General features: G+C 41.2%; 8 protein-coding genes, 3 long non-coding RNA genes and 1 other non-coding gene across 22 annotated transcripts in view; 5 read left to right on the top strand and 7 right to left on the bottom strand.

Annotated features, from left to right (window-relative positions):
- Positions 1-14684: 14684 nt before the first annotated feature.
- klf5l (Kruppel like factor 5 like) lies at positions 14685-41494 on the top strand. The gene is made up of 4 exons (XM_085471014.1): positions 14685-14936; positions 26314-27247; positions 28177-28236; positions 37996-41494. The coding sequence occupies exons 1-4, from the start codon at positions 14796-14798 to the stop codon at positions 38172-38174; spliced, it is 1314 nt and encodes a 437-aa protein (XP_085327140.1). The 5' UTR covers positions 14685-14795; the 3' UTR covers positions 38175-41494.
- Positions 41495-46744: 5250 nt separating this feature from the next.
- Positions 46745-46817, bottom strand: trnav-uac (transfer RNA valine (anticodon UAC)). The gene has a single exon. It is a non-coding gene; the product is annotated as a tRNA-Val (tRNA).
- Positions 46818-54108: 7291 nt separating this feature from the next.
- Positions 54109-55680, bottom strand: LOC146700774 (uncharacterized). Its single transcript, XM_085471013.1, has 3 exons — positions 55508-55680; positions 55081-55363; positions 54109-54953 (listed from the first exon to the last, which is right to left on the bottom strand). The coding sequence occupies exons 1-3, from the start codon at positions 55597-55599 to the stop codon at positions 54282-54284; spliced, it is 1047 nt and encodes a 348-aa protein (XP_085327139.1). The 5' UTR covers positions 55600-55680; the 3' UTR covers positions 54109-54281.
- A 4875-nt stretch (positions 55681-60555) lies between these two features.
- On the bottom strand, positions 60556-147751 carry klf8 (Kruppel like factor 8). Of its 3 annotated transcripts, none has more exons than XM_085471011.1 (8): positions 147612-147751; positions 145429-145551; positions 101086-101406; positions 78564-78815; positions 78238-78472; positions 68816-68927; positions 66582-66721; positions 60556-66017 (listed from the first exon to the last, which is right to left on the bottom strand). In XM_085471011.1, exons 2-8 carry the CDS (start codon positions 145453-145455, stop codon positions 65836-65838), a joined length of 1269 nt encoding a protein of 422 aa, XP_085327137.1. In that variant the 5' UTR covers positions 145456-145551; positions 147612-147751; the 3' UTR covers positions 60556-65835. The 3 variants fall into 3 exon arrangements, with proteins under 3 accessions (XP_085327137.1, XP_085327136.1, XP_085327135.1); XM_085471010.1 differs by lacking the exon at positions 147612-147751 and adding an exon at positions 147126-147394; XM_085471009.1 differs by lacking the exons at positions 145429-145551; positions 147612-147751 and adding an exon at positions 138784-138868.
- LOC146700773 (uncharacterized) lies at positions 83876-89918 on the top strand. Its single transcript, XR_014922608.1, has 3 exons — positions 83876-84192; positions 86811-86880; positions 87026-89918. It is a non-coding gene; the product is annotated as an uncharacterized LOC146700773 (long non-coding RNA).
- On the top strand, positions 146915-157708 carry rbm41 (RNA binding motif protein 41). 2 transcript variants are annotated; one of them, XM_085471007.1, is made up of 8 exons: positions 146915-146985; positions 151320-151436; positions 152986-153187; positions 153624-153828; positions 155215-155732; positions 156132-156182; positions 156284-156431; positions 157447-157708. In XM_085471007.1, the coding sequence occupies exons 1-8, from the start codon at positions 146978-146980 to the stop codon at positions 157584-157586; spliced, it is 1389 nt and encodes a 462-aa protein (XP_085327133.1). In that variant the 5' UTR covers positions 146915-146977; the 3' UTR covers positions 157587-157708. The 2 variants fall into 2 exon arrangements, with proteins under 2 accessions (XP_085327133.1, XP_085327134.1); XM_085471008.1 differs by lacking the exon at positions 156132-156182.
- Positions 157709-161743: 4035 nt separating this feature from the next.
- Positions 161744-166454, bottom strand: cldn2 (claudin 2). 2 transcript variants are annotated; one of them, XM_085471005.1, is made up of 2 exons: positions 165715-166454; positions 161744-163731 (listed from the first exon to the last, which is right to left on the bottom strand). In XM_085471005.1, exon 2 carries the CDS (start codon positions 163684-163686, stop codon positions 162865-162867), a length of 822 nt encoding a protein of 273 aa, XP_085327131.1. In that variant the 5' UTR covers positions 163687-163731; positions 165715-166454; the 3' UTR covers positions 161744-162864. The 2 variants fall into 2 exon arrangements, with proteins under 2 accessions (XP_085327131.1, XP_085327132.1); XM_085471006.1 differs by lacking the exon at positions 165715-166454 and adding an exon at positions 164440-164555.
- An 8114-nt stretch (positions 166455-174568) lies between these two features.
- clip2 (CAP-GLY domain containing linker protein 2) lies at positions 174569-226601 on the top strand. Of its 3 annotated transcripts, none has more exons than XM_085470999.1 (18): positions 174569-175503; positions 178241-178460; positions 189377-189879; positions 197801-197925; positions 201899-202112; positions 204496-204693; positions 205702-205805; positions 206938-206998; positions 210786-210836; positions 214080-214463; positions 216270-216845; positions 216922-216979; positions 218090-218173; positions 219901-220057; positions 222563-222722; positions 225158-225346; positions 225706-225765; positions 225860-226601. In XM_085470999.1, exons 2-18 carry the CDS (start codon positions 178346-178348, stop codon positions 225869-225871), a joined length of 3051 nt encoding a protein of 1016 aa, XP_085327125.1. In that variant the 5' UTR covers positions 174569-175503; positions 178241-178345; the 3' UTR covers positions 225872-226601. The 3 variants fall into 3 exon arrangements, with proteins under 3 accessions (XP_085327125.1, XP_085327124.1, XP_085327126.1); XM_085470998.1 differs by lacking the exon at positions 210786-210836 and adding an exon at positions 208628-208732; XM_085471000.1 differs by lacking the exon at positions 210786-210836.
- On the bottom strand, positions 204985-231152 carry LOC146700768 (uncharacterized). Of its 2 annotated transcripts, none has more exons than XR_014922607.1 (3): positions 230921-231152; positions 225133-225307; positions 204985-205108 (listed from the first exon to the last, which is right to left on the bottom strand). It is a non-coding gene; the product is annotated as an uncharacterized LOC146700768 (long non-coding RNA). The 2 variants fall into 2 exon arrangements; XR_014922606.1 differs by lacking the exon at positions 204985-205108 and adding an exon at positions 213716-213958.
- gtf2ird1 (GTF2I repeat domain containing 1) lies at positions 230163-275381 on the top strand. 3 transcript variants are annotated; one of them, XM_085471003.1, is made up of 27 exons: positions 230163-230519; positions 242774-242903; positions 244335-244476; positions 246198-246374; positions 246512-246695; positions 250446-250762; positions 252202-252297; positions 253238-253321; positions 254847-255030; positions 257957-257982; positions 259470-259596; positions 261179-261222; positions 261474-261554; positions 262764-262919; positions 266165-266218; positions 266652-266732; positions 268683-268866; positions 268988-269049; positions 269355-269426; positions 269552-269819; positions 270078-270106; positions 270221-270268; positions 270359-270436; positions 271621-271813; positions 272244-272281; positions 272376-272485; positions 272584-274269. In XM_085471003.1, exons 2-27 carry the CDS (start codon positions 242778-242780, stop codon positions 272599-272601), a joined length of 2979 nt encoding a protein of 992 aa, XP_085327129.1. In that variant the 5' UTR covers positions 230163-230519; positions 242774-242777; the 3' UTR covers positions 272602-274269. The 3 variants fall into 3 exon arrangements, with proteins under 3 accessions (XP_085327129.1, XP_085327128.1, XP_085327127.1); XM_085471002.1 differs by lacking the exon at positions 272584-274269 and adding an exon at positions 274420-275381 and having other exon boundaries at positions 230165-230519; positions 266655-266732; XM_085471001.1 differs by lacking the exon at positions 272584-274269 and adding an exon at positions 274420-275381 and having other exon boundaries at positions 230165-230519.
- LOC146700767 (uncharacterized) lies at positions 246638-273559 on the bottom strand. The gene is made up of 3 exons (XR_014922605.1): positions 273498-273559; positions 246998-247222; positions 246638-246701 (listed from the first exon to the last, which is right to left on the bottom strand). It is a non-coding gene; the product is annotated as an uncharacterized LOC146700767 (long non-coding RNA).
- Positions 275382-281178: 5797 nt separating the features above from the next.
- The window catches only part of dtx2 (deltex 2, E3 ubiquitin ligase), a 14868-nt gene continuing 7688 nt past the window's right edge, over positions 281179-288358 (bottom strand). Inside the window, exons 4-9 of one of the 2 annotated variants that reach the window (XM_085470996.1) lie at positions 288105-288338; positions 286702-286769; positions 285649-285816; positions 284599-284760; positions 283284-283373; positions 281179-281638 (exon numbers count right to left, since the gene is read on the bottom strand). In XM_085470996.1, the coding sequence (XP_085327122.1) occupies positions 281390-281638; positions 283284-283373; positions 284599-284760; positions 285649-285816; positions 286702-286769; positions 288105-288338 (971 nt within the window). In that variant the 3' untranslated portion in view covers positions 281179-281389. The remainder of the gene's footprint in view (positions 281639-283283; positions 283374-284598; positions 284761-285648; positions 285817-286701; positions 286770-288104; positions 288339-288358) is intronic. The other variant, XM_085470997.1, reaches the window with a different exon arrangement.

The raw sequence follows: 288358 nt of genomic DNA, 5'->3' as shown, positions 1-288358 counted from the left end.
AATCAGAACAGTAGATAAAATCAGTAGTTAAATGTAAGTTTTGGAATTTAAGCTTAAAGTGTGGATTTGGTGCTTTATTCAAATGCAGCTGAGAACAGGTGAGTCTTCAACCTGGATTTAAATAAACTGAGTGTTTCAGCTGATCTGAGGCTTTCTGGGAGTTTGTTCCAGATATAAGGAGCATAAAAGCTGAATGCAGCTTCTCCGTGTCTGGTTCTGACTCTGGGAACTGATAAAAGACCGGATCCAGATGACCTGAGGGATCTGGATGGTTCATACTGGGTCAGGAGGTCATTGATGTATTTTGGTCCTAAACCATTCAGAGCTTTATAGGCCAGCATCAGAACTTTAAAGTCTATCCTCTGACGGACAGGCAGCCAGTGTAAGGACCTCAGAGCTGGACTGATGTGGTCCACTTTTTTGGTCTTAGTGAGGACTCGAGCAGCAGAGTTCTGAATGAGCTGTAGTTGTCTGACTGATTTTTTAGGTAGACCTGTAAAGATGCTGTTACAGTAATCAAGCCTACTAAAGATGAATGCATGGACTAGTTTTTCCAGGTCCTGTTGAGACATCAGATCTTTTATCCTTGATATATTCTTGAGGTGATAGTAAGCTGACTTTGTTATTGTCTTAATGTGTTTTTCTAAGTTTAGGTCTGCATCCATCACTACACCCAAATTTCTCGCCTGGTTTGTGGTTTTTAGATGTATAGATTGAAGTTCTCTGGTGACCTGTAATCGTTTTTCTTTGGCGCCAAAGACTATTACCTCAGTTTTGTTTTTGTTTAGCTGGAGAAAATTGTGGCACAACCAGTCATTGATTTCCTCAATGCATTTACCAAGAGCCTGTACAGGGCCTCGGTCTCCTGGTGACATTGTGATATATATTTGTGTGTCATCTGCATAGCTGTGATAGTTTATTTTGTTGTTGTTTATAATCTGTGCCAGTGGGAGCATGTAGATGTTAAACAGAAGGGGTCCCAAGATGGAACCTTGGGGAACTCCACATGTGATACTTGTCTGCTCAGATGTGAAGTTACCTATTGATACAAAGTATTTCCTGTTTTCTACGTATGTTTTGAACCAGTTTAGTACAGTTCCTGAAAGACCTGTCCAGTTCTCCAGTCGTTTGAGTAATATGTTGTGGTCAACTGTATCAAATGCTGCACTGAGATCCAGTAAAACTAGGACTGACATTTTTCCACTGTCTGTATTCAGACATATGTCATTAAACACTTTGGTCAGAGCGGTTTCAATGCTGTGGTTCTGTCTAAAACCTGACTGGAAGGCATCGTAGCAATTATTCTGTTTTAAGAAGTAACTGAGCTGTTGAGAAACTGCTTTTTCAGTGATCTTACTTAAAAACGGGAGATTTGAGATCGGCCTGTAGTTGTTCATTTGTGTCTTGTCAAGATTGTCCTTTTTCAGTATAGGTTTGATTACAGCAGTTTTTAGTGATTCTGGAAACACACCTGATAATAAAGAAAAGTTGACGATCTGTAACAGGTCTGACTCTAAAGTCTTTGAGACCTTTTTGAAAAAACTTGTTGGCAGGACATCTAAACAGCAGGAGGAGGAGTTCAGTTGACCTAAGATGTCCTCCAGGTCTTTGCTGTTAATAGGTTGAAACTGTTTCATGGTGTTTAAACAGTTTTTTGGTGGACACAGTACATATCCTGGATCTGCTGTTGATGTACCAATTGCTTGTCTAATTTTTTGGATTTTTTCAGTGAAGAATTTGGCAAAGTCATTGCAGGCCAACCTGTGTGAAGATCTCTGGTCATGATACTTCTTCATATTCATTTAGTCTTTATTTTGTCTTCTGGGTTACATAATAAAGGTGTTATGAAAGCATGATTATAATGATCATCCTTTTTAAGGCATCCAGCCTTGACTTGCATGCGTATTTCCCTGTGCGTCTAAAGAATTTCAGTGACAGGTGATCTCTGCAGTAAACCAATTTAATTCAGCTCTTGTTAGGGTTACAGTGACAACGTTTTATGCATTAGTGACTGTTTTGACTATGTTTGATTTGCATATTAGAAATGCATCATAAACATGATGCAAGAGAACAGTGGGAAGGTACCTGAAACTGACAGAAGATGACACGCCTGGAGGTCTTTGCACACAGGTTTTGTCGTGACAAGTTTGCAGGTAATCAATCTTCAACATAAAACATTAAAAAGTTTAAAAGGTTCTGTGCATGTACAATCATAATAAATAGCATTTTCCTCTGAAATACCTTGTTTTAAATCCTTGCTGCACTTTCTGGCAGTTATTTTCTACAATATTTAGCTTTAACCCACAAGTTTGTATGGCTGTATCAATGAAAATAAAGATTTGCCGGCACTTGTACCTGTTGATCTTCACATCAGCAATGTCTAAAAAGGAATAGATACTAACAGAGGTTTTCATGAAATAACACACTTACTGTAGTGCCTTCATTAAAGATTGCTACCTTTGAATACAGTAAATTAAAGGTACACTTTATTTATGTCTTACTTTTCAAGATAAATATCATATGGTGCTTCACAACAAAATACCAAAAGCGCAAAAACAAAATGTTACCCAAAAGAAGTTTAAAATCATGAGTTTTTAGCTGCTTTTTGTAAGAGATCACAGATCTTAGGATCAGAGGGAGACTTCCAGGGTCCTTCAGTTCTTAGCCTTGCATTCTGTATAGCCAGCAGGCTCTGATTACATGAGCTCAGCTATCTGCTGGAGATAGAAAAGTTCACAGATGTACACCTGTACATGTCTATGAAGATCTCTAAAAATCTAAACCAGACTCTTAAAGAAGACTTACGTCAACTGGGAGCCAGTCTAACTGAATTACCACGTAACACGTGAGTGGTCAGAAGACCTAGTGAGAAGAGCAGCAGCAGCATTTTTAACAAGATGCAGATGTTCCAAGGAAGCTTTGTTATGGCAAATGAACAATGGATTACAATAATCCAGTGATGTAATAAAATCTTTAATAACACTTTCCAATTCAAAGCATGACACGCAATATTTTAATGAGTAATGTATAAAACAATAAAATACAGTAAAAGAAAGAGTCAACCAGTGATCCAACACTAGCATCTAAAAAGTGGTTGGAGCCCAAAGTTACCCCTAGATTATTGATAGAAGATTCATAAAAACTGGCAAGAGAATTGAGAGTTTATATTATAAAAACAGACTCCCGCATTCTCTTCATTACATTGGAAAAAATTGTCTGCCATTCACCTTTTGATTGAGTCGAAGTAACTGTGCAAAATCTGCAACTCAGAGTCATCTGAGGGTTTAAAGAGATATACAACTGACTGTCATCTGCATAGCAGTGATAAAAAAATGTCCTTAACAGTGTTCTTAACAGTGTTAAGATGGCGCCGGTGAGGTCGGCTGCCGTCACGACTGCTCCGACCACTTTTTCTTTGTCTTTGTTTTTTAAGTTAGTTTTCAGCGTTTCTAAATCGGCAAAATCATCACCATTGGGTACATTAGGTATGACAGTGACACTCTTGTTTCTATTGGTTTACAATGTACTCACAATTCGAAGTTTTTAACTCCGGATCCGAGCTGGCCGAGTGAGATCTCGAGGGAGAACAAAGGGAAGCGGCGGCGGCCTAGAGGGAAGCGAGCCGGCGTCAGGAACAGGCTGAGAGCTCGTGCACACCGCACACCTCTGCCTAGCATCCTGCTCGCCAACGTCCAGTCACTGGAGAACAAGCTTGACGACCTCAGGGCCAGGATAAAGTTCCAGAGAGACATTCGGGACTGCAATCTCCTCTGCTTCACCGAGACATGGCTGAACCCAGCGGTGCCGGACCACCCATCCAGCCGGCCGAGTTCTTCTCGGTTCACCGCATGGACAGGACACGGGACTCGGGGAAGTCAAGGGGAGGCGGCGTGTGTTTAATGGTGAACAACAACTGGTGCAACAGTGCGAACGTTGTTCCTCTCACACGCTCCTGCACACCAAATCTGGAACTACTGTCCATCATGTGTCGTCCTTTTTATCTACCTCGGGAATTTACATCGGTCATTGTAAGTGCCGTTTATATTCCACCACAAGCGGACACGGTCACCGCCTTATGCGAGCTGCATGAGGCACTCACACAGCACCAGACACAACACCGGGACGCTGCGCTTATTGTGACGGGGGACTTTAATAGCGCCAACCTCAAACGCGCAGCGCCGAACTTTTATCAACACATCACCTGCCCCACCAGAGGTGAAAGGACACTGGACCACTGCTACACTACGGTCAAGGACGGCTACAAGGCACAATCCCGCCCCCCGTTTGGCAAATCTGATCACGCCGCCATCTTCCTCATGCCAAAATACAAACAAAGGCTGAAACAGGAAGTTCCGGTTCAGAGGAAGGTCGCGCGCTGGACGGATCAATCGGTGGCCGCGTTACAGGACGCACTCGATGACGCAGACTGGGGCATGTTCAGAAACAGCTCCGACGATGACGTCAACGTGTTTACGGAAGCGGTTGTGGGATTCATCGGGAAACTAGCGGATGATACCGTGGAGACAAAGACTATCACAACGTTTCCCAACCAGAAGCCGTGGGTGGATAAAACCATCCGCGACGCTCTGAGATCCCGCACCACTGCCTACAACACGGGACTCATGACGGGGGACATGGACCCGTACAAAGCCGCGTCATATAACGTGCGGAGGGCGGTGAAAGAGGCGAAGCAGCGCTACGGGAGGAAACTAGAGTCACAACTCCAACAGAGTGACTCTAGGAGCCTGTGGCGGGGACTAAGGACAATAACGGACTATAAAGCACCAACAACCGGTATGACGAACGCGGCCGTGACTCTGGCAGACGAGCTGAACACTTTCTATGCTCGCTTCGAGGCTGCAGCTAAGGTCTCCAACAATGCTAGTGTTAGCGGCGCTAACGGCTGCAGACAGGAAGATACTGCCAGCACCGGAAACGTGCTCGTCATCTCCGAGCATGAAGTAAGGAGAGCCTTCAAGAGAGTGAACACCAGGAAAGCAGCAGGACCAGACGGCATCCCAGGTCGTATCCTAAGAGACTGCGCATACCAGCTAGCTCCTGTGTTCACTGAGATATTCAACATCTCTTTATCTCAGTCGGTGATCCCCACATGCTTCAAAGAGTCCATCATTGTTCCTGTCCCGAAGAAACCCCACCCTGCTTCTCTCAATGACTATCGCCCTGTAGCCCTCACCTCAGTAGTGATGAAGTGCTTTGAACGCCTGGTCAGAGACTTCATCATTTCTTCACTACCAGACACACTGGACCCACTACAGTTCGCTTACCGTCCAAATCGTTCCACAGACGATGCCATCTCTCATCTCCTCCACACATCACTCACTCACTTGGACACTAGAAGGGGGAATTATGTTAAAATGCTCTTCATAGACTACAGCTCTGCATTTAATACCATAATTCCCTCCACACTCACCACCAAGCTGGAGCATCTGGGACTCAGCTCATCTATGTGTCAGTGGATCTCCAACTTCCTAACTGGCAGACCACAGGCAGTAAGGATGGGCGGACATGTCTCAGCCTCCACCACTCTCAGCACTGGAGCCCCCCAGGGGTGTGTTCTGAGCCCCCTGCTGTACTCTTTGTACACATATGACTGTGTGGCCACTACCAGCTCCACCACCATCATCAAGTTTGCTGACGACACCGTCGTGGTGGGCCTGATCTCTGATAACAACGAGACGGCCTACCTGAAGGAGATTAGGAATCTGGAGAACTGGTGCCAGAGGAACAACCTCCTTCTAAACGTCAGTAAGACAAAGGAGCTGATAGTGGACTTCAGCACTAAGCAGGAGAGGAACTACCAGACCCCCGTCATCAACGAGTGCCCAGTGGAGAGAGTGGACAGCTTCAAATACCTCGGAGTTCACATCACGCAGGACCTGTCATGGTCCTGTCACATCAACACCGTGGTGAAAAAGTCCCGACAGCGTCTCTACCACCTCAGACGCTTGAGAGACTTCCAACTGCCCTCCAAGGTGCTCAGGAACTTTTACTCGTGCACCATAGAGAGCATCCTGGCGGGAAACATCTTAACCTGGTTCGGGAACAGCACCATGCAGGACAGACGAGCTCTACAGAGGGTTGTGCGGTCAGCTGAGCGCACCATCCGCTCCGAGCTCCCTGACCTGCACTCAATCTACAGCAGGCGGTGCTGGACCAAGGCCAGGAAGATCGTGAAGGACCTCAGCCATCCCAACAACAGACTGTTCTCTCTGTTGAGGTCAGGAAAGCGATTCCGCTCCCTGAAGACCAACACAGAGAGACTGAGGAGGAGCTTCTTCCCGCAGGCGATACGGTCTCTCAATCACACCACCACACAGTACTGACCCACACATATGGTTCTTACACACACACTGGACTTTCTGGACATTGTTTTTGCACAACACTGGTCACTATATTCTTCATTTCCAGTTAATACTTGTACAGCTGCTGTTATTGTGTATTTATTTATATTTAGATTTCTTCATACATTCTTATATAGTTCTATATTGTGTATTGTGTATTTTGTTGTACAGTTATTTTATTTTCAACTTTAATTTATATATTTTATCTTATTCTTCCCAGTTAAATTTACCCTTCATTCTAATTTGTGTTGTACAGTTATTTCATTTTTAACCTTAATTTATATTTTATTCCTTCCTAGTTAAATTTACCCTTTTTAATTTTGCATATTTATTTCCTATCTTATTCATAGCCTTTTCCTTTCTTTGTTTTCTTTAGGTCACGAGCAGTTGTCCAAGCATTTCACATCGTACTGTGTATGACTGTGTACGTGACAAATAAAATTTGAATTAGAATTCAAAATGTGCAGAAGACAGCGCAGATCTAACAGATAGAATAAAGGCCCCAGAACAGAGCTGTGTGCTCACTGTGGACTAGAGAAGTGGACGAATAAAACCCAGGTGGACCCACCCGGTATTTCATGGTTAACAGCATCCAACCGAGAAAACGAGTCCATCATCAGCAAAACAGAACATACAGTAACATGTCATTACGCATTAACGTGGCATTAGAGACTCTAAGAAAAGCTGCTTTGATTAAATGAGGCCTGTGAATGACAGATTGATTTTATGCAAAATGCTTAATTTGTCTAAAACAGCTGTTAGCTGCTCAGCCTCTAATCTTAATGACAAAAGATCATTTTTAGATTGCTCTAAAACTGCAGAGATGACAGGATTCTGGGCTACATGGTGGCGAGGTGGTTAACAGCCTCAAAGCAAGAGAGTCCTGAGTCTGACCTGTGGAGTCTGCATGTTCTCCCCATGTTTGTGTGTGCTCTTTCCAGGTACTCCAGCTTCCTCCCACAGTCCAAAGACATGCAGTTAGTGGGGTTGGGTTAATTGGTTATTCTAAGTTGTCTGAATGTGAGTGTGAATGGTTATCCATCTCTCTGTGTTATCCCTGTGACATACTGTCCAGAGTGTACCCTGCCACTCGCCCTATGGTAGCTGGGAAAGCCTCCAGCCCAAGACATTTTTGAATAGAGATGCAGGTAAAACATCAAGAGGGAAGCAGGACGTATTTATTGAGTCAACTAATTTGATTAGCTTGGGTCTTTACCCAAACAGATAAAAAGCTTTTAAAAATAACAGCATGAGCTCTGAGTAGGACAATCTTAATTTGAAAAACTTGGGAAAGCAGGTGAAAAACAATATGACTAAGAGTGTCAAATAAGATCTGAGGATTACCTCTGGTCTTAGAAACCAGGAATGGAAAATAGGCAGCTGTCACGTCTCCTACTGAAGTGTTTAAATAAACTGAAAAGAAGGAGATGAACTTTTAAATGAGTTGATCGCCACCTTTGGATATTTTGTAAATGGATTTATTCAAAGGGAAATGTTTCAAAGAGGAGATAATCTAATTTTAACAGGTCAGAATGACATGAAATGAAAAGACAATGATCATTAAAATTAAAAAGATTAATTACGAGATCAAGTTTCATCCTGGGGGATAAAAATACATTGAAATTAGCAGAAACTTTATTAGCAAAAAAGAATACGGATGGGATACAGATGGTCAGAAATCAAAAGTGTCCTCAGAATGAATAAAGTCAATATTTAAACCCAAAGTAAAAACGAGGTCCAGTGTGTGCCCTTTGGTATGCGTGAATCCCAGCACGCTCAATAAAATGAATCAGAAGAGTAAACAGTAATAAAAACCTCATGACAAAGTGGATAAAACCTTAATCAGAGTTCAAGCATGTGTGCTTTACTGAAATTCTGGCGAAACCGTGGTTAGCATTTTGCCTTAGAGGTGTGTTTTAACACTTAAGGCCTTTCCGTGTACATTTTCCTTTATGAATGCTCCAGTTTCCCCCTACAGTCCAAAAACATGGTGAGTAGGCTCACCATAAGTGTGAATGTGAGTGCTTCTGGCTGTGTAATAGCATGTTGTGCCACCCTCTTCCTGCAGTATACAGTGTTCACTCTGCCTGTATGAGATTGAATTTAAGTTAATTTTGGTCATGCTTCACTGCTGAATTGATTTATGCCAAGTCTGAGACTGTCAGGAAGCAAGTTTTACTACAGTGTCTTGAAACGCAGGCAGTTATTTTGAAGCATTATCAGTGCCGTGCAATAGAATTACCATCATTGTTGTCCCAATAAGGGTATTAAAACGTTTATTTGTAAGTGGAACTTAAACTTCTACCACTATCTATGTTAAATATTTCTCCCAAAAATTTAGACTCAGGGTTAATGTTACTATTTCTGTCTATGGCATCTCTTTCCATCTTTGCAATTAAAGGATTTATACGGTAAACGTAGAGTGCACAACAAGAACAAAACGGAGGCGGGTACATGGGGACAGACACTTAAGTTTTTTTTCATTCAACAATATCTTTATTCATATTTTAAAAACATTAATAACAACAACCAGGCAGAGCAGACTGTAGTTCGGGTATGTACTGAGCATGTAGGATTACAGCAGAGAAATTAGTCATCCTTCTCATGCAGTTTGAGCATTTTAATAACTGACCAAGCCCAAACGTCTTCCAAACGCCTTTTAGGCAACGAAGAAAAAAATGCATGTTACTAAACAATGGTTGGGGTGTCATTTTTTAAATTCTCCATGGTATGACTGTGTTTGCACAATAATAGTTTAACAAAAGTGACATAGGCCACCTTTGAGGGGTGTAATTAACAGTTAATCATCTATATTTTAGCTCACAAATCTGGTTTTGTGGCTCCAGTTTGTCTTTCCTCTTAGAAACAACATGAAATACAAACACATAAATCATGTGTTTGATGGATTGCTGATCAGTGCAATCGGCAGGTTTCACAGTACTTTGACTATAGAACTGCTTTGGTGATCTTTAATTCTTGCTCTGATGCCACCACTACGTTGTTTTTGGAGATTTTTAATTTAAATTTTGGAGGGCAACGTCACTCTTAGGACTAAATAATAAAAATGGTGATCCTCCATCAAGTTCCACAATCAGGTCAATGTTCAAGTGACCAAGTGGGCTCATTTATTCTGTGTAATGAGTTTTTCTGTCAGCTTTTTGCGGTAATTGATCCGTTTATGTGGCAACAAAAGTTGAATGTTGTGTGGATATAATTCTGAGAATTTTTGGCTTTATATAGCACGTTCATACAGAAGTCACAGGGCAAACATTTAATGTCCAAAGTGACAATGAAACAACTCAGATTACACAATCAAAGGGACTTAAGAGTGTATGTCAAATATAAAGACATAGACACATTAAATTAGTCATTAATGACCCAAATTGGTCAGTTTAGTCACTAGAATAACTTGATTACTTTAATTTTTTAATTGTCATTTTGGTTCATCATGGGCACTCACAGCATTCCCATCAGCCTCAAATGTAATTTTCTGTGCCAGATTTTAGCTTTCTGCCAACAACATAAAATCATAAGGTCATCAAGACTGTATCATATATAATATATATATAATTTATGCATCAGCATGTGCACACGTTAGCAGTCAAAAGCAGGTTGCTAGTTAAAAGTTCCCCTGAACAGAGCTGCAAACTGTGGGGTGGGTCCCACTAGTGGGCAGTGGACAACTTGAGAAAAATATGTAATGAAAATAAGTTGTATAAATGGGTTTCTGTGGGGAAAATAAACAGATCCAAGTCTGCTGATGCTATCAGACTGGTGAAATGCACCTTTAGATAAGTAATATTCAACATGGTTCTTTTCTTAATGTTAATGATTGATTTAAAGAAAGAAGCTTATGCGTAAGTTCAATAAGGAAGATCTGTAATCACTCATCTGCCTGCTTTCCTGGGTGTTCAGCCAGTAGTCTGTTCTTTACACCACTCCACTTTCCCACACTGTCAGTGTCAGTGGTGTCATCATTGCTCTAGTCCAATCATCTTCTCGCCCACCTACATTGAGCCACTCAGCCTCCACTCTGCGTCATCATCATCATCATCATCATCAACTTTATTTATAAAGCACTTTAAAACAACCACAGCTGACACAAAGTGCTGTACATTGGAACTGTAAAATAAAATTACATGAGATATAAATAAAAAACAAATAAAAGAAGAGTGAAATCATTAATTAAATAACTACTGCATTAAAAAAGAAACTAAGTCTCACTGAGGTTAAAAGCCAAGGAATAAAAGTGGGTTTTAAGACGTGATTTAAAAGTGGACAGTGAAGGGGCCTCTCTAACATGCATGGGCAAATTATTCCATAATTTTGGAGCCACAATAGAGAAGGCCCTGTCCCCTCTGAGCTTCCTCCTGGATCTCGGTACCTCCAGGAGCAGCTGGTCAGCTGACCTGAGAGACCGACAGGGTATGTGGGGATGAAGAAGCTCAGAGAGGTAAGGCGGGGCAAGACTGTGTAGACATTTAAAAACAAACATAAGAATTTTAAAATTAACTCTAAAAGACACAGGCAGCCAGTGCAGAGAGGCCAGCACGGGGGTTATATGCTCTCTTTTTCGAGTTCCTGTTAGGAGTCGTGCAGCCGCATTTTGAACCAGCTGCAGACGTGAGAGCAATGACTGACTGACCCCCACATAAAGTGAGTTACAGTAGTCCAGGCGGGAAGAAATAAAAGCATGGATCACTGTTTCAAGGTGCTGCCTCGAAAGAAAAGATTTTAGTCTTGCCAGTCGCCTTAAATGATAAAAACTGGATTTCACCACTGCTCTGATTTGGTTGTCCAATTTAAAATCACTGTCCAACTTAAAACCAAGGTCAGTAACAACAGATTTAAAATAGACTTCCAGGGATCCTAAAACAACAGAGGAGGACTCACAGGGACCACTGGGTCCAAACACCAACACTTCTGTTTTCTTTTTATTAAAATTTAAAAAGTTTCGAGCCAACCAAGCTTTAATGTCATCTAGACATGTCAAGAGAGGTTTTATGGAGATGGCATCCTTGCGTTTTAGTGTCAAATAAATTTGGCAGTCATCGGCATAACAGTGAAATGAGATCCCATGCCTTCTAAGGATAGAACCCAGAGGCAGTAGATACAGAGAAAAGAGCAGTGGCCCTAAAATTGAGCCCTGTGGGACACCACATGACAGAGGAGCAGAAGCCCTTTGCCATTCTACCTTTCAGACTCTCATTCGTGCAACCCACCTCCTCCCTCCAACTCACCCAGGTCACTCAGAGCTCCATCCAAGTGTCAGTCTACATCTTCAACACCACCAGCAACTAGACTCTTGGTGGGTCTGTCCTAAATCCTCTAACTGCTGGGTTTCTGTTCTGCAGGGTTGAAATGATGAAATTTAGAGCGATGGATATCAGAGCCAGCAGCAGCCAGCTAATCATATCTCGCACAAGAAGAAAACAAATCTTGTGAAGCTAACATGTGACTAATTACTAACTGATTCATTTCCTCATACTGCACCGCTACACCACATTTTTGGGTTATCCCAACTACCAGATCCCACTTTAGCCACTGCATGTTACCCCCAGAAACTCTAGAAACTGTAGGAATGATCTTGTCCCTGGAGGCAATAGGGGATGGGTTGTAAATTAGTCAGCTATGGCCTCCTTCATTTTCTGTTATCTAAAAGTATTCAGAATGTTATGTTCCCATTTGCTATAATTATAGACTCTAAATATGCAGGCCAACCAGTGTGGCGGGAGTTCCTATTGTCATATTAAGTATACAGAGAAAAGCATACCATTTGTGAATTTTCCCACAGATTCTCAGCACATTCAGACCTTAAGTCTGACATCAGCAAACTGACGCAATTGGACAATAAAAGCCTAATGATACGTTGTTACTCTTTTCTGACATCTTTTGACACGTGCATCACGAACAGCTCAACCATGTTCTCGCTAGTTATGTGCATAAATAAACTCAGTCACACTTCATGAAAAAAGACAATTGCCAAATGATACGTGAAGCACAGTCTCTAAGTTAACAGTCGTGTGATTTACATCAACCCAACCTTCGTTGTTATGCAGACGTCATATGGTCAAAGCTGTATTGGACACCCTAGTAGTTTTCGTGTCTGACTGCAAATGCACTGGAAAAACTGCTGCTACAAGAGGGGAAAGGTTTAGTTCTGCGGTGTGAAATATTGTCAGATACAGCACTGATAAGACACGCACATGTTCTTTGGTGTTAATTGTGACAACTCTGGTTAGGTATTTCCTTTTTTTTATTTTATAGTAGTGTTGAGTGTTTGCCATTTGGTTTTACTTCCACTTTTTGTTTAGTTTGCTTTCAGCAACAACTGTGTTCAATCAGCTAATAAATTATATATATATACACTAAACAGATTTTTGTCTCTTTAGATTTGAATGAAACATTTGAGATTTTATATATGACACAAGATAGTTGATAAGTGGTAAAATGGTAAATGGCCTGTATTTATATAGCGCTTTACTAGTCCCTAAGGACCCCAAAGCGCTTTACATAGCCAGTCATCCACCCATTCACACACTGGTGATGGCAGCTACATTGTAGCCACAGCCACCCTGGGGCGCACTGACAGAGGCGAGGCTGCCGGACACTGGCGCCACCGGGCCCTCTGACCACCACCAGTAGGCAACGGGTGAAGTGTCTTGCTCACAACGACCGAGACTGTCCAAGCCGGGGCTCGAACCGGCAACCTTCCGATTACAAGGCGAACTCCCAACTCTTGAGCCACGAGTGCGGGGTATTAATAACTATTAATACCCCGCACTGTGTTCATTAGTGCTTGTTTCATGATACTGCTCTAAGTCACAACGGTTTGTGCCTGCTGGTTATATTTAAGAAAACCACCCTCAACAAAATATTGTTGAGCCTGCTTAAACATGCCAACAGAGTTGCCTGTTTAACAATCCATAACTACTTGCTATAAACACAGTGGAGTCAAATTTCATCACAATTAACAATGATACGTGTGCTGGTGTTTTAAGCTGCCAGGATTGAAAGTGCCTTGTCTACATGCACGTTTTGTGGCTGAAAACAATATGAATTTTAAGTTACACAGCATTTTTAATTATCAATTAATATGATATACAAACAATTTAAATCTTGTGGCAAAGACAGTGAAAATTAAGATTAATGTTTGGGTGAAGCTAAATAAACAGAGCGCATTCAAAGGGTGAGCAAATCTTATTGCTCTACTCTAAGAAAACACAAGGTTTAAGCAATGAGCTTCACTGACTCATTACCCACATTTTAACTACTCAGTGTGGAAAAAGTCACTCGCACCAGACTTATTCTACACTAGCTTCGCCCTGGTCACACATCCAGTCAGCTTCTTAAGCTCAAATTAGGAAACTGAGCTATTGCATTTCATACTTTTTGTGGAAAACGTGTTCAAATATGAAAATCTGTTCTCTTGGTGTGGCTTTGGAGAAATTTCCAGGGCTAGTTTTAGGCTACATATATTCAGGTAGGCTTGTTAGGGCAATCACTCTCTGAGAGACTGATGAAGGTTTGCAAATAATTGCTGTATAATTTATAAATGCAGACATGTTGCCATCAGTCTGAATGTGTCTTTGCCAATGATCTCAACTTGAGGGGATTCGACTCAACTGGCTGCCAGCTGCTTGTACTCTGGTTATAATCCTGTAGAAGGCGGCTGCTGAGCACAAACGTTAATGTGTGAATGTAAATTTCTGCTACATATCAAGTGATTTTCGATGATTTATCACAGTTAATTAATGTATTGTCAGAAACAGATTGCATGTAATTTCCAAACTTGACCCCATTCAATCTCAGAGCGACAGCATGCTGACTGTCTTATGGTAACATTTGTGTGTTGGTATGCTTGACAGTCTCATTTTGCAGCAAAAAATAAATAAATAAAATAACAGAAGTAACATAATTTGATCTTATTGGATAAAACTGATACTGATAAAATTTAACTTTTTGCACACATTGTGATGAGTGGATGATACATGTGGATGACTTCACCCTGCGTATATGACACATTCTTATCCCTGGGTGTTTGACGCTGCGGTTCAGTCACGTGTGACAAAATATCATTTAAACAGCTTTTTTTTTTTTATTCAAAGCAAAGAGAAAAATAGAAAGAAACCTTGGTTAAAATGTGTGTATTTCATATGCTTGGCCTATTATGCAGGGGCAACATTTCACCTGATGCTCTGTTGTTTTCCTGCAGGTGAGTCCCGCCTTCTTGAGTGGGCTGGAAGTCTGCTCTGATTGGCTGTGTCTAGTTGAGCTCAGGTAAAGTCTACCTGCGAGCTACAAGAAAAGGGAGGGCTGTGGATTACACCATAGCATTCAGCTCCAGTAGGGCGTTATTAACGTTAGTAACTGTATATGCACTTAAAAAACAAATTCTGAAAAAAAGATAAACTTGTTTAAGCAGAAACTTTAATGGCAACGAGTGTAGGATTGGCCATGAATCCGCCCCACGCGACTGAAGAAAGGGCAGTTTTCACGCAGCTGAAGCCGGTGAGGATGTCGGGAGCGGAGGGCGCCGAGGACACGTCCGTGTTCGAGGACGTCAAGCCCGCGGTAAGAATCTCCCCCAACCCGCTGAGCGCGGCCGGGCTTCAGGAGAGCCGGAGATCCGGCCTACCTGAGAGTTTGAAGGTGTTCGCTGCTTTTCGCAGAGGATGGGAACCACGTGCCGCTTTAGGCAACACGTAGTTGTTTCTGGCATAAGCAAACAGTAATAGTCATGTAACTGGCTGAGGGGCTAATGTGTGTCGTGTTTATCAGGCTGCTTTTTCATGTGACATGTAGCAGCTCACCTGTAAAGGCGGGCAGGCAACAGGTAGAAGTCCTGCATAGAGGCGCAGCTGATGGGTTAAAAACAATTGCAGCTTGGAGAAACTTGTGGCAACTTGATGCGCTATGCGGTTTTTTCATCATATACTATAAGGTTTTATGTGGATACAGCGGGGAAAGCCATGCACATTCCTGCTAATATACTTTTGGGGACGCAATACCAGGTGTTCTAGCCTGCCCTTGTTGGCAGTTGTTTTTGCTCTCTATATGCTGTTAAATGAAAAGCTACATACATGTTTGCTATGTTTATTTTTATAATCTTTCACATTAACAAGTGAAGCTGAGTACATGTGCACATTACACCTTGTTTCCTCAAATTTTATTCACCATCCCTACCTGTATATTTTTTTATCTTGGGGTTTTGGTCACGTGATATAGCATCAGGTTGAAATTTAGAGAACTCTGCAAAACAGCTTCTTCTATATTAATCACTGCAGTGCTTTGGAGAGCTCACTGTGCAAGGCTTTCTGGGGATACTTCCTGAAATTCCCAGCAAGCATCTCATGGTTTATGTAGATATATACACGAGATACATGGGGTGCCTAATTGTTTTCAGAAAATCATAAATGCAAAAACAGTACACTATTCACAGCAGAGACATGACGACGGCATTAAAGTTAAATGGCTGTGAAGCACGTGTTGTTCCTGCGTGATCGCAGCAGAGCACAAACAGAAACCGAACGCCTTTGTATGGTGCTGAGTTTGGTCTCCTGCCACATATTTGGTAAACAAGTAGCTGATCCACAGACCTAAGGCTAAAGCCACTCTGCCAGCTGCACGTGACCAACAAAGCATAGCCAAAGTGGATTTGACAGGTTAAAGATGTTTGCGGTCTGTTCCTGGCTTTTATTCCATAGGTTCATATATGCGGATATGATACACGTTTCTCACAGGCTGTGTCTGCACGCAATAGGTTCAGCCTGAAACATCATTAGCAGAGTGGGCTGGATTCAGGCTGTGCCTTTCGGCAAACATGGGAGTAAAGCATACATTAAAAGCTTTTTTGAAAAGGCTCAGTGGGCTTTGCTACTAGACGGGTGCAAACATCTGTCCACAGCCATCAACCATTTAGATATCTGCATGTTTGTACAACTTGAATGAAGTTCATTGTGCTGCTGTGGTATGGAGGAAAATATTTGTATTATATTTTCTAATGGCAGATCATTTGTTTCAGGTTATGCTGCTTCAGTTTTTGCCTGACCAGCACCATCACTGAACTTTCAGTGGTGATGCTTTATATTTTGTGGCTCTTCTATACGGAACTATTTTATATATTCTGATCAAAAACTATACATAAAAAAACCTTTATTCTATATAACAATGACCATCGCCTATTACGCCTGCTTAGTAGTTAGTTATTCCAGAAACAAGGCAGTGCTAAAGCAGATATTCTTAGACAGGATTACCCTAAAACTGAAAAGCTAGATTTTCATGAACTTAATTGAGAGGGAGAATACTGGGCAAGGAAGCACAGGACACCAGCGTTTCCTCTATTACAGCTGTCTCAATGAAAATCACTGTGTGAAGTAATCAACCTCTAAGACATGTGAGAGCACTGTGTGTAGCCGCAAAAAGCTTAAAATGATGAACCCTGTCGTGCTCCGCGATGGCTCATTTCAATTGTGTGTCCATGAAAGGGAGCGGAGGAACGAGCAGAGAAGTTTTGAGATGCTGGGACGAACATTGGTACTCTGAGTTAAGCCATCATGCTCAGGTACTGGATAAGGCAACTGTGGGTAGTGTGGGTGATTGATTTTTAGTAATCTTTTTAGATTTTCATCCAGTTTTCTGTACGACTTGGAAAACACGGTCTACCTTGTCTGCCTATCTTCCTGCAGATGTATTTAGAGCACAATGGCTGCCATAAACTAAAGTATTTTACAACCTAAACTGGTTTGTGTTCTTGTAGAATTCCATGAACTGAAATGTAAAATGTCTGAAAGCGTGAACCCAGAAAAAGAAGCGTAGATTTTAAACTGTCAGTCACTGAGATGATCACAAGACAAAAAAGCGAGACTTGTTTGTTAGGTTCCAGATATGATCAACTATGAAGGTTAGCATAGAAGTTGTTAATATCAACTTTGCCACTGTTTTCTCCAACAGTGTGACTTGTGTCAGTTTCGGCAGTTGCGTCAATGTTTGGCTCGTGCAGCCAGAATTCAGCTGCTGTTTTGTTTGGTGCTCATTGCTGTAACATGCAGTGGTCTTTGTGGAATTATACTAGAGCTTAACTCCAGTGATGTCGTGACAAACGTACGTTGCCCGACCTGTCTGAGCAGGGCTCGCATGTCCACAGGCCGCCCAGAGGCAAAAGAGAGGATGATAAAGGTCGACCTCGTGAGAAAGTCACGGTGGCAATGAAAACTCAGTGGGAATGGTCGAACTCCAGGACTTCGAATGGCTGGAATATTCAAATCAAATCAAATCAAATCAAAATTTATTTATATAGCACATTTTTAAGACCGAAGTACACCAAAGTGCTTTCCATTAAAATCGCAGTACAAATAAAATCACAATAAAATATAAATTACAAATATATAAAATATAAGATAATTACATAATCTAAATACAGAGCCAGATGTAAATTACCCTAATTTGCCTTAAATGCAAATAGTGTTGCTTTTCTGTAGCCATAAAACAAAATTAGCGAATGAACTCACTGATCTTGAGACGTGCTGTTTGGAAAATGTTTCAAAGCAGATCCAGCAGCTTGGTCTTCTTTAATAAGTCACAGAAAATTCATTAAAGCTAGTCTGGGTCCAGCTGATCTTTTTAGCTCGGTTTTGGTAAACTAAAGCAAAAACTTGACTTGTTTTCAGAAGTTAGTGGCTAACTTGAGGTTTGGATTCGAGATCATTGGTTAACCACATGCTTTCTGCTTAAACTGTAGTTGCTTGACAAGGCTGGTGAAAGAATTCTATATTTAAAAACTACCAGTTTAATAACTTTAAGGACCACCACTGTAAATGCCACGTTGTAACCTTAAAGTCCAGCTCTCTGGATAATTCATGGATACTCGTACTCCTTTGCAGATCCGTGCTCTTTTTCTCTGGCCTGACTCATAACTGATAACTGGACTTTATTCTCTGGACTCTCGACTCTGCAGCGAAATGCCGTCATAACATTAACGTGGGCCTATGTAGACACTTTATGGCTGATTTCCGGAACTTAACTCCCTGTCATTGTGCACTTTCATGCACAGTTGCGTACTACCTCGAAAATGGCCCACAACTTTACTAGTCTCGGCTATTAACACCCACCTCTTTTGTGCCCGTATATTTTGGACACCTTTTCATGTATTGCACACTTTTTTTTTATATACAGAAACTTATCATGTGAGCACAGGACTCTTGAGTTTGGTGTTACAAATAAACACTAATAGTTTAACATTATCCCTTTGTTACTGTTGTCATCGTGCTGTATCCTCTCCTTCTATTTACTTTAAGCATATTGAGACTAGTTCTTTAAAAGCCATACATTCCTTGTGATTACACGGGCATTTATTCAGCCTGCACATAAATCTGCTTGATGAGTTTGAAAGGAATTCTTCATTTATGTTGCAAAACCACAAATCTGAAAAGCTTGAAGGGTGAAAAGCTGTGCATTTTTCTCTTGTAAATGATGTGTCACTATTAGAAAAGAACCAGTCCTTACAGGCATCAACATTTCAGCTAAGGTTTGACTGTTCATTATGGTATTGTTGAGGCATCATTTGTGTCTTTGTCAGTCTTCTGACACACTGCATTTTTTTTAAAAACTTGAACAAATCTGTTCATGTTCTTAAGTATTAATACCGGAATAAGTAACCGATATGAAACTTGTTTCCAGATTCTTTTGTCATTATATCACCTGTGGGTTTCCTGTATGACTGCGCGCAGACGACAGGGTAGGTTACAGAATAACTTAATGGAGCATAGATCAAGAGCATGTCGCCAGTCACGCTGAATGCTTCCTGAAGATCAATATTCAGATACGGCTTTATAAATATTTTAGTTGTACCTCCTGGGATACGCGTGGTGTGTTTGGGTGTATCCTTCCTGTGCCATGGTTTTGACCAGACTTGCCTTCTTTTGTGAACCCCGGTCTCCCCCATTAGTTTATAGTCGCACAACCCTTCCTTTATATGGCCCTCGCGGCTGACATGCAGCTGAGGTCTGAGATGGTTTTGGTTTGACTAATGATTTGACTTCCAGGACAACACATGCAGCTGAATTTGCATCTGGGCAAGTGTCTGCTGACTACAAGTTTCGACTTGCAGGGATCCCTACAGTGATCGGTGAAAGGAAGTTTGCTGTGGGGAAACACTTTTATTTGCGTTATTGAGAAATCTAGGACGATTTTCTTTTGTCTCTATCTAAAGTGAACTTAAAATTTATCTAGCTCCAGGAACTCTTCTTCTACTCGTATATTTATTGATTTTTTTTTTTTCATCTATAACATGCGTGTTATTGTGCTCACCTAACTGCCAGTTTTGTCTTGTTTTTTTTTTTGTTTACTCAACCGTCACTGCTGTTGATTGCCATTGTGTGTTTTGTAGCCACATATCAATAAACAGGTTGTCTAAAGACAAACGCCTTTGATTCATATGGGAAAATACATTGTAGGTTCAAAAGTCTCTTTTTAATAAACCTTATTGTATTCACACCCATAAATCAGTCTGATCACACTGCATCTGAGAGCAACAAGAAACCTAGGAACAATTCCTAGCATGACTCATGCTTTGCTCTGTTCACTTTGTTTGGTCTGCTGATGTCAGCTCTCCCCATCATGCCCGGCTGTGTTACCATACCAGACAACACATGCTGCCCGCAGACAGTCATATTCTGCCATTTCCTAATGCTTATTGTCTGCAAACTCATCTACCGAAGCTGCAAAATCTCTTTAATGACCACCACTGTTTACCCTCTCGCTCGTCTGGAAAAACAGTCAAAACTGCTTTTGTGAGGGAAAAACAAAAGCTGAAATCATTTTGTGGTGAGACAAAAAAAAATCTCTGTTATCTCTAAACACGCAGTGAGATACTGGACTTCCTCAGTTTCTTCAACCCAACTGCCGGCTAATCTTGAGAGACCATTTTCTGGAAGAACAGGGAACAAAGACCGATAAGAAATAAGAGACAGAAATAGGATAACGTGTGAAAAAGGTCACCGTTTGGGCAAAGTGGTAACAGGAATATAAGGAAAGTGTTATTTCCTTTCCAAAGACTTTGCCTCAGAACGGCGTAGGTTTACACAATGATTAACAGCAAAGACAGAGACTTATAAGTGCTAGTTCATGCTGCAGGTCATTGCTAGAAGCAGAGCCAAAATTAAGATATGTAAATAAAATAACAATGACCACAGAAGGGTTCCTGAGGATTCTGCCTAAACATCGGTTTTGCCCTCTTTTACCTCAGAACTGTAAACCAAGAAAAACAGTCCTTATTCAAAATTACTGTTTGCAATTTTATGTGTCAGTGCAGTAGCATATACAGTATAGTAGTGTGTCTGTATATACAGTTTATTAGCTATGCCACATCATCAGTGGCATATAAAATACCCCCAAATTTTCCAGATTATGTAGTTGTAACAAAACTATGCAATAGTTAACGCATGCTTAAACATCCAGGTAAGGAAATCAGACACTAAAGAAGGCACTTGGGTGAATATCGAAAGATTTCTCACCCTCTTCACTCATCTTCAGATGTTACTAAAGCAGTGAGGCAGTACATTTTTAAAACAAAGCAAATTCTGCTGGCTTGTTTCACTTTGCCACTTTTACCCTGGAAAGCTCGTCACTTTCTTGGGAAGTCAAACACGCTTCTATTTCTCTGTGATCATCCGTGCCAATAAAACATCACCGTGGTATGAAAGGTCTTGTTGTTGCCCTGATGACCTTGTCATGATTTCTGCTCTGTTGATTCCCAGCCAGGTAGCCCTGACGCAGAGCTCTGTTTTTTATGGAGATCCAAAGGCGAACGACCATTGCATTCCTGAAAGCCATAAAAGAAAACTGGCGTGCAGACGAAGCCATTTGTTTTGCAATTAGCAGGAGGAGGGGGATTGACCCTGCAGCTTGAAGGTTTTCAGGGTTTGAATCAGGATTCACACGGCTACTCTGTGCAGGCGGAAAACGACACTATTCTCGATGATGCTGGCATGCGTGTGGTGGATCTCACAGATATTTTAGAGATGAATAACAATATTTATATTGAGGTATGCCTTACAGCTAAGAAGCAAAGAATGTGGATGTTTTGAAATCATACTGAAGGCTAATTTTCATAATGAATGGAAACTTGAGGTTGCAGTGACTGTGAAGGGAAAAATACCAACAAGTCCAAAGACAAGTATATGCTGCTATGTGTGAACATTATTACTGATGAGTAGTGTAAAGTTTTTGCTCATTGTATTAGTCGGCCTTAAAGGATACAGTGGGCCTTTAAGAATGGACGTGAAATTGGCCAGAAGTGTGGAAACTCCCACTCTGCCCCATAAACCTGAACACAGCTGATAAGAGATTGTTGTTATCAGGCAGAAGGATTCATAGCAGAACAGTTATACATGTTCTCCAATTATTAACCAACTCAGTCTTTGCCGAGAGATATTCTCCTCATTTACCACATAAAACAAAAGACTTTCTGAACTGTAAACCACTGGACTCCTTTGAGATCACCGTGCTTCTCTTGTTAATGAATTAAAGGCAAAAGAGAAACCCAGAATAGTTGTAGGGCAAATGAAGGAAATACGTCCTCTTATGCAAAGGAGAGGGTTTTAACCTTAGCCCTGTTTATGGGGCTGAAGTGATAACGTTAAACCTTTCCTGAAGTCTGGTGAGAGTCGAGACAGGAGAGTTCTTGCTTTTGGCAGGGACTCGTTTTAAGTCGATTGCATTTTTAAAGCTCTTTCAAAGTTGGTCAACTTAAAAATATGTACATTCTGTGCATTTCCAAGTAGCTGGTATTCTCTGTAAATGTTCTTTGATGAGAGCCCTAACCTTTCTCTTCATGCCTTCATGAAAAGAGCATATGGAGAGTTTGCTTGTGTTTATATCAGCGTACAGATGCTGACAGGAAGACAGATCAACATCAGTCCAGTAAGGGGACATGACCAAGGGCACCCAAAGGTGACAGCTGCCAGCACCCCGGCACTACAGAACCTGTTTGTGTCCCATCGTGAAAGGAGCTCTCAGTCAGAAGGAAACAGAGAGTCTGTTTTTGTTTTCACTTTTTTTTCTCCCCCTCAGTAAATACCCAAGACTTTCGTTTCACCAGGTGCTCAGATTCCACTGATGACAGGGCAGTTTACCGGCGATGAATGGCGGCCATCTATCCTAGCCCTGCAGGAAACACGCTCTAACAGTAATACGCACATACAAATGTACACACAGAGACATGTGCATATAGCAATATGCAAAAAAGGCACGGAACGCCGCTCACGCCAGTCTTTAGTACTTTGTTTCGTCCTCTCAAACACAAGGAGTATGCTTATTCGTTATACAATGACTTTTTTGAGTTTGTTTGGCGAGGATTAGAAAAGAATCACAATGAATAATAAGTTAAGAATAAGCCAACAGAAAATCAGAACCCACGTACACGACACAAATAATACTCCCATTTATTCCCCGCCCTCAGGTTTATGTTCTTGTCATGTTTATAGTACTAATCACTGCATCGAGGCTGTTTGGAATGCATGATAGGCATTTCTATTGTAAACCACTTCAGCGACTGGTGCATTTGGCCAAAACTCGTTTTCACTGTAAAATCAGTTTTGCTCATTTTGAATTCATCATAGATTTAGTTTTCCCTTCTTAATTGTGCCTCTTTAATTCATGCATTTGCCTATTGTTTCTGTTGTTAATTGTTACCCACCATCAGTAAAAACAGGGATGCGCCTTTTAAGTAAATTGAATTGCACGTAGTAGAAATTTTCATGCAGCATACACACATTCCTCAAGTTCAAGTGCACACAGACCAATAACCACCCAAGGTTTGTGTGTGCAAATACATCAACAGCTTATTAGCAGAGTGTGTGTGTGTTGGTGTGATGATGGGGCTGGCACTGGAAGCAGCGCTGCAGAATAAGCGCATTGAAACAAGCCCGCTCTGCTCTTTTGTTCGGTTGCAGGACACGACCTCCAACGCATCAGCACCTCATTAGGTCATTTGTCCCAAATGGCTCGTTTCAGAGCGGGATTTTACTGCGAGCTGTGGATTTGTGATCTCCCACGGAAGGGGCGTAGTTCATGGAATTCACTCTCCCACCGATCGGGTCGAGATCAGTTAAAATAATTCTTGTCTTCCAATCTCGAATCACCCCAAAAAGCACTATAACTGGTGCTGAAATAACACGTTTTTGGTCAGTGAACATTATGTTTCAGTGACTGGCAGAGCGCAGTATTTGGTTTGAGTTTGTGAGTTTATTCTGGAGTTTGGAAATCTTTACAAACAATCTCTTTGAATCTAATCAGATGTCCCCGTTAGATTAGCTGCACTCATTCAGACATAACTATCACTTTCAGAATTAATCATCACTTTTACCGCTCACGTGGCTTTCTCTCCGTCTCTTCTCCGGACCTTTGTTCTTCCTGATTCCCCCCACCCCCACCTCTCTTTTTAACCTGGTCGCTCCTCCCTCCCATCATCCTGGGTGTATATCTGTCGTCACTGTGCGGATCAGATTTGTCTGGCAGGTCTATTTTTACCTGACAGTGTTTAGGTTTCACTGCACCTTTCTCATGCCTTCAGCCTTTGTTTTGGTTTAGCTGTGAGTGCTTTCTCCCCTTTTTTTTTTCTCCCTCCTCCTCTTCTTCGTGCATCAGACTGTCGGCCACACCCATGGAGCCAACTCTCTACCTGTTTGTGTGTGTTAGCATGCTCGTGTGAACTTTAATTTGTCAGTAAGTTGGTGTGCATGAACAGTATGAAATTCTGCATGCATATGTACAGCATATAAATAGCCTGCATTAAACGGCTTTGTGCATTTATGATCGTAGACACAGTGTGTGGCTTCTGCAGTCTAGATCCTTTTTTTGTTTGACAGCTTGTGCACCTCTGAAGGAGCAATAGTCCACATGTAGACTTTAAATGAGAAACGGTGCCAAGGTGCACTTTGGATGAAAATCAAATGTTTTCCACTTAATCAGAAGAAAATATCTGCAGTTTTATTTTCTTCTTCACTCTGTCTGTTTCATCCTGTCACCTGAAAATGGTTCTTTTGTGCTCCAGCAGACATTCTGGTAGTTGTAATGATAAATGCTACCTGTTGCATTGAAAACCTGTGTAGCAGACACCCATACAGTGTCTCACTTTTACAATTTTCTTGGCCTCCTCCAACTTTCAAGCCTTTTTTTTTAATGTAGACCTCACCATCTTTAAATTAGCGAGAGGAGTACAAATAAAAAATACAGTCATAGAGATGTAAGTACTGTGGATCAAAATTAATGAGGTATAAGGTGAAAAATGGGTTTTATAACCTTCCTTGTGCAACTTTTAGTGAGTGAATTGCTAAAGTGGGATGCCTTCTATATGCATCACTGTGAGATATCTGAGAAATCACAAGTTCCTTGAAAAAGAAACTTGTTAGGAACAAGAACGCTGCGCAGCTGGGGATCCCGTCACTACACGGAACCAGATAATCACATCTTATTTACACAGAGCTAATTAGCTACTAGTTATATAATAGGGAGTTATTAACAAACTAATTATCAAATATAAAACCTTCCTTACATGCAAAGCCATTAATGATCTGCCTTCTCATCTTACCATTTTTGATCCAGTAGAGTTCTTTACTCCTATAGTTAGAACTAGATTATATGGCCTGGAACCTTCTCTTTATTTATGCTGCTATACGTCCATCGGGACCTCCCATGATGCAGTGCATCTCTTCTGTTTCCTTTTAATTTCCAGGTATTTGCCTGGCACTGTTGCACGTCATTAGTTTTGTCTTCTCTTTCAGTAGCCTGGGCTTTTTCATCTCTGTCTTCTTTCATTCTGTACATCAGGTCTACGATTACAGGCCCCGCCAGCCTGTCCATTGTTGGTATTGTTTGTTGTTTCTCAATAATTTTTTTTTTTTTTGCTTTTCCCTCTCTCCCACCCGGTTGCAGCAGATGGTCGCCCTCTCTAAATGTGATTCTATTGGACGTTTCTCTGTCTAGTGCTCGGTCACGGGGAAGTTGTCAGATTTGCTTCTTTAAGATGACTAGACTTGAACAGACTATGTAAAGTGACCCTAGATTACTTATGTGCTTGGTCTGCCACTGTGTAAATGAAACTTAACTGAAGGTTTGAATCTATTTGCATTTTTTTTTTCCTTACAATTTTTTTATGGAATTCTACCTGCGTTGCTCTCGCTGTTGGCTGTTTGCATCTTCTTCTCTTTATCCCAATGGAATGAAAATGTAAAACACGTCCCTTCCTTTGTCCCAATGGATTTTTACTGGCAAAAGCCTGCTGCGCAGTGAAAGCAAAGGGGCAAGGCTTTCAGCTTTCAGCAGGGAAGCATTTGTTTTTAAATGTGTATCACCTGTAAGAGTGTATGCATGTTTATATGACAGTGTCCAGGATTATTGCTGCAGCTGCATAATTGTCAGTGAATGATCATTCAAGCACATAGCAGGTGTGATGCACTCTAAAGGCCTGGAGGCTACAGTATTATAAGGTTTACTTGTAGGTGAATTCCCTTTTTAGCTATCTGCCCCAACTGTCAATTGTGGCTGCTTGTCAGGACATTGAGCTTCAGTAGGAAACAGGAATGTGAGCTATGACGCAAGGAGGATGCTGGGAGAAACAGCATCCTCCAACCATGCTGTGTTTCCTTTTTCATGGAATGGGTGTAACTTTCTGCATCCACGTTCACCAAATAATCTCTTAAAGCGCTGATCAGATTAGGACTCAAAAGCACATGAAAAGAGTCCAAAACTGTGAACATGGAAGTCTGTCGTAGATGGATGGGATCTGTGAGTTTTAACAGCAACAGTCATGTGCAAATCTCAGCTTATGATGTATTGTTATTTAAAGGGTGTGGTAGGATGTTTGTGAAATAACTGTGTGAATGTTTTTTCCCCTAGTTTCAGTACACATTTGAAGTATTTCTGTTAACTTTGCGTCTCTTTTCTTTTTCAGATTCAACTCGAATTAGACAAATACCTTCCCCAGCACAGCAGTCCTCTACTGAGTACCCCGAATGACACTACCGACAAGAAGTACAGACGAGAGAGCGCCTCCGTGGTGGACGAGTACTTCGCAGAGGACAAACCTGCCACCCCATACAGCCTCAACATCAACGTCATCCTTCCCAGCACCACTCACCTCCGCACAGGCCTCTACAGGCCCAACACCAAGACCCTCACACCACAGCAGATCAAGACGGAACCCGGGATGGAGGTGCCCTGCTCCATCCCAACCAGCCAGGCCCTTCCAGACTTCACCTCGGTGTTCAGCGTGCCGCCTGTAGTCAACAACGTTTTCATAAAACCGGACATGAGCGCTGGAGGAATGGTGAACGTGACCACAGGATCTCAGCAGCAGCAGCAGCCAAACTTGGTCACAGAGCTTCACATCGGACCTCCACCTCCACAGCCGCAGGTCTACCACATGCCCATCGCGAGCAGTGGCGACCTCACCATGACCCTATCGCACAACAGTCCCTCACCGCACGGCTCCAGCAGTGGCAGGACCATGCTGAACCTCAGCAACGCCACATTGCCGACGACCAACGGCAACTACATGATGGCAGAGCACCAACTGCCACATCATCATCCCGGCTACTACCAGCACTCTCCAAACAACTCATCCCAGCACACAGCGCCACACAGCCTACCGCCTTCGCCACCAAATTCCCAGCCCGGAAGCCCAGACGGCCAGGCAGAGCTGCTGAGCCTAGCACCCCAGGGTCCACCCCCTTACCAGCAGCGTATGGGAGGAATAAAGCTAGCGGGGATGTCTCATCATGCCATGCTGATGACACACGGCCAGGGTGTCTTAACAGGTCCAAAATACAATAGGCGAAACAACCCAGAGCTGGAGAAGAGGAGGATTCACTTCTGCGACTACCCAGGTGGGTGGTCTGTTTCCATATCACTATAAACTATGGTTTACAACTGAAGTTTCTCCATTAGAAATTAAACCCACGTAGCTGGTTTTAACAACGATTCTCTGAAATGAAAATAAAAATATGAGCCGATGTGAAATGAAACTACGTTATCTGACTTCACTTTCATTTGCATGTCCTATTGTCTGGACCGGTATGTACCATTGTGATGCTCAAGGCAAAACTGTTTCCAAAATCAACATGAACAAGTCAAACCTTGCAGCTTACCAGGATGTACGCAACACATTGATTTTTGTACCTCACCGCATGCCCCCAAAGCCCAGTCAGGGGCAGCTTTTGTCTCGCTGTACTGGGATCTTACTGGTGACATCACCTGAAAGCGCGAAAAGTGGTACACTTTGCCGGCTCAGGGCAGTCGGTGCTTCACTTATAATCTTTTCTAAATTACCAATGGGACACACAAAGCATGGTTCAGTCAATCCCATATCTGCACACATGAACTAGTCCAATTCCCAGTGTCACTGAATGTAAATAAACTCTATACCCAAAGCAACACACATGCAAATCTTTCGGCAATGCACGGCTCTGACCTGCAAACGAAATCCTCACAGTCATTAATACTGTGAGAGAAAATGTGCAAAAACCAGGCTGAAAGCAAACTTTGCATCAGTTACTTTACTCTTCGTTTTATAAATAATACATATTATCGTTGTTCCTTTAACTGTTCATTGCAGTAAAGACTACAACCTGTTGCTATTCAACTAAATTTGCAGTTAAATTAGAAGCAAGATGTTGCATTATGTTATCCAAACAGTGTACTTTTAATATGTTATGAGTAAGTAAACACCTAATGATTCATGTTGAAGACAGATTTTGTGCTGTGTCCTCCTGTCAGCTGTCCTCCTGGCTTATGATCCTCTGTTATTTCCTCACAGGCTGCACCAAAGTTTACACAAAGAGCTCCCATCTGAAGGCACACCAAAGAACACACACAGGTAAGAAAATAATCTCCCCGAGGGCTGAAATACAGTCTTTGCTGTTATTTACAAATTTATACCAATTTTAATTTAGGATTGATTCACCAAACATTCAAAGGTTGGAAGTTAGTTTTTTAACTTTACACTGTAGGTGGTGAAGCAGCAGCATGCTGCAGTCATGCATCTTTGTCATCCTCTAAGTTCAGTTGCTTTAAGCTTATTTATTTGTGCTTTATGTCGGCGCCAGTTTCGATACACCCAGCAACAATAATAGAGATGATGTTGATGAAGAAGGTAAACGCAATGAAAAGAAAAGGCACAGAAGCAACATATTTGAGTTTATGTTTTTTCTGCGCCGTGTTTATACATGTTCATACCTGTCTACGTAGCGTCCCCAGTGAAAGAGAACAAAGGGCCGAGGGAGGAGGGTAGGACGAAGAAAAGAAGGGTTAAAAAAAAAAAAAAAAGAGGAAAGACACGCAGTTAAATAAAGGCCAAACCAGTTACTCCTGCTTTTCAGTTCCTGAAAGGAAGGATGGAGGAGGAGGAAGGTAGGGGGTTCGGAGAACGGAGCAGGGGGGCGGAGGGGCTGGTTTCAATGTATTTCCCTTCTGTAAGATGAAACCTGTGAATTCCCAGAGGCCCCAGACCTGGATTTTGAAGATTTACTCATGCAATTAAAGCTGCAGAGCTCCTCCAGTGTGAAAATATTGACAGAGCGAAGCGTGAACACGTGAATGAACAGACAAATAGAAACAGATCTCTCTGCGGTCATAAATAGATAAGATGAAATTTTATGGATCCCAGTGGGGAAGTTGGGCTGTTGAAGCAGCAGGATGCAGCAGCACAAAAGACAAACGGGCTTCGAAACATGCAGTGAGAATGGTAAACAAAACAAGAGCAATTAAAGAGTACGCTGACAAGTGTGGACCTCAGTGGCTTAAGCCGCATGTTTCAGCGCCTGTTGTTTGTGAAAAGAAAACAAAGTAACCTTTACAGTATTTACTGTATCACTGGCTAAGCAGTATTTTTGGTTGTGGCTCCAAACCTGCAGTTTGTTACGATATCATGACCAAATGTAGACAAAATTCGGACACTTTTATTATGACCTACAATGTCGAATTTCATATTCTGCCCACGTGCGTTAGATCTGTGTCATGAGGTGTGACTTGCAGTGAATTTATGAGTTGGCACGTGCAGATACCTTTACAAAGCAGAACAAAGACGTTCACATGCCCACACACACCTCGCAGTGCACGTCCCATCCTTATAATCATCTGGCAAGTCGATGCGGCTACTAAATGCGTCTTACTAGCAAACCGCAACTGGACGTAGGCTGAGTGCGTGATGGAGTCATGGGCATTCATTTCAAAGAGTGCGTCACGGTTAGCAGATCCCACAGCAGCAGACATGTCACTGACCAAGGATTCCTGGTTTACTTGTTTTGGTCAGTCCACGGTTCCCACCGCAAGGCTTCGCTTGCTGTCTGGCCAAACCAGGCTTGTTTGGTCTTGTTTTGCATTCAGTTGATGACTCATAAGTTGAGCATGTAAAAGAAACATTGCACCGACTGTTCTGAACTCCAGGAAATGTTTAAGGCAAATCAAAAGAAATTTACAAAGCTAATGCAAGTATTTGAGGCATATCATGACACAATACAGTATATGTGACACAAGGTTTAGTTATTTTATGTGTATTTCCGTAACAAATGTGATTTGCTGGATGGATAGTCGTTTTACATCGGCCTTAAAAATAGCTTGGCTTATCTATTGATTAGGCATCTGCATACTGTGCTTGTGGAGTGCCTCACAGCTGCGTTCTAGGCCCCCCTTTTATTCTCAGATTTATTTGGGTTGCTGAACTTAGTCACACACATGAATCGGTGCATAATATTGGACCTTAAATATAAACCAAACACTATAAAGTTGCCACTGACTTCACACTGACCTTTTTAAAGTTACATTACAGCATTAACCTTTCTATAATTGGTTCTGTTTGCCTGAGTTGAAGCAGTCCACACCTTTAACTCATAAAGAATGCTGTATGTAGTTTTCTTATCAAAGAAATTGAAAATAATCTATTTTCTAGAGAGATTATTGTTATTTTATTATTAATCTACACTAGGGCTGAACGATTATGGAAAATAATCTAATTGCGATTTTTTTGCCCCAATATTGCGATTGCGATGCGATATGCGATTATTTTTTAAGGTATTTGTCTTCTGTATTATTAAACAAAGACAAGCAATACATCATATAGTATGGCCAATACTATATTACATTAATTTTAAACTGTTCTTTCCTGGAAGACAGACCTCTGTTATGATGACATGAGGTGATGCATGAATTGATGACTGACATTTTTATTTAACTTCTTCAATCACAACAGTATATTTGAACATACACAATAGTTTATTTTTAGCTTACAAACATCTGAGCATAAAGTGCTGACAAGGAACCCTGGTGTAAACATTAAAATGAAAGTCAGTACAATGTGCAGATTGCAGAAATATACATTAAAAAAAAATCAGTGGCTTTACCACACTCAGTTTTTCGACATCTGTGAACTACTAGACAGTCATTCAATTAAAAAATAATATTAAATAAATAAAACTAATAAATAAAAAATACACACATCTTACTGATCTCTGCAGTCAGTAACATTACACATAAAGTGCAAACATAATAGCAATTGTATAAACACACACACAAACACGCCTTTAAAATTTAAAGGCGTGAAATTGGACGGTCTAGTTCTGATTAGCGTCACCGCTGTCTCGGTGGAGTTTAATAAACTCGGCCGTCTGCTTCTTGCTATCTAAAATATAACCAGACACTGGTGTAAATTCTCGACTGTCTCATACTTCTGTTTAATAAGTTTTCTGTTTGACGTTTAGTCAGCTGTGTGAAAACCAAGGAGGAACCCACCCGGGGGATTAATAAAGTTTTATTTTATCTAATCTAATAACTTTAATCTCAGCCAAACCGATTTACTCACGAACAAACAAAACACTGAAAAAAGCCCAACAATAACATTTTTAGGTTGTCTAAGTGACTTATATATTACGTTTAACCCGAGCAGCGAAACTCCGCGGTGATCTGAAAATGATGTGCCGGGAGTTGTGCCGTTCTCGGCCGCATCAGTAATCCTCGAGCTCCCGGCTAGCTGTCGAGCTGGTGGGTAGCAGACGCCTCTGAAAACGTCGAAGCACTTTTGCAAATATGGGATATCTTGATAAACCGAGCAGATATTTGATGTTTACACAACTACTTTCTCGCCTGAAAATATGTTAAAAGTTTATTTTGTGACCCAGAAAGATTAGTATGAGTAATTTTAAAACTTAGTAGCGGCCACCATTGCTGGAAACTGGAGTTTGGCTGGGCCGCGCTATGAATTCTGGGATATGGTAGTAATTTGGACAGCCTTCGGCGCGTCGCTGTGACGTAATCGGTCTACAAATGCGGCCTCAGGAGGATGCAGCCCATGAATTGTATAATATAATCGCAGTATAATCGCAGCCTTTGCGGTTAGAAAATTGCACTTGATCATGTCGCGATATTATCGCAAATGCGATATATCGTTCAGCCCTAATCTACACATAGTATCTTAACAGGACCTGCCAAGTTTAAACCCATGTTTACATTCTGTAGATCGATAGATAGATAGGACTGATAGGATTGCAGTGTTTGTTTACTCGGTGTGTAACTATGAACCAGTCACAAAATCAAAAGTGAGACATTTACCGAGAGTCGTGTCTCCCACCGTTTTATACCACCGAACCAGCAGCTACTCACGGTGTTCAATGGTGATAAACTGGCTGTTATTGATCCCGATTAACCCAAAAGTGTTTAATTGGGATGGCTCATTAACAACTACATAGTAATGTACGCCTGCATGACTGGTGTCAGTCTGTGCGTACAGGGTTTCCTGTGAGGTATTAACACATACGTTGCATCAACAGTCTGCCGGCACAGAACCTTTAATGTGGTGAAACATCATCCCTCATTTATGTCTGTTTCAGTTCACTGCCAGAGAGACAGGAGTTGTTTTTCTTAAGGCAATAGTATCAGGAAGTCCTTTGGGTGTGTGTGTGTGTGTGTGTGTGTGTGTGTGTGTGTGTGTGTGTGTGTGTGTGTGTGTGTGTGTGTGTACGTACAATACAATATTCTATAAGTCTTTCACAAAGCATTAGTCATGTTTTCCCAGGCTAACAGACTTGTGCTTTTGCAACTTACTGCTAACAAATCATTTGCTGTAGACTGCAGGTCCCCGGTCTGGGCTTGGGTTTAAATCTATATACACATAGGGTCCAACAATCTGGTGGCTCATTGAGCTTGAAATCCTCTTTAAGTAAAGATCTTTATGTTCAGATTCCCACCCACAGATTAAAGATTTGCATGTTAAGTGAAATGGAAACTTGAAATTGCTGTATTAGTCTGTCTAGTATGGTCTAATGTTCGTACACAGACCTTTTGGCTCCAGTTTACTTTTACATGTGACCAAATCTTTGGTTACTTTTCAGTCCCTCTGCAACAAAACTTTAAGGTACTTTAATAAGCTATAGTTACTTAGAGTTACTTTGTTACCCACTACAAAAAAGATAATAAGACAACTAAACTGAAGACTAATAATAACACATTTGCATAATAGGAAATAATAAAGGCCATTAACATCATCGAATGAGGTTATAATTCAATCATAGATATACATTTTTGGTTCGTTATATGTTATTTCTTTTGTTCCTTCCTTCCTTATTCCTAATAGCCATTACGTCTCAATCCTGGTGAGCTTACAGGCATTAACCTCTACATCATAAAGTTGCTTAAGGTTATATAATAATGTGTAATTAATAGTTAACTTTTTTCTTTTGCAGCTACACGACTGCTAAACAATATATACCATAATATTGTGCTATAAGTGTGTATAAGCTTCTTATTCCCTATAATCTCATACATATATAAAGATCTTAAAAGAAAGTGTTACCAAAAGGACAAAGAAACCCAAATTCATAACCACTGATTAGTCAGATATGTAGTAGCTGCTTTGGTGATATAATTATTCAAATAATGGAAGTTAGTAAATCTTGAGGTATAAAGTGCTGATGTACTAAACCAGGACATGAAGTAATAATATTTAGGAGTAAAGTGTAATGACTAATGTAACGTTAGGCTTACTTATGTTGAAGATTAGACTTGGAAATTGTATAATAGCTTAAGATATGACACTGCCATGATATATTGATGCTGTCACAATATATTAGAGTCAATCCCACAGGACACGTGACTGTTACATATCCCAAGAGGAAGCCCTAAAATATATTGTTATTACAATCTTTTCATAGATTACACCTTATGGAAAATAAGCAAAATATTTCCTCTAAAGTGCATTTAGTGTGTCATTTTTAATTTTATACAGAGGAAGGGTCGGGCTATGTAATCCACTACTGTGATCAACATTTAACAAGATGGAGCACATACAGGTCGCCCATTTGAATGAGGAAGAGGAAGAGCAGCTAAGCGGCCGTAGCCCAGGTGCCCTCTGTGGAGGCAATCGGCATGAACCCCCTGAGGGAGCATCTGATGTGAATATTGTTTAAGTGCATCGCCATCTGTGCTCATCGGCACGTCTGTGATAACAGTCTGCACCTCCCACTGGTTCGTGGGCGTAACCTTGACCGTGGCCTCAGCAGCCACTCCAGCTCTTCACATTGGCTTTTGCAGTTGTGTGTGTGTGTGTGTGTGTGTGTGTGTGTGTGTGTGTGTGTGTGTGTGTGTGTGTGTGTGTGTTTACATGTGTGTGTCTAAAGAGTAAAATACTATCAGTTTGATTAGGGAACCCTCCAGCCCTCTTTACAAACACAGAGTGAGCTGATAAAGCCAAGAGGTCCACAAAGAGTTTATTGGCGTCCTGAAGAGCCTGAAAATGTTTGCTCTTTGACTCAGTAAAGCCAGGTAGAGGTGGTTATAAAATGTTATTATTACACTTCTGGTATATTCTACTTGAGTGTGCATTGCCATGACATTAAGCAGAAGGTATAGAAATGCATTAGGTTAGAAAATCTGTTGTTGTTTTTTTATGGACAAAAACAACTTGGAAAAATCAGTTTTGTGCACAAGTTAAGACCCAGATCGTCATGATTCTGAATGTGTGTGTTTCATGCATTCATTAATATATGGTAAATGGCCTGCATTTGTATAGCGCTTTACTCAGTCACTAAGGACTTTACACTACATTCGGTCATTCACACATTCACACACTGGCAATGGCAAGCTACATTGTAGCCACAGCTGCCCTGGGGCACACTGACAGAGGCGAGGCTGCCGGGCCCTCTGACCACCACCAGTAGGCAACATGCCCAAGGATATTTGGCATGCAGCCTGGGATCGAACCACCGACCTTCTGATTAGTGGCTGACCTGCTCTGCCACCTGAGCTACAGCCACCCATGTGTGCATTCTAGAGAAAGAGAGAGATAATGGCGTTGCCGTTTGTAATCGGCCACCTGATCAAACAGCTACACAAATGCCTGTGAAGTCTTTTGAGTACTGGTACCTTTTAAGAAGCGTCCCTGTTAAGCGATTTAAAAATAGACAGCGAAGTCATGCAAATTTCCCGTTTCCACTTGAACAGCGCTGACAGCCAGAAAAAAGTTAAATTCTTTGTGAAATGTCTCAGTATTGTCAAAGCTCAGTTTTTCTAGTGCATGAGGTTCCAATACATGATGGATGTGTCAGTTTTTACCTTCTCATGCATGTGTAGTAAATCTCCCACAAACCCATTTTCCCCCCTTTGACTAAAGGAAGGGATCCTATGCAAGTTTTTTTTTCTTCTTTTTATCCACCGTCTATATATGTACCAGTCAAGTCTGTTTGTTCTGCGTGTGTGTGTGTGTCGTATTTCACCGTCATGTTTGCTGTAGCTTTCAGGGATAATAGTCTGAGAGAGGCGTCTGTGCTTTTCACCTCATCAGCGCAGCTATAGAGGAAAACCAAACACACCTGTGGGTTGAGAACCTAAACCTTTTATATGGAGACATTTGCACTCCACCTCTTCACACACATCAAGTGCGGTTACCTCTAGAAACAGGATATTGCCCTCAAAGGAGGCTGGAGTGCCTGTAATGTGGGGTTTCGGGGCTGGTTGGATTGTTTAAAATTCATTAACGTGTTCATGATCATTTAATTTTTATTTATTTAGAGCCGGTTAAGAACATGAGTAATCTCAAGGCACTTTAAGGTAAAGATGCTTGAAAATAGTAGAGAAACCCAATGATCCACTGAGCTAGCACACTTGCGGTCCTGTTATTTTTAGCTTGTACCTGCCCAGAAGAGTGGCTGGACTAACTGAGGACAAAATATTTGGAAATGTGAATTGCAAATACACTTTTTTTTAGGATAAGACGCACAAAATGTTGCATTACTAATAATACATACTAATACTTCCTTCCTGTCACCTAAATTCTCCGCCCGCCCTTTGCTCTTTGGACCCACTCACTCCATTAATGGCTGTCACTGGTGATTGATGGTCAATAACAGAAGCTATCTAATCAGCACAAACAGGGCCCATGCTAATAATGAGCACTTGATGGCCCACACAGCCGAGGAGAGGCACACTCCCTCGACACTGCCTGATAGGTTACCTCAGCCTATCAGACAGAACTTAGAGTCTTATAAATTATACTTTATGGCATTGAATATCTACCGGATTGCTTATTTGGAATGTCAACAACACTACAGTCTATTGACAGTGAGCAAACAGTACAAGGTATAAAGCTATCGCTTTTATTCTGCATTGGAACCAATAATAAATCTAGTCTGGATACTTTCCTGGAACTGGGGCATTTGATTTAGGAAAACGCCATATTTAAACTTTTAATCAGGGCATGAACTTTTTTTTTTTCTTCTTTTGGAAAGCACCGACTCAAAGTTGAAGGAATCTGGCCTGAGCAGACCTTTATTGTTTGCTTATCTCCTTTTCACTTATGTTTGTGCTCAGGCCTCGCATTGATTCCTGAACATTAATTTCCACCTTGGCTATGAAAGATGACTTTTTTCCCCCTCTTTCTCTCTTGTCATGTGCATACCAACCCTTTCAACTGCGCCTTTTTTTCTCTTTGTTGATGATTAGCTCACTGTTTGGCAAGAGCACGTTGCGGCACAGCAGAGAAATGTCCATGTTTGGGTGGGGTAAGATAACTGTCGTGCTAGATTTACTTAACGCGTTATTCCACAGTGTTTTGAATTCCCATTCTACAGGTTCTCTGTCATTATACCTCCTTACCCATTACTACCCACTACTGTTACCTTATAATTACAGGAGCATAATATGATTTATGTCCCAGACAATCAACAATTCAGGGACATTGTGCTTTTGCAAGAGTTCAAGTTGTACTTTCTCCAATAATCCTTTTAATTTTCTCTAAAACATGGATTTAAAAAAAAAAAAAAGCAACTGATGACATGAAAACAAAGCAGGCTGTGAGCCTATAGGGTTACACAACACTAATCTCGTTTTTACATCCACACCTCTGAACAATTTTGTTTTCAGTCTCCAGCAAATGGCACAAAGCCATAACCTCCCCTCCGAAAACAAAAAAATGGAAAAGTACAATCTCACAATTACATTTCTTAATGTGCAGTGTGACAATCAAACACTGCCACACCTGTAACAACGACTCGTGCTGTGCTCCGAGACTCCTGACACAAAGGCTGCTTTCAGTGGTTACAGATAAACTGTCTTATTGATGTTCACTCGCTTGTGATGGGATATTAAAACAAGTCTAATTCTTGAGAAGGCAAAATACTTTGATGATAATCACATTAGAAAGTTGACAGAATGACATAAAGTTGAGCTGATAGAATAAAACGAGCTCCATCCATCCATTTTCTTCTGGTTATCCAATTCAGGCGCTCATCAGTTAAATATTATCAGAGAGGAGACAGACTGCAGTGCTGACAATGGTTTCGGTGCGATGTTTGTGTGGAGTTTCTTTAGGATTCAGAAGTAAAGGAATGATGCAAGCACACAGAAAATTGGTCGTTAATCTTTAATGCTTTGAAGTCATCAAGTTTTACTGCAGAAAAACTTGATTTGCTGCTGTTATATTTACAAAAAAAAAGGAAAAGCAACCTTCTTAACTTTCTCCCTCGTATGCACCAAGTCTGATAATTGAAACTGTAGCTGAAAATGTCCATAAAGTGAGCTGGGATGACACGCACGCACACACTGCTGCAAGGTCCTTGCAAAATTTCTTTAATTCTTTGTGTCTTTTTTCATTTTTCTTCTGTTAATTCATGTGAAAACAAGTTTTTTTTACTTTTCCAACTCAAATCTTTCCTTTCACAATTTGACACTTGTTTTTATGCACACCACCGTCACAATGGTTGAACCCATTGTCTGAAACACTGTTTCATGAGATTTTTATCTCGGTTTAGTTTCGCTGAAGTCAGACAGGAGTTTTTACAGAAGGAAGCAGTAAACACCAAAAGTGCATGCTAACTGCCATTCAAACAATCCCCCCCACATTTAGAAATACAACTACACACAGACGTCATACAGGCACACAAGTCTTATTGTGAAGGGATGTTAAAGGAATTTTCTTTAGCACTTATGTTGAATGACTGAGTGTGGGAAAGTGGAATCGCTTTCTGTGGTGTGTTCAAGTAAAGTTGGTCCTTTGACTGATGTGTACTCGAACTTGTCTTTGCTTTAAGAAATTTAAGAAAAAACCTAAAGTATGTAGCTGACGCCTCTGCGCTCTCCTCTTCTCTTTTTGCAGGCGAGAAGCCATACCGATGCACATGGGAAAACTGCGACTGGCGCTTCGCTCGATCCGACGAGCTCACCAGACACTACCGGAAACACACCGGGGCCAAACCCTTCAAGTGCATCGCCTGCAGCCGCTGCTTCTCACGCTCGGACCATTTGGCTCTGCACATGAAGCGTCACCAGAACTAAACCAAATATACCTGCATATACAGACACACTCCATGTTGCATAAAGAGACAGCCGCCTGAACCAATCAGCTTTATAAGAGTCAGAAAGAAAACCAAAATCACCCCACCCCCAAGTGCTCTGGTGTTTAATTTCATGAGTTGTCCAAAAATCAAATTAAAAGTTGCACCGCACGTGAAGTTTACCCGTGGATAAACTCCAGCGTAGGTGCTACACCAACAAGTTTTTAAATAAATAACAGACCTGCATATCTGTTGTCAACATGTCGGGTGAACAGGCCTTACAGTTACTAGCTGCTCTCTCACCCGGTTAGTTTCATTTGTTGTTCAAACAGCAAAGGGGATCCAGGCAGATGATAACAGAACAAGACTTTTGGAGCTGCTCCATGTTAGATAGAAATCTGTCTGCAGTCAGTCGCTGCAGAGTTTGCTGAACTCTCACACCAGAGCCGACGGTTTAGCAAAAAAATTCGACCACTGTGGTGATTTTGGAGTTTGTCCTAAATCACATGCTCTCTCACGAGCAGCTCGTGAATCTCGATTCGAATCCCTCCCTGCAGACTTTGCAATCAGGACTTGGGACTCTGATCAAATCCTGGAAAACTTTCTTCTGCTGCATTTTTAAAAAGAGTAAAGAAAAAAAAGAAAACCACCAGCAACAACAACATGAACGTTTCAAACAAATCTGCTGCCAACATCATCATCATCTTCACCTCTGTCACCGCCTTTTATCGATTGAGGTATGAACTGTAAGTAAGAGGTGGAAACACTTGCCTGTCCTCTGTACATACTTGTTTGTAAGTGTGCGTATGTGTGTTTAATAATATGACGAATGTATTGAAATTTATACTTGACAACTTTTTTTTTTTTCTTATCGAATGTCTTATCCCACTTCAAAACTTCCTTGTGGTAGAAGGGTCAAGGGTCTTTTAAAAAACAAAAAGAAAGAAAAGAGAAAAAAAGATCAGTCGGAATCAGAAAACTGCACGGAAAAGTTAATCATCTCCTAGTTCTGCATGTTTTTCTATACAGGTAATACCTGTTGAGCTCACGGAGCAGCGCAATTTTCCAATGTTTGTATCCATGACATTACCTGTTGCCGTGGCAACGGAGCTCCTATGACAACAGTTTGGTGTTTGCTTGCCTTTTCCATTCAGCGCTGTTTTTCACCCTCTTTTTTTTTTTTTCTCTTTTTTTGCTTAATTGTCCTGTATTTATTCAACACTTCAACCCAAGAAAGATAGAGATGGGTGGATAGCTCTATTATGTAATCAGGTTTGTTAATACGCCGTGCGCCTGGTACATTACGCTCTCACAGGCGGCCCTATTAACTGAAAGAACAGGAAGTGCACATTCACATGAATGCTTAGCATTTAATCGATGGGGCTGTTGCATCTTTTTGACTTTTATTTGGAAAGCATAGAAGGCTTTTCGCCCCCACACTGTTTTTGAGCAGTGCTCTTCCAACATGCTTGAGCACTAAAGAAGGGAAACCTTCACTATTCGTGGAAAAATGTTATCAAGTAGTGGATGCTGTAAAGTGAACAGCACTAAAAGTCATCTTCCTGAAAACACGATCCTCGTGGAGATCTAAACCTTCTCAGGGTAAAAGGATTAGCAGCTGTGTCGTGTCCTCGTGCGGCTTCTCTTCAGAACAGACTTAAACGTCTTCCAGTAAATCTTGCACGCTGATCAATAACAGGAGTGCTGCTGGAGTTCATACTGTTTTTTGTTTGTTTTGTTTTTCACCATTCAGAGGCAGTGAAATGTTTGATCTGCAGTGGCAGTGAACTTTTTCATGCCTCAGTTATAAACCAGCAGGCATACACCCACTACGTTTACCTACCTTATTTTGCAGAGTTCACTACAGGCTGTTTTTATCACTTTTTTTCAAGCATGCTGCTTCTCCACAGACCAGATCCACCACCCACAGAGTTTCAGCACAACCTCATCACAGAGACACACCCTTAAAGATATTGACTTGGGGTCTGTTGGGTCTTTTTATATGACATAGGTGAGATGGAGATTTCTAAAATCTACTGTATAGTATGTTTACATTACCTGTCAGATTTCTTTCAACTGGGGTAAACTGTAAAGAAATTCGTGGGCTTTTGTGATTCTCCTTGAGCCTTTTATCTAAACGTATTTAAAGCGAGGCCACTACATTCTCAGATTATTATTTTAGGGTCTTTGCCTTACAATATAAAGCGCCTTGAGGGACTGTTATTAATGATATTAATGAATTGATTGATACTTGGTGAGCATAGTTTTGGTATAATGTGCACATTAAAGACAAATTGTACTCTAATATAAAAACAGTACAAAATCTACACTGATTATTACAACAGAAGACGACAATCTTGCAACCAAAGAGGTTTTTCTAAGTGAACGGTGCGTGCACACCCACTCTCTTTAAACAAATAATCCAAGAACGTAACAGTGGCAGCATTTCAGAGGTCCAGAATTTGGATCCTGTAATAAGAACAACTGCCGTCTGCAGACATGTCAAAGCTGAAAATGATTAAGAGCTGTCTATGTTTGTTTTTTTTGTTTGGTCTTGTCGTGAGCCCTTAAAAAAACAAAAAAACAGGAGGGTTAAAATATAAAACAAATACAACTGCTGTCAAAGTGGAGCCAGAGAGTGCAAGACTCTGTCTGCAGTGGAAACGTGCAGCATTCAAAGTGAAGCAGCTGAAAAGGAAAACATCTGTTGTAATCCCTACTGCTGCTGTTGCTTTCCCAGGTGTCTCGTACCATTAGCACTGTGCCTCTTTGTTCTTTTAAAACAACAAACTTTGTGAGCAAATACTCAGCCGTACTGGTGTTTTCTTATCTGTAACGGGTGCGTGATGCCAGAACATTTAAACAGTCGCATCGTCCTTATTGTCATTTTAGCTTGGCCCTGTTTGTATCGAGAGGCTGAAGGTTCGGCCCAGATCCCTGCAGGGGAAACGCATCCTGTTATTTCAAATCTGATTGTTTTATTTTATTTTTCATCCCAAGGAACAAGTTCTCCTGTCTCTCTAAAGAAGGGAGCTCTGACCACCCACTGTGTACATACTGTAGTTTTAGCTTCATCGAAAGATTTTGTAAATATTTGTTTTACTTCCTATTATAATATTGATATTTTTTCCTTTTTTTAAAATAATGGGATTTTAGATCAGCCGTATGTGAGTTTGTTTAATTTTGTTTTGATACTTAATGTGTGTAAGAAAATTATCAAATTGTTTATGTTCCAATTAATAAGAACAATGGTTTATTTTGCTTTTTGTTTGTGCAGTAATGATGCTGCAACAAAATAATAAAAATGTTCATAAAATAATAGATTATCTGGTGTTTCTTTTTTTTTTTTTTTTTTTTTTTTTTTTTCCTAAATGACATCAGAAACAGCAGTATGCGACATTACGTGATGGCAGAGCTTCAGTTCATCCTTTGTCATTTTTTTTTTTTTTTTTTTTTTAATAAATAGGACAGGGGGAATGAATGAGAGAGAGAGGGGGAGAGAAAGAAAGAAAACCAAAGGGGAGAAGAGACGGTGAGAAGGGGGGGGAAGAGAGACAAAAAAAAAAAAAAAAAAAACTCCTGGGTCACCTGTATGGAGAAAAAAAAAAACAAACAAACAAACAAAAACAAACAGAGGAGACAGCAAACAACAAAGAGCAACATAATAATAGAGAAAACAAAGCACCATCACAATAAACTAGCTAGTCATAGATATCAGTATTTACTAAGTAATAAACGATATTGTGCAGCACGCAAGATAGACAGCGCACAGTGTGCTTTGAGGCAGCAGCCAAGAAAGCTTTAGTCCGCGTCTGTGAATACCCATGTGTGCATACCTGTGTGGATCAGCATGCTTGCATTCCAAAGGTTTCTCCATGTAATGATCTGCTAGGGAGTGTGGGGGGGCCACAGCCCCGTCCTCCAGGGTGTGAAGCGGGTATGGAGGAGATCAAAACTCCAGACATCCAGAGGCCCCCAGAACACAAGAGACCATGGAAGACCAACAGAGGGGCAGCCGCGCCACTGTCCCAGTAAGAGCTGAGGAGAGTCCCAGATGAGGGCTCGCCCAGCAGCCGCGGAGCAGAAGTCAGGGGGAGTTGCAGTGACGCGCCCGTGAGCTCCGCCGGCCCCCAGCTGCGCCTGAGTGACCGAGCCCTAGGCCGAGAGGCCGGGGGCACCCCACCTCCAAAGGGGCCCGAGCGAGCCCCAGGCCCCAGGCCCCGACAAGCGGCCGCCAAGGAGTGAGCCGGTGTGTACCCGGACGCCCACCCCCAGACACAAAGAACCACCAACACACCGACACCTGAGGGAGTCCGCCACCGGCAGGGGAAGTGGTGGTGGGTGGAGATAGGCCTCCAAACCTTGGAGGGCCTGAGGTGTCCCCAGAGAGGTGGCGTCTGATACCCAACCTGACATATAGACACAGACATACAGGCACACACAGACACAAACATCCATTCCCACCCTCATGCTCTCATATGCACTCACTCCACACTCAACCAACGTGGAGACAGACATAAAGAGACGCTGTACACACAATCACACTCCCCAAGCGTACTCTACAAACCGGGTCTAGGTACCCTTGCCCCTGGAGGGGGGAATTGCACCCAGACCCAGGTGGTGTTACCCTTTTCCCTGCGGTGGGGAGAGGCAGACCACCCCGACTCCGCAGCAGCAGGGAGGCCCCACACCCCAGACCGCAGTCGGACGGCCAACTCCTCCTACTAGCCCTCCCGCTCCAGCAGGCCGCAGAGAATGGGGGTGGGAGAAGACTCCAAACCTCCCTCCACCCGCTCATTGTAGTGTTGATGCATATGTGTTCTAAGGTGCAATTAAAACCCAGGAGGGCATGGAGCTACCTGCCATGGAGCAGCAGGTAAGCGCATAGTCCCTCCTGATAACCCTCAATGACTAAGTGTATTTAAAATTGAGAGGTGGGCAACGACGTCAGGGGTGAGGTATACACCCTGATGGTGATTTGGACTCCGTGATTGTGCCCACCCCCAAGATCCTATATGTATGTGTAATGAGAGTGTGAATAATGTGAATGTCTAAGTTGTGGGATAAAATTGAGGCAGAGGCAGCCAGAAGGGGACAGGGGGGGGGGTAGCCTCCTCTGCACCCTGGTGACATACCCCCACTCCAAGGCCCTGCATGTGTGGGTGGTTGTGGAGGAGCGGGAAGAGGGAGGCAGCTGGAGATGGGGAGGGAAGGAAGGGAGGGGCAGGTAACCCCTCCCTGGGGCCAGCTCCCCCGCTGACCCCAGTAGGCACTCCCACCCTCCGCGACCCGCCAGGGAAGGGGGGCCCAGGCCCATCAGACCGGGGCCCAGTGCAGTAGCGCCCCCCGGCTCCACAGAGCCCTGGACAGTCCACCCAACCCCACCACAGAGAAAACTGCACTATCTGGTGTTTCTTACATTTTTTCCAGCTTTCCAAACTCTTATATAGGAAATAATTGGTGGACACGTTTTAGATTATTTGTGTCGCTGCTGTAAAAACAGTTGTTATAATGAAGAATCACTCTGACAAACACTTCAGTGCCACACAGCAACCAGTAAATACCACATTCATCAAGTGGTCAGAAATAGGGCTGGGTCGTCACTGATTTCTAGAATCGATTCGATTCATGATTCAATTCCATTCGATTCAAATCAGGGAAATTTTGTCTCAGACAGTCAGAAATATTATAATTCAGATCATTCATCAGTACATTTCCATATTTTTATATCAATAAAAAAAGAAAACTGACCCTTGCCAGACTTTATCAAAGGTGTAAGCATCACAGCAGATGCCTTTGTGTCAAAGTAGCTGAAGATAAAACACAGAAAAACATGAAGGTGATTTTCCTGGCCTGGGATTTTATAAAAATATTCTGCAGTACATCAAAAACGAAAGAAAACCATTAATCAACATATGAACATTACCTGATGCTGCTGACATGAAGCAAAGCAAAGCTACAGAGGTTTGATTAGAGACACAGCTAAGCGTTTTGCAATTTTGCATAATTTAAAGTTTACATTTGTTCAGTATTGAACATCAGAAATTACGCTTTCTTTTCGGAAGTAAGTAAAAGGAAAAAAACGTCCGACAGCGCTGTAAACAACGGTAGACTTGTGCGTAACTAGCAAGCGAATAATGCAGAAAACAGATTTTTAGATGAGAGAGAGAGAGCTGTGCATGAAGTGTGATTTTTATCGTGGTGGAAGCAAAACAGGAAAAGTAAGAGGGAATTCATGACGATGTTTATGTGAAGCGTAGTTTGCTGCTTCTTTTGCTGCTGGTTCGGTCAATATTGTTTGGTGAGAGATAAAAACCTGCAGCTTCCAAATCTGCGCAAAAAGGGCGTGAACACAAAGCGCGGACCCGCCGAAACATCAGAATCGGCGAGCTGTCAGCTTTCAGCCCCGACCGTGTCCGTGCCGTCGGGTGATAAAGTCACATCTCGCTGATTCTGATGCGTCGGTGGGTCCGCGCTTTGTGTTTACATCTTTGTGCAGAATCCGTGTTCCTGCTCTCATTTACTGTTTTAGCTGTTTGGTGGTTGTTGAAATTTTGTGAGGTTTAACCTGAGATTCTGGCGTTTCGTGCAAAATAAATTTATATTTAAAAATCGATTCAGGATTTTAATGAATCGATATCACGTTATCCAAGCCAGAATCGATTTTAATCGATAAATCGATTATCAAAACCCACGCCTAATTACTATTTCCATCCATTTTCTTCTGCTTGTCCAATTCAGTGTTGGATGCAACTGCTGTTGGGCTGTCATAGCTGACCCTGCACAGGTCATTGCTAAAGTTGATTTAACTGTTCTAGCTGTTCACTGTGTAGCTTTTCTAACCGAACTGATCTGATAGCTACAATAAGAATATTATAACTATTAATTTGCCCATAAGCAAAACTCTTACTAAGACGCACAGCATAGATCTTTGACCAGTAACCAATCAAAATCGGCTGTAGCGACCACGTATGTGTACACATACAAGGAACTGGCCTATGGCTCTGTCTTTGCTCTCAGTGTACATAACGTATTTCTCATACAATAGTGGAGTCTGCAAAGATGCTGGAATAAATTATGGAATATATATAATATGGAATAAATAAGTGATAAGTAGCTTCTATATGTGCAATTTATGCATGAGGATAGATAGATGGGCATGGTTATGAAATTAATTGGCGATAACCTTAAATATCTGAATTGCAAAGATACAAGGTTGTTGACGTCATGGAAAAATCTCACTTCCACAAAAGAATCCTACCTATGAGGAGATAATAGATTTGCCAGCTCTTCACAAAAACAGTGAGGAATCACAGTCACTCATTGCCCTGTATCAACTCATCCACTTTATTGTGGCTTTGCAGGTCGGCGATACCTGTTTGTCATTGCGTGATGTGACAGGTGGAGGATAACGCTGCTGTCGAGCAGCTCTGCTGAGGCTGCGTGACACAAAAGAACCTGATATTTTGACAGAAGAAAGTCAACAATTAAGCAAGAAGAATAAGGGTATAATGACAGAAAGGGTGGAGTCACCGCTGAGTTCGCTGGCAGGAGAAGTAATCATTATGTTTGCGCCAAGACGCTTTCATTCAGGAGCCTCAGAGATTTGCTTCATCATCTGGGGACAACGCCCTTAATGCACGGTGTGTATGCAAGGGTGTTAGCCTCCTTATGCACAGTACGAATGAGTAAGAATTGTGTGCTGGTAGGGATTGCATGTGAATGTGCACTGACTCAGTTAAAATTTAGTTCTTAGTGGCACTGACTGCACCTCAGCCTATGATTTTAGCTCTTTCTGTCTTCCCCCAAATTACTAAAGCTCTTTAACCCCACAAGCAATTTATCTCCACTGCCAAGTTTTTTCTCAGTCCTGACTGTGACTCCACTCAGGATTTCCATTTCAAACGGATTCTCAATATTCCAAATACTGGAAGTTATGTTATGTAACTTTTTTGGGCAGAGCGTGATGTCATCATGGGTGATAATCTTAACATTACACACTGTAGCGACAAGCAAAACAAACTTTTTTGGGGGGGGGAATGTAAATAGTTTTTTATGTGTGACAGAAAAATGTATTATCATTATTAGTAGTAGTAGTAGTTCTCCCATTGACCACTTTCTTTCCATAAGCCTTATTCACACAAGCACTTTTTTCCATGCCTAAGCACTCGGCCTTGTCTACTAATCAGAAGGTTGACCCGCAGACAACCTGCTCCACCTCCTCCTGAGCCACAGCCTCGCTGGTTAAGTCATGCAAAATGACATATTCTGATTTCCTGAGAACATAGTTAAGGTTAGAGTTAAGTTTGGGACCATAACTGCTGAAAACCTTGTGTTTTGGGGTGTTTTACTTTAAATGTGAGTGACAGATAATGACCAATCACTGCAGGTTTACTTTTGTAGTTCTGACTGAGATGTCAGATTCAGGGGTGCAACATTATCACATATACTGGTTTAAGCACATTGTCTTAGTAGACTGTGCTGTTTAGCTTTTGTGTTAAATACAGAAAAATGGAGGTAGTAGGTTTCTATTATTCAAACACTTCTCACTATGATTTGATAAGTATTTTCTGGTTCCACTGGGGATCGAACTCAGGACTTTCTGCGTGTAATGCAGACATGCTAACCACTACACTATGGAACCACAATGCAGAGGAAGATGAGCTGACTGACAGCACATGTGTTGGTTAGTTTCATGTTTCCATGTTCTGCCCACTGCACATGTTCAAAGACATGCACTGGTTGGGTTAACTGTCATAGGCGTGAATGGTTGTCTGTCTCAGTGCAGTAACTATCTGATGAACGCCTATAACAGCTGTTCACCCAAACCTATAATCCTCACAGTAGTTGTAAAGACAATTAACTAACCACAGGACTTTTACAAAGTTTTTATTACTTTTTGCTTGTTTAGGTCAATTGATTTTTAAGTGACAGTTCACAACAGCAGTTATCCCAAGGTTCGCTATATTGCAGGGTAAGATTCATGCCATATTAAAGAGTGAACCTCAACAATCTCACTTGGGAGAAAGAACTCCCGTTAAATCCTGCAGTATCAGGATGTCTAAAAGTCAAGGATACGTGACAAAGCACAGACTAACGGCTGGAGAATGCACAAAGTCTATGACATGCAATAGTGGCATGTAAACATGACAGGAGTGCACGGTGTGCCGCTTAAAAGAAAAGCGTCAAAAGAATTCTTTTAAATATCTCCCTCACTGACAGTTGCCAGATGTTAACAAGGACAAAGTCAGCTACAGGTTGTTCCCTGCAGGTACCCAGATGACTCACCTGTTTATCTACAATCAGTTCCTTTTCCATTTGATGCTCAGGTACATTTTCTTTGGCTTCGACCTGCCGAGCATTCACCCGGGGGCCTGGTGAAGCTGGCTGTTTGACTCGCAGCTCATTCCACAGTTGCTGCAGTAAAACTCCTGTCAAAACTTGTCGATCTGATTCTGCAATGCTGCCTGCAGTCCTCTCTCTGAGGAGTTAAAATAGCTCTAGACGAACAGCTGTAGAGATAGATAGAAGACCTCTGAGGATTGTGAATACATTTGAAAATATTTCTTCCTGCATCCTGAGCTATTTCTTCTAATGATTATACTGAACACTCGATGTAGTATTTGTCTCAGCAAGCTGCTTTTTGTAAGCTCATCCTAATTCAGTTCTTCGCTGCAGGAAAATCAATACTTTTACATATGCGTTGACAGTACTGGTAGATATTAATACGCTGTTTATGTGAGAGGTATTAGATTCGTAAATAAGCTATATAGACGTGTTTGAGCTAACGATACCCGTTATCTCTGTCTGCGGGTTTAGGTTTTGTTGAGCCGGCTAACTCCAAGAAATCCTAGCGAGGTTGAGCTTCCTTCATACCCCTCTGGCCAGCATGCCGATTATTTTTCAGCATTAAGCTGCATCATTAGCTCATTTTGAGATAATGATATTAGCTATATGAGCGATATCATTGGCTCGTTTTGCGCTAATGATATTAGCTATATCAGTGTTTCCCAACCTTTTGGAGCCACAGCACATATTTCACATTAGAAAAATCACACGGCACACCACCAAACAAAAATGTCACAAATAGCAGATTGATCATTTTTCCCTGCACACCAAGTATAGCGGAATTAGCTCGGTTTGTCCCTAGTATACCTTTTTTACTTTTTTTACTACTTTTTCTTTTCAAATATTTATCTATTAGTGATGGGTCGTTCGCGAACGAAATGGCTCTTAGAGCCGGTTCTTTGACGTGAACGACGCGAGCCGGCTCCTTATCGCGAGCCGTCACGTGGTTTTTTTTGTGTTTTTTTTTTTCTTTCTCTCAGCCTCTCTCTCGCACTTTTTTTCCGCTTCACTCTGCAAGCGAGCCTTGTGCTTTACGCTGGGCAGAGGGGGGGAGGGGCGGTAGTTACACTCAGTAGCACAGGAACAGAGCCAGAGAGAGAGAAAGAGAGGCAGGGACAACAACATTAGAAAGGTATAGTAATCATCCACAACTATTTTCGGTTGCAGATGATAAAGGATTCAGAAAGTTTATTCATGCAGGTCCATATGACAGAGAATATGCATGTTCTTTTTGTTTTCATATTATAATTTATATTTAATTGTGTTGTGGTTTGCAGTGTTTTGTGTTGTTTTCACTTTAAATTTGTAAAAGAAAAAAGCTGAAAATTTAAATAGTTAAAACTTGAAATGTGAATAGTTGATTTTTGTATTATGTGATTTATTTATTACATTTTATGTGGAGTGAATAAATAAAAGTATATTTACGGTGGCCCCTAGAGACAAAGCACATACAAACTTCAAATCACGTACGAACTCTGAAGCATGTACAAACTCCAAAACACGTAAAAACTCCAAAACACGTAAAAACTCCAAAACACGTAAAAACACGTACAAACTCCGAAGCACGTAAAAACTCAGAAGCATATAAAAACTCAGAAGCACATAAAAACTCAAAACACGTACAAAAGACAACAGAAGTGCTCCAGGATGCTGGGCGCAGTGTTGAGCCTTTGTTATCTTGTGGCTACACAAGCCAGCAAGTACCAACGACCGGATTTGGTGTGTGGTAGTAACAGGTAAATGAACTTTTTTTTAAATTATTTGAATATATATGAGTGCCTGTGTATAAATACACAAACAATACACACATGCTTTCAATTGTGTAATTTAAGTGATCTAGTAGCTCTGCTTTGGAAGTTCAGTTCATGCTAGAAATGTGTTTTGGAGTTTGTACGTGTTTTGTCTCTAGGGGCCACCGCATATATTTATATATAAACATATATAAATAAAACCACTTTTTTTACGTTAGTAATTCCTTTTGTGCATAATTTTATATTATTGTTAATAATAAATTAATTAAAGCAACAAAACAACCTGAAGAGCCGGTTCGGAGCCGAAAGAGCCGGCTCTTTTTAGTGAGCCGAACCGAAAGAGCCGGATCTGTAAAAAGAGCCGGAAATCCCATCACTATTATCTATCGTAATGCGCTGCGTTGTCTCACTCACAGCATGCCTATGTAATTTCTTCTTCGTCTTTTTCTGTTTTACTCGCTGTTGGCAACCCATTTAATTAGAGTAAGCAGTTGCACTGCCCTCTAGTGGAAGAGGGTGTAATTGTTCTGCCGTTACTCACGCCAGTCGCTTTGGAGCACCAATCAAGTGAAAACAGATAATCTGGAATACCTGAGCATTTCTCACGACACACCTATGTGCCGCGGCACAGTGGTTCGGAAACACTGAGCTATGATATATGAGCTACATCATTAGCTTATTTTGAAGTTGAAGGCAGTGGCACTTCTCCAAAAAGTTGGGACAACAAAATGCTGGAAATATCCGTAGTACTGAAAAAAACAGCTGGAGGAACAGTCTGCAACTAATTAGGTTGGCTGGCAACGTGTCAGTAATTTGACTGGGTATAAAAAGAGCATCTTAGAGAGCTAATGAACTAATATTCTCACCAAACAGTAAAATATTTCAGTATCATTTGATGTGTTTCCTGTGTTTTGTTCTGAATAAAATTTGGGTTTACAAGATTTCCAACCTACTGCATTCAGTTTCTGATTGTCTTTTATGCCAGTGGTCAAGTTGGTGGTAGCTCAGCACAGGCCAAAGTGGTGGACCTGTTTGAATATTTGCAGTCCAATTTATTCTTGTCAGTCTACTTTTTGTTCTTTACTATTTTAGTTGATGCCTCAAACTACTTGCAACACAGTGCTGTATGTTGCACATCTGCCTGTGCCGCTGTACTTGCTCGTGTATGATAAACATCTTTCCCACTGTGTAACGCAGACGTTGCACCTGTTCAAGAACTTCCCTTGTCTTCATTAATGCAGTGAGAGAGGTGACCTTAAGTAACTTAGCAGATTTTAATCACCATTAACTGAAAGCTTCTGTGTGGGTGTGCACATTTTTTGACTTGTGAATCAAGCAGCTGGATGAGTAACCTCTGGTGATAGATAAGGACAGGCTGGCTAGACAGAGATAACTTCCCGCCTCGCGTGTTTCACCAAAACGTGCCCAGGTCAACCCTCTGTGGGGAAGCTTCCTTGCCATCCAGACCCTGAGCCTGAGCCGGCTGGTCTGACTGGAGCATTATATATGGTCTTGTCTTGGTCAGTCATCTCCTTTTGCCTTTTATTTTATTGTGTTTGTTCATGTTTTAACATGTGGGAATATTTTCAGCTCTGTTAAAGTGTTCTTCCAAGAAAAGATATTGTCTAACCAGGAAGATAGTCTGGATGCCATCAGCCTCCAGCACCACTGTGAGGAATCTCGAAGTCATTTTTGACCACGATATGTCCTTCAGCGCACACATTAAACAGTTATCTAAGACTGCCTCTTAGGAAGATCGCTGTCCCTGGTCCACTCCTTTGCTGCGTCTTTCTATACAAATCAATAAAATAACTCTTATTTAAATATTGGTTCCTCTCAATTAATTCATATTGTTTCATCAGTAACTAATTTTGTAGGGATGCTTGTAGTGGATTTACTGTATGAAAATTACATAATCATAAACCTCTAAAAAAAACTTTGTTGTGAAGCTGAAGTTCTGAGATTTCTCCAGCTGTGTGTTTTGTGAAAAATATATTTGTGGTCTGGAATGTTTTGGTTGTGGTTGCAAAAACAGCATAACTTCATGTCCGATCTTAAAACAAACAAGATGTATCTTTAAGTGATAAGTCGTCTGGTATCTTTTCATCAGCAGTCATTAAAGATCTCTGCGCTGCAAAATGTGCACCTCTTGGAACTATTAAAGTAAGGTGAGGCTGTTGTACGGCAATGACTGACTTGTTTCAACAAAAGCCAGGAAAAAAGTCACTTGACATTTCTTGGAACGTCAGCCATATGCAAGGCCGTCTTTACTTGGAACATGCACAGAATCCTCTTCATAATCTTTTGAAGAGCCTTTTGAAAGGCCACATGACCCGCTTCAGCATCATCTGTCAGGCAGCTGTCGCGTATAGGCGTTACTATAACTGCATGCATTTATGGCAGTGCTGCAGACAAAAGCAGCACACTGTGCCATGCCCAGATAACATGTGAGAGGATGGAAAAGGAAAACGAGCCAGCGGATCTGTCAAAACAACCCACAATGCCCGCAGACTGTGAGTTGTCACTTAGATATGCAGGGATCAGCTGTATTGTTCACCTGGCTTCCATGGTTTGGTGAGGACCTGCTTTGACAAGCTCACAAGTATATTTTGAATTATGGTGTAAAAACAACTTGTCCCTGTGGCCGCACAGTGAGATATTTATGGCAGTCCTTACCGACCCTGGCTGCAGTTTAACTGCACAGTCACGACGGGCGAGTCAGACAAAGGCTCACGTGATTACTTGTTGCACTAGTTGTTATTTTGAGTTTTACCTTTAGACAAAATAACCCTTTTCTGGTCACTCTCCTTTATTTTTTCTTATGCACCCATGACTGAGATGTAGGAAAGCACAATACAAAATTTGGAAACATGTGATCACAGAGGTGTACTTATCAGATTGTATGAAAACGATAATCACAGCAACAAAACAACATGAGCGATCTACAGTAAGCTGAGCTGAATCGGGAAATTGTGCCGTCTATCAAATATGTGTTTCGGCCCGAGCTTACATTAACAGGCCAGTGAGTGGAAACCTAAATCATAAATGCAACTTTAAAGACGTCATTCACTTTGAAATTTCTCACTACCAAACATGGCTGGTGTTGTGCTATGAATCTGATTTGTCCTGTAATGAATTTCTTCTAAATTACTTTATATTTATAGGGATGTAGCACATTAACTTTGTGCTCACTCTTCATTTTGCACACATGTGTGTTACGATCCAATGTTGTCAGTGTTTTGTGTTAGGCGTGACTGTTATGTGTTTCCTGTTTTACTTTGAAGGTCTGTCTTATCTCAGTGTGTTCAGGTTACGCTTCCTTGTCTCGTCAGTTCTGATTTGCCCCAGCCGTGTTTCCCTCCTGTTGTCCATTCCCTGATTGCTCCCTCTATGTATTTAAGCCCTGTGTTTCGGTTTGTCATGGGTTGTGATCACTGTGGTGTTGGTATCTTAGTTTTGTAAATAGCTGTAAATAGATTTGTAAAGTAGCAATTGAGTATTTTTTCAACCTTGTATATATTGTTCACTGCAGCAGCCAGTGTGGTGGGCCAATGTTTTTGTTGCGTTCAGGACACGCCTAGACCTAGAACGTAACATGTGCATCATATTTTATTTTATTTTATTAAAATTGTCCCAGATAATGAGAAACATCCGTGCCCTCACTTGTGTCCAAGCTTTTGGCTTTCTCAGCTATTCTGCTGTAGATTTGCTGCTGTGACCCAATTTGGGCCATTTGACATCTGACTCTGTATATGGTATATCGTATGTATACAGAGAAACACGTGGTTGGCTTAATGACTTCAAGGTGTCCGGTTTCTGTTGCTCCAAACAACCCGAATCATCACCCCTCCACCGCTGTGGAGGTTTTCACCAAATGTGTTGCTGTGTTTTATGGCCAAACATCTCCACTTTAGTCTCACATATCCCAAGGACATTGTTCCAGAAGTGGTTTGTTAAGATGTAGCTTTGCAAACCTAAGCCATGCTGAGCCAGGAAGAGGCTTTCTCCCAGAAACCCTTCCAAACAACAACATGAAATTTTAACAGCTAACATGTTACCTGAGGCTTTTTTTTTTCTTGTCTTTTCTTTTTATAACTTTTTTGACTTTGGGGTTAATTTTCTGGGACAAGACACACCCGAATCCACAATCTGGGACAGTGAAACACAACCTAATTATAATTTAAATGGGTGGTCACCCTGTTAGACTATGTCTGTGTTGCAAGAGCGATTGTGCAGAAACGGTGCAGCAAAACAAATTTGTGACTGAAAAATTACAGGATGTAGTTCCTGTTCTTCGGGTAGAACTGTGAACCCTCCTAAGAGGATTCCCCATTAACTGCATCAGCCAGAGGGAAAACTGTTAAGCCAACCTCTGCATCGTGTTGTTCATCTGCAAATGCATTTTTCTTAAGTTTATCTACCTCTGGAAATCTGTCTGGAGATATACCATATTGTTGCATGGCGTAGCGGCCAGCATACCTGCCTTAAACACAAAGGGTTCTGGGTTCAATCCAAAGTGGAACCACAATAACCTGGACACTGAAGCATTGATAGACAAACTGCTCAAAGTTGTCTGCAGATACAAAAAGGAGCCTGTGTTTCACATATATAATGATTACAGTTTTTCTCGATTGCTAAAACACATTTCTTGAAACTACGCCTCATATCCTCACAACAGTAAACACAAATCCATAACATCTCACTCAATTTCCCAAACATCCTATTTCCAGGTCAAAATGAAGCTCTACACCCAAAACTATTCACTCCTGCTGAAAAACCAAACTTTGCCCACAGACATCAAACACAAGCCCTCAAAAACACACACAATACAACAGAGTTTTGCACACTGGTACAATTAATTCAAAACAATAGTTCCAAAACAAATAGGTTGCTTATGGTTCTCCCCTTCAAAACCCTTGTCACATGATAAACACAAAAGACGCAACCAATGTATGTACAGTGGCACATTGTCATTCATGTACTATACAGTACAACACACACCAGAAACATTATCCCACCTCAGCATCTTGTCTTTGGTCTGGGTCAGGCCAGAGAATCTCATCCACATCACAGGCTATATTGGCCCCAGCCAGGCAGCGGGGGTAAAATCCTCTTGCATGCCTGATCCACCCCTGGCATGCATCTACTGATATGTCTAGGCAGGCCTCTTCCATGGCCTGAAGGAGGTGAACACGGACATAAGGTTCTCGGTCATACACTTTCCACCGCCATGCCGAAAATAACTCCTCTATCGGGTTTAGAAAGGGAGAGTATGCAGGCAGAAAGATATTAGAAAACCTTGGGTTATTGGTAAACCAGTCACGAACCAGAGCAGCGCGATGGAAGCTGACGTTATCCCACACAACAACGTAGTGAGGCTGTTCTGGCTGTGCTGGTTCCCTGTAGTCCAGCTGGAACATATGTTGTCTTAAACCATCAAGAAAAGCAAGGAGAAGCATAGTGTTATAGGGTCCTAGTACGGCATGGCGGTGGAGTACCCCTCGTTGGCTGATGGCTGCGCACATAGTGACATTCCCCCCACGCTGACCAGGGACATTTACAATAGCCCGATGGCCAATTATGTTCCTCCCCCTTTTCCTTCTTTTGGTCAGGTTAAAACCTGCCTCATCCACAAAGATTATTTCATGGGGAACAGGCCGTCCTTCAATCTCAAAGATTCTCTGCAAAACACATAACACAGTAGAGTCAATCGGTACCCTGAACCACAGTTCAAGAGTGCTGAAATGGCAGCATAAACTGCCATGCTGTGATGGTACACAATACTTTATACAGTATCAAAACTCATACCTGAACATATTCCACACGTTGGTTTTTCACTCTGTCAGAGTTTCGTTCGAAAGGGACTCGGTATGCCTGTTTCATCCGGAATTGATTCTTTCGGAGGATGCGGTCAATTGTGGAGAGGCTGATGGCATTTATGCCTCGAAAAAGATGATCATCCTCAATCACTCTCCTTTGAATCTCTTGCAGGCGGATTACATTATTTGCAATTACCATGTTTACAAGTTCCCTCTCTTGCTCCTCCGACAAAAGCCTTAACCTGCCTCCACCAGGTGGTCGTCTCTGTGTCCTACAAAAATAGAAGCACTCATTACTGTAACTGTCACACATTCATTTTACAGGCAAATAATGGAAACATACTGAAACTCAAGACACATAAGTTCAGTAACTTAAACATTACTGTACAAAGCAGTCTTACTGCAAGTACACCTACCTGTTTTCCTCCCTGAAGGTTCTGATGATGGAGGCAACAGTGAAGCGACTCAAATTTGGTTGTACTCGTTGCCCAGCCTCCCTCATAGTCATCCCATGGACAAGGACATGGTCAACTAAAGTGGCTCGAATTTCATCCGAGACTGACTGTCTTCTTGCCCTTGCTTATCCCCTTCCTTGTCGCCGTCGTTCTCCACCTCCACCTCCTTCACCACGTCCTCCTCCTCCTCCACCTCTCCCTCCTCCTCCACCACCTTCCTGTTGTCCTAGACCACCTCCTCCTCTTCCTCCACCACGTCCTCCTCCTTCACCACGTCCTCTTTCTCCACCACGTCCTCTTCCTTTGCATCTCTTTGGATCCATTGTTTCAAACCTGAATGAGCTGACTTTGGCCCTTTTATCTATCCATCGCAGGTTCTGATTGGTGTGTGCTAAATTTTGACTCCTAGTGTTTCCACCTGGTTAATTGTGTGCTAATTGAGCTCAAGCTATGCTGACTTAAGTTAACATTATTGCATGCTAGTACTTTCTAAATGACTACATGGTGTAAGCACTGTAAAATGTAGGGATTTGTGTGTAGAGTTTTGCAGTAACAGTTCACCAAATTTGAGTCATGTGTCAAAGCAGGGAATAGTGTTTATAGTTCAGGGAAATGGGTGAGCTTTTTGAACAATAGCGTTACGGTTTTGAAATTTTAGTTTAGAGGCCTGGTTATAGTGTTTAAGCAATCGAGAAAAACTGTAATATAATATTATGACCACAACGAGGCACGACCTCCACTGGTTCATTGGACTGCTTTCGATAGATACTGAATACTGCATGAACACTCTGACCCATTTATCTACCATCATTTTGGCCCAAACTCCCTCAAATCCTTGTGCATGTCCATTTTTCCTGCTGTGCGAGGGAGTCAGGCAAGAGACTTTAGTCTGTGGTGGCCGCTTGGCCCTCAACATTCACACATATTTCTGTTCTGAGAAGTGTAAGGAAAACATGTCACCTGAAAACAGATCTCCGACAGGGCAGATGCATATCACTTCAGACTGTTGAAATGTTCGTTTCTACAAAAACACAACAACCTTTCATCAAACATTTTTTTGCTGCTCCTGGTCTGTAGTTATCTGCCTTGCAGGAAAATAAAAACAAGGTAGAGGAAGGTGGCACCTGTGTGGCTTCATTATGTAGGGTTTACTGCATTTATTTTGCATACAGAAGGTCTTGGGTTCAGTCCCCAAAACTAGACCTTTATAGTTCATACAAAGAAACCATAAACCTTTAACTTAACAAGCTCACCAGGCACAACAGCCTGCAGCTGAGGACGCTACTGTCCACGTGGTATGTCAGAGTGTCTTTGGACAAGATTCAGGACCTGGGGAAGAGTGTTAACAGTGCTGTCAGTGGTCAGTAAGACCAGAAGAGCATAGTAACAAAGTACCTTTAAACCGAGTATTTATTTAGTATAAGTAAGAGTTTTAATACAGTAACAACAGAAACTGAACAAACAATATAACACCTCACTGCCACACCTGAGTTATAAACTCCACTCAGCCGCAGACCGGTGCTGATTTACTTACGTTTGAACACAGCGCTAAACACTGAGCTTCCAAGAGGGTTAGTAACTTTGCATGTAACTTTGTGCCTGTTTTAATACTGTAACTATTAAAAGTAACACTAAGCCAGCAATACACTGAAAAAAAGATATGTAGCAAAACTGGACAGTTCTCTTAAGCTCAATTAAACAAACACACAGTGTCCCAGGGCATGCTGGGAGATGCCATTTAGCCAACCCAAACATGTGACAATATTTTACTCGTTTTAAACCCTGAAAAACAACACATCATTTGCGTCTGCATTTCAGCCACACCGTTACTGCTTATGTGCAGATTTGTACCTAAAGCAGTGTGTGCATAACACTAATGCTGGATCCATCGCACTACTGGTGATATTTTGTGCATGGTTGTTCAACAACCCTATCAGAAATAAGAAAATGTCTAATAGGTTTTATATGCATTTTTTAGGTATAGCTTATACACTATACCTAAAAGTATTCGCTCGTTTACCTTCACACACATGTGAACTTGAGTGGCATCCCACTCTTCCATCCCAGATATCCCATTCAAGTTCTTCCACACCAATCTCGCTCATCTCAGTCATGTTGGAACAGGAAGGGGCCATCCCCAAACATCTCCACTGCTGTGTAGCCCAGTGGCAGCGTGCTTTACATCACTGCGTCTGATGGAAATATCCTGATCCTTTTGGAAATATAATGTAGCTGACTTGGTAACGATTTTTCATTGGTTAAATATACCAAAAGGTAAATAAATGTGGACTGAATAGCTCAACATCTGACAGCAGGCTTATTTCTCTAAACGTGATCGCTCAGTTTTGGGCGAAACGGTTTCATAACTTAATCCAGAGGTGATTTAAATGTAGTCTGAGGCACTATAGGGCACTAATTTCTGAAAGTAGACTGAGTCACATACACACATGCAGGGCTTGTGGCTTGTTCTGAGTTGTCGTTCGGGATTGCATAAGTGCAATTATAGCAGAAACAGCAGCGTCTTCTGTTCGGTGACTGTGTACCCACAAGCAATGAACTGGGTCTTGGAATCATGTCAAATGTGCTATTAAACTGTACACAAAGACCAAATTGAAAACCAGTAATCTTCTGTATGGGAGGCGAAAACCTTTCACCTCTAAACTATCCCGACTGGTTTGGTGACCGAAGAGATGCAGGCAGTTATGATGAAAGCGTGGAAGTGGAATGATTCATAATGCGGATCTGACAACGGTATGCATGCGGATAAACCTCTAAGCAGCAAGGTTTTTGTTCTTTTATTGCTCTTATATGGTGTGTGTCAGTCTCACTCTCCACCTGTATGAATCCAACGACTGACATGGTGTGTGTTAATGATTGGCCTGATCATGACTGCATGAGGCCCATAAACCCATTTAGACCATACGGCAAAGACGCAAAAGTTTTATTCACAACGCACACACACACACACACAAGGAGGTTTTTATGACTTAGTACATGCACTTCATGCTGGGAAGTTTTTACTTATTAACCTAGTTCTAGCTCAGTGTCGTTCTCTGGTCTGTTATTCCAAGTTGATAACTTGGTTTGAGATGAGGTCGGCTAACATTTACAAGTGCAGATGTAACTGAGACACTAGGTGCGCCTGAGTTTATTCGCTGTTTCACTACGCCCCCTTGTGGTGCACACATCAATTTGCAAGTGTATCAGCTGAGATTAATCTTCCTTCTCAGTGAGTGTATCATGTCTTTGTAAGCGGTAGCATTAACCTCACCGTATTTTCACTGTCACTGTCCAGTTTATGTAAAGCAAAGCATTACCTGTGTTTCTATAATGTAGCCGTTATCACATTTTCTTTACACACAGAATTCCCAGTGGAACCAGTTTTGGAACAACCGTGAGCTCTAGGTCCCACTGGTGCATCCTCACATCTCATGTTTAACTCTCTATTCAAATGCTGGTTGAAATGTCCTTAATTAGTGTGTGAGTGGGTGTGGATCTATGCACTGCATACAAATTAATCAGTTAAAACTGGAAGAAAACGTGCAGGCTGTGGAGACGTGTTCGAGCTGGTGCTCTGTTCCACCTGTCAGGTGGACGTATCGTCATGAGCTGCCAGCATTTAGTGTCGTTATCTAATTTGCATTCAATAAAAAGTTTGCATGCTATTTTTTTCTCTCTCAAACACTCTTAACCACATATCCAGCTGAGGGTGATGATGATTGGTGGTTCTAAATTGGCTCTAGGTGTGATGAGACGGTCAATGATCATCTGTGTGATAGCCTGCAACATCACCGGGGTTCACACTGTTTTCACTCATGGACAGAAAAGATGCTTCATTACCTAAAATGTAATATCTCAAGAGAGACTGACTGTAAAATAAAAATCACAAAATATAATATGGCAGACTTTATATGGGTTTATGAAGAATTCTGTGCCATTGTTATCACTGTTATTAGGAGCACAGCTCGGATGAAGACTGAGAATCAGATCTACATTGCCGATTTGGAATCGTATGCAAGCTTATCATTTCCTTCTATTATGTCTGGCGTGTTTCAGATAGTCACATATTGCAAAACAAAAATCGAGTTACACTTTTGCACATGTAACACCCATGCAAGCTTTTTCTCCCCTCAATCTAAAGACCCCTTGGATAGAGCTCGCTATACGAGATTTGTAGCTGATATGAATCTGCAGATAATGGCTGAGCTTGACTTTGTGACTTGCCTGAAATTGTTCAAAATTTTCATCCCACTAGTGTTAGAGGCTAAAATTCACACAACTTCACCAAAACTGGACAACAGAAAATTGCCTGGTCTGAACATTCTGGATTTCTCCTTAGACTTTTACATGGTGGTTTTATAATTTGGCATAAACATGTAAGTATAGATCCATCCAGCCTTGTACCAATGGTTTGAGCTACAGCTGGTGATGTAAATATGTGGGGGATATATTACTGGCACACTGTAGGCCCTTTAGTACCAATTGAGCATCATTTAATAACCGGAATCTACCTGAGTGTTGCTGCTCACCATGTCCATCCCTTTATGACCAAAGTGTGTTATCCTCTTGGACATAATAAGTTCACTCTACTCAAAGGCCTCCACAGTCTCAAGATCTTAATCAAATAGAGCACATCCATGATGTAGTGGAATGGAAGATTCACATTATGGATGTGCAATATGGACCAAAATCCCAGAGGACAGTTTCCAGGGCATCGTTGAATCTGTGCCACAGAGAACTTCTCGAGGCAAAAGACAGAGCAACCCTAGCAAGGTGTACTTAAGAAAGTGTCTGACGTACATATACTATAGATATTGGTAAAAGCAGCAGGTCTGGAATATAAATGTGGGAAATCTTTTTTCTGAAAATGCCAGTTACAAATACGACCTTTTCTGCCATTTTTCTGATTTCATTGCCACAGCAATTTACAAACACACTGCTTACATTTCGATTTAATAGCAAATGACACTTAAGAACCAAAGTATAAGAAACAACACAGACACAGGGTATTAAATTGCACCAAAAACATGTTTTATTCTATAAAAGAAGAAGAAAGGGAGGGGAAAATAATCACAACTGTACAGGGAGAAACTGACTTTTAAACACCATGAGTCACAGTATCAAAAAGCTCACGTTTTCCTCACTGATCTTTACACGTTTGTTCTGTACAAATACAAAAAAGAAAAATATTATTAATAATTGTATTATTATAATGATAACTGCATTGCACTGAGTAAATATAGTACTGGCCCATAAGTTACTGCATTCAATAGAAAATACCTAAAAGTTCCAGATTTGCAGAAGATGTGATTCGTGGTGAGTCGAGGCACTCGCGCACAGACGTGACGTCACCCTCAGACACGAACTCGATCCCGTTACGGTTTCAGCAGGGATAAAACTCTGTCTTTATGGTTCTTTTTTTCACAATCCTGCTTTTATACAAGAACAAAAAGGGGAGGAAACGTGAAAAAAGAGGAATACTGAGGAAAAACAAGCTTGCACAAACCAACAAGAAGCAGGAGATAAATGTACACATGCATCAGTCTCCCTGCCAAAGCTCCGACACCAGCGAAAATATCCTGCCCAGGGTGTCGTCAACAGGCTCGGATGTTTAACCGACCATCGTCGGTGTGTCTCCAGAGGTTTCAGTGCGTGTGTGAGTTTGTCTCGGTGTGCAAATATACCAACTGAGCTGATCAGTGTGCTTGTAAAGCAAAAGGGCCAATAGCAGATACTAAATGACACAGAGCACATGTGCTCTGTGGGGTTAACATTCCCAGAAATAAAGGGGCTTAGCATTCAGGGGTACTTTTTAATGCATTAATCTTTGGGACTTCTGCCTCTGTTACGATATATTTGAGATATGTGAGAGGGAAGGTTTCATTCGTGGTGCTAAAAGGAGATAAGAAGCTGTATTTGGAGGTCTTGAGATTTCGCTGGATTTCTGCTAAACGTTCATTCATTCCTGACCTCGTCCACTAATTAGTCATAAAGATGACATTTAAACGATAAACGAGGTCAGTGCCGAGCAGTTAGTGTGTGTGGTCGAGGAAAGATCAACGATTCCATTCACATACAACAAAAAAATCGAAAGCAATCTCCGAAACAGACACGAGGCCGATGGAGAGATAAAACTGAATGTGCTGGAAAAACCAGAACCCCATTTCCTGTTAGCACCACAAAGAAACGTCCACGCACCTCAACTGTAACGACGTGGAGCCAGGAAGCCCCAGAAACAGATAAGGTATACGACATCTGGTCCGATAACAAGTGAATCAGTGGCTCTGTGTTTTGTTTTTGTACTTCAATTAGGTATCTTTAAAAGAACCTTTTAGTTAGTGCAGCACTTGACTGATCTAACATGAATAATGTTTTTGCTGCTTGGATTTCAACATCGATTTTAAAAAGGAGAAACATATCAACACATTTAAACTGGCTACTGTAAATCTGGGGACTTCCTCTTACTTCCTGTTAACTTATCTGAGCAGAACACACCTGAAGCTGAAGGAGGAAAAAATGGGTCTGACCCAAACCAACTGAATCTCACATTTAACTTGACATTTAAAACCAGGTCCAGTACTGGGACATTAAGCTCGGTTGTTATAATGAATCCCTAGTTAGTTGAGTAGGGGGTCGTTTCCCACCCCCACCCCTGCTGGGGCATCTCAACGGTCTCACACGCACTTGACATGCTCACCAACGTCACTATAAGAAAACAAGAAGGCTACTCTCCATGCAACACAAATGTGCACAACACAAGTGGGACCATATAATTGTTCTTTTTTTTAAGAAACTACGAAACAAATGTATTAGATTGGGAAAAAAAATACACGTGATGAAAAACACATTTCATCAAACCAACAGAGGAAGAAGAGAGAAAAAAAAAGATTTTTCACATTATCTAGTCAGTGTTAAAAATAGAAATTCACCCGTTACATTTACTCTGCACTTTGATTATATACATTTATGTACACGGATTTCTCTTAATTATTTGTCATTGTCCTTAATGTCTTTATCAACAGTTTACAAAAGAAAGAAAATTGCAATCAAATGCATATACTCTCCTAGAAAGATGTGCTTAGTAACTTCTTTTTTTGTTTTTTTACTTGAAGCAGGGGATGTTAAGAGAAATGGGAACATTGCATTGCTCTGCGCTGCAAAAACATAACAAATAAACCACTAAAATCCTTCCAAGCGAGTGACTGAATTCTAAGTAATGCTTCCCCTGATGGGAAATGGAAAGACAGGAACAGATTCCCTCATTTTTAAACCATATTCAGTGACTCGGCTAAGACGGATTCTCTTCGGTTTCGCAGCGCGGAGACCACGCAACAAATCTGCCCTCTTCACGGCATGCGCTCAGCTCACAGCAAGCCTGCATGTCCATCTCATTTATCGCAATGTGAAAAGTCAAGATGTAAAACATTTTGCTCTCACTTACTAGCTTCTGAAATGATGACAAAGACGACTGTAAATGGCGAGAACGAATTCAAAGCAAAATGTGTGTAGCCGTTTTTTATTGGGGGGGGGTTGTTGCTTGAAAAGAGACGAGCCAGGATGAGAAAAGCCTGCTCCGTCCATCACAACCCCAGCTCCCCACTCGCTCATTACCAAGTCTGTTTGAAATTATGGATGTGTTTCCACACCTTAAGTCTTATATACCAACACAGAGTAGTGATCAACAGCGCAGGCCTCTACACAAACCTGACCTTCCTCTTAAGGTTCCTGCAACAACCCTACGTGAGCTGCTTATCAGGAACCCAACTACCAGCTAGTGCTCTAGGACTGAGATCAGAACAGCGCTTGGAGCTGCGTCTGCGTTATGTTGCATAATCAAGTTCAGCCCGGATCGGGAGCTGAAAACCAGCCCACTTAAGACATGGACACTGTGGGTAAGGAACCAGGGTGAGGCGGGGGTCGATTCTGCTCCAAAAGAACCCAATTCGAGACACGATTCATCTGTTAGTATCTACTCGAGGCTTTTAACTGAGATTCTATTGCCATTAAAAACAAACCGGAGTGAATTGACCCCCACCCTGGTAGAAATGCTAGTGAGGAGAGCGCTTAAGTTTCCCCGTGGTTTAAACCCCAGGCGCCTGGACCCCGACAGCCCTACGAGACGCCCGATTTCTCCCAGAACCACCGACAGACGACCTTCACCACTCCGTTATCAGTCTTCTTGCTCTCATAACGATGCAAGGTTACAAAACCATTTAATTATATTAAAAAAGAACAGTCTCGAAAGAGTCTGATGAGCAAAAGCTGGAAATTCTCAAACCATCTGATTTGTTAAGACTTTGAAATGCTTTAGGTTCAACTCACTTTGGTGACACTGTTAAAATAAATGTTAAAATTTCTATTTTAAAAGGCTTGAAAATCAGCAAGCATGTTTTTTTCAGCCAAAAAAACTTTTCTCACCAAATACGGAAACAAATTCCACACATAACACCTTTAATTTCCTGTTTTTAAACTTCAAAAACTAAACAACTGAACTAAAGCGAACGCTGTGGCCAGTCGTCGTCTGTCGGCGGTTCTAGTTTTGCCCTTACAGATTGACTTCGGTTATTAAGGCTCGACGGGCAAGAGGTAAAAGAACAACAAGTGCCCGGAACAACGCACTCATAAAAATCTTAAATTCTTGATTATGTGTTTGTCTCAAAACATGCACACTAACTCACGGACACGCACACACGCACACTCAGAAAAGCTCCCCTATTCCCTGCATGAGAGTTTTACTTGTATTCTCAATCTATTTGTGTCCTTTCCTCTGTCTTTTTCACAGCCTCAGAAAACAACGACAAAAAAAAAAAGATCTGAAAGTTTTTTTTCTTTTTAAATAAAAAACAAAAGAACAACATTTTGTTTAGAACACCAAAAAAGAAAAGAAAAAATGTAGACAGGACTAAAGGCCTTTTTTTGTGTTTTTCTGATAAAACAACAGCGACTACGGCGCAAACAAAGCAAATACTGTTATTCAAGAGGAATTGGAAAGGTGTGTGCGGCGGGGGAGGGGGCGGGGCGATAACAACCACGTGATCGATAGATCGATACAATGAAAACAAATGAAGTTTTATTAAATTCACAGTCTTGTAGCTCCCTGTACCGGGGGAGGTGGCGGGGGTTTAGGGCAGAAGGAGGCGAATGGCGATGGGAGGGTGGGGCGCAGTGTTTTAGCCTCAGACATGCTGATGCATCTGACGTCACTTCAGCTGCTGTCAATGAAATAAGCGCGCACACACACACACACACACACACACACACACACACACACACACACACACACACACACACACACACACAGTTAAGTAAATACCTCATCTGAATTTATGATAAATGAGTTTTGGTTCTTTTACTTTTACAAACAGAACCAGGAACTAAAGAACTCCAGGAACTGCACTTCTCTACGCTCCACTTTGAAATCCGAAGACAGTCCAAATATTCAGCAATTGTAAGCAGTTTACTGTCATCCAAGTCGCAGCTACTTAATATTTAAGGAGCTATAATGATACCTGGAGCATTTTTGCGTAATGCTGTATTTTATATTTATGTACCTGTTATTTGATCAAAAGGTCATTCAGTAAGATCACATTTGCCTCAGGCAAATATAACTGGGGTGGAACGAAACTCAAAGTTCTCAAAAACAACTTTTCCTGGAAAAGCAGTGGCGGGAAGCGGCGTCCTCGGAAGTCTCTTTAGCTTCCAAGAAAATAAATTTTGGAGTCACGTAGATTCCAAACTCAGGATATGAACAAAATAAAAACTGTAAATCAAGAAAAGAGCAGCTGAAGTGACATCTGTGTGAGCCCTCCTCTTCCTCTTTGCCTTTTGGATGGACTGATGCATGTAATGGATGGATGGAAGCATGAAAGTCCCTGCTGCTGGATGTCCTTCAGTCCATCCTTTCTCTTTCTGAGGAGGCAACATCTTGTGTGACTGAGTCGGAGGATGGTAGAGAGGACTGCTTTGGGCTGGACGGTAATGATGACAGACACACACACACGCAGCAAAAAACATCCTGCTGCCACCACCGAACAAACACACAGACACAATTGTCCTATGACTGTGAGATGAAGATGAGGAGGAAGAGGAGGAGAAGGTAAAGTCCTTTTTTTTTCTATTTGCAAGGTGGGTTTAAAATCCCGCAGGAGAGCAGAGAGGAAACAGGAAGTATAGTGTGAGGTGTGGGGGCACTGGTACAAGATGTGCTGTTTTTGAGAAATCAAAGGGTCAGAGGTCAGTTTGATAGGGAGCTGGGGGCATCAGGGGAGAGGAAGGAAGGAAGTCAGAGTTCACATCATCACGTGGCGGCGGCGGTGCAGGGAGAGGTGGTCAGACCGGGAGAAGGAGCGGTCGCATTCGGTGCAGCGGAAGGGTTTGATTCCGGTGTGCTTGCGAAAGTGTCGGGTCAGCTCGTCGGAGCGGGCGAAGCGCCAGGTGCAGCCTTCCCAGGTACAGTGGTAGGGCTTCTCTCCTGGAAGAGACGAGGAGAGGAGTTAGCAGGAAGGAGGCAGGGAAGGAGGTTAAAGAAGGAAGAGGAGGGTCAGGACGATGGTGGACGAAATTGAGCAAACAATTTATTTACTACAGGTTATTTACTACAATTACTCTACCTAATCATGTCAATCACTGTATGATTGTAGAATAAAATTAAGATAATATTCAACACAGGAGCTTCAAACAGCCAAATCCTGCTTACCATTCCTACACACACCTTAACAGTGTCTTACCTCAGGAAACCTGTCTGAAAAAAAATACCATTGGGCACTTTTTCCCTAATCTCCTTCAGATTAGGGAAAAACTACTGTCTGCTGAGAGCAGATAAGACGTGAACTGTGCACTGACAAATGTTGAGCCACCGGAGGTTACATTAAATTCTGTAAAGGGGCCATTTTAATCCTTAAAGATCACCCTGCAGTAATCTGTAAATAATGATTCTGGTCTTCACCTGGAGATGAACTGCTCCTTTCAAAGAACACCTGGACTGCACTGATTTATTTGTGGCGTTGTTGTGATGCGTTTCTAGGGCCGAGCTCACCTGTGTGTATCCTCCTGTGGGCTTTGAGGTGGGAGCTCTTGGTGTAAACTTTTTTGCAGCCTTCGTAGTCGCACATGTGGATCCGTCGCCTCTTGATGTCTGGCGAATCTGGATCGACGGGCTCCAAGTCCATAACCGACCTGAGACACCGAAAGAGGAAAAGGACGATTCTGTTGAGAAACGCTTCTTCTTCTGTCATCATGTTCAGGAGAACTTAACACCGATTTAGCCACCAGGGGGCATCAGAAAGTCACACAGCTCCATTTCGATATTCCTCCCCTTCCCTCTATTTGTCTTGAATCGTTTCACCTTTAAACTTATTTTTTACTCCCTTCTTTCCTTAAACACATGAGATAAACTCAAAATTAACCCATCAGCACTCCTCTTTGTCGCCCTTTTTCTACCTTTGACTTCTTCCTCTTAAATGATGCTTCAGTTTTCCAAGAATCAGCTGTGTGAATTATCATATTCATATTTACAGGCAGTCAAACTTTAAATACATTTGATTGGAAACAAAAAGACTAAAAAAATAACACCGCTGATGTCCCTCTTTACAAGGAGGTGTGACGGTGAACTGCATTACATAAGCTTGTTTATGCCCCTGCTCTGGGACAGCCCTGCCCTGCAACACACACACACACACACACACACACACACACACACACACACACACACACACACACACACACACACTAGATAAGGGCGCTGAGCAAACTGTCAACGCCCACACCCTGAATTTCAGTTAGTCAGGCAGCCTCGCCCACTGGGTGTGGCCGGAGCTACGTCCTGATTCTCTAATAAACACAGTCTCCAGCGGCACACCACCCTTTACCCTGCGATATAAAACAATCTTTCACATGTCCGCGCTTTCCTCTGGAGGGCTAAATGTCCTAATTTATGTCTATAGAGCGCTCGCGATGCACACATGCGCCCACTTCTCTTCCTGTGTTACAGTCTGGGCGTCTCCAGTGTGTTCTGCTGTACAGAGGGTTATATAAGGTTATATAAGCATCCAGTCATGGCAGTGCTGCAGTAATGTAATTAGTCAGGAGCCTGCAGGCGAGGGAGGTGACCCCCACACAGAGAAAGAATTTCCCATAAACCCTGCTGTGCATTAGAGTCCCTCTTGCTGACCCTGCCGAGTCCTATTATCAGCAGTCATTACACATGGATTTATGCCTTTCCGACAGTTTTGCAGACATCTGATTTACAGTTGGCGTCTCCAAAAAGTGCTTTTCTGTCACAATTTTTTTTCTGCTGCAGTACTTCAACTTGCCACCAGGAGATCAAGACTTATGCAGGTTTTAAAGATCTATGTTGCTGCCCATTTGAGGAACCCTATGTCTATGCAAAGAGAGGCTATGGAGAGTCACCTGCACGGAGCCAACAATCTAGCTTCACAATTCACTACAAAGAACTTCTTTGTCTGTTATGACTTCTACTTTCATCGCAGCGTCAGGCTACAGAAAAGAACCATCGAGAGCACAAATCTAAAATACTTATCCTTGTACCAAACATCTGACACTGCCCCCTAGTGGCACTTCACAATAAAGAACTGGGTCTGCAACAGTCTGCATACCAGGTTTTCTGTCACTTGATAAAGGTGTGAAACCACAATAAACCTTATTTATTATGCAACTTATAACTTGCACAAGCAACGTGATGAAGAGGCGAAGAGACCGTGCAGGAAGGAGGTTGGGGTGGACGGAGGGGTCAAAAAAAGAAACCCACTGGACTTTAACATGCGAGATAACCATTTCCTGTTCTGAACTGAGACTATGGCCATTCAATAACGTTTCAATATGCTCTACTTCCTTTCTCAAGTACAAGCTCTCCACTCGCTAGAGGAGAACTCAGGGCTTTGACTGGCTTATTGTTAAAGACAAAATGTTGGCTGCACTCTTAAGCGTACTGTCAGGATCCCTGAGCTATCTCCACTTTCCTGTCAATGCATCACATTTTAATTGCTGCTGATATCTAGTTTTGTATCCTTAATTGTTCATTGTTGTGGTTATCAGCTTATGAAACCTTAGATCTAGAAAATATAATCGTTCATACTGGGCTCTGAGCATTTCCAAATAATGGGGCACCAGGGTGACTGTGTCTGAAGACCTGCATTCAACATTTCATGAATGCATCTTTCATTTTTTTTATATTTATTGATTGCACATAAGATTTTACAGGTGTGGCTAAATACATTGTGCTTGATGCGTCCATCTGCATCGAAGACTCACCCCGCATCAAGGCTCTGGGCGCTGATGGAAGCCGATCCAGACTCTGTACCGCTCTCTGCATCGCTTTCACTTTGATATTCCACTGGAGATGTTGAACCTGGCTTGATCCGAACTGCGGGGAGGAAAGGATGAAAGGAAGATGGGTGTAAAGAGTGAATAGAAGGACATAGAGTGGTAGAAACAGATGAAGGAAAATTGTGGGGCCATGGAATTGAGAGGGAGGAGGAAAAAAAAGAAGTTGGGGGTAGGGGGTGGAAACGGAGAGAATAGAACAGCAGGGGGTTAATAACTTCTTAACAGCAATGTCTGGTTTCCAGCAACTTAGCAAGACAAAGGCTTGCTCCAAGTGTGTGTGTAGGATTAGGTGTGGTCTGCATGGCTGCAAAATGGATCAAATCTGAGGCCAAACCCCACGCTGGATTCCTCTGCATGTCTGCTTGTTTTCTCCATCTTTCTCAAAATGCCTGTTTTAGCCTCCAGTTTCTATTAAAAGAAGCATCTTCCAGTGGTTGTCTTTTACTTTCAGTTTCAACAACCTTTTACAATGTCACAGCAGGAGGAAGATGATGTGAACAGCTGTTAATGGGAAGAAAAAAAAGCTGAACTCACAGACAATGCTAATTAGCAATTAAGTGAAAGACAAATTTCCCAGAGCTATCGGAAAGCTTCGGCGCGCGTCCTCGAGGATTGGCAAGCTGTTCGAAATTCTCACAAAAGGAAGGAAGACGTTTAGATTTTAAACCGAAGGTCCTGCTTTTGAATTCTTGATTACGGAGAGTTAACCACTCTCAAGACATTTCCAGCTGCTCGTTTGGCTCTGGAAGTGTAAATTCATGTCCTCATCAGCTAATATGTAAAGGGAGGATGGCCTCGTCACACCGCCACATCAGAAAAGTCATTGTATAAAAGGAGATTATTGCAGTTTCTTGTTATCTGATGTGTTAGTTTCATGGCCTAAAAAGAAAAACAAAGCTTTACAAGAGACCAGATGCTACCTAAACGCCACCAGACTGGACACAGAGAACTTTATATATGTATGATTTTGATTTTTAATGCACCTTCAATGAAATCAGGCTGGGTCGATTAATTGTTAGATCTCAAAGTGCCCCCCCCCTTCTCCTCCTCCTCCTCCTCCTCCTCTTTGTGCAGGAATGTGGCAGCCACACTGTTCAAAGTCCACCCAGCCCGGAGAGAGCAAGAAGGGGTGGGGTGGTTGGAAGGGTGACGCAAGGAATTTGGGTGGAGTGTGTATATATATCTGTATGAATGTGTGTGTGTGTGTGTGTGTGTGTGTGTGTGTGTGTGTGTGTGTGTGTGTGTGTGTGTGTGTGGGGCAGTGGTGGTGTGGGGAGGGTCATGCACCAAAAAAGAAAAAAAAAAAAGTGGTGCTCTTTGTCTCTGGAGACAATAAAGCCACCCCCACCCTCCTCTGCTGCCTTCCTCTTTCAAAGGCAGAACGACCCATCTCCTCTCCTTTTGACCCTCCTCGTGCTTCCTCACCTGACCACCCCCCCTCCCCGCTACCACCACCTCTCCGCCTCACCTCGCTGCCTTCGCTGTGCGCCCACCTATCTAGCCTCCTTCTCCTTTTCCTCCCACTCGACGACTCGGCGCGTGAGCTGCCAATGTCAGCTGTCTGCTGCTCGTTCGCTTCGCATGGAAGAAGAAAAAAAAAGAAATCCAAGTTTCCGTGTTGTCTGCTCGCTCCCCTCGTCGTGCTCACAACTACGCTCTTTGTTTCCTCTCAGCGCAGGGATGTGAAACGTACACAGAAAACAGGTTTACAGGATAACTACGACTTCAGTTATCCACTCACTCGCTCACTTGATTGATGACTTTAGATTGTTTAGAGGATGTTTTGAGCAGTGAACAAACTGTTAACTGGAAACTGCTCCATCAACACCATCAAAGCAGGGATTAGAATGAGAGAGAGAGCTTTTTTTGCCCCATATTGGCTTCTTTTCATCAGCTCCCTGTTTAATCCAGAGTCCAATTTACACATATCTCCTTCTACTCACATATAAGGTCCTGAATAATCAGGCTTGTCTGAAAGACCCCATAGGACCATATCGCCCTAATAGAGCACTTTGTTCTCAGACTGCAGGTTTACTTGTAGTTCCTAGGAAAAGTATAATGGGAGGCAGAGCCTTCAACTTCCAGGCCCCTCCTCTGTTACGGCTGTTGTAGTTAGGGCTGGATCAGGTAACGCCGAATCCTGCGTTAGTTACACTGCAATAGGCATAGAAGGCATTGAGTGTTCCTTCTCCACTAACCTTTTTCACTCACCATCTGTTTATACACCACTCTGCATTTGTACAAGCACTATGCTTGCTCATAGGGGGGTCATGTGATTGTTGGCTTTTCTCTGTATTATTGTAGGGTCTTTACCTTGCTGTAACAATGTTTTTTGGCAATGAATCTTATACCATTGAAAAGCTTGTTTATTTCTAAAGAACATGTATTTGTGGGTTGAGCAGCAGAGTTGAGAGTATGTGCGCTGCATCCATGAAAAACTAGCCAAATCTTCTCTGCCCTTGCCAATCGTCTTATTCTGCTGCCAACACAACCACACTGGCTGACTTGTGGCAATGCTAGTTGAAGAAAAGGATGTATGAGCGTAACTCACATACTCAACTTTGCTGCTCAACCCATTTTGAATGTGACACCATTAAAACAGATATGAATGGCTTTCCAACATTATAAGATTTATTGTCAAGAAGCATTGTTACACCAAAGAATTAACAGACCAACCACAAATATCTCTAATAATAATAATAATGGATTGCATTTATATAGCGCTTTTCAAGGCACCCAAAGCACTTTACAATTCCACTATAGAGATTGAAAATGTGACGTCATTCAGGGGTAAAACCGCAAAGAATTCTGGGAACTTGTGGCAAGAGGTACTAGCGCACGCAGGCTTTCAATTGCAGCCATTCAAAGACCAAATATAACGTCCCAGAACACTCCAGCTCACAGGTTAGTCTGCTCCAAGCATTTACACAAAGGTCAGTCTGCTGTTGTAGTTAATACGTCATTTTTCATAACATAATTGGTGATATAGGTTACAAGCAAGTCTGGCGCTGAACAGAAATTGTCGCGCTATGCTCCTTTGTTTATTGTGCATAAATAGTGAATTGTCCTGACACAATATTGTGTTTCGCTTCTGTTATTACCATGGTACATTGACAAAAACATATACTTTTATTCACAGGGTAAAACAGTTGTTTTGTATCACTAATTGCCCAGTACGATTACAGCATACAGTATTATTGTCACTGCTACATTTCTGTGATGAACCAGAAATTATTTCCACTACTAATTAATTACCGTTGAGCTCAAAGGTTATATTAATAAACGGTTAACGAATGTGTATTTATGAAGACGATTTCTGAGACTGGTAAACTTATGATACGTACGATGGTCTTTCGTTCTACTCTGTGCATTTCAAGGTCCTGTACCCATCCGTCGGTAAACTGTACCTGGGCTTGTTGCAGTGACCTGAAGTTACTAAACTTCATGAGTGTATGCACTCACTCCAAGAACCGTATAATTATAAATATGAGCGTGGTGAAAGTTGGGCAGCACGCCAACGTATTTTGTCCACTCTGTGTGCTCGTAAGGGTCTGACCCTTTCACTCCTTTGATTTTTTTCCTCGTATCTTTTCTTTGACTTTACATCAAGTCTGTCTTTGTATGGACCGACATTGTTCTCCTTCGTTTTGTACATTCCTTTTTTGGGGGGCAAAGAAAAAGCAAGAATTTATTGGAACCGAAGAATGAACGTTTTGCGGTGCTGCAAATGCTTGCATTTGATGCGGTACTTGGATTGTTTTGCCACGAGTTCCCGGCATGCAATGCGCGAAAGTCACGTGGTCTGTCAATCTCTATTCATTCACTCTCACATTCACACACTGGTGGAGGCAGCTACGGTTGTAGCCACAGCTGCCCTGGGGCAGACTGACAGAAGCGAGGCTGCCATATCGCGCCATCGGCCCCTCTGACCAACACCAGTAGGCGGTAGGGTAAAGTGTCTTGCCCAAGGACACAACAACCAGGACAGATAGCCTGGGGATCGAACCGGCGACCTTCCGGTTACAGATGCGCTTGCCTGAGCCACGGTCGCCCTACATTTCATACTACCAACATTTGCGATCATTTCTAGTTTTAAGTACATCATATTGTGTGGATTACACAGTCCTTAGTGTTGCCTCAGTATCTTGCATCTTAACCTGTCGTTAAAGTGCTTTTGCTCCTTTACTGAAGTCAAATGAAAAGTACAATCAAATCACAAAATAAAACTCTGACCCCAGACAGACATATAGATCACTAGGTTAAGTAATTTCACCGCAGCATCACTGTTAGGTGTGGCAACCAGGGCAGCACTGCAGAAACAAGCTTGATCTAAAGTTAATCTTCAATACAGAAAGACTGCAAGTCAACATGAAACATGATGTTATGTCAGCACATTACTCACTGACAGGAATACCAATTGTAAACAGATAGGCAATGAGTTATGGAGAGGTGGGCAGTTTATTTGGAGAGAAAGAGGGCCTTCATGATGACTAATTAGTTTGACCTACTGGCATGTGCACTGAATTTACATCATTTTCCAAGAGGTTAGGATTTACGTGCCCAGTTATCGTGGTTTTTAAAGGACAACAAATCAAAGAAAAAGGATATCAGATATTGTGCTGTCACCAAACCAGCAGCTTTGTTACAATGGCAGCAGAAATTACAAAAGGGCTTGTTATTACTTCACTGAATTCTGTTCTACTTGATCTAATAGAAAGGTAATAAAGGAGCAGGGGTGGACTGAAATAATACTTCTCCAACCCCAAACCCCTTAGGCTAACCCTATATCTAATTTTTGGAGGGGCTGTCACAATATTAGAATTTCTGTACCCGTTTAAAAGAAGTTTAAACAAAGACTCTTTGGAAAAAAAACAACCAACCAAAAAAAAAGAAAAAAAGAAAAATGTTATCAGTAAGGTGCGTCTTGTCTCTTCTTGGCAAATGAATTTAGCTCAAAATAGGAATAAAGGCAGATGTAGAGAGAGTCAGTATCAGAACCAAAACAACTATCACGGTTACCTTCAATAGCAGTAAGCATACACATGACAGCCCTCAGGCTGGAATTTCAAATATAGATACATCCTGAGTTTCTGAAGTTTGCTGTGTGCAGCATCAAAAACTCCCCACGAAGACACCAAACAGGACGTAAAAATCAACAGAGCTAGACACGTAAATACAAAACAACAAAACTACATCTTTTAACCAGAGGAGGATGACTGGTTACTTTTGAGCATCAAGCAAAAAACATAAGAAAACTTCAGAAAAACATTCATTCAACTTTAACTTTTTTACTCTCCGCCTCTGCCCTCCAGCCCTGTGATCCCCATCCACTACACAACAGCTTTCTGTGCGAGCAAGTAAACAATGCGTGTCTTAGCAGAGCGACAGTAGGATACGTGTTTGATGGATGCTGTGACGAGAGCATAGAGTCTACAGGCAAAGCTTACAAAGCGTGGACTCTGAGAGGTGTGTCGGCTCATTTATGCTTTTATAATAATCACCCGACTGACTGCGTGTGTTTGGACTGTGAAAGGAAGCCAGAGCACTCGCAGAGAACCCAAGCCCATCAGATCGGATTCAAACCCAGGACCTTCTTGCTATCAGTCAACAGTGCTAACCACTCTGACACCGTGCCACAATACTGCCCTAAATTAGTATTATGTTCATAAAGAAAACTATTTCCCGTCTACTGTGCAATAATATTGTGCAAGTCAGCACAATGTGACCTGTAATTATGTAACATACTGTATGTACGGAGGACCAAAGCTGCCAAAATCAATATTAAACAAAAACAATAACTGTTCAATATATTAAATAAAAATTTAAATGATTAAAAACAATGTAACATATAATGGTAAGCACTGATTTGTTTATTAAAAGTAACCTAAGTTGTTGTGTAGAATTCATTTTTTTTGCACACATTTTTTTATGTCATATCATCATTTATTCGTATTTTCTGAATCCATTTGAACACAGTGTAGCTTTAGTTACCCTCACACTTCATTTGATTACAGTATACTTCAGTTTATTGTACTATGTTTCATTTCCTCCTGACTTGTGTCTATCTGTACTTTCTTTCTCGTTCCTCTACGAGTTTGCACTTCAGAACGCAAACGAGCGAGCAGCCATTCGGCGTGCCTCGTGTTTAACTTTCTGCCTGTTGCTTGACTGACGCCGCAAATAATAAACAAAGTAGTTGCCTTCAGTCATGAAACTGCTGCTGTTGCAGACGCGAGGTGCTTCGTGCAAACAAAAACAAACACAGAGATTAGAACAAATATAAATAAATAAATGCTGATTAAATACTAATTAAAAAATAAACATCAATCTTATCTTTTAACATTGCTAGAGCATTTACGGTCATATTACTTAATGTATTGGGTATTTTGTATTTTCTAAAAGGGGTTTGAGACAAACTGGGAAAAGGTCAAAAACGTTAATCAAAACACAAACACACAACAGCTCCTGGCATGGATGAGTAACAGTCTGAGAGCATCTTCAGGCCAGTCTGTGTGCTGCAGACTCTTCTGAGATTCACCGCCTGCCTCGTTTACATTCCTCAGTCCAGACTGTGTTGTTGTGAATCAGAGTCCAGGTGAACTCTGCCGACTTTGCCCAGGGACTCGACTGCAGTTAAAGGGGCGGAGGTCTATTTTGCCTGCTTGCCTGGGCAAATGTCGAGCGTCCGGTCGTGTGGACACAGGGATTGACAGACATTTGCTGTTGTTTAGTGAAAACCGACAGGAACACTTGGGAGGTTAAGACACTGCTGACTAATAACAGTCCAGACAAATGCTAAGTAGTCAGCTTGTACATGACTATTTTAGTGGGGCATTCTTGGCTTTTTACATTACAGAATATGAGAAAATCAGCTGCTCAGAGGCTCACTGAAGAATTTTAGCCACTTCTCTGCAACATATGTAACAATTCTCTCTGCAGTTTTCCACATTTAGACGACGCCATCAATCATCTGGCACATATGGAGAATTTCCAGAATGACAAAGATAGACAGGCAGACAGAAGGCAAATCAAACATATCACCAACCACAAACAGACACCAGCTCCTTTGGGAGAAACGCTGTGTTCCACTGAGACTGAGATCCCCCCCCACCTCCATAAATGACAGTTTAAGCAGCGGTGACAGAACCATGCAACGCCAGGCGTGACAGTCAAAAGAGGAAGACTGACATTAAAGAGGAGAGGTCTACCGCTCATCTCAAATTACAAGTATTTTCATTACAGATATTGCGACATATTAAATAAACATTCGCGGTGCCACGTTCCTTCTTAACATCCTGTTTCAACATGGCACATTAAAGAAAGAAAGAGGTTCTAAAATGCTCTGTCACTGCAAAGTAAAACATCTTCCTACCCCCGTTTAAACGCATGATTTAGTCTGCTTCTCATAACAGCCAAAATGCAAAACTACAAGCATTAATAACAGAATTATTGCAGTTTTTGCAGTTTTCAAATTTCCTTTCACTTACTTGGTGAAGGGCTGATAAAAAAATAGGTATGATCCTTATCTTAGTGGAGGGAGGTGGAGGGATGTAAATCAAGATGGCAAGTCAACATGGTGGCTCTACAAAGCAGTGCCTGCTCCTTTGTATTCTTAAAGGTTTAATTCTAAGTTTCTGAGACTGCACCTTTAAATAATATCCTGGATTCAGAGGTTATTTGTGTGGTTTCATGTAAGAACTCAACCTTTGCTTCATGACTGTACAGCTCCTTAAAAAACAAACACAAAAAAAACCAACATAAGACTCTTAGATCCAGTAGAATACATTGGCCAATATTTAGCATGGTGCTAAATTTGAGTATGCAAAGCAAAGTTTTATTTTAATGTTAAGAAAGGTGATGTCATGATTCTTTTGCAAGAGCAAGAAAACAAAATCTCCAAGATTGCACCAAACCTGTGTTAGATCAACACGGGCTATGCAGGCTGGTTATTGCCTCATGTTGAACTACATCACTGGCTCCTGACTGGTTAGACCAACCAGTCTATCCAACCCAAGAACAGTGAATATGGGGTTAAAAAAAGAAGCCTAACCAAAAACTGCAGTTCCTCTAATGTCCCCTTGAGCCTGCCTCCGAAACGGAGTGAACTCCCCTCGACTCCAGCCTATAGGTTCAAGTTTGGTTTCTATTCCTCATCCAGCTGCACTTTCGAATGTATATATTGTTTTAAGGCACGACGTTTAATGCAGTGGAAATGCATGTTGCAGTGATTGCAGATGCACCTTGCTAACTAAGCCAAACGACAAGTGCAAACATTAGCAAACCCTGTCAGCTGACATTATCACACAGAGCTGTCAATGAGCGAGCTCATGTTGACTGATATACTGTATTTATAAATCTTATTTAGTACAAAGTCTGGATATTTAGGCAACTGAAGACTGAAAGTGGTCTATATGAAACAGACAATTGTTGCTAAAAGCAGAAGCTATCCGGTTGTTCAGTGATGACGCGACGAATCCTACTTCCGGGTCTAAAGTAGTCTGCGTTTAATATGGCTTTTGTGTTGTTAACATGTTTAATGTTATGTATTTTCTTCTATTTGATCTCAAAAAGCTCCTAAAACAGTCAGTGATCACTGTTGACCTCCCTCGGCTTTTATTACCGCTAATCATTTATTTAAGCTCAGTTTTTAAAACCTTAGGATGTAACTACAGCCCAGCCCATGCAGCAGTATATGAATGACTAACCTCGTATTGTGGATGGATTATCTCAGTTGTTCTCCTGGCTGAAGTTTGGTCCTTTTACAGCATCCTGCCATGCGATTACATTTGTTCCTGACCACCGAGAACACTCACGGTAACTTTTATCGAGTGGAAAAAAAGTTAGCTTGTTTATATTATGCTAACATAGCTGTGTCGCTAGCGGTCACGTAGCACATCATTATATACCAGCTAGCCCAACTTCAGTAACCCTACAAACGTCACTGCTGTTTAGTTTTCTGTCTTCATTTATGCTGGAAGTGATAACAGAGCTGTACGTTTTAATTTGTTTCCAAAACCCAGCAGTCAGGACATGCTATATTGTATTTAGATAGAAGCTAGCGAGCTAACTTCATGCTAACTTCTAACTCCGTTAAATGTCATAAATTCCGTTTTCATGGATGCCTGGATGTTAAACTCAATTGTTACACCTGGTAGAGCAGAACGCTGATCATTTTATTAAAGATGAAAGACTTTAGACAGTTTTTCAACTCTCAGTAATGCCACAGTGATCGTTTGATATATGGACCTGCAGCGGAGTTTAGACCCAGACACGGCTAGTGACGTCAGACTGAACAACCGGATACTGCACTGGTGTTGCCCCCTTGGAGCTTATGACTGTACACTCACCAGATCCTTCGGAGCGCCCATCACTGCCTATCAGCGGCACCGTAATGGCTGCTGTGGCGACACCGTCAGTAGGCATGGTGGTGTAGACAACAGGCAGCGACTGCACCACCACAGGGATGGTCTGCAGCTGACCCACCTTGCTGGGCATGGTCACTGAGGGGATTGTATGGATAACGTGGAGAATCTGCTGGCCTCCAGCGCCCTGCGTGGCTAAGATGGATCCTGGAGAGAGGACCTGGAGAGAAAAGAAGCGATGAAAATGAGTGGTTGTAACTCTACTGCGCTTTACACTTCTAAATCCACAGAAGGTAGGAGTTTATAGTTACCATGGAGCCTATCGATTGCACCGCAGAGGGGACAGGTGTGGCTGACAGGCTGGGCTGGGTCACAGCGCTGCTGGGAGCTGGGTTGACTGTGGTGCTCGTTGTCGAAGCGGAGCGAGGTTTGTTGAGCGAAAGGTCAACGGGCTCAGTCTGGTCCTCAGTGGGGCTCGGATGAGGCGAGGAGGGCTCTGTCTTGCACTCCTTCTTCACCTTCAGGTCTTTCGGCTGTGAGCCGTCATCACCTATATCTGCCTGCTAGAGAGAACACGGTGGACAAGAAGATATAAGAAAGGGTTAGAAAGAAAAGGACAAAGCGATAACTCAGCTTCAGCAAACTAAAGTTGACTGGTTTTATTCCAGATTTTACTCTAAACCTGGCAACTTATATCCTCAACATAATTAGATTTTTATTCTCAAAGGAGAGCGATCTGATATATTAATTAGAAGCAGTAATCATAGTTATGTGTAGCATGCCAAAAAAGAAAAATGCTAATGCATGCTGGTTTATTGTTTAAAAAGTCAGCAGGAGCCAAACAACCCACAGTAATGAACACAACAGCAGAGGAAACAGTAGTTAAACAGGGACCTAATATTACACACTGATACAATGGTAGATGCTCATTTTTACTGTTGTTTGGGGCAAAAATCAAAAACAAGTAGCTTAAGAGCCTGAAAGAGAGAACTGAGGCAGTGGCTACATCAAGGCCCATCAAGCTGTAAGATTACTGGAGATTATTCTGAATCGAATCATGCAAAGCTACTCTACTAGAGTCCATGCAAATACAGCGCTGGTTATGAATACAACAGGTGACCTTGAATCTTTGTATCTCTCTCTGCTTTGCAGTCACTCTGTGTGTTACATGGTCATGGCAAAGAACACCATTAATGCATATATTTGTGAGCAGATAAGGTGTAAAATACTGGGGAGGATGGAAGAGAAACACTGCTGGTTGTCATCAGGACCATCATCCAATGTGCAAATAACAAATAACTCAAATAACAAATGCTATCAATTTTTGTGTAAAACATTCACCAAATTTCACCAGGAAAAACCAAAGTGTGCACTTTCATCAATATTCACAAGAGTAGAACAATTCATTCTCCGACTCAAATGCAATGCCAGGATCATATTAGGAAATATGATGGTATACTTTTATCACAGGCTTGATACATAACGAATGATGCTGAGACTCGTGGGTACTGTAGTAGTTAGACGCGTCAGCCATAGGAGAAGAATTTAAAATATAATTAAAAGAAAATTATGGAATGAGAGATGCTTCTGCAACCTCCTCAACCCTTTGGGCATACATCTTTCATGGCCTGACCTCATTCTTCAGTGAATGAAGACAGACAGCGATTGGTTAAGGTTTGCTTTGAAGAAATGCTTCATGCAAAGGAAAATGCTTTCTTATAACAGGCATTGTGGTTTTTCATATTGTCCCTTTGCATCTACAGCAAGCCAGGACTCGGCTGCCATGCAGCTCGAAAGCACAGGGAACAATGGCTGCAGTGTGGTACACTGGGTGGGGGGGCGGAGGAGAAAGTGAGGGAGACAGAAGAGAGGGAAGGGCTGCATGGGTACAGAGAGAGACTGGTACTGTGTGAGAGGGAGAGAGTTAAAAAAAAAAAAAAAAGACACAGGAAGAGTGAAAGAGACACGGGAGAACTGGAGCGAGAGGGAGCAGCAGCGAGCCTCCAGTCCGGGAGTTGGCCTCCGTCCAGTTCAGCTGAGCACAGTTTGGCTCTGGGTGAGGAGGAGAGGGTGGAGACTCTGCTACGCCCTTTCATCGGGTCACACAGTTCAGCTGGAGGCTGTGGCATCGGCACAAATATAAGTGGTAAACAACTTTCCCGTCGGTGAGCGTCATGTCCAAATAGCCAGAGTTACAACAGAGCAAACCTGTTGTTCTGCTTTTTCCCCCTTTTTACAGCATTACAGGACACGTGAAGATTTAAAATAGATTAGCGTCTTGATTTTTGTTTGTAGATACGATTTGCAATGGTTAATCCATATCAATGCTCACCTTCTACACTGTGGTCTAATGCAGTGGGCTTGAACAAGCAAAAAAACAAAACAAAGTAATGAGCGAGGAAAGGAAAGGAAAGGAACATGCCGCACCTGCGTGAAACTCGGCTTAGGTGAGGAGGGATTTAAGGAGCACTTTATAGGCAAATAGGAAAAAGAAAGGAGAGAGAAGATGAGAAGGTAGGACAAAAAAAGAGAGGAGATGGGCGAAGAGAAGCTGGGCTGTAACGTGATTATACTGAGACGGTCTTTAAAAAAAGGGAAAAAACTGAAAAGAAAATGAAGTGTGAAAGAAGTGAGGGAGTGGGTGAGGCACAGAACGAGACAGGAGAAAGAGAGAGAAAGAGAGTGGGTGGGAAAGGCCAAGCGTTGCCATGGAAACTGGGAGCCATCAGCTGACTCCATGTTTTTCCACTCGTTCCCCACCCACCACCAACTCCCTTCCATTTCCCTCCCGGTCCACTCGTCTTTCCATTGCTTCAGCCCCGCCTCTCCTCACTCCTTTCTTTTCGCTCTCTCTATCACGACCACACCCCTTTCACCTTTCTCTCTCTCTCTCTCTGTCTGTCACATCCCTCCTCTCCTTCCAGCATCTCTCGCTCTTTACATCAACCACACCCTTGTTTTTCTTCACCACCTCACCCTTTCATCCCTCACTGGCTTCATTTCTACCCACTCGCTCTTTTTTTTCCCCCCCTTCTTCTTTTCGATTTTCCTCTCCCCTCCACTTTTCCTCTTTTCACAGCTGCTCAGATTAAACCCACAACTCTGTGCGAAATCCTCAAAAGAAGAGACTGAAAGGCTGAAGTCCAATATAAAAAAAAAGAGACAGAAAAAGAAAATAAAACCCCCTCCGGATGCCCGCGAGCTCTGATCTCAGAGGAAGGGAGATGGAAGGGAAGAAAGAGGGGCCAAAAAGGAAGAAACACTTTCTATGAAGACAGAGTGATTAGCTTAAGAGTGAGGATGTAAAAGAGCTCTTTCCTCACAATTTAATATCCCGCTCTGCGTCAAAGCGGTGGCTTTGTTTCCCCCAATAAATGTCCTTGATTAAATGTATAAACTATTCTCCTATTTAAAAGTTTTTAAGCCACACTTTGCCATCGGCTTTGGTTTAAGCTCTTGGTGTTTTTACTATAAAAGTCAAAAATGATCTTTCAATCCTTCGGTCAGAAACTGATATTCAGTTGCAGAGAATGCATATTATCGATAATAACACAGCCAGGTTTCATAATACAGCATCAGTATATTATAGTATGGATCAATCACCCAGTAGTATTTTCAAATACCATTGATGTTTGCAAATAGTGAAGAGCTGATAGACTTTTAAAAACAGAAAATCTGAAGGACATCATTTCTGCAAGTCAGGATTTCAGGACAGTTTTTCTGAAATGTCTGAAGCTCGACCTTTTTTATTTTTTTAAGGGAATGAACAGCAGAAACAGTTTGTGTTTGGACACTGGCACAATTTGAGCTCCGTATGCCACCACAAAAAATTTGTAAAGTATCAATTAAGCCGAAACTGAACACCTCACTTTCAGTTTAAATTCAAAACTGCGATCGAAATAAAATGTTAATGTTTATAAGTGCGTGCAGGAAATGCCCTTCTGCCTGGAGTCTTCCTTCCCTCCCTCAGTAATGCTCCACTGGACTGAGATCAGGAGATTTACTAAGAATCATCTTCCTTCATAAACTTTCGGGCTGCTAAAATCTATTGCGATGGCTGCAAAATTACAAACACCGTGCGACTGTCCGAATATTTCCAGCATGAATTGCATATAAATATGAATAAATGATGGCTTAAAGAATCTAGGCAGCTTCCTCTAGATCTCTGCACGAGGTCGTTAAAATGACACGATGGCAACAATCTGCCACACAAAGCTGCAAGCCTTTAAAAAGTGAACCCGACATGTCAGAACGATACACGGAAAAACCTTTACTGTAGCAGTGGAGCTCCCCCCCCCCCCCCCCCACACACACACACACACACACACCCTACACTTCTCAGTTCATCTGCTCCATCATAAAATGGGTCACACAGTGTTCGCCGTGCAATTAATTCATGTGATCTCTAACTTGAATGAAAGTGGGGAGCAGCTGTAGTGGTGAGGAAGCCCGGCAGAGAGAAGAAGATGTAAAATGTCCAGAGGACTTTAATCCCGGCTTCATACAGATCAAATAATGAGCGATTTGCAGCTGCAATGCAGCTCGGCTATAAGTAACCTCATGTGTTCAGAGAGGACACTGCGTGGCGATATTTTTGAGTACACAAGCAGGGAATTATTTACCAACTCGATCAAATGAAAAGCACACTTTCTGGCTGTCTAACAAAGAGCTAACAGGTGACGCTAAACATGAGAGGTAGACTCCTGACAGGCCGATCATGCTCGACTGTCAGCAGCCACATAATTTATTGATGTCAAGTTACATGACAAGTGGGGTAAACTGTGACAGCCCTCTATAACAAAGTCGCACAAAGTCGCACTGAGAAACTGCCTTTGATACAGAGAGCGCATCCTCGCTCAAAGTCACTGTTTTTGCTCCAATTTTATAATCTGGAGAGTTTTTAAGTCGTTCGTAAGTAGTATCAAATATTGGTATCAGCTATCTTGTTGATTGATGTCAGCTTATGAGAAAGTAATAACTCCGTATTTAGTGGTTGATATTCGTCGGTTATGTTAGGTGCTTGTTAAAGGTTGAATGTTGCCAACAGCTGACGTTAAAACTTGTTTTTTAAACTAAAGCCATCTCACCTGACAGAAAGAGGGGAAATAACTAAAACCCAATAAACAAAAGAATATGGACTGGTATCAGCACCAACTGTCAGGCTAAATATCACTTTATAACATCGACTGTATAAAAAGGATGTCTGAATAGTAAAGTTACCTTGGCCAGCAGTGTGAAACTAAGTGCAGAAGAAAGCCCATCTATAAAACTGTCTACAAGAAAATGGCCCTCGGGTCGCTGATCTGTGGCCTCAGTAAACACGTTCCTGATGAGTTTATGGTCATTAGTTTTAGTTTCAAGTCATATTTATTACAACACAATGTTCCTTTTTGAATTACGGTCCCCATTAGAGTCAAAAAGGACGATAAAGACGCCGTTTGCTTTACAGCAGGCCCACTTTGTGATTTACAAGCGCTACCACATTGGAGTCAGAGCCCCTTGGTTTTTCAGTCAAATCCACCCATCTTTTTTATACAGTTTATGCTTTAAACACTAGTATCAATATCAGCTTACAAAGACTTTAAGTTCCTGGGTTGTTGTGGAAAATGTTATTTTCCAAATGGTGAAAAAGGAGACCGATGGTGACTTTGTAACACTACCCGTGCTGCACCTGCGCTGGTCATCGGTGGGGAACACGATCTGCTGTGGTGAAAAGAAAACAACAGAACACACAGAGCACACACAGAGGGAAAGAAACAACAAAGCTAGCTCCTCTGAGGCCTCTAAGTCTGATGTTTAAATGTTGTCTTTTTTCTAACAGGAAGAAATCAATAGGTCCCGAGGCGAGACAGACACACGGTGACTGCTTATATACGAGCGGAGAGAACGGAGGACGGAGATGGAAATGGAGGAAAAACAGAAGGAGCGAGCAGAAATTAAGTAAGAGGCATATCTGGCGTGGATTCGTTGTGATTTCCAGTGCCTGTGTGTACAGAATTTATATGTTTAGGCACTTGCAGACAGCCATTTCCATTTGTGTGTGTTTGCACACTTGAGTATATGAAGTGTGAAGTCAGATATGGACATGGAGAGAATAAACAACAGCTGGGGAAGACATTAACCACAGGCACAGCTTTGCAGCTCCACCCCTTAAATCCTTACCCACCCAGTGCAACACCAAGTGCCCCCACCCTGGATTAAAGCACACTCCCTTCTGCTTCTCTCTCTCTGCTTCACCCACCTGTTAGCAGGCTGATACTAGCACAGCTCAGTCTTAGCCACAGTCAGTGTTGACTCTCAGTCTAATGTTACCTATTAGGAGTTGCCAGTGTTGATATCCTGGGTGCTTAGTAACTTGTTCACCTCATACACCTACACAGGACAGCCTGCCTATAAAGCTCGCAGCACAGGTGTGCATAAATGTGCACAGCAAGAAAAATCCAACTTCAGACACGCTCACAGTGTAAACCATGACATCTCGCAGCTTTTTGGTTAAGTCATAAAAGGAAATGTATGAAGGTGATCAGAGAAACCCAATTAAAAGCCACAATAACTAATTATGCATCTGTTGCAAACAGCATTCGTCTCATAATTAATGCTGCTATTGTACGTGATTTTGCCATGTGTAGGCATAATAAGCTGGTCTTTCTGCTACAGCTGTTGTAAATAAAGCCTCAGAAGTATCATTAGCATTCTACTAGCTTTCCAATTAGCAGGTGCTTCAGTACAAAGATTCAGGTTCATCAAGTCGTATGTCAAGCCACAGAAAATGTTAAGCTTGCATCTCTGATTGAAAACAATCAGACATGAAGGAAAAGTATACTACACAATACTGCGGCATATTAAACCGATCTATTCATAAGAATGTGCAGAATCTGCTGTTTGTAGACTAAATAATTTAGGCATCAGTCACACAGGCTTACAGACCTGTTGGCTACCACTTGACAACCACCAGCTGCAAGGGAAATTCTCCAACCAGTTGAGAGTGTTTGCTGGCAGTCACTGTGCTAAAGCTTCACTCAGGCAGGCCTACAGACCGGTCAGTAGCTCCTTGACTGCTACTGAAAGGTGTGTATTCCACAACTGGTTGGCAACTGGTTGCTGGCAGTTGCTAGTGTGAAAAGTGGCTGCAAAGCGGTAGAGTCCAGCACTAAAAACCTGGTGATTGCAGTAGTTGCTATGACTGCAACGGGTAGTTTCCCGTAGTTTGCCCGGAAGATGCCGACTTCTGCAAACACTTTGAAATGAAGTAAATGAAGTAAATGGTGTTTGCAGACTGGTTGGCGTCTTCCATGCAAACTGCAGGCATCTGCAGCAATGACAGTATTGACACAGCATCCTCTTTGCAATCAATTTCACCTGATGATGGCCACCAGCAACTTCCAATAAGTTGGGGAATGCGTATTTTTCTCTAATGACAGGAGGTAGCCAGGGTCGTTGTCAACCAGTCTAGGCCTGTGAGAATGAGGCTTTATGTAGAGCAGAAGAGAGACTTCAATGCAGTCTTAACTTTTAAGTTATTGTCTAACATTGATAAAGCTTTTTAAAATTTGATCTGCATTCATAATCTCTGATTTAAGAAAGTCTTGAACCAGAAATCCATTATATGCTACCGAGAGGCTCAGAAATATTAGCTGTTGTCCACAGAGGATAAGTTCTCGACCAGACAGCTCATTCAGAATAAAATATAAGTTGAAGAATATCTCTTTTACCCATATATTGTCATTTCTGGATGTTCATAATAAACTTGTTTCCATTATTTTTGAGTCTTTCATATGAATTAATAAACCGTTCCTCTAAAAACCGCTTTAGTGGAAAGCAGCTAAAAGCGTTCAGTGGCTGTAGCTCTGAAGCAAATGCACGTGCTGCTATCATGGTGCATACCTTTGCTTTCACTTCCAAAGAAGTGTTTACATAACTGGACTTGTTCGAAACCTGTCTGATTGTGCAGGAACGCCCAAAAATGTCTTTCTAGCAACCTTTCCCTGCGTCTTTACAATAACAGCAGAGACTTTCATCATATGCAGACAGTTTTTTTAAGCCTTTACCGATAATCCGTCTTTACAATTCACTTTATTTTTCCAAGTTTCCAACAAGGTTCTCTGTAACTGCAAGAATGTGCCTGAACCAGGTGTGCAAGACACGTTACAGAGATATAAAACCTGACCAGTTCAGCAGAGTCTGACAGAGTTCACGGCCTGTCTCTCCTGACGGCTCGCTATCACTGATAGCTCTACAGCGTTTTTCTTTTAAAGTCGGTAAAGAAAGCATGCAATCTTTTTATGTTACGATCAATATGTTGCAATCGCTACAAACAGAACATTATTACTGAAAATCATTTTGAGCAGGTGCAGCTCAGGAGGTTGGTGGTTCGATCCCTGGCTGTTTAAAAGTATCATTGTGAGACAGACTCAGCTGAGGGTGGGAAAACATAAATTTGCCTGCTTATTTTACTCAAGAATCCAAAACCGAGTCAAGTCCACAACCCATCCAACACTTCTACAACATCACTTTCACAAACGGAAAATCTCAAACATTTTTTGCCTCTCTTGTTTCAGCGGCGAAGACGCTGGCACCCGTGGCACCTCGGCTTAACTCTGGGAAACAGTCTGTTTTTACTGGAAACAGGTGAATATATTTTGCTCTGCTGACACCGCTTTTTACCCCCCTGCGCCCCCTCGCCAGTTTAAATAACATCTAAGTTTGATGTGAAAATATGCGCATCTACAAGCATATTAAAACAATTATCATGTCTCACCCTTCTCTCTGACAGCCCCCCCCTTGTCTTCCGGCGCGGCCGTTCAGAGCAGCGATCAACACTTTCAGCTTTAGACACAACCCGCCATCCAAACTATGCCTACGTGAAGCATAACCTACCCTGAAGGCTTGTCACCTAAAGAAGAAGCATGACAAGTTGACAGCGGCGAGATGAGAAACAAGCAGCTTGACCCAGGGCAAGAAGCCCACTATTAATTATACAGGCACTTGCACGCGACAGCCACCTGACACGTCAAAAATTACTTCTACATGTCCACAAGATGTCATTAATTACACCAGCACAAGGGGGGATGCTGTTGAACTAGTGCTAATGACGACAGAGTAATTTAAGAAATCAGCGCCGCCTGCATTACTGAAACGATGTCATTACCTCATCAAGCGTCGCCTTTAGTTTTGGACGTCTGCTGGCTACTCTTTAATCTCAGAGGCACATGCAAAGTATTAAGTTATGTGTGAGAGGCTGCTTGGAACAACTTGGGCAAAATTAAACGTTGTGCATGTCGCCCTGATCGAGGCTGCCTACCAGCGACCTGAAGTTGGTGCGTGCGTTTCATGTCAAACACATAATTTAAAGACTCGGCTCAAGCTGGAGAGGGTACTCTTGATACAAAAATGCTACACAGTGTTAAAGTTGCCATAGCCCATTTCAACTATAGTAACTGTCAGGTTCACACCTTCCTTCTTGGACTCTACTATTCATTATCCAGGGCCTTCTTGCACCAGTGGATCCGTGCATGATGTCTGACACGAGCTCCGCTCACTTTAAGCCAGCTTGCTTCTAATCAGCTGAGCGGCACAAACAGAAGGTTTGAGCAGCAGCTGGTTGGAGTTGCTATGGTGTTCACATAGGCAGAGGCTGGCAGTGGGCAGGCTCAGAGTTAAACTTATCTGAACTTTAAAGTTAAAACTGGTCACAACTCTTTTCCTTAATGGTGGGTTTTAACACCTGAGGATAAATCAAAGACGTGGATTGCCGACCATACGAATGATTTCCGGGTTTAACTTGTGATGCAAACCCACCCATATGGAAAAGAAATAGTAAAAACCTATATGATTTACTCATGAAAGTGGCCACTTTCTCATTACTTTCATATATTGTTTTAGGAAGTATCCAAAACATACAAGTTTTATTTTTATAATTTTTCAAGGGATCTTATATCTGTTTTCACTCTTGTATGCTTTTCATACAAGTTTCACACAAGACAGATACAAACTTTATAAGATATATATATATCTTTTCCATATGGGCAGTCATTTTGTTCTATAAGCAGGCTTGAAATGTGACAGAATCCACTCAGTTAAGAAAAAAGTAAAGGGAAGATAAACAAACAATAGTTTGCTGATACTAAAAAACTGATCTCAACTTAGTCTGAGAAGGAGACAATCTGTGGAAGTCATTTCATATTAATCCCTTTTGTCCCATGCTGCTTTATCTTTTCTAGTAGACTAAGAGGCAGTGTCTTAACTGTTTATTGATGCAGACAGGTAAAAAAAAATAGAAATCTGGCTGCTGCTGCTCCTGTAACTCACAGGAAAGCTGAACCCCCTCCGACGACCTCGCCAGGATGTGCTGCGATTTGACGCACAGACAACATGATTTACTGCGACTATACTGAACCCCAGCCAATCCACTTAATGACCTACATGTTTCCAGATAACTTTAGACTAACATAGAGCTTCCTCTCCCAGTCATGTATTTGCTTCCCGGAAGCTCTGCACTGTAGGAAGTGGGCTGCCAACAATGACATCATCATCCTGCACCAGCAGAGGTGACTGCATCTGCACTGAACTGCAACCCCTCCTGTTTCTCTCTCTCTCTGCATCCCAAATTTTGAATGTGCTGCCCTTTGAATGGACTGAATGCTCCAACATAGATGCGCACACACACGCACGCACGCACGCACGCACACACACACACACACACACACACACACACACACACACACACACACACACACACACACAATGATTGCTAACTAACTCATGCTACCAAAGCCCTGCTGGCAAAAGCACAGTAAATCGGCCTCTCTAACCTCTCATGTCTCTTGCTCTCACACACACAAACGCACAGGGAGTAATAGAAAGTGGGTGCGTGTCTGTGTGTATGTGTGTGTGATGTGGTCTCTTTGTGCATGAGTGCTCCTGTTTGCTGGAGGACAACTGACTTGTTTATGTGAATACATCAGTGTGACACACACGCATGCACAGAGGGCCACATTGTTTGTTTGTGTGTCTGTGTGTGCGTGCGTGTGAGAGAGAGAGCGATTACAGGGCTATTCACTGTGCTGTGCTGGCAGGTATTCAGTGTGTGTTTGCGCGCGTGTGTGTGTGTGTGTGTGTGTGTGTGTGCGTGCGTGCATGCGTGCTCCCCTTTGGCATAAGTGGTGATTTAGAAAAAGAGAGAGATTGAGGAGGGGGCAGGGGAAAGATGGAGAGAGAAGCACTGGTTGGAAAGGTGGAGGAGAAAAGAGGAGGAGAAGGAGTGAGGATTGGTGGTGGTGATGGCGGGGGGGTCAGGCTGCACAGTCTTTTCGGCAACTCCCGCCAGAGCCGTGGTTGCCATGGCGACGGGGTGAGCGGAAGCAGTGCCTCCCTCGACATATCCTATTAGGATGAGAGAGTGAGAAAGGGAGGAGAGGGAGGGAAAGGGAGAGAAGAAGAGCTTGGGTCGGGAGACTGAAAGAGAAAGCAGAAGAAGAAGAATGGCGGGAAAAGAAAAAGAGAGATGAGGGGAGATAAAAGTGCGCGATTGTGTGTGTGTGTGTGTGTGTGTGTGTGTGTGTGTGTGTGTGTGTGTGTGTGTGTGTGTGTGTGTGTGTGTGTGTGTTCTGGGGAAAAAACGAAAAACAGGAACAGCAACTAAAAGAAAACTTTCACTGGAAAGCTAAATCTAGCTGAATGAACTTTGACCCATTCTGTCACTCTGACAAACACTAGTTAACTCATATGAGCTCGCCATATTGTTTAATCATCTTGCTGTTCACTCCTCTTGCCCCCAACATTTCACTGTCTCCTCATCTCTTCTGAAAATTTACTGCCAAGTTGCTTTTGAGTAACGCAGGATTTATGAACCCGCAGTGGTTTCCATTTGCGTAGCACTTTGGCCACGCAGAGAGGGGGATTGTGGGAATTTAACCAACACAGAGGCTTCACAAACTCTCAAAAGCCAGAGGCGGGTGGCTCTGCAGCGATTACGCCATATCTAGGTCTTATCCTGATAGGTTAACAAGGCGGCTTCAACAGAAAAGGGAAGATCAACAAAGAGGAAGGGAAAAAAATAGCACAAAATGAGATGCGGAAGCAAAGGCCACAGAGGAGATTTTCAAAGTAAATTTAACCCCGCTTCTACCTCACTGTGATGAAAAACAGCACTTACAAGAACAAGTGTAGCCCGCATATTCATACGCATATTTCTGACACTGACTGTATACAGCTATGCAGACGTGGTTCTGGAAAGCTCTGCGTACCACCTACGGACTACCAACGCAGCACCATGCCGAGCCCTCACCCACTGCTGATTATACAGTGGGCATCTTCAGGTTGTCATTAGATTACATTTATTCCTGACTGATTGCCAAAAACTATTCATTGTTTTCTCCTGCTTTGGAATCTTCTAACTACAAACTGTTGAAGTTTGCATGATGGAAGAAACAACAGAGAGAACAAGCATAAAAACTAGACTGACGTGAAGAATCCTTTGGATAATCCTCAAAGTTTCTCAGTTGAGTAAAAGAGAAAAAAAAGGGCTAGTAGTGGAGTCTCTTCCCCAACTTTCCATCCACTTCTGATGGAATTTGGCTAGTACGAGTTGAAGCAAGTGTAAAATTTCACATCTCACATCACCTCCATTTGACCTTTTGATGTCTATTTTGACCTTGGACCCGATGTTCCTGTTAGCAGAGGAAAATATGCTTTTTTAAAGCATTAAAACATCCCACAAACGCTCGTTTTAATCGTTTTTCTCAGTATATGCTGTTAAAAGTAGCATGACTCAGTGAAACACGTATAACCTTCGTATTTCCTCTGTTGGTTTCCTGCACTACTAACTCATTAAATAAGCTTAGCTGCTGAGACATCCGTGCACATGCATGCAGCCAAGTTACCAACGTCATGTCATAATGTTCTGGGTAACTGATGAAAATAACATCCCACCTCAGCAAGCCAGGTTCTAAATAAATTCAGCAGAGCTGTATCTGTGAACTGCTATGGTTTTTTAAAGGATCATCCATCTTCTCTGTATAAAACTTTAAATGTTTAAATTATCATAGTGAGGAAAAGAGAAATTTGACCATAAACAGATAAGAATACAAGCTGGCAAATATGTAAACAATGCAGGCAGGTGTAACATGTCAACAAGTTAAATACTTTGGAAACAGTAACCAATCAGCTCATTTAATTTGTCAAAATCCTAAACAAACAGCAAGTTTTATCTCTGAAGCAGACATCTGCACACGTCTGAAAGGTCGTTCACCACTGAAATCTGTTAAATAGGCTTTAAAAGTTGTTTTTACTATTTTCTGGAATTCTATAGATGAAATAATTCTAATAGATAATAATCCGAATAATAAAAACTGAATAAACACAGTCCTTAGTTGCAGCTCTATCACAACAAGTTGTCTTATTTTTAAAACTCTGGGCTAGAACCATACAACTTTAATACAGTCTTATGGTAAATAAAGTTTGCTTTGCACGTCTTCTAGAGTGGACCTGACATTTCTTATTTCTGTCTGAGTAACCACTTTATGTGCTGGTCTCACATACAAGCAGTCAAGCAGCAAAAAGCGCAGTATGATCCACAGACCATAATATTTCATATTTCCTGAGGTTCAAATAAAGATTGTCATCTGTTTCTGATGAATAATTTGTTGCATCTGACAGCTTGTCAAAGTCCTCCATTGCTACTGCTCGTACTCCTATATTCACATTTTCCCCTTGATTTCATGCCTTCACTCACTAGGATTTGTGTTGTCTTGTTGAGACAAACATATAACAATCTACAACATATAACAATCATCATTCAGAGTCCAGACTGAATTAGTATTTGGAGGGAAAAAAATGCATCCTGTTCAAACAAAGGGTTAGCAAATAATCATCTTGACAGGGTTACTGTTTGCAGCACAAATGAGTTAGAACAAAGGGTACAATAACGATAATAATAATAATAATAACAGTCTTAACTTGAGTAAATATGAGGCATGTAGCATTAATGTTTTAGGCTCCCAGTGGAGTTTTATAGCAGGAGGATCTGCTTCCTGGAGACTTTATCTTTGGACAGGAAAGTCCACTCCCCTCTGTTGGAGACAGCCACAGAGGTGTGGCCAGCACACACTCACACACACACACTCTCTGCTTAATGATGTCTTGCGCAATACTACTCCACCCAGCCCCCACCCTTCACTAACCCAAACCACACCACAACAATGCACACATATACACACTCCTTCTCCCAGGCCTCACATGTGAACGTAATTAAGCTCTGAAATACAAGATGTTTCCTAGTAAATAAATCAGTCTATCGGGTTCGCCTTGATGTTACACTTTCTGAAAATTTTCCTGCAATTGGTTCTGGTATTTAGCCAAAAAATAATCAGCTGAGGCAAGCACCAAAATATGATCCTGGCATTGCTAATAAACATTTAAAGTTGCCTTTGCTCTTCAAGCAAAGAACGCGCCATTCTGCACTCAAATCCTCCAGACTCACACTGTTCTGCTAGCACATTTTACTATAATGTACATATATGTATTAACATAAACTAAGTTTTAATAGGTTTTTATGATTATTTAATTGCGTCCGTGCATATGAACTACACATATAAAAAGGCCCAAGTACGGAGCCTTGAGGAGCTCCAAACTCATTTGCAGGGCGGGACAAACTCATTTCTGTTAAGGAGATAAATGCACAACTATCACATCATAAACTGATCTTGTGAAAGCTATAAATGGAAATAAACAGAAGGATTTTACTACGTCAGTAACTGAGATGAACTAAAAACCCAGACATCGTAGACATGTAACTGGTTTTTCAGTGTAGTGGTGAGGAGAGATGCAACAATGTGCTTAGAAATGCAGGCTGGTCATGTTTTCAGAACAGTGTTGACTGCACAGTTGTCCTCTGGTTAAATTCTTGGCAAAGTTATGTCCGCTTACTTAATCAGACACGCATCAGAAACGCCAAAAATAAACAAAGGAGCTACAGATAAATAAACCGGGTATATCGGTATAACTGTGTGACAAAACAGAGATTAAAATGATCCTTCCTAAGGCAGGATTTAGGAAATTTAAAGAGAAGGGAAAAAACATTTCTAACTATTTCAGTAAAAAGGAAATCAAGTTAATATCACAGCTTTGCAAATTGTCAAGAGAGGTCATTCAATGTGATGATGGGAAACACAATTAGTCCTTGTTATTCAAGTACATGTAATTTCAAGCATATATGTAAGGCCAAGCACAAGTTCACTACGCTATTACAAACAATACTTTTTGTGTTACTCCTCTGCTACATTGTTTTTATCCACACACACACTAAAGCACGGGCTACTTTTGACATTCATTTCTTGGATTCTTAGCCAAACCTCAACCATAACCAGCATATCCCCAAACCTACCCATAAACCCTTAAAACCATGCCAAGTGGAACTGCAGTGTAACCAAACTGGGAACATTATGACTGTGACACATCCACTAACCAAGTGTGTCTTTTTCACTTGCAACAACATGTGAATAACGACATTTTATCTCACCTACTCTGTGGCTGTTCCCACTACAGTAAAGACAATACTCTCTGAGGCTCTGTGTGAAGGTCTCTCTCACACCCTGCAGAATTTTAGCCCTCATACATATAAACACAAAGACACGCTGTTCTAACTGACAATGGCACAGAGAATATACATGTAAAGTGTTGCTAGACTTCAGTGGAGTTAGCCACACTTGAGGGTGAGGGTGGCGACAGCATGAAGCCCCTCAAACAGACTGGAAAAGGCTTATTTTGGTAAATTAACTCAACCTAATTATGTCACCTAGCTAAATTCTGTCTTTAAAATTCAATCGTAGAGACACATTCTCATGACTTTTCTAAAACCTAGAAGACACTACAGTACACGGGTATCAGCTGAGAATGAAAAACAGACTGTTTCCTGCCCGGCATGAAATTTCCCTCTTTTATTTATCTCTGCTCCAAAACACTCGCTGCTAACAGACACAGCCCGTCCTGCCTTTCCCACATACCGTCATAAATGCAAATCTATGCTTGTGCTATATAGCTGGAGTGCAAACATAAAGCACGTGATGCCTCGCCTCAAAAACAGCTCAGCACATCAAGGGTTATTTTAATCAATAACGACAATGATTGTGCGTAATTTTGTGGATCTCTGGAATTACAAATATGACCAGTTTGCCAAATAGCCAAAAACTGTAAAGAAAAATTAGTTATTTTTGAGATTAAGATTTGACAAATGGTGGTAGCTCAAAATATAAGCATTTAAAATCGCAGGCATCTCTCCTTGAAATTATTTTTTGTGCAAGATGTAATTGAAAACTAAACTGAATTAAATATTAGTCAATTTCCTTTACATAGCACCAAGTCACAACAGCAGTCGCTTCTACAGTCGATTCTACAATAATACAGAGAAAACCCCAAGAATCAGACAGCCCTCTATGAGCGAGCATGTGGCGACAGTGGCAAGGAAAAACTCCCTTTTAACAGGAAGAAAATCCCTGGACGAACAAGGCTCAGAGAGAGGCGGCCATCTGGGGCTGATCGCTTTGCAAATGTGTAGTATGTTAGCAAAAATGTTAATTTCTAATGAATTAGAAATAGTTCAAGTGGTTTCTCTGCTGTCCCAGCGGATGAAGGTAATGGAAGCACAGAAATGCATTACCATGAACGGTGCCCGGCTCTCTCATTTGTCTGATTAATTCTACATTTATCTAGCACGCGCACTACAATGCTGTTTAAATGTCAGTACTTTTGGACAATACAGCGATTCTTAACTGTTCATGCACCTCCCCGTTTTTCAGACCAACACAATCCACTTGCCCTGCGGTTTCTCTCTGTTATCTTTCCCGTATTGAAAACCCAGAGAGAAGCTAGCCTGACTCTGCATCTCCCTGCGTTTCAGCTTCATAAATAACAAAAAAAGTATTGAACACAGAGGAGGGTGAAATGGATGGCAGTCATAATCCTGCAGCACAGCCTGTCCTTATCTGACTGTCCACACCCTTTCAAACCTCTCTACCTTCACTCCTCTCTCTCACCCATCTGTGCACTTCCCTCATCTGTCTCCTCTCTGACAATCTCTTTCCCCTCCTTCTGCTTTTCTGTCCACATTTCCAACAGCTTCTTCTCTTCAACGCCTCACCCTTCCCGCTGACAAACACCTTTCACTCCTTCTGCTATAAGTTCGCTTTGGTAATGGCTGCTATACTGTGCGAGCGACTCCAGCAAGTCTCACCTTATCATTACTGTTCACACCCTTTACTGTACAGCCTTCCCTGTCTGTTTATAACAGGGTGTATCGACCTACCTATCAGCTTAACAGTAAAGCTTGAAATGTCAAAAGGTGTAGCAACTCGTTTGCACTGCAAAACCTGTGAGCCCGGCCAGGGCGACACAAAAACGCTCCCATGTATTTATCGGCTTGTAATTATATTTAATTGGCACACAGCAGTGAAGCCACCAATAATCACTGCATCCATAATGAGGATGACAAACTAACTAGCCAGCGCACCAACTACTAATAGCCACGAGGAGAGCGAGGGAACCGAGTGCAACATTTGAAGAACAAACAATGAGCAAAATACTCCTAAAGCTTTATTGAAGGATTAAAAAGATAAGAATAAGTGGCATAAGTGCCTTATCAGTGTTTTTTTTTAATTCAATAAAATTCTGACTTGCTGAACTTAAGTTAAGAGTGTTTTCTTTTACATGACTATTTCCTATGAGTGAGCTCGACCAGTCATAACATGTCAAATGAGCTGTGAAACTATGAGAAGCTTAAAAATATATCGACAATCCTTTTTTAGAAGCCCGGAAGATATAAAATCTTTTCTTGAAAGGAAATGCCATAAAATAACTTTGATTTGTTTACTTTCAGAATCCTAATTTTCATAATCTTTACAATGTTTACAATATTTATTAGTATTTATTTTATGTCTAAAATGTTTGTGGATACTGCTGGAATTTGTGAATTTCCTCCAGGGGATGAATAAAGTATCCACCCATCCATCCTGAACAACTGTAAGCTGTAAATACTTAGATGAGCCTAAAATAATATTAAAAAGACAGAGACGTTAAGATGTGACAAAATGCACAAAATGCAGCTCAGTTTCTTGGTTCCCAGTCTATGGGAAAATCTCTATTGGTGTGTATTTCTGAGCAAAGACCAGAAAAAGACAAACTCCTCTGCATCAATCAGAAGGACAGAAGATGCAGATATATGCTGCTTAATTTATTAGTAAATGCTCAGCCATAAATAGTCTGATCCTGAGAATGAAATCCGCTGGGGAATTCACGGGTAACTCCAGCAGGACTTTCGTCAGTATGTATCCCACAGGCTCTTGTCATGTAAAACTTGGCTTGGCTGCGACCTCTGACCTCCTCACTATTCATTTCACGGAGCTCATTCTGCTGATGCGCTCCCTGAAAAGCCACTCGGGATTAAAAAAGGTGAAATTTGCTGCTTGAAGTGCAAAACCTTAACAACCTTAACAGACTTTTTCCACATGAGAGCAAATAAATGTTTGTTTACAAAGTGTGTTTAATGACTTCCTACAACTCTACCCATCCATTAAACTTTACCCACTAATGTCAGACCATGCCTAATCTTCCACCATCACGTCAGCCAAGCGGAAAGCTTCACTGTAACCTTTGCGAGAAGCCGTGTTTCTCCCCCGAGAGGCTCCACTTCCACTGGCCTGGAAGTGGAGTCGACCACCATTTGTCAAATCTTAATCTGAAATCTCAAAAATAACCAATTTTTCTTTACAGTTTTTGGCAGTTTTTAGTTTTCTGTAACCCCGATAGGGACGTAAATTCCGCCATCGGACCCACTTGGCAATTTTTGTCTGACCGTGGAGGTCATGCACAGGGATACGCTACACCAGAGGTCCCCAACCCCCGGGCCTCGGACCGGTACCGGTCCGTGAGTCGTTTGGCACCGGGCCGCGAGAGTTGAGGCTCACGTGTGAAATGTGTAGTTTTCAGGGTTTTTATCGGTTTTCAGCGTTATTTTGTTATCGTTTTTATCGTTTACTCGGTTTTCCTGGGTCTTTTCACGTGTGTTATGAATAAATTTTCTTTTTTTCAGTACCGGTACTAGTTTTATGTTGTTGTATTTATCCGCGACACCTTAAAGGCCGGTCTGTGAAAATACTGTTGGGCAAAAACCGGTCCGTGGCGCAAAAAAGGTTGGAGACCGCTGCGCTACACAACAATGCACCAACCACGCACACGCCCTTCAGCTGCACCTCAACCAGACTTCAGAGTAGTAGAACATGAAAGGCCACACCTCGGTCACCACCATAGCTGAACACTGCATCGAGATATCATCTAGTATTTCATGAAAACTAAAACAACCTCACAACTATACCAAACTCTTCCTCCTCCTCATACTTCCTAAAATTAACCACCACGCTTGCTCAGTTCAACCTCACCCATCCCGCAAACATCTCTCTGCTCACTCCTGCATCAAATTTGTTCTCTTACACGTCCCTCATTCCCTTCGCCTCTATATCGTCAACTCATCCCGTCACGCAGTGAAGTCTTAAGTGCTTCAACTGAAGGCAGCTGGACTTCTTAGATTAAGGAAATGTTTCCTATCTCACATCTGCGGTGCTTTTTCAGTTCTAAAAGGTGATGGGGGGAGCACCAGGTATTTAACTCCTAGTGGGGGTTCAGGCTGTGGATGTAGTCCTGAGAGTTGTTGACCCACCCGATGGTCTGTGAGTCGTTAAGCTTACTACCAGTCAAGGGACGGATTCTTTGTCTTCATGACCCTTAAAGGAAGTCCAGCTCCTTTCAACTCAGCGCTGGATAACTGAGGCTTTCTCCGTTTTGGCTTCCCGTCCACACTGAGACGGCATTTTCCTCAAGGAAAAACGATGCGTTTGAAACGATGACGCATTTTAGTCATGTGATGCAGTCACATGAAAAATTAAAAAAAGATAGCGGAGGCCATTATACAGCAGTTGTTTTGATTTCTCTCAATTTTGACAGCTCTAAAAAAGATTATTATCAGTTTGTACATGCTCCAGATAGCTTTTCTTAAAATTCTTTAATTCCCACTCGCTTTTGCGCATGCGCAGGACTGGAACATAAGCATTTTGGGCCGTTTCAATGTGGACGCGCAACTCTGTGAAAACGACTGAAAACGCTAGTGTGGACGCGGAGCGTTTCCAGACGAAAACGCAGTTTTCAAATCTATCCGGGCTAGTGTGGACGTAGCCTGAGAAACTGAACAGACGTCATGCTGTGAAACGCTTAGCACTGTGCACTACTGCATCATTGCACCTATAAATACACTATACATGCTGTTATTGTCCGTGTGTGTATCTGTTAAGTACATTGAGAGCACAGAAAAAACCCAAAAGAACCCAATTCCTTGATCAGAATCCAATAAAGCTTATTCTGACTCTGATGTAATGCTGCTTTAACTCAAACCCTGCTGTTTTTGACAAAGCTTGTTTGAAACATGTGAAACAATTACTAATTTTTTGTCAAAAAGCACAAAACAGGCAGTTTACTCCCATTTTAAAACAAAATAGTAGCAATAATAACAAAATGAAAAGAGATGAATTCATAAAAGAGGTACAGGTCTGACACAGAGATAAAAATCAAACACACACACAGGTGCTCATAGTTTTCTTCTTAAATAATGCAGCAATGACTGCTGAACTGTTGACTCAATGGCTAGGATGTGTGGGTGACAGCTGGCATGATCCAATCGCAACATGATCTCTTTTTAAATAAGGTTTGGGGAAACGTGTTCACCCTATTCTACATTTCTACAATACTGTTACTGTTAATTCTACTCTCTGCAGTGTTTAAATGCTTACATATACACACAGTTACTGTCCCTCCACACATACGACTCGGTTCTGCTTCTATGCCCCAGCTTTGTTTACTATTTCCCACCGAGGCTTCTAGACTTCTGATTGGCCAACATTTCTACACGGTTAGGAATATATCGCCACCTGTTGCTTTGGCATGTTCCTAGCAGCGTTTTCCTTCATTTCTGCGTTTACATGTGGACGGGATTATTTTTTAAAACGAAAACGGAAAATCTCAGTTTTCAAAAATACCCGTGTACGTGTGGACGTAGCCTAACAGCCTGCTGTCACAGGCAAACAGGTGCAAGTTTTCAATCACAAAGAGCACACATTCCTGCTAAACTGCACAACCTGTACACAATCTATTTGCTCAGGTGAACGCATATAAATGAAAAGGACGTTTTTCTGGATTTGTGAAGCTCATGCACCAGCCAACAGCTACATTATCATAATATCAAGCTTGAAATAACATAAATTAACCCTAAAGTAAATTTACAGTTATTTCAAAAATCCGTGCTCGTGCCTTGTATGCGGTATAATACAAGGCGTATGCGGTATAATGCGCAGAGGAAAATCGAAATTCCCGCCAGCACGGACTTTATTATAGACACAATGTTTTGGCATCCACGAATCCTAATCAAGACGATTATTGTCAGGCCTGACAGACAGAAACCACTACCAGGAAATATCCCAGGGAATCCAGTGCAGAAGGATAACTGTGTCCTTTTTGCTCTAATGAAGACACAATGATTGCCAGTTTATGTCAGATCAGGTCTTGATTTGCAGTTCTACTAAAACTCAACCATAAATTAGATTAAAAAAACCAAAACCAAAAATCCAGAAAAACAAATGTGTCTCTTCTTTCTAGAGAAACAAACAAGGAAACAGAAAAATTATATAAACTCCTTTCTTTGAAAACTGAAACTGAAAGTAAGCCAGCATCACTGTAATAACAGTGGCACAGGTAAAATTGGTACGTGCACACACCGCACAGGGAACAGGAATGGTTAACTGTGATTGATGTCGCCCGGGGGGGGGGGAATGTTTCCCTCCTAAACAGCATGACCTGTGATTATCGGCTCACTTTGTTCTGATACTTAAATGACGTCACGGTGTCACATTTTGCAATTAAAACAGGGATCACTGTTACAGACAGGAAGCATGTGCAAAACTATCAAAATAAGATGCAATCTCTGATAAACCAGTCTTTTTCTTTAAGGTCCGGGGCTTTCAGAGTAAAAGTTGCAAACCTCAAAATCTGTTGAACGCTGTACTGAATTAAAATAGCGCCATCAAGCTGCTAAACCGCCAATCATGATGCACAGACAGAAGAGCTGAGCAGCGCTGGTTTAGGTGGATCTCTGAGGGAGCACCAGTAGGTTCATTTTCCACTTTACAGCCTAGACCAGCGAGAGGGCACCGGATCACAAGAAGGATCTGACCTAACGTAATCTGCATAAGTGGAAGGATATGTAATTAAATAGAGTAAAAAAGTGCCTAGTCATGTTATCTGCCTGCTTCTCAAATTCTTTGTAATCACTTTGTAATACTCAGGCGGGAAGCTGACATCTGAGAGATCCAGCTGATTGCTCTGGTATGCATATTGCTTCCTTGTCTGCTGCCGATTCTCGAGTATTGGGAAAACGTGAATTTTGATACATTTTTTAAGGCGGTATTTGAGAAGTTTGTGTCAATATTGCACAAACTGATACTCTGTTCATTACGCGTGACATGATTTAAAGCTTTCTTTTTAAGCCAGGTAAGTAACTGAAGTAACCTTTGCTGTCTGTGTGATTTGACCGCAGTGTGTGTGTGTGTTTTCATTGTGAAATCGACATAATCAAACACATTTGATCATCGCAGAACCGACTCCCAGCCCCACCTGCACACGCCCATTTTCCTCACCTCCATCCATCTAGCCACACATCTAGCGTTCTGCCTCTTTAACCCCATTCCCCTCCAATCAATCAACCAATCGCTTCCACCGAACCCCCCGTCTCCCCCTCCTCACCGTGCACTCCATCTCCTCTGGCTCTGGTTTGATCTGTACAGAGGGCATGTCTTTCTCGCCCTCCTCCTCTGCTTTCTTTTCTTCCTCTTTCACCCTCACAGACTGTGTCGCCACTTCCTTCAGCTCCTCCTCTTCTCCCTGCGTTGGCCGTGGCCTGGTCGCGGGCTCTTCTTTCTTCTCCTCCTCTTCCTGGACTGTGGGCGGCAGAGGTGATGAAGAAGGTGGCGGTTCTTGCTGGGTCAAGGAGCTCTGCTTGGCCGGGCTCCTCAGCCTCTTCCGGGCACTGACCGCACTCTTCTTCTGCTTTGGAGTTGACTGACACTGAGTAAGAAGAAGAAGTACAATAGATGGCATTAAAAGGAGGAAGGTGAGTTTGGTCACAAAAAGAGGAGTACAGAAGGTCGGCAAAGACAGGAAAGGGGGGAGAAGAGGTGATAAGGGAGTCGTTAAGGGGATGAAATGGGGGTGGGGAGAAATTGAGAAGAACAAGAGAGGAGGAGGAGGGGTGAGAAGAAGGTAAGAAAAAAAAGTCCAAACTTCCTGGCCAGGGAGAGGGGGTGAAGGGAGAGGGGGTTGTGTTAAAGGGTATGAGGAAGGTATGAGGAGTAAAGTGGGCAGGAGGAGAAAAAGCAGTAAGCAAGAAAGCAGAAAACAAGAGAGCATAAGAGAAAGAATGAAGAGGAGAAAAGTGCCAGGTAGGACAGGAAGTAAGACAGGAAATGGGTTAGTAGAGTTTGGAGGGAAAAGGTCATGACTACAAGCATTACCTCTACTCTGAAAGCCTGCTAAAGATAACCTCCTCTCAAAAAAATCTGCCAGAAGAGGGGGTAAAAACACAAAAACACACACACACACAAACTCACACTCTGTCTGAAAGAGATGGAAAATTAAAGGCAAAGACAGAGACAGAGGAGGCAGAGAGACAAAGGCCTAATCCTCAGGCTGCCAGTGAGGGAATGAGAACGAAAGAGAAATAACAGCGAGAGCAGGGAGGAGTAGCCGTGAACTGACCCCTCCCTCCCTTTCAGCGGCAGGCAGGCAGACACACCCTTTTCTGGAAGCTGAGCGAGTGACAAACACACACACTGAGAGAAAGAGAGAGAGAGCGAGCTGAAGAGTGCCAAGGCAGAGGGACTCACACACACACACACACACACTTTTAGAAATGTACACACCCCTTTCTCTTCTTTTTGGTCTCAATTTTCTCCCCTTTTTTCCCTTTCTTAGACAGTTTCTGAGCTCTATCTAAGAATTATGCAAGTCCCTACAGATAAAACTCTCCACCAACTTGCAAATAGTTTGGCAAGCAGTACCAAAAATGTCCACAGATGTGGAATCCAGCATAATTTGACCTACATTTTTTTAAGAGGTTTAGAGACAGTCATATTTTGAAATGTGTCTTACTTTTGATATGATGACTGTACATAAAGGACAGTGAAACAAAAACAGTAAAACAAGAACTTTTTTCCCCCTCCTGTCCATCACGAGCCAGATAAGAATAAATCAAAGCGAGCTGAGGTCAGTTATACCTACAATATGTTTACAGTCATTTTAAACAGGTTTCAGTAGGTTTGGGCAGCCAGTGAAACTAAAATAATATAACAGCAAGAACCAACTGCGTTGAGTCTAGTAGTCAAGACAGTGTAACATAATATGAAGGGGAAAAAAATACAATTACATATAAAACAGCATTTACCACATTAGAAAAGGGTTTAAGACATAATTTCTGACTTTAAAAATAAGAACATTTTTAAACAGTTAATTAATTAGTTCATCTAAGGCACCATAAATGTCATATTCCTTGTTTAACTCTATATATATTCTTCAAAATGAGAAAGTTTAGGATGCAGGAAATTTAAACTAATGCACATTTATCTGTAACTTTATTAGGTGTGCCTATAATTCTCAAAAATACATCCTGCAAGAGGCAAATCTCAGGGTTAAAAATGCCTAGTTGTTGTCAGAGGTCAGAGGAGAATGGCCAGACTCCTTCAAGCCCCTAAGAAGGCAACAATAACTTAAGTAACAACCATTACAACCAAGGTATGCAGAAGAGCATCTCTGAAGCAGCGGAAGACCACACCAGATTCCGCTCCTGTCAACTAAGACCAGGAAACTGAGGCTCACCAAAACTGGACATCGTAAAAATGATGATGAGTTTACATTTCTGCTGCAAAATGAAAGTATAAATCCAACCTGCACTGTATCAGTGGTTCAGGATGGTGTGGTGTAATGGTGTGAGGCACATTTTGGCCCATTAGCACCAACTGGGCATCACTTAAATGGCACAGCCTATAACCCAGCGTACCCATCTTCTGATGGCTGCTTCCACTGGGATAACATACGATGTGACAAAGTTCAGATCGCTCAAACTGGTTTGTTGACCACCGAGTTCAATGCACTCAAATGACCTCTACAGTAACACATCTCAAGCCAACAGGGCACCTTTGGGAGGTGGTGGAGCCTGAGATTCACATCCTGGATGTGCAGCTCGTGATTGTGCAGCAACAAGGATCAAATTCTCTAAGGAAAATCTCCAACCCAGTTCTAATAAGGTGTGCCTAACAATGTGACTGGCATATTTCAGTGTCTGTCTTTATCCTTCTATTAATACACAGCCACCAGGTCATGACCAAATATTTATATAAACGAAAGTTGTAAAAGAAGTACATCAAGCAATCTACCGCACTTCCTTTTCTTCCTCTTCGAGTTCAGCTCATGCTGACAGGTATGTGGTTAAAGGTGACGTTTGAGAAGTTTGTTTTACAGTTTTGTGGTTTTAAACAGAATGTGACTTTGTGAGATCAGCACATCAACTTCTGGTTAACCTTAATGTAAACCCAGCCGGTGACTGAAAACAACCGATCGATATCAGGGTGAAATTCAAACCCCTCTCTTTCATATTTTTTGTTCACATCTGAGCAAGAGTCAGCACAGACAGCTGACATTGAGAAAAGTCCCATAGCTAACACAAACATCATCAACAGAAACCACCAGCATTCTTTCAAAAGACGTATTAAAAACACCAGCTAAAAAGGCTTGACGTGCGTGTGCTTTCCTAGTGTGAAAATCCACCATCGAAACACTGAAAACCCACGCGTTAAAAAGAACAGAAACGGGAAGTGATAGCAAGATTATTCCAGTTGCGCTTCTTTATGTAAAATTCTCACGGTGCGAGAAATGCTGAAATAGATAAACAAGTTCTCGACTTCCTGTCTGCAGCGGCGACCCTGCCGCACGCCCAGCTGTTTAATGGGAAACGCAATGCTGTGTGCTGCACAGCGCAGGGTTAGCTGTCTATGTAAAGCCAAGTGAAGCCAATCTAAATAAGAAAAGATAACAGCTGGTAGCAGCAGGAGAGATATGAAATAATATCAGAAGAAGCAGGGCAAAAATGTCAAAATAAAAGGTTTGATATATTATTTAAGCAAAATAATTAAGTATTAACAGCATTGTTGTGGTTGTTTTCACAGTGAGGAGAAGTTTCTCTCAGTCTGGTAAATAATTAACAAGTTAAACTGCCAGCAGGACTTAATGACAACGCTGGAGAGCACACTCACCAGCACATAACCTAAAACAATCCATCATACGTTATGTCAGCATAGCAGAGAAAATATTTTACATTATCGAATGCAGTGAGCGTCGGTATTTTAAGCATTACGCCACCGAATTCTTCAGAATTCAAATATTTTTCTGACACGTAACTTGTTGAAGTGTGCTGAGAATCGGACACATTTGTGCTCTGCCACACAGGACAATAACAATTACATCATCACTTGATGTTCTCCTGTTTTTTTTTTCAGCCTATGAGGGCAAACAGAGACTCTAAGGCCATGGTGGTGTGTTTCAGGCTGGCATGTGACCCAGCCCCAGCGGATTCCACAGCGAGGTGGGGCCTCGGCCAATCAGCCTGGGTGTGGCTGCAAGCACAACCCCTCCCACACAGACACGCACACAGAGGACACACACTGATCTCTCAGTTCCATTGTGAGGGGACAGAGCCCCCTCTGTGTCTCTAAACAAAGGTAAAGGCAGCTTGATGCCTCACCTTCCCCCCAACTGGCAACCCCCCACAAAGCAAGAGCCTGAATTTCACCAAACTCCACCCACTCATACAGTTTGAAACAGCGTTTACTTTATTGGGCCTGGAGTTGCTCAAGGCACTTCTCTGTGGTATTTTTGACCACAAGCTTCCTTTCTAAGCTTCAGAGACCATTTTTGACCTTAAACATCACACAGGAAAATCCATCAGAGACCACGAAAGAGGTTTGTGCACCAACAAGACCAGAAAACAGTCAAGGATGCTTCACAGTTACATCACAGTTTACACTTTGACTTATTTCAACAGTTGTTGTTGTTTTCCTGATTTTTTTAACCTTATGTAAATGACAAAACTCTAAGAATTTCTTTAAATTTACACACACTACTCATAAACTACTCGTAAGCACATTTACATTTTAACTGCAGTTTAGATTTCATGAATTAACAGTATGCGCTGTGAAAACTGGAGCAATGTAGCCTATTTAAAAGCACAGAGAGCGCTAACAGCGACATCAACAGTCTGTTCCAGCACACAAAGCCTTCCTTTACACCTTGTGCTTTAACCCTTTATTTTGTTTTCAGTTCACTAGTTAGCAGTTTGGTCCTGTGTTTTGTTCTGAAGAGGCCTCATTATCATCTATTCTCTTCTGTAAATGGCCACGTTTCCAAAAGCCATTCAAGGCAAACTTGTCCTTTCAGTTCGACAGAAATAACAAAAGCTCTGCTCAATTAAATCAGAACATTTGTGAATTTGCTCAACAGAAAAGACCATAAACAAATGTATTTGTAAGGTTGATTTAATTTGCCAAATTACATTTGTGGACAACATTTAACATATTTTGGGGAAAACTTTGGCAACTAAAAATGTATAAAAACTTCAATCCAGCTAAATCAGATTTGGTGGAGATTGTTGTTTTGGTCTACTGGAAAGAGCTGAAGGATGCAGACTCCACATCTTAAAGGAAAAACTCTACAAGCAGCTTTAAGTCACACACACCTCAATTCCAACTCTTTATTGCATGCCAAGGCTTGAATACAAACACCTGCAGCTGCTACTTGGCTTGCAAGTTTTCTATCAGAGCACAGAGGGTAGATTCAGATTTTTTGAACCCTGGGACGTCCGATTAAAGTCAACTTTGACCAGCCAGTTGCACCAAATTTAAAAAAAAAATTAAACCATACCTGATTGAGTAGGTTTATTCACAACAATCTAGAGTTGCCAGCTTATTTTAGTCCAAACGAAGCAGCAGCGACCTCAGGGGCATAAAAGTAATGTTACCTGGGATGTTCCAGAGCCTGCAGTTCCTCTCGTCCAACTTTCCAGCAGAAATAAACATGCTTACAGCCTTGTGCATAAAACTCCCCCTCAGGACAACTACAAAAGATAAAATTTGTTTCACCTCTTTTAAAAAAAAGGCTGAAGTTCAACATTATTAGGGGCGTGGCCACCTTGAGTGACAGGTAGATGTCTTCTCCTCACATTAGTTTATCCAAGACACTGAACTAGACCTGTCGTTGACTATATGTGCGAGATGGTACCTTTTGGAGCTAACACTGTCTGCTAGCATTAGCTGACAACGTTACACAAGAGTTAAAATTAGAAGCTTGAATGATGATGTCGTGATCACTATGTCCATTATTCACATACAGTAGAGGTTTGAAACAGGTGGCCTAGGGGGACCAGAACCACCTATCCGGCTCACTGGATTGCTTTGGAAAATGTGAATGTTGCCAAGAAACGAGGTATAAATATGACACTTTGTTCATAATGTAAGTATGTCAAACTTACCAAACACATCACCCATGGCCTGGCGTTACAGGTTCATTTGATTTACTGCAGCAGCATTTCTTCCAAATGTAGAAAACCTCAAGCATATTATTGAAATTGCACTCCTCTTTCTTAAGGCATCTCAGCGATTCACTGTCTACTTAATATTCTTCATACTTGCAGGTGGGTTTTAATATGCTATTAAACAACAGGTTTGATATGTCGCTCACTATGTAAAAATTGAGTTTTACACAATAATACGAAAGTTATACATTGCAGAACATCATGCTACAAGCACAAAGCCTTGCATTTTGCTCTTCTGACTGGTTTTTCCTTCACAATTCTTAATTACTTGTTAATTAATGCCTAAAGAGTAAAAAGCACAAATCGGATCGGAAAAGTACTGTGCTGCAACCAGACCTGGATTAATCATGATTTGCAAATAATTCGTTTCCGTTTGTTTTAAACCCAATCTGGAGCTCCAGCTGGGCGGAGTTCATAGCTCTCTAGCAGTTCAGACTGCACCATGTGAGGAGTAAATTACAGGGGGACAAAATAATTCAATTTTTTAAGCATTTAAACTTCAGTTCTTATCCTTCAGCTTAGAAATCACACCTACTTTATCACTGTGAATAGACTGAAGCAAACACTGAGAATCTTTTCGCAAATCCGACTTGATCCACATCTGCTCCCAGACGAGGCAGCAAAAGAGGAAGGAGCTCACAGAGGGGGCCACGAGGCGTGTGTGTGTGTGAAGAGCAGCACTAACAAGGAGTGATAGTGAGATATGCACATGTTGTGTGTGTATAAATGAGGAATGACAAGATGCCTTTTTGTGTGTGTGTGTGTGTGTGTGTGCGTGCATGCATGCATGCCTCCCCCACCGGAGGAGGGGTCCCACTGTGGAGTTCCAGGAATTTAAAAAAAAAGGGGTGGGGTGGGTGTGACCCTGTCAGCCTCTGATCCTACCACAGGAAGTCAGGGTGGGGGTAGAAGAGGGACCAAGAGGATTGAAAAACAGACAGGCAGATTGTGTTTTCTCCTCAGACTCTGTGACACGTTGTAGATGAGAAAACTGCAGCGAGCCTTCCTGTGACCCGGCCCACATTTAAACAGAGCTGATTTCCGAACAACAGCATAATCACACGAGTCATTTCTCAAGCAAACAACTGCAGGGCACAAAAGTGACTAACATGAGTTACTACAAAAATAGAGTTGGTCCCACACACTAAAGATAACTGGTGCCTGTAGTGCTCACCAACTATATACCACATAGCTCGTTTCCCGAGCTTTATATACCCTGTATCGGGGATTAATCCTAACTGGAGGCATCCTTTTAAACTGTACTCAATCAAGGTTATGCATGATTAAAGATCAGACCAACAGACTCTGCTATAGCTGCTAGCTGACACAGTGTGTACGTGTGTATAGGTTTTCCTTTAGGGTGTTAGTGACTCATTCATTATCACATAAATATGATTTTAAGTCTAAAATCTATTTATATGTTAGCACTGAGAAACAATTCTTGCCATCTGGGGCATGCATGCATATAGCCTACAGATGTAGCGTGCTAGCTAGCCGAGCTGTCTTTACCTGATGTTAAAACACCAGACACTCGTTCAAAAATGGTCACTTCAGGCTCCAGAAAAACAAAATTGGATCTCCACAAGGACAAACTCCAGACTTCAGAAAGGTTGTCGCGAACCAGTGAGTGATGTCATTTCTGCCATGTTCAATGGTTTATTCACAGTCTATAGTTAGGCTACGCCTGTTCAATTGCTTTTTAATATTATCTATTAACTAATTAAAATGGGGAAGAAAAGTGACTTTGAATGCGACGTGGATGTTGGTGGCAGACGGGCTGGTCTGGGTGTTTCAGAAACTGCTGATCTGCTGGGATTTTCCCACACAATCATCTCTATGGTTTACAGAGAATGGACTGAAAAACAGAAAATGTCCAGTGCGCGGCAATACTCTGGATGACAATGCCACGTGATGTCGGAGGTCAGACGAGAATGTCGAGACTGCTTTGAGCTGATAGGACTGCAATAACAACTAAAATAACAGCTGATTATAACCAATGCATGCAGAAGTGCATCTCTGAATGCACAATGTATAAATAAATGGGCCACAGTAGCAGAAGACCACAGCAGACGCGCCTCCTGTCAGGTAAGAGCAAGAAACCAAGGCTACAGTTCACATGGGCTCAACACAAAACTGGACAATAGAAGATTGCAAAAACACCGCCTGTTCCGACGAGTACTGATTTGACTGTTAATCTTGACTAACATGAGTGTGACAGTGGAAACAACTACACTTGTCCAGCAAATGCCATGGCAGAGCATGACAGTGGGGGAGGTCACAGTGGACAAAACAGGCCATCTGAATAGGTCACTTTGAGCTCTTTTCTATCATTAATGATCTAAGTGATCAAAATTACAGCTCGCTTTAGGTCCCCCAAAACACCATAAGGGTACATCAAGCCAAAATTATTGTGAAAATAACCCACAGGGTTACAAATCCTTTGATACAAACTAGATTTAATGCAGAGTCATTCTGCAATCACCCACAAGAGGGTCTGTCCCTGGGCTTCACGCAGGCCAATCTCAATGTTTCTAAAGTCTATTTTTATCCGGTGAAGACTCACTGAGCGTGAACTGAACGCTCTGTTTCATCCTCATACGGTCCCACACATTCACACCCGCTCAGAACAACCAGTCTGTTACTGCTGAGCTGCAAAGAGATGGAGAGAGGAGACATGATTAAGTTTTCCATTCCCCTTCTGCATCCTGGCTTGTGATTCCATCCCCTGTAACCACTGCTTTGAAATAAAACACAAATAATGACTGAGACTAACTTGCATGCTGTGTTTAGATTTTTCACACACAAAAAGCACCCACACATTTCTAACTTGTAGTGAAACATCAAATAATGCAAACACAAACAAAGGTTGGGAGCAGGCACTGTGTGACTGTCTCTTCTCACCTTTGACTCTGTGAATAAAGCAAAGCCTGCTTGGCATTTTAACACCGTCATATACTTGTGTTGTCACCTGACAACTGAAATAGAAATATGTGAATGACAACACCTGAGATGTTAAAACACAGTGTAGCGATCCTCCGGAGATGGTAAGACACTTTACACGTTCTCCTTCCTTACAACGTCACACCACCTTTTTAATCCATGTCAACCAGAGTGGCTATGATAAAAGAAGCTCTGAAGCAGGCTCATATCAATGTGTTTATATAGTTTTACCAAAAATAATGTTGCCAACACCATATTTGCTGGATGCTGGAAAATACAGATGATACTAATCTGTGTAGTGCTACAACACTGGGATTGATAATCTATTTAGCATCCAGTTTTGTTTTATTAACTTTAGGTTGAGTCTTCTCAGCTCGTTAAACTTTATTCCTGCTCACTCTGACTTTTTATATTACATTAAAATAAGGCTGAATTCACCGTTTATTTGTTGTCATTTACATATTTGCTGCTTATCTTAGAAAACAAAGCAAAAGCATTAATTGTATTTCATGTAAACTTTGATGCATTGATAATGTTGTATTCAAGAACAAATAAACGCAGTTTTAAAGAGACTCGTTTGAAATATGTTATGCTATTTCCAACTTATATTTGCACTGTTTTCTGGCAGAAGTTAGAATAATTAAAACTGGACGATAACGGCAATGAAAGGCTGATTTATGGAAGCAGCGAAATAAAAACCCTCGCTGAGCTTATTCTTTAGAGTGTGTTTGAGTGAGAGAGGGTGGGACAGAGAGACTATCTGGGTCAGTGCTCTCCTCTCTGTCACTGTTGCCTCTTTCCAAACCACCCCCAGCTCAACACATGTGTGTGTGTGCGTGTGTTATGGGCAAAGGGTGGGGGACTGCCCCAGTCGGCAGCACTGTTCATGCCCCAAAGAGAGACACACACACACACACACACACACACACACACACACACACACACACACACACACATATATATATACACATATATATATACACACATATATATACACACACACACATATATATACACATATATATATGTGTGTATATATGTGTATGTGTGTATATATATATATGTGTATGTGTATATATATATATATGTGTATGTGTATATATATATATATATGTGTATGTGTGTATATATATATATGTGTATGTGTGTATATATATATATGTGTATGTGTATATATATGTATGTGTATATATATATGTATATATACACATACATATATGTATATATATATATACACATATACACACATATATGTATATATATATTATAAAATGGAGGTTCTGCCAAACAAATTTCTCCAGATCGGAAAATAAGTTGGCTCCAGTTTTCAGTTTCCGTCTGCCTCTGCAATGTAAACTATGCAGCAGCTTTAGCTTAGGATCCATCATCGCTTCATCTAAGAGGGACAATTAGCATGAAAAGGCAGTATGGGGGGGGAAAAAAATCTTCTTTTTCCCCCCATACTGGCTGCTCGCTTATATGACTCAGGGTTCAATCTAAGTTCAAAGCGCCGTCTACCATCGTCTCGACACGCTGTCGATAGAATTCAGATATGGAACCATAATTTGTTACTGAACAGAATGAGACAGTAGTCACACCCCGATAGATTTTACGGCAGCTTGAAGATGGGGGGACTACCTCCAAAAACAACTCCTCAAAAGATCAGGTAGGTGATTGATACTTGGGCTGTTACAACAGGACAATTAACCCAAACACACATCAAACCTGGATAAAGCCAGCTGCCATTAAGCTTCTCAAACAACTTTCCCAAAGCGTAGATCTCAGCCCAACTGAAAATTTGTGGACTACGCTTAAAAGTCAAATTTGTGCCTGGAAACCAACCAATTTAAAATAACTCTACCAATTCTGCCAAGAAGAGTGGACAAATACTCAGCTGGATTTACACAGCAATGTCGTTGATGGCTACCAAAAGCAACGTAACGTGTATTTGAGCCTGTGTAATTGAAAGAAACGTTCAAAGAAATCAATCAAAACTACAAAAATTCAACGAGCTTGATCTTCTGACCAGAACTTTAAGGAAAGGCCCAATGATTCGAGGCCTTCACTTTAAGACCATATAAGTAGTAAAAAAAAGAATTACATATTAAATAGTTATTTTTTATTCTATATTTTGGAGATTTGACTAAAGAAAAGATTACATTCTGCATGAGATGTAGGGGAGATGAAGTGAGACAAGGGGTCAAATTCAAACCAAGAAAAATGTGATTCCACATATTAAAAAAAAAAATGTTCTGGTACTAATGACTGAAAATTACATTTTACATAAGTCTGGCTTTGCTCCTCCCACAATGCCTATACTCATTTAAAGGTTTAATAGAGCTTGAGCCAAAAGAATATAAAGTGAACCTTTATCCAACACAATCTCTTTATATAAAGTAAATGCTGTTCATACGAGAGTTACAAGTAGGGCTGAACGATTATGGAAAATAATCTAATTGCGATTTTTTGCCCCAATATTGCGATTGCGATGCGATTATTTTTTAAGGTCTTTGTCTTCTGTATTATTAAACAAAGACAAGCAATACATCATATAGTATGGCCAATACTATATTACATTAATTTTAAACTGTTCTTTCCTGGAAGACAGACCTCTGTTATGATGACATGAGGTGATGCATGAATTGATGACTGACATTTTTAACTTCTTCAATCACAACAGTATATTTGAACATACACAATAGTTTATTTTTAGCTTACAAACATCTGAGCATAAAGTGCTGACAAGGAACCCTGGTGTAAACATTAAAATGAAAGTCAGTACAATGTGCAGATTGCAGAAATATACATAAACAAAATCAGTGGCTTTACCACACTCAGTTTTTCGACATCTGTGAACTACTAGACAGTCATTCAATTAAAAAATAATATTAAATAAATAAAACTAATAAATAAAAAATACACACATCTTACTGATCTCTGCAGTCAGTAACATTACACATAAAGTGCAAACATAATAGCAATTGTATAAACACACACACAAACACGCCTTTAAAATTTAAAGGCGTGAAATTGGACGGTCTAGTTCTGATTAGCGTCACCGCTGTCTCGGTGGAGTTTAATAAACTCGGCCGTCTGCTTCTTGCTATCTAAAATATAACCAGACACTGGTGTAAATTCTCGACTGTCTCATACTTCTGTTTAATAAGTTTTCTGTTTGACGTTTAGTCAGCTGTGTGAAAACCAAGGAGGAACCCACCCGGGGGATTAATAAAGTTTTATTTTATCTAATCTAATAACTTTAATCTCAGCCAAACCGATTTACTCACGAACAAACAAAACACTGAAAAAAGCCCAACAATAACATTTTTAGGTTGTCTAAGTGACTTATATATTACGTTTAACCCGAGCAGCGAAACTCCGCGGTGATCTGAAAATGATGTGCCGGGAGTTGTGCCGTTCTCGGCCGCATCAGTAACCCTCGAGCTCCCGGCTAGCTGTCGAGCTGGTGGGTAGCAGACGCCTCTGAAAACGTCGAAGCACTTTTGCAAATATGGGATATCTTGATAAACCGAGCAGATATTTGATGTTTACACAGCTACTTTCTCGCCTGAAAATATTTTAAAAGTTTATTTTGTGACCCAGAAAGATTAGTATGAGTAATTTTAAAACTTAGTAGCGGCCGCCATTGTTGGAAACTGGAGTTTGGCTGGGCCGCGCTATGAATTCTGGGATATGGTAGTAATTTGGACAGCCTTCGGCGCGTCGCTGTGACGTAATCGGTCTACAAATGCGGCCTCAGGAGGATGCAGCCCATGAATTTGGACATGTCCAGAGTATAATCGCAGCCTTTGCGGTTAGAAAATTGCACTTGATCATGTCGCGATATTATCGCAAATGCGATATATCGTTCAGCCCTAGTTACAAGTCAGACTGACCAACGTATCAACTGGACAAATGTGTCATTATAATATCTGCCAACTGCTCTTTGCATATTTGCAGAATGGGACCGGTGGTGTTGCTTCGCCTGTAGACAAATATATTACCAAAGGGTTAAAACAAGAATAATAGACTGGCATGGTGGATTAGAGCACCTGAAAGACACATCAACCACCAACCACCAAAACCATTACTAGGTGAAGTGATCTTATTACAGCACAACATTTTGCTGGGCATCCTCGGGTACTAACATTCAGGTGGGTGATACTTTGACCACCTACCATATCAGCTGACACCAACCTCTTCCCCCAATATGCCTCCCACATGGAAAAAAAACTGTTCATAAACAATCTAAAGACCCTGCACCTCCAACTCCCCACCTCCCATTTCAATCTAGCACCTATAAGATGTGTCAAAACACGCCCAATAATCCATGACAGGCTGAACCCCGCAACACACAGGAAACAAAAGATCCACTGCCACCATCTCTGTGCCAGCCACCGCAGGAAACCCCCAGAGGTCCCGTACCCACGCCCCAAAGGGTCAGAGCCATTTTGGTGGCAAAATGGAAGCACTTAGACAATATGAGGCAGGTGGTTTCATCGTTCATCGTAGAAGATGTCATCATATATTATGATGCCTTGGAACATGGTTAGGTTAAAAACCCATTACATGACCTCAGGCAGCACAAATTGTGCAAATGTGTGAAGAGAAGAGAAGAGAAGAGAAGAGAAGAGAAGAGAAGAGAAGAGAAGAGAAGAGAAGAGAAGAGAAGAGAAGAGAAGAGAAGAGAAGAGAACGAGGAGGTTAGTTCCCATTGGTTTCCAGTTAGGGATCTAAACATTGCACAACTTCTGTAACTGGAGTCCCAAACACACAGACAAAAACACATACGCCCCTCCCTGTATGGCCTGAACCTGGAGAAGCAAAAGGACTCCCTCAAAAGGAGGGAGGAAAATTGACAAAATTGAAAATTGTTCAGTGTCAATGTGTGTTTGAGAGAGAACTATCGAGGCCGAAGCGTTGGCTTGCATTCCCTTCATATAGACAAACGTGACCATGCACACCTGTACACACAAACACACACCATTCTTTCTCGGCTCACCCTCCCTTCCTTCTCATTTTTGCACCTCCTCCTGACCTCCCTTACTTTGTGTTGCAGTGGCTGCGTTGAAAAGGGTGGGGCTTGGTTAATAAGTGACAGATATGAGATGGGCAGTTGGGCGGAGGTTGGCTGGCGAAAACAAAAAAGTCTGTTTCAAATTCAAATCGACCACAGACCATTCACAAAAGGAGGTTTCAAAGAATTTGAGATCTGAACTGTGACCCACTGTGGCCGTAACCTCGGCAACACACAGTTACAGGTATATGACCTCCCACCTGTGACGCGTTTAAGTTGCACGCCATACCAAGAGTGTTTGGTCTGGTCAGGGCATTTTATTTTGACGCTCAATGCCATTCTTGTACAATCCTCATTTGTGTAGCTTGAAACGTTGCATTGACAAGTTGCATCACCGTTAGAGAATGCATTCAGTGGAAATGCAAGGACTGCCATGAATGGGCGCAATCAGAGCGTGGAAATTAAAGCCACACCCAGTCTATAACCCAGGGTAATAGGACTCCCTGAGTGCACTGCAACAAGCATGTTACTTTTATCATAAAGCAAATAAGAGAATGAGTGAGCAACATAAGAACTTAGATTACATTGAAGTCTATGGGAAAGTTGCGACCTCAGAAAACGCCATCTTTATAAGGTTTTAGGAGGATAAAGCAGAGTATCCTTTAGTAGTGACTGACAAGTCGCTACTGTATGGGTGTGAAATGTTTCAGTCTCATCCAAACCTCACTTGCGATGATCGCTTTCAAAACATAAAAAGTTAAAATCTGACGTCTTTAACGACAATAAGTGACATCATGGTGTTCACATCCAGCTTTGACGGTGGGTCTACGGTGGTCAGGTGTCTTGAAATGTTTGGGACTGCACTGCACATGTGGATACAGCCGAATAGTGGGTCTCACTTCAATTAAATCAAGGAAGAAATCAGCTAGGAATCTCACATACAGCCATCTGAATCTGCCTATAGAATATAAAGTGAGAGGTCTTTAGTTTAATCTCCATATTAACAGCATGAGGATTTGTATTTAGAACATATCTCTACTTAATTCCTCAAGAGACTTAGACAAGAAATATTCAGTATTAATGGTTTAAATGCAATAAACTGCAAACTGAGTATAGAGCGGAGTAAAGTGAGCGAAGCCTTGCTGTGATCCTCTCTCTCTCTCACACAGCTGTGACCTTATATGTCTTCCTCCTTCTGTAACTAAAACCACTCTTTCTACTCCACGTCCCTCTTTTTCACATCCCTCCCACACACTCACAATCCCTCACTGTTCTCGCCCACTTTGTGTACAATCACCACAACACTACGTGCATTAATTAATACCTACTACGTTCAGGGCTATAGTGCAAATCTTAAACAAGGCGGATGTCCAAAACAGAAACCATGTGATCACATGATGCTTCGGCATTACATCATGGCGTGCTAACACAGTAAACATACACGCAGCATAGAAACTGCACGTCTACTTCTGCTTCACGTCGTGCTATAGAAGACAAACTTATCTCAGTCCCCCGGCCACTCCCTGACAGCTTCCCTCCCCCCACACCGACTTCAGCAGAAGGGAGACCAACGCCTCTTAAAGAGAAAGTCAAGCTCAAGTAAAACAAGTAAAAACACAATTTCTACTGAAACCATTAAAACTGGATGCAGCATATGCTGGTAGATCCGTTTAACCCTCGGGCGAGCAAGCTCTTTTATTACTTCCATTTATATTTATCATACCTATGTCTTTCTTTTATCAATGGAAGATATACTAATGTTACTTAATGCAATTTATGCATTGTTTTCATTCACACATAAGCAAAAATCAAGCTTAGAAAAACTGTATGAACAAGTTATTTATTTAGATACTCCTGTGATTTACTAACAAAATGTTATTTCGTTCAATAATAATACCAAAAATGCCATTTAAAACTTAACTAATCACAGTACTAAAGAGTAAAATATTGATGGAGCAGTGACTGTAAGACTTCAAACAACAAAAAATGACAAAGAAATCGTAATTTGTCCTGTTTTTTGTCAAGTACTTTCTCCAGAAACGCTCACAATATTCAGGTCATGCCCAGCTGTGGAAAAATGACCAACAAACTAGAAACTGAAATAAGATCAAAGCCTGAGAAAAGACAAAAACCTGGATTAGAATGATTTCAAGACATTCACGGCAACCATTTTTATGACTAAATATCACAATCGCACATAAATGAGCCTTCAAGCTCACTTGAAACTTAAGCCCAGATGTAACTTTTGCATGCTTTTCCCACTAGAACTGGGCGTGAATCATAGTGCACTTCATTAGTCATCTGCCTATATCACATCCAGATCTAAGACGGAAAGAAAAAAGGTGTGGGAGAAGAAGGAATGCCAGACATCAACTTTAAAAATAACTAACATTAATCCAACAGTAAGATTCGTCTTCTCCTTAAAATGTAATGAACTATGCAAATAGGGTGTGGCAAATGTTCTAAAATCCAAATATATGATGAAAATCGTGAATTATTAGAAATCAATCCATCTATCCAATGGGCGGATGGTGGGGCACACCCAATATGCATGCCTTTGGACTGTGGGAGGAAGAACATGCAAGTGGACTCAAACCCAGGACCTTCTTGCTGTGAGGCAACTACAGTGCTGCACAGTACAAGTCTGTGTATAACCTAGTATAACCAGTGACCCTACTGCAGGTATTGATCACACCGACCTGCTTTGGATAAGAGGAGTCAAGACGTTTTTGGTTTATGTAGTGGTAGAGGACAGTAACGATATGAAGGTCTAAGGTACACTGACAGTATTTTCACTACAAGGAATGGCTGCCTTACTCGTACGACTTTAACTTGTGGTATCACAAACATAGTGTCTACCTGCTTGTTTTAGACTTTGTGTGCCAGCAGCTGTACTATCTTTGACATGTCTGATGAGTCAGAGCTCAACCAAGTACCACAGCAGAATCGCTGGAAGTACTTCTACAAAAGAATGTTTTAATGAAGACTTCTGAGGAACACTTTTTCAAACTGCGATCCCTACCGAAGACTCAAGACGGCAACCTGACCATAACTGTTTCAACATGTCAATTCTCTCTGCAAGCCTCGATTTGCATGACCCTTAACTGCATTAAAAAGGAAACCCAAGAGTCGTACGAGCAGAAATATTATTTGCATGCAATTCTCACCTGTTCAGAATTAGACCACTATACTAAAATGCCAATTTACTTAAGTGAAACCTGGAATGGAAATTACAGTGCGTGCTACAACGTAGGGGTCAATGTCTAGCGTGAAATCACATCTGATATTTCTACATGTGTGGAGGCAATAAACATGCCAAGTGTATTATCCTGCCTCATAAACACACCTGTTACATCAGTGATAGTTAACAGGAGGCTTGAATGGAAGCCCTGCACAATGACTCTGTAATTACGATTTATATGGTTGTAAGATATAAACTGGGATTAGATTTTATGGCCACGCATTTGGTTTGGCTTCTTATTAGACTAAATAAATATTAGTCTACACAAGCCACTGACATGGTTTCAGATTCAGTTTTAACAATCATTAACATGACTTCAGTCAGGTAATAGTAGTGAAGTACTCACGTGTACATCATATCTGGGAAGCTGAAATATCTGTGTGGGGTCTCAGTCATCTAGGTCACGGTATTCTACAGAAGCAACTGGACTTTTTTACGTTTGTGAAGACGTTTCACGCCTCAGCCAAGAGACTTTATGAGGTGGAGAGTCCCAGGTATTTAAACCTTTTATGTCAGAACCGAACAAGACACTTGGATGAGAGGTGAGACGTAAAGAAGTCCAGATGCCTCATATTCCAAAGTGTGAATGGCCCCATTACTTACTGACACCAGATTTCACAGACTACATTCAAAAGCGATCTGAATTGCATGCAACTTTTAGCACAGTGTCTGCGAACAAACTGAACCACCAAGTACTGGAGTCTCCATGGGGTCGGTTCTGTGTGGCCAAGTTGGACAGTTAAATGGGTTTGATAGCTCGATATTTGGCTTGATGATAGTAGGATTAGTAGGATTTGTAAAATCGGTGAAGTGCACAAGTCTTTGCAAACGCAAGTAATGTCAAGTCAAGTGTCTATCTGGTTATAAAAAGAAGAAGTAAGACCTAGCTACAAACAGTCACTGGGATGTCTGCTAATGCCAGTTATGAACAGAGAAGAGTTCGTACCTAAACATTTGTCCTATCTAACTTGATCACTTGGATCAAAGTGGGAGGAAGGTCGAAGCAGCAGCTAAGGACTATTTCTCCAACAATAAGATCCAAGTAAATGGTGACGAGTAAAACGTGTCTAATGGCTTCAATGTGTAAAATAACTATCTATTTTTCTCAGGACACAAGAAAAAAACAAAAGAAAGCTGTAGAAAAAAGTTCAAATGTTTAATGTAGCTGGAGAACAAAATGACAAAGGAATAAATCAAAAGAAAAATCTGCATTCATCAGTGTTGAGTCATGATGTTAGCTGGGTACACACTTCCCATCAGGTGAAGAGCTTCACAGCCAATAACTCAACTCATAAAAGCAGAGGACTCACTTTGCTTTGTTAAACTTTTCTTTTTCTCTATTATCAGTTTTGATTGGCTCCTTCAAAATAAAAGCTTTAAACATCTTCCCGTTTTTGTTCAAAAACAGGAAATGTAATATTTTTCTTAGCTGTTTTTATGTCATTCTATCTAATTGTGGTTTTTTGCATCAATGAAATATGCAAACAAACAAACAAACACATAAAGATGCATCAGCACACTGGCCTTGGCACCAGTACAAAACAAGTCAAAACTTTTGCTTCAGCAAAATGAAAAAGTTTGAATAGCAAACAAACTATATTGGATTTAATAAAAGATTTTTAACATTCGTGCACTTTTAACCTCCTAAGACCCGAACTCTTCCACGGCATGCATTTTTCATTTCTCTTTGATATTTGGGCTGATTGGGGCCCGATGAATATAAAAACAAAGAATTACCAGATTTATTTTTTTTTACCTTATTTTTGTTTTTATGAAAAATAAGAGCCACATATGAGGATATTTGTTTAAAATTCTGATAGAACAGTAGCAGTATAATGTCCTCGTACATGGATATCAGGCCCTTGTAGAGCAAAATTGAGTATTTTGGTCTAAATAACCCAAAATGTGACGTCCACAAATGTGGACGGCAGGTCCTAGGAGGTTAGGGTAAGAAAAACTACTCAGTTAATCAATATTATATTGCATTGTGACATTATATCAATAAATAAATGTTTACTGTAACCACCTCAGCCACTCTTTGTGTTTGAAGTTTCTCGGCTAAAACTGTCATGTCATTTCTTTGATGTCTTAAAAAGAAAGTGCTGCAGGCAGTTTGTACTTGGCTCTGAGAGATCTGAGGAATCCCGCGCCGCTGGTTCACAAGACGCACTTCCCAAGAAGAGGCGTTACTGTAACTGTACACTGTATGCAAATACAGCTACACGACTGAATCGCATACGTCAGCCTGCACTTGTGTTACATAAACATGTGAATTCTGTGGATTTTAGTTGGTTTTTTTATTTGTTTATCATTTTTTAAAAATCTCACATTTACCATCTTATTTGTAAATAATTTTGATGCCGTGTTTTTAAACATCACACCTTGGTTGCAATATAAATCAGGTTTGTCTGCCTGTCATTGTATTAAAAAAATGTCTTTGCAAAGTTGTGAACGGATCACCCGAGACAAATGCTAATGCCATGAACGAACGTGGCCTTAGACAATGTCTTATCTAACCACGGAGCTCGGATCGAAGTGCAAAAAAGTCAAAAAAGAAAAAGCTGACAGCTGTCGAATAACTGAAAAGTTCAAAATTAAAATAGCAGGCTGTAGAGGAAAAAGAAATGAAGCAATAAATCATAAACTCCGGAAGCGTCAGGGAGTGGTGAGCCGTCGTGACTCCAGTTGGGAACATTTATTTTCTTTAAGGTGAAAAGCGTTGCAGATAATAACTTCATTTCCTTCATCCCCAGTGCCAAAAATAAAAGCAGACCAAAGAACATTTTGATGATTCACTCTCATTGAACACAACAATTTTTCTTAATTTTCGCTTTTCTCTGTCATCATTTCTGTATGGCTCCCTTAAAAAAAAGAAAAACACAGCCTTTTAGCACATTCCTGTGTTCATCATTAAGAAACTCAGAGCTTTGTGCACTGCTTACTCTAAGTTCCACCTTTTATGACACGCAATGTCACTTGAGCTTTTGTTAATACAAAAGAATAGCTTGTTAAATATTCCAGCATGTTTATAAGATAAGATAAGATAAGATAAGATAAGCTTTATTAGTCCCACACGTGGGAAATTTGTTTTGTCACAGCAGGAAGTGGACAGTGCAAAAGTTATGAGGCAAAAATTAGAATACAATAAGAATAAATACAGTACACAGCTGTACAGAATAGAATAAAATAAAATACTATATACAGTAGAATAAAATAAAATAAATATACAATAAGATAAAAATAGAATACAAATACAAATACTATATACAACTGAGTAAAAATACAACGATGACAGAAAGGATTATTGCACTTAGTATTATTACTGTGTTTCTGTCTCAGCTTGTGACCGCCGCTTCTGTTTATTGATGCGTTTAATTTGCGCTCTCATGTTGACACGCTTTAGTTTTTGCCATTTAGACACACGTTATTTGGCCTCTTTAGGAGCTCTGTGAGTTGACTCATGTTGCCACTGATTGGCTCTTTTACGACCAACAGATGCTGCTGCCTGGCATCCCGCCAAATGTCTGCAACTGCACGTTAGTTATTTGAGACCTTAAAGCCTAAAATTTGCGTTAAGATATCGGCCTCGCTTAACGTAGACCAAGCAGTGGCAAATTATTGTCCATCTCTTTCTGAGATATCGGTCAGTCAACACTAAAACACACAGTGTGTCTGTGAATAGCACAGACAAGAACTGGGTGTGTCTCCATCTGGCTGGTAGAAAGAAAGACAGAGGGAAAGAGAAGGCTGTCTAGCTGTTATCACACCACACCCTAATGACGCAAAGCCGGCCACCACTTCTCTACACGCCCTCTTCTCCGCACACACATGCACACGCTACACAAAGTTAGTGTACTCTGCACAGTTAAACACACACAGATGCACAAACCTCAGAGCTGTGGTCTGAGCACTTCTCTAAAGCTTATGCTGAATTCAAAGCGCTTACAGGCCAGAACAAACCTCAAACACAAGCGACTGTGTGCAGGCGCACACACAAACACATTTCCAGGATTTAGTTAGTTAAAACAACCAGAACGCACATCTCCCCGTCTGTCAAGCAGTCCAAACAGATGGTAGCAAACTGAAAGTCGTTCCATTTCCGCAACATTTGATGAGCATTCCTGGTCCAGATTGAGCCAGAGCCTAGAAAGGTTCACTTCAGGGCACCGCAGGATACGGTCTTCATAGGTCTACTTGGCTCCAAGCCATCAACAACCAACCATGGATTCAAACTAAGAATGAATCCAAATTCTGTGCTAACAGATTTGGGGAAAATATGCAATGCTTCATAAAATTCTACCATCTTCCTGCACAGAAATTTGTTCTAAAAATCACAAGCAATGTAGAACATATACAGCTTCTTAAACCAGTGTGGGTTCATTTTATATTTACACGTCTAACACAACCAATCAATTGTCAATCAAAACAATCAATTTATATAACAAGAACATAAATCTGTATCAAATAAGGTATCAGTAACTCATTGTCCTCACTCCAGTTTGTGAAAGGAGTAACCTCACAAAGATCCATTTTAAACCAGTACAAACTTAGCCATCTATGTGGGCACGCGTAATCACGTGTAAGAATTTAAACAACTTTGTTATTCTGTAACTTCTAGTCATACCACAAGAGAAAAGGTGCAATGAAGACAAAGGAAAACACCACATGAAGCGAGTACCCCAGCAGCACAGTACCTGCTTCTTCTTAATGCCAATCAATCCAATCATCTGACTGAACCTTCATTTTACCAAAGTGAAGACCATCATTGGACTCACACCATCACATCAAAGCTTTCAGAGTTGACTGACTGATTAAAATCAACAGTGCAGCACTTGAATGTCATTAACAGTAAGTCTCACGCTGCTTAAGAGGTCAGTTTCACAGATTACATGCTAAAACAGAAGAAATAGTTACTTATATATATATATATATATATATATATAAAATATTTGTTTTTAAGGATCTCCCTTATATCACACTAGAAGAGGGTGTGAAATGCTATTTCAAGTAATGGTTTATACAGCATTTACTTTTCTCAGTCCAAAAGCACTCTGCCGTGAGTGAGTGACAGAAAAAAAACATGCCACCTGCATTTTCTCCCGAACATATCTGTCCCATGAATCTTGTTTACAGTAACACTACAGAAGACAATATCCATATCGTCTTGCAGAGCCAGCTGCTGGTGCTCCAACTACGACTCCAGTTTGAAACACAATACATAAAATCACTTTAAAAGCTGCCCACTGACCTTACATTCACTATCAGCGAGCGAGGGGTTTTTTCTGTGTAAATGTGGACATATTCTTGGTCAGGTAATGTGATGATGATCAGATGCCCTTCAACCCCATTAACACTTTCAGCTTAATCTTATGTATTAAAGTGAACACGAATGCTTCCAACACATCGAGATAAAAGATCAATATCTCTTTCCCGAGTGAGGTGTGTGTGTTGAAGCTCCACTGCTATGATTATCTGATCATCTCACTTTCTCTCCATCAACATCACTAGTCTTTATGTCTCTCTGTCATTCCCACAACCTTTATCCCCAACCACACATAATTTCAGACACACCCTCCCCACCTCAACCACCAGCCTCTCCTCTCTCTCTCTCTCCTCCTTCACTCCTTCCCCTCGGCCCTGCTTTTCCCTCCCCATGTCCCCCTTTTCTTTTCATTGTGGCCTCCTTGGCAGTGCGGCCGAGGTTGCCATGGAGACGGGATTCTTTCTCCACGTTAATGACTGTGCCACGGTTGGTAGGGGGTCACTCTCCACCACCACCACCGCCGCCGCTGCATCAGGGCCTAATCTGAGGTGACACAGCCAATATCACACACACACACACACACACACACACACAGTGTGTCAGCACAGGCATGCACGTTGGCAAAAACTCACAAGAGGCTACTGAGAAAAATGTGCACACATAAGTGCTTGCACACAAACACACAGAGCCCTCAGGCCCCACCCCTCAGCACCCACCCACCACAGCACACACGCTCATTCACATAATTCAGTCACACGTTCCCACGAGAGGCACGTATTCGGCTATACTCCACGCTCCACTAATGAACGCTCACGCACACACACTTCCTCTCCCTTGAACATTCAGTACCAAAGCTTCTCGCCTGAGTTTTGTATTTAATAACCAGAAAAAGACTCGAGGCTATGGACTTATGACTTCTTACGTAAACATTAAGCCCCCTTTTCTAAATTCAAGACTTACAATTTTTAACGTAATCCGTTCTAATTTCAGACGTTTCAAGGGCGTAGTTCAAAAATTCGGCATTTCTAAGCCCAGAGTATGTTTGCATGTGCTTGAACATTGATGCTTGGAGCATTCATTGGAAAAAAGAAATGAAGCAACTAAAGAAATTACCATATTTTTCTGACTGTCGATGAACGGGTCTGTTTTCATACATAAGGCGCACCGGATTATAAGGCGCATTAAGCGAAACAAAACAGATAAGTCAAACTTTACTCATCTCATTCCACGATATCGTCATGGCTCCTCCATTTCTTTCGTTGCAAACATTGCGTGCCCCGTAGCAGTGACAACACCGGCATGGCGTTTTTGCCGCAGTCTTGTGGCGCCTAGACCAAACACTGAAGAAGTTCAGTGGAACTCTATCTGACCGCCCTGCACATTTAAAACTGAATTTGACAGCATACCCAGCGTGTTGTGACGCCTGCAAGTCAAAACCAAAGATGAGTCAATTATGACTCAGTAGTGACAACAGGTTGAAACTATAGTTTCATTACATCATAAAATCCAGGCAATTTCAGGCAATTTATTTGTCATGTACAGGGACATCAGGTAAACTGTTCAATTTGTGCTTCATCTTGAGTGTTGAGGCTACAAGTATTTAAAATATAAGAAAAACAAAGCAGATTAATTTACTTATGGATCATTATTTGTGATATATTCTATAATCTGTTCATTTCTGGTTGTACATTTAGTTAAAATCCATGCAAAATTCAATGCTTATCCATGAGTTCCATTTTAAAAGTCATGCACACATTCATGCCCATACACAATCCCAGTTGCAGAGAATGAACAGATATGATCTTCAGGCTCATGATGTGTGTGTTTATACACACAATTACCTGTCAGAGTTCTGTGGAATTAGCAAACGCTGATAGCGAACTCGGCACAGCCTTTTTTGCATTACACAGCTTTCAATCTACAAAACTGAATTCACACTAAAAAAAACACAGTTATTCTCTGAATGATTTTTAAAGCCGATAAGCATGTCCACCAGTTTTTTGTTGTACTTCAATAGGCACGCTTAGTGTTTCCAACAAAGGCTGACAATAACTCTGGAAAAAAGAAGCCCTCAATAAACATGTAAAAATGGTGGAAATAAAATGTCTCAAGCTGCCGTTATGTTGCAAATGTAGTCCACATGAAACATCTTTAAATGGATATTACTACACTAGAAACACAATTCTTGTCTCATAGCTTAAACAGACCTTGACAGCTCACATATATGGCATTAGAATAGCAGAGGAACTCGAAATAATTAAATGACTGAAATCTATATTTATCTCATGCAGACTGTGAATGAAAGACAAAAAACGAAGGACAAGTGGAAAAACGAATAAAAATAATAAAAGAAAAGGACAAAACCAGAAAAAGAAATTCCAGAAAAAACAGATCACAGAAAGAGAAGAGACACGAGACTCCTAACAAAGCCAAGCTTTCTGATGCAGCAGCTCACATGACAAACTCCCAGAAGCTTTATGACCTTCAGTTAAACCTAAAGTCTTTCCCTACTATTAGAGCCTTTTATTGTTTACTCCACAGGACTCTGGGCGTCAGCTCTACACAAAGCAGCCAGACAGTGACACAAGCCACCAGCCTACAAAACCTGCTGGCGAACAAATGGTGAACTCCTCAGGCCTGTCAGACCGCAGTGGCATTAAGTTACCGGACACCCTCAAGAGCCAGCTACCAACACTTTTATACACAAATACAGTTATTCTATAGAAGTCTGGCAGATATTAAACCACATAATACAGTTACATTAAGTCCCACTCACAGTGGCCTAGACACTGGTCAGCGAGCCCCTCACAACCGCAGGTTACTGAGGAAAATAATTATTCCCCAACCAGTTGGCGTGTTACTGGAGGTTGCTGGCGGTTGCTGGCTAGCAACCAATGACTGCTTTGGTCACTAGTTTGCATGGAAGATCTCAACTTGTGTAAAAACATTTACAACACAGAAAGCAGTATTGAAACTGTGGTGAGTCCACCACAAATTGGAAATTGAGACCTGCCTTCAAAATAAAAGCTGTACCTTACTCATGCACATAATGCTTTAAAAAGTCTAGCTTTTACTTTGAAGGCAACAGCCTGTCTCAATTTCTAGTTTGTGGTTTTATTACTGCTCGGTGGTCAGCTGATGAGTCTTCGCAGAACATTTCACAGCAATTCGCTATTGACCATAACAATACCAAGGATGTTTCTACTACACCACCCCCTTTACGACCAATTTTACCTAATGTCAGCCAGAAACCCCCAGCAGCCACTTGCCAATTGGTCGGGTGGCTGGAGCTTGCTGGGTTCACTAACTGGTCTGTTGTGTTCAGTGTGATTGAGGTTTTATGGCTGATTTAGACTTCTGCTGTGAATCTTTGTGGAGCCTACAGCAGGGGTGGGGAACTCCAGGCCTCGAGGGCCAGTGTCCTGCAGGTTCTAGATATCACCCTGGGTCAGCACACCTGAACCAAATGATTAGTTCATTACCAGGCCTCTGGAGAACTTTAAGACATGTCGAAGAGGTAAATCATTTAAATCAGCTGTGATTGGATCATGGTCAAATCTAAAACCTGCAGACACAAGCCCTTGAGGCCTGGAGTTTCCCACCCCTGGCCTACAACATAACCTATGCAACATGCATCATGTGCATAATGTGTTAATTCCCACAACAGTCTTTCATGTTCCAGTGTTTTACAAGCATCACCAGCCATGACAGAAACTAATAAAATTCAGGGACTTTTTCCCTTCTCCATCCCCGCTATTTATTGTTGCAGTCAGCTGTTTTTAGAGGCAAACATGTGTGTCTGTTTTGTACATTGCTTCACTCCCATTCTGATTGATGTCAGCATATCTCCTTGCAGGAACTTGCTAAAATCTATGAGACCTTATCTCACCTTATCAATTTGTTGTTCTACCCAAAAATGGGATAGAAGGAAACAGAGTTGTAGATGACAATGAAATGAATGGCGTAACTGACCTTGTGACATAAAAAAAAACCCTAAAAACCAAGGGATCCATTGATGTTATAAAATCAGAAATCCCCTCAGTACTTCTGAAATTTCAGACATTACTACATCTACTCTTAACGTGGCTGAATTATCTGCATGATGATCACTGGAATTTCTTTACACTGAAGAATTTTTTCCCAGGGAGAACTTTGTCCTAATACATATTTAAATCAGTACTAATGACAACAACATTTTGTCTCATTTCATCAGTATTTTCAACACCACAAACTTCACCTTCCACTGTAGTCTGAGCGAGCCGAACAAGCGAGCGAGTAACAGACAGAAATGTAGTCAATCAATAAAACAGCAGGTCTCCCAACCAGCTTAATCTCATCTCTAACTCAAGTGTTGATGTTGGGATGAAGCAACAACGACCCAAGTCTGAGAAATCCCGACCAACAGAGGAGGAGGAGGAGGGAAAACATAAAACACGAGTAAAGAAACCAACAAGACTTTCCAAATCCCAAGTGAAGCCTTTTAAGTTTTATTAGATGTACAGCTAACTGAATCACACATACTGTATGAGCCAACAGTCCAGCCCATCCCTTCAGATCCGTGCATGCGTGTGCGCTAAAATATTCTTCTTGCACAGCACAAGGCTATTAAAGACTGAAATCTAGAATACTTTTAATTAATTTAAGCCTTACTTGTCGGAGACAACTAACCATGTAAAGAGTTAATTTTTTTAAATTGATTAACAGGTAGTTTGAGATAAAATAATTAATCTTACTGTGTACCGTTCTGTTTATTTTAGCCTTTGTGTACAGCACTTTATGACTGCCTTGCTATGAAAAATGCTTGATAAAGAAACTTTACATTTTCAAGCCTTTTCATTGCAAGTAATTAAGCATTATAACAATAAACACTTTTAAATAGACTTTTTTCAACTTGTGTTATATTAACATCACAATTTCAAATTCAAACCATTAATTACTTCAGTACTTGCACAGAATCAATTTATTGCATTAAATTGGATTTTTATTTCAAAACTCTCTGAAAACCTGAATGGCGACAGGTAGGGCTGGGCCATATTATACCGTTCACGGTAATACCGGTATAATGTTAGGCAACGATAGGAAAATGAAATATCGCGATAGAATGGGAGTAAAACGCGCATGCGCAGTGCCTTTGTTTTCATACGCACATGGCCGATTGTTGAGGAACCAGAATTGGTTTGTAAAAATGGTGCAACTTCCGTGATGTGGAACTGGTTTGGTGTTTGTCCGTCAGATACACAACAAAGCACATTTTTTTGCAGAACATGCAAGCGGCCGTTGTTATTCTCGTATTTATCGGACTAAGATGCTCTTAAATCTGGGAGTAATCTGGGTCCTAAACTCCGTATATTTGACTTCAGGTCAAACAACACTGCAGCATCACTGAGAGTTGAAAACTGTCTAAATTCTTTCATCTTTAATAAAACGATCAGCATTGCTGCTTTACCAGGTGTAACTATGAAGTTTAACTTCCAGGCATCCATGAAAACAAAATGTATTACATTTAACGGAGTTAGAAGTTAGCAGGAAGCTAGCAGAAGTTAGCTCGCTAGTTTCGCTAGTTACCTAAGCATGATATTGCATGTTTTGACTGAGAGATTTCTGAAAAAATTCAAACGTACAGCTCTGCTATCACTTCCAACATAAATGAAGACAGGAAACTAAACAGCAGTGACGTTTGTAGGGTTACTGAAGTTGGGCTAGCTGGTTGATGTCCTACGTGATCGCTAGCGACACAGCTATGTTAGCATAACATAAACAGTGAAGCTGGAGGACGAACACTAACACTTGTCCACTTATAAAAGTTAACGTGAAGGTTCTTCATGGTTAGAGACAAATGCAATCGCATGGCAGGATGCTGTAAACGGACCAAACTTCAGTCAGGAGAACAACTGAGATAATCCATCCACAATACGAGGTTAGTCATTAATATACTGCAACAACATGGGAATAGAGCAGCTGCCAGAGAATTCAACATTAAGGAATCAATGGTACAGAAGTGGAGGAAGCAAGAAGAATGAGTTTAATAAAGTTTGATTTATCTGACTGCTTTGTTTCGCTTAATGTGCCTTATAATCCCGTGCACCTTATGGTCCGAAAAATGCGTACTGCACACTGCAGTTTAATGTTGCAAAGCACCTCTTTTTAACTTCAGTGGATATTATACATGGTTATGCTCAGGATATGTCAGCCCATTTCTACTGGAAATGCCTTTGGGTTAAACTTTCAGCAAGGAATTTGCATTTGCACTGTTACATTTTTATAAAGCTTTAATGTACATAAAAACCAGCTTCTTGTTTAAGTGAAAATAAATGGAAGGTTGTCTTTTTGCGCTAGTAATGTTGTGGAGTTGTATTTTGTCTCGCATCAATTATATCGTCAGTTATATCGTTATCGCAAATTTTCAAATATATATCGTGATAAATATTTTTGGCCATATCGCCCTGCTCTAGCGACAGGTACATCAAAAGTACCCACTGTGTATGTGTACATAACATCTGAACAATACCCTATAATCAATATAACCCAGTAGTTTTTAGTGGCTTTTTTCAAAATAAAAGCTTCTAATCAAACAGACATACTTACCACGAAGCTGTTTAAGTTTCAGTTTTTTGTTTTTGTTTTTTTAATTCAAACATCCTAACACTCATGTATAAACTTTACTTTTACTTTTCACAGTTTACATACATTTGTATATCTACACACATTATGTTTGGCAGCTTTAAGAAAATTAATTGTTTAAGTGTTTTACAATTGTTTTTATTTTCTTTGTTGCATGCAGTCAAACCTTCAATTCTGCATTAAAAACACAAAAATTGAAAAACAGTTGCTTTTGTTCGCTACGTCCAGTGACTACTCCAGGAAATGCTGTGTCCCAGGTTAGCAGTTTGTTTAGAGTGAACAGAAGGGTAAGCGGAAAGCTAAGACGTTGCCAGAATCATAAGATGTACAAGCATGACAGATTAGCACATTTAGGCAGACTGAGTTAAACTGTCATTTCAATGTATAGTCAACACAGATGGCTACTGGGCCGGCCAAGCTGTTCCAAGGAACCCAGCTCGTTCGAGTGCATCTGTGTCTGTGTGTGTGTAAATAAGCTTGCAAGTACTTTTTTTTACCACTAACGGTACCCACAGCTTATTTACAGACACTTTACAATATTTCCATCTACTGCCCACTTTTACTCCGATGTTTGCGACAGACACTCCAGGTAAAGATGAAACCAAACAGAAGACCAGGTGTGCGTTATCCACAAACAGCTGCCAATTATGTTTGTAATAATATTTTTGCCCAGCCTGGCCGGCCATTTATTTTGATTAATTTGGTGATAAACTCCACAGGAAGTTGGTTTTTTTGGGGGGGAGGTTTTATCTTTCATGGAAAACAAAATTTACAGGGGTTTCTTGTTTTGTTTTGTTTTGTTTTTTTACATGCTGCTAAACATTTCTTTTCCAACATTAGTTTCACGTCCCTGAACACAACTGTTCATCTCTCCCATCTCATACGTAGTGATTTGTGGCCATGAATTCAAAATTTGTATTTTCCGCTTCTGAAAGTTGGAAAAAGTGACACATTTTGGGGTGTCTCGATGCATGCTCACTCATCCAGGTAAGTAAATCCCAAAAGGTTGATTCCCATTTTCAGTGGGAGAAACGTGAGAATTTGCATATTAATGATCAAGGAACTGACCTCCCAGCCCATTGTTCATTCAGTGGTGCTAGTTTAGTCATTGTGCAATGTACTATTTATAAGGCTGGGGAAACCTGCAGTCAGCTGAGACTGAAGCATACATGTTAGAGACACAATAGATTTCCATGAACACAAACAATAACAAAATCGTTAATCATTAATTATTTGACATTTTTCTATAAGTTTAGGTGACAGAGTAATGTCACCCAACATCATCGACACTAGTTCCTGCTTATGAGGTCTAATTATTATGTAGCGCTACCAGCAGAAGACTAAAGAGCATCATGGTGAACAGAATCAGTAGGCTGTATCCTCCCATCATTGGTAAATTTCTGACAGTATCCCCTCAAATATTGACATCATTTTTTCCAAACACTGGTGGGAAGAGGGGGTATGTGTTTTTCCAAGTCTTAGAATAAATCTGGTGTCTGAAATTATCACTTAATTAGTTTATTAGAGGAAAAAACACGAGTTCTTCTCGGCCTCTCCTTTGCGCTTTTTTGTTTTCTTAATTTGCACCATCAGTCTGGCAGAATTCACATTTCAAGACTTCATTTTGAATCCCAAGAAATTAAATAGTGATATTTTTTTCAGAAGCATTTCTGGCATTTATCTAATAATTTAATCCACGAATATTGAATGGAAGAAATGACTAATGATTAAAATTGATATGGATAATCCTGATGACTACAGTGAGATTAAGAAATAGACTGCCATTGTTCAAATCCAGAGCGAAATGCAATTGAGACCCTAATGGCTAAAACACTGAATTTCATTCTCATCCATTACACTTGTTAGTCAGTGAGTGAGAGCAAGAGAGCTGCCAGAAATTCTATTCATTTCAGTGTCACCTCCAGATGGTGTAAATGTGTAGACTGTAGTAGTGAAAATATGGAGGAGGAGGAGGCCTGTAATAGACAGAGCCACAGTCTGCCTCTTATTCATGTACTGCAGCAGTCTGTGCATCTTGTAACAAGCTCAAATAGTCCATCACGACTTGAACTGGATCCCAGTTTAGTCATAGCCGATTGTTACAGATCTGACAAACAATGAACCAGAGTAACACTCCAGATTTGAGTACTCATCTCGACTTTAAGAAGAGGCACGCACGTCCTCTGGAGGCTTCCATTCATATACCCGACTCTGCTGACGGATTCCAGCCTACATCTGAGAATGTAATCATACGATGAGCTACGTGTGATAGCGAAGCATTTAGCGCAGGGTTGAATCATTTCAAGGTCATAAAGTAAGTAGGATGGCTCTACCCAGTATGAACGCTGCTTCATATCAGGCTTGAATTTTGGTAACATGACAGGAGAATCAGCTTTCTCTGCTCTTCACTGCCTTTGCCATACAAACAGCACTGTGTCTCTAAAAATAGCCCTAAAGCCCTGGAGCAGGGCAGCCTGAACAAGGCCGCCCAGCAAACAGAGAGAGAGAGAAAAAAAAAGAGAGACCACTAACAACTTGACTTCCCACTGCACCACTCAGCTGAATCCAGGGCAGGAAAATCCACCTCTAGATGCTGCTGGAATGCATGTCAATAATGAAAACCCAGTGTGGACGAATGAGTGTCAGGACCACAGGAACAAATGCAGCCATGGGCACGCATATGCGCCAAAAACACCATCCACTCTTCTGGGAAGGGTTTTCCCAAACCTTGGGAAGTGGGACTTCCTCCCACTCAACCACAAGAACACGCAGAAGGGAAGGTTGTCCCGAAAAAGAAAAGGGTCTTCCTCAAAGTATTCACATAAGTTATCTGTAAAACACCATTTTTGATGTAACACTGAAGGGACCCTAAGCTTTCTTTCCTATTATATAGTGCCACAGAGGATACTCGTATCAAACATGACCAAAATTTCATATGATGAGGTCATTGCTCAAGTAATTCCCATGAACCAAAGGCTACTTCTGGATCTGTAAAAAGCCAGCAGCTATTCACAATATGGTCATCTTATGCTCAGAAGCTCCACCCACCTCATGTTCAAAACCTTCCGTTTATGACAGGCAACCAATCAGAAGAAAGCTGGAATTCTAAAACAGCATATGCACGAAAGGTCAGGATGATTTTGAACTGTAACTCATGCAACGCTACGCTAACAGAGTCATAGAATAAAAGGGTAAAAAATGGTTTTTACTGAAAGGTTTTTCTTTCAGTAGAGTGAAGGGCCTGAGCATAAAACTGTGGACCCAGTCTGCTCCAACAGAAAGCTCAAATTGAAGGTTGCAACATATGTAAACGTGGGAATAAAACCAGCCTAATTAAATAATTACATTACATACCTGTCCCTAGCCTAACTGATCATACGTGGGAGTCTATTCATTGTTTCATGTTCTGCCACACAACATCTTGTCTTCTTTTCTCAGAAACTGTGTCCCAACCTCTACTCTTTTCCTCCAATTCTCCATCTATCTGAGCACATACTACCATAAGGGTACAGTATTTAGCCGAAATGTGTTCTGTTCAGACATTTATGGCCGGTATTTATATATTCTTTTAGATTTTTATTTCACTGAGCGTAATAAATGGCTGAAAAAATGTGGAAAATATACATCTTCTTACCTCACACCGAAGAGAAGCACAGGTCTGACATTTGCCTCACTTCTACTCTCTTGACTAGTGGCTTCCTATTAATTCTCAATGATTCAGTGGCTGAATGACCAGACCACACTACCACCTGCCAGCAGTGACCCTTTTGATGGCTCTAATGCACCCACTCCATTCCTCACATCATGTCTTCATACCTCATTCTCATTTATCTCTCCTTTCTCTCCCACATGAACAGCCAGCTAGGCAGCTAACCAGCTTTAACTTAGCTTAGAGAGTTAGAGTTGGTTAATTATGTCACTCGTAAGCACACATACGAACCTTTATTTCAGAACAAGTTGGGATACTGTGTCAACAAATGATTTAAACTCTATATTTAATTGAAAACAGCACTAAAACAACATATCAAAGGCTGACAATATGACATTTTACTGTAAGGACGCGGGTATGTTGACCACTGTGTTGCATCACCTCTTTTAAGAGCACTTTGTAAGGGTTTGTGGAATTGCTGTAGGTCTGAACACAAAATCTTTCCCCTTCTTTCTGCTTCTAAACAAGTCAAGGGCTCCTTTGTTCTATTTTTCATTTCATTATGGAGCAAAGGTTTTCAGTCGATGGCAAGGCTGAATTGCACCTAAGATGAGTTTAACACTTGTACTTTTTTGTTCATTCTGATTATTATCGGCCCACGAAATGGTTGTCATCACAACCATTTGCACCTATGACCAATGTAGAATTCCCAGTTAACCTAACAATCATGTCCTTGGATCGTGAGAAGAAGTGCCCAGAATGGTCACCGGAGAGCTGGTTGATTTGAATCCACTGTGCAGCCCAAGTACATGTTTAAAATTTTATTAATCATGGTCCCACAGTCATTTATTATTTTACTAATTATTACCACTTAAGCATATTTACATTTTTGGAGGTATTTATATGTCACAAGCTTAAGACAATGTTTAAAAGAAGGACTGCCAGTCTTTTCCTCAGAGTGAGGAATGCTGCATATCCTAATGCAGCGGTCCCCAACCTTTTTTGCACCACGGACCAGTTTAATGTCAGACAATATTTTCACGGACCGGCCTTTAAGGTGTCACAGATAAATACAACAAAATAAAATGATACGACCAAGACAAAAACTGTGATATTTTGTAAATATAATAATAAACGCGGATTCACTGTGTAATTGTGTAACTTAATCAGCAGCGTCCTCCTGAAATGCGCCAACAACACTAAGAGTAACATCCTCCTCTCTGCCCCTTAATGCTCTCTGGTCGCTATTGTAACGTGTAAATATTTCTTTCAAAATAAGATACACAACTACAACACGGGAAAAGACCCAGGGAAGTTAATGATAAAAACAATGAAAACCATACATTTCACACCCGAGCCTCAACTCTCGCGGCCTGGTACCAAACGACACACGGGCTGGTACCAGTCCGGGGGCTGGGGACCGCTGTCATAATGTAACGCTGATAAAATATCAGTACTTTGCATCAGCAGATGCTAAAAGCCAAAAAGTTTGAAAAAACTTCTAAATTTTAAATGACTTCCAAATAAATGTATTCTGTTCTTTATTTATTGTAAAATCTTACATGACAGCAGTTTAGACAGATTTCTGAAAAAAGAAAAGAAAAGGAAACGTTGACATCGGTTCACAAAGGTGAAGAGAAGAAACTTCCTGCCAGCAGAGTGTCACCCATCCTTTATGCTTGTCTCTGTCGGTTGCTTTCAGTGTAGGAGATTGAGGAACTGAAGCTTATTGTACTGCAGCACGCTGTAAATTACTCTGAGAGCTTCGCATAAAATGGAAAATGGAAAAGCGCAGTGATCCGGTGAGCTCAGATACCTAGCCGCCACCTGGAAAACACTTACAGGATGCTTATTAGAGCGCCCTTAGCTCAGCCAGTGAAGCATGAGACTCCTAATCTCCAGGTCACAGGTGCCTTTAAATTTCAAATGCACCCCTGGATACTTCTACATCATTACAAAGAATTGATTTATGACACCCAACGCATGCCAAGTTCCTCTGGTCAGGTGTATTTTTAGTGAACCGACTTTGCCTTAAACTATTATCTCAACCACCTCGACTTCAGCTAGGGTTTTTCAAGACTGCCTTAAAAAGTACACCTGTGTCACATTTACTGCTGCCAAAAAAACGTTTTCTGTTAATGGAAACAATGGTGCAATGAACACCTCATTGCAAACCACAGGTGGCAGAGACTCAAGCAACAACTCCTCTTCCAATAGCTCTCCAAACATTAAAACTGATGGTTTGATGGAGCAAAAATGACTCTATGGCCCGATAATGGCTGATTGAATCACTGCAGTGTACACATCACTGCTCAAGTATTTCTAACCGCTGACATTTTGTTTTTAACCCACAATTCTGCAAAGTCACCCAAGTCACACACCTTTGGAAAAAACCTGCAAAAACTTTTCCATGACATGGCATGCCAATTCATGTGAAGCGAGGTGGATTATGACGTATATGAGCGGGTGGAATGAACAAAAGTACTGACAATAACGCGAACAATTTTTCTCTTTGATAAAGAAACAAACCAAGCCCGTTTTGCAGACACGTTGATGTTTTGAAATCCGTGAAACATTGTCAAACTTCATGCTGCTGCTAATCAAAAGAAAACCTTCAGTTGCAATCCATTTAGAACTAATCATTGCAATCAGGGAATTGGCTCATTGAGAAAAAGTAAAATACATAAAAAGCTTGAAAAGAGGTGCAGAAGAAGCTCAGCAGAGACTAAAGCTCAATTAAATTAAATTCTATTTCTATAGCGCCAAATCACAACACTCACCTCAAGGCACTTTATATTGTAACGATCATACAAAAACAGAGAAAAAAAAACCCAACAATGAGAGAACCCCAATGAGCAAACACTTGGCGACAATGGGAAGGAAAAACTCCCTTTTAACAGGAATAAGCATTCAGCAGAACCAGAAGACAAAAACAGGATGTCTGCCTCCCCAATCTAAACTGGGAACTGGTTCCACAGAAGACTGGTCTGAAAGCTGAAGACTCTGCCTCCCATTCTACTTTCAAATATTCTAGGAACCACAAGTAAGAAGTGTGAGAGCGAAGTGCTCTATTGGGGTGATGCGGTATTTTGAGGTCTTTAAGTTAAGATTATTCTAGAGAAATTCCTCTACATATTCTTAAATGTGGTCCAATTTAACCTCCTAGGACCTGGCGTCCACATATGTGGACATCACATTTTGGGTTATTTAGACCAAAATACTCAATTTTGCTCTACATGGGCCTGATATCCACTTATCAGGACATTATACTGCTACTGTTCTATCAAAATTTTAAACGAATATCCTCATATGTGGCTCTTATTTTTCTTAAAAACAAAAATAAGGTAAAAAAAAATCTGGTAATTCTTTGTTTTTACATTCATCGGGCCCCAATATGCCCAAATATCAAAGAGAAATTAAAAATGTATGCTGTGGAAGAGTTCGGGTCTTAGGAGGTTAAAGGGAATCGCCACCCAGAGCAATTGGCACTCTTAATTTGCAAAAGCCGTGTTTTTATCGAGGCGTAATGGTTTTTATCATTTGGTTGAACAGCAAATGCAAACTTTTGTGAATCCTGCTAAAGAAGATGACTGTGTTGCAAAGAATGATGCAACGTCTTGCATTTATAAAGTTTTTGTTTAGAAGTCTCAAGTATCCAAAAAACAATAAGCCTGTGTTTAATGCATTCCTGTTCAACAACAACACTAATCAAGGGGCAAAAACTACACGCAGGTTATTCGTTTTTCCGTACTGATGGAGCAAACTACCACATACACAATGAGCCAAAACCTGCAAAACCACAAGCACGGCTGATAATTTCAAAAAAGTAAAACAAAACAAACTAACTAAAAAAACATATCAACTTTCATCGACACAATTTAGATACAAAACAGCAGCATTTCAATCCTCATTTCTGAAACACAGATAACCTGAAAAGTCAGCGTGACCAGAAATCTTGGCAAACTGCTGTTTGAGAGCATTTGAAGGGTGAGGTGACAAGCTGGCAGCAACCGGCTGATTCTGGTCCCTCCAATCATCTTTGTCACCCTGACAACTCAGTAGAAATGTGTCTCATACTCAGTGCTAAGCAACAAATATTTTAGGCAAAGACTTTAGATTTTCAGGTTATACCATCAGGGCTCTGTCAGTACAAATTTATTCTGCTGGATTTCAGCACAAGTTGGTCTAGATCTCATGAAGAAGCAAAAGACAACAAGACACAACCTTAACCAAAGAAGAACTAAGGCAAGTTATCCATAGGTGCTTTTGGTTCCAGGGAAGTACCCCCTTATATGTGTCCACAAAGCTTAAAGTGGTTACATCAAAAGTCCTAAAAGCCCCATTTGTGGCATCTTTTTTAAGTTCTTGCCTCAAAGGATCATCTTGTGCTGGAGAGAACCTACCTCTGAGTGGCACAAGTGGACACTGATTGGTCTAGATTGGCGCAACACTGCCAACCACCATATTAGAAAGGGGAAAAAAAAAATCCAGGTTTGATATTTGTTGTGTCAGCAGCATAATAAGCAGCATGCAATGAACACCGAGTTTAAATCTAGATGCAGATGTCCAACTCTGCAGGAGCAGAAAAGTTTTTCAGAGAAGAGACACCAAAGTGCTTTTTTTAAGCATCACATTTGATGGTGATTCCAAATATGCAGTTTTCATCTTCCAATGATGACCGAAATCAAAGTTAGTTTACATAATACTTCAAAATAACTGCCCAAATAAATGCCTGGAGGCATCGTGGGATGACTGCCAAGAGGAGAGACTAGCTTCTACAAGTCCACAAATAGCTCAAAAAGATGAAACAATACAAAGAAAAATGGATGAACAGTAAAGTCCAGACTAATTTGAGTAAATATGAAACAAATTTAAAATGCAATTTTGATATATTAGAAGCTTTTCTTTAATTTAATGCTGCCATTTCCTCTCAACTACCCGGGGCATCCACACAGAGCAAAGCACCGTATAAAGAAAAGGGCGACGCTGTAAGAGGACAAGTAAAAGAAAAACACCCTGCAACCAAAGCAGATCTCATTTGGTGCCGTTTCTGGGTGCGTTCTTGGGTACTTACAGGCATATGGTGGTAATGCAAAAACAAGGGATTCATTAGGCGGGCTTTTGGAGACTTCTCATTAGCAGCACCATGAGCTGTGGTTCGCCTCCGGAAGCATTCCTACTGTTTGTGCCAATGCAGACAAAAAAAGGCCTTAAAGGTATGCAGTTCTCAGAGGACCACCCCAGTGGGTAGTTACCCTCAGGCAGTTCCCAGAACTGTTTGATCCTACTGGACAAACACTCTGAAAAAAAAAAAAAAAACCTGTCACACCAAAAATTGATGGGTTTGAGGTGTTTTCTATGGACCCAGCTAATACTGGTTTAGCATAGCTAGACTTGTATCAGTGTATCCGTTATGTGACAAAAAAAAAAACTAAAAGATGCTTCAGATGGTTTAAAAGCTCTGCCTACATTGTTTGGTGTCCTCCTAGCACTGTCTACACCACATGCAGCAAAGTAGCATCAAACCATGAAAAAAGATAGAAAAGAGTAAAAAAAGAATGTCACAGCAAGTTCAGGGCTTCTGTCAGAGTATTACTGGTCTAAGCTGGCCCACTGCTAAGCCTATAGATCTGATTTTCTTACTAACATATAAAGCTGCAACTGCAAAATTTCGCTAATGTGTCTTATTAGCCTACGGTCGGTACCTTTGGTTGCCTTATTCCAAGAGGTCACCACATTAAGGCATTAAGACCCACATTAAGAGTTCACAAGCTTGTGATCCCCCTAGAACACCAGTATACCTGCTGCACTGGTGTGTATTGATGTAACGTCACTATTGTCATACAGTACCATTTGCCAAGGTGAAACGGCGAGCATAATGGCTTCACATTCCCAGAGATCTATCATGTCCCGTCTCCCTCACCTCACCCTCAACCTCTCACAGCAGATGGCTGCCCCTGCCTAAGACTAGTTCATCCTGTTAAAAGGGAGTTTTTCCTTCCCACTGTCACCAAGTCCTTGCTCATCCAGGGTTGTTTAATTGTTGGAGTTTTCTCTCTGTTCTTGCATAGTCTTTACAATGTAAACCATTTTGAGGCAATTTGGCGCTTAATAAATAAAACAGGGAAATGTGTTAACCACTACATGGACTGCTGTTGCCGTTTAACAGTTTGAAAAACTGCAAAGAAGTTTGAAAGAGAAAGATTAAACCAGTAGGTTCTCAGTCATCCAGGTCAGGGTAGACGTAGGAGCTTGTAAATAAAAAAAAGACGACAGGACTTCTTTAAGTTTGTGAAGACCTTTTATCTCTCAATTTAGAAAAGTCCCGTTACCTTCATTTTCAAGCTCTTAAGAATTATGTGTTCGGCATCCGTCAACTGGTCTCTCTTGATCTCGTTGCTCTCTGTGTATGCAGATATGTGCCTAGATCATCACATCTCATATCAGTCTGTGCCTCACGATTACCACTATATGGGGGTTCATACTGCTACATTAATTGAGTCCAACGTTAGGCTGTTCATGGGCCCTCGGGAGCCAGTAAAGCTGCCGGCGTTAATGACTTTCCTGGCAGGGACACTAAAGCTGCTCACCAGTTTGTGAATTACACAGCTGGAAAGTTAATAAACAATGACCCAATTATTTACTTTCTCATTGTGTGGCTATCGTACTGCGTGTAATACCAGCCAAAATATCAATATCAGAATTGTTTACTCCCTGAAAATAACATTAATTATTTAGAAATATTCAGTGTGATTCCCAAAAGGCCCCATTTCCTGTTTACATATGGATGTTAAGGAAAAATAAAATGATTCGACTTCATTTCGACGGCCAAACTTTTTGCACAGTATCGTCCGTGTGCAGGCACAGAGGGGGTGACACAACATCCCTGTTCTGAGAAGTTTGCTGAAACTTTGTTCAGCATTGTTAATGATTGCCTACAGTGTGGCATCTGCTCTCTGTTGCGCGCGCACACACACACACACACACACACACACACACACACACACACACACACACACACACACACACACACACAGGCAGACTTTGTATTCAAGGGCCCTTTGCTGCTGATGCCCTGCCCAGGAATGTACAGCTGAACCTGCTCTCACATACAGTCCAGCTGATCCAACAGACACATATGTGCACACACGCACACACACATAGTATAAACAATTGAGCATGCCCAGCTATGCCTCTGATGAAGACTCTGAGCAATGCTATCACTTTAACCATGATGGGAGGAAATTGATTTCCTCTCCCACGCTTCAAACACAGCTAACTGGGTCAGAGGTAAAAACAGGTAAAAACAGAAAGCAAGGCGAAGGGGGGCTTTGAAAATGAAAGAACTTGAGAAAACCGATGAGACAACACAACAACAACAACAACAACAACAACAAAATGCTCATCTATTACAGTCCTCCTAAAAGGGAAAGTTCAAAAGAAAGTGCAGCACTAGGTAAGTTTACAGCTCATGATGGGGCTGGGGGGATGCCACTAATGTTTACATCCTGTCACACTGTCACAAGCACAAGTTCCTCATTGGGGACACATGCACACTACTTTCTGTGCGATGACACACTTGCTGGTGGTAATTCGATGAAAATAAAACAGTTCCCACGTTAAAGCGCTCACAATAAAGTCTGCTGATATTTTTTTCATGTCTTTGCATAACCAGGTCATGACTTCTGGAGAAAGAATCTGTGCATCACCTCTACAGCTGATATCTCCAAAACTGGGCAATTCACACCAAAGAAATCAAACTGGAACAACAATACTTCAGGCCATATTTTATTTTCTGAGTCACATTTTATCCTTTCACCATAATCAGCCAGTTTCATTTTAACTCCTAATGTGCAAGTCAGTGACGAAGCACCACATAAGCTGAAATGATAACTTTTAACAGTGTAAACAAATGTCTGCTTTGTGATTAATTTCACAATCAACTGCATTAAACTCCTTTAGCTACAGTTCCAAAGAGAGGTACATCTTTGAGATTTCACCGCCACAGAGGAAGGCATGAATTTTATTTTCTGGGTTTGTTTGGAGCAAGCAGAAAAAAAATGTGACAGTTTGCACCAACTGTGAAAAACTTGAAACTGCAAAGAGACTAAAAGGCGAGGCTTGGTGAGGCGAGGCATCGACTCGGGTCTACAAGACCTCTCCACTACAGTTCCAACCGCATAAGTACAGTGCAGAGAAAACCACAGCAACAGGGTACATGAAGGTATGTGAACTTCTCAGCAAACTGACTTTGACCTCAAAAGATCACCTGCCAGTTGCACTGCTGCTTGCAACTTACAAAAAAAAGAAGAAAAAGGAAGAACTATACCTTTTTTGGTAGGTGGGGTACCCTAACAGAGAGACTTCTACTGCTCTGATGTTTGGTTTTAAACATTGTAGCATGTGGCATCTGTAAATACAGGTAGATGCTAATGAAAAACGGTAATTAAAGTACAAACCCTTTAAAAGCATTGCCGTTCCAGTTCCACACTGGCTGCAAAAGTCCTGCAGATTTACTGGATTTGGCAGAAAAAGTGCGTGAGAGCCAAGCTGTTGTACATGTGCTTTTAAAAGAGTCATCGAAACGTGGCACAAGTCATAAAAGTCATTCTCTGTTTAATGGATTCACTCGAGGCTAATTATAATCAGGCAAGGGAGCGGCCGTGACAACACCTCGCTCGGTTTCTTGCAGGCTGAAAGGATCTAATAACTGTTAAAAATGCAGAGATTACACAGAGTCTGAGTTTTGTTTTTAAAAACTGGTCTTTTTCAGTCACAAGGCTTCAGACAGATCTATTGGTCTCCACTTTCAGGTAAAAGCAAATCAGTCAAGCTGTTTCCCCTGGAGACAAAAGCACTTTTGACCGTTCATACAATTTTTGTTGTTTTTTTTATTTAAACAAAGCTGGTCGTGCAGGAATTTATAGTGAAGCTCCATCACGCAAAAGACGGGAAGAGGTGATGCTATAAAATCAAATGTTCTTGCTGTTCACTAAAGAAATGCTGAACTTTAAAAACAGGCAAGAACAAGCCTGTAAAGTTAGATAGAGGCCTCAAACATCCTTCCCATTTAAGGGTATAGTCAACCGGCTAGAAACACTGAGATCATTTCAACTTCCACATCAGCTCCACCGCTCAGAGAAATGTTTGTATAACTACACTTCCCCCTAGCTGCCTTACTCACCCTTCATTTGGCATAAACAGCAGTTATTCTCATTTTAGAATCTGCTGATCATTCTAAGAATAAGAGGAAATGCATGCATTGTATGCATATGAGAGATGCAGAGTTTTTTGTGTAGGGGAGGGTATTTGCATAGTACATACAGTACCTGCTCTATTATCATGAATGCTAGATGCATCGCGGGCCTCACAGAGAAGCACTAGGTGCATAAGTAAGATTGGCCATTTCCTATAGCTGTTAAAGGACTGTAGAAAAAAAGATAGCTTTAAACTAACTCATACATGTGTACAGGGTCTCTTACGCTGCAGAACCTCCGTATGTTCTCTCTATGCCTGTTTGGGTTCTGTCCGGCTACTCCGGCTTCCTCCCACAATCCAAATCAAAGTGTATGTTTGATGAATGGAGTGTGAATGGTTGTCTGCCTCTCTGTGTGTGACCTGCCCAGCCCTTACCCTGCCTCTAGCCCCATGGCAGCACCGCTCCTCGATTTGGATAAGCAGAAGAAATTGGATTCTACATCAAACAATCCACTATGCTCTCACCCATCACATAACGAAACGTTTGCATGTGCTTTGGTGGAAACTTTGTAGGTGTCTAAGACTGACATCTCTTGACGGCCAATATTGCCACTGTCAACAAATCAAAGTCTGAATCAGGAGGTTGGAGGATGGAGTTCTATCAGCACCAAGACTGGGGTTCACATCCCATTTGGCACTTCTTCTGTTTTTCAATTTTCCATAGGGGACTTTGACATATTCAAATATTCCCTCCATCCATTTATTCAATTCAACACATAGAGACAGACAACCATTCACACCTATGGGCAATCATCACAAGAATCCCCAGTTAACCTGACCTAACATTATACTACAAATGATCGGAAATGCACTAAGAAGCTGTTTGTCAGCTACCATTAAACACAAAGGAGAACACTACTCACTGCTGGGTGTTGGACCTGTAAACTGAGTGCGCCCCAGCTCCTATTACAAAAACTGCAGAAATATGCAAAGTGAATGGATTAACTGTGCAAACACCACAATGTAAAGGTAGCATCTCACAGTCAATTTAAAGCAGATCTGATGGGTGGCAACGTCTGGAGAATAGCCAAATACTTCCAAGTAAAGGAGGATTTTCAGGCTAAAATATGTATCCCTTCTCTTCACTTTTGCTTTCACCCTGTAGTTAAGCTTAAGCACAGAAATTGAATATTAACCCTGCAGACTTCACCCCAAAAGTGGATTTAGTTTTTTGTTTTTTGTTTTGTTTGTTTTTTAGATTGCAGTGTTTTATGAAACGAAGTGAAATACAGTCCACTTTAGGTGCATGCCTAAGCCAAAAAAAGGGGGGCAACACAACTGGCTTCGTGCCTTTGTGTGTGCACATAAGCTAAAAAGTGTCTACTTCACAACTTCCTATTACATAGTAAATAATCTGTTCCAGATGGTTGCGAGCCTTCATAATAACTGTCATTTAATCAATGAACCAATCATCTCCTGGATGACTTCTTCTGGTTTCCGTCATTGCAAATTCAACATCGTCCAGCACTGAAAAACAACAGCTGTATTTCACACAGTCCTCCACCTGCCACCCCCCACCCTCTCCACGCTAACACGGGATGTGATGTCATAGGCGTTTCACTACACATAAGCTGAAATTGAATTGATGAACTGATGCCAGTGTGTGATCTGGCATCTGCTGCACTGTACGCTGCATGTCACCATTGGTCGGTCATGCAGATCCACAGATCAAAGTTCACTGCTTTATCAGGAAACCTGAAAGTGCTGCACCAAACTGTGGCTGGGGCTTCATCACCTATCTACCCAGCCAGCCAGCCAGCCATCAAACAAACAAACAAACAAACAGATCTGAAGCTGCAGTGATGATATACTCCACACGCCAAATTTCATTTAGTTTCGACCAGCACCGCCATCCTGACTGACACTCAAAACGAACGCCGCTGAAGCGCAGAGGGTAACATCTCGGCAGCAGGAGCCCGGTGCAGAGTTAAGCTGGAGGCAGTGCACCTGGCTGCTTTCCCAGAGTTGTGTTTGAAAAGAGGCTGCTGGCCCTTTAAAAGCTAAGATGGTGTCCTGCAAGCTGCATTTGCTGCCTTCCGTTTCCTTCCTGCCTTTCAGAGATCACAGAGCATTCAAAATTGAACCTGAACTAACCTGGCGCACAGAGGGAAAGCCAGATACACAGGACACACACAAACACACACACAAGGAGGATTTTGTTTTCCTTTTTCTGCATTAGAATTAGAGGACTCTCGGAATGATGTTATTGCAATGCAATGAGGTCGCTGTTACAAAACTCTTCCACTAATTTGCAAAATAAACTGCCTGCAAGGACACACTTGTGACTGTTATAGAAGCACAGGCTATATTCGCTCACTGACAGTCATATTTTTGGCTCATGTTGGGTTGACAATGTCAACTCTGCTTGTGTACAGGCAGATCACCCACACAGGTAGATGTTTCTTCTTCTTTTTCTTTAATTCCTCCACTGACCAGGGCAAAGCCAATAACGTGCACTTACTTTCTTGTTACGGGTCTCCGTGTGCATCTCGGTTGCCGGAGCGGTGCAGCGGCGGAGGGGTGGAGCAGCAGGAGCAGGAGGGGGTCGGTCGGGGCTTTGGGTGTAGCTCTATCTGAATCAGAACTGTCAGGGAGAGAGAGGAGGGCTTTTTTGGGGGTGCTAGTTTTCCACCTTTACAGTCAAATATTTCGGGATATAGGAACACGATCCCTGCCTCTTCCAGTGTTTCTTTTCAGTTCATATCCGCGGCGTCGAAGGCTCCCTGTGCTTTTACCCCCCCAAAAAACAAAAAAAAAAACAGCCAGTCTCTCTGTGTCTCTCCCTCTCTCTCTCTCTGTCGGCGTGTTGTTGCCGTGTATTCAAGGGCTGGGCTCTCTCTCTCTGCCTTTTCCTCCTCCGCCTCTCCCTGCTTGTGACCCCACCCTGCGTCCCCACCCCTCATCTCTCTGTCAGTCAGGAGCTGCGCAGCCCTGCAGAGGAGCGGGGCCGCTCTGCCGGCGACCCGACACCGGCAGCGGGCGGGCGGGCGGGCAGTGCAAGAGGAGCTGCTGCAGAAGCACCAGCGCACAAATGCAAAGAGAGAGGCGTGGAGGTGTGGGGGGCTTTAATTGCATCTACCAGCACTGCTCTCCACATTACCTCCTCTCCCATGCACCAATGCTGTGCTGCAGCAGCTTATTGCCCACGGATGATGATGAAGAGAAACACCCATGTCACCTTACTGACGTCACCCAGCAAGCTAATTGAGGACACTTAAGCTGGGCGGGGAGGGTGGGGGCGTTAGGAAATGTATCGAGGCTTTGCAGCATTCGGTTTGATAAATGTGACACCGTGCACAGCCAAGATGGAAGGAGGAGAGGCACAGCCAGTTCGGGTGAAAGATGTAGTCATAACCACACCCTCGGTATTAGAGAGGGGTGTGGCAAGTGCGAGGGCGTTATTATGTTTTTCTTTTCTTTTTCTTCAATAGGGATTTTGCACAAAGGAAAAAATGTAGTCTGCATGTCAAGACTGATGAGGATTTGCATATTGAGCGCAAAACGGAGCCAAATAATGCAGAGGAGATGTGCAGTGTGTAATGTGCAGTCTAAGAACCTCAGGCTTTTTAGTAATCCCGGTTTTGCATTAAAAATGTTCTTGCTGGGGGGGGGTTCTCCGCAAATACCCATAATTTGGGGTTAGGTTAATATCACACATAGGTGCGATACGCTGTCTTTATTAATTCAATTCAATTCAATCTTTATTGGCAGACTACATGTCCATAAAAACAAGACAAGAAACACACACACACACAACTCCCCCCCCCACACACACACACACAACACAAGGTATACCATTAAATATATATATGTATATAAATAAGTATATAAAGCATTTGTAAAAATATAAAACCATAATATACATAAAACACAATTACTTAAAATAAATCAATAAATACACAAACACAATTCCCACAACTGTAAACATTAAAACGGTGCTAGCAGTTTAGTTTCTGTTGGACTACATTTCCCATGATTCCACACCGGAACTGACAATTCTGCCAGGAAACATGAGGAGGTAAACAAAACTTTCAGTTATCCTTGTTGTATATTACTCATTTCAAACATTTGTGCCACTTGAATCAAACACGTTGGGTTTTAGACCCCGGTCAACGACGCTGTAAGGAAAAAAAATAACAATGTAAATCCGTTACGTACCTTTTACGTCTACCTCAGGATGTTGTCATGGAGATAGCAGCTAAACTCATGTAGCGTTAGCTCATCTGTCAGGCTAGCAGCTTTACAAACTACTTTTACATGTTTATTCAGCACTTCTGTAGATTACTGTTAAGCACGGACCGTCTCCCGTCTCGTGGGAGAGTCTTCCGTTACCTTCGATCTGGATAATGTTAAAAAATCTTTTTTAAAAATAACAGAAATACGTTAGCGTCATCTCCTGCACACCAAAAGCAAGGTGAGGTTGTATTTTGGCTTCCTCTGTAGGTGGGATAGCATTGGGCTTTTTCAGAGCAACCACTCATGTTGTATTCATACAAATGCACCGTGAACAAAAGCACAAATAAAGTATGATTATGTACCTTCTAAATTCAAAAACTGCTAAATATCTAAATAAAAATAAGCAGAATTCTTTGCACTGGAGAAGCATGCCCTACAGAGTTTACTAGTTAACGTGGGCTAATTTACCTGGGGCTGAAATCACGCTGTACAACAGTGCGGGGAAAAAGGTGTGCAACTGCTCCGAGGTCTGTTTTCTGTCGTTTGGTGGGTGTGTCAGGAGGGCTACCCAATGAGGAGTAACCAGGACGGACAGGATTAGGAATGCGTGTGTCACAGAGACAGGTCAGGTTGAGCAGCTTGGAGACATGGCATAGTCTGGACGTGAGCAAAGGAGGGATAGTGGATATAATGGACAAAGGATGATGAAGATGGAGCTTCCTGGCAGGGGGAAAATAAGATGACTGCAGAAAGGATTTATGGATGTAGTGAAGGAGGACATGCAGAGGGCCGACGTGACGGAGGAGGAATAGGATTAATAGATGAGATGGAGGCTGTGGTGAAAGTGTTCAAATAGTCCAAAAACCTACCTTCTGGTTCTTTTCCCATTCACATTACCTTACCCTGAACGTGTGTGCGTGTATTCTTCAGGTAATGTGATAGACATAGAGATGTTCACAAGTAGCAGATTTGTGTTACATCAGGGTCGTTCCGTCTCAAATCATCAGATTTTTAGATCATTTTCTGCTCGACCAGCTCCAATTAATTTGACATATATGTTGAGTTCTGTGAAATTTTAGCTTCAGTATTAAATACCTTCATAGATATTTATTTTTAAAGAGGCCTATCCATCCACTTCTTTTTGCACTTTTGCATTTGAGCGTGAATATCTCAAAAACTAAAGCCTGAAATTTTTTCTGGCCTTTCTTACTTAATACAGGATCTGCTTTATGGTGGATCGAAAATACAGTAAGGAGAGGTAACAGGAGCAGCAGTATGTCAGATCATTTAAATGTGTGCAGGAGATGCAGAAGAGAGTGGAAAAACACAAACACAAACACCATAGTTTCCATTTAAATAAACATGTATAAATCCATGTTCACCGGGTGCAACATCCAAGCTAACGCGTATGTAAGTCTATACGTTTAATAGATGTCAAAAGGTCACTGTACAAGTAGACTTTGATGTTTCTTCACATCCAGCTGTTGTCTAAGGAGGTTGTAAAGAGAATGGCTGGACTTCTTTAAGTTTTGTGAAAACGTTTCACCTCTAATACAAGAGGCTTCTTCAAACCGTGGAGAGTCCCAGGTATATGAATCCTAGAGAGGGTTGTCCGTCAAGAGGGTTGTTGACCCACTATTAATCGTGTGCCTCATCACATGAGCCAAGGTGATACCACTGTAAAACTTTGCCTCACCCTATTATGTCACTTATTGAGGTCACCAGACGCAACATGTGAGTGGGGGTTGAGATGCCTGGGAAGGAATCTCAAGACTACATCGTAAGTTGTGGAACTGAAGTAGACATCTTCCCAAAACGTAAAGAAGTCCAGTCGCTTTCTTTCCAGGCTCCTTAGACTCCCATGACTTAGAGGAATGAGACATACACCCAGGTGTTGTTGAGATTCTGGCATCTAGAGATAAGGCATTTGTGGGAAGTAGGCAGAGCTGTTTGACAAACTGTTGGCTGTAGTGGGTGTTTTAGGCTACCTGGCTAAGGACGCTTAGTTTTGGGTGAAATAGACATTATAAATGATAGACACAGTGAAGTCAACTCAGACGTGCCTTAAACCTTTATTCTGTTTAATGCGCAACAGAACAAAAGACTTCCAGTCCTGTAGAAGTTAAGAGAAAACTGGCTTGTGCTCTCGTTCTCTTTGACCTCAGTGAACACTTTCCTGATGACCTGATGATTGGCTGAGTCACTAGTTTTGATCAATGTTTAATAGAATAATAAGATCTTTTTGTGAATTTTGGTCTTTCTAAGAGTCAGAAAGGATGAATGTCCAGTATGTGTTCGTAATTTAGTGAGGATGCAGTTTTTCCAAACGCGCCCTTAATCCTCACGCGTGGTCTCAAAACACCAAGACCTCGACAGCAAAAACACGCACCTCAAGGCTTCTGAACGAGACTTCACTAACCAATGGGTGATGTCATGTTTGCAACATAAATTGCATGTGGCTGATGCAAGCTATCTCCAGTCTATATTTAAGTCATAATTTTTGCCTGAAACTTCTTGAAGATGTTTTTTTGAGAAAAGAGTCTTATGTGTTATCCAATAATCCAGTACTACATCTTTAAAACAAATTTTATAGAATGAAATCTAATAATGATGCACCAGTGCTCAAATGAGCATCGATGGTAAGGAATATGTGTGCCCATGTTTGTCTCCTAGCTAAAACATCAAGAAGATGATATGCCAGAGAATTGAACTGGCACTTTTACTCAAAGCAAAACAGTACTTTTTCATTCAAAATTGTAAGATTATTTCTTTAACCTTAAAACAAGTCCCACAGTCCTTCAGTGCTGCAGACAACCCCAGATTCTGGGACAAGCAGTAGATATGACAGTGTGACCTCCTGCAGGGCATCTACATACATATATCAGTGCATATTGCAAAAACCTACTGCAAGCTTGCGTAATATTCTGTGTTTTGTGAAGATTTATAATTCCAAACTAATTCTGGCACTTGATAAAAGCATTTATAATGTAGGGATAGGCACTCCAAGACAGTATTTACTTTACAATAATTTACCAAGTAAATTGTTTAATGATTTGCTGAAAAAAGCAGGTATTTATTGGTAATAGAGGTAGGGATTTTTCAAAAACACAATGACAAAAAAACATATATGCGTCTGCTGTCGGCCAGATTCTCAATTTAATAAAAAAATACAAATTAGCATCAACAGTCTCTAATGTCCATATAATACAGCCATGTTTATTGAATTCACAAATCTGCAATGGCCTGGTATAATTGCTCATATTAGATCATTTAGATCATTTTTCTAGCAAAAATACCCATTATCGCTAATGTGAGGACTTTCTCTGATTCTCTGTGTTTGTATCTTCCTTCAGTCCTGTGGGGTTTTCATCTCTTAGCAGTTGTAAGTAGAGCAGGGCGATATGACCAAAAATATTTATCACGACATACATTTGAAAATTTGCGATAACGATATAACTGACGATATAATTGACACTAGACAAATTTATATTTATATTATATTATAAGGGGCACTGTCGATTTTCAGAAAAATCAAAGGATCGATTTTAAGTGTGCCGTATTTTCCAAAAAACACGGTAATAACGACGGCCCGCTAGCATGCTCTACCAAAGATAGTGCTTTGTTGTGTGTCTGACGGACGAAAGCCAAACCAGTTCCACACCACTGAAGTTTTTGCATTTTTACAAACCAATTCTGGTTCATCCGTTTCATTTAACAATCCGCTTTCGCCCTCCTCATTCTCCGTCGCCGCCATGCTTTTTCCGCCATGTGTGTATGAAAACAAAGGCACTGCGCATGCGCGTTTTACCCATATTCTATCGCGATATTTCATTTTCTTATCGTTGCCCAACATTATACCGGTATTACTGTCAACAATGGCCCAGCACCAGTTGTAAGCAGGTGATCTGAGGTCATTTTTCACAATGTTGTTAATTTTATTTTGAGAATTCCGGGAAGCTAAAATAAATACAGATGTTATTACTGTTGTTTGCATCAGATGTGGTTTAGTGATTTCAGGCACTTTTTCTAGAAAGCCGTACTAGTTGACACCTCCAACTTGATTCAGTCTTGTGAACTTAGTTGTGGCCTTTTTAGCCAGTTTTAAAAGGTATATCTCTTTTATATCAGCATCCAGTGAGTCTCTGAACTGCTGTGTGTCTGTGTTAAATTTGTCAGAGTGACCCGGCGACCCTGTGAGGATGGCCCGCTGCTGGAAGAGCAGGAGACCGAGGGCCAGCGGCAGCTGCATGGCCTCTTGCTGCAGCAGCTCCACACTGACGTCGACATTGAACGGTCAGAACAGGAGAAAGCATTATACATGATGTCTGCATAACGTTGAGGCACAGTGCAAAATTTAGAGTCCAGTATGGTGAAATATCACATCATGTACACAAACTTCAATGTTTGTCCCTAATGTCATGTAGATTTTCTTTCAGTTCTGCAGTTATTAAGTGAACTGAGGACAAGTAGTAGATATGACACCTCATCTACATCTACCACACTGTGACCTCCTGCAGTGCATTAGCATCTACACAAATGCTGTATAGCAATATATTCTGCAAAAACAGACACTATGCACTCACTGAAAGGTACCCTCCAAAAATTAAAAAAATAAAGATAAATACAATAACAATAACAATAATAATAATAATAATAATAAATGCATAAGATAAATATACATATTCAGACTTTCAAACACATGGTAAATGGTAAATGGACTAGTTCTTATATAGCGCTTTTCCACTCTTCTGAGCACTCAAAGCGCTTTACACAACTTGTGCATTCACCCATTCACACAAGCACAACTGACATTCACACACATTCATACTCCGATGAATGCATCGGAGAGCAATTTCGGGTTAGTATCTTGCCCAAGGATATTTGGCATGCAGACTAGGGGAAGCCAGGAATCGAACCACCAACCTTCCGATCAGTAGATGACCTGCTCTACCACCTGAGCTACAGCCACCCTTGATCAGATATTCATTCCTGCATACACACGTTAGAAGAACAAGAGCCAAAAATAATCTTTCACCCTTTCAAACCTAAGATTCAGTAGACCTGATGAGCTGTGGAAGTCTGTTTCAAAATTTAGGAGATACAACTTGAAAAGTTTGATCACCTCTTGATTTAAATGGCAAGAAGTTTAAATGCAGTAGTTTAGTGCTTTGTATATGTGTTCCCCACTTTTCAACCTTTGCAATGTTGGAATTGCACTCAGTTTCTTTGTATGTGTTAAATGTTACAATGAATTAAAGATATTCTATTCTAAAGTAAGGGTGTGGAACAGCTGAAGGACCCTGATCACCTGTGAACCCTGTCAATATTGACATAAAATCCATAAATTGTCTTTTAATTCAGCTCAGTTTTAAATCTAATACTGATATCATTTATTGGTCAAACTGAAGTCAGATCTGCTTGATATATATTTAGTTTTGGCGAGCTTGTGGTTTACCTCTCGCTGGATAAAATTCGTGTCACACAGTTATAATATATAAACATTAAAGCGAGAGAATCAGACCTGTTTTTGTGTTACTCAGTGGGAGGACAAAGCCATGCCGTTTCAATTGTACTGAACGCTCTGTGCTTTATAAAAGAAAAATCCCACACTCTTCTTACTGTGAGGTGCTTCGAACAAAAGCGTCAGATGCTGTGTCATGTTATCCTCACTGTCCCACAGAGCAGCACAGCCCTCGGGGCTACAGAAACACACACAGTCTTTTCTCTTTCTAAAACATCTGAAGCCGCCATGTGACCTTTAAACCAGAGTCTCAGATAAGGCTACAGCTGCTTTTCCAGAGCTTAGTTTTGATCTCGTTCTGAAATCATTTTTGTCTAACAGATGTGTAGCCAAGAGGCAGTGCTTCGCCCCAGCGGCGCTTTATCGGCCGTTTGGGGAGCAGGCAGCAGGAGTGAAGAGCCTTTCCCAGTTCCAGGCCCTGCAGGATGGGGAGAAGGAACTGGCCAGCCTGCGGGAGCTGGGCCTGAATGACACCGAGATCCAGCTGTGGCAGAGCAGAGATGCACCAGAGACAGCAGAGAAGGTAAAACATCCCTGGAGGACAGAGAGGCGGCTCCAAACAGCAGAGGCTGGGTTTGTTTTGTGGTGTGGAGTGTTTCCACACCACAAAACATGTTGTGAGTCCATTATACAACTGTGTCAAAGACTTTTCGGAAAAAGTGTCCAAAACCTTTTTTTTTTTGGGAAACCTGGGTAAACGAGATAGTAGAGTTTCTCCAACATGATCATGTTTTTAAGTTTTCACTGGTTAATGCGTAACTTAAATCTCAGAGACTTTGAGGTTTTTCCTTATGAATTTGTGGGGATCTTTTCACCAATTTCATCTCAGAGTATGCACAATTTTTTTTATTGCATCATTTATTGTTTCTCGAAAGTTTTGAGGGATTATTTTTAGAGAAAAACACTCAAGCAAGGCTAATGCACATGTCCTTTACATGAATGCCTTTCTTCCCACACAGTCCCACGGTGTGTGTGCAGCTCCAGGTGCAAAGGAAGAGCGCCTGCAGGCAATTAAAGACAAAATCGCCGCCCGGATGGAGCTTCTGTCCCGCCCACAACGCTTTGCGTCCAGCCGGCCGCTGTCACGCCGGGAGATGGAGATTGAACAAGCCCTGTTTCATGGGAATGACCGCCTGGGTTTCCTCACAGCGCTCTATCATCGAGGTACAGAGTTGTTGGTGAAAAAGAAGTCACAGGTCAAAACTCAAATATTACACTTTAGAGTCTTGATCGAGAGCATTACAGCAGTTTGAAAGAGTTGCCGGAATAGGGATTGTATGATTTTGACTTTATGGGCCATACATGATACCTTTAACACAGCTTCAGTTCTGTTTTAGAAGTGACTAGTTGTGGTTTCTTTGTGGAACTGATAGTAAGGAAGCTCCAGTGTTGACCTCTCATCTGAGAGGCAACAGCTGCTTTCACTTTGAAAATTATTAAATTATATTTAAAAAGTGAACCCTTCCTTATTTTGAGCCATAAATATACTTTTACAGCAATGAGGTCATTGTTTGTACAAGCTGAAACTTCAGGCGGCTCTAAAGACGTCACTTCAGGCAGTTTTTTCTACTATTAGGTCTATATCATGTAAAAAAAAAAAAAAAAGCGGATATCCCCAATCTAAACATTTGAAGCACGCAAGCCCCGCCCACATGCTGTTCAAGGGGCAGCCATTCAGGAGAAGAAAGTTTGAAGTAACCATCAAAATTAACCGCTACTGACTTACAACTGTGTACTCCTAGCAGAGAAAAATAGATGAGCATTATCAGCCTTGCTGGCTCTGATTCCTGCTCTGCCATATGGGGTCCCACAAGGCTCAATTTTAGGGCCACTGCTTTTTGCACTTCTTCTTTTTGGATTCATTCTTAGAAAGCCTGCTATGCTAATGATACTCAGATCTATGTCCTGTTAAAGTGGAAGGATAGCTTTTCAATTAAAATACATCTTGTAGGTCTTGATGACATGAAGTCTGGCTTTTTTGAGGTAAGGAGCTTGGCAAAGATAAAACCTATCCATTCTAGGCAGCATTTGGAGACAGTAACCATTTGAGATCTCGACTGGATTACTTTGGACAAAGCCAGTCTTCCCTCTTATGTCTTCGCTCTTATGTCTTCGCTTAGTTAAAAAAGCTGCATCGTGCCTTTTGCTTTACATGTAAATAAAGGTACATAGCACCTGTTCTGGCCTCACACCATTGGTTGTCTGTGCTCTTTAGAGTCAGTTTCAGAGTTCTCGTATTTGTCTTTAAATCCTTAAATGGTCTTTTCTGAGCTGCTTTACCTCTACACTCCTGTCCAAGCTCTCAGGTCATATGACCCGTTGCTCCTACATATACAGAAGTCTAAGCAGGAGTTCAGAGGGGACAGTTACCTAAGTTGTCCATTTTGAAACACATTTATCTTCCCCGTCCTTTGACCCAGCATGAGACAATAATTGTACTTGTTTTTACCGTAGTACGGTATGGTATTTCAAAATGTAAAAGAAATCTGCAGTCATCTGTCATAATTGTGTCATGTCAGGAAAGTGTAACCTGTGTTGTTTCCATCACAGATGAAGATAAGAAGGAGAACCAACAGGGGGCGTCATCCTCTGACCCACTGGACTCTATCTATAGAGAAGTTCTCAGGGAGCAGGAGGTGAAACAAGCTTCACAACACAAATCTGAGGGAGAACCGACAGGAGCGCCACACACAGCTGAATCTGACCAATCACAAAACCAACAGACAGACAGAAATCAATCGAGAGACGCTTCTGACAGTCCGTCAGACCTGCAGGCTGGAAACAGTCGCTCATCCGTCCAGACAGACTCAGTTTCAGACACCTCAAATCAGCAGCATGTTGAAAACAAACCAGAGCATCTGCGACTGGCTCCTCCGAGACAGATTAATATAAGCCAGCCAATCAGCAGCTTGTGCGGAACAGCAAAGGTGGGGCCAAGCAGACCACTGACTGTGACGGGGGAGATTGTGACAATTACAGATGAAGAAATCCTAAAGAACCGGGAATCAGAAGAAGGGATCCGGAGCATTCCAAGGTTCCGAAACTACCAGCCGGGGAAACCCTCCAAGGTCTCAGCAGCTACCTTTGTAAACCTCACACTTTCACGATGATCCTGAAAGATCAGTTCCTTTATCTTTAGGGCAGCTGTGGCACCAAATGATTATTTCCACAGTTTCTGCTCTCAGCACTTCCCAGATTGTTGTTTCTATCTAACATAAAGGCATTACATCATCTGAAAGTGTGCACATCCACCTCTGCGTGTGGTGTATTTATTCCCTGTTCCCCATAAGGATAACATTAAAGGCACAGTGAAGCTGTATGTTGGCTGCACAGTAGCGCTGCTAAAATGACACATTAAAATGGAACAAATCATCTCACAGCAATTAACAACCTTTAAGATGTGCAGGTTGAGAGGCACTCACTTGTAAATTGAGCTTGATGATAATTGTTGTATACTGTAATTATAGTTTCCTGCGAGCACATCCAAGCTGCAGCTGGAAACAGAGGGCCACATCCTGGTATCATCAGATATACTTTCAACACGACACAGTGCGACAGTCAAGAGATGGGCGCTACAGAACATGACCAGCTTCACTGTGCTTTCTCTCTCTTTGTGTAGGTCCTGTGTGTGAAGAACCTGAGCCCACAGGCGTCAGTGGCCCAGCTGGTGGCGCTGTTCTCCAGATTTGAGAGGATGGACAGGCCCCCGGTGCTTTACCGGGTGCTGACTGGGAGGATGAAGGGTCAGGCTTTCATCACTCTGCCAGGTGAGAAAGATAAGAGGTGAGAGTCGGGTGGTCTGAGGGCAAAATTATCTGCAATACAGCTAGGTGTGCAGCAGGGGGCGTTCAAGGAGATAGTACTCAATGAACGGGACAGCTAAAGTAATTCTTTACACTAGTTTCTACACAAAAAAAACTACATGTTGTTTCAGTTTTTGCAAGTGTAGCATCGCAAATGAGTCTGCGCCCAAAATGCTGACATTCTGCTAAAGCATGATTGGTCCAGCTGGTTTTTACCAAAAAATCCAATTTGTTGATGGGACCACCTCAATGGCTGAAAGAGGGGCATGTTAAACAGCATGTTAACAAGTATGCTTACAGCCTATGGATGGACTTTCTCCACTCCACTGAAGGGGAATGGGGGTTTTTATGACTCGTCCACCTGGATATTAGAGTTAGGGGCATGGCTGCTTTGTCTGTGAGGCGTTAGAGCGTGTTATTGTTTGTTGGGCCTCCCCTTATGCTTACTAAAGAAACCTCTTTTATTCTCACTATGGATGGCACCTGGCACAAACAGTAACTAGGCGTTCGAGGCGTAGTTAAACCACAACAGAAACCTCCCTGTGTGTAAAAGAGCAGGTGGTTGTGTAGTGGTTGAAGGGGATTGGTATCAGGAGGCTCCTGCTCCAAATTCTCTGCTGCTACTGGTGGCTTCATGCCTGAAATCAAAATGGCGGAAGCCACGAAAGCAGCTCGTGGTGCTATGGCGTGCCTAGGCTTAACAGAAAAGTCTTTTACTACAATCAACATCAATCCATGCACATTCTGTCTAGAAAAAACAAAAACATGATAAATTGATGAAAATTGGCCACAAGAAAACCTTACAGAGATTCAAAACACATACATTACATTTGTTCTGCAGCTCCACGGGGGTCCTTTCATTCCAGACTCTCCCCTCATGAAACCGGAAATCCAGAGAGTGGGAGTTGTTATTTTCCTTATTTAGTTTTTTGGTTCTTTCCTTGGGGTGTTACTTGGCATGTTTCTTTTTCTTTGGCAGATGCTGAAACGGCCCAGAATGCCTTGCAGTTAGTCCACAGATACCGGTTGCTTGGGAAACCTTTGGTGGTCGAATTTGGCCGTGAACGACAGGAAGAGGAGAAACAGAAGGAGAAGGAAGGGCAGGAGGAGAAGAAATAAATAAACAGAAGAAAAATGTTTTTTATGTAAATTAGACTGTTGTGAATGGCTGAAACTAATGTCACAGTGTACTTATTTTTTGTGGATATAAAGTTGGATTCGTTGGCTTATTATTATTATCAGCAGCGCCTGTGTGTCATTTATTTTGATAATTAACATATTTAAATGATCCAGAATCTTAAAGCATCCAGTAACACAAATCTGTTTCTCGGGAAAAGCTTTTTGTTTTTCGAGTCAGCTCAAGCATCTGATTCATGTCACACGAAGAGACTTCACATGAACTTGTTTCATATATAAAAACGCCCTTCATCATTTCACATCATTACTGTATCTACTTTAGAGTTTATCAAATGTTCTCTTTCTAGATTATTTAAAGCAATAATTATTTTATGACTTGTAGCAAGATTTTTTTGAAATGTCTTTTTTTGTTGTGAAACTAACTGAGCAAGCAGTCCTAGTCGATGCACACAATCCACAGTTTTCAGCTTATATACATTTTCTTACAGCTGCTTTATTTTCCACTGCAGTTTAACACGCAGGGCTTCTGTGAAGGTTTCATTAGTGGTTTAGGTGTGAGTTTACTGCTATTCCATATGTGGGCACTAGATGGAGCCATTCGGTCATTAAGGTTAAGAGAAGTTGACTGGATATGAAGTAGCAGCTTTTTGAGAGACTAAAAACTAAAATCAAGGTTGAAAAAAAAAAATTTTTTGTTAACTTAAATAAAAGTAAAAGCTAGACTTTAGAAATTATTTTATGAAACTAACAAAAATAAAAGAAATAAGCAGGAAACAATAGTTTTACTCTCTGTCACAGCCAGCATGTGGTATGTTTACTTTGGGGTGCTATATTGGACACTTTTTTGCACTCTTCTGAACATCTAAAAGCATTCCCCTGATAGATAATAAAAAAGGAAACTAATTTAAACTAAACTTTTTTTTTTTGTTCTTGTTCTCATCTTGTTAGTGTGCAACAGCTCTAAGCTGCACTTCCTTTGCTGTTAAGCCAAAAGTAAGTTTGCAGGCACTCCTATGGAGTAAAACATTTCACTTTTTAAGACCAAATTACTGTAAGTTCTAATAGTTTGAATTCAATGATATTTTAATTTCATATAAGTACAATAAAATATAAACAACAGAAAGTACATTATGTGGAGGGGTACTTCATATTAAACTCCAGTTAACCTGATGATTTATGTCACATTACAAATATAAGATTCACTTTTGGTAGCTGAATGAACCCAATCAATCCTTTTTTTGTTTCTCTTAGTAAACCGACACATTATGATTATGTTCTTTCTCATGCTGTATTGGTCGGTCAGCTGGTATCTTCAGTATATTTATTTGGTTACTGTAGAGCACTGTTGAGTAATTCCTTTTTTTTTTTTTTTGTTTCTTTTTTTCTTTTTTTTTGCCTGTCCCGTTTGGCTCTTTTGCCATCAGAATTGTTGTCTAAAGGCAAAGAAAGATGCCCAACGGATTTACTTTACCAAACTGACCATCCCAGCCTTGCCGTAATGGTCCATTTGATTCACCTTTTATTGTTTATTTTATTTTCACTTACTGAATACGGGACAGACTTGACTGGGGGAAAGAAGGGGAGAAAGAAAGAGGGAAAGAGAAACAGCTGAGAAGAGGGACGGGGGAGAAGGGCAAAAAACAAAAACCAACAGAATGAGCAGAAAAAAAGAAAAAAAAAAGAAAAAAAATGCATATATCAATCACCTGGATCACCTGCTGAGAAAGAAAAAAGAAAACAAGCAGAAGAGAACAAGAGTAATAGAATAACCAGCATCACAATGATATATGGGAATATGACAGTAAATACTAAATATTAAACATTATTGTGCAGCACATAAGATCAACAGAACACAGTGTGCTTTGAGGTAGGAGCCAAAAAGGGTGTAGTTTGTGGGTGTGATCACCCGTGTGTACACCTGTGAGCATGGACGCGCTTGTTTTTAAAAGGTTCCTTCATGTAATGATCTGCTAGAGGGTGTGGGGGGGCCACAGCCCCGTCCTCCAGGGCATGAAGCCTGTTGAGTAATTCCTTAGTTCTTGGATCATAAAATGTTCTCTGCGTGAGAGTCAATGAGCTCTCGCAGCAGTTAATTGCTCTCTCAGACCCAGCGTTAGTCCAGGTTCATACTGATAGAACGGTGTATGTATCATCTCCCCTGTGGAAATGTCTACAACCTTTATTCACAGCAGGTGTCTCTGAGTAACAGCAGTAACAGAGACAGACCTCATTCACAAGGTGTTTACATTCCCATAAGAGCTGCGTGCACCTCTGTGACACAGGGGTGCTCAGGAGGGTTCAAAGTGTGTTTTGAGTTTGTGTTTGTCTTTCACACAGCCTTGGTGTGCGTGCTCTCTGTCTACTTATCTACGGCGTTCTCTTGCTCAAATATGTTTGGGGTCAGGGGATTGTGGTGTGCAGGATTTTAGGTTAAAACTTGAAATGAACAGAAATCCTCACTGGTGCCCCCCACAGTGTGCATGTCTGTTCAGTATCACTTGCACTGTAATGTAGACTTGCAATAATGTATATAGCTTTAAGAGTCCTTGTACATCTAATAATTTTATGCATAAACAGAAGTTACAAATACGCTGATATATGTTGTGTGTAATTAATATTTTGGATTCATTCTAGTTGACATTAAAGCTGACTTTGGCTAAAAGGGCAGAAAGACTAGTTTGAGGCAACTTTTCACGCCTCAGATCTCAGAGCCTTTATCGCATTTTGGTGGATGCAAACTGACCCAGTGAGCGGTCTCACAATGCAGCTATTAGTCAAACTCAAACTGCTTATTGATCGGACTAAAGTGAGGGTTTTGTTTGTTTAGGTCTGTTTGTGTTGGATTTCTGTTTGCCCTCGGTTCAGGGCTGCAATCTTTTTCCCGTTCAGAAAATGGGAAACAGCAGCCTAAACGCAAACAACACTGGCAGTCTTTAAATATTAACTGCTGCAATTTAAAAGGCCATTCAAGTGTCAGATAGTCTGCTTTATTTCTAATGGTTATGTCACACCTATTTGTCAGCTTCAGAGTAATTATTTAAGAAAAGTTACATCTCTAAATGCTTTCTTTAAAGCAGTTCATGGAAGTCACACTGTTTATTCATCAAACACTGGCACAGGCTGACTCACTGCTGTGGACACCTGATGCATCAGAGCCATTATTGATTAACCTGTGCTTTTCCTTTCGGTCAATACGTTTGCTTCTGTCTACGGTCCCTGCAAAACCACTTTGAAAGCACATCAGATCTCAATGGGGGGAAAAATCATGCTGGATATCTTTACTGGTATGGACTGGGTAGTGTGTTTGGAACAAATGGATGCTATGTGGTTGAGTTTATGTTAGGCGAGCACATGGGTCACTCAGTGACCCCGAGACCATCACTGACCCACCACCAAACCAGTCATGCTGGATTATATTACAGGCAGCATAATGTTCTCCACAGCCTTTCTAAACCCTTTCCCGTGTGTCGCATGTCCTCCCAAGTACAGGTTGCCACAATTTCACATTGCCAGGCACAGGGCCCACTAGAGGATGTTGAGCCCTCAGGCCACCCTCACAAAGTTTCTGATTGTTTGGTCAGACATTCACACCAGTGGCCTGCCAGAGGTCATTTTGTAGCTCTCCTAGAGTAACTACCTGTCTCCCAGAATCTCCTCCATGCTCTTGAGACTGCACTGGGAGACACAGCAAACCTGGCAATGAAGCATATTGGTGTGTCATCCTGGAGGAGTTGGACTGCATGTGCAACATCAGTGACACTGACTCTATCCAAATGCAAATCTAGTGAAAAAATGCAGTCCGTAAACATGAGGAAGGGAAAAAATGTCACCGGCCTCCACCTGTTGTCTCATTGTTGCCCCTCTAGTGCACCTGTTGTTAATTTCATTAACACCAAAGCGGCTGAAACTGATTAACACCCAGTCTGCAACTTAAACGACCAGATTAATATCGCAGAGGTTTAAGACTCGATGGTAAACTCGGATTAAAACGTGTTCCTTTAATATTTTTTTAGCAGCGTATACTAGTTTAACCCGTGCTTTTCATTTAGGTCAGTACATTTGCTTCTGTCTTTAGTATCTGCAAAACCATTCTGAGGGAAAAAGCAGTGTAGGAGGAAAGAAAAGCTCTGCAAAAGGCATGTAGGAAAAGTTTACATTTATTTCCAAATACAAAAGAGTACAATGCAGAAAAGGATGCTTGTGGTCATTTAAAAATGGTGTCATCACAGAGTTTGTCCAGCGAAAAACTCCAACTTCATTGTGTCGTCGTCAATGTACACATAGACTGTATATAAAGGATGAATGCAGCCATCGTGCTGTCACCCATTGGTTTGCAAAGTCCAGTTTTTAAAGCTTTGAGATGATGAATTTCAAAGTGCTGTGAAGACTTCCTAACTTGAAGCGTACACTGATTTATTGCTCTTTTGAATTGTATTCAGTGAGACTCATAAGGTCATCAGTAAAGTCTTTGCTAAGGGAATCATATAGGGGGACTTCTATACAAGCTTAATTTGCCCCTTGTTGGTCGTTACAAAGGATTCAGATTAAAGACGTTAATATCATGATTTTCCCTTTTCAAATTTAACAAATATTCTTTATATTTTGCATGACTGGAAATCTCATTGTGATACACTGATATTAATGTACAAGGCACTTGTAATTCTTTGAAAATGCATTCAAATTTTCAAATAGGATGGAAATTAATACAATTTATAGTTATAGTTTACATTTTGCAGGCACAGTCCAACATCGGTTTCAGGTAATACAGTACTGTGAGAAGTATTCTTTCTGATTTAGATTAGAAACATCCATTTTGGCTGCTATGTAGAAAACTTTTAGTTAGATTTTTGCACATGCAGCAAAAGCTAGGCATCTATGTAGCTAATGAGAACACGTTCACGTAATGAAAACCATTCATAAACTGTTTTTATTGACAATGTCTTCATGTATTTTTCCTACATTTTTGTCTACTTTGTTTATATTTCACAAGGATAGTAAAAGACTGATAATAAAGATAAAAAAGTGACAATTTTCTATCAATGCAAACGTGTGAAAACTATAGACAACAGGTCAAACAAGTACAGAAACACAACTTTAATAGTTCTGCTGTGTAATTTTGTTGAAATTTCACAATTGCTTCTCAAAAAAATCCAGCAAACACTGACAATGTGCATTCATTTAGATACACTATAAGAATACATTTATTAAACTTAAGCTGTGAGGCAATTACAGTTAAAGGTGTAATGGACAGGTGGACCCCTCAGACATATCCTGTGATGTCATATCCTGCTGCAGTGGGCTTCCTAGCTCGTTGGGCTCCATGCGTACCCGACTCTGAACTGCCACTTGCACTACGAATTAGTGTCTGCCCCCTGCTGGGGGTATTGACACCCCCCACCTGCAGGGTGGGGTTGCGGTAGGTCTGTGAGGTTGTTCGTACACCTGTGCTCGATATGCCGCCTCCTACTGGGTACGGATATCCGCCTCCGTGGCGTCTCCCACGGCCACCTTCCTGCTCTTCACAACATGACACACATAGCATCCCCCCACCCAGCATGGAAATGAGTGCAGAGGCCAGCCCAGTGTATAGGCACTCTCCGAGTTCATACTTCATGCTTTGAGGTACATTTGGAAGGTAGAAGGTCTTAACCACCTCGTGTGTGGTCCACGCCACGGGTACGAGAGCCAGAAAGCCTGCAAAGACAAATAACACCCCACCTGCACCGGCGACACGACTCTTAACCCCACCAGAGCTCTCCAAGCAAAGCGTGCACTGCATTCCCAGAGTTGCCATAGCAATTGCAAGGATAGACAACACTATGGAGATGACCATGAGGGCACGAGCAGCCTGCAGGTCCGAAGGCAAAGCCAGCATTGAGTTGTAGGTCTCACATTGGAAGGCCCCCGTGCTCTGATAGACGCACTCCATCCACAGGCCCCGCATGTTATCCACAGCTGTGACAATATTGGAACCAATGTGTGCAGAAATCTGCCAGTATGGAAGTACTGTGGCCACCAGGGTCCCCAGCATCCCCAGTAAGCCCAGGAAGAAGCCCATCAGCTCCAGAGCTGCTGATGCCATAGCCGTAACTGTGATCACCCAGAAGCAACCAGAAGAGACGAGCTCCTGCAAAACCCACAGAAATATTTTATTAAATACTATAAATAAACAAATACTAAATAATAATTTTGTCATAACTGCAAAAACCCCAAGGCAACCAGTTAAACTAAATTATATAAAATTCTCATTAATTAGCTGAAAAATATTGGTTAAAGAAATGTAATTACAATAGCTGTAATTTGGTCACATTACTATACAAAATATAGTAAATATTTTTGTTATATGTGCTTTTTTTAAATGGAGATTTATTGCCTAAAAACATCAGGTTGTAATATTAAAAAAACAGGCTTTAGTTTTGTTAGCTTGCTAAGTATGCTAATAGAGAAAAGTTGTAAAATACTAGATGATATAACATTCATGATGATTTTACAGAGTAAGATTCATATTTTAGATAATACTTTAAAACGTTATTGCTTTTTTTCTTTAATTTTAGAATTAGTTTTAGCTTTAGCATTGTCAGGTAGCAAGCTAACCAGTTATACTAGCTAATTAAAAGTAGCCTAAATCAAAGAGGGTTTTGTTTTTAGTTCTTCATTTCTCACATTTTGTTAATGTCATTTAGTTCAAGTGTTGTGTGCAGAGTAGCTTGGATTTTCAGTTACAGTTTATTGTAACTTGAATGTTTTAAGTTTAATGCTAACCTTGTAATCACAGGAGAGGAAGCTAAGCAGCATTCAGATGAACATCATTACATTTCATTTCTCATACACTCACCGGCCATGCACACTTATGTACACTTTGTTAGTTCTGGGTTTGATTCAAGGTGCTGGAAACAGTGCTTAGAGATTCTGATCCATGCTAACATTTTAACTTTGTGCTTTTTTACTTTCAGCTGATTGGTTGGCTGCACATCTATGATGCAAATCTTTGATGTGCACCATATCCCAAAAGGTGTTCTAGTGGATTGAGATCTGATGACTGTGGAGGTTCAAGAAGCCAGTTTGGGATCATTCAAGCTTTGTGACCTGGTGCGATATCAAGCTGGAAGCAGCCATTAGTAGACTGTGGTCACGAAGGCATGGACACAGTCAGCGATACTCAGGTAAACTGTGGTGTTTCTGCGCTGCTCTGTTGATACTAAGGGGTATAAAATGCGGGGAACAGGGGCACATTTACTTCTATACAGTGCCCTGTCTTCTTTTAACAAGTCTGGACTTTCGGGAGAGGGATGTTGTCACTCTGAGGTATAAAAAGCCTTCACTGATACAGGTGTCATCTGAATGGCAACATGTATTGAACTTTGCATAGAACCAAGCTACCAACTCCAGAGGTAGTAAAGCACGTACCATTTTTCCTGTTTAGTCCAGAGGACATGGCATCCATGTTTTACAAAAAGAACCACAGAACAGATTTACAGTTTGCCTCTGTCCTCCTTTAATGAGCTCTGACTCAAAGAAATCATCGGCCATTCTGGATCATGTTCACATACAGATTTCTTATTCTGTCCTATTTGGTCCAGTTTGTGTTTAGTGAATGACTAAAGGTTCAGTTCAAGTATTATCTGTGTAATCTACCGCTGACACAGTGGCAGGTGACACTGGCTGTTTGAACAATATTCCCACCAGAGAAATCAAAGTAATTTTAGTTCATACAGTTCACACCACTAAAACCAATGCACAGTAACCCACCAAAAAGCAAATCAGCGTTCTTTAAGTGTAAAGAAATTCAAGTATTCATTGAAAATCTTTAAATTTACTGACAAACTTTGCTCTGTTCCCTTATTTGGACAGGGTCACCACAGTGGGTAGCTCCACATGTGAGATTTGACAGATGCCCTTCCCAAAGGCAACTATGTCCTGTAAAAAATAATGTGAAACGGATACTTAAATCCTTAATTGGCATCTAAGCCACATTTATAATAGCTAAATTCTTCATTCACTGTCAAAGTCAATTTTTGTGAGGTGTTACATTGATTCAGTTTTGCAGTCCACACATCCTTCCTCCTGAATAAACAGTGACAACACACACAGCTCACTTCCATGCATTTACCTGAGAGTGCTGCAGGTTATAGAACAGCCAGGCGCTGAACTAGTCGAAGATTTTTTCCTTTGCTGCAGGGTGTGAAGTTGCAGCTGGAGCGGAGGATGAGGAGGTAGAGGATGAAGACAGAGCAGAGCCTGCAGCCTGCACAGATTAGATTCACCACTGGTATTTCTGTTGAACCTGCTCCTGCTTCTCCAGTAGAGAAAATGTTGCCTTTTTCTTGCTGTATCAGACTCTGACTGCTTCCTCAGACCTTGACATAGTCACAGCTGCTGTACTTTTAAAATGCCACTTACTCTGCTGCTGCTTAGATTAGACCGAGGGAGCCAAGAAGGGGAAAAAAAACTTCTTTCAGAAATGAGAGAAGAAGAAATACAGTCCTCTGGACTGCCTGTTGCAGGGTATCCACTTTAAAACAACAACAGAGAAGGATAAGAAACGCCAGTGTTCCTGAACATTGTGTCTCTATCACCGTCTCATCTGTGTCGCGTGTTTGCGTATCTCTGTCCCTCATCCAGACCTTCACCTACTGTCATGTATACACACTGACATCTGTGTGACACACATATCCCGGTTGGTCAGACAGCTTAATCATTCTCTCATCTGTCATTTCTCCAAAACAGACCTTTGGTATGTTGGCGGCAACAGGCTGACCCAAAAACTAAAGGTACTGTGGACCCCTGTGTGTGTGAGAGAGAAACAGTTTCAGGAGTTTCATTAGCTTTTTGTAAGTGAAATTAACGAAACGTGTAATCATCAAGAAAAGCGCCTAAATCAGTCATCCTTTTATGGAACTGGAAAAAACATCCAGCTCACTCTGCAGAAATTTCAAGAAAGAAATGCTTGTGAGCACTTCTTTGCATTTTTAATTAAAATGAGCAATGAAATAAAACACCCTCAGGTGATAAACGTTACAAAAGGACGATGGAAAAAAAGCATATTTTTTATTAATTTTATTTAATTTCATATTTTGCAAGTGTGGGGTTCCCAGCAGAAATCGTTTTAGTTTCATATTAATCTGCTCAATTTACTCAGGGTTGTTTTTTTTATGCAGAGACATGTTTTGACCTCTTATATTACAGCTACAGGGCAAATGTCCTTCTCAGGAATTCTAATTTCGACTTCGTTTGCCTAAGTTGGGTTCTCTTTCTACTTTTAACACTTGTTGTTTATGTTTTAGAAATATCATGAAGACTTTCCTCATATTTTTTTGACTGAAAATTTTTTTTTTTTACAAAAATGAGACACAAATGATCAGTTTCAAAATTATCTAATGTTTATATATTTAGTCCAGAGGCTTAAAACAATCATAATATGAAAACCTGATCAAGAAAAAAACACTACTTCCAGTAAGAGGTAAATCAATGATTATATATCCAGTGTGCTACCCAGTGTTACATGCCAACATGTTATAACTGAGCAATAAACAAAGAAGTAATGCTGGTTGCATACAGTCACAAACCTTTTGGCGTTTTATGTTCAGGCAAGGTAGCCAAAAAGTCAACCAACCAGCTTGTCTCATTAAAGCAACTTATTTCTTTACATGTAAAATAGTTTTGCCCAATTTTATATTAGATATTAGCTGAATTTAGTGGTGCTAATGTTTTGAAATATTGTTGTAATTTATGTGATTTTATTATATAATATGATTATATGTTGCCTAAAGCAACAAGAATGTGTTATACCTAGTTAGCTAGCTATAGCTATGATTAGGGGATATGCTAAGCTAGGCTAAGCTAAGCTAAACTAAGCTAAGTTAAGCTAAACTAAGCTAAGATAGCCAAGAGCATATAAGAAATAACTCAACAAGGTCAAATGTACACAAAAGAAAAGAATAAAGATAAAATAGATACAAAAAATTTGAAAAATCTAATATAGGAACTCAACAAGTTGAAATAAAAAAATATTATAAAATGCTATGTTACAAAAAATGCTATGTAAAGTAGTAAGTTTTACACAGAGAAAAAATGATTTATAAATAGAGTAAATTTAATGTAAAACAATTTTGCTAACTAAAGGTAATTTTGTAAATAAATAAATATGTTTTTAGAGGCAACTAATGACTTCCTCCAAGCTGTCATTTTATCTTTAGCTGCCTTTATATTAAATAGGAGGTGTATATATAACACAAAATTTGTAAAGCATGAACATCAGACACAAAACCAGCAAATTTCCCAAATGAATTAATTCTGCAGTTCTGTTTTAAAGTTCAGGCGTTATCATCTTATACTTTATTTATGTTTAAATGCAAATTTTAATGAATCAGAAAACATTTTCATGGCATCTCCCACCATCCACACTCAAACCTGCCATACAGTGGCGTAATTTCCAGGGGGGTCAGGGGGGTTATGATCCCCCCAATAATCAGACACAACCAATATAAACCCCCCCCCCCCCCCCCCCCCCAATAAAATTATGAATTGTCTTGCATAAATAGGCTGTTGATTTTCTTTGCTCATTTCAGGTATTACCAGCAAAATAGTTGCATGTATAATCATCTGGGAATTTACCCAGATATATTTATTTATTTAGACAGAGATCTCGATCCCCCCAATGTTCAGCACAAAGTTACGCTGATGCTGCCATAATATATTACTTCTGGGTGAGGCTGACACCAGACTTGGCCGGCTTCTGCCTATCATCATTTAGCAAATGTTTTCAGGCTTGCCAGTCTGAAGGCTGTTGATGCACAGAGGCAGAAAATTACAAAAGCAAATGATACCTACCATGGTTACCATGGAGGTGGATCTACTGCTGATAGACGAGAGGGATGGTCCTTCCTTGTTGGTCAGTGCCGTGTAAGCTGTTGACACGCACCATAAGAGTGTGCATGAGCAGTCATTACAGTCAGCTGGTTTGTCGAAGTTGAGCCCTCAGTTTCTAATCCTTCCAGTCGGCCCTCACATGGCAGCGGCATCATAATGAGATTAGAGCATAATCCAGTCACTTCCCCTCCAAAGCAGGCTGAGGGGGCAACGTCCACACACTCAGAAACACTGAGCCATTATTACAAAGCACAGAAAGGCATTATCTGGGCACACTGCATATTAATGTGGCAGCTCAGGTCAGCCTGTGACCCTTTGTTATACTCTTGTGACTCTGACTGGTGCATACTTTCTGTGAATTAATGAAAAGAGCCAAAGAATATGAAACTGTTCCTATCACAACTTTATAAATCACTCCATAACAGTATGCAAATGTATGCACAATATGATAGGCCCTCTTTTATTTATTCTGTCTTTAAGAAATAAAATATTCTGCCACTACTGTGCATTTCTGCTCACTTTTATCTACCTGCTACACTCGACAGCACCTACTTAATGAAAAACACTTCTGACTGTCTGGATGATTTAAAATCCTGAATGGATTTCCTTCAACTAAATCATAGCACAGCTGAGGTAACTGTATTTAGTCCCCCTCTACCTCTCTCGATATCTTAAAAGAATGCACTTGGTTAGTGTATTTCTTTCAGCTTAATAACATTTTTAATAAATGCATTTCACTACATATCGTACTGTGTATGACTGTGTACGTGACAAATAAAATTTGAATTTGAAATGTTCTTACTCCTCGTCTATTTGCTGTCATGCTGATGCCTTTTCTATGTTTGGCGGATATCATGATTTGCATTTTTTCATAGTCCTTTGCGGCCTATTCTATTAATATTATTATGTAGATGGCTTGTATACCTCACTGTGCTATATAAATATAATGAACTGACACCACTAATCTGGGAAATGCTTAAGCTTTGACTCGACTATATGAGCAATAGTATGCGGACAGCTACACATCATACCCATAAGTAGCTGCTGAACACGTCATTTGAACTCTCAGTGTTAATCTTCTGTTATAATAATCTAAACAACTCTGGGAAGGTATTTTAGAGCCCGGCTATGGGGATTTGCTCCCATTCTCCTCAGGCACATTAGTGAACCTATTGATGCTGTAATAAGGCTCACAGTTTATCCAAGAAATGTCAGATGGGGTTGAGTGAGTCAGGTCTCAGTGGTTTGAAGTGCTGAAGAACAAATCAAGTCTCGCATCTCAGCAGCACAAGTTTCAGCAGTAAAATTAAGGAAGCCCTTTAGAGCATTATCTCAGTATCTTTGACTCACAGGTTGTTGAAGGGCTTCCCATGATGCAATGAACAATTTCTCTCTTATCTTTCCCCTCAGCCCCCAAACCTGTGGCAGCAGATCGCTAACCCTGTCTGAGTTTGCTTCTGCTGGAGGTTTCTTCCTGTTTGAAGTGAGTTCTTCCTTCCCACAGTCGCCAAGTGCTTGCTCACAGTGTTATGGAGTCTTTTCCTCGTATTGAAAAGCAGTTGCTGACGCCGCTGTTGTTGTGAGCTGGTGCTGTGAGCTGGTGCTGTGTAAATAAACAGCCTATAAAAACATCTGAGAAGAAATTCATCTGAATGAATTTAATTGTTTTTAAAAGGTTTTGTCTTTGCGTGCGGTTTCGTCTCTTATACTGTCTCTGCCTACGATCATATTTCCATCCATCGATCCATCCATGTAAGCCAAGTCAAGTACCTGATAGTGTGTAAGTTCAGATTTAGGTTAAAAATCTTTGAAAGATGCTCAGTTCAGTTGCCTAACATAGGCTGCTATGCCACATGTAGCTTCAGATACATTTTGAAATACACTTTTGACCCTTTTTTCTAATTGCTTACACCAAGTGCACTCTGTGAGATTTTACGTAATTATAACAACAAACAGCATCTCTCTTAATGTTCATTTGGTGTGTATATTGATAAAAGGTCCACATACTAGTATACAAACTTCCTGTTAACCCCAGAAGAGGGCGCCAAACCTTAGGTCAAACTTGCCATGCTTAATATACTAACTTAACCAAAGAGAGCCAAATGGCTGGTCTCTGGGAGTTGTAAGATCAAATAAAAAAAATCTAAATATATTTATAAGCACATTTAAAAACAACACGGGTTGTGCTGTACATAGTAGAGATCAAATAGTAAACATACATAGTAATTACTATAAAAGACTAGTCATAATTGAAAGCTAGAGAGTACAAATGAAGGGCCTTTTTTCAGGAAGAAAAGCAGAAAATTCCATCAAAGTTATTTTGAAAAGATATTTTCAAAGCAATACATTTCCTCTTCCTGTATATGAAGGCAGCTGAATTTTAACATTTTAATTGATTAAAACACTTAAGAGGGAATTTCTGAAGCGGAAAACTCTGTTGATGTTGTCTGTGGAAGATGTTACAACTATGACATTGATGAGTGATGAGTAGATGGTGATAACCAACCAATCAGATTCTCAGTTTTAGTTTAGTTTTTAAACGTTTCACCAAGTTGAAAGTGATTATTGCAAAGCACTGCAAGCAGCAGTTGTTGTAATTTGTGTGGGAAGAAAATCATGGTGGCCAGTATCTGCTGGTTGCATCTGCCAATGTTTGCTTTATTTCGTGGGATTTCATGTCCCAGTGCTGCTGATGTCGGTTGTTCTAACTGTGGACTCAGTAATATTGCTATGACATGCACCTTTTTTTGGCATCAGTGAAATGTGTGATACTGGCATTGATGAGAAAGTTAGCCCTCACCTCAAAGGCTGATCATTGTCTAGTGATTCTGGGAGTTATCTGACACGTCTCATGTCCAGCAGGTGAGTAATAAGTGCATAGGTGCACAACACAACAACAAGTGAAAACAGGAGAAGACAAAACAGGAAACAAAATTGACACAGGACAAAAAAGAAATAACCTTTCAAAGTAAAACAGGAACTAACCAAGCAAACAAAAGGAACCCAGGCTTAAACAGAGGGAGGGTACCTAGAAAACAGAAAGTAAAAGTTAAACCTTAAATCAAAAGAATAGACTCAGAATAACCACAAGTACAAGTAGGATGTAGAATAGGATGAATCTACAGACAAAACAAAATAAACACAGAAATATAAACTTTACAAACAGGACAAATAACTGAACCTAAACAGAAAACGTTGGTATATTAACTCTGAATTCAAAGTATTAAACAAGTGTCAAAACCAGCAATGTGAAATAACTTTTAAAAATTAACCTAATTAATAATTGCCCACTTTTAATGCAATACCCTACCAGTGGTTGCCAAAGTGTGGTCTCCCACAGGTGGAGTACTGAATTCAAGTCACAAAATTTGAGTTTTTAAGGAACACGTTTATTTATTTATTTATGAGGCCCAAACAGTTTCCTTATTCTGAAACATTAATTCACAATGACAGTAATTGAGCACCACCTCAGGCTAAAGTACCTCCTCTGTTCCATATATTTTAACGGGAAGGTAGTTTAAGGGTTTACACAGCAGTGGAGTCTCCTGTGTAAACATCCATCTCTACCGGTTTCCAGTTCACCTATCCCCACTAACTGTATGTCTTTGGACTCTAGGAGGAAGCAGGAGTACCCGGAGTGAACCCACGCAAACACAGGGAGAAGATGCAGACTCCACACAGAAAGACCCCGCCTGATGGTGGAATTGAACTCAGGACCGTCTTGCTGTGAGGCAGCAGTGCTAACACCATGCTACTGTGTAAACAATTGGAAGAAAAACAACAGTGCACAGTATCACTAATTTCTCACTGAGCTTCCAGGATCTCCTGTAGAGCAAAAGGTTTGTTGTGGTGCCCTCAAGTGGTCACTAGAAGAAAATGCAGCAAACAGGTAGACTTTCATTCAAATATATAGCTAGAGGCCTATTTCAGCTGCTACAGGACAAGAGGCAACCCTGTTTGTAACTGATTAACAGCGTTACAGGACCAACACAGAAAGAAAAACAACTACTAACACCTATGGGTAATTTAGAATCACTGATTAACTAAACCCCACCAGCTGCATGTCTTTGCACCATGGGAGGAAGCCAGAGTACCCACGGTTAATCTACACAGATATGCACAGAAATGCCAGATGGTGGATTCAAACCCAAGACCATCTTGCTGTGACCATCTTGTTGCGCTGACCACCAAGTAAATATTAAGCAACCCTCTTTCATTAAGCAAACCAATATATCCTAAACAATTATGAATACAGGGTACAGAAAGCCACTCAGTTAAAACAGTTAAACATAAATGGTTCATGATCATAAATTTAAATTGACCAGCAATTGTAATTGTGCTGTAAAACACTTTTTTTGTTTATGTTTTGTGTCCTGTTGGGCTGTTTTTTCAACACTTTTAAAAGCAATCTTATAAAGCTAACAGGAGTGGCACCTGGTGTGGTCTTCTGCTGCTGTAGCCCATCTGATGTGCTGCATACTTTGATTGTAACAACTGATTATTTAAGTTACTATCAGCTGTAAGTCTGGTTATTGGCTGATTAGATATTTGGTTAAACGGTTGTAAAGTTTTGACTTAAATTCTTTTGTAAAACTTCCTTTTCATGGCTAACATGCATGTGGGACTCTTTTTTTATTTACAGTGAAAGAATACATTTATACAAAGACACAAGGCAAAAGGGGAATACTGCTCTAGGGGGTCCAGGGATGTAGGGAATCCACACATCCAGTATTTAAAGGTAATTCTCCCTCAACTCACGGTCAGGCTTACCACACCAGGGAAGAGAATCCAGTGATCTGTGCAGAGGAACCACACAGTCATAATCCAGAAACACCAGGGGCACAGCAAAGCACACAGAGACGCAAAAAACAGGATTTTAACTAACTAAGCAGTTCAGCGATCCAACAAAAAAATAGTTTATTTAAAAGTTTTCTAGATGGAATCTAAACGCATCAGGAAGTTTTCAAAAGTCCGTTCTGATAGCACCATTTATGTGTTTTTAACCTCATTAATTTTTCCAGATATTTGATTTCTTCTACAGCTTTTACACTGGTGGTGCAGATGTAAATGTTTGAGTGAGTGTCATTACAAGAGTAAAGTTTTTATCATCAAAATAGCTTAACTAAAAGCACTCATTATGTAGAATAGCTCTTTTTAAACTGTATTGTGTTACTGGGTTATAATTAGGGTCATTAATGTGTAAATCAATTTATTTTTGCACTAGATAAACCAGTAAAGATTTCAGTTGCTTATATGGTAAATGGCCTATATTTGTATAGCGCTTTACTAGTCCCTGAGGACCCCAAAGCGCTTTACACATTCAGTCATTCACCCATTCACACACACATTCACACACTGGTGATGGCAAGCTACATTGTAGCCACAGCTGCCCTGGGGCGCACTGACAGAGGCGCCCCAGGGCGCCCCCTATATGCCGAGGGGGAGCTTTAGCAGTAATAATGAAATACAAATAAAAGGAAAAAGAAAAAACAATTTTCAAACAATAGAAACTAAACTGAAAAAAGGTAAACCCAGTCTCAAAAGGGACACGAAATGTAAAAAAAATAAAATAAAAATAAATATGAATGGATAAAAAAAAAGATAAATAAAAAAATAACCAAAAGTCAGAGCCTCTTATCTTTTTGTGAATCTACACCTCAGTTTATTTATGAAAAAGGGACTACATAATACCTGAGCGGATTAGAGCAGTGTGCAATCCAACTTTAGAGGTCTCTTTGGCGGACAGCTGTCAAACGAGGCAGTCCAAAAACAAGCTGACCAATCACAGCCTATTGGGAAAAGTCATTTCACTCCTCAGACCAATCAGGGCGTTCTAAATCCAACCGGAAAACCACGCGCGATCCATATAAAGATTTTTTTTTTGTCTCCGCCCACAATTTCCAAAAATAATAAATTAATAAAAGTGTGTCCTAAGGTTATCCTGACCCTATTATTCTTCCATACACTTTATGTGTTTCAAACGTCTCACGTATACATGCGTGGGCTGTTTATACACCAAGCCGGCCGGTGTTTGGGCTCAGTGACTCAAAACTTACATTAGAGTTTCTACTATTTATGTTTATCAGTGTTGTTTGATTTATTTCAGTGCGCTTTGTGTGAGTTTGGGTATGGATTTGTTGCGATATAAATCGCTTTGCGGTTCGGCATACTACAAAATGTTTATTTTATGGTTTAATTTGTGTAGAAAATTGATTTTTACCAAAATGCTAGGCGATGGATTCACCTTGTGAAAGTCGCTTGAACGCATGAAGCAGCTTCAGAAATTAGTATTTTTAGCGCGAAAAAATGTTGTTTTCTGTGTATTATTCATGCCGAATCAAAGAAGTTGCACCAACGACAGGAAACAACTCTGACTCATGCTTTGTGAGTCACCTTTTCAGACTGATAAGGACCGGCCAGCTTAAATCGTCATTATTGTAAGCGGAGTACGTCACGGGGCTGAGCCAGACTGTGGTCTACACTCATCTTTCCCCCAGGAGGCTCTCCTTCCCAGCCCCTTTGTTCAGTCTAGCCGGTGGGTTGAGTCAGTCAGAAGAAGGCTGTGCTAACCCAACAAATCCAAATCACTGTGGGAACACCGACAAGAGAAAGAAGAGGCCGAAAAATACATCCACCGGATGACGTTTTTAGTTAGAGGCACAGCAGAAAGAAAACGGAAAAAGTTGGTTTTGAGTGTTGCTGATGCTGCGTTTAATGCCGGGAACCGTCTGGCCCTGCGTGGAAGCGTTTGGCTCATTTAAGTCCGTTATCGTCGCTCCAGTATAGCCGCCTGAGCTAACACGCTGTTAGAGATGAACCGGCAGGCTACATGCTAACCCATCACCGGTATATTGCTGACAGTGTGCAGTTGTTGCCACCATCCATCCAGTGATCCACGCTGACTCTCCCTTTCAGTTTCTGCTCAGCATCCATATTTGCATCCCAGGGAGTGGCAGCCACTAATCCCCTCTTTTTCCACCCGTGGCTAGGAAATCAAAGTTGGACACCCCCTGAATTTTCTCACAGGATGGTGAGTATTTTCCTGCATTTTTACGCGCTTTTGTGCCATTTTGTGCTTTTATTTCCTCCCTGGGAGGGTACTCGGGGTGTGAAGTGAAGGACAGTCTAGACCACGTTGCCGCAGTAGCTACAACAATGGATCAAACCGGCGTTGTGTTAGATTTTGTTGAGGTGCGCATTATCAGCACATTGCTGCTCTCCTGTTTGCACTGAAATCAAGGTGTGGATTGGGAAATGAATCTGTGCTTTAATGTGGAAGAGCTGAGGAAAAATTACAGACAGAGGCCTTTATTTGTGTCTCCACTCAGATCAAAACCATCATCCCCGGCTGGTTTGCTCTGACTGATTGATCCAAAAATTAATATCCTCTCCATTTTTTTTTATTATCTGGATGAGTGTAAATAAAATGGAGAATGATTAGGCAACGCTGGAATGTGTTCCCCGTCCCTCCTAATGCCCAGTGTCTAGTTTAAAAGCCTCAGCCAGATGTGTGTTGTTTATTGTAGGCTATAACGGCATTATATCTTCTTAATGGGCTCTGGGCCATGATTTGTTGGCCATGTTCTACTTGGGCAAAGGCCTGCATTGGTTTTCACTCTTGTTATGACTCTGCTGAAACTGCTAAGTTGATCATGGATGATTGTATGAAGCAGTGGGGCGTAGATGACAGTAATTTACCGTGACACATGTAAATGTGTGTGGATTGCTATGCAGGTGCCAAATAGTTCAACAGATCGACAAAAACACGATGCTTGTGGAAGTTCTCTCAGTGCTGCTTCAGTGTTTGGCTCATGATTAATCATGTTTTGCTCAGTGGCACCCCAGCAGTAGTGTAACATGAGTAATAACAGTGGGACACATGCATTTCAGTCTCTACTTCAGTGTTTTTTCTGCTGTTGTTAATCAAAGAAGAATCCCACATTGCCAGTGCCAAATTGGAAAAATAAAGCATTGTGCTCTGGATAGAGTTGGAGAAGCAGGCCTACCCTTCTTAAAATGCACAAAAATACATGTGCAAGCTCACCAGGTAAACAAACTCTTAAAAAGTTGCTCTAAACATATTTTAAAGAAGCTTTTTTTTAATTGGAAGTTAAACTTCTAACATCTTTACTATTGCAGTTCAGGTTTCTTTGAGTGCAATGCCTCTCTCTTATGACATAATAAGGCTGACACAATACCAGATTTTATTTACGTAATTTTGTATCAATATCTTTGTCATATCTCCAAAAATGAACTCAAATGATTATTAAACTTAATATTTGTCTTTTTATTTGGCCAATGAATTGCACCCATAAAATATGCATAAGGAGGTGGAGAAAGTCTAAGTAATTATAAAGGCATGCAAAAAGAATGACGACACGGTACTCATAAGCTTTGGAAACACTATATGGACAAAGGTATTGGGCCACACCTCTTCATCTTTGAATTCAGGTGTTTTCAGTCACAGCTGTGTAAAATAAAGTACCGTTTCACCATTTGTGGAAAAAATGGGTCAATCCAGAGAGGTATGATGTGTCAGTGGTCCGTTCCAGCTGTCTGTACAGTGTGCAGTTCCTTACCATCATTTGTACTCAGAGATGCAATTAAGATCTTATTCTAAAAATTTCTGACCTAAATACTTAAGGAATGGTTCGTTGCACTCTGAGTTAAGTGAATAATTTCATTAGAGAGTAACATCATGTGTCGCAGTCGTATTTTTTTGAATTGACATAAATAATCCACATTTACAGATGTACACTTTTGAAGTGATAAAGCAGTTTTATGATTTATAGCAAATTATTTTGTGGACCTTTTGATTATGGACTTCTGGGGTCACAGAATTCACACACTGAGAAACACCGATATAAAGGAAAATGTCCTGATAAACAAAAACACCCACAAGGCCTAAAATCTGCCATCAGCTGACATCAGTGTGTCAACATGAGAGCTGCTGTCTCCGGGCGTGTATTAATAAACGCTATCCATTTATTATTTATAACTACTACCAGTTCTTCAGATTCTTAAAAGTCATCAACTCCCAGTGTGACTCCTGAGGAGGAAGGAAGACCACATATATAGATGAAAGCTGCATAAAAGAAAATCACATTTAGGCACTAAAGCTTTTGGTAAGTTGGAGAACCTGTTAGGTTAGATTTTCACCCTGTGTGAGCTGGGATTGGCTCCAGCCTCCCCGGGCTGTAAGTTGGATGAGCAGTTAAGAGAAATGATAGATGGATTGTTAGGTTATGGCTTTGTGTGGGCACAAGTAGTCCAAACCCAGAAGTGATCTTTGCTTTTCAGATTGTTCGATTTTCAGTGGATTGTAGGGACACAAAAAAAAGAACAAGATGCAAAAAAGGAAATTTCTGATCTCTTTCAATCCCTGTGTTTCTGCACTGAGCCAGTGTTTTGCATGCAAAATGTTAGGACGACCTTACAGTGTGTTGGAGAGCAGTTCAACAATAACACCCACTATGACCTCAGAAATAAAGGTCAAGTAGAATTATGACCGCTTGGCCAAAAACAACAAAAATCAGTGTGCGCAAAACTTAATTGTTGGTATAAAGCAGCTTCTCTGTGCTGTGTGAGGGCATTAAATTGCAGAGGTGTTCCTGATAAACTTGTTGTCAAACCAGTTTCCATTTGTTCTGCTTCAACAATCTGGTCCATTCACTCAGGGTTGGACATCTGATGTCACACTGTGTTTGTTTAGCTGTCGTGCTGTCAGCCGTTCTTGTATTTATCCCATATATTTGTCATCCCCACAGCTAAAACATGGAGAGTGACAGCCACCACTCCCACATCTAGTGCCTGATCCAAAAGCCTTCATCGCCCAGGAAGGAGGAACTCTCAGGTCTCCCTGCTAACGTAGAATGAACATGCTCAAGTCCAGTGGACTGAAAATCCCTGGGCGCGGGGCCAAGCATTCCAGCCCAGTGGGAAGGACCTCAGCGGGTGGAACGTCCAGCCCCGTTGCCCCTAAAGACAGTAAGTCACTTCCTTCTCCTGACCCCGTGGAAAATAAAAGGAGCGTCTTTTCCCCCAGTTATTTCTTTTCATCGCCGGAAGTGGCTCAGACCATTTATTTGTGTTGCTGACTCAGAAACGCACAGCTGCATTAGATTACATCCTCATGGTTCTTTATGATAGAAAAAAACATGGAAGGAGGATTGGTTTGTGTCTCCCACTTCTTTAAAACATCTTCCAAAGTGTTCCAGGGCAAACCTTGTGTTGCCTTCAGCAGTTTGGAAAGTGATTTGTTTTTATCTATCAATGAATGTTTAATTTAGGCCTAGGTGATCATGGGGGGAAAAAGCAGGCTCACAGGTGTCAGGTGACCTGCATGGCAGCCACGTAGAGACCAAAGGAGAGCCGACAGCTCGCCAGCCAACACCTCAGTCGCACACTGTCAAAAACACACGGGGTGAGAAACCCTCAGTAATCCAGAGAGAAAGTAATCAGCTGTCCTTATTGATCCTTCCACAGATCCACCTGTCAAAACCTTTTGCAACTTTTACCTCTGCTGGGCATCTTGCTGACCAAAGGCCTCCCCATCAGCTTGGCTCAAACTGAAGTAAACGTCGCTAAACTTGAGCTTTTAGGGAGGGCCAAAAACACTGCAGTGTAAAGTAAAGAGGTTATATTGATCTGTAACACAAAAAAACCACAGGTTGTAGCAAAAATAATGACAAAAAGTAACCATGTTATCCCAAAGACCTCGTTTTTATAAGATAGCCAAGATACCCATGGATTGATCTGTTCTCAAAACCATATTTAGTCTGGCTAAAAGATTTGAATTGCACTCTTCTGCTGTGAGTTCTGTAACGCTTCATTTCGTTATTACTCACATATTCATTTCTTTCTTTTGTATAGTAACACATGTATTAAAGATTAGCTAGTAAGTGTTAGTGTTTTTCAGCTTAATGTTTTGATTTTACCTCCCACAGGTTTACAGCTGGTTGAGTCACTTTTATTAACCTGTCTCCAGGCGGCTATCTCCAGTGCTGAGCAGAACTATTTAGCCAAAAAAGTGGAGTATTTGGAGGCTACATAGTCAGATTTCCAATCAGGAGATGGTTGAGACCAAAAATGGAGCAAAAAATGGTGTAAATATTGGATTTGCACCAAAAAACGTAACCAAAAATCAATGATAGTATATTACTCAGTCTGCAGGATGTTTACATTATCATGTTTCTTCAATGCTTAACATGGTAACATGTCAGTGTTGTGTATTTACGGCTGGCTGAGTTGGCAACAAACAGCCAAAAAGAAAGGCGCTAACACAAAAGGATAACTTTAAAAGCACACTTTTTCTTTAAAACACTGAGGTCTTACTTTAAATGTAAAAGAGAAGGAACCAAAACACAGCAGCTCTTAAGAGCATGATGCTCCACATGCAGGCAATATTAGGATGCAATAATGCAGCTTTATAATACTGAAGATATATAGCTGTTAGCTGCACTAACAGCCATTGTTTATGTATCAAATGTATGATAATTGTCATTCTTGTTTACAATAAAGTTCAGTTCCTGTCCAAAAAAAGTATGAAAAATGTGGTTGTGAGCCACACTGTTACATTAGTTGACGTTTTTCTACTTAAATATGACTCGTTTTCTATAGTTTACATCAACTGCATATCTGCAATGACCACACAGTTGACGATTCATCTCCTGACGAAAAAAAAGGACTACTAACCTGTACGAACACTCAGAATTACAGCCCTTGTTTGCTCAAAGTAATCACAGCTGTTTGCGCTCTAAAATGCAAACCACACTGTTTATCTGCCCACCTTCAGCTCACACGACTGTCACGTCTCACCAGCTTTGCACGCAGGTTTGTTCAGTTTCTGCACACAGCTCCACACCCAGCGGTGAACAGGGCAAAAGAATTCGCCGACCCGATGGTGGGGAGGCCTTTTATGATCAGTGTGTCACAGTTCATGCTGAAAGGAGGAAAAGTTGGTCCGACACTTTTAACGTTACGTGATAACCATTAGTTATAGTTATAGTCATTATTAGTAGCTTATTACCAAATAATGAGTTAATAAGAATAAGTTAATGAGTGTTCATTCATCTGTTATGTCACTGTTAATTTTCCTAAGCTTCCTTTTGTTTCTTTAGGCAATAAGTGCATATTAAACTGCTATTAAATACATGTCCTTAACAGAGTATCAAAGTAAGCTTTAGTAAAGGCATAACAATGATATAATAGTAAGTTAAACATTGACATCGTCTTATTAAATTCATTGTATCATGTTAACAAGCATGAGGACTTGTGTGTGTGTTACAGGGACATTACTGTAAATCATCACTGTGGGGTTTTATACAAGTCATTTTCTTGGTTTTACTCCAAGTTGCTATTTTATACCATACTCTGTGCCTCCCAGCATATCACAGTAATCACTAAACATTAAGAGCTCTAAGATTCCTGTGACAGCTGAATATATCCGGCTCTAATGAAACTGAAGCGTTACGAATGCCAATCCAGAGCTGTTGATGCCTGTAAGTCTGTGAGAAATCTAAACAACAGAAGCATTTCGGGAGAAAATAAACAAGTCTTTCATTTATCTGCTCGACTTTATGTTTAACCCGGGGCGGTTCTTTTTTGTTCATCTCCGTGTCGGAGCTACGGCGGCTCAGATTTTTGCCTATAATTATCCCGAACGTGTTCATTAGCAGCTCAGAAAGCGATCTCTTAGCGTTGCGCGCGGGACTGAAGCCTGTTGCCCAGGGCTCGTCAGCTGTTACCGTAGGTTGCTGCGACTTCGAAATTCCTGCCTGCGGTTTTAAACTGTTTGGTTCTGCCATATGCGAAGTCATTAGCTTGCTCACATCCTGTTTATGCACAAAATACACAAGCGTGATGGATGTGGCAGTGATTTATTTTCCCACTGCTGTACTTGAACCATGTAAACTTTAGTGTGTGAATGCTGCACTGACAGCTAACACATTTCTAACAGTCTGACTTCTGATACTAGTGCTAATTGGATTTTGGTGATCTGTAATAAATGTAATTAGATTAATGAGAAAGTAATTCATTTGTGGTGAGTGGCAGTATTTTTAGACATACCTTTGATAAGATGGCCTAAGTCTCAGTTCTTATTTGTGCCACATGGTCACTGTTCGTGTCTCCCTGTCGTGCTCCTGCGGTTTATGTTGGACTTATAATCAAATTTAGGATTTGTCCATTATTTTTCTCATCATTATATTTTTGAATTCTGGTTCTTGTTTGATTTCAGTGTCATTCTAGTGGTGTTTAGTGTGTGGTTTATGGGCTCCTGTGAAATTAGTGACCCCAGGTTCTGTTATTATTTCAGCCTACCCCCCTCGTGTTTCTGTCTCTTCCTTCCTCTGTTATCATGTTTAGTATACGTCTTCTGTTTATTTCCTGTTTTACTTTGATGGTTAGTTTTCTCGTGGGTCTTGTCGTCACCTATCCTGATTGTCTTGTCCCTGTTCTGTCCCTAATCCCCAGTTCATCCCCCACATGTCATATCTTTGTTTCAGTCCTTCATTTTCTTTGCCTCCTTCTGCTTCTTTGGAGATGTGTAGATTTTTGCCTTTCACTGGTTTTCATCTTTTTGTGCTTTTTTTTGGATTTATTTAAATAAAAGAAAAAAAAACATATTTTTTTAAGAGCAAGACTAACCTTTCATGCTAAGGTTATCCAATGTTTTTAAATATGATAGCACTGGTCCTGGACTAGCATCCATATTGAAAGTGATGCATGTCTTAATGCATCTTTAGCCATGACGTTGTGTGTTGCAGCACCAACACCCTGCTTATGTCTGCGATATCAGCGGTTTTATGAAATAACTGTACTCAACACCCCGGGAATGACAGCTGTCTGGTTTTAGGTAGGCGGGTACACCCTGTGCAGGTCACCAGACTATCACAGGACCAGTCAGAGTCAAAACTAGTTAAAATACATGACGACACCAGTCAAAACCAGCTAAGATTGCTCCCCCTCTCCTGTCAGCATGGTAAAATCACAAAGCTAGCTCTGTAGCTTAGCATGAAGATTGGATGAGGGGAAGATTGTCTGGTAATGAATTGCAGATTATTTAATGTATACGATGCTAGTGTTTATGCTAAATGTGACTGTGGGAATCTATCGATCTGCAGCAGCGATCTGCAAAAATCAGCCAGAGTCCCTGAGAATAAGTCAGCCTAATACTTACAGAGCGCTTGGGTCATATAGGATCTGTTGTAGTTTTGGTCACTGGAATGTTTTGCCAAGAAGATGATTGGTATCTTGGATTAAATTGTTCTTATTACCTAAAGAAGGCTATAAAACACATTAATGAGAAATCCCTGGGAGAATATCTGTGCCTCACCGAGGACGTGGAGGGATTAGTTTCCTGTCCCAGATAGTTTTATCACTGACCTGCCCTCATACTCCAAATCTCAACCCGCTGTTTGTTGGTTTTAGTCTGGAAGACTGCGAGAGGGGGCCGCTGTGTCGGAAGCTGACACAGTTTACTTTGCTAAATTTAAAGAAGGAAACTGCAGTAAAAGGAGTGAATAGAGGAAAGTATCCAAGCCTTCATCTAGAAACTTTAGATGTGGAAATAACGGAGCTGTGCCACCTCTCGCGATGCAGCATCTCCTGTGACCTTGGAAGCAACAGAAATATCTGGTGTAGACTGCCTAGGTGGAGACAAGCAGCATTTTTTTTTCTCTTGGTTTAATTCTCTGAAAGGCTCTGTTCAAGGTTTCCCCCTGTTTACCCACATGGAAAAGAAATAGTAAAAACTTATAAAAGCCTTGCATAAGATGTGGCCTACTTCATATAGTGAATCATATAAGGCTTATATGATTCACTCATGAAAGTGGCCACTTTCATATATTGTTTTAGGAAGTATCCAAAACATACAAGTTTCATTTATAGAATTTTTCAAGGGATCTTATATCTGTTTTCACTCTTGTATGCTTTTCATCCAAGTTTCACACAAGACAGATACAAACTTTATAAGATTTATATATATCTTTTCCATATGGGTACTGCTAATCAAAAGGTTAATTATGCACTTTAATTGTAGAGATTATTATAATTAACATTTTATATCTTTGTTTTTCTGGATTTTTTGTTGATATTTTCTCTCCATAAAACTGGAACGACCATAACTTTCCTTAATTTTAAATTTTCATTTATGAGCCGAAAATGCACAATACTGATATAGGAAAATAGCTGATTATCGGCCAATACATCAACCTCCCTGATATATTGGTCAAAGGTACAAAGGTTAGCTAATAACTTTCTCAAAATATGGAAAATACTGGAACCAAAAAACAAACTGGTGGCAGGCAAAATGCCAAACTGTGGCTTTAAAATGTGGAAACATTAAGTAGCCTTTAGATTAACAAAAAATGTCTCTTTCAGTATCCCTTGACACTGTCCATTAGAGGGTATTTAGCCATGTGAGTCCATGTGCTGCAGCAAGCCCGAGATTCCCTGTGGTCTGTTGCATGAGGCTAAATAAAGCAAATCTGTTCATTTGTCCTTTAAGTCACGGTTATGACGTCTCCCAAAGTTCATATAAAAGCAACAAGTTGATTAAAAAGTCAGGAAACAGGCCCAGGGTCAGCCCCCTCCATCTGTCACATTATGTGCTGCTCAGCCTTACCCAGCTGCCACAGACACCGCTGAAGATGACCACACAGAGTCAACCTTGACTAACTGATTATCGTCCTTTTAAAAGAGACAAAAATAAAGCACAAGTTAGATACTGGAGGTAATAGCCACTGTGCAAGACGATCATAAAGAGGCAGAGTTAAAGAGGCCACGGAAAGCAGGGAGAGATGGGGGGATAACTGGGAGGAGGAGGGGGAGGGACGGGAGGAAGCTGTGGAGGTCTCATTGTGTGCAGCTGATGAATAGTGGGATTCAGATGGTGGTGGGAGGTGGCCAAGCACAATAGTGAAAGTAAGGGCTGTGTTTCCAGTTTTCCTTCTGCCGAGGATCCTTTTACCCTCACTGTGCTGTTGCCCCAGCAACCCAAATCATGGGTTAGCTCAGGTTTTAAACACCACCTTGGGTTTGCTGGCTTAGATCACATGTTGCATTGTTTGGATCTGTGTATCCTGTGATTATTACACTATGATTAGTCACGCTTTTCTTTAAGAAGTGGGGTTTTTCATGCCCTCGCAAAGTTGCCCATCCACGTAGAAGGTTGTAATGTAGATATAGGCTGGCCATTTTTATGGTATGTGTAGGAAGAAACAGCAGGAGAGCAGCGTCATAGAGGTTTGCACTCCATTACGTAATGTTACGCTAACAGGGTTCAGTTTATTTGTAACTGCAACGTGTCCCGTGTAGTATTTGGCTTGATCACAGGTCTTTAACTTTTGCACAAAATGAAAATGAAAAATGAAATTAGTGACTTTTTAAAATCTGTAATAGTCGGCATAAAAAAAATCCAGGCTATAGATGCTGGATTTTTTAAGATTCAAAATTCAAGATTCGTTATTCGTCACGTGCATAGCAGTGAAATGTAACCTGACACACTCCTCGACTTGTGCAAAAGGGGGAGAGAAGAAGAACATTATATATTATATACATTAGGTGAATGTGCAGTAGCAGCATTGTATGCAGCAAGCAGGTGAGTTTTGTACTTTTTAAAAATGTCTTAACCTCCATGAATATAAACCTTACTTTTTTCAGTCCAGTGAGGTCATGTGATTGTTAAAGACAGATGATTTTTCAAGACTGACCTTATGGAAGTTTGTTTCACCACTGAGTAAAATAAAAACTGCCATTTATGAGTCAAAACTTTCTGAAAATAACTCAGAATTGAGACATTAAATTCCAACCAATTTTGAGCTACTAAATTCAAATTTTGAGATAATAACCTAAAAATGATCTGCATTGGGTCAGAAATTTTAGAAGAACTTTTATCCATCCATCTATTTTCTTCCTCTTATCAAGTTGGGGTGTTGCTGCGGGAGGCAGGGAACACACTAGACCAGGGGTGTCAAACTCAAATACACAGTGGGCCAAAATTCAAAACTGGAACAAAGTCGCGGGCTAACGTTAATATTTATTGAAAAAAAAATCTTCCTCCAGATACAAGAATGAATCTTTTCTTATGGACTCAAATAAGTTTTTCTGGAAAACTGAATATGGAACAAGCAAAGCTTAATACTAAACAATATATATATTAGCTGTATAATACCAGTAGGCCAGCTCTAATAGTAATTTGGTGTGGCTTCGGTTTGACACCTATGCACTATACCCTCCCAAATTATGGAATTTGTTGCCTTTGCACCTCTTTCATTTTAAAGACCCCCCTCTTCTGCTTTTCTTTGACCCAGTTTGATACATTGATGCAATTTTTACGTTTTTATTCTTTTACTCATGGTTATTTGCGTTTTTGTTCTGCATTGTTTTATTTTATTTTGTCATTTTTATGTATTTGATATTAATTTTACTTTATTCTGGTATATTTTTTTTATGTTCAGTGCTTATTGTTTTTAAATTCTTTATAAATAAAGTTGGCTTGAGAGATTGACATCGTCACAGGGATAAGAGAGAGACAGATAACCATTCACTCTCACAGTCATACTTATGGTCAATTCGGAACCACTGAGATAACCTAACACATGCATGACTTCAGACTGTGGGATAAAGCTGGAGTACCCTGAGATAACCCACACGAGCACGGATAGCGTGCACAGAAACTGTTGCCTCAGAATTTTTGTGAGGTAACAGTGCCAACCACAGCATCACCGTGCCGTCCCCATTCTGTCTCATACCTTCCAAAAAACATATCCAGTTAAAACAGGACATCATCGTGAAGTTCTCACAAAAATGTCACATACTAATTTGGATCCAGATATTCTTTTGGATCATGTCACGCACGCTGAGGAGGGAATTTTCTGCCTCGCAGAGGTACACAGTCTCAGACAGCCCACAGGTTCATGAAAATGCAATAAAGAATCACTGGAATAATCCTGTGCTGTGAGATGAAAGGTTCAATTTATTATTAAAACTTTTTTAAGAAATTGAAAATCAGAGAGAGTGTCGTGAATCACAGAGTTTAGGAACAAAATTCAGAAACGTAGCGCCGTCCAAATAAACCAAAAGCAAACCTTAATGTTGGCTGGTGAAAATAACAAGAACCATAAAGACAAGCCAGAACATTGTGCAAGCACACAGGCTCTGCAACAAAGGACAGAGGAAGAGTGGGGCTTAAAAAAACACACAGGTCATTAGAGGAAGTGGACACAGGAGGGTAATGGGGGGAAAAGACCAAAGGAAAAGAGAGGGAAATACAAGCTGTAACTGGACCAAAGGATTAAAGGCCCACATTATTAAGGATTAATAATATGAAAATGTAAACAATAAATAAACTAAAAGCCAAGTGGAAAATAATTATTAATGTTATACAGTGTCTATAAGTTCTGAACTCATGGTCCAAAAATGAGACAGTAGTTTATTTCTTGGATGATTCGTCCTTTTTCTTCATGGAAATACCAGATCTAAAGAGCCAATAGTGCTGTGGTATTTCAACTACAATGTCCATGTGTTTGGCTGTAATGTCCTATTTAGGGTACATTTGTCTACTTTTACCTTTACTTCCTTTGTAACCAAGGTCCTTCTGAAAATGATGTCCAGGAAATCGGAAAAGTTTAGAAAAAATCTGAATCCGAAACATACAAGCTTTTAGATCAGGTCATAGTCACTCAGGAAACTTGCAGGACTGCAGTCTATTTCACGGTGACTAGCATTGATTAGCACTGAACAGCTGTTAATGTTCTTCATGTAATATGTTATATACAATACTGTATAAAAGTCTTGAGCTGCCACCTCTGTATGCTTCAAAGGAGCCAAAGTTGTTGTAATTATTTGAAGTGGTCTCCAGGCTTCCTGACGGTCTTTCGAAGTTTTCTCTAGATGTTAGCTGCTTTTTCACTCATTTTCAGTTCACTCCTTGTACCTGACCATTTTCAGATGGATTTTTTTTGTTTTTTAAGCTATAGGACGCTTACCTGTGAATCAATAAGCATAAAAAGGCAATGAGCTAAAGGGATGAACTGGTGTTGTGTCTACACATAACAGACAGCTTAGCAAAGAACCCATTTTAAATGGTAACTTTGGGTCGTTTGTTACTGGCAGCCTGTTCCACAAGCACACAATTGTTTGCATTTCTTTAATTAAAAATAAGAAAATGCTAAAGATTACAAAGTTTGACAGAGATTAAAAAAAAAGAAGTTTTAAGTAGCTCCTTGAAACTTTGAGGACTCTGGACAGTGATAATGATCCCAACACACTGTAAAGCATACATAAATAGAAAGAGCACACAGTTGAACACTATCAGTCATGGACCGGCTTTGCCAGAGCCCGGACGTCAACATTATTGAAGCAGACAGCATCCAAAAAAAGAGCTTTGAATGTCCTTCGGGAAGCCTGGACAATAGTTCCTGAGACTACTTAAAGAAGTTACAGGAAAGCTTGCCGGAGAGAGTTCAGGTTGTGTTAAACAATAAAGGTGGTGATACCACAGCTTGACATTTAAGCTTGTTAGAATCTTATTTTATTTGGAGTAAGGAGGCCTGACTGCAAGTGTTTCTCAACTATCTTTGCTGTTCTGGATGTGCTGGGCTTCACAATTCGAATGGGATAAAATACTATACCAGGAGTGTCCAATTCCAGTCCACGAGAGCTGCTGTCCTGCAGCTTTTAGATGCATCCCTACTCCAACACAGCTGAATCAAATGAATGGCTTGTTACTGGGCCTTTACTTAACTTGATTGCATGCTGAAGAGGTAACCCAACCATTTGATTCAGCTGTGTTGGAGTAGGGATGCATCTAAAAGCTGCAGGACAGTAGCTCTCGAGGACTGGAGTTGGACACCCCAGGACTATGCAATCAGAAATGTGGGTCAAACACAGACTGACTGATGGTTGATGCTAAATGTCAGTTTACCCTGGGCCACATCCATTTTGACACATAATTGATTAATGACCATCGTCTGGTCAATACTTTCAGTTCAGCTGGTATATTTGTGTGAAATGGTAAATGGTGCTAGATGCCTCGAAGCCTAAACTTTGTCCACGGTCAGAGAAAAAAGTAACCTTTTGAAAGGCATCCATCTTCAAGATGACCACTTCTTGACACTGAACAAAATTATCAGTCAGTCATCAGTTTTCCCCAGAACAGCGATTTACCAGAAGCAGCACATTCCTAAGAGCTTCTAAACTCTATAATCAAGTTAAATCCCCTTTGAAGTTGTACCCATTTTCATTTGCGGCTCACATAGCAGCATATGGAAGCAATTGGGGCATAACATGCATCGAGCACAGCCACTGGAGCCCACAAAGCCCCGGGCCCGCTCTCAGGGTGTCGGGGAGACCGTCCTGGCACCAACCACTCCTGCACACAGACATAGATAAACACGCTTTTACGGCAGCGCGGTGCACCAGACCTCGTGCCAACGGTGCCCCTCCCGGTTTACAGGCTGTGCGGATGAGAACAGACATCCAGCTCTTCTATGTGTCAAATAGGCGATATCACAGGGCTGATGGCAGGGTTAATCACCGGCACATCACAGATACCGTCTCTCTGACCCACTTTTCAGAAGGAATTAGACTATCGCCTAATCTTGCACAAACTGCTCTGTTGTGCTAGATGCTGCCACACAAGCTTTTTTTTCTGCTGGCATGGTCAAACAGGATGAATAGTGTGAAGGCGATTCTGCTGGACTGTGAATGAGGATGGCCTCACAATGTACACAGTGTTCGCAACTTAAATCAGAGAGGAGTGTAATGACTGTAAGAAGAAATGACACAGTTTCCATGCACCTTTTAGTTTTAATGCCTTTAAGCACATTCTGCTTTTGTTATATGAATCCTTGTGTTGCTCTGCAACATGGCAGATAACTGTGTTTCTGTGCTTTTTCCAGGTGCTGCGCTGAAGCCCACCACTCCAACTAAAATCTCGGAAGAGGGCGACGATGTTTTGGGGGATTACACCGTTGGCGAACAGGTTTGGGTCAACGGTGTGAAACCAGGAGTTATCGCCTACCTAGGGGAGACCCAGTTTGCTCCAGGACAGTGGGCAGGCGTCATACTGAATGACCTAGTTGGCAAAAACGATGGTTCAGTGGGTGGCGTGCGCTACTTTGAGTGCCAGCCCCTCCAGGGAATCTTTACGCGACCCTCAAAGCTCACCCGACAGCCAGTCGGAGAGGGGAGCGACAGCCACTCCACCGACTCAACCCAGAATCAGACTCAGCAGGGTGGCGGCGGCGGCGCCCCCGCCGGCCAGCGGGTGGTGGTACCACTCAGAGAGGGCCTGCTCAACAGCGCCGTGAAAACGGGAAATGAGTCTGGGTCCAACATGTCTGACAGTGGTTCGGTTAAAAAAGCAGGTGATAAGGATCTTCGAGTTGGAGATCGAGTTTTGGTGAGTAGACCACATGTAACACTACCATTATAGCATGCAGATCATGGGGGTCAAACATAAGACCCAGGGCCCAGAATAGGCCCAACAAAGACTAGTCCGAGCCTACCAGAAAACTGGAAAACACAAAAGAAGGTATAAATTTTGGACTTTTAACTATTTTAACAAGTTTTAAAGCTTTATTTTAATCTTTATTCGGTAATTTTACATTTAAATTCTTCCAATTAAAGCCAAAGAGACATGCAATTTCTTTCATTTGCTGTAGAAGCATTTCATTATCTGGTAGAAAATGAAATGTGTAGTTGTATTTGCACTTATTCTTTTATTAAGGTGCTCAGTGTGTAATCAAACTTCTTTAGACCCACAGAAAGGCGAGCGTCACTGGTCTGGCCCACAATGTAAAATGAGTTTAAGATCCCTGATGTACATGATGGTTTGCAAAGCTCTGTTGGCGCCACCATTGCACAAACATGTCGGGTGCTTTACAAGCCACAGACAGAACTGTGTTGACCTTCCCATGTAACCATGTTCCCATTTGCCGTGTCTTTAACAAATGCGAAGATAAATAATTTCCCTGCCCTTTTAAATGTGGACGGTTTTAACTTGATTATCTGTAAACATTTGAAATTAACACAATTCTCAGTAGTAACTGAGCAATGACTTCCTAATTAGTATTTCATGCAGGCCTCAGTAAAACTGGATTGATGCAGTGTAATGTGAGACATTGACTGATTCTTTGGGGAAGTTCAGTTTTCCTTTATTTGGTCTTAGTGCTAGGATTTAACCTTCACCCAACCTCTCTTGCATCTTTTTCCTTTTCCATCATCCTTTTCCATTCTCATCAGCACCAAAGCTGGTGAGAATGTCACTAAACCTCAACAGGAAGAATATGTTTATCTGCTTCTTGCATTTTCTTCCCACTGGCTCCTGTTAGTCTATACACCGCCTACTGTATGGGATTATCGGGTCACGTGGATTTCCATTAAGTGATGGACACAGGGGATATCTACATCAGATCCTGCGCCGTCAAAAGCGGGGAGCCCGAAAGCCTTCCTCCTGGTCAATATTGTAAATCACTCCAGATTACTTTCAGCACTTAAGAGAGGAGATACCACTGCTGACACATTGATCTGTGAATCCATCATTTTCCTAAACCTCTCCTGTGTAATCCATCTCACTGCGGCGGCTCGGATGTGCTGCCATGCAGTTGTGTCACATTTGGAAGTACAACACCGCCTCCAAAATTTTGTGAAATGAGCGAAAACTATGAAAATCAGATTACACACTGTGGACAAAAAGGAAGGTCTATTTTTCTCCATTAGGTATTGAGCTATGTGATAGTAGCAGTCGACACTCTGGGGGCGTCTTTGCCAGAGAGCGGGGCGAGGCCCTGACAGAACGCTAGAGTAATACTGAACTAAGGGCAGACTTTGCTGATGTGTGTTTAAAAGTTTGCCTCAAGAGAATGTCACCCAGATTTTTATTTTTATATATATATATATATATATATATATATATATATATATATATATATATATATATATATATATAGAGAGAGAGAGAGAGAGAGAGAGAGAGAGAGAGAGAGCGAGAGAATGTCTATCTATATATATATATATATATATATATATATATATATATATATATATATATATATATATATATATATATATATCTATATATATCTATATATATATATATATATATATATATATATATATATATATATATATATATATATATATATATATATAGAGAGAGAGAGAGAGAGGGAGAATGTCTATATATATATATATATATATAGACATTCTCCCTCTCTCTCTCTCTCTCTCTCTATATATATATATATATATATATATATATATAGAGAGAGAGAATGTCTATATATATATATATATATAGAGAGAGAGAGAGAGAGAGAGGGAGAATGTCTATATATATATATATATATATAGACATTCTCCCTCTCTCTCTCTCTCTCTCTATATATATATATATATATATAGACATTCTCTCTCTCTCTCTATATATATATATATATATATATATATATATATATATATATATATATATATATATATATATATAGAGAGAGAGAGAGAGAGAGAGGGAGAATGTCTATATATATATATATATATATAGAGAGAGAGAGAGAGAGAGGGAGAATGTCTATATATATATATATATATATAGACATTCTCCCTCTCTCTCTCTCTCTCTCTCTCTATATATATATATATATATATAGACATTCTCCCTCTCTCTCTCTCTCTCTCTATATATATATATATATATATAGACATTCTCCCTCTCTCTCTCTCTCTCTCTCTATATATATATATATATATAGATAGACATTCTCTCGCTCTCTCTCTCTCTCTCTCTCTCTCTCTCTATATATATATATATATATATATATATATATATATATATATATATATATAGAGAGAGAGAGAGAGAGAGAGAGAGGGAGAATGTCTATATATATATATATATATAGACATTCTCCCTCTCTCTCTCTCTCTCTCTATATATATATATATATATATATATATATATATATATATATATATATATATATATATATAGACATTCTCTCTCTCTCTCTCTCTCTCTCTCTCTCTCTATATATATATATATATATATATATATATATATATATATATATATATATATATATATATATATATATATATATATATATATATATATAGATGAATTAAAGAAGTGTTTCCCAAAAGAGGGGACAGCCTCAGACCCTTGGCACCTTCGAAATCCGAACACCCATGGGAAGTTCAGAACTGCCTCTCCTTTGTTAGCTTTAGTATTTAACCAGAGGCTGTCCCCAGAGGCCATCTAAGATAAGATAGAACTTTATTAATCCCTCGGGTGGGTTCCTCTGGGAAATTCGATCTCTGCTACTGGGGAGATCAGCAGAAGTTAAATGAGCCTTTTCTTCCAGTGGAACTGCATGTGATGTGGCTGCTGTTTATTTGAATAACTCCAAAGCCACTCAAAGGCATGCTAGTCACTGAACTTCTTCCTGTTGCACAATCGCAAAACCACTATGGTATGAGTAACTGGGCGTATATGGCTGCTTATTACTATGGTTTTGAGATTTTAGTGGAGTCCATCGGTGTATACGCATTCACTCTTGACTCTTTATCTCTTTAAAGTCTACTAGGCGTAACTTTTAAAGCTGTTTTCTGAACTGAGCGGTTTCTGTCATAGCTACCTTGGAAAAACCTAGAAACTTCTCTAATGGTTGTTAAGACTCATCAAGATATAGTTTCGAGGTTGTCCACTAGCAGACAGTTGCAGACTACAGCTTGATACAGTGTGTGCAGGCTAATGATAGGTTAATAAGTAGTGCATTAGCCATGAAATGAATAATCTAAAATTAGGACTTTAAATCCTGGAGCCAGCAGACGTAGATGAGAGGGGCTCTATAAAGTAAAGCACTTATAATCCTCTCTGCAAGCTTGTATCCAGAGAAAGTAGAGATAAAAGGTGCAATATCTAAAAAGGTTTTTTTTATGATATAAAATTTATGTTTTTACATGTTTTTACAAAAACTGCTGTTCTTGCATGGCCTTGAGACCCTGCTACAGGATAGAAATCATCCAGTAACCAGCTTGTATGATGATCTAGATGTAAGGCCGGGACGTCGGGCTAGCGATTTTGCGAGCCCTGATACTTAAAACTAGCAAATCTGACACAGTGCACTTTTACACTCTCTGATTTACTTTGATGTTGAAAAGGTCTGCAGGTGCGCTCTAGGTGTGAATATATGTATGCTAATCAGAATGTGCAGGTGCCAGGTTGTTATTGTTGCTGCAAATTGGCAGCTAAGGGTGGGTGATACAGCCTCGATTACCTGAGTCAAAGTGTGACTATATGGCTACAAGGTGTTGGCTGCAGTATGCAAAAGTAGTGACACAGAACTATACACAGTGTATTGACTCACCAGGACTCAAAGGTGAGAACAAGAGCAGCCTAGGTAGTGTTTTCCCTGCAACTTTTGAGTAAAAGTATAACTTTTAAGTATAGCTGCATAATGGTCATGGTCACATATGGCATGATAGACAGCCAGTGACAGCCAGTGAATTCTGGAAGCATTCCAGAGTCCATGCACTGACTTCCATGACATAATCACTCCTGGTTTTAACGTAGTGCTGCCTGCAGGGCCTAAAGATTACAGACATTCAGTACAGATGCGCAGCTTTGTCGCTTGCACTCAGGGATTTCTCTAGATTCTCTGAATCACTGATGAAAAATATTTGTTTAATTGTTGCAGTTTCTTTCTAAAACTGGTGAAACTCTGCCTCTCTAAGATGCTCTTTTTATACTCAGTCATGTTACTCACCTGCTGCCAATTGCCAATTAGTTTACTTTTCCACTCTTTTGTTGCTGCAGTCCCAACTTAAAGCATGTTGCTGCCACCAAATTAAAAATGAACTTTTTCTTAAATTGCCACATATTTTCAGCTCATTAATGAATCTTGGGATAATTTTAGCCTTTGCTAACCCTGATGCTAATTTCTGCTCCCGAAGTTCTATAAACCTGCTGCGGTCAAGTATACGTTTATTGTACCATTTATTATGTTTTAACAAGTTGTTCCTGCGGCTGCTTGAGGTTTGGGGTAAATGGATTCTTTTCGTGTCACATCATGATGTGGCATAAAAAAAGTAAGACTAGTTCCTCGTTGATGTTGGGATTTAGTCGTGTAGAACAGTTTTATCTTGAATACCTTGGAGTGAAGCTTTCAGATGACTTTGAAAATAAGAGGAGCCAAGATTGGGGCTTATGCTGACTGGCTGCTTTGGCCCTGCTGGCATTTTAACACAGAGTCACTGAGACATCACGCACCCCAGCAGACAGCAAACCATCTCGGTTTAATAACTTGTGACACCACAGTCTTTCTTGGCACAGCTTCCACTTTGGCCTCAGTGGTTTAAGAGAAGGACAGAGTCAGCTCAGGAGTGGAATATTAATTTGACAATAGAGGAGTGACTCACCACGCTTTATTTTAGTCTGTCCTTGTCTTCTGTTTCATGCTGAATCCAGCCATGTGTAAAAATATTTTATAAGAGACTCTGATGGACTCCAAAACAACAATTACGATTCTTAAATTGTAGATAAATACAGAAGCATCTGTTGCTCTAAGCATTTTTCCACCTGTTCAGTGCACTGGGAATGGGAGTATTGTAATCGAACAATAGGTAAATAGATACAGATGGAGATTCAGATAAATTAAATTAACACAAAGGAGATGAATAAAATGTAACCATGTTGCTTTTGTCATCTCTGACTGTAGTGTGCTTTCTCTTTAAAGGCTCTCCTCTTAAATGCTGAGTATCTGTGCACGTCTGTGATGGTTTTTGTCATAAATGTGGTCACCATGTGTGAAGGACAGTCCTCAGCCATCAGTTTAGATCATCTTCCTCACAGGAAACCTACTTTTTTCTGACTGGAAAATACAGAATTGAGAGAAGTGAGTGAAGCAGAGTTTACATGTATTGAGTTAGCCTAGTCAAATATCTCATTTCTGGAGTAAGTTCAAACAGCTGATTAGTCGAACGATTGAAAGTGAATAAATAACAAGGTTAGGTGCTGATGGAAGCAGAACGGAAACGTTTCTGTTTTGACTTCTATAATTACAAACTGGATTCCTGGAGGATTTTAGTGTTGAGTGTTGTCTTTGAACTTTTTTAATATATTTATAATGACAGGAGAGTAAAAATTCTATGCCTTTGTTTCTACAGCAGACATTTTCGCTTATTAGAATATACATGTCCCCCAAAAGCATACCACTTCTCTATATTCAAGTGTCCAGGTAAGACAGTTTGACAGGGTGTCATGGTTCGGCTGTGTGGCAGGCGGGAGGAGGACCCAATCGCAAGATTCACAAACACGGGGATGAACTCAAAAGCAGCTTTATTGCTGACAGGCAGAACATAGGAAATACAGAACTCAACTAAACTGGGAATCAATAAACTAACACTCGTAGGGAGACACAGGGAATCCACACAACAATGAGGGAGAACGCGACGCCGAACAGAGGGAGACGCAGACAGAAATACACAGAGGGTTAACGAGGAAAGTGGGAACACACGGGGAACACAGCTGACACAGATAACCATAACGAGACAGGGCGGGGTGAACATAACACTGACGGGAGACGGGCAGAGTCAAACAGGAAGTACAGAGGTTCAGACAGGAGGAGAGAGAGCACGGGGAAAACAGACATAACGGGCTGGGGAAACATGGAACAACCACAAAGGGAGACGAGGGCTCATAAATACACAGAGGGCACACAGGGGGGAGAGAGAGAGCACGGGGAGAACTTAGACATAACGGGCAGGGGAAACATGGAATAAAACATAAGGAGAGACGAGGGCTCACAGATACACAGAGGGGCACACAGGGGGTAAAAGCCACAAAGGGAAAACACTTAGGGAACAACACAACAGGGCAACTCAGGGAACATGGCCTAAATAGGGAACAAAATACAAACATACAAGAAAACTAAGAACACTGGGCCAACATGGCCCAGGACCATGACACAGGGAGCTTAATGTTATTGTGTGCACCTCTACGTTACAGAAAAAGAGACCCTGCTTATGCCAACACCCACACATTTACCGTCTCGACCGCAAGAAGGAACATCTTGAACAGAAAATGCTAAAATTACACCGTCATGGCCATAACTGCTGACATTTCTCATTAGAAGAGCATCCTGTGTTTGTGATGTGGAGCCTGACCAGCACTGGAGTTCAAGGCCATCATTAGAAAAGAGATATTTGAGAGAAAAAAGTACACCTCGACCAGTCTGTTCAGAAGCTTTTAAAGTTAAACCTGAGCACAAAATTCAAGAAACAGGGCACTGCTTTCATCTTCACGTGTAAAACATCTTCAGACACAAATATAAATATTCTCTTTCGCTCTGTTCATTGTACCATCGATGGCTGTGAATGAAACTGTGAATGAAACTTGTAGCAAAATACTCAACAGCTGTGTGTCCCTCCACTGGCGCGGGGTTTTCGCTGTTTTAGATGCTTGTTTGATGCGATAACATGTTTTTTGTTCGTTAAGTTGACGCTTTTCCTGAAGCCTTCGTTACCGTGTTTACTGGACACTTAACGATAAGCAATGTCTTAATGATTGCATGAACGTGTTCAGTGGATCTTTGCAGACTTCTGAGGCGACTTTGTAAAATTCACGTTAGCAACTAGTGCATCGTTTTTCTTTTCCTCGATGCATTTGTTGTCCTGCAGTTTATGGTGTGTTTTCAGGCAGTGGAGTAAAATAGTTGTGTTGGACTGTTGCACATGCTGTAAATCCAAAGTGTTCCCAAACAACAGTTGATGATCCGATTTTAAAAGACAACTTTACACATTGTTTCATAAATGACTCATTTATTGACCTAAACCTAAACCCCCAGTCAGAGATAATGGGTATCTCAATGATTGTTTTTAACTTCCTTTGTTAATCCAGGATCTCTGCTTACTGTGACTCTTCTTCTCTCCTTCTAGGTGTCCTCTTTCCATAAGTGTAACTTAATGACAGTCTGCATGTGCTGCGTTTAGGGGAAGTCTGTAAATTGTAGAACCGGTTACTCACGCCACATATTAGAATTTAAAATGAAAGCTCCATTACAATAAAGTCTGAAAAAAGTAAAGGATCCATATATTTCCTGACTCAACTGCATCTTAAATAAGTTAATAGAAAGAAGAGCGCATCAGTAGCAACGGTCTCTATCTTACAGAGGCAAAAGGGATTATGGGAACTGATGTGTGAAATTACATAGAGTCAGATTTGATTATGATGTTAAAGACAGTGTAAAACTCAACAATTTGACACTTTGTATTGAATTGTTTGTATTTAAGTGTAACTGATTTCTTCCCTTTGTTGTTGTTGTCAGGTTGGGGGCTCGAAGATGGGCGTCATACGCTATATGGGGGAGACAGACTTCGCTAAGGGCGAATGGTGTGGGGTCGAGCTGGATGAGCCTCTGGGGAAGAATGATGGTGCAGTAGCTGGTACAAGGTATATACAAACACTATGCATGCCTCAAGATCCCCAAATTCCTGCTCTCTTCTTACCCTAAAAGGAAATCAAGGGGAGGGATGTTGATCTGTCCGCTCGGCCGTTTGTGCTCTCATCTGTTTTTCAATGAAACAGTTCGACCTTCTCGCTCAGAGCTGCTCTGGACTGTTTTTTATCCTCATATTTACTCCTTCAGACTCTTGCTTAGCCCGCATAGCACACATCATCCCCCTTTCAATCATGGGAAATGTCTTAAAACATTTGAAATGTAGTTCCAGGCATTTTGAAGTGCTGGTGGAATTTTAGAGCCAAGCAACAAGAATGTAAAACTAACATTTTTTAATGATACTCAGGATCCAGTAGCAATCTATGCTAGATTTTTCTGGATAGGTTATTAGTTTGTTGAGTTATAAATATTATACAATAATACTTATATCATTATACCCAATATCAAATATAGATGGACAGTGAGGCGATAAAACCAGAACCACGTGTTCCATTAAACTGTAGTTAGAGGGAAAAATAACACTACAGCATGAAATAAAAACACAACAAAGGCGTGTTTGTCTTGTTTCTTAAATCTGTCATCTGTCATAATTTTATAATTTTTGGACCCAAAGATCAGACTGTGACCAATATAAAGTCTATAAGTCTATAAAGTCTATAAATTTTTGTTTGCGAGTGAGTGTTGAGCAGTGACAGACTGTGAGGAAATGAATCTGGGTGGTGTCTGTAGAGAGGGAGAGCTTACAGGTGAGGTTTTTTTTACAGGTAAGGTCTGACTTGAGAATGCAGGAGAAAAGAGATTGGGACAGGGTACCTGTGGGCGGGCGCGTGAGGGCGCGTGAGTGGCAGGGTGGTACCTGAATCCACTGGGAGCCTGGTTGTGAGCTCCTGACTCCTCAGGGATACACTTTTCAAGGGATGACTTTTCAAAGACGAGGTAAAAGGCTTCAGGCAGACAAGTTACCACCATTGTGGATGCAATGAACTGGCAGAGAATAACGTAGTTACAGCAGGCGTGGAAGTTCAAACCCAGGAAGACCAGCTCCACTCAAGGGAACGACACAGGGCAGTGCAGTTCTCCATCTGAAAGAACAAAAAACCCAAAGCCTTATAAATTCTTAGCTAGAGATACTTAAAGAAAGGTTAGAAAAGTCTTTGCATTCCTGTAACTTAATGTTCTTTTCCTTGTTAGTTAATGAGCAGGTAAATGAAAATATACTCACTGTCCTCTATATATGACAAAGAAATCCAACAGATACTTTGCAGCTGTCACCATGTCGGCTTTTTGAATCTAAAAGAAGTTATTAGCTTAGCTCAAATTCTAGCTAGTTTTGTTAGCAAACTGCAGATACCAGCTAGTTAGCGTAAAACAGTAACAGAGACAAAATACTAGGATTTAAATAACCAGACCCATTTGTTATCTTTCAGTACAATTAATCCTAAAGCAGGTCATATTATATATAATTCAAACAGATAATCTCATAAAAATAACATAAACATATTTTAGATTGACTAAAGTTAGCGGAGGCCTAGCTCGTAGCTAGCTGGCGCCACTTCAAATGTTTTTTCTTAAACTTTACATACTAAAGAAATGTAAAGGGGTAATTATATAAAAAAAAAATCCCTCTTTGTGTAATATTAAAATTATGATGATCTGATAATCTGAAACATGTAAGCGTGACAAATATGCAAGCCACTAGGAAATCAGGAAGGGGGCAAACAGTTTTTCACACCACAGTACTTGTCATGTAGGGGAATTAGCTATAGAGAACAAAACTGCTTCTGGTACCTGGCTATAAGTGTATTTATTTATGCTATAGATGCGGGCCTTAAAACACGGGAGGCCATGTTAACATGAGTCACTTTAGGATTGAGCCTCAAGTGGCCGCTTCAGGAACTGCAGTGTTTGTCACTCATGCGTAGGGATGGGTATCGTTTAGGTTTTATCCGATACCGGTGCTAAACCGGTACTTTTGAAACGGTGCTGGTGCTTAAACGGTGCTCAAACCGGTGCTTAAAGAATGGAGAACACAAAATTGGTCCAAAAACCTCTCATGTTCAGCTGTATTTTTGTAAAAAGATAACAATGTTAGCCTTTTCTGCAGCTATGGGGCATATATGGTATCACTCTTGGCTGGAAGCAGTGCTTAAACAATGGAAAAAACACAAACTTTGTCCAAAAACCTCTCATGTTTAACTGTTTTCCACTTTTTCTTTGGTCATTTTAGCCTTTTTGGCCAGGGTGAAGGGAGTATCTGCCATCAAACAAGAAGACAGCCGCATGTAGCTATGATGATGTTTGCTAGTTCACCTTACATGCATTAATGTAATAACGTGGTTAGCCTACTCAATGTAAATTACACACGGACAACATTAGGCTACTCACGCAGATGAAGAATGGCTGCTGCTGCCATCATCATCCGTCATCATTTCTGCTACACTGCCAGGGCTAGGGGCCAGGACTCTCCTCTTCGTGTTTTTGGGGGATGTTGCTAACTCCGAGTCCGATAACAGGCAACCCACCCACAGTAGATGCGCTCGGTGTGAGGTCTCGCAGCAAGCTATCAAATACGGCTTTTAAAAAAAACGCTATGCGTCGCCAGGTGTTTCATCGGATTTAAGGTGTTACCTCCTTTGCACAGTATCACCTTAAACTTCCATTGTTTTCATTCAAATTCTGTCGTTTTCATTCAAATTTCATTGTTTTTATTCAAATTTTGTTCTGTTCATTGTAATTCCGTTGTTTTCATTCAAATTCTATTCATTTCATTCTAATTCCGTTCTTTTCATTGAAATTCCGTTGTTTTCATTCAAATGCTTTTGTTTTCATTCTAATTCTACTCTTTTTCTTCAAATTCTATTGTTTGTTTTAGAATTCTGTTGCTTTCATTCAAACTCTGTTCTGTACATTCTAATTCCGTTGTTTTCATTCAAATTCTATTCATTTCATTCTAATTCCGTTGTTTTCATTCAAATTCCATTGTTTTCATTCAAATGCTGTTGTTTTCATTCAAATTCCATTGTTTTCATTCAAATGCTGTTGTTTTCATTCTAATTCCATTGTTTTGATTCAAATTCTGGTCTGTTCATTCTAATTCCGTTTTTTCATTGAAATTCCGTTGTTTTCATTCAAATTCTGTTGTTTTCATTCTAATTTCATTGTTTTGATTCAAATTCTGGTCTGTTCATTCTAATTTCGTTGTTTTCATTCAAATGCTGTTGTTTTCATTCTAATTCTACTCTTTTTATTCAAATTCTATTGTTTGTTTCAGAATTCTGTTGCTTTCATTCAAACTCTGTTCTATACATTCTAATTCCGTTGTTTTCATTCTAATTCTGTTGTTTGTTTTAAAGCACTTGTTGCAGGCTGCTGAGTTTGCATATTTTGCTGTGAAGTACAGCCAGACTTTTGACCGCCTCGTCTTGGGCATTTTTAATCTGTAGCTCTGCTCTAAAAGAACGTACGTACCTGGGCCCGCCTACTATCCTCGCAAACGTAAAATGATTGGCTAGAATTCAAAGTGTATGACAGGAAAAAAAAGCACCGAAATAAAGCACCGAAATGTGCACTGCTTTTCGGTTTGGTTACTATCATTTATGTCAGAACCGGTGCCATCATGGCACCGGATACCGGTACCCATCCCTACTCATGCGTCTTCATTTTTCACGCTGGGAGGTTGTTACGATGTACTGTATGATGTAGCTGGCCTCCCGACTCTTTAGTTTATTATTTTATTTCTGTTTTTATTCACAAACCAATTAAATGATGTTGCAGGAGCTATAAGACAAATTTCCAATGTATCAAATATTAAAATATATTCAAATATTGTTACTATTTATCAAAAATTCCCTTCTCTACATTGAGAAAACTGAAAACCTATTGCAGATACATGACTGTAAAGCTGCTCTGTGACTTCTAAATAATATCCTCGTCCTCTTGCATCTCCCCCTTCTTCTCTTCCTGCAGATACTTTCAGTGTCTCCCTAAGTTTGGCTTGTTTGCTCCAGTCCACAAAGTGATCCGCATCGGCTTCCCCTCCACCAGCCCGGCGAAGGCTAAGAAGAGCAAGCGGGTGGCAATGGGAGTTTCCTCTCTGGCCCACAGCCCCAGCAGTTCCTCCATCAGTTCAGTCAGCTCGGTGGCCTCCTCTGTAGGTGGACGTCCGAGCCGTGCTGGACTGGTAAGACGACTGCAGCGCGCCTCAAATCCGCCCTTAGAGTGGGTGGATTTGAGGGCGGGAAATGCACTTATTTTCTTTCTCGCAGTTAGATAAGAAGGTCGACACCACTCTCATGTCTCTAAGCTTCCTTTGAGGTCTCAGCCAGTCCTGATGTCTTGTCGTCTTTATAGCTTAAAGTGGACCTAATCGGCTGATGTTCAGCTTCATGTTTCTTTTGAGACACAAGTGGCTTAAGGTGAAAGTTCAGATTTAAAAACTTGCAGAGCAGAAAAATTATCATATTTTGCATGTGTGTGGGGCTGTCGCTTCCTGAAATGACCATATAAGGAAATCCCTGTCAGCTGACATCAGCCAGAGCCAAGAGTAGAAAAAATGGTGAAAACCTTATGTTGAGGATTTATATTTATATACTCATGCTGTTTGAAACATGTTTAATTCACATATGTTTAACAGTTTGGATATATTGTAACAGTATATATGGATATAGTTATGTAAATCTCTAGATTGATTGATAGATAGATGAGAGAAAGTGTATCGCTAAAATGCCAGTCGGGGGCTGCTGTATTGATACTTACCCTAATCAATGCATGCTTCAGTGAATGATCCCATTTGTCGATTTTTGGCTATAATTCAGCTTGCACTGCTGACTCAAATAACTGTCCTCATTGAGGCAACAAAATGAAATAACCTTAACTATTGCACAGTAGCTTATACAAACCACAAGTTTTCATTGCAGGTCCACTTTAAGCAAAACAAAACTTGTAAGTGAGTTTAGAGGAGGTGGGCACATTTTTTTGTTACCTTTGGACAGAGCCAGGCTAATTACATGCTCCTGAGCTGAGCTAAGCTAACTGACTACTATCTATGGAGTAATCTTTACCATACAGACATGAGAGAGGCAGAATTCTTCTCATCTAAGTGTTAGCAGGCAAGCAAATGAGAATATTCCCTAAAATGATCCCTTTAAAAGTCAGTAAGTAAACAGGACCACAGGGTTCATATGTATATGCATATAAAACCCATATCCCTGTTAGGCTTGGCAAAGCATCTCACTTCTCAGCTGCAAAATATTTTTATCCAAATATTAAAAACATCCCCATATTTTGAATTTTGTTATCGTCCAAAAACCTGCTTGACCTAACTGCAACCCCCCCCCAATAATTCACAGGAATGATTATTAAGATTAGGAACATCTGTTTATTAGTTGCTCATAATTCTGTACATTACAATGTCTGAAAGTCTTTAAATCTAATGAAATATCGTGGCCGCAGATTCAAACAGGAGGATGATGAAGTGAAGTCAGACATCTTGTTTCTTGCACTGCGTCTTTAAGACTAATATCCTCACCAACAGCTGGCAACTGACTGAAATAATGGGACATCAGGGTATCTCGCATCGATTTTAGCATCTGGGTACGGGCCAGGTCCTGATGGAGAACACTACCCTTTACTTTCCTTAATTGTTGGCAGCACTCAATGCAACCTTTGTGAATTATCAGTCTGATGGCACAGCACAAAATTGTCTTTCCTGAAGATGCTTCGTCCTGCACAGTTTTAATTTTCTTAAGTGGTTAGAAAGCAGGCGCCGTTTTTAATTTGGATGGTGAATTATGGGCACAAATTTGCACAAGGATCTCTGATTCACTGTGAACGTATGAAGCTTACTGTGAGTCTATGTGCTACATAATAGTGTTGCCATCATAAAAGCATGAATTTGTTACCTTACAGGTTGTCAAATACACAGGCATATGACATTAAATTGAGCATGACTGACACATTTTATATGAAATATCTACACATAAAAGTGCAGATGTAATGTTTTATGTGCAGAATGCTTCAATCTAGCTTGTTATTAAAGAAAGTTCCATAAATGCTGCTGAAATGAGACGAGGTATAGAGGGCTGGTAGAAATCCTGTCAAAGAGCATCCTCTAGTGGCCAAAGAGAATACTGCAGCATTCACTGTGATTAAATGGTTGTTTTTGGTCTCCCTGCTGCAGATATTCCCAACCAGCCAGATATTTCCTCAGAGAAGAAGAACATGTATATTTTTTAAAGCCGTATGTAGCTAACAATTTAGAAAATAAGTTTAAAGTTTGCTTCTTTTTTTTTTTAATATGACTTATTATGAAAAAGCAGAGACCTGTCATGTCACAGACAGCTGATTTCCTGTGATCACAAAGCAGACGATGAAAACGATGAAAGTCTGATGTCAGAAGCATCGAGATGTTGGATTCTGTTGGATCTGAGAGGGACCTGTGCGGCTAACAGGATAAACGATGTTTCTGAATGCATCAAGCCCAATCTGCATTTCCTTTCTGTTCACACTTTCATCCTCTTCTTAAAGTCTTATCTCCTTTGTCCCCCTCCTCCCCGCCTTTAAAGCTGACGGAGACATCATCGCGCTACGCACGGAAGATCTCGGGCACCACCGCGCTGCAGGAAGCCCTGAAGGAGAAGCAGCAGCACATCGAGCAGCTGTTGGCCGAGAGGGACTTGGAGCGGGCGGAGATGGCCAAGGCCACGAGCCACATCTGCGAGGTGGAGAAAGAGCTGAGCGCCCTCAAGGCTCAGCACATGCAGGTACAAGGAAGTAGGGAAAACACAGCTCGACACTTACTTGGTCAGGCACAACGTCATGTCTTAGAAAAGAGAGGCCCGAATACAGGACACTGGCAAATGTAATAGTAACGGTAAATGTTCAGGTTCATGTTCGACGTGTGATCGCAGATGTTACCTGAGCCAGTTTAGTGGTCATTATATTTAAGGCTAGCTTTAATTAAATTCACAGCCTAGCGCAGCGTGACAAGATACACAAACTCCTGCAGTTAGTAATTTTAAATAACTGAACACTAACAATCACATAAATGCTTTTAATCAGTTGATAAACACTTATTTGCAGAGACAAATATTTCTTCCTCTGTTCTCACAGCTTTCTTATCCAGATGCATTCTAGGATTTTAGGCCTTCATCACGGCACACTGAGGTTTAGGGCTGACTGAGGGGTACAAGGAGCAGAACAGAAGATAAAGACAGGAAGTAAAACTATGAGGCATGGATTCAGAAAATTAGGCAGAAATGTGAAAAAAAACTGCACAACACAATGAAAACTAAAGAGACTATAACCATTTTAATACAAGGAATGTAGTTATATAGCTATTTTACAACTGGAGATAGAATAAAAACCTACAATAGTCTGTGTCAGAAGGGGCAGGTGGGGTGGTTATACTTGAATTTTACTTAAAATGTATTTATGTTAATGTTGCTGTCTGGTTGATTTCATGGGAAACAAAAGCACAGTTTGGGTTTAAAAAAATCACCATTTCACACACTTTTAAAAGCAGTTGCCCATTTACAGCCAGCTTCTCTGACCACAATTAAGCACATAGTAATGGTCACAAAAACCGACCCCGCATCATCTCGCTTTGCGCTGCCCACACTGTGAAAAACGACGCCAAAGGGGCTTTTACAACGTGACGCCTGCGTGTCCTGACTGAGCGTCTGTATGTGACGACTTGAGAGGGAGAACGGGTGGGAAAGGAAAAACCTTTGTGGGTGTGAAAAAATTAAATTTGTGTCTCCTGTTTGCAGTATGTGACAGAGAACGAGAATGGTCTCCAGCAAGTCAAAGCCATGCTGGCCAGCACGCAGAAGGATAAGCTGGAACTGGCCAATCAGCTCGAAGAAGAAAAAAGGTAATCGCTCACACATCATTCAATTCAGTTTTATTTATATAGCGCCATATCACAACAACAGTCGCCCCAAGGCGCTTTATATTGTAAGGTCGACGCTACAATAATACATACAGAGAAAAACCCAGCAATCATATGACCCCCTATGAGCAAGCACTTTGGCGACAGTGGGAAGGAAAAACTCCCTTTTAACAGGAAGAAACCTCCAGCAGAACCAGGCTCAGGGAGGGGCGGGGCCATCTGCCACGACATCATGGGCTCACTTTCACACAACAGTGTTGCCACATAGTTGAAATCTTAATTATTGGTAAGTGTTATAGAGTGATCTCACATGATGCTCTTTTAGCTAATAATCTGGGATTTGCTTTCATTTTTATAAATATTGTGAGATGATTGAGTTGCTTAGCTTAGCATTAAGCCTAGAGGCAGGAGTAGATATCCTGGCCACAAAACCCTCTCCCTGCACACTCTCCCTCCAAACAGCATGTTAAAAAAACCTTAAGTGGAAGTGGATTATGAAATTCCAACACTGAGTTTAGTGTCCAATATGGAGAAAGCTCCACACGCCTAGTAAAATATTTCTTTCGCATTTAGTTTTAGTTTTCAAATTCACTTTTTGGTGATCAAAATATTTATTCTTGATTCCTTTGGATAGAGGCGACACTGTCCCAAAGCTTCCTGATGTGTTTTTATCGTACTCGTGAATTAGTCGCCCTCATCAGCCCCAAGTGGGACTCCTCGTTGTCACGGAGACACAAAGTTTAGGGTTTTGATCCATATCTCAAAGCTCAGGAAATGACTTAGCTTCCCGAGGTTACCAAGCAGAAACAGTTTCTGCTCCTAAAGTCAGATATTATGCATACATGCATGTGACGTGTACAGAGGACAAAAAGCAGGTAAATGCAGGCTAATCTTAGCTTCCTTTTAATTAAAAATAAAAACAAATTGCTTAGAATGTTTGAACTTTTCCTGGGAGACGAATCTGTCTGGTGCGTCTCAACCAATATGACAAAAATTGTGACTTCTGCAAACTGCTGTGATTGTCTGCAGTGCCGGTCGCTCCCTGGACACTGTGTGAGACTTGAATACTGCTCAGCTAATTGCCCCTTCTTTATTTTCCATAACGCTTTTACAGGAAAGTGGAGGACCTGCAGTTCAGAGTAGAAGAGGAATCCATCACCAAAGGAGACCTGGAGGTATTTATCAGAATTAATAGCTGAATGAAAAAAGCCTATGTGCCTCACAATGTGAATCACCGTAATATCACAGGTCCGTGTTAGTCACAGGAGATTCTGTTTTCATGCTTTGCAACCCTGAAAGCTCTGTCAGCGTAACGCACATCCTGGACATCGGGACAGAAAGGAAGAGGAAAGGGAAGAAAAAAAGCGTCTGGGTGCACAAAAGAAACCTTGATGTGATAATGTGCAGAGTTCCTGAATTCCACATAGGCGGCTATATAAATACAGAGAGGTCGGACTGGGTTTCTAGTTTAACAGGGTGTGCGTTCGGGATGTCCTCAGCTGATGTCTCATGAGTGGTGATAGCACAGAAAGACAATATTTTAAAACTGATATAAAACATGAGACACAAGCTTTGTGTAAAACAGGAGTTATTTTTAGTCAAATTCTTTGATACTTGATTAGAGTGTGTGTAACAACTCCACACGAATCCAAAGCTCAGACAGCTTTTTTCCCTCCACATGTATCTGCATAGTGTCATAGACAGCAGATATTCTTAATATCCGCTGTTTTGAGCACACCTGCTGTTCAAACCTTTTGTTTGTGAGGCACAGCCAATCAGAGGACAGCTGGCTTAAAGTAAGGAGAAGCTAAAACAGCTTGATTCAGGCAGAAAACAAACTTAGAGGCTGAAACAAGGTGCAGAATAAGATAAATCAGGGAAAGTTATGTGTAAAATGATTTAATAGAGTTCAAGAATAAAAATATGTAGTTGGATGATGATAATAATAATAACAATAACAGGCTCAAAAAGGTGAACATATTTGTTCACTTCATGACTGAAAGTTTTATTCCAAACAATTTTATCTCTTAAAAAAAAATGCAGATCACATTTCAAAAATTATGCGGGTCTTTGTTGTCACATTTAGAAAATACCATATTGTTTCCACAGTGAGTGGAAGCCATGTTTATTTGCCAGTCACCATTAATAGACTTAGACATGCTCAAAGTGCAATTAAGACGTTATCTCCTGTAACAGGGGAAAGGAAACTGAATACCATTGTACCGATTGGTTAAAGGATGAGGAACCCACAGGGATAAGTTGTATTTTTTTCCCCACTCTTTGGATAAAGTACTTGTTTTTTAATATATTTGCCTTTCATTCTTTCAAAAGATTTGCTGACAACAATAGGATGAAATTTCAGCCTTGAATAAGATGTGACTCTTAATGCCGATCATGTTTATTTACTGTATTAGACATAAAACAGTGTATATGAATGCAATCAAACCATGTGTTTTAATGCTTTTTCATGGTTTGCACAGTCTGCGCTGCTTAATGCACGTCATGCATTAAGCAGCTCAGACTGACGTGTCTGTGAGCCATCTGCAGGTGCAACTCTTGTCTTCTCTGGTCATGTACCTGTGACCACAAAGTTGTCCTTAACTGCAAATTGCACTTTCTGTGAAAGTGAAACGTAACCTCAGATCTCCTCCTCAGCTTGTGCACCCTGCTGCCGTCTGCAGAGCTGCCCTTTCATCATCAGCTGTCAGCCGTTTTGATCACCTTCTTTGATCTGTATGGGTCTCTTTTTCCTTTCAGCCTCCCTTTTCTTTCTTCTTTGTATCTCTCTTTGTCTCTTCCCGTAGACTCAGACGAAATTGGAACATGCCCATATTCGTCAGCTTGAGCAGAGCCTGCTCCTCGAAAAGTCGAGAGCAGAGACGCTCCACAAAGAATTAGAGAAGCGGAGGGTAAAAAACAAAAATACACAAGCAAACCTTTGCCTGTGGCCACTGTCCCGTGCGCTTCTGCACCTGTTTGCTTCTCTGTTGATGATAACTCACATATCCCACCTGTGGCTGTGTCCAAATGTAGTTTAGATATATGCAAAACATACTTACAATCAGTACGTGTCAGCATACCGGCCCCATGTGACTGCCCCCAGCATGCAGACGCTTGCTAACAGGTACAGGTGTGAACTCCACAACAGTCACAGAATAAAATATGAGGATAACCTCACCAGAATAATTTGAAATGACTCATAACTCTGTGGTTGAGACTTGTAATGAGTGTAGCAAGCTGAGTGAAGTGTTGTAGTTTAATGGATTAGGCTGATCTTTAGTCCAAATCCCATAAAAAAAAGACCAAAACCAACAAGCAGAAGAGAGACAAACAGGCCCAAACTTTTGGTTCCACTGATGGCTTGACTCATTTAAAAAAAGTTAACATACTTAACTATCTTTGTAAAATCAAACTAAGTACTGTTAGAATCTGGAAAAGAACTAGCTTTAGGGGTTAACATAAACATTTATTTATAAAAATATAAATAACAATGCAAAGCAGGGCCTCTTTGCAGTAACATGGTCCAAACCTTTCCCATTGCAGCCCACTTGTTGTCATGTGGGCATGAAGCCTTCTTTAATGGCTTTAAGCACTTTAATTTTCAGTGGGATCTATTTAATAAGCGGTCAAATCCAGTAAAAACCTCTTTAAAGAGTCTGGTAACTTTGACTTTTCTCCCTGTACTTATACTGTGCATACACAGTTTTGCTTCATTGATGGCTCAGCTTGCTAGCCTGATCAGTGAAACTGCACGTAATGATCGAGGGGGTCATTGCACGATCATATGGTGATAAATTGCAATAATAAATCACAATGGATTCCTTCCTTTTGCAACTGTAATGAGGTCTGTGTTGTACAAAGCTCTCATATTTTATTGAGTATGGCTTCAAACTAGCACCTGAGACCTTGACCTCTGACCTCAGTAAACACTTTTGTGATGAGTTTAAGTGAGAAGTAGAGACATTTTCCCCATAGACATCTATACATCTGGGCTTCTTTTAACAACCAGAGCAAGCGGGGAGAATGGCTTCACTTTTCAGACGTTTTCTGTAGTCTCTAGTTTGCATTCTCTTAATGTGAATAGTACATGCATGCAACATACGTATTTTTTAAGCCTTTTAATGTGAATCAAACTGAAAAAAAGCACAGTTTGTGTCAGTCATGGCTGTTATATCAGCTCCCACCTAACTCAAACCCAGGATAAATAAGGTCTTAGTAGATCTGGTTTTGGTCTTTTCATGGATTTGTTTATAATCAACAATGTATCTATGGAATATTACCAGCTTTAATATTTAGAAATAGATGGGAAAGTAGTGGAAATATGAAGTTTGTTATTTACTTAAAATGATAGTGGGTGTTGGTCACAGCTCTTCACATTACACATGATCATTAACCAGACTGGCTTCATCTGGGCCTTCCTCTGCTTCATTCCATCGCTTGTAATCAGAAAACCGAGGCTCGCAGCTGCTTCAGCTTTTCTTTTGTCTAATGTTGCAATTAGCTGCCATTAATTTTTATTTAAATGGTGTTTTTTTCCCCCCCTTTAAATCCAAAGCTGGCTTTCAGATCTGTCGCCTGCTGCACTTTGAGACGTCGGGACGTATCACTCGAAACGGCCCCCTTCCACTTAAGCTGTGGAGGATGAATCTCCCCAGGCGCCACACCAATTTTTGAGCAGTTATGTAATTAGTAACACACGAGAAGTCGCTAAATTATTTACGGGATCCATTACGGACGCTTCGATAAATTTTTCAAGACAAATCATAGGCGGTGCCGCGAAGGACATCCTTTACACCACTTTGACATGCAGCGCTGCGCTCCACGTAGACAGGCTCTTTAATAATAGACCACGGTATCACAAATCAAACCGCGCAAGCTTTCAATTTTCAGCCATCAAAAGATAACAAAACACTTTGAAATGCTTGGATTCGTATATGCAGTAAGGTCTGCTTCTGCCAACAGGGAAGATGCACTCATGAAGCGGTATCCTTGAGGTTGGGTAAGAGAACCAAGGTGAAAAAAAAAGAAAAAAAAAGATTTGATCTTGTTTTGGCTTTGATCCTCTCTTGAGCTATCTCAGTTCCTGACTTCAAATCGACTTCAGATGCTGTTGAGGACATTAACCTTGCATAGACTCTTTTACTCCTCTGTGTGCGTGCGTGTGTGTGTGTGCGTGCGACATCATCTGAATGCTACTCAGGCAGCGTCTCTGGTGTGAATCAGCTAGTAACTCTGGTCTGGTCAGCTGGGATCTGGGTTGAAATTAACATCTGTGCACTGTGCAGCAGGTCCTCCATCTTAATCAGTTTTTTTTGGCTGTTTTTCTTTTTCATTCTGATTGGAAACAAATGTGTGGAGGATGTTTGCAGCTGTGCATATGTCACTGTTGAGGTTTGCTGTATTATATTTGCTTGGCTGCTTCTAGAAGATCAGAGAATGGCTGCGCTCTCCTTTCATTTTCCACCTTTGGTTTTTGCACACTGAGCTCCACAAATGTTTGGACAGCGACAAGTTGATCCTTTTGGCTCCTCGCTTTAATTATTTTGGATGGAAATGATACAATGGCTTTTAGCATTTAAGTGCAGGCTTTCCGCGTTATTATGAGGGCAGCGTAATAATTCTGATGGTTTATTTGGACTTTGATCCCGAGTGAAATGCAAACCCTGACCGGTGCCAGTGTTTTGATGGTGTTCCTCTAAAATTACGAGTGACTGCAGTTGTGAACAGCCAGGGAAAGGGGAAAAAAGGGATGGCAAAATCCATCCGCCATCTGTAGAAGACTTAAAGCTCTCTTAGTCAATATTTTAATATAAACAACAGATTCAATGACCTTGCAAGTGGTTGCATAACCCACACAGAATTATTACCCAGCTGTCTGTCCTCTATGCTCGGCATTTCAGAGTCTCCTTGGTCATTATTTTTGGTTTTTCGGCCTCAAGCAGAGCAAGGCAGCTATTATTAGAGAAGTTCTGATAAGTAGACGGGTGTGTCAGCTACTGATGGCAAACTGTGTTCAGCACTTTTAAAAAGCCCAGTCTTTCCTGACGGAGTTGGTCGGAGACAGAAAAATGATTAAAAACAGAGCGACTATTGGCAGATTCATTAATAAGCAACGCTCGCTAATGCCCCAGCCTAATTTATTAAAGATATTTCACCTATATTAATTACACTAAATAAATATATTAACACAAAGTTCCCAACAGTATTTTCATACATCAAGATTTTATGTCCACATGTTCCACAGTTTCCTGCTTTGATATTCATCATCATTAAAGTTACCAGACATCTTACCGGTAATATTAATGGGAATCTTGAGGAACTTGTGGGTGTTGCATCACTCATATTTATGTTGTAAGAGTGAAAATCTCAAATGCCCTCAGCAGGACAGGGAGTTAACCTCCGTTCTGTCTTTGTGTAATGTGTTTTTCCTCTGCTGTATGTTGGCTTCGTGTTATTTCTGACAAAATGCCAGTTTAGCCCCGAGCGACTGTGCTGCTCCAGGCAGCTCTGTGAAGCTATCTGCACCCAAATAAGAACATGAAGCTTCGTCAGAGTTCTTTAAGAAGTTAAATGAAAGGAATAGCCCTCAGTTGGCTTATTTATAAGTCTTGCCGATATTTGCTCTGTTTTGGACTTTTTTTGTTTTCACCAACTCCTGAAAATGTTTGCCACAAAAAAGTGGTTGAACCAATAGATACTTTTCAGTGAGGCAAGTGGAAGTATATAAAAAAAAAAGAACAAACCTAACCCTCTAAAAATCAAGGATATCTTCCTAAATATTAAGTGATGCAACTAAAACCTTAAGGTTTTAAAAAGTAAACAAGTAAAAGGTCACTGGTTCCATTCCAGACACCAGACACAAAAATCGCCGTTTGGTCAGGAGGGGCATCCCGCGTAAACTCTGCCAAACTAAACAACAGCTGCTACCTGCTGTGGTGACTCCATGTGACAAGGGAGCAGCTGAAAGTAGTTTTTATTTTAGGATTAGACACTAAATGTTCTCCTGTGTTCACCAGTTAGTTGCATAAGTCTACCAGGTGGTGCCGGGTAGCTTGGTACAGAATTCTTAGGAAGTAAAGAGGTGGGGTGATAAACTTCTGGGCCTAAGCTGGAAAAATGAAATAAAAAAAATAACGAAATAAATAAAAATCGAAGGTCATACCGGATTTAAATTTGGCCCATCACCCCTTCAAGGTTTAGGCACAGCTGGAGTTTTTAGTGTCACGTTCTCGTCACCTGGATTTACACATGTACAGTTTAACCATGGACCTCAACCTCTTACACAGATCAGCCTGGTCCAACCAGCAGCAGTTTTCAGCTGAACACTCTGCAGTATCCAAGCCTGAAAGCATCACATCAGGTTGGGAACGTGACCGGGACGTGTTTGTTCTTTTGATTTTGTTGCAGGGTTTTACTATAACTTCCCGACGTGTCTGAGGGAGAACGTTCAGCATAAACGACCTGAAGGGAGGCGCACCTCATGCATTGTCTTCTTGCACGCAGCCCACACCAATGCAAAATTCGTGCATCATCCGTCCTAATCTCTAAATCTGCTTCGCCTCTTCCACAAAATAAAATTCAAGTTGATAGGCGGCTGATTTGACACGTTTTCACATACAGCATGTGCACCGGTCTGAGTAGTTAGAGCAGAGCATTTTAAAATTTGCAGCCACACTGGACGTGGTCCAGCGCTATCCAAAGAGTTGAGACTGAAAGCGAAATAGGCCAGATTGAAATCAGATATGGTTTTTCATTTAATGGCAAATTAGTTAGGACATCATCCTCGCTGGCTGCACGTTTTAGCAGCAGTAAATCCCAACAAATTACACCCTGTATGCACACATCCAAACTTTGTTTGCAGTTATGTGTTATAACTTTTTCAAAAAATACCAATGAGAAAAAAATACTCTGAGAGTCATTGTAGCATCTTCACTGGGAGCCAAACTGTTGAACAATCTGTTGCTGTCCACATACTTTATGTCACATGTTTGTACTGTAAATCCTCTGCAATGCACTTGGTCATCTCCAGGACCTGCATAGATTTCTCTGTTTTCCTTTTCTTATGGGCTGATTTCCGCTCTTCGTCACGTCACCTTTGTTTCTTTGGAATGACAGTCTGTTGCAGGGTCTTCCACCTGTTGTAGTAAATACAATTACTTTATAGAAAGAACATGTTTCTCCTTAGGAAAAAAAAAAAAAAAAAAAAAAAAAAAACTTTCAAAAGCAGTGCTGGGTTCTTGCTTTCTTTCTCATCAGCAAACTACAGTTGAAGAGAAGAGCCGCATCATGCAGTTGGAGGAGGAGCTCAGCCTCAGGAGAGCCGAGATCACGAATCTCCAGGTCCAGCTCAAAGGGGCTGATGCAAGCTGGCAGAAAGTTGACCGTGGTGATGCGGCCCAGGGGTCCGACGCCCAGCCAGAGACCCTCCTGCTGCGCGAGCAGCTGCTGTCAGCGGGCCGGGAGCACTACAAGGAGAGCAGCGAGCTCAGAGAGAAGTACGAGACTGCCTTAGCAGCAAGCCAGCAGGAGATCGACTCATTGAAGGCTGTCGTGGAGAAACAGAACGTGGAGATCAATGAGATGAAACAGAAAGCTCAACAGGCTACCAAGGAAAACGTGGAAATGATGGACACCTGGAAGGTACGCTGCTCTGTTTTTTATAACTGTCTTCAAGTCAGCCAGAGTAGTGTGGTCATGTCAGTGCAGTTATGTGTTTGTAGGAATCCTTCATTTAGAGCAGGATTCAGTTTTGCTTACAAAATTTCAAAGGATTTACAAAAAGAAAAAAGGGTAAATCAGGGTGGCTATAACAAGAATAAGAATGTTACATCAAAATGTAATTTGAGAAGTCTCTCTGTGTCCATCCCTTCTTCACTCATCTCATCATCCGTACATTCCACCCAATTCAAACATGGCAGCCTAACCTAAACCTAACTCTAACTTCAACCCTGAAACCAAGTCTTGAAATTCAAACAGGCATTTAAAGCAGTGTGAAAATACACTTGCATTTGTGGTCGTAGGTAAAGTATGACCACAAACTGAAACATGGACTATATTGCCAAAAGTATTCGCTTGTCTGCCTTCAAGAACATATGACATCCCATTCTTAATCCAGCCCACCCTTTACAGTTATAAAAGCTTCTGGGAAGGTTTTCCACAGGGTTTAGTGTGTTTATGGGAAGATCCGACCATTCTTCCAGAAGCAAATTCGTGAGCTCAGACACTGATGTTGAATAAGAAGACCTGGCTCACAGTCTTTGCTCTAGTTCGTCCCAAAGGTTTTCTTTCAGGTTGAGGTCGGGACCCTGTGCAGGCCAGTCAAGTTCTTCCACACTAAACTTGCTCATCCATGTCTTTAAGGACCTTGTTTGCACAAAAGTGCACGGTCACGTTGGAACAGGAAGGGGCCATCCCCAAACTGTTCCCACAAAGTTGGGAGCATGAAATCATCCAATATGTCCTGGTATCCTGAAGCATTGAGAGTTCTTTTTACTGGACCTAAGGGGCCGAGTCCAACTGCTGAAAACCAACCACACACCATAATCCCTCCTCCACCAAACTTTACACTGCAGTCAGACAAGCATTGTTCTCCTGGCAACCACCAAACCTACCTACACTCATCCATCGGATTGCTAGGCAGAAGCGTGATTCATCACTCCAGAGACCGCATCTCTGCTGCTCTAGTCCAGTGGTAGCATGCTTTACACAGCTGCATCAGCCATGGAAACCCATTTGATGACGCTCCCTACACACTGTTGTTGAGCTAATCTGAAGGTTTGGAGGTCTGTAGTGATTGACACTGCAGAAAATTGATGACCTCTGCGTGCTCTTCACCTCAGAATCTATTGACCCACTCTGAGATTTTATTTAGCCTACCACTTTGTGGCTGAGTTTTTGTCGTTCCTAATCACTTCCACTTCATTATAATACCACTAACAGTTGACTGTGGAATATTTAGTAGGGATGAAATTTCACGACTGGACTTGCACAGGTGCCATCCTGTCACAGTGGCACGCTCACTGAGCTCCTGAGAGCGACCCAGTCTTTCACAAATGTTTGTGAACGCTTATGTGTTTGATTTTATACACCTGTGGCCATGGGAGTGATTAGAACACCTGAATTCAATGACTTGGATGGAGGAGTGAATGCATTTGGCAATTTAGTGACTCATAAATCCACAGGTTTGCCTTCACGTTCAGCTCTCTCTTCACCACAACAGACCAGTGAGCATCTGCAGCACTGCAGATCCTGCACCAAGCAGTCTGCACAACCAGACACAATCACACACAATGAGATTAGAGTTAACTATTCAAATTTTTAAAAGCATGCATGTTAAATCTTTGGGTTGCATTATCCCCTGAATGGTTACTAGATGATTTGAATTGATTCGTTTCACAAATGCAGCAAGTATGACCTAAAAGCGATCTTTCTCCCTTTCTCTTGCAGGCTAAATTTGACACTTTAGTCAGTGACCACCAGCGATCCTTGGAGGAACTAAAGGCAACACTGAGCAGTAGTCATACCGCTACAGAAGGTCAAGAGCAGGACACCCAGGAGCTGAGAGCAACCCTGGAAAGCCTGAAGATGGAGCACCAGCTAGAGGTGGAGAACCTCAAGGCCAAACATAAAATTGAAGCTGCCATCCTGACAAAGGAACGAGAGGACCTCTGCGCTCGTCTGCAGGAGGCCAAAGACCAGCTGGCTCAAGGCAACCAGACATGGAGGGCTGAATTGGAAGCCAAAAGTGGAAAGCACGCGCTGGAGGCAGCTACGGATAAGCTACAGAAGGCGGAGCAGAGGCTGGCAGATATGGAGACGCTTCAGATGGAGCAGAACAAAAGAGCGGAGGAGCTGAGGGAGAGGCTGGAGCTGTCAGAGAAGCAGATGACGGACTACCAGGCTCTGCAGAAAGCTCAGGAGGCGAGCCAAGAAGAGATCCAGAAACTCGAGGAGAAGCTGAGGGTGACGGCCAACCAGCTCCAGGCCATCCAGGCCGAGCGCTTCACATCTAATGATGCTAATGTGAGTGGCTGAGGAGAAAGAGGCACCTGCAGTGTTCAGATACAAACTCAGCACCTGACACTTTCTCCTCTTTCAGGTGATAGAAGATAATGAAATTTCAGATGAGAAGATGAAGCTAAAACAGAACATAGAAGGTATGTTTGTGTTTATCTTAATCCCGACTACAGATTCATGAAAAAAAGCACACCAATCACACACACTTCAGCTGATCTGCTTTCTTAGTTTAATCACGTTTGTGCTTTTTGCTCCTTGTTCTTACGTCCCAGTGATTCCCAAAGTGTTACTTCCCATTGTTCTCGTCATATTACCCATGTATGCACTCGAGAGATAAGAAATTTAAAAGCTTGGCAGGAAAAAAGGGACGTAACAACTTTAAAGAAAGAGCTCAACATTTTAGGAATAATGCCGCCCTCCTTGCTCCTGAGAATGTGTTGTAAAAATAATATTGTATAGAGACCACTTCGGCCTACTTCCATCTGCTTTTCACCACTAATTCCCTTTTAATCTTGTAATTTTTGTCAACATAAAAACACCTTTGTTTTTTGACTAGTCCGACACATTTCTGGGAGTTAAGCATCAACTACTCAGCAGGCGCTGGTAGTTTTTGTCATTCAGATTCACTTTTTCCCCGTTATTTTGGGAACACATGAAGACACAAACACCAGACAGTCATTTCCACATACAAGCAAAGCTGAGATGTGGATTTTGTTGCTCTGCTGAAGCGAGCCAGACTAGTTATTTCCACTGTTTGTGCTAAGCTAAGCTAAAAGGCTAGTGGTTACAAAAGGGCCTTGTATTTATAATAACAAAATAGGAAGCAAATCAGTTCCCTAAACTGGTTAAAAATATGTCAAGTTAAATATCCTATATATGAGGTTATAATGTATTCCGAGGTACTAAATACTGACCAGTACTCATTATGCGTATGTCTTTGTGAAATAAAATAGATTTCCTGAGTCACAGTCTATAAAGACCTCACAAGCCTCTGTCTTGTTACATAAATCTCACTTAAGCGTCTAATGGCTAAAAAGCTCGAGAAAAATCGCAGCTCTTCTGGTACACAAGGGCGTCTGTCCAATAACTTCATAGGATTTCACTGTATCCTGCCAAGTGACAGATAAGGAAGTAACACAAAACTGTGGAAAACTTTGTGGCACTCCAGTCACAAATCACTGCACTGATTTGGATCATCGGCGCGTTGTGTGAGCGAGGCGTCTCATGGCTGTTATGTTGTTTTTCCGCAGAAACAATGGAGAAGCTGCTGAAAAGGGAAAAAGAAGTCTCTACTCTCACTTCCCAGGTTGAAGCCCTCAAATCACAAATCGGAGGTAAACAAGCGCGCAGCGCCCTTTTCCCGAGCTCGCCGACGTCTTTGTTCTTTCAGCGCTTTCGTGACAAGATATCCTGAAATATTGAGTTTCTGCGGAGGCATTGTGTCTTTCACGTACAGGTGTTTCATTTCAGGATAAAGAGAGGCAAAGCTTGATATTTTCCTGCAGCATTTCCTTCAAGTTTAGGTTTTAAACTGAGAACTTGTCAGCTCTCTCTCTCAATAAATAAAAAAATAAAAAAATATGCATGTTTGTGCGGCGACTGGAGGCTTTATTTTCCGACAGTCACGCCGAGTTCATCGCGCGGGGGAACGTGTTCTTCACCGTTACACTCTTTGATCGTCACCCAGAAATCTTTTGATAAGTTTCATCACATCAAAAGCACCCAAACGCACGCTTTATGTACTTCAGATAATCAAATTGACACACTTTGAAGAAGGAATGTAAATAATTTAAAACGAGAAAAGAAAAATATAAAACTCGAAGGATAGTTGTATTCGTCTCTTTTTATTCTTTTTTTAAAACTCTGGGGTCATCACCGATGACCCTGATCTGTAAGAATTTTCAAACAAAAACTGCACAAAGTTTAGATCAAATATTAAGACGACCTTCTTTACTTGTTTATGAATGAAATAGAAATTGATTTTTGAAGATGGTAAGGGGAAATGACATCAGCAGCGAGAGATCTGAAATATCTAAAACACTATTATTGCGGTGTCTTTACCTTACAATACAAAGCACCTTGAGCCTCTTGATTTGGCTCTTTGTGAATAAAACTGGATTGAATTGAACTAATAATAATGCCTGCGTCGTTATCTTATTCGCTTGGCATCATCGGAGAAAAACGTGGGGTGTTTCAGAGATGAATAGAAATGGCAGACATCTCAAGTGCAGCATTATTTGAAATGAACTGCGTGGGCATATAAACGTTTTAAGAACAACATTCGTCACTTTCTAAACTGAAACATCTTTGTCCATCACCGCTATATTGAGATGATTAACGCATGTTTTTCGACTGTAGCTTTTGCAACTTCAACATTCAGCTATGAAACGCATTTTCATCTTGTTTTTAATCAAACAGCTGTGAGCAAAGCAGGGAGGGCAGCTCATTTGCTGCCAAGGCTACACCCAAGAAGTTGTGAGCCACCCCCACACAGAAACGCAAGAGTTCAGCATTTCAGTAGAATTTCACAAAAAAGACTGGGAAACTACTTACCTGATGGAGAAAGCTGGTTTATGGTGATTCACAGAGTTTTTTATGACACGAGCCTGGATATCAGGATTTCTGACTCCCTCCCAGTGTCATTAAACGTCTCACAGAAATAAGCTGTTTGTCCCTCATTCACCTGATCACCATAATGGCAACTACTGAAAACCTACTATATATTGAAATAAAAAAAAAAATACTGTTGAGCTGAACGAGTTGCACTGAACAAAAGTGGGAAAAAAGCTTCAGAGTTATAAAAGAGCAGTGTTAAAAGAAGAGCTGATGAAATAGAGAGGTAAACGTGCCTCTTTTTTGAAGCTCGTTGCAGGCATAGAATTAAAAGTGAGCATATAGAAATTTGTCAGAATCCTTCCCAAATGTGATCGCCTGATCTGATTTAAAATGCATTTATAGCATTAATTGAAAATAGTAAGTTCTTTATGATCACAGTTCTGATTAGCACAGCTGTGTTAAAGTTATTAATAACTAGTGTTGCAAACTATCGATTTGTTTTTAGCGCTGGAGGGCAAAGTTCGCAGCGGGGAGAAGAGAGCCGAAGCCCTGGCCAAGGAGAAGACGCGCATGGAGGCAGAGCTAGAGTCCATGACCAAGAAATCCCATGATGCCTCTGGGCAGCTAGTGAGCATCAGCCAGGAGCTGCTGAAGAAGGAGAGGTAATTTGACACGGAGACTGTATTGATTTGACATTCTGCCTCAGCACTTTCTCAATAACAGCAGCGAAGGATGACACCAGTGTGTGCGCACACACACACACACACACACACACACACGAAGCAAAGATTTTTATTTTTTACCTGAGTAACAAAAAATGTCTGTAATGAATCGCAGACCTTTTTTACATTTCACACCATCATTCGACCGAGTGATAAAGCAGAAACACCGACGCAGCTCTAAAGTGATGGATGACTGCTCGTGCTTCTGTCAGAAGCTTTATGAAAATATCTGACTTTGTGCCAGCACATACGGCCCCTCCGCACCTCCTTTAAAGCGGTGCCTGAAGTCACTGAGAGCAGCTGGCTGAGGTTTCATCTCCAACAAAGACCTGCCAGATGGCCACCTCTCTATACTGAAGAGTCTGGTAGAGTTGCAAAACATCCAAGTCCTTTAGTGCACACTGTCCAAAAAAAAAAAACAAAAAAAACCCCACTCTGCTTAATATGGTCATTATTTAACCACCCAAGTGTAAAAGGCAGCCAGTGCATCGTTGCAGAGGCGCAGGGTCGCTCCTTTGTTCATTAAGCCATTCAGAAAATGTGTTTTTCTGCAGCGCTGTTGAAAAAGTTGTTTTCCATTATTCTGACATTATGCAGTCCCTGCATTATTCATGATTATGATGTTAGTGAACCACCGCACTAATTAATTAGAGTTGGGTATACATTAGGGTCCTCAGTGATAAAGCTGGTATTTCAGCATGTGACATACACTCGCCTGCCACTTCTTTAGGAACACCTTTCTAGCACCAGGTTGGATCTTTTGCCTTCAGACGTCCTTTAATTATTCATGGCACAGATTCAACAAGGTGCTGGAAACATTGCTCAGAGACTTTCGGTTCATGATAGCATCACAAAGCTGCTGCAGATTTGTTGGCTGCACATTCATGATACAATCCCACCACATCCCAGTGAAATCAGTGTCAAGTTTAAGAAAGCAGTTTGAGATGATTTGAGGTTTGGGGCATGGTGCCCGCTGCATGACAGGGGTAATCGGTACAGTCATGAAGGGAATGACATGATCAGCAACAGTAGGGACCCAAAGAGTCCACTCTGTCATACCAACATCAGCAACCTGATGGTAGCATGCAGGATGGATATGTATCTGAATGTCACAGCAGAAATCGAAACTCAGAACAGACCAAGCAGCGTTTTTCTAATTTTAGTGAGCCTGTGCAAAAGTAGGCTGAGTGGGACCCAGTGTGGTCCTCTGCTGCTGTAGCTCATCTGCTTCAAGGTTTAAAGCACGATGTGTTCAGAGATGCTCTTCTGTTTGACTTGATTGTGACAAGTGGTTATTTGAGTTACCGTTGCCCACCACAGGTGGTCAGGCCATTTAACTTTGAGCTCTGATATCAACAAAGCATTTTCACTGTGGTGACTGAGGTGTTTTGTCAGTAATCATGGAGGACTTTCCTTTAATCATGAAAAATTCAAGCAACTTTTCATGAAATTGACTTTTTAATTAATGGGAAAAATTCTAATTATTTTGGTCAATATTCAGATCATTGATAGACTTAATTAAATCAAAATTTTAATAAACCCTTTAAAAAGTTTTCCTTTATAAGTAGATGTCTTTGTATGTTGATTAGAATTTAACTTATTTAAAAAATACACTGAACTAAGTCTGTCACAGCTTGGTAGAATTTGGGGAAAAAGGGGGTTGCAGTGAAAGATAAAACGGGAGCGCCTTGGTGAAGCGAAATGTGGCGCAGTAATAGTTTTGTAATTGTTTTAATGATCACTGGAGGCCAAAATTGTAATTGAAAATAAAATTAGATTAATTCCACAGCCCTGCTTCCACTCATTTTAAAACAGGCTTTGAACAGACTTTTGATATAATGATGCATCTCTCACCTCATAAACCTGCCACACCTCTTAGCAACAGACTCACGTTACACCACAGCACATAATCTGTTAATGTATCGATTAGACCAGACAGAAAAGATGTTCTTACAGAGAAAACACCCGGAGCGCTTCTTAGAAAGATGAAAATAACACTGTTTTGTTGAGATGAAATATTTCCACGAGTGCAGGAAACATGTTAAAGTTGCTAAAACCTTTGGCTAGCATGCAGTGCAAAGGTACAGAAAACTGTTCCCCGGTGTAAATGTGGTTTACTGATGCAAGTATGTCGGCAAACAGCCAGTGTACTTAAGATGATGTATACTTGGAGTAAGTAGCAGGAGCAGTGCCGCCTACGCTATTCCCACCGGCCTGTCTGCCTGACATATTCACATATTGTGATTGCTTTTGGATAATAATGATCTTTGAGCAGGGTCTGAGCAAAGCGAGTGATTCATATAATCCTTGACAGGGAAACTGTGGTGCTTTTACCACCTCTGAGGAGTCCAGTTCTTACTGCATTTCTGCAGGTCAGGAAACCAGAAACACAGACACAAAGCAACTTTTCCCCTCTGTGTGTGTGTGGTTTTTTTTAAATCACAGGAGTCTGAATGAGCTGAGGGTGTTACTCCTGGAATCACATCGTCATTCCCGGGATATGGACAAAGACCTGAGCCGAGAGGTCCACAAGGCTGAGTGGAAGGTCAAGGAGCAGAAACTTCAGGATGACATCAAGACGCTGCGAGAAAAACTGCTTTTACTGGTGAGAACAAAGCACCGTGGAATGATTGGACAACACTAAACCACATGTCGGTCCCACATTTTGAGGCTTTTCTTTTTTGTTATTTAAATTAATGTTAAAAACTAAGTTTAGAAATACAGGAGAATCAGCACCTTGATAAGCCTGGCCTGTGATTTGTGTGATTATACATTTGTTTTCACAGGTTCAGTGGTCCCAACTATGAAGCACACATTTCTTTTAGCATATGAAATATAAACATTGGTTGAAAAGCCTTACTTAAGATAACCTGGATGATAATTTACTGACAATAAACTCGCTGGTTTCTAGTTTTCTGATAAAGAATTTTATCAGTGTATACAGTGTGAGCTAGGGCTGTTCGATATGACAGTAACAATGATGGTAAAACCATTGTGTGGCTCCGCTTGATTATTTTCCACATAAACCTTTCACAATAAAGCTGAAGATCCTGTTGAGGTTTTTCAAAATAAACTGAAATGACGACAAACTACATTATTCTCAAACCTCAAATTTCAGAATATGCAGCAAACAAATTACCTCAAATGAATACAAGTAGTAACTATAAATGGCGTTTACAGTCACCACGTGGATGCAGGCACAGAGAATACCAGCATGGCCAGTAAAGATCAGGCAGAACCAGGTAGTTCCAAACAGAAAGACCAGTCAAAACAAATCCTTAGTCCTAAACGAGGGGCTACCTCTGTAGCATGGACATGGTTTCGTTATGAAAATTCTGACATGGACGAGAAAAATCGGGATGTCGGTGAAGGTTCTCAGTCATCCAGGTCATTGTAGTCTAAGGAGCTTAGAAAGAAAAGCGTCTGGACTTCTTTAAGTTGCTTGAAGACGTTTCACCTCTCATCCGAGAAGCTTCTTCAGTTCTAGTGTCAAATGGTGGACAGTCCCAGATTTAAGCCCTGTGGGAGTTTCCCCCCCACGAGGGACAATAGACCTCCTAATGATCCTCTACCTAATCACATGAGCCAAGGTGTGAAAACGGGTGTAGGTCACAATCAGCCAGGGTTTCAGGTGAGCTCATTGGGAAACCTGGCTCCACCCTATCATGTGATTTCCTGAGGTCAGATGGCCCAGGGTGTAGGTGGGCATTAAGGCATCTGGGAAGGGATATGAGATTTTGGTCACAGCCCTAGTGTGAACATACCCTAGATTCTCAGGTGCTTTTCAGTCCATGTTGGTCTGCTGTAAAGACGGTTTTGGGTTCACGATGATGATGAGGAGAAGTTTGCTTTGTTAGTATGTTTACTTTATTCCCATTTCATTATCTCGCATGAATGACTTTACAGCATTATTTCTGGAAGTAACCAGCTTTCATACTGAAATTGCCTCGATTTCAGTCTGTTTTATAAATTTGGATTTTGAGCATGCTCAACTTTCCCTGGAAAGATCATTTAACACTGAAGGTTTAATCTTTCATTTAAAATAAAGACACCAGACTTTCTGTCAGGTAAAGAAATAGTTTGGTAATTTGCACTGAAATACAGTCACTTGCCTGCTTGAGATTTCATGTTCAAAACTGAACTTATAACAATGGACTGTTTTCACAAATTGATCAGCCTACTCAAGGGCAACAGAAAGTATTAGAGCTGTTTTTTCAGGTGAGCGATTCTAACTAGCAAACATGCTGTTATTTTATTTTGTAAAAGCAAAACAGTTTTTAAACTTTGTGCACTTTGGGTTTTTTCCTGCAGTTAAATTCAGTTACAAATATGTATTAAGCATTTATGGCACCTGCTACAGAGGCTTTTCCTTCTAAAGGAAAGTTATAATTATAAATACATAACATAACTTTTTAATTTTTAACATTTTTTATAAGACGGGCATAATGTACACTTTTGTTTATCAAATACATTAAAGCATTTGGGAATCTTAAATAAGGTAACACTCATGCTTACATGTGTACCTTCTCCACAAAAAGTCAATTTTAACCTCATTTCTTTTATAATAATTTCCTGGAAAATAATTTGCTCACCCACTAATGGATTGATTTAGGACCTAATCCATACTTCAGCTTGATCTGGATCTGACTTATGTCGTGTCCACAGAGTACTGTCTAAAATATGTCACATTTGACCTCTGACCTCTCCTTCAAAGTCAATAGATTGCTCTGAATGTTAAAGTGATAATAATAGAGCTATTTAAAGAATAGATTGGTTTGAGTATTATCGATTCATTTTATTATGACTTTATCTACATTAGAGTAACAGATTATAACGATTTAAACACATGTATAAAGTTTCATGTAAACTACATGATGTAAATCCTGTAAAATGGGTAATAGAAGCCTGCTCTTTGCACTTGTTTCACTACAAAGTACTTGAAGTGCGTTAAAAACAAAAGAAATATATACAAAACCCATAAACCTAATACAGTTTGGATGATTTAACTTACTTACCAGTTAGTTTGTGCGGTTCTTTCAGGGTCGGGAACGATCCTCCCCTGACCACCGGCGGTACTCGATGCTAGACCCCTCGGCTCTGGACTCGGAGGTGACCCGTCTGCGCCAACGGCTGCTCAGCACTGAGGAAGCCCTGAGGAACGCCTTAGAGCACAACCAACAAGTCGACCAGCTGGTCCAGGCCATGCGGAAGAATCCAGAAAAAAGCCCGGTAAATTTAAAAAAAAAAAAAACAAGATGGAGAAACATGCAACCACACAATCACATATCCATACTACAGCTAGTTTGTGTTTGGGGAATAAACCCAGGCAGACATAGGGAGTACGTGCAAACACTCCACAGAAAGGCCTCTGCAGGCAGCAAATGCAATCACGCTTTCAATCCCCACCTAGACTGCATGCATGCAGCCAGAACCAGAACGTTTCTGGTACCAAATCCCATCAGTCTCCTACAAATGGTAGCTATTAAGACTGTTTTAAGATGTTAAAACCCAGGTCACCTGAACAGGTCTTCTAATGTCCAATCAGGCCAAGAACAGGACTAAAATGATCATTTCTGACTGTTTTCCAGGTCCACGGTGCAAATTCGGCTAATGGAATTCACCACCAGGAGTCACACAGCGCTCAAGATGTTGGTATTCTTTCCTTTTGCTTTTTTCAGTCATTGATTTAATAATAAAAATAATACATTTTAAGGAAGACATGCTTTACGTTTCCTTCCCTAGGAACAACACTGATATGAGCAGAAGCGATGAGAGTGGGACGCTGACGTGACCCCGAGTGAACTGGGACGTGCTGAAGTACACCTGAAACGTCAAAGTTTGGTCCGACGTGTCTCCCGATGCTGCGGTGGACGCCTGAAACATTTCAGTTTACAGTTAATACCAAAACAGCGAATCTCTGTCTCAAGTGAATATATGTGTTGTTACAGAAAGCACCTATTAGCCAATCATGAAGACCACTTAAAAGTACTTTAAACAGGAAAAAATAAAAAAAAGAGATATGGACGTGAAGAGATTATCAGCTCAACAACTGCTGAGAACTGGCAGTGTGGCAACTTTTGATGCTTTACATTAGTTAGAAAATTTGAAGTTTTGTCATTCGCTGAAGTCTGAATGACTGCGCTGAATTTTGACGAAGAAAGCAAAAAGACTGATGGACGACGAGAAGAAAAACTGGGTCTCAGTCGCTTTGTTTTATTTATTACTTTTATTTTGCTCCTTGGCTTTGTAATAATCCTGTCTGCTGTACGTGAGCTGATGGCCTGATTTTGTTTTTATTTTAAAGGAAGTTTGACTCGTGTCTCACCTTGCTTGATATCTGATGAGGATTGGTAGCAAACATTACCCTTAATCCAGAATTATTTGAACTCAATTTTAGTTACACTGCACCAGATCAAAACAAGTCATCTCAGGGCACTCGCCATAGTAACTACAACATTACACTATAGTAATAGCATCTCTGCTACCAACTTTGTAAAAACTGGTTATTTTCACAGTCACTTTTCAACTTTGTGTTTTTAAAAGGAACATGAGCACTGAACAAATACAAAAGCAACAGTTTGTTGCAATATAGGAGAAGATGACAGAGAAGGTGGAAGAATAGTACAAAGCAATGCTGTCCTGTCTGCAGACCGAGTATGTACTGATCCAGCACAGTGCTGGATGTTGACCTGAGCGTTTGAAAGCTTGGCCATGTTTAATATGAGCAGTCACCATGATAACAGTATATACATAAGGAAAAGTGTAATAAGCCCAATGTAAACAGAATATAAGGACAGTGAAGGACGTGCTTTACTGAACAGTGGGATCATTTCTATTCCTCTACAGCCACCGCCTGGTCAACATTTGTTTGCAGCAAACAGGAAAAACACCCTTGAAGTTATGAAGTTCTCAGGCAGCTCCTCAGAACCATTTGGTCCCAAAGCGCCTTAATGTACGTCTACTGGTAGAAGCACGATGAGCACAAAGTTAGGTTCAGTGTGGTCGTTTAAATGTTGACTGGAGCTCTTTTAACGGTCATTTCTGATCCAAGGATAAAATACAAAATCAACCTCTTCCCGTCTTGGAAGACCCCGCCCTCCCTCGCCAACACACATGAAGAGCGTCATCTGTTACAGGACTGATGGTGATGATGTTACTACCAATCCTCCCTTAAGGTGTTTGTTAAGCTTTTCAGCCATTTACACATCAGTGGACTCATTGTGCAGACTGAACCTGGGAGACGTTGCAGGACATTTGTAGTACAAATACAGTGAACCATTTCAGACTTTTTCATTGTCTAAAACTGTCTGACCGCGCATCAATACATCTTTCTCTGATCGGTGGCTTTGTGTTAATTTACTATATATGGTACAAAATACAGTGTGAGCCTATTGTAATGGCCCTGGATTTCTTTACTGACCCTTTCTGAAGTCTTCTGAAGGGCTTTCCCAGGAGCTAAAACCCAAACAGCAGTGTGGGAATGTGGGAAGTTACGTTCGTCCTTCCCTGGATCGAAATCATCCGGATTTCATTTGCCTCTAACATTTATACTCTTAAGTCTTCCAAATATTGTTTTTATCCATTTGTCAAACTGAACTAAGGGGGGATCCTGTTTGTAGTTGGTCACAGGTTGCTATTGCTTCACAGGAGACACTACACAGAGGTGGGGTGGGGGTGTGCAGAAAGGCTTGAGTAGTGTCCCCTGAGAACACATGCAGGGCAGGTACTGGTCAGCTCAAATAAAACCTGAATTTTCCACTGGATATTGTACATGGCCTTTACAGCTGGAGGGTTCATACCCTTTGGAGTATTGCTGCGATGGTTTTGGAGATTGAGTCATTAAATATTAACAATGCAGGCAAGGGCTGCTGGTGTTTTATTTCACACCCTTTCATGCTTATACGACTTTCAGCATGTTTGTTTTTGAGACCAAGCGCAGCAGATCGGAATATTTCTGCAGAGCTGGTTTAAAGCGGTGGTGTCGGATTTAGGGGCTCGGCGGTTTAGGAGATTCAGCCAACAACCATAATGTGCATGGCTAAATATTTGTCATTAAATAAAACGCAGTGATATCAGCGAGAAAAGATGGCAATAAATCCTTCATGAGGGAAAAGTTGCCACACGGTGGAGATGAGACATCCAGACGCTGCACACTAATTTACAATCTCTAGATTTCTAGCCTCCAGATATATCAGTTTTATTTGTTGGCCTTGGCAAATGTCAGGGCTTATCCACATGTCCCAGTTTCTGCTAGAGGGCTGATTGGTTATGCAGGTGACATTTTGAATAAGTAAGAAGTGACTTATTTGTAAAAGCACAGCATAGATGAGGCACAGATGTCATTTTTGCTCTTGGTGAAACAGAGTTGAACACAGCAGTTAAGAGGGGAAAGTAACTGAAACTAGTGAGATTGCAATGGATTTAATGTAAATAACTTATGATTAAAATTTAATGATCCAAGTACTTTTAAAAGAAACGTTCCCTTTTCCTCACAGATGGGATATCAAGCTAATGTTAGTTTACGGGGCACGTATAACTAAACTTGGTATTAAGACGGTTGGACAAGTTAAATGATTGCATGCTGATGTCTATTTAATGTAATAAAGTAACCAGTGCATCAAAAAAAATAACCAAGTAAACCTAAGTTTCACCATTTATTACGTTAAATATTAATAAAGCCATATGAACAGTTTTATTTATATTTAATATAATAAAGTAACCAATCAATTTATTGTGTGTTTTAAAAAAATAAATAAATAAGGAACCAAGTAAAAAGTTACACTTGGATTTACTTGGTTCCTTTTTTCTTTACATTAAATATAGTGCAGCTATTTATATAGCATGTTTCAAAGCATAAGCTATAACAGACATTCTAGCACAATCCTTTTTTTTTTTACTAAAATCAGATAAAGCTGGATGTAAATAATATTACCCATAAAACAAATAAGTGTAAAAAATATATATAACTTAACATTAATAAACACCGTAGAAATAAAATGAAGTAAGATCATCAGTAGTCCAATGAAACTAAAACAAAAATGAAAACAAGCAGAAATTGGGAACAATTACGTTTAAAACCAGCAACTATAGACTAACAGCTAATGGCTAAACAGGCATGTTTCTACTTTTAAACTTCTAATGGTCCAGTGCACCTAACAAGACTTTGCAAGGCATAAAACCTAAAACGGGTTTCATTACCATTTGTTGTGACTCATGAAATAACCTGATCCTGCTGACCCGAGGGGTCAAGCTGGGTCGTAGCTTACTGGCAATCAGAGCGATATTGATGTCTCGGACCGTGGAGCAAAACAAAAATACGAGCTCAAATTTTAAAAATCAATTCTAAAGCTAAAGTGAAGCCAACGACCTTACGACAGCTGTTAAAAGGTCATAGTAAAACTGACTTTTTTAAGACTAATTAAACATTCACAACTATTTACATAACAGATGGCCAAGACTGGGATTATAGTTTATAAATTCAGTTCAACTTCTACAATATATTACATATGCAGATCACAGTGGAGCTAGAGAAGCAGAAAAACTTTACATATTGAGGTTTAAGCACTACATTTTAATTCTGGTTAAAACATTTTGTCAGAATCTAGAAACTTTTTCTTATTTTTAAATATTCATATATTTCCACACCTGCATGGAAATGTAAAAAAGAAAAGCACCTCTTCTCTAGGATCTGAACTTTACCCTATATCAAACAGACATGAGCTATTTTGGGCAATCACTGCAGCTATGGCATAACTTCCATGGCCACAAGATCCATGTAGCTGCCGTAGATCCACTTTGGACAGATCCTAATCCTAAAAATACTTTGGATACTGCGCAGCTATCGCATCAAAGCACCTACGCAGTCTATGAAGGATTTCTTAAAACACAAAGTAATGTGTGAAGTTGCTGTCAAGTGGCAGACGGTGATTTAAATAGCCACAGTCTAAATAAAATATATGCGCGTTTCACTATTATTATTTTTTAAGGACATTCTCCTTTCCGTGTACATTTTGCTCTCTGAGGGTTTTTCCAGAGGTTGCTCCGTTAATCCTGTATGTAAATTGCAGCCAATAGATGCTGTTGTTGAGTTGGGCTGGGATTAGCAGGAGGCGAATGAGTTTCAATTTTACTGGATTACAGAACAAAGAAAGGGGAAAGGGACACCCTGCTCTGTTAAGGGGAAAAAACAGACATAAAACTAAGAAAAAAAAAATACACAAATAGCAGACAACGGGACGTGAGCTCGAAGTCGTCGTTGTGATGATCCGGATTACGATGTTTTAGCAGATGGCACAGCTACATTGTGGATGGGAATTGTGAGCGTTTCTGATGGATTAAAACGGGGGAATAAACCTATTCCGGGATTGACAGCAGCAACAAGGCTATTTAATCGCTAATTAAGGTGAGATTTCGATGTCCGTTTTGACATTATTGAGGAGTTACGTTCTGCGCCCTCGCAAAGCTTGCGGCTTTTGTGATTGTGCATTTAGAAATTACAGATTATAACCTAATTTCGGGACTGGGGGAGGAGATGAAAGGAAAGTGCTAGCGCTAGCTAGCATAAAGGGGGCTAGCGCCGCACTGCTAGCTCAACGCTCTAATGCTACCGTTAGCTAATTAGCCAGCGATTATTAGTTAGACATATGATAAGTAGCGGAGAAAGGTTACCGATAGTTAGCAGGTTTCAGGGACTCCTCCCTTTAACCTTGCGAGCGGAAAGCTAGCCTCTGTTTATGACTGGGATGCAGCGTCTGTCTGCTTGGCAAATTATCCCCCATATTTCTTTTTAACGCTATCACTTACCAGAAGGTTACCCAGCTAATACAACAAAGCCAGCTAGCCGCATTAGCAAGTGTAAGAAAGGAAGCTACACATTTCAACTTTCAGCCAAAGGATTTGAATAACTAACAGCGTTGTCGACTTTCATACCAGCCTCGACACACAGGCACTGCGCCGCAGTTAACTTTAACAGAAATCACTAGCCGTCCTATAATTACACCCAGTTTTAAAACAGCGCTCGGTACTCTAAATCAGTGGTTGCATGTATCCAAACAGCGAGCGTTTAATTTGGACATTAGTGTGTTATTTTCTTGTCGTTTTAACCTCAGCTGCTTTCTTGTAGACACACGTTAAAGTTTGTTTTTGAAAACAGCTGACTGGAGTGAAACTATCAGCTGTTGGTGTTTGGAGAAATTAGCTGAGGGGGAAAAAGTAGACATCCCATCCATGTCTGATATGCGATTTCACTGCTTACCTTTCCCATTTACCTCAGCTGTGACGTGAACTTTTTAAAGAGCATTTAAACAGATGTGCAGTATGAAGACAGCATCGTGCCAACTCAGTTGAAATTACTGTAGTCGAAATCTACTTTAATTTTTCTTTAGTAAAATACAGTTTTAACATAGTTGAAGTTCTGTTAAACTGACCAGAAAGTGAAGCTTCTGGTCAAAGTTTCCCTGGTTCTTTATCAGTTTCCTTATGTCACATATACCCTTTCTTACTCCAATAAAAAGGTTTTATCCGAGTAAAAATCAAACCTCTTTAGGAGATGTTTAAGTTTAAGGTGTTACAGCCGACTCGATTTTCAACTTTTAACTTTGGAGAACTTAGGAAAAAAAGAAAAAAATATATCACACCAGTGGTGACTTACAGTTTCTGACACAGCAAACAAAAGGATTGTCTGCTGCTGGAAGGAAATGTTAGATAACATCTATCAAACCACACCCAGACTTACATGAAAAGGGACCAAAAACCAAAACACTCTACCCTCAATGACTTGCATATAATTATTCTAGCAGGATGAACTTTAGATTAAGCGTCGTTTTCGCTTCCCTTTCCCAATCAGACACCTTCTGAGGACTGCGCTTGATTGACATCTTTGTTACACTCCGAGTTGGCTCGCACTTCTTTGGGCCGGTGAAACTAAAACATTTACAGACTCTTAAGTTGCACACCACCAGTTGGAACGATTTCAGTCTGTTTTCGGCTCAGTTTCCTCACACAAATATGCTACTTATGCCAGCTTGAAACACTGGCTTTTTGAGCACAGCGGCATCATAAACGGCACAATAAAAACTCAGTTCACATTGCTTTTTCTGGTTAGAGCCAAGGCAAAATTGACCCCCATTTGAAAACATTTCAAAGCTATGAAAGGATGAAATACAGAAATTAAACTTTGTTTACAATCAGTTTCAACCTTGAGTAGTGCATCACAAACTAGCTTTCGATGCTTTTCCCACATCTATACTTCACAAATCTGTGAACAGGAAAGGATTGTTTTAAAAGCACCTCCATTACCTGATGTTGGCTATAACACAGTGGAAATTTAACATCGCAGGACACACCCAGTTATTTTGGTTCACGAAGCTTTGCCATTAGCTTAAACCTTCAACCTGAGCACAGGCCTAATCAGCCACAATAATTGGAGACACCTGTGCGGCTAAGCAGGTGTGCTGGAAACCCTTCTCTCTGTGATGGTGACCTTGAGTGGTATTATTATGGTACACCATTTAGGATTAATAGTTAGTTATATATATATATTTAAATATAATTGGTGTTTACCTGCAGGCCTTTTTATTTATAGTTTCTTTATGTAATTTGATCTTTTTTGAAACACACCTTTGAGCCACAAATACATGAAAAGATGTCTACATTTGTAAGAATTGCAGTAGACCAGGTGCTGTCCCTACACCACATAAGTTCTATAGGAGCACCTCGTACTAAAATAGGTCTATCTTTAATTCACCTTAGTCAGCAAGAAACATTGAACCTTATGAATCACACTAACATTAACCTTGCCTACCTCTGATGCAAGATAGAGGTTTAGTATTTATTTAGGGAATTAAAATCTAAAGTTTTAGTGCCTTCAAAAACAGTGGCTAAATATCTTAAAGGGGACCTATTCTGCTCATTTCCAGCACCATGTATTTATTCTTTTTACACTCAGTAGGTCATCTTCTGAGAGAAAGGTTGACAGTATAATCCTGGATACTGACCCTAATTAATCCATCGGGGTGTGTGGAAACGTAAAAGCGCTGTATAAATGTATGTATAAAAGTCCTTTAGTGGTTGGTTTGAGACGACAAGCTTTACAGAAGTATCACCCCGAAAGCCAACCCTCCCGATTGGCTGCTTCCCACAAAAAGAAGGTTTGAACAGCAGTAGGAGGGGCTTCTGTGCTCACGTCAAGAGCTGTGTGCCGGTGATGACTGTAAAACATACAGCTTAACTCTTAATGACATCATACAGAGCCAACAGTAGGAAGAAACGTCAGTTTTAAAGCAGTAGGAAGGCTGAGTTTTAGGCTCACAGGGATTACTTGTACATATGCTGACTTCATTGTTTGAACTTAGGTTATGTTTAATATAAGCATCCATTATAGTACAACAACAGCACTGTATATTACAGAAAATAAGGGGTTTTGACTTGATGTGGCTACGTTTCGCCCTGTTTGTAGAAAGTAAAACATTAAGACTTGAGGTATAATAGCTACGCTGAGTTTTTTGTTTCATGTGATCATAAAAATGTCTTGTGTCAATTAACATCTGAGCACTCAGACTGAGTTTTGGTTTTGCATTAAGCTCAATTTATTATATTCATTTACCACTTGCTGATGATGATGCTCAGGCAGTTTGCAGAGAATCTTAACACGCATTCGAAACACTGCAAGTTGACTAGATCATAACCAGATAGAGAGAAAGTCGTATGTCTTTTGTGTCATATCGGGTTACTGATTATGTTATAGGCGAATTAATGGAATTGAATTTTCATTTAAAAGTCAATTGTGGTTTATTTATAAAAATAAAGTTTTTCTTTAATTTGTGCGTTTTCCCATGCAGCATGTTCTTTTCCTTCATTTTTGCTCTTTCATGTAGTTCCCATTTGCTCGTTGCCAGGCTGTGGCTGCTTTAATTCAGGTCACATTCATTCATTTAGTTTATTCATTTGAGCTGCAATCAGAGTTACTGAAAACTCACTTAATAAAAAGAGTTTTATCTGTCTTCCTTTTTTAAATTGAGTAAATCCACCATTTTTCCAGTTTATGTGAACATTTGTATTAAATAACCATATTGTCAGTACTGGACAAAAATGAATGTCATTAAGAGTTTTGCTATAATTGAGCAGCCCTAGCAGGCAGGACCTTTATCAATGGCTCAAAATTGTTCTGTCCAGGATAGGGCTGCCACAAACGATTATTTTGATAGTCGACTAGTCACCGATTATTTTTGCGATTAGTCGACTAATCAGATCATGCATCCATTGGACGTAAAACGTACAGCTTATTGCACCAGCAGCATCTGCTCTTATATAACTACCATTAGCTTACAGCTTTAAGTGTTTAAGGTATGTGCTAACTAAAAATAAAGACAAGATGATAGTTTATTAAATTTTAATGAAATCTGCAGATTGTTTAGGTGAAGTTTAATAAACTCAGCCGTCTGCTCCTTGCTATCTAAAATATAATAGGACACCGGAGTATATTCTTGAGCATCTCACACTTCTGATAATTAGTTGTCTGCTTGACGTTTATTCAGCTGTGTAAAAACTATAACTTTAATCTCAGCCAAATCGATTTACTCAGGAACAAATAAAATACTAAAAAAAGCCAAACAATAACATTTTTAAGTTATCTATGTGACTTATATATGTTCAACCTGAGTAGCGAAGGACGGCGGTGGGTTTGAAAACGATTTGCCGGGAGTCCGGTGTTCTCACGGCTCTAGTGAGCCTAGCCCCCGGCTAGCTATCGAGCTAGTGGGCAACAGAAGTCTCCGAAAACGTCGAAGCGCTTTTGAAAATATGTGGTGTCCTGATAAACTGAGCAGATATTTGAGGTTTACACAGCTACATTCTCGCCTGAAAATATGTTAAACGTTTATTTACTGACCCAGAAAGAATAATAAGTAATATTAAAACTAACTAGCTGCCGCCATTGTCGGAAACTGAGCAGGGCTGCGCTATGAATTCTGGGACAGAGCTTCTTCTTCTTCTTCGGGGTTTAACGGCAGCTGGCATTCTTGTACATGCAGTGCTGCCATCTTCTGTTTCAGTCCGTTGTTACATTCTTAAATCCTACTACTTATTCCTGCGTCTTTTGGGATCTTACAAAGCTTCAAACGACGCGTCGACTATTAAATTAGTCGTCGATGATTTTGATAGTCAACGTAATCGTGACTAGTCGACTAATCGTGGCAGTCCTAGTCCAGGATGATTTTTAAGAATAAGAATAAGAACAACTTTATTTATCCCGAGGGAAATTATTTTGTCATGTACATGCTCAAAGCAGCAGGAGAGACAGGAACAGATGAATAAGATATATGATATACAATATATACAATAAGAATAGTAGTGTACAGTAATATACAGTAGGAATAGTAGGAGTATTTTGGACCTTAGTACAATTGGTCCGTAGATGGTTAAGACAAAGAGTCAGTGTAGCCTTACTTTAAAGAAATCTCCACATTTTCCTGTTACTTTGAGCAAGCTGGGCACAGCTTGGGCACAGTCCAAGGACAACCCCTTTCTGGTGGGCGGCGTAGTTTCTTTACCTTCAGGAAAAACCCCTGTTATGTTAAATAAACTGCATGACTGTTGCTTATACTAACAACGATCGTAAGCCTCTTTTTGCAGGCTTAGAGTATAATTGAGCTTTTGTAAAAGTGACTGTCTGGATGAAATCATAGTGAATAGTCCCCGCATGCCTGCAAAGTTCACCTCATTCTCCATCAACAGCTGGATTTGCAATAAATAATCTTGGCTTTCCTTTTCTTTCGGGATCATAATAGACTCATTGATTTTGAGCATTGCTTTATTTATGAAAGCCGTTCCATGTTGAACTCTTCAGTAGTCACTGAGAATCATAACAGCACTGTGACATTATGCTTGAGCTTCCTCTCGCAAAGCAATTGACATGGCATTATCCCGAGCCTCTGCTTATCCCCACCGTTTGTCCCTCTCTCTCTGCTTCCTTTGCCTTTTAAATATGCGAGGGAAAGAGGCCATCTATTTCCAGGCCATAATAATTTAGGAGGGAGGGAGGGGGTAATGTTTGCTGTGGCCTCAGGGGATGCAGATTTAGATGGCCAATAGACTTGGCACGTTCAAACTGGTGCAGCTGAACCCCACCACACCCACCCTCCTCTTCCTCCCTCTGCCTCTTGTCTGTCTCTCTGCCTCTGTGTCCTCTCTCTCTATTGAGTCAGTGGTTTGGGCTTGCCAGAGGCTAGTATAATGGTTCCCAGTGTCTGGAGAGATTAAAGGCCAGAGCTGCATTGTTCAAATGCCCCGAGATTAGTTTCCAAGGAGACGGGTTTCAGTTGCCATGAGAACATAGTGCCTGGCTTTAGCCGAGCAGCTTTTCTTTAACACTTCCTGTCTGTTTGCAGCTTTGCTTTTTTTGTTTACATGGCCCGTTTTTTCTATGTCTTCCTTCCTTGATTTAGCTACTCATACGATACGATGCTGATGCAGTTATTTTGGAAACATAAGGACTCATTTTAATAATCTGTAACCAGTACCTCTTTTTTTTTAACACCCAAGATCTGTTAAGGAGAAAAGTTTAAGGTCCCAGTGACAGAGTGTATGGTTGTACGCAGCGTTGTGGTGTTTTCAATCAGGAATTAAACAGGAACTGGCCTGTGAGTTATGACACCCGAAATGTATCTGCTTTTTTCACATAATAGGTTTTCTACTTCTAATAATTTAATTACAGTGAACCGTGGCTCATATGAAAAACATTTTAAATAATACAAATATCCACAAATTACGTGTTTGGTTTAACAGAGGATGAAAAAATGTCTTGACAGTGATAACTTCATTGTAATTTTCTTGCATTCAGCTGAGACGTATGCAGAATTAATTTCTTGCACTCAGAATCAGAATCAGAATCAGAAAGGGTTTTATTGCCAAATGTTGAGCAGGTTTACAACATTAGGAAATTGCTGCGGTGCTTCAGTGCAAACGTAGTGTCATAAATAGCACTTAAATAGACATGGAAAAAATAAAAGTAGGGATAAGAGTTAAAAGTGCTACGTAGAAAGATATGTGCATGAGCTATACATGAGATATATACATGAGAATAAGAATTAAGAGTGCTACGTAGAAAGATATATACATGAGTGCAGGTGGTGATCAGTGCCAAACACGGAATGATGCAGTGAACACAGCGTAGGGTCATGTGTTAGTGGTGGGAACAGTCATATGGTTATTGTTCATGTGTCCAACAGCAGAGGGGAAGAAACTGTTCTTATGGCGAGAGGTTCTGGTGCGAATGGACCGGAGCCTCCTGCCTGAGGGGAGCAGGTCAAACAGACTGTGTCCAGGGTGAGAAGGGTCAACTGAGATCAGAGCTGCACGCCGCAATGTCCTGGAGGTGTGCAGGTCCTGCAAAGATGGGAGTCTGCAGCCAATCACCTTCTCAGCAGAGCGCACAACACGCTGCAGTCTCTGTTTGTCCCTGATAGTGGCTCCAGCGTACCACATGGTGATGGAGGAGGTGAGGATGGACTCGATGATTGCAGTGTAGAACTGCATCATCGTCCGTGTTGGCAGGTTGAATTTCTTCAGCTGCCTCAGGAAGTACATCCTCTGCTGGGCTTTCTTGATGACGGAGGTGATGGTGGGCTCCCACTTCAGGTCCTGGGTGATGGTGGTACCCAGGAAGCGGAATGAGTCCACAGAGGTGATGGGGGTGTCAGTCAGGATGATGGGGGGGAGTGGGGCTGTGTGCTTCCTGAAGTCCACAATAATCTCCACTGTCTTCTGGGCATTCAGCACCAGGTTGTTGTGGCTGCACCAGGACACCAGACGTTCAACCTCCCTCCTGTAGGCAGACTCATCCCCGTCAGAGATGAGCCCAATAACGGTGGTGTCATCTGCAAACTTGATTAGCTTGACAGACTGGTGGGTGGAGGTGCAGCAATTGGTGTACAGGGAGAAGAGCAGAGGAGAAAGAACACAGCCCTGAGGGGAGCCGGTGCTGATGGTCCGGGAGTCCGAGACATTCTTTCCCAGCCTCACATGCTGCTTCCTGTCCGTCAGGAAGTCAGTGATCCACCGGCAGATGGGATCAGGCACATTCATCTGGGAAAGCTTGTCTTGGAGATGGTCTGGAAGGATGGTGTTGAAGGCAGAGCTGAAGTCCACAAACAGGATCCTGGCGTAGGTTCCTGGGGAGTCCAGATGCTGCAGGATGAAGTGTAGGGCCATGTTGATGGCGTCGTCTACAGACCTGTTGGCTCTATATGCAAACTGCAGGGGGTCCAGGAGGGGGGCCGTGAGGGTCCTGAGATGGGAGAGAACTAGGCGCTCAAAAGACTTCATGACCACAGATGTCAGAGCCACGGGTCTGTAGTCATTTAGTCCAGTGATCCTAGGTTTCTTGGGGACAGGGATTATGGTGGAGGACTTGAAGCAGGCAGGCACATGACATGCCTGCAGTGAGGAGTTGAAAATGCCAGAAAACACTGGGGCCAGCTCGTTTGCACAGTGTCTGAGGGTGGCAGGAGACACACCGTCTGGGCCGGGAGCTTTCCGAGCATTCAGGTTCTTAAACTGCTTCCTCACATCTGCTTCATGAATATGAAGAGTTGTGGTGGGAGGAGGTGGTGTGAAATCCTCTTTTGTGTGGGGTGAGGAGGGGGGTGTTGTAGGTGAACAGTTTGAAGGTGGTGATGGCTCTATGGAGGGGGGAGAGGTGGGGGAATTAGTGTCCAAAGTGCCTCTATTGTTGGGGCCGTTGGAGGTGTGAAGGCTGCCTGATGGCTCGTCAAAACGGCAGTAGAAGTCGTTAAGGGTGTTGGCTAAGAGCAAGTCATCAGTGGAGTGGGGGGTTTTAGGCTTGTAGTTTTAGATTAGATTAGATTAGATTAGATTAGATTAGATTAGATAGAACTTTATTAATCCCTCGGGTGGGTTCCTCTGGGAAATTCGATTTCCAAAAAAGCACAGCACCGACAGAAGTTACAGAGTTATACACACACACATATATATAAATACAGAGACAATATAAATAAAATATACGAAGGGGATAAATAGAATAAATAGGAATAAAAATAAAAATACAAGTGAATTGCACATTTCAAGTATTGAGGTCTATTGCACTGTTGACTATTTACAAAAGTATTGCACAAAAGGTATTGTACAGTGAGGTGAAGAGGCACTACAGCTTAGTTGTTCCCCCCTCCTTTGTCCTCCTGTTTCCCCTCCCTCTCCCCTCCAGAGAGGAGTTAAACAGTCTGATGGCGTGTGGGACAAAGGAGTTTTTAAGTCTGTTAGTTCTTGTCTTGGGGAGAAGCAACCTGTCACTGAACAGACTCTTCTGGTTGTTTATGGCCGTGTGCAGAGGATGTCTGGCATTGTCCATAATGTCCATCAGTTTCTTTAATGTCCTTTTCTCTGCCACTGTCACCAGAGTGTCCAGCTTCATGCCGACCACAGAGCTAGCCCTCCTGATCAGTTTCTCCAGCCTGGATGAGTCCTTCTTTGCTGTGCTGCTCCCCCAGCACACCACAGCATAGAAAAGTACTCCAGCAACCACCGACTGGTAAAACATCCTCAGGAGCTTCCTGCAGATGTTAAAAGACCTCAGCCTCCTGAGGAAGTACAGTCGGCTTTGGGCTTTTTTATACAGGTGCTCTGTGTTGCATGACCAGTCCAGTTTATTGTCCACCCACAGCCCGAGGTACTTGTACTTGTTGACCACCTCCACCTCCTCCCCCTCTATCTGAACCGGCAGTGGACCTGCTCTAGACCTCCCGAAGTCCACAACCAGTTCCTTAGTCTTTGAGGTGTTGAGTTGCAGGTGGTTTGTGTGACTCCATGCGACAAAGTTCCTCACCAGACTTCTGTACTCCTCTTCCTGATCATCCCAGATACACCCCATGATGGCTGTGTCGTCTGCAAACTTCTGAATGTGGCATAATTCAGAGTTGTAGCAGAAGTCAGAGGTGTACAGGGTGAAGAGAAGAGGGGACAGCACAGTTCCCTGTGGTGCTCCTGTGCTGCTGACCACAGTGTCAGACGTGATGTCCTTCAGCCTGACGTACTGTGGTCTGTCGGTGAGGTAGTCGGAGATCCAAGCCACCAGGCAGGGGTCCACCTCCATCCTGTTCAGTTTTTCTTGAAGCATACAGGGCCGGATGGTATTAAAGGCACTGGAAAAGTCAAGAAACAGGATCCTGACCGTGCCTTTTCCCCCATCCAGGTGTGAGTGGGCTCTGTGTAGGAGGTACAGGATGGCATCCTCCACTCCGACACCCGCCTTGTATGCAAACTGTAGTGGGTCCTGGGCATGTTGTACCTGTGGTCGGAGGAGGTTGAGGAAGAGCCGCTCTAGAGTCTTCATAAGATGTGACGTCAGTGCCACCGGTCGGAAGTCATTCAGCTCATTGGGCCGGTTCTTTTTGGGGACCGGGACGATGCAGGATGTCTTCCATAGGGCGGGCACTCTCCCCAGTCGCAGTTTGTGATATTCCTAAAACCTTTCCACACAGAGGCCGAGTCATTCTCTGAGATCTGCTGCTGCATCTTCTCAGAGTGCTGATGTTTAGCAATGTCCACTTCTTTAGTGAACCTGTACTTGGCCTCTCTGTAGCAGTCCCTGTCTCCGCTTCTGAACGCCTTTCTCTTTTCCAGCCACAGCTTTTTGAGTTTAGGAGTAAACCAGGGTTTGTCATTGTTATAACTCACCCTGGTGCGTGATGGCACAATGCTGTCCTCACAGAAGTGGATATAGGAGGTGACAGTGTCCGTAAACTCGTCCAAGCTGTTAGAAGCAGCCTTCATTGTGTCCCAGTCTGTAGACTCCAAACACGTGCGAAGCTCCTCCACAGCCTCGTTGCTCCACAGTTTTTTAGTCCTCACGACAGGTTTGGAGAGCTTCAGCCTCTGTCTGTACGCGGGGATTAGGTATATCAACTCATATCAAGGCAAGGCAAGGCAAGGCAAGTTTATTTGTATAGCACAATTCAACAACAAGGTGATTCAAAGTGCTTTACAGAGACATTAGAAACAAGAACAAATAAAAAGCATGATTTAAAATTGATTAAAACAAGCAAGTAAACTAACTAACTAATTAACAAACAAACAAACAAACAAACAACAGTATATAAAATCAAAACAGATAAAATCAGAACAGTAGATAAAATCAGTAGTTAAATGTAAGTTTTGAAATTTAAGCTTAAAGTGTGGATTTGGTGCTTTATTCAAATGCAGCTGAGAACAGGTGAGTCTTCAACCTGGATTTAAATAAACTGAGTGTTTCAGCTGATCTGAGGCTTTCTGGGAGTTTGTTCCAGATATAAGGAGCATAAAAGCTGAATGCAGCTTCTCCGTGTCTGGTTCTGACTCTGGGAACTGATAAAAGACCGGATCCAGATGACCTGAGGGATCTGGATGGTTCATACTGGGTCAGGAGGTCATTGATGTATTTTGGTCCTAAACCATTCAGAGCTTTATAGGCCAGCATCAGAACTTTAAAGTCTATCCTCTGACGGACAGGCAACTCATATCATACTCATATCAACATGCAGCAGACTCTCATTGTAACGTCTTCTGGAGTTCATGAGGTTAAGAATTGAGGCTGTACTCACTATGCTGTATTAACGGAATGGATTGAATGGATTTGATTGATATCGGTGCCACTGTCAGTTCAGTTTGTGGGTTTGAGTCTTTCAGTTCACTTACTCTGGTCTCTTTTTTAAAAAGAGTAGTCCTAAACAGGTTTTTCAATGTCAGCACGACTGTTTTTTTTTTAAGTCTCTGTGCCTAAACACAATGTACAAACAAAAGATTTGCAGGTGACTCAGGTGTGCCAAAGCTCCCATGCTGTGAATTTACGTCATTATCTTGTAGTGCACATGAAACCAGTATTGAAAAGGATTTAATAAGCTTGGAGGCACTCAGTTGGACAATTTGGAAAATCTGTAACCAGGATAATTCTCCTGGCACTCATGTTCCACAGAGGATGAATCCCAATCCCCCCCTCTGAAGTTCATACTCCTTTAGTGAAGCTGAATTGTGCAAGTTGCATCTGGCAGATGGGAACGGTGGAGCAGCATGATGACTTTGGCATGGAAATACGATTGCTTCTTTGCTCTGTAGACCCCCCCCTGGGGCCCCTAAGAGAGGTGATATTAGAAAGAAAGTAGAGGGGTGGGTGGATGGGGCATGGAGAATGAGAACAAACAGGCGTGCATGGCAGGAATCCATTTATAGGCATATAACAGGAAAAGAAGCGTCTAAGTTGTGGTCCTGCTTCTATACATCAGTTAAAGCGGTTTCCAGTAAGTTTCTCTTCTGCTTTTTGTTTTGTGATAATGTTAGCATGCTGGCACATTAAAGATGGTAAATATATCTGCTCAGCAATCACTTTAAAAGTCCCAGTCCAGCCTAATGAGGCCTGTAGACTCGTATTTGTGTGAAACAGGTGAAGGAAACCCTCCCTCCCTTCTGAATTAATTATTCACCTTTCAGAGCTCAGCGTTCTGAATAAAAGCTTATATTTGCTTAAAGTCAAACCACATGATGTCAGCAGAACCTGCTTTGAATGCAGGTCACTGCAGCATGTGTACAGGAATGCATCCTCAGACACATGCAGGGTTTGTCTGTGTCGCTCTGTGGCTGCCTGTCTAAACTGTGTTCATCCGGTCCCCGCAGAGGCATGGCTCAGATCAGGAAGCTGGCATGCGACGGCATCAGGACAAACTCCCGCGGCGAGCCACAGGTCCCGCTGGTGTCAGCCAGACAGGAGATCCTCACCAGCCTGGTGTCTGCCCTCGACTCAGTGGTACGTTCATAATCAAGGGTCATACAGCGTTATTTCCTGTTGGAGATTTTGACATGTGGGGCCAAAATGACATTTTTTTCCTAAACATTTCATGAAATCCACCTTAAAAGTGTTACTATAGTTTTTACTTTTTCTGTTTATGTGAGCATGCATTGAATATAAGGGAGGAATAGTGTATTTTGCTTAATTCCAAGAAAATAAGGACGCAGTTCTTCTAGTAATATCAAGATTGTTAATAATTTTTGTTAACGTGTTTCAAGTAAAAGCCAGTAAATGATTCCTATATGGAGGAAGTCTTGCTCCATACTAAGAAATGCAAGCTTATGAGAAACAGCAAAGTCATTGTCTCTGCAAATTAAATAACTTCATTGGTCTAATTTAACTGTGTATATAGTTTGGGGGAGGGGGGGGGGGTCACCAGGCGTGTTGTCCACTTACAGAAGTCCTGCGTTTATTCCTGGATTCATTTTGGCTAATAAATAAACCGCCATGCGTTGACTCTTACAGTTTTGATCAGAAGTAGTCATACACTTTTAAACTCTAAATTCGACAACTTCATGGTCAACTGAAATTTGCAGCTGCAAACCTGGACGAGCCAAATCCCCTCTGGAGAAGTTTTATGGTTACACGAGACAATAATTTAGCTATTTAGTTGCAGTACAAGAGTTATAGTTGGAGGACCAAAGGTTAGGCTTTCAAACTTAAGGAAGGTCGGTGTCAAGTATGGAGGTGGTAGAATCATGCTCTGGGGCTGTTTTGCTGCCAGTGGTAGTGGATGGAATAATGAATAATGAATGAATGAGGCAGAGTGCTTCCAAATTCTATAACCTAACCTCAAATCAACAGCCAGATGGTTAAAACTTGGACACAACTGGGTGTTCCAACAGGACAATGATCCCAAACACGCACTGAAGCTGGCTTAATATTCGGCTTTTGAAATGGGCTTCCCAAAGGCCCGACCTCAACCTTATTTCAAATTAGAAGAGTATGCTTAAAAGCCATTCATGTGCCAGGAACCTGACCCGGTCAAATATCCAGCCAGAATTATGCCAGAAGCTTACTGACTGGAACCAAAAGCATCTGGTCAAAGTACAACTTGTAAGGACGTGTGTTTGTGTAATTTGAGCCTCTATGTGTCCTTTAAACCACATGTGGATTAGAGAAAATCTAAAAAAGGAAACAACTCAGTTCTTGTTTTTGAATGTCATTAGAGATGCATGTTGTACAATTATTGTACTCTGAATAAAGAACAGTTCAAGGAAACCCTTAAAAGCCAAAAATTACAAAGATTCATGCCCAACATGGAAGTGTACGTGAAGTTCTTCACCACAACTGGAAGTCGTCACTGACATTTTCATTTTGTTTGCTTAAGCCATCAGTTTACAAAGTGTTTCGGTCCTTTGTAAACCTAAAAGCTTCCTTGTTTTGCAGTGCATGGCGATGTCTAAACTAAACGCCGAGGTGGCGTGCGTCACCGTGCACGAGGACAGCGTGATCGCCGTCGGCACAGAAAAGGGGAGAGTGTTCCTCAACTCCAGGAGGGAAATCCAAACAGACTTCTACAAGTTTTGCCGTAAGCACCGCTCTGAACATCGTTTCCCATAATTCATTCAGTCTTAGTAGAACATCGATCACTCTCATTACAGCCGCAGCTGTGAGGTCGTTACTTAAAATACGCTTGTGTCACTTGTGTCCCCGAAGAAATCTTCGTTTTGTGCTTGCACAGATGCAGATTATCTGAGCTTTAATAATCACGGCAGCTTACCTCAACATCAAATGATGTCGCCATGAAATAAATCACCAAAGCAGATGCAGAGCCACATTTCCCCCCCTTTTTATCCCAAATAACAATACATCAGCAAAGTGTCTCATCATATCTTATTTAGCAAAGCCATTTGATGAATTATGTTTACAAATTTACTGACAGTACTTTATAGCACTCCTTTTAAAAACCCACCGTGCATTTGTAGGAGGAGGAGATAAATTAATATTCCATTTTTCTATTAGAACTGAGCAAAGTAATGGAGCGGACAAACACTTTCATAACAGTTCTGACTCACACCACAGGTTGTTTACAACAGCAATTTGGCCAGTAAACGATACTTTGTTTGTTTTGTTTTTTTGCTATAATTTATCACTTCCTTTTGTGCCGATGCTACAAATAATGTTTTTTAAAAATCCAACTTTTCACTTAGCCAGCACAAGATTCATGTGACTCAAGAGACCCTAACCCACAGACATATATTATTGTCATATTTTTTGGCTGGAAGACCAATATTATCTTGGTTTTTTGTTATATTTGGTTTTTTGTGTATATTTATTGTTGATTTTGTGTCTCTTCGCATCTCTTACTCCTTCCTTTTACTCTCATTTCCATTAGCTATGCTAGCATCCAAGGTTGTAAGTTGAATATATTTTAGAAGTTGGCATTGGTCCATTTAGCCCCCTTTGTTCACCTTACTTGAGAGGTAAGGTGAAGCAACAGATAATACACTCAGTTCGCAGTATATCCTCCCCCGTAACCATGGACAGTTTAAAAGATGGACGTAGAGTCCAGGTCTGAAAAGTCAAGCAGTGGACAGCTGCCTTTGGCTGAGCCACGTTCTGTGGAAGGTTTCTTCCTATTGAAAAGCAATTTTTCCTTCTCACTGTCGCCCACTGCTCATATTGTATGATTGTTGGGGGTTTATCTTTATTAATGTAGGGTCTTTACCTGACAACATAAAGCACCTCGAGGTGATTTGTGTTGTGATTTGGCACATACTGAATATTAAACTGAATATTTGAATGCTTTCATGGTCAGATCTATCCCTGTCTTGTCAAGATGGCGACTGCTAAAAACGCTACAGGCTTCGCAACAGGACATCAGAGCCCACTGGGTGATGTCACGCTAGCCCCGTCCTTCTTTTATACTGTCTATGCCCGTAACACCAGTTCATCAAGTTTAATTTTCATCAGGCATCTGTTACTACTGGTTCAACTTTGCTTTGATTTATTTAAGACTCAAACTGAACGGCTTAATGTTCCCCGCTTTATTGGAGATTATTTTCATTCATCTAGGCACATTGTTGGAAAAACAAGTCATTCGTTTTATATGACACTATTTTTCAAAAGGTGACATAGTCATTAGTTTTAGGAACCAGACTCTCAGTCATTTGTTTTTTGTTTTGTTTTGTTTTTAACCTTCAAAGACAAATGAATGACTTTGTTGGGGTAAAGAGTTTACTTAATCCTAAATCATACTGTAGCTCATTTGGACATTTTTAAAGTCATTTCTCTTTTATTTGGGGTCAGGGGTGCCATGCCTGCAAAATCTGACTGCAGCAAATTCCCATACCAAAGACCAGGAGGGCGATCTCAGCAAACTGAGTAAGGATGCTGAACATGGGAAACCGAGAGCTCCATCAGATGCCCAGTCCAACATCTTTGTTCTGAGGAAGATGGTGGAGGAGGTCTTCACTGTGCTCTACAGTGAGTAGTCCCTTTTTTAAACCAGATTTTTTCATAAAGCAGTGCCGAAGCAATCCATGTTTGGAGCATAGGGAGCCACTTTTATATAGTTTCTTGGAAGTCAGGTAGCAAAACTCAGTGCGTCATGCGGTATGCAGGTGAGGCTGTGGGAAAGAGCAGCCTGGTCCCTGTGCCTTATGAGTGGATCCAGAAGGACCCCGGCTGCGTGGTGGCTCATGGTTTGCCTGAGGGAGTCGCCCTGAAGAAGCCCTCTGAGTATGACACCAAGACACTGATGAAGATCCTGGAGCAGAGCCATCGCATCCACTTCACCGTGAAAAGGTGAGTCTGCAAAGTGAGAGACTGTGAATGGTTGGATCGCATTCTGAAAGCAGTTGTTGCATTTCTGATAACTCCAATGTGAAGATGAACTTGTGTTAGTTGCCCTGATATGTTTTCTTGTGCAGTTTTTAATTGGAAGTGAACAGACTTTGGTGCATCCGTCGTAGATAGAGTTTTAAAAGATACAATTAATTTACGTGGAAATACTGGATGTATTTGTGTACAAACTTAGTAAATGGAGGTGCACGCATGTTGGAGTTTATAAAGAAGAATAAATATGGAGCTATAATCAGCTGCCTCACCAGTAAGTCTCCATGTCCACCGTGTCGGACTGTAGCGTGCAGTTGGTGCTCATTCTTCCAGCTCTACGTAGCGACATCAGCTTTGAATGATCCTCAAGCTGAGAGTGGCTCTACAGAGCAGAAGCACTATCATCACCAGCTCCACTCCAGTTGGTGTGGATGTCCGACCAAGGGACGAGAGACTGCTGAATATCATAAACAAGAACAGCAGCTTGACTGGCCTTCCTATAGCAATCAAACAGAATAAAAAATTAAATGGCTACAAAAAAGAAACATTTAAGGCGTGTTTTAGTCGTCTACCTTTAATCTACTTGGTCAGCTGCTTCTAAAAAATGATATTTTAATGTGTTTCATTGCTTTTCATGGGTGACAAAATGTTGCACATAGCACAAATACGGCTCTAATTGTCGCTATGCTTGTGTAGGTGGATAAAGTCCAGCTGAAATATGTTCTAAATAAAGTTAAATGTACACAGATTTTTGTCATTTGGAGAGATGCATGTAAACTACAACATGTGCTTATCCAAAAACAGCTATGCTGTTTTGTCCTTAGCCTTAGATGTGGTGCAGATGTTCTGCTTTTGGTTTCAGCCACATAAATAATTAACGATAGCAGGCACATAATTGTTAGCAGTGTCTGAAATATATTAGAGACGCGCCTTTCAAGTAGACAGAATATTGAATTTGGTGGTGGTGGCTGTTTGTCTCAACCCAAAACTGCTCTCAAATGACTGTGCATAGTTGTGGCAGACTTGTGAGCTTTACAAGTGCAGTTTGTACATATTATTTAGAGGAGATCCACACAGTCCTGACCGCTGCAGTCGTCTTTAGCTTTGCATGTTTCTCCTGTTTGCATGTTTTTCTCATGTTTTGCCAGCTAATACTTTGTAGTGCATACTTCTGTTTTTGCTGTTTTGTCGTGGTCCACTAACAGCAGTAGTAGCGTGTTACATCCTACCAGACATCTAGTTGCATAAACTGTTCATGTTTCACTAAAACAGCTGTCAGCGCTTGCTCCCCAGTGAACAGCTTATATTGCAAATGCTGTATAGTGGGTGGGTAAACAAGTGGACTGTTTGAACACAGGCCCTGTAACTCCACAGAGGCTTAATCTGATGCCGTTTTTCCCTGAATTCACTGCTTAGCACATATTTATGTGGCATGAAAGCAATGATTTGTGCCCCTGCCCTGTTAGTGGGCGTGTTGAACTGTGTAGCCAGCTCTACAGTAATCTCCGCTGAGCTGGATACCTGTCCCCATGACAACAGTTGCTCTGTAGCACTCTGTAACAGGGTAGTATGAACTCTGAATATCAGCTAAAGTACTTGGCAAGAGTTCAGACTGAGAACAGTGCTGTATTACAATAATGAAAGTGGCTGTGTTATTAATCAAACACTGTATAATCCAAGAAATCCACTTTGAGTAATAGATCCATTAATTTAAAGGCTTAACAGACACCAAAACTCTGCACAGCATTTATTGCGCCACGAGAAAGGATTTTTTAAAAACTTGGAAAGTCAAAACGGCAGAAATGATTTCACTCGTGGTTTGTGAGTGTTTGTGGAAGAAGAAGCACTGGTGCTGGAGCAGGCCAGGATCAGCAGTCACAAGACTGAGGACCACATTCTTTTTTAGCTCAGTCTCATTTATTCATTAAGACTTTATTTGATCAAGCAGCTGCAAAAAATGATTTTATTAGGACGTATTAAAATTTGCAACGTGACAGTTGTTTCAGACTCTGTTCTGTGTGTAATAAAGCTAACTGTCACATGTTTGCCCAAAACAAATTGGGGAATTTCCTCTCTCTACTGCTGTATAATGAAGCTGAATATGAACATGCAGCACTGTGAGACTGTGCAGAATTTAATTGGAGTTTTGGGCCTGTTTGAAAAGCAAAGGGCTGGAGGCAGCAAGTAAAGAGACCAAATGATGTTATTAAATGCCTATTATTTAATTCTTTTTGGTATCAAGGATGTTCTAACTAGAGATGGACCGATCCGATATTACGTATCGGTATCGGTCCGATACTGACCTAAATTACTGGATCGGATATCGGAGAAAAATAAAAAATGTAATCCGATCCATTAAATATCAGAAAGCACCTCACAAAACTTGCAACACGCTGTAACTCACCTCAGAAAGTTAGCACGTCGGAGCAGTATGCATCACGTGATAGAGCGGCTGTGGCATGCGGGACCTGTCGGTGCTCTGGATAGCATTTGGAGCTTCGCTAGCATTTCATCTCCGACAAAGTTATCCCCGAGAGAAGTAAAGCAAGTGTGTAAGTCCATCTCTGAATGTTTGTAAAGCATTCCTGCGTTAAGCTTAACAAGCGACTGCCTCTTCTTGCTGCTACTTCAATCATGAAACTGCTTAACGATCAGCTGATCGGCTTTTCTGTCGCGAGTCCGTGTCTCTAGTTTGCTTTTGGTCCACTTTGCACCAGAAAGAGGAAACCAGCGGCTGAACAACAGCAGCACGTTTAAGCTTGATCAGCTGTTGTTAGAATTTAGTTAATATTACTTTCTACTCCAGGATCTTTTTCTATGTAGCTGACGGCTGGTAACTGTGCAGGGGCGGATCTAGCAAAGTTTAGCCAGGGGGGCCGATAGGGCATTAACAGGGAAAAGGGGGCACAAAGACATACTTTTCTTTCTTATTCTCATTTAAAATGTCTAGCTTTTAATAAATAATTATCTGACACCCAAAGTTTTAATTTGATGCAAAATGAATAGAAGTCAATTATTGTATATAGTAACTATTAAGTCTAATATATATACCCTAGTAAGCTATAGTACTTTTTCCTTTGGGAAGGTACCATCTGTGCAGTCTGCAATTCTGTTGAAGAAAGATGTTGAATCTATTTAATATTTCTTGAAAAATAATTGATTTCTGTGCATTTTTTTTCACACTGCATCAAATTAAGGTTGATTACGGCGATTAAGCATCATGAGGTGGAGCGTGAGGGGTGGTTCCCTATTTTTTATTTATTTATTTTTGTTGTTGCTGGGAGTTGGAACCCTATTAGTTAGGTTGCTTAATATTTATGCTAAGTACTCTTTAAAATACCAGAATAGGGAGGATGGTGTAGGTTTAAGTTTATTAGATTGATCAGTATTGCTGAACTATGAAATATTTTTTTTTGCATACAGGTATAACAGAATAGCTTTAGTGTAGTTGTTGTTTTAAACTTGAGTATGAACTTATACAAAATGCAGCAAGATATTTAAAAAACAGTTTTGTTGACTAAAAAACACTATATCGGATTCATATCGGTATCGGCAGATATCCAAATTTATGATATCGGTATCGGTATCGGACATAAAAAAGTGGTATCGTGCCATCTCTAGTTCTAACCAATCAGGCAGCAAATCATAACATAATAGTCTCATGTTTGTAGCCCTACAAGTTATTTCCCTTTTTGATTTTGTTGTTGTCTTTGTGAACAGGCAACCGGAAGATTTGTCTCGAGAAACCAAGTCTAGCACTGATGTCAATCACAACGCTTCCACTGCGGTCATGACGCAAAGCAGCCACGGCCCAGCGAAGACGACCGCGCAAGCAGTCACGTCGTCAAGTCCCGCCACTTCCAGCAACTCTGTTCTGTCAAACTTCCTGTACGGCATGCCCATGTCCTCCAAACCCCACCCAGACGGCAAGCTGGATTTCAAACCCATGTCTCTCCTCAACCTGGGCAAGGACAGGCTGGCCAACTGGACACCTGGGTCAGAGAAGAGCACATCTGTGAAAGACAGTGCTAACACTGGTAAGCTAACATACAACATGTGTAAAGGTGGATTTCAGCAATGGAATAGGGGCGAGGTGAGTTGTTATGTCAGAGTCTCGGGGTTAATAGTATATCCAGCTAGGGGGGACGTGTTGCTGGCCGTGCCTGCTAGTTGGAAGCAGCAACTGGAGACAGTGCTGGCTTCCAACCTACTGAACACAGCTGTTTTCTGGTCTTTGCATCACTAAAGAAAGCACCTATAGGTCTTTGTTTTCTTTTATGGACATTACCTCAAACAGTGCAGATGAGGAGGGCACAGAGTAAGAAAGGAAGAGACTGTGGTTCATTTACAAAAATAAAAGATGCCACATGCAGAATAAGCACTTTTCTTGCTTCTGAAATGGTGATTTATAGCCGTGTTTTTAACAGATGTTTATGATGTTTTGTGAAAGATGTCTGTGAAGCTGATTATTCATAGTTTAACAGTTAACTGTCCCCACCGACTTCTCTACATTCGGACCTTCGGCTGGTGCTGGCACTACTAACTAGGAGTGTAACAGTCCTCCTAAACCATTCAAAGAAAATCATTTTGCTGCAGCTCTGATCACTTGATCATAATTAGATCATAAACAAAAATCAGCTGCAGTATTGTGATGCATGTCCAGTTCACTTGTTACCTGATGAGCCACAGTCAACAAGCTGATTTGACACATGTGTGCCACACATTTAAGAATGGGATGAAGGGCTTCAAATTGCTCTTTATTACACATGCAGTGTTTGTAGGGAAATGTTTAACCACATTCATTAGATTGGGCCCAACTGTTTCATGCCCTTGTGTTTTCCCCCTTCCTTCTGAATGACCGTCACTAGTTACTATAAAACACCGAAAACTTGAATTCAAGAAGAGTAAGAGCTATTATATGAATGTAGTATAAAAGTAAGATCCACAGAGCATTCGTGATGATGATCCTAATGTTAACAATACACAGTAAAAGCTCTAGGTAAGTATTTTCTCCTGTGCCTCAGGTCTGAATAGAAGAGTTAGATCTGCAGTTAAAGACCATTGCCGTTTGGTATTTCACTCAAGCACTACTTTTCCTTGTTATACTCGCATCTTAGAGGAATCATTTCATTCATAGCCCTCGGTATTCAGTATGTTCACTTAGGTTTGAAATGTCAGTAGTTTTCTCATAAATGTAGACAAATATTACAAAACACAGTTTAGGTTTTACTCTCAGTCATGTTAGTCATGTGTGCAGGCAACATGTACACCCAAAAATTAAGACAGGTTCAAATATTGGTGACCTTGACTTCAAGGTCAAGGTCAGGTTTTCTGAGACTAATTTGAGAAAGATCTCACCATAAGTGTATCTATTAGGAGGCTGAGGGGTATCACTGGTTATGTGCATCTTGGCAGTGAATATAAGCATGACAAGTTAACATTTCTGCCTGAAATGTGTTTATTTTTGCATTTTTAGATGAGACCACAAGGCTACCTGGTGAGCAGGGTCAGAGCCCTACTGGCATCCACATCTCAAAGAGGCTACTCTTCTCCATCGTGCATGAAAAATCAGGTACGTTTGAATTACCGAGACGATATAGGCATTTGGCTTCATTTTAAATGGCTGTGGTAATTGCTAGTGCTGATGGGTTTGAGATTTCTTCATTGATGCTATTTTGTACTTGACAGCTAAACAGAAGGATTTAAAGCTCATGTGAAATATTTCAGCTATACACATAGTCACAATATTACCCTTATATTTCCTCTCATTAAGGCTTCAAATTTGGATAAAAGGCTGTCACTGCGCTTCCCTCATATTATATCACAACTAGTTCTTAGCATCAAAGCTCCTTTTTTTGTGGCTGCAGCGTAATAGCAGTAATGGGTTTTACAGATTCATCGGATGAGTTGATTAAAGAGCTTTTTCTTCCATTTTCCAGTTTCCTAACTTATTCTTAGCGATTATATAAATACATATAGACATGAGAACTGTACATTGTCCAGCACTGAACTGAAGATGTTTTTGAGGTCGTTAGGAAACCATGACGACGCCGTAGTTTATCAAACGGTGATCACAGATGTGTCATTTTCAGGCTTAAAGCTCAACTCAGATTTTATTTTATTAATAACGAGGTTCAAAGTCCTCTTAAAATTATTCCTGTTACACTATATGTCATGACAGGTTTGGATTTTACTTAAATCTACAACCATAGAGGAGACTTTGCATGCTGTTATTATTGTTCCTGCCGGGATTTGGAGGCTGATATGTACAGTAGCCAAGCACTGTTTACTGAACTGAGGCTGACCTGTGCGAAAACTTAAACAAGAAGGGCTAAGCTATTGAGAATAATCCTTTAAGAAGATTGCACTGATTTACCAAGTTGTTGCTGAGTAAATGGAAAAGATTAATTTCAGATCCTTAGCACTACAGTCAGATAAAACACTTTGAGAGGCTAAAGCTGCAGTAAACTTTGATGTAAGGACCGCATTTCCTTCTCTCTGTTTTCGTACAGAAAAATGGGACGCGTTCATTCGGGAAACAGAAGACATCAACACGCTGAGAGAGTGCGTTCAGATCTTGTTCAACAGCAGATACGGTGAGGAGGTCCTCTTACTACACAAATGGCTAAAAAAACAGCTCAACGTGAAGACGTGTGCAGCAATGATGCATTAAAAGCATGTAAGGATGCTCGCAAGCAAACCAGCTGCAGGATCCTCGTGCTGTCTTTAATAGAGAAAAGCTACCAAATGCAAAAGTTCACCATTTGGAATCAAGTCAAGAACTTTTTATCTGCGTGACTTGAGATGATGGATCAGCGTTGCCTGCCCTAGACAGACACACACACACACACACACACACACACACACACACACACACACACACACACAGAGATTTATTTGACAGAGAGCAGAGATACGAAGATGAACTTGTGTGTATTTGCATGGTTCATCAAGGCAGTTTAAGAATTAGTCATGTCACCTCCAGTCCAATGATCCGTGTTTCTGGATGCAAATTTCCCACCCTTATGGGATTTTTCATCAGTTTGCTCTCAAATGTACGGATTTGTGTCCATGTACACAAAAGGGTTGATTGATACTTTTTCTCTGCAGTTTTTTAATTTATCAGTGAGAGGATAATTATCATTGTCTCAATACAAGGAAGGATAATTATAGTTTAAATATAAGGACTCACAAATATCAGCAGATTCCTGGAAATTGCTGAAATTATTGGAATGGACGTGTGAGAATATACAAAGAAGTGGAAACACTGTAGGGAAAAAATGACCACAACAAAGAGAGGGAACCCAGGAGAAGCACGTCCTGAAGTTTTGTTTATTTCTTTTGTGGCTGGGTAACATCGGCCACGTATGTATGTTACGTCGTAAACTCTACAAAGATTCACCGCAGAAGTCTGAATCAACCGTGATGCTCCTGATGGTTCAGATATCAGATATTATGATGTATATTATAATCATAATTATATTACCTAGGGACTATGTAGCAACAATGTAGCTAACACGACGTCTTTTTAATATTTATGCAATTAAAAAAGCACATTTTTTACATTTCACAAGAATAACGTTTAGTTTATATCCACAAATCTTCTCTTATGCATGAAATATTATGACGCCACCAGGTTGCCTAGCAACCACCTAGATAGATATGGGCTAAAATCATTGTTTTTTTCCACCTACAAGACCTAAAAAAAAGCATCACAACATCCCAATTATATCCACAAAAGCTGAATTTTACACCACATATTATAATTATATTATAGCGCTCATATTGCCTAGCAACCACCTAACAACAGGCTAAAGTAAGTGCCATTTTAACGAACAGGCCAAGAAATGCAAGCACTGGCAGGGACTAGTTGTTGCTTTGGTCATCTAGTCGTCTGCATACATGAATTAATGCTATTTAACTAATAGTGATGGCATTGGTTTAATGCATTAATGAGCTATAAAAAAATCCCCCTGATTGACGAGCTATTTGCGATCACTCTGATCATCAGCTGTGCCCAAGGTCCATCACCATAACCCCACTGGAGGCTGCTAGTGCTAATGAGTTAACTATATTTTGTAGATTTAAAATGTAAGAATTTTCTCTGTTTTCTACCTCCAGCTGAGGCATTGGGTCTAGATCACATGGTGCCTGTCCCCTACCGCAAAATAGCCTGCGATCCAGGGGCCGTGGAGATCATCGGCATCCCCGACCAGATCCCCTTCAAGAGACCGTGCACATACGGAGTCCCCAAGCTCAAACGCATCCTGGATGAGCGCCACGGAATCCGCTTTATAGTCAAACGGTAACAAATGCTTTAAGACAAGAACTGGTGAAAGTGCATGACATCATTTCTTGTACTCTCACTGTCAGAGTGTTGTAGTTAGAACAAAGAAGCACCTGGATGCATATTTTTTACAAATGTCTAATTTACTCACTGACCAGAGATCCATCCAGATTTACCCACTTGATGCTTAATTATCACCAAACTGCAGAACGGCGTCCCTACAGAAACTTTAATTTGGGAAAGATTTTTTTAAGAAGCAGCTACCAGCCACGCCAGCCTATACCATCTGTTTGTTAAATGTCTGTTTCCTTCAGCACACTACGTCCCGCTGAGTGGTAAACCATTTCCATTCATGTCCCAAATGACTTTCCCTTGCCAGCGCATTGCGCTAATGGCTGCTCTTCCATCCATTTGTTTGAGCTAATTTAAATGAGCCACCATGCCTTGTTTGAGATAACACATCTTTTAACGAATCCTGCAGGCAGCTCATTAGCCTTAATACAATTAGGAAAGATTGAAAATGTCATTAATTCAGATCAAATCACATTCCCATTGTCTGTGAGAGATGTTCCAGATGCAGGCAGCGATGTGCTTTTTTGGCATCTTCTCTGTTGTCAGTCTATGATCATTTTTATACAAACAGTAACTGTAACTGAAGTGTTGTGCTCATTTAGTTCTGCAGCCATGCTATTAATTATTCTCAGGTGATGTCCCGTGTAATAACCACCCGAGTTTCACTCGTCGCACGCTTCACTTTGTGAAAAGATGCTGAAAATATAAGAAATGTAAAATCCCGTCAGTTTTAGGTTAACAGGCTCACTAAACTGCTGACATTACTGAGAATAAGGTAGTCGTTATTAACTATTATTAAGTCTTTTTTTAAATACAAATAGTAGTCATACACACTTTCATATGGTCTATATCAGCGGTCCCCAACCTTTTTTTGCACCACGGACCAGTTTAATGTCAGACAATATTTTCACGGACCGGCCTTTGAGGTGTCGCAGATAAATACAACAAAATAAAATGATACGACCAAGAGAAAAGCTGTGGTATTTTGTAAATATAATAATAAACAGAAAGTCACTGTGTAATTGTGTAACTTCGTTAGCAGCGTCCTCCTGAAGTGCGTCAACAACATTGAGAGTAACATCCTCCTCTCTGCTCCTTAATGCTCTCTGGTCGCTATGGTAACGCGTAAATATTTCTTTCAAAGTAAGACTCACAACTACAACACGGGAAAAGACCCTGAAAACCATACATTTCACACCCGAGCCTCAACTCTTGCGGCCCGGTACCAAACAACTCACGGACCGCCCCGGGGGTTGGGGACCGCTGGTCTATATGGTCATCAAGGCAGCTCTGTGTTTTTCTTCAAAGTGGACAGCCAATCAGAAAAAAGTTGGCTTAAAAAAGGTTATTTACAGAATTAGAGGCAGTAGATGAGCCTTCTCTCATCTCATCAAGTGTCTTCCTCGTGTTGAAAATGAAAATCGTAACACTGTGGTGAAGACCAAACTGTCTTCACTGCTAATGGGTTGGACTGAAGACGCGCGTCGTCTCGTTAGTGCTCCTTTTTTATTGTAGCATCAACTTCAGAATTTAAACCTGCCTCACACTTTATTAAATAATGTCTATAAATTCCCTTCAGCCTCAGTTTAACATGAACACCCTTAGATAGATTCATAGTTAAAAGAGCAGGCAACCATTCTGCCAGCCGTCAGACTTGATAATATTCACATAGACAAAAAGTGATCTGGGCTTCACTAAAACCACAAATTCTCTCACTAAAAATACTATAAAAAAGCTAAAAGTGCTATAATTAATAAATAGAGCTAAATTTAAAAAATGAATAAATAAATGATACGTATGTGCACAATTTGCTTTAGCTTATTCAGATTATTAATATCAGCTGGGACAAAGTTGTCTCTGTCCTGTGAGACCACTAACGTCCACCCAGAGTAAAGAAGCTCCGAATCCCCACATAAGGAGTGGGAGTCATTATTGAAATGGAGCCGGTCGTCCACCTGTCTGGTATACAGATACTTAAGGTTAAGCTGCGATTTACCGATCAGCTTCCCTGACCAGTTTCAGTTTGGATCAGTTTGTTCCGATCCTTCAAAGATGGGTTACCGTACTATGACGCAAAGGAATAGATCTGACTCAAGAAAAGATCTAAAAAATAAATGGATAGTGTCTCAATGGTCTTATCAGTGTAACAGGAGTACAGTTTCCATAAACAGAACAAATGTTGATGAGCCTTTTTTCTCTGCTTCACAGTTTGTACCAAAATTCAGTCTTGAATCAATAAAAGCCCCAAAATACAAAAGACTGCATATAGTCCACAGTTTGACCCTTATTGTTTGTGGCGTCAGGTGTGCTGGAATTTCTCCTCAAATCCACAATCACTTCTTCTGTTATGTTGAGCTGAAGGTAAGACTGTGCTCAACACCAGGTCCATGGGCGGTTTCCTTGCCAACGATGTCACACAAATACAAATACCATGATATGATGAAAAATACTCATAAATGTCTTTCTGGTGTCTAAGCTGTAATATTTTGCCCTATTAAGACCTTAGAACAACAGTGTAGTTTCTTAAGTTTGTAAGTAAATAAGACCTAAGATTATGATCACGCAGGAGAAGAACGCTTCACTGGCAGGCAGAGAGTGGCAGTATGTGCCAGAAGGAAGGGGAAGCAATCCAGGAGTATATCACAGTTAATCCACAGTTAATTTTAGTCAGAGGAATTCGGGGCTCACAAAAGGAACGACTCAGTTATGTTTGATTATGTTTGACTGATTGTTTAAAGAGCAGCTAATGTGCTAAAGCAGCCGTTAACAATGTTCCACTTCTGCAGTTTTTTGCAACTTGAGTTTTGTCCTGAGAGCTGAGGTGGTCTTTAAACAGACTCGCTCACAGCCTGTGTTTCTTTCTCTCTTCCAGAATGTTTGATGAGAGGATCTTTACCGGTAAGAATGTGATTGATTCTGTTTGTTTCTTTCCCCTTTCTTAGAAGAATAGAAGTTGGGGTCATGTCTCTAAAAATACTTAAAACAACAAGAACCTAAACATCGAATGTGCTTGTACTTTACTAGTGTATTTACCTGCTGCATCTTACTTTAAATGTAGTGTAACCCTCATAAGAATAGGATCTACTCACTGCCTTAGGCCCCTGTTATACTGGCCTTGCAGTGTGCACCGTCACATCTGCTGTCGCTGTAACCTGGTGCCACTGTGTGGAAGACATGAGTGTCACTTTTTACCACCGTTTTAATAATTTATCTGTACAGAAGCTCAGAGATTCACAGATTATACAGCGGGAGATGCTACAACAGCTTGAAAAGATGACGCTTTGTGGAAAAATCTCTGAAATTTCTTTGCCCCTGGGTTTGACTTGCGCTCCTCCTACACCAGCGCTGATGCCGAAGTTTTGTCTGAGTGGCGACGCCTCATCATTCAGGAGAATACTGCAGTGGGTAGCTGTGCCGTAAAGGCCGGCAGAAATGGATGTGTGAATGATGATGTAATCGGCGGTGCATGAAGCGGCCAGTGAGGCGGGTGTAATGACCCCATCAGTTGTAGCCATAGATAGCTTCTGTGCTTAAAACCCACAATATTTTTAATGGCCAGCAGGGGGGGCAGTACCTGTCATTGCACAGAGCAAATGGCCCTCAAGTGACGATCCTGATGAGATTTTGGGTCGTACTGAATAAAACATTAAGTCCAAATTAGTAAATGTTGGCCTGTGTATCAGAAAGAGGGAGAATCCTGTATATGCTCACTAGCTATCACAAGCCAATGACCATCACATCCCATTTCAAAATGTCAAGATGGTGAAAAAAGCTGATCTCGAGTCCTCATAACAAGATGTTGCCGAATATCAAAATCCATTTTTAATACTGTCTGACGAATGCATTAAAACAGCAACCCCACTGTGTGAGCTCATAGGTATTATTTGGATTGGTCCACGACTGGGCTACTGTGATACCACATTATCACTTAGCAGTTAGCAGTGCATGCAGGTTGTGACAGTCTGCAACTGCTTAAAAACCTAGAAAATGAAAAAACACCCAATTATTTAACATATTTTATTTTTTAAATATCACGGTTCCCTTTAGTACGCAGTTAGCTTGACTCTCATGCTTGCAGCTGGTGACTTTTAAGCACTGATGACTAAAAGTGAGAGAAAATTTGGTTCGTTTTCATTTTCATTAAACATGAATATTCTCCATCTTCTCAAAGGAGAACTTTTGGCATAAAGTAATTGTTTTTGGTAGCTTTCCATATGTGCTTTGTGAGTGACCTTAGCTGTAAAATATTTGTCAAGACCCTTAAACTTTATCACAGTAACCAAAGAGCGCTCCGCCATGAGTTTATTTATATATTTACACCACACAGATGTTCTTCGCTAATGGCGTGCGGTGTTTGTTTATCTTCTGCGTCTTGTTTGTTCAAGCTGCTGGCAAGATTGCAAGGGAGGAGGGCAAGCACGACCTGGGCTCTACGCCCGAAGACAGCTTCCCTGACAATCTGAGCATCCCGCCCACCACAGCCGAGCTGGTCAGCAATCCTCACAGCAGCAGGTCAGAACGTGGCCCACACACACACTCACACAAACATGGCATTACCCTGCAGACGTTGTTTATAGTGCCTCTGCATTCAGTGGTATTACTCATAATAATTAAACCGCTGTTTACGGATTTTAGTTACATTTACATTACCATGATGGGACTTTGTTTCCTAAACGGGCCTTGTTACATGATTAATGTTCGGTTCACTTTGCTTTATTTTTATTTCTTTCTCTGCGTCCTGTCTGTCGAGTACATTAGCAGAACTGGACATTTCTACTTCAACTTGCCGCCTCTGACTCGACTTCCTAGAACGACAGGAGGCCAAGCTGGAGGTTGCAGACTTGGAGATGCTAAGATTTTTGTTGGGAGTCACCAGGATGGACAATAAGTACAGCAAAGGGACGGCTCAGGCTGAGCGGTTGGAGACAAAGGCTAGGACAGTTTGGACGTTGAGGATGAGGAGGGATAGTGGATATATTGGTCAAAGGATGCTGAGTATGGAGGTGCCAGGGCAGAGGAAAAGAGGACCACAGAGAAAATTCATGCCTGCAGTGAAAGAGGACGTGCAGAGGGTTGTTGGTTGACGCTGGGGGTGGAGGGTAGGATGGAAGCAGATGATCTGCAGCCGATCTGATATGGTGTCGGTGCTGTTCTTACATCATCAGAATAATGTATTCAGCCAAGAAGTTAGCTAATTCTTTTAAAAACTATCCCTCACAAGCCAACCCAGGTTACCTAAATTCAGCTAACAGCAAGGCTAACTTGATAATATATTTGTAATATTGTATATATTAACTAAGAAAAGAGTTAAGAAAAGATTATTATGATGATGATGATGATGATGATGATGAAGGAACACTATATTTACCTTCTAATTGATATACTGGACAATCGAGCCGTTATTAAAAATAATGGTTATCCATTAGCCATTTTTACACATGAAATAATGAAGAAGTTTGAAAGAAGAAGTAAAAAAGAAAGAACCACGTAATATTTATTGTTCCATGAAGCAATCAATAATTAAAGCAAGTGATGATTTATGATTTTATTCTCTCCCGCTGGTATAAACATGCTACGTGTTCCTTGTACTAATATGGTGCCTGTTCTCACACTCGCTTTATACCTGGTGCAAAGAAACAATTTGAGGCAAGCATCTAGGCCAAGGACACTTTGATGTGTGCTTTTGAGCAGCTGGGATTGAACCAGTGACCCTGGATGACAAGCTCTGACTCCTGAGTCTAAATCCCTTCATGCTAGAAGTGAGAAATGCTTCCCCGGTGTCTCCCTCTGTTCGTGCAGCTCAGCGGTTCTGTCTGTCGGTGCCACCGCACAATATAGTGGGCGGATGGCACTGCATGAATCAATGTTAACGTGTATGGAATCTCTGCCATTGGGGTTGTGACTGTGGTGCTAACAAGTGTGGAAACCCTGCATAGCCAGTGTTTAAAGATCCCCGGTGTTGGGCTCAGAAGTCATTTAATTTCCCTTTAAAGGAGACAGATGATTTAAAATACGCCACAAAAAAGGATTTTTAATGATTGTGTTTTGCAGATATTTGCAAATCACCCTTTTTCTATTTGATTTTACCTCACAGATCAACCAGTGCTTGTGTGAGTCCCTTGGCTGAGTGCGAAGCAGGTACGTGCTAATAAATGAAGTTCAGCATAATAAAAACGCTCTGTGATATTCGGCTGTGTGAAGTTACAAATGATTTGAGCCCCAAGTATTGAACAAAGGTTTCCCCCGTCCCCCGGAGTCGCTTTCATATCGCGTTTTGCAGTCTGATCCCTTCCAACACGTTCTATCGTCTGCTTAAATCTGTTTTTACACGACCATAAAACACAGTGCTGACGGGAACTCGTGCAGAATGAACTGTTCAATCCCCGCAGGTCCTTCAGGAGATTGCATTCCTTTGAGGAGGATTAAAACAGAGCCTCCAGACGGGGAAATCATTCAAGTTACGGTGCCAGGTAAGCGAGCGCACGCTTGGCTGCCATTAAGTTTGAGATTCGTTTCTTTTTTTCACTCGTAGAAAAATACAATTGGAGCAGACGCGGGTTTTCTTGCATTGTCATTGAGATAGAAGTCACAGAGACACAGAAACCTGGAGACTGTTTTCATCGTTGGTGCTGTCCCTGTGTGTGATTCCCCTTCTTTCACTCCTTTGTTCGCCTGACAGTTTTGCATTTGCCAGTTTTGATTAGTCGGTTCCTGTGGGTGAGCGCTTTCTGTCAGTAGCCAAATCTGATACCCAAATTTGTTTGGATAAATTCAAATGCAGCCAAAGTGAGGAATCACAATTAGAAAAGGGGGAGCCAACCTTGGATCATAAAAATGAAGAGAAAGCCTTGGCTGCTATTGCATTTACTCTTCTTATTCGATTTTAAAGTTTTAAAAAAAGAAAGAAAACAATTTTTGCTTGAGTCTCTCAGTGAAAGGCTCATTCATTGAGAGTCAAAGCTCTGCTGTTTTGAGCAAAATCAGACATTTAAAATAAAAACTTAAAAAGAATAAAGCTTCATTCATGTTTGTAGTTCCAGATTCATTATATATTCTTCATTTTTCTTTTTTATTTAATTCCTCACAGTGTAGTGAGTTACACTTTTGCTTAGTAAGTGAAAGATCCCCAGTAATCCTCCTTTCTATCTCACCATGCGCACCAATGCCTCCCAATAATTGTTGTGTGGACAAATGAGACACATTTTAAGACGTAGTTTCATTATTGTGAAAAACGTTTTAAAAAAATAAAAATAAAGGATCAATCTATTAAATCCAGCTTGTTTGCAATGTTTTAAAGGGGAACTTTGTTGGGTGTGTGAAGAGTTTGAAAGCACTAGCTGAGGTTCATGCTTCCATGGAAGCCTTCAAACATATTTTGGTTTTGCAAGATTAAAGACTTTGAGGGTGGAGGATAAGTGATTGGTTCTGTCAGTTCAACTTCCCCTGCCCAGTTAAAAAGCATGAAGTTCCTGCCCTAAATTCTCAACTGTTTAAATGAATGCACTGAAAAACAAGGCTGGGTGATTTCAAGCTAACATCAGTAACAGGAAGCGCTGAGATAACAGCAGAAATGCAGCAGCAGTGCAAGAAGTGTTGCAGCTCCACTGTGTCCTGCTGCTCTCTTGTCTCCGTTGCACCACAAACTGAAAACCTGGTGTGAATACTGTTTGTTTCTCCAGATGCCGGCACGAGTGGGGAGGAGCCCAGCGAGTCTGTGGCCGAGCCCGTCGCCGCCGCACCGTGTCCAGCCACAGCCTCGCCCTCTGCTCCATCTGCCTCGTCTGCCCCGCCCCCCGCTCCTTCGGCTCCCCACCACTCAATGGAAAACCACGCAGGTAACCTCTTCCCCGTCAGCCCACACCTCCATTGTCGCCTCCCTCCTCACACTGTGGCTCCTGGAATGCCAGCTCCTACCAAGGCCTCCACATACTGTTTTGTAGGGAGCTAATTAAGCCACAGCACGTATGAAACCACTTTTCTCACGTTCTTTATCTTCCACTCTTCCACTTCCTTATGACCAAACCTCCCCAATCACTACTAGCCACTCCCACAACCTTAAATATACCTTCTCTCCCCAACTCTGACCTACTGTAGCTTGTTTCTTCCTCCAGCCTCACAACGACGATCTGTGAAATGCACCCTGCATCGACTGCAGCTTGTCAACATACTCTTTAGCTTTAAAATCTGGGCATGCGCATAACTGTCAGTGTGTTTTACATGCACCAACTGCTCGAGCGTGGTCGGACTCCAACCGAAGTGTGTGTTTTTTGTTTTGCCTTTTTAAATATTTGTTTTTTAAATGTTTGTTTGTTGTGAAAGAGTAGACATCAGACCATCCTAAGGCCGCGTATGGCACATAACTCAGGACGCCTTACAGCACTGACTCCTAATGCTACAGCTAGTTCATTTTCATAGACCTTTTTCTAGACTAAAGGTTCTCTTTTAATCATCTTGGTAGGCTGTGCTTGATTTCAATTTGTGTCACTGCAGCCAGAGCTGACGCTGGGTGGCGTAACAAGTAGCTGCTTTGTACCAAATATCCTCAAAAACAGACTGGGGCTTCTGTTTCACCTTAATTCAGAAGGTAGGCGGTTTTTGAAGTGCTCCCACTTCACCTACGAAGCACCGGCTGCACGGAAACATCGCCTCATAGGTGTGTGCTGTCTTACAACACTTCAGCCGGTTGTTAATTGTGTGCCCTTTGCCCTTAAGAGTCCAAACTGAAACGTTTCAGTGATTAGCAGGATGCATGGTGCATATTTGCAGATTTTGAGTAATTTTATCCACTAGTCCAGTTTTAGAGAGACCAAACTTTTCCTCAAAGGTCCTGTTGAGACTCCTAAATCCTCCTCCCCGTATAGAACTCGTTCTCTCCCTTAAACCTTAGGTTAATAGAGTAAGGTCACCAAGAACATCTGAGTAGACGCCACTCTCTTTATCAACTGCACCCGCCTCATTTACCAGGTGCTTCTATAATGTGCCGGGGTCATTCAGATTGCAGACAAATGCATGCAGATGTATGTCTGAGGTTTCTGACTGCCCCGCTGTGATGGAGGTGAAGGACATTTAATTGTGCAGCTGGCAGCATTTAAAGATTAGACTGAGAAATAAAAAAAAACGGCAGCATTTCTTTGCTTTCAACAGTTTTCTCTGTTTCTGGGCAATCCACTTCACTTTCACCAGTTTTCATTCAAGCTTTTCATTCAATCTCGTTAAAAGTGCAAGATTTCAAAATAAGATTTCCAATCTCCTGTGATCAAATTCCATTCACACATTCTGTAGTAGGATGGAAGCAGAAATCTCCGCCTCTACATTTTCTTGAATGGACACTTTAAAGTTTAGGACTCTATTCTTTCTCTGGAAAATTCCTGCACTATCAATTACATTGTCCAAATGTCAAGTGCAACTTTCTTATATATAAATTAACATATAAATGAGGCCCTTTTTTGAACATCTGAAGGAGGTGCTGCTACAATGCTACAGAGAGTCTGCTCAGAGTGATCTTGGCATTAAGCATTTTGTTTTCTTTTATTGATTTCATTGTGCTTTGTTTAAGTTTTCTTTTCTTTCACAAATGACCTCTAAAGGAAAGACAATGAAGGTAAGTGCACTCAGTCACATTTAATATTATTTGCACCTCAGTCATTTGTCAAAGTTTTCGAATGATAGCAATTTGCATTAATTTTCAAGGTAAAATAGGTCTGATCAAGACAATAATCCCTTTTGCATGAATGACATATTCGTATTGCACATATGAGAATACCCAGTTCACTTTCCTGTAGATACAAATCACATCCTTTTTTAAAAAGTCCTGTTTGCCCTTAAGTATAGTGAAAGGTTTGACTTGATGATCTTCACAAAACTGCAGTTCCACTCTCAAGTATTCCTGTGTCATAATAATTGTCCATTGGCTTCTTCAGCACAGATGACATACAGTATCTTTCTTTTGACAGTGTTTTTTAAATTTTACATTATTGTTCCCACTTTTACCTCAACAGGCTGGATTTTGATGCATTTTGAATTTTTTATGTTGTGTTGGGCAAAGGGAGCTCTGTTGTGAGTCTGTTGTGGTTGCATCATATTCCTTTTACAGCTTACACAGATCCTCCGTCATGTTATGATGGATTAGCTACACAAGCTAGATGTAGCTTTCAAATAGTATTGCTTTAAGTTGTCTTAGAACACGCTCAAAGTGGGGCGGCTGTAGCTCAGGTGGCAGAGCAGGTCAGCCACTAATCAGAAGGTCGGTGGTTCGATCCCAGGCTCCCTCCTGGCTGCATGCCAAATATCCTTGGGCAAGATACTAACCCCATGTTTGCCTACTGGTGGTGGTCAGAGGGCCCGGTGGCGCCAGTGTCCGGCAGCCTCGCCTGTGGGCTTCTCTGTTTAGGCTGTCTCCCCCCTCGACCCAACCCCGGATGAACGGAAACAAATGGATAGATGGGAAAAAAACATTTTATAAACCACTTTCTTCCTCCTGTTGTTGATCACAGATTTAAAAGTCCTGCCCTGCAGACTCCACACATAACACATCACGAAAAAAAAAATCACATTTCCACCTCTGCTTCTGGGCTAATGGCAAAACAACACCCCCACCGCCCATTCTCGTGTTTGTATGTTTAACACTGAGCGGCGATGTTGAATAACGGCCTTGGACAGGCGGTATGATATGTGTTCTTGGCGGCAGTTTGCCTGGAATCATTAATTAAAGAACATTCAGCGTTGCCCTACTGTAACAGTAATATTCCACTGACAGAAAATGGACAATAACATTGAATTATCACAGTCTCATATGTTGCACCTGTTGTTTTGTCCATCCCCTGTGTGTACTGAGGGTAGACATGAGGTGTCAGATAAAGAGTTTAGCCTTCACAGATGTAATCATTGCTGCACAATGATGTTAGGCATGCCTCAAGTCAGAATAGGACCAGCGCTAGTCTCTGATGCAGTAAAGCAACAATGTGACGACTCAAGAGATTGATTGACACAAATAAAACCGTGCATCTTTGGATAAACTGTCATAGAAATGTTTTACAGTAGCCGTGCGCCACTGTTCTCATGCTTTTCTCACATCTTGCAGCTGAAGCTCTGTCACCCACTGCTGCCCCGCAGAGCATAAGAAGATCTTCTGAAGGTAGGGTGGACTGACTCATTCAGGATGTTTTTCTGCACAGTGCATTTGGCCCACACTCTCACTGTGTGATTGTCTGTAACCTTGCCAAAGAGGCAGATTAGAATTAAATAAAACTCTAACCCAGCGTCCTCACCTTTGGAAATATTTCTGTTTTGCTGTTTAGTCTCATTTTTGCACCTTCACCACTCTGCCTCCCTACATCCATCTGCGGTTAATGTATCACACTCTACATTGACCCGGTAATGACACAGTCAGTTTGTCATTACCGGGTCAGCGCAGGGCAGGTAGAATTTATCAAATTGAAGTTGGCAAGTGGAGATGTAGTAATGTTCACAGGTGGGAAGCTGCCTAACCCCGTCGACCCCAAGTAATAATTCTTTTTCGGCGCTCTCGGCGCAAAGCTGTTCGTTTTTCATTTGCTTGACTCTTTCAGCAGGGAGCCTGGTGGAGGACATCGGTGAAATGATTCTTCAGCTGCGGAGACAAGTGGAGAGCATCTTCAGCATTAAGTATGGTAAGCTACCTGTAGCGGGGGAGCTTTTATCCTCATCCGCAGCGGGGGCAGGAAGTTATGCCAGGGCTATAAATTTTGCAGGAAGACTTTGATCTCTCCTTAACCAGTGTACAGCAATTTAAAATCTATCTGAATATTAATATTGGAACATTTAAGGTTTTCAATAATTCAGCACATGAGAATGAATCTGTTAAGTGTGGGGCAAAGGATGGGGCATGAAAAGGAAGAATCTCATTTTCACATCAGAGGAGTTAAAGCATAAAGACACAAAGTATTAGTCGCCTTTTAGAAGGCGGCATGTCACAGCACGCCAGCGACTCTCTGAACATAGACATGCGTGCGCTAAGAGTGAGTGTGGGTATTTGTTCGTATGGGTAATTTTAACACGGCAATGCTCAAAGTTATTAACGAGTTCTTCTTATTCCCTTTAAATACAAAGAAAAGTTTCAGTTCTTAGTTTAAAAAGGGTTTTAGTTCAGCCGGCTGAGGGACTGATGAGCACATGACAAATGAGGCGAGACATGTGCCTGTCCATCCACACATTACAATAACCTGTGAGCTGGATGAGCTTTCTACGTCACGTTAGGTTAATGTGTCTGGAAAAGCAACGTGAGCATGAGACTGAAAACGAGCTAAAAATCGGGTTGTTTTTGTTATTTTTTGATTTTAGTTTTTAAAGCTATCGTTTTATAATAGATTTCCTTGAGTTTAGAAATATGGATGGTGCTATCGCAACATTTGTCTCATGGTGGGTGTAGCCATGTGACCGTGTAGCTTTTTAGTTTGCCGGTGTGACAAACGAGGGTCGGATCTGACCGAGTGACAGGGGGACGGTGCAGACGGTGCAGATGCCCCCCCGAAGCTGCTTTGCCCGTGTTGACTTTAAATTATGGGGGCCATCGTTTACAAAATAAATGTCACTGCCTTGGCTTTTTGTGTTGTCTCTTTTGGACTTTGATCAAAAGCTTTCAAATAAAACTTGCTTTCTATTTTGTTTTTTTAATTTTTAACCCTTATTGTAGCAATCATGTTGTATTCAGTAAGGCCTGGAACTACAGAACAAAACCATAAACTTTCATCTTTCCATCTGTCATATGTTTGTGTTACTCTAAGAACAGTAACAGGAGTATTTCACTCACTCAAAAATGCACAAACATTTGGACTTTGTTAGTGTAATTAATCTGCACAGCTTGCTATAATATTTGTGAGATAACCGCATTAAACTCTACAAATGCAAGAAGTCCAGTTCAGCGACTCCTCACAGCTATAGCCGCCTGTATCACCCACTTGAGCCTCAGTAAGGGTACTTGTGTAAAAGGTGACCCTCTCTCTGTAGCTGTTAGAAGGCGTAAACTAACCACAGAGATCAAAACTGTCGAGCCAGGCTGAGATGGCCATTTGAGATGCAACTCGACACTTTCATGTTAGCTCCTTTATTGCTGCTTGGTTAAAAGCAGCAATAAAGGATTGCTGTGATCATGGCTCAAGAGTTGGGAGTTCGCCTTGTAATCGGAAGGTTGCCGGTTCGAGCCCCGGCTTGGACAGTCTCGGCCGTTGTGTCCTTGGGCAAGACACTTCACTCGTTGCCTACTGGTGGTGGTCAGAGGGCCCGGTGGCGCCAGTGTTCGGCAGCCTCGCCTCTGTCAGTGCGCCCCAGGGTGGCTGTGGCTACAATGTAGCTTGCCATCACCAGTCTGTGTGAATGGGTGGATGACTGGATGTGTAAAGCTCTTTGGGGTCCTTAGGGACTAGTAAAGTGCTATACAAATACAGGCCATTTACCATTTTAAAACTGTCACACAAATTTGGCGAACTTTCCCTATTTGATGTTTTTGCAATTTTCCCCAGATTTCAGAAGACGGAAAGAAATGAGATGAATTGGAATAAGACGACTTGAATGAAATAGATCAATAAGCTTTGTGCTTGTTTTTCCTGTTTTTCCTTCTTCAGCTGAAGCCCTGGGCCTTCCTGAACCAACCAAGGTGCCGTACTCCAAATTCCAGATGTACCCTGAGGATCTGTATGTAACCGGGCTGCCAGAGGGAATCTCTATCCGAAGACCCAACTGTTTCGGAGCAGCCAAACTACGCAAGATCCTGGCTGCCAGCAGTCAGATCCAGTTTGTTATCAAAAGGTGAGAAATAATTATATATAGAAAGTCATCTGGAGAGTGTAGCGGTGCGTTGAAGTGTGTGTTATTTCAGTTTTCGCTCTCTGATTTGTAAATATCGTCACAATCTTTTGCTCATCTCTAGACCCGAGCTCTTAGCTGAGCAGGTAAAACAAGAGATGCCTTCCATCCCGATCTGTGATTCAGGTTTGTCTCTTTTTATACTTACTTTCTCATCAGCAGCATCTTCAACCCAAACTAATCACACACATATGCAGTGTTAAATTTTGATATGTTTGTTTTGTCCTCTGCAATACACGGTTGAAGTTTTAAGGTCAAATCCAGTTCACAGGCTATTTTTAAAACGGCTCCTTTGAAGAACAACAGAAAGTCCTTGCAGGGATTTTTCTGCAGCTGCCTCCTCTTTATTTGTGACAAAGCTCCTAACGTTTGCTTTATTCAGTAAGTCTTAAGACGACAAAAGTTTAACCTTTAAATGTTTTTCTCCAAAGAGCTGGATGCCAAGGATGCAGCACCAGTAACGGAGGACACTGCGGCTGTATCCAAGAGACCTGGATTCTCAGGTACGGTCGAGCTGCATCAGTCTTCTTAGATTTGCCGTTAACTGTTTAAACACGAATTGCCTCTGCTCGCTGACGTTGAAAGCCAGATGACATATTTTAAAGCGTCTTCGTCCTCTCGTCAACAGAGTGCTTGGAGTCCAAGCTGTCCAGAATCGACCTGGCCAACACGCTGCGAGAGCAGGTCCAAGATCTCTTCAACAGGAAGTATGGGGAGGCATTGGGCATCAAGTACCCCGTCCAAGTGCCTTACAAAAGGATCAAGAACAACCCGGACTCGGTCATCATCGAGGGCCTTCCCCCCGGCATCCCCTTCAGGAAGCCCTGCACCTTCGGCTCCCAGAACCTGGAGAGGATCCTGGCTGTCGCTGACAAAATCAGCTTCACCATCACCAGGTGAGAAATGCTGATCACTCTAAGAGCTGTTTAATATTCTGACTGGTAATGATGCACTTTCCCAGTATATTCATCTGTGGTGCTAAACCAAAATAACAAGCTACAAAATGCACAAATTCAAATGTTTTCATCAAATAAGATCCATATCTGTCTATCGGTCTTCCTTCCTGCAGTTAATGGCTTGGATATTTATTACTGTCTTTAAATATATGTCGGCTAATTCTGTTCATTGTGCTTGTTTCATTGTGTTGCATGCAGACCATTTCAAGGACTTATTCCAAAACCAGGTATGAGCACGCTGCGCTTTGCTTTCATGACATCTGATTTATTACGCAGCATCTATCACAGAGAGCAAAACAACATTTAATGTTACTAAACATATTTTTCGTTGACTTCATCAGCACCTCGACGAGTCACTTTACTAAAGAAGGCCTACGCTTCAATAAATGGTGAGGAGAAAATGCTTTGATAGCGTCCATTATAAATGCTGCGGCTTTTATTTTGAATGCTGTCTGTAACCGATTCTCTCCTCCTGACAGATGATGACGACATTAACCGCATGGGGGAGAAAGTAGTCCTTCGAGAGCAAGTCAAGGAACTCTTCAACAAGAAATACGGTAAATAGATCCGCAGCGTGGAGCTGTTGTTATCTGTACAAGACGGATAACCTTTTTACCATGAACCAGTTTCATCTGCATGATGAGTCCAAGTCGTGGGCGTGTTCAGTTTAATTCTCACAACACAGGAGAAAAACAACACGTCCCTTATTGCTCAGGGTGAGCCTCATAAGTGAGACGTGTGGCTGGAAATTTAAATCCAGAATGTTCGTCCTACTTGTTGAATTAGGGGCAAGTCTTATAAATGCATGCTCCAAATTTCACTCATGAAACGTGGCTGTTAAGTTTTGTGGAGCAATTTCAATACAGGCTTCACACAATTTGGTATAGAAGCCTGAAGAGGAAAAAAAACAAACAAAACAAAACAAAAACGGTGCTAATGTCACAGCAGTGCCTTAAAAATACAACATTTCCACATGCATAGGGTCCACGGGTGGAAAGTCTGCACGGTAAACAATAAAAAACCTCTTATCAAAGTGGTGTCTATAGAGAGATTTAGTGCAAACTGATTTATTTTAGTTTGTGTGGCAAAGAAAAACTTCACATGTTGAATTGTTGTGCACCTAACAAATTTCAGCATTCTTACTTCTTATTTATTGAGGACCACAGGTGTAACAGCTCTGCGATAGGCCCTGCGGCTGATACGCTCTTTCATTTTGGGCCCTTACCACCACGCAGTGCTTCAGCAAACACGTTACCTCACGTTCTCGCTCACACGAACACACAAACAAATTTAAGTTATAAAATATTGTCATGTAGCAATAATCAGTAACATCTGTAGGATCATTCCAGCTTTGAATCAGCACCACGGACAGCAACCGCAGTCAGCGATCTTGGGAGCAGACAAACATCTTCTTCTTCAGCCAGGCTAACACACGCTTTGGTTGCTAACTTATTACTGTGATGATTGCAGTGTATGAAGTTCCACCTTTGTTCAGGTTATAATAAAAGATCTCAAAGGGTAATAATGCTGCACCTGCACCTCTGCTTAAGAACGTTTAGCTGCTGTTATCAAAATGAATGAAGAACGCTGCATTTCTATGCACGTTTCATACCTACAGTATGCCAGTTACAGGCATGAGTTTCTTTATTCATGGGAAAACATGTGCCTGCATGCTTCTTATTTTTCACAGGAAAAGAAAAGGTGTCACACTGATCGTGCCGTTGTTGTTTGTTCTGTTTAGGTGAGGCTCTGGGCTTAGATCGCTCCGTCGTGGTCCCGTACAAGCTAATCCGCGGCAGTCCAGAGTCTATAGAAGTTAGTGGCCTTCCAGACGAAATCCCTTTCCGAAACCCAAACACCTACGACATCGTGTGCCTGGAGAAAATCCTTCAAGCCGCAGATAAAATAACATTCAACATCAAGAGCCAGCTACAGTGAGTGCAGCGACACCGGAATGTTCAGCAGCGCTAGCCGTCGCTGCACCGTACATTTCAGCGGGAATTTAGGGTTTTGCTTCTCGGTAGTTAAGCTCATTATGGTTTATTTATGCTTTGGATTTAAATCCAGCCTCTAAGATGTCAAAGAATAAATCTTCCACAGCAAATGTAAATAAAATGAAATAGAAAACAACGTTTTGACATCCAAGCAGTTAAGCTATGATGAAAGAATGAAGGCAAAGCTTTAAATCGTGCACAATTCAGGGATTTTTTTTCTCTAGGTATCAAGTAAGTGCAGTCTGAATAGAGGGCTAATTAGAATTCAGGAATGTTTTTTATAGTTACAAAAAAAAGATTGTATCTTTAAAGAAACAAAAATGCAGCTACATCACCTAAAATGACCCGGCCTTTTCTCTCTCCTGTTCAGACCTTTTGCAGAAATCTGTAGCCAAGCTTGTAACACAGGTAAGTGTTACACAAACAACCTTCTGTTGATGGAAGTGAGGCTTTCTGTGCTGCGTGTGCCTCCAGAGTAAAAGCCTTTGCTTTGTGCCTTCAGTAGGAACAGACGCCTCCACTAATCGACGGAAACGCAAGAGAGTCCAGGAGAGCAACCAAGTGCCTGCCTCCTCCGACCTGGGAATATCAAGCAATCAGATTCCAGTGATGGTACATTAAATAAAATATATATTTTCTTCACCATATGAAATCATAAGCTAGTTGATGAATACTAGGACATCTTTATTCTTCTGTTCTTACTCACACAGGTCCTTAAAGACTCTTAAAAACCTTAAATACACTTTGATTTCAGAGCTACAGCATGCTGGCCTGCTGTTAGGGCAAAAATGCACTTTAATAAGGAAGCCCCCCTTTACCTCGACTTAACTGTAGCTTCGATCAGTCAGAGAAACTCAAGCATTTAAGACGCCTAACAGAATGCGTATCAGCTTAAGTGCAGTGTATGTGGAGCATTTAGCTGCTGTCAGACGGCAGCCTCTGACATGTAACTGCAGCCATCACCAGTCCCGACAGGTGGCACAGCCTCTCTTCCTGTGACAGGTAGGTTTATAGTAGCGGTTTTAGCAAAGTGGAAGGTAAGCAGCGCAGCTATTCAGGACTGACTGAGAAAATGAGCGGTTATATATCAGCCGTGTCACTGACTCTGACGACACGATGTGTTAACGCGCACAAGGAGGAAAGGAACACAGCTAGCACTGCTAACGTTAGCCACGCTGTATCCAGGGATGTCAGGATGTAAAGTTTCAAACTCAATACTGATAACGAGGGAAACGGGGAAAACTTCGATGATCCATCATAACAGAACAAGATCCTGGCAGCAGGAAATAGGACAGGAGTTCCTTGTTGAACTTCCACGTAGGCTTCATGTATAACTGCGAGAGCTACAGCTCTGCTTGTTTTCTATGCTTCTGGTGACTTGGTAGCATATTTACCATATTTATCCCTTTAATGTCTGGTAGATGTTTTAGAAACAACACATTATTAGACACAAATAGTTAAACTGATGCTCCCTGTTAATGTCCCAGCTCACACGTTAACTAGCCAGAACCACAATGGTACAATGATAACTGAACAAACGGAGAATGTAGCAGCCAGGTAACAGTTAAATGATGTGGTGACTGTTTAATGGTTCAGCGTCGTTGTACCAGGAACTTTTACTGACCTCTCAAATCCCTCAAAGACCAGGATGTCGGCGTTTATGATGCTTTGCAAAGGTTGTTTCAGCTTCGTTGCCACCACTTGGTTGTCTTGTTTGCATGCAGGCTTATTGCATCCTCGGCCTTTCCCTGGCATTTTGCTTCATATGCAAAGTCTATCATGCTACGCCAGCTCACTGACTGTTGGTGTGTTCAGCTGCTAGTGAGGGGTGGAGCTGTGAACTGGAGAAGGCAAAGATGGCACTGTTGGTGTTTTTTGATTGATTGATTGATTGATTGATTGATTTTTTGGGGGGGTGTAACCTTTTTGTACCCATTAATTTCATTTTTGTTACATCCCACATTTCTCTATAATTTATTCCTCGTAGTTTGTTTATTTTAAACAAATAAAATCATTTAAGGGGATGATGATGTAGAGGTCTCAAAACTCGTGGGTCAAATATGATACACTTCGCCTTATTGGGTTAAAGCACATCTAATATCAGATCAGTAAAAAGCTGATGGTCCTCTCCCCATAAGTTCATGTTTTCTCAATCTTCTTAATGCGATAACTTCAAAACAAGATGACGTAGGATTGTGAAATTGATACCACAGGTGCGTCTACTAGGAGGCTGAGGAGTAAATTAGTGACTAGGCACGTCCTTCATCTGTGGTGATACCTCCATACAAATGGGCAGGCTAAGCAAACCAGAGAGCTGGCATAAATTGGATAATTTAGAAAAAAGCCAAAAGATATTGGCGTGAAAAGGCAGGAAACCCCGGTCGCTGATGGAGTCGGAGTCGATAAAACACCTTAAACTGCAGTAGATGACTGTGTGTTCAACTGTAAGTACTGAAATGTAATATTAAAACAGGTTTAGAGGCAAGGTCAGCAACATTTTGCAGTAATGAAATCATTTTCTCCACCATTATGCTTCTTCCCTGCAGCAGTGGCCCATGTACATGGTGGACTACAGTGGAGTGAACGTGCAGGTTCCCGGGAAAGTCAATTACTGAAGGAGGAACCAGGGCGGCAGCAAAGGGATTCAAGGAGGAGTTTGTCAACACTCGCCACTCTTCCACAGTGCAACACTAACACTTTACCAGTGCTACAACTTAACGATCTCTCCAGACTGAATACAGAGAGCTGCAGGTTTGACTCTGAGAATGATGCTCGAGTGTTGAGGAACAACAGAATGTATGTGGGTCGAAACGTTGCAGGGCAGATGTCGGCTCGACGGGACTGCTATCAGCTGGTCGCGACAGTAATCTTGTTGTTTTTTTTACAAACTGCAAATATTACCGACGTCGTGTTATTTGCCCTTGCATTTTATAAAATGAGTCATGCTGTTGTTTTCCAGCATTTGGTTGCAATGTATTACTGACAGAAAATGTCTTTCATAATGATATGGTTCCATATTATTCAGATATTTGTACTTTTTATTTATTATATTTATTATTAAAATATAACATTATGTGCAGGGATGTAAAATATATTATTCTGTTACACAGCTCTTCGAGGAACTATCACAACACTAACAGATGCTACTAGCACTCAGTAACTACAGGTAACCGCTGAAAACATGATTAAAATGAAGTGTCTTAATTGGGTGTTGGGGTGACGGCAAGATTTTAGAAATTAAAGGAGACAAAACGGACTCAGAGTCTGCCCCACGGAGCAGGGAAAACCTCTGCTCGCATTGAAAACGAGACACTCGGTAAACAGCCTTTTTTATGTTAGCACTACATTAACGATTTGTAAAATATTGTCATTTTAAGTCAGCCTGAATGTATCATGTAAAGAAAAGAATGGTATGTTATTCTGCGGTGACTGTCTCTGGACTAACAATATTTAATATGCTGTACCTTAACGCCAATTAGGCCTTTGAAATAAAATGTGTTGCCTTGCACTTTCATTTTGTAGTAGTTTGTTTTGGTGTTGGCGAGGGGGGGGTCAACTTAATGAAAATGAAGAGGAGTGTAAAAAGCAAGAAGGTGGTGAGTTGAGCCCATAATGAGGATTAAATATGATGACAAATAACTAAAAGCTGTTAGTCTAGGCTTAAATGTCAACGACAGGAACCTGAATATTGTTACTGTCGCTAGCAAGTAAGCAAAATTTGTATTTATATTGTACCTTTCAAGATAAATATCACAAAGTGTTACAGAACAAACCTGCCGGAGCATAAAAACAAGAGGTCAAAAATATGTTTTTTTTTAAAACAAAGAGTTTTTAGCTGCTTTTTAACAGAATTACAATAATTCAAACGTGACAAAATAAAGGCATAAATAATAATTTTCAATTCAGAGTATGACACAGTGGAAGTCAACTTGGCAATGTTTTTAATTGGTAAACTATGAGAGAGCCAGAGATTTAATGTGAGCTTGCAAAGTTCTTGATTGAACATTTAAGAAAAGTGGCAAAGGGACCTAAAATTTCCATCAGGCAAAATCTGTCAGGGCCCAAACGAGGGCTCTTGTTTTTTATTGAGTCGGAGAAGACTGTCTGCTAACCCGTGCTGGGCTTGTAATATGTAACTGTAGGCTTGACATATACAACTGAATGTCATCTGCGTAGAAGCGATAAGAAATATCATTAGAAGTCCTCCAAATGTGCTGATTTTGAAAAATCAGTTCTTGAAATGTTAAGTTTCTACTATTTACTCAGTAGACAAAAATTAATCTATCAGTATTAAGTTTAATAGCTCAGTAAGGCCCATGGATATTTCTATTATAAATAATTATATAGTCATATTTACCAATCGCAGCCTTATTTTTTTCAAAAATAATATCTCAGTCCTTGATTTAGGAGAAATTGCTGCATATTTATGTCCTAAAGATTTCCGTCACCTATTCCATATATAGGAAATGGACGAGCCGCGTTTAAAGCTCTTTTCCCAGATTAAAACAACTAGTAACTTTAGTAATTTTAGTATTTTGGAAGAGTGTTTTAAACACTACACAAATAATGATTTTCATTATATTTACTGTACCCCAGTACAACTCCATAAATGTGGGATAAAATGGCTGAAAACATGTGTCATTAGTAAATAAACATTATTTACTAGGACTGTTGGAGTTTGTAGTTTAGCACGCCGTTTAGTTTCCCACATTTGCTGTTATGTATTTAGTTCTGGTGACTGCGCTGGTTTTGTCAGTACTGGTTGGAAGGCCTGCTTTGCTTCCTCCTTTTCAGGTCCTAATTAAGAGCTGCTCCCTTCTAAAACAGGAAATGATGTCACCGGACAGACTAGACATCTGTCCAGGGTATACCCCACCTCTCGCCCTATGGGCCAGCTGAGATAGGCTCTAACCCCCATGAACCTGAACTGGATAAGCAGAAGAGGATGGATTGATGGATGGACTTCACCTGGAGCCTATTTAAGTTTGTTTCCTTCCAACATGGCTCTCTCTCCTCCTGGAAGGCTGGAACTTTTCAGGCAGCCAATTTGGTTTTCTTTCCACTTGATTGCGTGTCATCCCTAATTTAAGTTGCGTGTTGGTTGTAGGTTAGCACCAGTTTTCTTTTCTTCTTTTTCTCAGTTTATGATTAATAAATTGGCTTGGTGGAAGCTGTTGTTGTGTGGCTCTCCCTTCTATATTATTTCCTGCATGAGCCAGACAAAACAAGCTCGTTCACTGCAAATCTGCAAAATCCTTGAATGTTCAAGGCTGTGAAATCTATTGGGACTACAAAAAGACAGCATCCGATCCATAGGTCCACTAAGATGTAGTGGAGCTATGGATAGGAACTTTAAAAGAGCCTTTAAATACTAATATTACAGCAGCACCATTCCACCTCCCTCTAAGATGCTGTGATTGGATGTGTGCAAAGTCTGTTAGAGACTGTAAAAAAGTGGTGAGCCAACTTTGTTGTAAAATTAGGAGTGAAATCCCAAATATTGGGAACATTTGGGATTTCAGCCCTATATGAACTCAGTTAATCAGAGGAATCCGTACACAGCAGTACACCATTCATGAAAAAGGTGCATTAAAAAATTGCAAAAGTGCAATTACTATTATGAAGGCGGAATCTGCCTAAAGATTACAAAGATATCTCTTCATACTGAGCTGTAAACTTGTATTTCAGCTCTAAAGTCGGTCATTTTAACACGAAAGTCCATGGGGATTGGCTCACCACTGCAGTCTGCCTCAAGTGGCCACTCCAGAAACTGTAGTTGCGTCCAACTGTTGGCTTCACTGTTCACCCGGAGAGGTCGCTGCCTCCTGTCTTCCAAATTCCTTTCAGTACACTCCACTTATCCACCAGCCTTCACAAAAATGTGCCCCAGTAGTTTTCACCTCATCCTGCTAAAAAAAGACAAACTGACTCACAGCAGCACAAACCTAACCTTCTTGGCAGGGAAACACGGGACGTTATTGTTGCTATCCATAATTCTCTGCTTGCTGCAGGTAACTTAAAGCAAAAAAGCTCTTCTGTGCACTTAAGAGTCCATTAAGACAGAGTCAAAGTGAAATACCCTGCCAAGCGGTCATGTTCTCCCCTTAACATTTCCACTAGAAATAAATGTTTGAGTGGTTAAAGGAACATTTATTTAGCAGGAAGCAATGGGTTCGTGCTCTGCAGCTAGATAACTAAAACTGCTCAGAAGGCACCGAGCAGTGCACTGAACACACAGGGCATACATAAAGACTCCTCGGCAGCTACGTCCTAAAGGCTTTGAAAGCACTTCTTGTTTAACAGCTTCTTGCTATGAATGATGGGAGCATAGAGTCACAACTAGAAAACAGAGATCCGTATTTGTGTTTCTTTTTAGCTCTTCTCGGTGGAATAAGCAGCCGTGGGATTGGGTGGCTGGGACTGAGCTATGTCTGAATCAAAAAGTCATGGCAGATGTTGTAACAGGAGGGGCTGGATTGGTTTCTTAGGAGCATCTGGTGACCCAGGACCAGTAATAACCTGCAGCATTTCATACCCAGGGCCAAGTTTAAGCCCTAAAGCTGGCCCGTGTTTAAGCCTATTAATAAACCTGAACTCATGCCACAACTGGCGCCTAATGCAGGCACCTCACCTCTACTTGACCCATGCCTATTATTGCGTCATAACTAGGAGTGTTTCATGTTTAGACCAGTCAGTGGAATCTGATCAGAACACATTAATCCAGTGTCTGGAGTTAAACTGGAGGGGTTAGGTAGATAAAGCTTTTACATCCCCACTGAGCTTTAAAGGTACTTTATGTAATTTCCTTCTGCAACTTTAGATATAAATGTCACCACCAGGAGGTGGTGTTTTAACACCACCTCCTGGTGGTGACATTTATAGCTGATTTAAATGGCTAAATTACCTCCTCAACATGTCTCGAAGTTCTCCAGAGGCCTGGTGATGAACTAATCATTTGATTCAGGTGTGTAGACCCAGGGTGACATCTAAAACCTGCAGGACACCAGCACTCGAGGCCTGGAGTTGCCCAACCCTGGTTTAGATTATGAGTGTCAAACATAAGGGCTGGGGGCCAGATCAGCGAAGACTCTAATCCGGCCCTACTTAAAAGCTGTGGAAAACTTTTATAAGTTTTACAGCTTTATCTTTACTGATAAAGATCTCCCCCATGATACACCAAAATATTTAGGTAATAGATAAAAAAATTTAAATGACAGAAAATGTCATCTTTTTCCCTTTTTTTTTTTAAACAATGATACACTGTAAAAATAAATAAAATATAATTTTCTGACAGGACAATCAAAGAGCTACAGCTCTGCAATTTTACATGTTTTTCTTACAATTTAAGAGATCAACTAATTTTTAAAAATAGTAATTTTTTTAAAACAGTTTCACTGATTTCTTTTCAGAAATTCATGTCAAAGTTTATGGGGATAATGTGTGGTGATAGAATCTACTTTTAGAGTAGGCCAGTCTGTTACTTAACTCACCTGATGCTATACTGATTTAAGTGTTGCCTTAATAGGGTTTTTTTTTAGCTTCACAGACTTCAGGTACAAAAAGAAAAACCTTACTTCCTCATCTACATTATTCTGTATCCTCAAATGACTGAAGAGGTGCTCATGCTGGAATTTCATCGTCATGGCAACGGGGAAGCAGCTGATACACAGACTCATTTTATTGCAGCTCTGCATCTTTACCAGGTGCAGGTGAAGGCTGAAGATAAGAAGTCAAGGTGATAAGCGTTGCCAAAGAACCTTTACCTCCTCGCTCTTTGATGTTTGGAGACTCTTTGTTTTGCTGGCAGATGTATGTAGACTTGATGGACGTCCATCCCGTCCAGCAGTCCATCCCTGCAATCCCCGATGTGTCCTAGTCAGATACCAGAACCACCTCAGCTGGTTCCCTTTAATTGGAGGAGCTCCTCTAAGTGTACTGAGGCCACACTTCCTGCAAAGGAAACCCAGCTGTCGTTTCACCATAACAAACAGAAGCAAATAATCAGGATAATGCGTTTTGCTGTGACCACCTACAGCACCATCAGACATCTCCCACCTTCATCTTCTTTCTGCCCTCTCTGGACGTGATTAGATGCCAATCTATAATGCTTCAGGGAGCCATGTATTGAGAGCCATTATCCATGATGATCACGTCGAGTGGTCATACAGCAGCTAATTAGCGGGGGTCGCATACAAGGACCTGAAGCACCTTAAAGTACAAAAACTGCAACACTACCCTGCAGACTGAAGCTTCATCAGCTCAAACAGATACTCGGATACAAGAGACGAACCAGGGCTCGTTTTGCATTATGTCTTTATTGCAGATATTTTTTTCCCCCCATTTTTTCTTGTTTGTATACATGTCAAGACTGAGTTGAGCGACTGTACTGCAGTACTGTGAGCAGAATAATGCATGTGAATACAGGAGGCGGCAACCCGCAGGATCTTTTTTTCTTTAAAATCGAGACGAGTCCGATGACCTTGATTGTCACACTAAAAATGTTCTCATCCAGAGCCGTTGTTTTGTTTTTTGTTTCATCTCGGCAGCCGTTTACACCTGTCTGGACAGGAGAACTGAGGTCGTCGGGGAGCTATACACCTTGTCCCCGTGTCACACACGGCAACACAAACTGTAAAACATTTAAGAGAGCGAACCTAACGTGGCGTAGGTTCTGCACATCCGAAAATAAAAAATAAAATAAAAAGTTAAATCAGACTGTTGTGAGTGCTTCTTCTCATCAAATTGTTAAATATATCACGGTCAGATCAGAAGTAGTGTCAAATGTTTTTTTAAACATATTTTTGTCTAATTCTTTTTTAGATTTATTTACAACAGTAAATATTGCCTCTTCTCATCAATACGGAGTTTGCTACGAGAGGTGTCCATGTCGCTGAGCTAAACGTGAACGTTTTCAGCAGAAACACTTTGGCATTAGTTACCAATTTAAAAACAACAGAAGAAGAAGAAGAAGAATAATTGCCCTTTATGGGGAGATCGCACATCTTGCCAGCTAAATGCAGCGTCAGAACTAAAGTGCTTGTGAGACCTTTTATCCCCAGCGTAAGCTCTCATTCTCATGGAAACCGAATGAGGGGATATAGATGAGGCTTGATGAGAAAAAGAAGAGAATAGAATAAAACAAACAAACAAACGGACGGACGAACAAATAAACAGAAAGAACCTCCAGCTGATGGAGGTTTGATGGAGGGCTCAGTCAGTGGAGCCCTGCTGCTTTTTTCTTGTTTTTTTTAATCTGAGTCCAATCTCCTGTAACACGTGATGCAACCAAACAATTCTACTCCAACTGTGTCTCCTCTCAAAGAAGATTCAAGGCTTTTATTTAGCTCACTTTCCCTCCCTTCGCTCACTCCATGAGGTTTGGGTGGACGCTGACATGAATTTATTAACACAGAGATGTTGCAGGAAGTCCACCTGGGCACAGAGCAGAGGATTCAGGAGGGTTAACTCTCGATGGGTTAGCGGTGAGTGGAAGCGTGCGAAGCTCGGAGCTGAGGCCTAGCTGGCGCCGCTGCCGCTTCCTGGGGGTTTGAGGCAGTCCTCTGTCACGCCCTGAGAGGCCAGCTCAGACAGAACATTGTCCAAATAGTTGGGGTCAGGGTAGCCGTGGCCCGACAAGTTGGACATCATCTCGGTTTTGTGGTGGATGCCGTTCCACACCACTGTGTCGGGCTCTCCGGTGGTGCTGGACGTTCCCACGGTGAAGATGAGACGCCGCATCCACGCCACCTTCAGCAGCTCGAGGACCTTTACAGCAGAAACACAAGGAACGCTTGTGAGACACGGCTGGATTTGAAATTTATCATCTCGTCATTTTCCAGCCTTTAAAATATAGATTTGTTACTTTTGTTTGTGTCACTGAATAGTTCACAGCTCAATTAAACAATTGTTCAATAACTTAAGACGAGTCTGGTTCTGTGAGAGGTTTCTTCCTGGTAAAAGGGAGTTTTTCCTTCCCACTGTTGCCATGTGCTTGCTCATGTGGTCTTTAAGTGATGACTTATGAACCCTGCTACCGGGTTTAAACTACTCTGCGTTTATTAAGGCCGTTAGGGTTTTTTTTAAACATGCTTTAATGCTTTGTATCTTGTTCTATTTAATCTGAACAAGCCCCTAAAAAAGAAAAAAAAAGAAAAATCAGTGATAACTGTCGGCCTCTCTCGGTTTTATTTAACATTATTCATCGGCAGCACGTTTGAAAGCTCAGATTTTAAAACCTTACGATGTAACTACAGCCCAGCTGTAATATTAATGACTAACCTCGTATTGTGGATGGATTATCTCAGTTGTTCTCCTGACTGAAGTTTGGTCCGTTTACAGCATCCTGCCATGCGATTGCATTTGTCCCTAACCATCGGGAACCCTCATGTTAACTTTTATTAAGTGGAAAAAAGTTAGCGTTCATCCTCCAGCTTCACTGTGTTTATGTTATGCTAACATCACTGTGTTGCTAGCGATCACGTAGCACATCATTATGTACCAGCTAGTCCAACTTCAGTAACCCTACAAACGTCACTGCTGTTTAGTTTTTCTTCATTTATGTTGGAAGTGATAGCAGAGCTGTACGTTTTAATTTTTTCAGAAATCTCTCAGTCAGAACATGCTATATCGTGTTTAGGTGGAAACTAGCGAGCTAACTTCCTGCTAATTGTGTTAAATTTCATAGAATCTGTTTTTATGGATGGATTTTATTACAGATAAAATAATTTAGACAGTTTGTAACTCTCAGTAATGCTGCAGTGTTCCTTTGACTTTGGGACCTGAAGTGGAGTTTGGACCCTAATGACGTCAGACTTAAAGACCAGATGGGGCTTGTCTAATTGTTGGGGTTTTCTCCGTATTATTTTAGGGTCTCTAACTTTTACCTTCTTTCCATTCTTGTCTTATTTAATTATCTGCAAGCAAACTGGTCTCATTGCAGTCCAGACCTGAATCCATCCATGTATTTCATTATGGCATGAAAAACAAAATACATCATTGAGGTCATGAACTGTAGCAGAGAGCCTACATTATAAAAATACAATACGGCTGTGTCCCCAACGTGGGGATATTTTCATGATCTCACATCCATGCAGTGCAGGCAGCGCTCACCCGCCAGCGTCTGCTGCTGGAAATGAGTCTGCGGCGCGGCACAGATAAACTACAACTGGAATAATTTAATCCAATTTTCCATTAGTGAATTACATAAGAGATTATTTATAGACTCTAAAGAGTACGACTGTGGTTACCAGTGAAGACGGCATGAGGCACTGATGCACCATGAAAACAACACAGCCCTATAAATGAGCACAACATTAATGATAACAGCGCGCTGGAGTCCTCGTGGAGCACTACGCCGATGTTTGGGTAGATGACGTTCGCCTGTCGAGTTCCGGCAAGTTGATGTTCTTACCTTTCTGCCCTTGTCGTTGTCTGGCAGGAAACAGAAGCGAGGGAAGCCTCTACAGGTATACGGCTGGCCTGGGTTGGGATGCTCGGGACCCTGGTGACAAGGACACAAAGTGACTGATGTTAAGTTATAAAGCTTAATACAACAGAGAGAGAGAGAGAGGTCACTCGGAACAGTCGGATAATCTAATCAAAGATTTTGCAGATTGTTAACAGTAAACCAACAGATCGATACAAACTGCATTTAAGTGCTTACAACTTCAGGCCGGCTGTGTATGTGGAGGTTATAAATAAATACATAAAAGTCAGATTTACAGACAGAAGAAATTGCGAACGAAATTGGGCTTTCTTTCCTAAAACGCTGTAATAAAAGGAGGAAGTAACTCTGAGCCGTTCACAGCAGCATGCAGGAAAAGGCTCTTTAGCAGCAAAGCCGAGCATCAGACTGTTAAACTACTTTAGAAAGCCCTGGCTAATGGTGAACAAGCTGTCGTCCAGGCAACAGTTTTTCTTCCAGTCATCCTCTAATTAGACGTCCAAATGTGCTGGCGCAGACACAGACAAACATACAAAAACACTCCTGAGTTCGAGATTCCCCTCATGCTTCTGCTCCTAGTATGAAACTGAGGAAAATTCGTCGAGATACAACAGAAAGATGGTCTTTCCTCCTTTTTCCCAGCTCTCGTGGAAGTTGTGATCATGGCCCACATTGAGGATGGTCTGACAATGGAGTTGTTGCAGGAGTTTTGACCTTTTTGTCTTGTTATTGTAACATTGTATAACATCAGTAACTGGTCTACTTCTAAAGTACAAGTTTCTATGATTCTGGTTCCTTTTAACTATTCCAGGAGCTTCTTTTCTCCAGGGACAGCAGACGAATCTGTGCTATCGATTTTGACACCCTGTCAAGTCTAGCAACAGCAGATTGTGTCCAGTATCTGAACAATCTGCCTGAACATGCTTTTTCGGCTGGTGAGGATCTGCTCTGATGTATGGCTTGGAGATGATGTAGCTAACAAAATAACAGGAGGTGGAGGTGGCAGAGTTGGAGATCAGGAGATTTTTGCTAGGAGACCAGAAGGGAGAGGATTAGGAGTGAGTACATCAGAGGGACAGCTCGGGCTGAGACACGTGGGACATGTGCAAATGGGGGACAGTGGATATGCTGAACAAAGGATGATGATTGAGGAGGAAAAGAGGAAGACCTCAGAGAAGATTCATGGATGTAGCGGAGGAGCACATGCAGAGGGTTGGGGTGGAGGGTGAGATGGAGGCAGAGAAGGAGCAGCTGAAAGAAAAAGAAGCACCAGCAGCAGTACCTGTATGCCGGGTGGTATGCTATAGATTATCTGGATGGTGCCGCAGTCTGGATGGCCTGGCAGCGACTGTGCGATGCTGTATATTTCCATCTTGCCTTTCGGCTGGGTGCCCGTCTTCTCGCCGTAGATTGTCTTACACGAGGGGCACTGCAAGCTGCCATCCTGAGGAGGAGGAAGCGAAGACACCAGAGAGCCACGTCAACCAAACCATCAGTAGAAACAAGCAGAAACACTCAACAACTTCCTCATGAGTGGATCATGATGCAAGAGCAAGTTTGAAGGAGCAATCAATGAGCAGTAAATGAGTCGGCTGGTCAATCGAGAGAAAATTAATCACCAATTATTCTGTTTGTGGCGGAAAAAAAAAAGTAAAAGTACAAAGATTGAACTTATAGACTTTGTTTCAGGGTATTATTCTCTGAAGTAGAAATTCATCCTAAATGCTATTCCACATATCTGCATTTGAAATGACCTGAAACAAACATGGCAGAGGCGCTAGTGCTGTAGCCAGGACCGGCTTCCTGGCCATCAGACTTACAGACTCTTACAGTCAGCATCTTTCCATCTTCGGCCTTAGTAGAATCAACACCAGTTGGGAAATTGTTTTGTTGGTGATGTTACAAATGTTGGTGATGCTGCTCTACTCCCCCAAACCGCTGTCACTACATGTCTGCGGCCACATGATGACAGATGTAGCTACCAACATGCCTAGTGATACAGAGAAATTAGTATGCCCATAAACTAGTGCCAAATCCATTAGAGGTTTTCACACTTAGCCGAGATAAAGCTGGGGCGAACAAATAAGGTAATCTATGGGTGTGGGTTGTTTTTTTTTTTTTTACTTCCTCTGGCTTCCTGTGGGGTGGGGGGTTTAATTTATGCAACTTCTGACTGTACTGCTGTCTCTCTTGGGCAGGACACTTTTTTAAAGATGTTTTTAATCTCAGGTTTTTTTACTGGTTAAATAAAGATTAAATAAAAGTCCTCACACGGTTGTGGTGGTTTTCGTCCTTCAGATCTGAGGCTACACTGCTGATAAAAGTCTCTTACCTTCGTTCCATTGTTGTACATGGCCAGCATGCAGAGCATATGCAGGGTGTGCCCACATTTGATGAATTTTCCCACAGTGTCTGGCTGGATGCTCTGGCCTCCCTCCTCTGTGGATGGGGTCTCGTAGCCAGATGGGTTGGACAGTTGGTCCATGCAGATAATACAGTCCTGAAGGTACATGAGATATCTATGCTCAGAGCAAAATTACACAACACAAACTCACTTCACAGAAACTTATTTACCATTCGGCTCAACAATCACTATCGAACAAGACAGCTGAGATAAAACAATTTTTGTGCTGCATTCAGTTTTGAATTGTGGTTCTCTATTAAGTCCAAACTCAGTGTTTAGTTAAGCTTGAGCCGAGACAGCAGAAAGTCTTTTGGTCTAGGAGGACACGCAGAAACAGCTACAGGTGTCACAACACAGGATACGGTGGAGCTACAGGTGTCAGAATTAAAAATGCTAAAGTTTGATTTGGAGTAACCGAATTGGGAACATTAGAGAGACAGCTCAGGTTGAGCTTTGGAAAAAAAGTTAGAGAGACATGATTGAGATTGTTTGGACATGTGCACAGAGGAGGGATGGTGGGTATACTGGGCAAAGGATGGGAAGAAAAGAGGACAACCACAGATTTCTGGAGTGACAGAGGAGGATGCTGTGGTGTGATGATCCGCTGTAGCAGCCGCTAAAGGGAGGAGCGCTAAGGAGAAAACAAAGTCTGGGAATAATTCCCAACCAGATTATCTCTTATACTCTTCAAGTTAAAGACAATTTGCGTGGACATGTTATCAGACGTGGGGCTTGAACCAATGTAGAAGTGGTAAAGGGTTATTTACTCGAATTACATTTAAAGATGATGGAAATCCAGTAACAAAAAGACTGACGTTGAGTGTTTAACGGCTAATTGTGTAAAATATTTTTGACCTCAATACTGACCAAAAGAATCATTAATCCGATTCATGCAAGAATTGTTCATCAAAACAATAAATGAACTTTTCTTTCATTTCTAACAGATCTGGGAGTAGACGGGGGAAACACGGAAACATTTACCTCGTCTTGTACTCCAGCCACCACCTCCATGTAGCGCTGAATCACCTCCTCGGGTCTCTGAGTTGATGCTGAAAGAGGAACAAAAGGAGAAAATGCAAAGTCAATGAGCGATTGAGTCAAAACAGGCCAGTACACAAGCATACAAGAAGCAGCAAGAAGAGAGATTCTGATGAGATGAAATGAAATGGTTTGTGTCACAATCTCAAAATACAATTTCAGTCAGACATTTCCCATGTTTAACTCCAGCTACCATTAAATTGTGTCCAATTTTGACCAACATCCTCCAATCAAGAACCAGCCGATGTAAATATGTGATGCAGAGGGAAGACGTGAATGCTTAGCGGAACAACGAGCATTAAATGTTGATTGGCAACATGAGACATTGAAACAGACACTGTCTGCATTTTTCTAACATATTCTCTCAAATGCACAAGCGTGAGTGTCAAGTCTGTTTAGGAAAGAAAACTCTGCGAGCTAACTAAACGCTCATCCTCATCGTTTTACGTTTATTGCGTAAGACAGCTCCATTTAAATACAGATTTTTAAAGATCGAATAATTCTTCCCAGCTGAGAAACACAAAAAACATTAACTTCACTGACCCGTTTCCAGACTCACTGTGCTTCTAATCGCTGACACGTGACCTGTTTATTTTAACAAGCGGCTGTGACAACATAGAGAAACAAAGAACGGCAGCAATAATGTGAAAGTGACAGGTAACATATTAGCCGAGTGACACCAAACTACAGAAAATGAGCAAAGCCCATTTAACACACACCGAATCAACCTCCAGCAGCTTTTTCTTTCAAATGTCGTTTTGCATGAGAAGCTGGAACGGTACCAACATTTTGTCCTGATGTCATAAGCACCTAAACACCCCTAAACGACGACCTGCTGCTGTAATAAATATGTTACAAATGAAAACAAACGCCACCATAAGCCGAGAGAGTGGCTCCACTCTGAGCTGCTTGGCAAGATATTCCTCTTATCTGCACTTACTGCCCCCCACAGACTATTTACTCAGGTTTTTCTTCCTGTAGTTTATCACCCATATCTATACACTTGTATTTAGAATTGAAACATTCTGCCAGAGAGCATCTTTTTGCCGCATTTAGCCAACTTAAGGCAGACTTAAGAAGGAAGTTAAAGCTAATGAGGTGCAGGAGTTGAAGAGCCTGAATGACACTGGAGGGGGAAACAGCAGAAAAGCCTGTGATAGTTGAATCAAAGTCAACACAGATAGTCAGTACACTTGCGTGAAAGTGAGTCAATGCAGGATTTAATGTTCCTCAAGCGTGTGGTGCTTGAGGATGAAAAGCAGATCACAGGACGACGATGATGTTGATGAGAGGAAAAAAAAAAAAGAAAAAAAGGTAGATTTGAGGACTGATGGTGTGGTAGCTACCTCTCCTGTGCTGCCTCTTTGCTCTCCTAACTGAACTGCTGGTGCTGGTGCTGCTGCTGCTGTGGGGCTTGATGGGCCTGCTGGCTGGGGGAAGGAGAGGAGGAGGAGGAGGAAGAGAGAAAGGAGCAGGCTGCTGATGCTGTGGCGGCGGATGCTGCTGCTGCTGCTGAGGGAGAGGGGCAGAGGTGAAGTGCACGCCGAGTCCCACTGCTGACATCAAAATGGAGGCCATGCCTGGAAGTGGAGGGGGGTAG

This window comes from Copadichromis virginalis, linkage group LG10, assembly GCF_057382275.1.
Source record: "Copadichromis virginalis isolate Kocher_CV1m ecotype Utaka linkage group LG10, C_Virginalis_male_GT1.1, whole genome shotgun sequence".
In the NCBI taxonomy this organism is placed as follows: domain Eukaryota; kingdom Metazoa; phylum Chordata; class Actinopteri; order Cichliformes; family Cichlidae; genus Copadichromis; species Copadichromis virginalis.
Note: the sequence above shows the minus strand (reverse complement) of the source record. Positions and strands in the feature narration are given on the sequence as shown.

Excerpts from the sequence above, each read along its gene's own strand:
- rbm41 (XM_085471007.1), top strand. Across the intron at positions 151,437-152,985 it reads ACTGACGTCGACATTGAACG|ATGTGTAGCCAAGAGGCAGT; the intron begins GTCAGAACAGGA and ends TTTGTCTAACAG. Across the intron at positions 156,432-157,446 it reads GGCTTTCATCACTCTGCCAG|ATGCTGAAACGGCCCAGAAT; the intron begins GTGAGAAAGATA and ends TTTCTTTGGCAG.
- klf8 (XM_085471009.1), bottom strand. The coding sequence starts at position 138,819 with ATGAATCCCTTGTTTTTGCATTACCACCATATGCCT. Across the intron at positions 101,407-138,783 it reads TGCATTACCACCATATGCCT|TGTCAGTCAACTCCAAAGCA; the intron begins GTAAGTACCCAA and ends CTTCTTACTCAG. Across the intron at positions 78,473-78,563 it reads TGCAATCGATAGGCTCCATG|GTCCTCTCTCCAGGATCCAT; the intron begins GTAACTATAAAC and ends TTTTCTCTCCAG.
- clip2 (XM_085470998.1), top strand. The coding sequence starts at position 178,346 with ATGAACATGCTCAAGTCCAGTGGACTGAAAATCCCTGGGCGCGGGGCC. Across the intron at positions 202,113-204,495 it reads GTCCGAGCCGTGCTGGACTG|CTGACGGAGACATCATCGCG; the intron begins GTAAGACGACTG and ends CCGCCTTTAAAG. Across the intron at positions 214,464-216,269 it reads AAATGATGGACACCTGGAAG|GCTAAATTTGACACTTTAGT; the intron begins GTACGCTGCTCT and ends TTTCTCTTGCAG.
- gtf2ird1 (XM_085471001.1), top strand. The coding sequence starts at position 242,778 with ATGGCTCAGATCAGGAAGCTGGCATGCGACGGCATCAGGACAAACTCC. Across the intron at positions 266,733-268,682 it reads CATCTTCAGCATTAAGTATG|CTGAAGCCCTGGGCCTTCCT; the intron begins GTAAGCTACCTG and ends TTCCTTCTTCAG. Across the intron at positions 270,269-270,358 it reads GGCCTACGCTTCAATAAATG|ATGATGACGACATTAACCGC; the intron begins GTGAGGAGAAAA and ends TCCTCCTGACAG.
- klf5l (XM_085471014.1), top strand. The coding sequence starts at position 14,796 with ATGGCAACGAGTGTAGGATTGGCCATGAATCCGCCCCACGCGACTGAA. Across the intron at positions 27,248-28,176 it reads TCACTTCTGCGACTACCCAG|GCTGCACCAAAGTTTACACA; the intron begins GTGGGTGGTCTG and ends ATTTCCTCACAG. Across the intron at positions 28,237-37,995 it reads ACACCAAAGAACACACACAG|GCGAGAAGCCATACCGATGC; the intron begins GTAAGAAAATAA and ends CTCTTTTTGCAG.
- cldn2 (XM_085471005.1), bottom strand. The coding sequence starts at position 163,686 with ATGGCATCAGCAGCTCTGGAGCTGATGGGCTTCTTCCTGGGCTTACTG.
- LOC146700774 (XM_085471013.1), bottom strand. The coding sequence starts at position 55,599 with ATGACTATGAGGGAGGCTGGGCAACGAGTACAACCAAATTTGAGTCGC. Across the intron at positions 55,364-55,507 it reads ACCTTCAGGGAGGAAAACAG|GACACAGAGACGACCACCTG; the intron begins GTAGGTGTACTT and ends CTATTTTTGTAG. Across the intron at positions 54,954-55,080 it reads AACGTGTGGAATATGTTCAG|AGAATCTTTGAGATTGAAGG; the intron begins GTATGAGTTTTG and ends TGTGTTTTGCAG.